This window comes from Phascolarctos cinereus, unplaced genomic scaffold (assembly GCF_003287225.1).
Source record: "Phascolarctos cinereus isolate Bilbo 61053 unplaced genomic scaffold, phaCin_HiC Scaffold_2;HRSCAF=192, whole genome shotgun sequence".
Lineage (NCBI taxonomy): Eukaryota > Metazoa > Chordata > Mammalia > Diprotodontia > Phascolarctidae > Phascolarctos > Phascolarctos cinereus.
In genome coordinates, this window is record NW_027555625.1 from 221,893,839 (window position 1) to 222,124,286 (window position 230,448).

General features: G+C 40.1%; 4 protein-coding genes across 5 annotated transcripts; 2 read left to right on the forward strand and 2 right to left on the reverse strand.

The window, feature by feature from the left end:
- The first annotated feature begins 26,956 nt into the window (after positions 1 to 26,956).
- ADGRF3 (adhesion G protein-coupled receptor F3) lies at positions 26,957 to 58,408 on the forward strand. The gene is made up of 15 exons (XM_078149815.1): positions 26,957 to 27,023; positions 27,174 to 27,240; positions 27,476 to 27,601; positions 28,435 to 28,605; positions 30,035 to 30,253; positions 32,162 to 32,374; positions 33,564 to 33,707; positions 34,031 to 34,227; positions 34,418 to 34,597; positions 35,602 to 36,981; positions 38,325 to 38,366; positions 38,441 to 38,503; positions 39,624 to 39,682; positions 57,256 to 57,295; positions 58,186 to 58,408. The coding sequence occupies exons 3-13, from the start codon at positions 27,505 to 27,507 to the stop codon at positions 39,663 to 39,665; spliced, it is 2,748 nt and encodes a 915-aa protein (XP_078005941.1). The 5' UTR covers positions 26,957 to 27,023; positions 27,174 to 27,240; positions 27,476 to 27,504; the 3' UTR covers positions 39,666 to 39,682; positions 57,256 to 57,295; positions 58,186 to 58,408.
- Positions 41,979 to 102,658, reverse strand: HADHB (hydroxyacyl-CoA dehydrogenase trifunctional multienzyme complex subunit beta). Of its 2 annotated transcripts, none has more exons than XM_020983923.2 (16): positions 102,580 to 102,658; positions 82,940 to 83,014; positions 82,782 to 82,823; positions 77,688 to 77,787; positions 74,985 to 75,029; positions 72,244 to 72,343; positions 67,007 to 67,094; positions 63,887 to 64,074; positions 63,291 to 63,471; positions 61,866 to 61,987; positions 57,594 to 57,673; positions 57,470 to 57,517; positions 51,834 to 51,921; positions 51,063 to 51,137; positions 50,269 to 50,433; positions 41,979 to 46,346 (listed from the first exon to the last, which is right to left on the reverse strand). In XM_020983923.2, the coding sequence occupies exons 2-16, from the start codon at positions 83,004 to 83,006 to the stop codon at positions 46,311 to 46,313; spliced, it is 1,425 nt and encodes a 474-aa protein (XP_020839582.1). In that variant the 5' UTR covers positions 83,007 to 83,014; positions 102,580 to 102,658; the 3' UTR covers positions 41,979 to 46,310. The 2 variants fall into 2 exon arrangements, with proteins under 2 accessions (XP_020839582.1, XP_020839581.1); XM_020983922.2 differs by lacking the exon at positions 102,580 to 102,658 and adding an exon at positions 102,402 to 102,510.
- Positions 102,659 to 102,705: 47 nt separating this feature from the next.
- On the forward strand, positions 102,706 to 170,738 carry HADHA (hydroxyacyl-CoA dehydrogenase trifunctional multienzyme complex subunit alpha). Its single transcript, XM_020983920.2, has 20 exons — positions 102,706 to 102,932; positions 122,943 to 122,984; positions 123,075 to 123,145; positions 124,457 to 124,590; positions 125,908 to 126,046; positions 126,967 to 127,086; positions 129,101 to 129,203; positions 130,992 to 131,114; positions 131,491 to 131,609; positions 137,349 to 137,405; positions 138,468 to 138,577; positions 145,843 to 145,977; positions 148,996 to 149,167; positions 154,682 to 154,768; positions 166,628 to 166,768; positions 167,496 to 167,564; positions 168,161 to 168,356; positions 169,288 to 169,402; positions 169,998 to 170,143; positions 170,232 to 170,738. The coding sequence occupies exons 1-20, from the start codon at positions 102,866 to 102,868 to the stop codon at positions 170,375 to 170,377; spliced, it is 2,292 nt and encodes a 763-aa protein (XP_020839579.1). The 5' UTR covers positions 102,706 to 102,865; the 3' UTR covers positions 170,378 to 170,738.
- Positions 170,739 to 172,488: 1,750 nt separating this feature from the next.
- GAREM2 (GRB2 associated regulator of MAPK1 subtype 2) lies at positions 172,489 to 190,384 on the reverse strand. Its single transcript, XM_020983919.2, has 6 exons — positions 190,063 to 190,384; positions 186,798 to 186,938; positions 180,220 to 180,350; positions 178,116 to 179,186; positions 175,978 to 176,135; positions 172,489 to 175,126 (listed from the first exon to the last, which is right to left on the reverse strand). Exons 1-6 carry the CDS (start codon positions 190,172 to 190,174, stop codon positions 174,100 to 174,102), a joined length of 2,640 nt encoding a protein of 879 aa, XP_020839578.1. The 5' UTR covers positions 190,175 to 190,384; the 3' UTR covers positions 172,489 to 174,099.
- Between the last annotated feature and the right edge of the window lie 40,064 nt (positions 190,385 to 230,448).

Consider the following 230,448-nt stretch of genomic DNA (forward strand, 5'->3'; position numbering starts at 1 on the left):
TTCATCTGCTTCTGTTTTCTTCTGTTTTTTTAACATTTAGTTGATGCTCTTTTTTTGCATCATTCTCATTATCCTTCCATATCTCTCCCCAATAATATTCTCCCACACGCAAATAGAAATCCTTCCTTCTCATAATAAGTATAGCTAAGAGAAATACATTCACACATTGGCAGTATCTGGAAATACGTCTCATTTCTGCATTTCTAGTCCATCATCTCTCTTTCAAGTGGTAGGAAACGTGCTTTATCAGTCTTCTGAAGTCATGATTGGTCATTGCACTGATCTTAAATATTTCAAAATTTCTTTCAAGTTCTTAAATCTTTCAATCAAAATTGTTTTCCTTTACATTGGTGCAATTATTGTATAAATTGTTCTTTTGGTTCTGTTTGCTTCATTCTTCATCAGTTTATACTACCCTTGGTTTGTCATAGGTCCTAGGCACCATGCCAATTGTGACCATAAGATACTATAACCCTGTAGTAGTGAAAGCACCTGAGAAGGAGTCAGGAGACGATGTTTGAACCTTACTAATGGTCTTGCATAAGCTACTTGCACAAGGTCAGTGGAGCTGTTGTAAATAATCTAGTGTCTTACCCACAGAGAGTTACCATCCCCATCTTGTGGTCTTTTATAACATTACCATTAAGGATGTTTACAGTTAAGCTTCCTTTTTCTCATTATAGACTTAAATAGGTTTTAATTGTATAGGAAGGGCTGCCCAGTAAACACAAAATAAGAAAATTTGCTGTAGGACTAATGAAACTAAGTTTAGGACTATTAGACCAGAAATTTTCCAACCTTGGATTAACTAAAGAAAAATTTGGAGAAAAAGACAGCCCATTTTGGCCCTGTAGCCTGTTCTTTCTTGTCATCTTAGTCCCACAGAAGTGAGCAAACTGAAGTTCCGAGGTAGAAAAAGAACAGTTAGAATTTTCCCAGGATTCTCCCTCTGTTTGAGTTTGGTGATATGGAAGCTAATATGAACCTTAAAAGCAGGATGTCCCCTTGCCTTATCCCTGCCCACAATTACTACAGGACTCCACTTGACAGCCGTAAGAATAGGCCAGATAAGGTGGCATACACCTGTAATCTCTTCCACTTGTGGAGGCTGGTGGATCACTTGAGCGCTGGAGTTCTGAGCTGCTGTAGTCTACAAGCCCGCTGTGTGTCCCTGGTAAGTCTGGTACCAAGTTCATGAGACCCTGGGAATAGGGGGTCACTAGGCTCACTACAAAGGGGTGAACCAGTCCAAGACATAAATAGAACATTTCAGAGAGTCTGGATCATCAGTAGTGGAATCAGGTCCATGAGTGGCTGCAGCACTTCTAGCCTAGGCAAGATAGGGGGACCAAATCAATAAAGACATAGATGATAGACAGACAGAATGACAGATAAATAGATAGCTATAAATAAATGAGGGGCAGCTAGATGGCACAGTGGAAAGAGCACTGGGCCTGGAATCAGAAAGACTCATCTTCTTGAGTTCAAATCTGGCAGGAGTGACCCTGGGCAAGTCATTTAACCCTGTTTGCCTCACTTTCCTCATTCATAAAATAATCTGTAAAAGGAAATGGCAAAGCACTCCAGTATCTTTGCCAAGAAAACCCCAAATGGAGCCATGAAGAATCAAGTGAGAGAAATGGTTCATTAAGGACCTCTATTCAAATTCTAATCAGTATCAGGCAGTCCATTATGATTTTATAAGTGGTAATGATTGTTAGTAATTATTTTAGTATATTTATCTAGTGCTACATATCTAGTCAATCACTTAATAATAGGTATAAGAATAAGAATGTATTAATCCCTACTTTGTATAAGTTACATAGGAATGTAGGCTCTAATAGAAGGGGCCTATAATAGGCCTCAAACTTTAACATAATGTTCATTACTTGTTTACCAGCTATGGAGCCTACTTACTCAACCATAAGAATGCTGACAAAGATATCTCCATCCTGTTTTGCTCAAATTTCATGACCAAGCATGGGTGGTGTCATGGTATAGAAATTCCCCTTGATATGTTCTTGGAATGTATGTATAGCTTTTACCATCTCCTCCTGCCTAACCTAAGGAGAAGCCCATCTGTCTTATGACTATCTAGTCAGTGGAAATATTCCTTGCTTCATCTAACTCATGACCCTGCTGACAGATCATTTTTGTTTATTTTAGCTTATGTGTTATATGTCAACCAATGGGATTCTGTGTTATGCCATGCCTCTTTTGTATATTTGAGTATCGAACTCTATAACTACAAGGTCCTTGAAGAAGGGGACATCTCAGACCATCAGGAAGATCTAAGGTCCACTTCCTTATTGGGGACCAGGGACCCTTTAATAAAGTGCCATTGGCTCAGAGCTCTGCCTCAGTCTCTCTTATTGTAGGTTGGACAATTTTAATCCCCACACAGACACAACTGAAATAACTGAACACACATATGTAAATGAATGAATGAATGAACAAACAAATGAAGATTTAAGCTAGAGAGTATTGGCATTCCTTCTGGAATTATTCAATGCTATTTCCTACAGAAGGGTAGACCCAAGATGGTAGAATAAGGCAGAAACTCACCTGAGCTCTCCAAATATTCCTCCAAACAACTTTAAAATAATGCCTCAAAACAAATTCTGGAATGGCAGAACCAACAAAAGGATGGGGTGAAATAACTTTCCAGCCCAAGACAATTTAGAAAGTAGACAGGAAAGGTCTGTCTCACTGAAATAAGAGTGGAGTACAGTCCAGCACAGGCAGCCTGGGCCAAGCCAGTAGTAGGCTGTGTCTCAGCAAGCCAGCAGCTAGGCCTTGCCCCCAACACAAGCCAGCAGTGAAGCAAGACCCCCACCCTGGTGGAAGCCAGAAGCAAGGCCCTGCCCCCCTCAAACCCCTCCCCAGTGCAAGCCAGCAGCAGGCTTTACCCCAGCAAGCCAGTGCAAGCTTTGGGGACAACTTAATCAATAGCAGTGACTCCCAGAGCTCTCAGCCCATAGACTATAAGAGGACCAGACAACTAGTCAGAAGACTACGGGGGACACTTTACTGGCACTGGGTGCAGGATTCTGTTGCATTGCCCAAACAAGGATCCAGGTCACAGACCTGGGTCACTGTCCCAGAGTGAGTAGGAGCACACCAGAGCTTGCAGCCAGAGGAGGATGAGATCCTGGTCACAGGCCCAGGGCAGAAAATAGTACCTGGGTCACTCATAGACCATAGTGCAAGCCAGGAGAGCAGTGACCATACCTCTCCTTAGATCATACCACCTTGAAAGAACTGAAAATTTACAGACTCCCAGAACTAGCTCTAAAAACAGCACAAAAAACCCTGAAGCTGGGGACAGTGCTCCCTCCACCCCAGGAGCAGAGACCAATTTTAACATAAAATTAAAAGTTGAGAAATAAGCTGGAAAAAAAATGAGCAAACAAACAAAAAACCCTGACCATAGAAAGTTACTATGGTGACAGGAAAGATTAAAACACAAATTCAGAAGACAATAATGTCAAAACGGCTACATGTGAAGCCTCAAAGAAAAATGTGAATTGATATCAGGCCTAAAAAGAACTCTTGCTAGAGCTCAAAAAGGATTTTTAAAATCAGGGAGTTAGAAGGAAAATTGGGAAAAGAAATAAGAGTGGTGCAAGAGGATCATGAAAAAAGAGTCAACAGCTTGGTAAAGGTAGCATAAAAAATGGGAAAAGATGTACAAATATTCACTGAAAAAACCCAACTCCCTAAAAAGTAGAATTGGCCAAATTGAAAAGGAGGTTCAAAAGCTCACTGAAGGAAATAATTCCTTAAAAATTAGAGTTGGGCAAGTGAAAGCTAATGACTCTATGAGACATTAAGAAACAATGAGATAATCAAAAGAATTTTTAAAAAATAGAAGACAATGTGAAATATCTCATTGGAAAAACAACTGACCTGGAAAATAGATCAAATAGAAATAATTCAAGAATCATTGAACTACCTGAAAGCCATGATAAAAAAAAAATTCTAGACATCATCTTTTAAGAAATTATCAGGGAAAACTGCACTGATATTCTAGAACCAGAGGGTAAAAATCGAAAGAATGCACCACTCACCTCCTAAAAGAGATCTCAAAATGAAAATTCCCTGGAATATTATATCCAAATTCTAGAGATCCCAAATCAAAGAGAAAATATTTGCAAGCAGCTAGAAGAAAACCATTCAAATATCATGGATCCACAGTCAGGATTACACAAGATTTAGCAACTTCTACCTTAAAGGATCAAAGGGCTTGGAATATGGTGTTCTGGAGGGCAAAAGAGCTAGATTTACAACCAAAATCATCTACCCAGCAAAATTGAGTATAATCCTTCAAGAGAAAAAATAGACATTTAATGAAATATAGGACTTTCAAGCATTCCTGATAAAAAGACCAGAACTGAACAGAAATTTTGATTTCCAAATACAAGACTAAGAGAAACATAAAAAGGGAAACAGGAAAGGGAAAACAAGGTATTCAGTGAAGTTAACTATTTACATTTTTACATGGGAAAATGATATTTGTAGGGGGGCAGCTCGGTGATGTAGTGGATAGAGCACAGGCCCTGAAGTCAGGAGAACCTGAGTTCAAATCCAGCCCCAGACACAGAATACTCACTAGCTGTGTGACTCTGGGCAAGTCACTTAACCCCAACTGCCTCACCAAAAAAAAATATTTATAACTCTTAAGAACTTTATCATTATTAGGGAAGTTAGAAGGAACATAAATAGACAAAAGTCATAAGTGTGAGTTGACTATGAAGGGATGGTATCCAAAACAAAAATTAAGGGATGAGAAAGAGGAAGGCATTAGGAAAAGGGGGAAGGGAGAAGTATAACATAAAAGAGGCAAGAAAGAGCTTTTACAGTGGAGGGGAAGAGAGGCAGGTAAGCAAAGCTTGAACTTTACTCTCATCAGAATTGGCTCAAAGAGGGAATAACATTTATGCTAAATTGGGTATAGAAATCTATCTTAACCTACAGGAAAGTAGGAAGGTAAGGGGATAAGAGAAGAAGTGGGACTGATAAAAGGGATAGCAGATTCGGGGAGGCAGTAGTCAGAAACAAAACACTTGTGAAAAGGGACAGGGTGAAAGAAGAGAGAGAACGATAAACAGGGTAAAATAGGATAGAGGGAAATACACAGCTAGTAATCATAACTGTGAATGTGAATGGGATGAACTCACCCATAAAATGGAAGTGAATAGTAGAGTGGATTAAAAACCAGAATCCTACAAAATGTTATTTGCAAGAAACACATGTGAAACACAGACACACACAGAGTAAAGGTAAAAGGCTGGAGCAGAATATATTATGCTTCAGCTGAAGTTAAAAAAAAAAAGGAAGAGTAGCAATCATGATCTCATATAAAGCAAAAGCAAAAATAGATCTAATTAAAAGTGATAAGGAAGGAAACTACATCTTGCTAAAAGATACAATAGACCAACAGACAGTGAAGTGATATCAATACTAAACATTTGCACCAAACAGTATAGCATCTAAATTTTTAAAGAAGTTAAATGAGTTACAGGAAGAAATAGTAAAACTCTACTAGTGAGGGACTTCAATTTTGCCCTCTCAGAACTAGATAAATGTAATCGAAAAATAAACAAAAAAGAAGGTAAAGAGGTAAATGGAATTTTGGAAAAATTAGATATGATAAGACCTCTGGACAAAATTCAATGGGAATAGAAAGAAATATACCTTTTTCTCAGTGGAACATAGAATCTAAACAAAAACTGACCATGTATTAGGGCATAAAAACTTCACAACCAAATGCAGAAAAACAGAAATGTTAAATACATTCTTTTCAGATCATAATGCAATAAAAATTAGATTCAATAAAGGGCCATGGAAAGATAGTTTTAAAATCATTTGGAAACTAAACAAGATAATCCTAAAGAATGAGTGGGTCAAAGAATAAATCATGGATACAATCAATAATTTCATTAAAGAAAATGACAACAATGAGACAACATACCAAAATTTATGGGATGCAGCCAAAACAGTACTTAAGGGGGAAACTTGTATCTCTAAATGCTTACATCAATAAAATAGAGAAAGAACAGATCAATGAATTGGGCATGCAACTAAAAAAAAAACTAGAAAAAGAACAAATTTAAAATGCACAATTAAACACCAAATTAGAAATCCTGAAAAATCAAGGACAGATTAATAAAATTGAAACCAAAAAAAAATCATTGAATTGATAAACAAAACTAGAAGCTAGTTCTATGGGAAAAAATCAATAAAATGGATGAACCATTTGATTTCAAAAAGGAAAGAAAAAAACCAAATTACCGGTATCAAAAATGAAAAGAGTGAACTCACCATAAATCATGATGAAACTAAAGCAATTATTAGGAGCTATTTTGCCCAACGATATGCCAATAAATCTGGCTAAGTGAAACGAATAACTATTTACGAACATATAAATTGCTCAGACTAACAGAAGAGGAAATAGAATATTTAAATAACCCCATCTTAGAAAAAGAAATTAAACAAGCCATCAATGTACTCCCTAAGAAAAAATCCCCAGGGCCAGATGGATTCACAAGTGAATTCTCCCAAACATTTAAAGAATAATTAATCCCAATACTATATAAACTATTTGGAAAAATAGGCAAAGAAGGAGTCCCACTAAATTCCTTTTATAACATAAATATGGTGCTGATACTTAAACCAAGAAGAGTCAAAACAGAAAGAAAACTGTAGCCCAATTTCCCTAATGAATATCTAAGCACAATTTTTAAATAAAATACTAGCAAGAACATTACAGCAATATATTACAAGGATCATACACTATGACTAAGTGGAATTTGTACCAGGAACGCAGAACTAGTTCAATATTAGGAAAACTATCAGCATAATTGACCATATAGATTAAAAAAAAAAGACAACAGCAAAAAATTATATGATTATCTCAATAAATGCAGAAAAAGTTTTGACAAAATATAACACCCATTCCTATTAAAACACTAGAGAGTGAGAAAAGAAAAACATTAGGGAACATAGGAATAAATGGAGCTTTCCTTAAATAAAACCATTATTTATAATGCAATAAGCTAGAAGCCTTCCCAATAAGATCAGAGGTGAAGTAAGGATGCCCATTCTCACTACTATTATTCAATATTGTCCCAGAAATGTTAGCTATAACAATAAGAGAAGAAAAAAGAAATTGAAGGAATTAGAACAGGCAATGAGGAAACAAAACTATCATTCTTTGCATATGATATGATAATATACTTAGAGAATCAAATTAATTGAAATAATTAACAACTTTAGCAAAGTTGCAGGATATAAAATAGTCACATAAATCATCAGCATTTGTATACAGTACCAGCTAAGTATAGCAGCAAGAGATACAAAGAGAAATTTAGATCAACTCTGAGTGACTTAGCTATTCTCAGCAATACAATGATCCAAGACAATTCCAAAGGACTCATGATGAAAAATGCTATCCACCTCCAGAGAAAGAAATGATGAATTCTGAATACAGATCAAAGCATACTATTTTTCATTTTATTTTTTTCATATTTTTGGTCTGTTTTCTTTCATAACATGACTAATATGGGAATATGTTTTGCATGATTGCACATGGATAACCTGTATCAAATTACCTACTGTCTCTAAGAGGAGGGAAGGAAAGGAAGGAGGTAGAGAAGCTGGAACTCAAAATTTTGAAAAATGAATGCTAAAAATTGTTTTTGCATGCAATTGGAAAAAAATATTATTTTAAAAACAATGCTATTTCTTTCATAATTAGATCAAAGATTTCCTTATGTGAATCCATTTGGCATCTCAATGTAGATAAAAACTTATATAATCCTATTTAAATAACTGTTCTTTTTCTGCCACCTCACATGTTCTTGGTCATAGAAATTTTAGGTCAAATGTTTTCTATATCAGAGCTCCATGCCACAAAAATATCCCCTGTGCACACACCTCCTATCACTTAGGTACACAAGATTAACTAGGACAAAAGAGTAATAGTGTAAAGGTTTCTGTCACAGAGAACAACAGCCTTTTCTCTCCTTTTCTCATACATGGCATTCCTACTCACCAAAGTCTTAATAGCAACTGAGAGAAATAGTAATTGCCTTAGATACCCTAAAGGTCATCTGGTCCAATCCAGAAACAAAGCATAAGTTCCTTCTATAATATTGTATACATGCAGTGATCCATCTATTGATCCATCTATGATCTACATGATCAGTAAGGTCATCCACTATCTCAGGAAGCAGTCTTTGGACAGTTTTAATTGTTAGGAAGTCCTTCCATATAATGGATAAAAATTTACCTCCCTTGTAACCCTTCTACCTACTTGTCCTACTTCTTCTTCTGGGACCATATGGAATAAGACTAATCCCCATTCCATATGATAATCCCTCAAGTATTTGTGAGGTGGCTATTGTAGTAGGTATCACCCCCATTTTACAGATTAGAAAACTGAAACTCGGTTACTAACTTAACATTCAACATCTAAAAAAGTGGCAGAATTCTCAATTCTCTGATTCTAGTCCAATATACTTTATGCTATATTAACTCAATTTAATTCAACAAACATTTATTAAGCTTCTACTATGTACTAGGCTTCTACTATGTGCCAGACAGGCCCTAGGGATACAAAAGCAACAATAAAACAGTACTTGTATTCAAAGAGTTTAAACTTTACTATATTAATACTCTTCAAGATACAGATCACAACTACTTTAGACAGTACCATATTTTCTCTAAATTATAGAACATTAACATAATGTAATAAAATTATCATAATTATGATCTTTGTGTGTAATCCTTATTAGTACTAAGGTCCCAGGTTCCCAATGCTGGCTCAAAATTGGTCAGCAAATATTCTATAACCCAAAAGTACAGTGCCCATAGTGGATTTCAAGGAAAGAGTACTTCCTTTGCAAGAACATGAATCAATCAATCACAAGGATTAATTAAGTACCCCAGCACTGTGCTAGCTGCTGGGGATACAAAGTTGAAAGTGAATCCCTACACTTAAGGAATTATATCAGAGGAGGCAAACATACACACATGCAGGGGTAATATAGGTTATATAGAACTTGGGAAGATATTCTTTGGCAAGGTAAAATGTGAAATGTCTAGTTAACAGTATTTCAAAACTCTATGATGCCCTGATGAGGCTTAAAATATTAACCTCATAACTAATCACAGCTATAGTTATAAGTTAAGTTACTGACTGCTGTTCTAATCATTCTATTAATGCACGCTATGATTCTTCTAGGTTTAACATTGCTTTCTATGTAGGAATAAATTACCTATCTGTGTATCTCTTTTACTTTCTCTCTTGGGGATATCCAGTCACAACCCATGACTATTTCCATAATTCGCAACTTCCTCCAAAATAATTGTATAGGAGTTAATTAGCAAAACAAAAAATGTGAGAATGAGATACCTGTCATAATTAGAGGTTGGGCTTGAGATGAAACCCAGGCAAAACCATAATGGCTGGGTAAAGGACGGGGAGAGGTGAGTGTCACCAGCCCTGGTCAAATCAACCAAGCAGAACCTCTGCTTAATATGGAGCCCTCATCTGATTTTTGAGGGGTTGACTAAAACCGTGAGTAGTTAATCCCTTTTGGGAGTCCCATTCTTATTTAGAGATCATCTGACTTTATTTTCTTTCTTTTTGAACTAATTCTGCTTGTCCTATTATTCATTGAGGTGAATTCTATTTATATTGCCCTTTGAATTGGCAGGGATCCCTAGAGAAATTTTGGCATGTCCTATGTAAGGACTCCTGGAGATGTTTTGTCCAGACCTCCATTTAGATTATTCTATGTACTAAAGGGAATCATGGGACAATTTTCATCCAGAACAGGTTAGTTTCTCACCTCCTAGAATTAGATAGGTATTTATAGAAGCAATACAAAATAGATAATAAGGTAATTTGGAAAAGGAGAAATAAGGCACTAGTTGCTAGAGTAGAAGTTCTTAATCTATAGTCTGTGAATTTGTTTTTTAAAATATTTTTATAACTGAATTTCACTATAGGTTTTGCTAATTGGTTTCCCTTGTAATATTGTATAATTTATTTTATGCTTTTAAAAACATTATTCTGAGAAAGGGTATGTACATGGACTTTATGAGATAGCCACAGGGATTCATGATACAAACAGGTTTAAGAACTAAGGTTTAAGCTAGAGGAATTAGAAAAGGCTTCATGTAGAAGGTAATAGTTGAGTTGAGCTTTAAAGAAAACTAGGGATTCCAGAAGGCAGGGATTAAGAGGGAGTTATTCATCCCAGGTAGGGGGGGACAGCCAGCCAGTGCAAAGTCAGAAGGACAAGAGATATGGTATTGTGTTTGAGGTACAGTAAAAAGGCTAATTTGGTTTGACTACAGACTTAGTGAAGGGGAGTAATGCATAATAAAGCTGGAAAGGTAAGTTGGAGTCAAGTTGTGAAGAGTTTATGAATTCCAAGCAAAGGAGTTTACATTTGATTCTAGAAGTAATAGGGAACCACTAAAGAGAACAGGAGAGGGAGAAGATGAAACCTGAGCTCTAACAAAATTACTTTGGCAGTTTGGGGAAGCTTAATTAAAGAGGGAAGAGACTTGAGGTAGGGCGATGAATTAGGAAACTACTGGAATAGTCCAGATTAAAAGTGATGAGAGCTACTCTTCCCCTTGACCCGTCCTAGGTAATCATTTAAAATGGTGAGGTACTCTCTTGATCCAGAGAACCCCACAAAATCATGCAAGTCAAGGGGATCAAATCTCCGGGTCCACTTCAAGAACACCTGTGAAACAGCCCAAGCTATCAAGGGAATGCATATCTGAAAAGCTACCAAGTATTTGAAAGATGTCACATTGAAGAAACAAATGTGTTCCCTTCAGGCGATATAATGGTGGAGTTGGCAGGTATGCCCAGGCTAAGCAGTGGGGTTGGACACAGGGTCATTAGCCCAAAAAGAGTGTTGAATTCTTGCTGCATATGCTTAAAAATGCAGAGAGTAACGCAGAACTGAAGGGTTTGGCTGTGGATTCTTTTGTCATTGAGCACATCCAGGTTAACAAGCCTCCCAAAATTTGATGGCATACTTACAAGGTTCATGGTCGAATCAACCTGATTTGGTTTAGGGGTTCAGGGGTCCTGGGACCCCAAAATCACAACATGCAAGTCCTGTTGGTAAGAATTCAACCCAAGGTTTCTCTCAGCTAAAGAAAAGGTTTATTACAACATCCATCATATTGGGCAGACTCTAAAGGAGTCAGAACATAGGTGAGCAGTGGCTAGATTTTAAGAATCAGAGCCATGGCTAGATTATAAGAATCTAAGCAGTGGCTAGATTTTAGGATTCTGAGCATCTTAATGGAGAAAAGGTGGACTTTATATACAGAAAGCCTGTGGGAGGGATCTAGGAGTGGCCAAGTACTTTGAGGTGATGGGAGGAGGGGCCTAAGAAGATCTGGATGGGAGTGGCTAGTAAACTGTGGTGAACAGAACTCCTGGGACCTGGACAATGGATCCTAGCTAGGATTAAGGGTGGGAAATGGCCAGGAGCCATAGGGAGGTAAAACAATGGAGGGGAGATTGGGTGTAGCCACAGTGAAAGGCCAGTTGATGGGATTATAGCCTCAGGTGAACACCAGGTGAATGCCCATCAAACCCATACATGAGTTCTCCTTGCCATGTTGAGATGATACTTACTGAAAAGGAACAAATCCTTCCTAAACCAGAAAAAGAGGTTGCTCAAAAGAAAAAGATATCTGGGAAGAAACTAAAGAAACAAAAGCTTATGGCATGGGAGTAAATATGACATTAGAAAGCAAATAAAAGTGAAATGAAAACATTTGTTACAGTAAATATTTTTGAAGTAAAAAAAAAAAAGCGATGAGAGCCTGAACCAGGGTGGTGGCTGGGTGAGTGGAGAAAAGAATATAAGTGAGAGATATTGTGAAGGTGGAAAGGACACTTGGCACCTGATTGAATAAGTGGGATGAGGAACGAAAACTCTGAGGTCAAAAATCTGAGTGTGAGAGATGATCTCTCAGAAGTGAAGCCTCCTCAGGGGATCAATGGTTCTTGTTAATATTTCTTGATTGAAACCCTCCTCTGCTCAAACCCTGTTTTTTTAAATGCTCAGCAGAAAGAAAAGCTCTGCCCCAAACCTGAACTGGTTGCCCTTTGAAAAGCTTCCCACGTTTTCTTGTCTCTGGGATAAGGGGGAAGGGAGTTAGGGAGGGGAAATTACAGTAAATTTTGGTTTCCTAGGAATTACCTGACTCATGAGAATTCGGCCCTAAACCTCCTTCTGATCACCACACCACTGCTGTGTCAGCATTAGGTATACTAAATAAGGACATGTATGTTTGGATTGGCTATACCCTGTTTCCTTGTTGTCTTTGAATTTTTGTAAGCCCGCCTCCCCACTAATGGGATAGGAAGACTTTTCGAACTAAGAATGTAAACCCACCTCTCAACCAATGGGAGTAAGGGATAGTGGTAAGTGGAGGTTTGTTTGCATTAGGGTATATAATCTCATTTCACTTTCTGTGCCTTGCCTCTCTCCTCCTGGAAGTGTACCAGAGGAGCAGACGCCACTTCTCTCGAGATTGTAATAAAAAGTAACTTTTGCTTCCGCCTTGAGAAGTCTCTGAGTTTAATTTGGGTTAGGGTCACTGTCCCACACATCTATAAAATACGAAATGGTTCAACTGGATGACTTCTAAGGTGACTTCCAGCTTTAAATTTATGATCCTGTAATGGGGGACTGGCCAATAAGCTGGGCCTTATAGAGTATTCAGCTGGTTTCTTCAGTATTTTACGATTTTCAGGAATGAAATGTCACTAAGAAATGTATTTGAAAGGTATGGCATTCCTATTTGAGGTGGGACTAGTGGCCAGATTGCCATTCACTAACATATATGATCATTCACACTATCTCTTTCTCTCCCTCCTTGGCAGCCATGTATGAACAGTCACCAATCCTTTTGGGTTTGGGGAGTATACTCCTCATATCTCTCATACGAAATCCTTACACAAACTAAGTTTGGACCCATCTGGTTTAAGTCCCGGCCATCTTCTCTCAATGTTTATTCTCCCAAATATTGGGAAGGAGTGAAAAATAAAAATATTAGATAAAGATACAAACAAAGCTTGAGACAGAAGTGCAAATTATTAGGCAAACCAAATGCAACTACCAGAGACCAAACACCCGGTGTATATTTCCAAAGCAAACTTCCCTATTCAGATCATAAGTTCCCCAAAGATTATTTTCCTAAACCAATAAACCTTAGACCCAGATACCTGGCTGGCTGAACAGATGCTGAGTTGAATTGAAGCCTTTTGTTTAAGAAATGAAGTACTGAGGGGCAGCTAGGTGGAACTGGCCCTGAAGTCAGGAGAACCTGAGTTCAAATCTGGCCTCAGACCAAACACTTGACACTTACTAGCTGTGTGACCCTGGGCAAGTCACTTAACCCCAATTGCCTTAAAAAAATAATAAAAACAAGAATTGAAGTACTGAGCCTCATTGATCAGGGATAATATAAGTGAGGAAAAGTATGAGTTTCAGTTTTGAGCCTGGAAAAGCGGTCAGTGTAGACTGTGACAGAAAAGCTCCGTGTATCTTATGACCTATTCCTTAAGTTTTAGCAAGAGTGGGGTTGGGATGAAAGGGTATTTTATCACTAGCAGTAATGGCTGAAAAGTTAGTGTCCTAAGAGATAGGCAGTCAATTTTGCCATCACATGATAGTTGTAATGTATTAAACTAAACATCTTATATATTTGAGCCTCAAGACAACTATGGAAAAGATGGAGAGAGATGGATTGGGTGATAAAATAATCAAATTTGTTTAGACCTGTACAGATGAGCTGACTCAAAGAGATGTTAATAGTTAAATGACAATTTTGCAAGTGGTCTGCCACAGAATAATCAAGATGCATTTGGCCCTGTGCCATTTAACAATTTTATCAATGACCTGATTAAAGATATAGATTATATGTACATCATATCTGAAGATGACAAAAGTAGGAGAGATAGCTAATGTATTAGATGACAGAGTCAGGATCCAAAACCTTCTTGACAGGCTAGAACATTGAGGCAAATCTGGTAAGGTGAAATTCAATATGGATAAGTGTAAGGTCTTGCATTTGGATACAGAAAATAAACCTTGCAAATATAGAAGAGGTGTGATTAGACAACAGTTGTTCTGAAAAAGATCTGGGGGTTTTAGTGGTCTGCAAGCCCAATATGGATCAGCATTGTGATTTCAAAGCCAAAAAAACACAACTAATGTGACATTGGGGAGAGAGGCAAAGCTAGTTTTGCTTGACTATATGCATTCTTATAAGGTGTTTTTTTTTCTCCAGCTAGGGGAGGCGGAAGAAAGAAAATAGATTTTTGTTCATTGAGAAAATAAAATTAAGATTTTTAAAATAAGGTGTGTAGCTTCCAGGAACACAGAAATAATAGTCCTTCTGTACTTTGCCCTTGTCAGACCACTTCTTGAATATTATGTTCAGTTCTAGATACAAAGAGGGACATTAATAAGATGGAGAGTATCCAGAAGAGAGAAACCATGATGGACTCAAGGGCCCTGAGTCCATGTCAAATGAGGATTGTTTGAAGGAATCATGTTTAGCCCTAGAAAAGATAAGATTTGAGGGGAACATTATTTCTATCTTCAAGGCTGACAGATGGAAGATTAGACTTGTTCTGTTTGTTACCAGAGGGCAGAACCAGAAGCCAGTGGATGTTGCAAAGAGGACAATTGAGGCTTGATTTTAGGAAAAACTTCCTAATAAATAAAGGCATCTAAATTGGCTTCCTTGAGAAGGAAGGTCCTCCTTTCTCTAGAGAGAGTCAAGAAAAGAGAGCCATTTATCAAGGATGTGGTGAGTGGGCATTTCTTATGGGCATAGAATACACATGGCTGATGAGGTATCCATAATAACTATCAGTTCTCCAACTTTGTAATTGCATAACTCCCTTTCTTTTCATATACTGTGCAAAATTAGCCATTGAGACAGTCTGAGTGACCCCCATGTTTTAACCTTGCTCAACCCTTGGGTACTCATCCAACCTGCAGTAGAGGTCAAGGTCCATTTAGGATGAATCCCCTCTCCTGAGGACTACTCCTAAGTGAAGGCTAATGTAATGGGGAGGAGCTAAGGTGACACTAATCCCACCTCTTCATTGAAAGATCTACCAATAAAGAGTGTCTTACCCTTAATATAAAAAATTATTTTACTCCTGTCTTTAAAAGTAGATTGCAGCAGTTGGAATTTGGCCTGTCCCATTTCAACTGCTTGATACCTTGGTGTGCTAGTCGGCTCCTAGTGTCTTATTTCTTGAGTTTGCCTTCAATTGACCAGGGCAAGACTTGAACCAGAATTTTCTTTACACAATTTTGGTGACCATCAAGGGATCCTTCACTCCCATGGCTATCACTGGGTGAGCCCACCAGCCAACAGTGCAGCGAACACTCAAATTTTTGTCTGATTGTGGGTTGGAGTGGACTTTCTCAGTGGTTAGTCAGCTATCAAGTGGTTAGAGAATTAAATTTCCTAAATTCAAGAAGGATAAGGAGAACGAGGTCCCAAACAAAAATTTTGAGTCTTTCTCATTTGTGCCCAAAGAAGAGGAGCACAGAAGAGGCGGGGTGAGGAATGGTCTTATCGAGCAGGAGAGTATTGCCAAAAGGCAAGAGGGTACTAGTATTCATATAGGACTGGGAAGGAGCAGGTCTCCTGTTGACTCCCACTTAGACAAGCTGTTAAAAGCCTGGGACTATTTTCCTGGGACAAGAAAAGCCTGCCAGTTTATATCTGCACCTCAAAGGGCAGAGCTCAGTTTGGATAATTGTGGAAACAAATTTGGCCAGATAAATATGGGATCTTTGATTATTACCAGCTGTACATGTTAAAAACTAGACTTGAAAAACTAGAGCCAAGGAGGAAAAAAAAAAAGATACCATGGCCTGCTTAAGAAACCACTTTTACAGGGAATAATCAGAGAAGAAGGAAGTAAAGATTTGGCCTGCCCCAGGAAAGAGGTGGATGAAGGCTGAGAGGTAGGCTGTATAGGGCTTCTGCTTCAGAAGTTCTTTAGTGTGTACAAGGTCTTTTTACCTTAGAGAACTTTGGAGGGGAACACCTCATCACCCACAAGAAAAAAAAAACTGCTGTGAGACACCCTCCTCCCCAGAAAGGGAGCTTACAAGGGTGGAGTCTAAAAATAGCTCCCCCAGCTGTGGGCAATATTAAGCAGGGAATCTCACTGACTTTTGATTAGGCTTTCAGTGGGAGATAAGGAGAAAACATTTTGAGATTTCTTCCTTTCTGTCTTCACAACCCTGGCCAGATAGGAGATTACAGAGATAAAGATAGACAAGAAAAGGAAGGAAATCTTTTCCCCAGTTTGTTGAAATTTATGACATTACAAAATTAATTGGAGACTAAAAATTGTAACTGAAATGTACTATCTTCACTACAAATTTCCAAATTATGATAATTGCTAAAACACTTAAGTGGATGTTGGAGGTTTGCAGCTAGGAATAAGATTAGTTGCAAACAGCATGCAACTTTCTCTCCTGCCTGGAAGGTGATAGATGTATTTGTTCAAGTAGAAGTTGATTTTACCTACTTAGAAAATAAGCAGAACTGAGGCTAGTGTGAAATGATTCAATGAAATTCAATTGTTTAGTAGCAAAGTCATCTAAATTGAAATAGGGTAAGCAGTGAAATGTTAGACTAGAATGTGATTAAGAAATAAGATGAGATGGATTTAAGAAAATAGTGTAGGTAAACAGAAATGAGACATCAATGTAAAAGGAAGGGTTAATTTCAAAGTTGGTAGGCTTTAATCAAAGTGCATTGGAGAGATATAAAAGGAAAAAGAAGAGAAAAAGTTTAAAAAGAGGTTTGAGAAGGCTTTACAAGCATAAAGAAAGTCAGCATTCCTTAAAAGAGTTTACTTTCTAATGAGGGAGACAATGAACGTAAATGAGTATATAGAGGATATAGACAGTTTAGATGCAATGCAGCCTTAGAGTCAGGTAGCTAGGTGGCTCAGTGGATAGAGTGCTGGGCCTGAAGTTGAAAAGACTTATCTTCCTGAGTTCAAATCTGACAGCAGGTACCTACTAGCTGTGTGGCCCTGGGTGAGTCACTTAACTCTGCCTCAGTCTGCTCATCTGTAAAATAAACTGGAAAAGGAAATGGCAAACTACTCCAGTATCTTTGCCAAGAAGACCCCAAATGGGGTCAGGAAGAGCCAGATAGGACTGAACTACAAGCCTTAGAGTCAACAAGCATTTATTGAGTCAACAAGCATTTGTTAAACACTTAGAACATGCCAGGCGCTGTGCTAATCATAGGGGATATATATACAAGCAAAGAAAAAGCCAGTCTGCCTTCAAAGGGCTTGCATTCTAATGAAGGAAGACAACACATAAGAGGAAGCTGAAAATAAGGTTGAGGGAGGTACCAAGGTAGTGAAGTCCAGAGAGTCAAAAGCAGAGTTGGCAAGGGAATGAAAGATGGCCAGCTGGGGCCTCCCCCAAAATGGAGGCCCAGAAGGAACTCACCCCTAGAGGAAAGGGACCATAGAAGCAGAAGGAGAAGGCAGTTGAAGTATGGGGGCAAAGTCTGGAGATTGAAGCCTGCTTGATTCTTGACAAAGATACTGGAGTGGTTTGCCATTTCCTTCTCTAACTCATTTTACATGCGAGGAATTTGACACAAACAGGGTTAAGTGACTTGCCCAGAGTCACACAACTAGTAAGTGAAGATGAACTCAGGAAGATGAGCCTTCCTGACTCCAGGCCTGGTACTCTATCCACTGTACCACCTAGCTGCCCTTTTCCTATGTAGCTCTATGAAAATGGATTTCTACTTAGTTTGGGATTTTTTACTATGAGACAATTCCCTGCCTAAGCCTCTAGATTGAATTCTTGGGGGTACTCCTCTCCCATTCAAGCTTATTTAAGACAATGCCTTCCCTCTCCATCCCACTCCTGGTGTCTTCTTTCCCTCCTGGCCTATGGATTACCACTAATCTCAGCCACAAGTCTTCTCTCACTTCTTAGTCTGCATTGCAAAAGGTGGAGAGGACCTCACAACCCACAACCCTACTGTATCTGAGGCTTATTTTTTATTCTTATTTCTAATGGGTCATACCCCATATACCCCCCAACAGAAGTCCTTGTCATGATCACCACAAAGAAAGAGACCAATTTAGCCAGTTAATGCTTTTTGTATGAACACTCAGTTCCACCTCAGAAGCCAGTCAAAAGCTTCTTCTTCACCACACAGTAAGAGACATAAACTAAGCACAGAACACCTGTATGTGTTCTGAAAGGGAGAGCCAGGTCCCTCTATTCTATGTCATCACAAACTTCCAGAAGCAAGAACCAAATCTGTATAGTTGATGGCATCAAGCAAAGAATGTTGCCTATGCTTCTGAGAACTGGGACCCCATTAGACTTCTCTATGTGTCCTATTCCAAGAATCCTCATTGACCAAGATTGCTTTGGATGTAATGTGCCCATATTCTTCCCATTCTACACCAGTACCTATTGCTCTTACCTCTCTCTACCCTGTCCAATATCTGGCATCTCAGGGATTACTTCACAAATCCCAGGGATTTCTATAGGGACAGAAATGTCTACATTACTCCTCCAGAGAACTTAGTTGTGCTTTTTTTTAATTTAAAAAAATCATAATAGACAAGAATAGATAGATTCAAACATATTTGAATAAAGAGATTTTACAGGTAGGTCACTCAGTAGATTGAATGTCAGACCTGAGCTCAAATCTGGCCTCAGATACTTACTAACTATGTGACCCTGAGGAAATCATTTAACCTCTGTCTGCTTTGATTTCCTCATCTGTAAAATGGGGATGATAATAATAGAACCTACCTCCCACGGTTTGTTGTGAGGATGAAATGAGATAATATTTGTAAATCACTTTGCAAAACTTAAAACTCTATAATTGCTACCGATAGTTATTATTATTTACAGAAAAAAGCACTGCTTCTAGAATAAAAAAGAGAAGCCATAGGGAAAGGGGGTCTGAATGTTTGCCAGAAATATTTCTGACAAGAATCTGACCTTCAGAATTTACAAGAAATGTATACAAATTTATTAGCATAACTTTTGTCCTAAGTAATAACCCCCAAAATATTCAAATTATCTAATGAGCAAAAATGCAAATTAAAACACCTGAGATTCCATCTTGTTTCTGTTTCACTGACAGTGATAGTTCCTTTTTCTCCTTCCAAGCCATACTTGCTTCCTAAAGCATGCTAATGTACAATGTCCCTCAGAATGGAACAGAGCAAGTTTCATCTAGAGTTCCTGGATCAGAAGAGGGCGGTATCAACCTTTATGTTTAGAAGTAAACCAGGTACAACTCCCCAGACAAACTTTGCTCTTCCTATGCCTTCTTACTCCCACTTCCTGTCTTCCTAAAGTCTTGCCTTCACCCACCTTTTCATCTCACTACTGGACTTTACTCAAAACTTGCTGCTATTGTATGCTTAGTCAGTGCCCTGACTTCCAGATGCCTTCCAATCCATACACTCCTTAGTACCTTCCCAGGCCATTGTCCTTTCTGGCTTCACTTTCTTTCCTTCTGCTTCTTGATCCTATAATTAACCAGTTTAACTCTACTTTATCCTCTACTATCTTATCTCTTGTCTCCTTGTCCAGCTGCTTCTTGTATTTTGCCAAACTACAATCCTGAATTATTTCCCACTATCTGCCTCCTCAGTTCCTACTCACTTGCTACTAAGTGGAGTTGTAGAAAGATTCATTGTGCTGAGTGGGTTGACTCTACTGTGTAAGGGTAGTGGTTAAAGTTAGTCACTGAGTCTGATACTTCAGTAAGGTTTTATATCTCTTGTTCTAAGTTATTAATTCTCCTACCAAGTCTTTCATCCAGAACTCTCATTTCTTTTCCAATACTTTCCTCTAGTGCAGTAATATCAAACTTAAATAGGAATTGATCCCTGAAGCCACATACTGACTCAGAAAATTACAAATTGACATTATATTGTACTGTACTTTTGTTTATTTTATTAAACATTACCCAATTACAAAACTTATTCAGTTTTACAGGCAGAACATTTGACACCTCTACCTAGAAGTGTCATTTCATTTATAATTTCGTTTTTAAACTCTTTTAAAAGTTCTTCTTTCATTTTTTCAAGGAATTCTAGTTGAACTTGTGGCCAAGTTACATTTTCTCTTTGAGGCTAAGCTTATAGATGTTTGGGAGTTATTCTTTTCTTCTGAATTTGTCTTTTGGGTATCCCTGGCTTCATGATAACTCTTTATTGTCAGTGTCTTATTTTATTTCCTCGTTCTTCTAGCCTTACTTCCTGATATGGGACCTTGTGTTAGGGCAAGGCTCTGCATACTTCTGGAGAGAGTACTGGGGCTTGATCTGTATTGTGTGGGGTCCTGTACTTCAAGGATCTCAGGGATGGCTCAGTCTGGGAAGCTGCAAACTTTCAGCAAGCTCTGGTTGCTGATGTTCTGGTCTGAGCTTTCAGATTCCCAACCCTGGCTTGGCAACACAACTGTAGACTTCCACCTTGTTGGAGCTCCCATAGACAATTGCTGGCTCCAAACTTGGCAGGTTCAGTGTGACAAATGTGTAGCCTTATCTATGGTCAACTCAAGTCCAGTCAACAAGCATTTATTAAGTGCCTACTATATGCCTGGAACTATTCTGCATACTGAGAATACAAAGAAAGACAAAAGACAGTCCCTGCTCTCTATGAGCTCACAGTCTAATGGGGACGATAACATGCAAACAGTTCTGTTCAAAAAGATAGATAAATACCCAATTTGTCATAAACGTATTTACATATATGATATTTTAAACTGTTAAAGATTGTTGTTTCATTTCTTCTATGTATCTATTTATCAGTCTCTCCCACTCTCTTCAAACGTGATAAATTGGAAATAATCAACAAAGGGAAATTACTAGCATTAAAAGTACACAGTCCAGGCTACTAGTTCACAGGTGCTCAGATTCCTTAAAAGTCTGGCCAAAAAGGCAGAACTTTAATAAGCCTTGTCTTTGGCTAAAAGAAGGCTTGGGTCAAATTCTTTCAGGCAGGACCCAAATGTCGTGATCTTAGGGTTCCAGCACCCCTAACCTCTAGACCTCATCATTTCCATTAAGATTCTGAGATTCCTAAAATCTAGCCACTGCTCTGATTCTTATAATCTAGCCACTGCTCAGATTTTCACAATCTAGCCAATAGCTCACAGGTACTAAGATTCCTTAAGAGTCTAGCTAATATGGTGAATCTTCAATAAACCTTGTTTTTGGCTGAAAAAAAATAAAAGAGTACACAGTCCAGAGTGTCTACCCTTGTTACTTTTACAGGATGAATCAAACAAGCTGATCCCTGGTCCATAGTTGCCTACTTGGTTACTTACCTATGAGGTAAATTTGAAGTCTTGGGCTGGAAAAACAGCTCACTGTGTTCTCTCCTTGGATTTTACAATCCCTACTTGGTCTGAAGTTCTGGGAGAGAGTTGAACTGTTTGAATCTTTGTTGTTTTGATTCAATTAAGTCAATCAATTTATCATCTCACTCCTCCCACCATGAAGAAACTAACAAGATGCTGTGCCCTGATACCTTTGTCAAATAAGAAAACACCTATTGAATCAATCAATGTAATATAAAAGTTAATTTGACTATAAAATAGCTAAATAGAACTGGGGCATAGAGGACCACAAAGATTGAGAGAACACAATTGCCTGGGACTTGAGCTAATGACAGATTACACAATACCTCCTTCCCCCAAAGGTACTGGAGAACCCTGGGAAAGTGGTAGAATGTATGCTCCCTGGCCTTCAGGTATTGGAGGCCAGGATAGTAATTGCTACAGATAACTTTGGAAAAAGCAGTTTCAGTTGAATGATGAGGTTGAAAGCAAGGTTGGAAACCAGTTGTAAAGGAATGATAAATTGTGAGAGGAGAGTAAATGGAAGCAACAAGTATAGATAGGTTGTTCTAAGAGTTTGGCTATGAAAGGGAGGAGACATCTAGGATGATAGCTATGCTTAGTATGCTAAGATCTTATGAGAATTTCTAAAGGATTGGGGAGATGTGAACACATTTGTAGGTGTCAGGGAAGAAACCATAGGAAGACACCTAATATTAAATATTAGATAAATAGGCAGGTAGATAGGTAAATGAACAATATTACCTGGACTTCTGATGATGTGCAAAATAATCAGGGGCTTTCTGCTGGTGAAGATGGGAGATGATGGGACTAAGCTATACTTATACAGCAGCAATCATCGTTTGAGTGATCATTTGATCAACCATTTGATTCTAGGAAAGTATGTTGAGGAGGTCTAGGAGAGTTGAGAATATAGCCTGATGAAGAATGAAGACATAACTGGCATTGGTGCCACACTTATAAGAGAGATTCTGAGAGGAACCAGCAAATCAAAGGGAGAGTCTGTGGGACAGAGGGTGCTACTAATGTGTTAGTGTGTGAAATCCAGGGATGGAGGAAGCTTTCAGGATGAAGAGGTTTTGGGAGCATTATAAAGAAAGCCTGGAACAGTAAAGAGTACAATCTGGAGAGGAGAAAAATACTTTAAATGCTTTTTTAGGTAACTTAGAATAGAATACAAGATAGAAAAGAAAAAAATGAGGCTTAATGAGCAGATATTCTCACCTCCCATCTCTCACCCTATAGCTACCCAAACTTGCAGAAAACATTTGTAGGGTGTCCTTTCAGTGCTGCTCTCTACACTCACTTATCACCATAAGTTAGTTGAACAGGAAAAACAAGCACTTTAAAGAGTACTCTCCCAGCATTCTTCTTCAGCACTGGATGCCAGCACAAACACCTGCAGCAATGGAGGGGAGGAGACAGCTCATCCAGGTTTGATCCCAGTAGCCTCAGAGCCTGAAAGATGTCTAATCTCACCATATTTTCTGTGAAACTTTAAAATCTTGCAACTGTGTCTTCTCAGGATAGAAACTCCAGCTGAGAATCAGATTAAATGAAGCTTCCTTTGTACCTTTTTCTGTTACCCCACAGGTATATTTTAGGGGGCTTGGGACAGCTAGGTGGCACAGCAGATAGAGCCCTAGGCCTAGAGTCAGGAAGACTCATCTTCCTGAGTTTAAATCTGGCCTCAGACACTTCCTAGCTGTGTGACCCTGGGCAAGTCACTTAATCCTGGTTGTCTCAGTTTCTTCATCTGTAAAATGAGCTGGAGAAGGAAATGGCAAACCATTCTAGTATCTCTGACAAGACAACCTCAAATGAGATGATGAAGAGTTAATTGGACATGACTGAAAACGACTGAACAACAACAAATTCTGTTTGACCAAGTAGAATGTTAACTCCAAACTGTGTTTGATCACGAAAAAAAAAATTTCCCTTGTTTTTCTGTAAATGTTAATTCAAAATGTCTTGTGTTAAAAACATATGGGTGGGGGGAACAGCTAGGTGGCACAGCCTTAAAGTCAGGAGGACCTTAATCCCAATTGCCTAAAAAGCAAAAACACAAAAACAAAAACATATCTAGGGAGCTGAAGGGACTCTATTGGTCAGGACATCTCTCTCTCAAGAAGGACAATGCTTGAATTTAGATTAATGTTAAATTAATTTTAAAAATTGTAATAGATTTGTGCCTAAAAGACAGAGTACAGTATTAATCTTTCTTAGCCAACATTCATATGCTGGCTCTGTGATTCTGGGAAATTCATTTAACCTCTCAGCGCCCCAAGCAACTTTCTAAGATTTTAAATAATGACCTTCAAAATGTTCAAGGAAGGTTCTCCCTCGGAAGGCCCTACTCAGGGGCCTACTGGAGTCAGTTTACTGCAGAGCCGGTTGTTACATTTTCAAGGTAAACATTTACACCTGTGGAAATTAGAAAATTTACAAATCAGGGCTTGATTAGTCATTTTATTGACTATTTAGACCAAAGGTGGGGAACTTGTGGCCTTGAGGCCTGGTCTAGACTCAAGACAGTGATTGAGAAAGTGTTAATAATGCAGATTAAATTTAAATGTGTGGTTTTTGTTTAGTTGGTTTTGTTTTATTTTTTTTGCAGAGGTGAAATACTGATGAAATCCCAGGTCTAGTCCAAAGTATTTTTGTATCTACTTGTTGCTTACCCCAAGTAGAATATAAGTTCCTGGATAGCAGGGACTGTTTTCATTTTTGTCATAAACTTATATAAATTTCCAAAATGGACTGGCAAGTAAATGGTTAGCAGGAAGGAAAGGTTCAGTAAGTAGAGTTTACCAGAGGAAGTGACACTCACAACAAATGTCTCTAGCCAAATGGATGGGTGTCTGGTATGTAATGAGTAAATAAATTTTGAATTGAGTTGAATTGAACTGAATGTTAACTGTTCCGAGTCCTAAAAGTGTTGAGGTTTAGAAGTTTAGGGGTACTGGGACTCCAAAATAGCAACACACAGGTCCTATCCAAATGAATTCAACCCAAGCCTTCTTTCAGCCAAAGACAAAGTTTATTAAAGATCTACCATATTGGCTAGACTCTTAAGGAATCTGAACATTTGTGACGCTCATATTGACAAGTGGGCTAGAGTGAATCTTAGCACCTTAAAGGTGGCCAAGATGGACCTTATGTACAGAAAGACTGTGGGAGGGATCTAGGAGTGGCCAAGTAGTCTGAGTATACTGAGATTACTGTGATCCTCTAGGAAGGATCTGGAAGGAAGTGGCCAGTAAGCTGGGGTGACCATGAGGTAACAGAGAAGGACAGGAGAAATGCCAGGGACCTAGACCACAAGTCCAAGGGAGAAAGGTGGCAAGGTAACAGACAATGAAGGGCTGGGTGGGTCAGAGGTAACAGAATTGGGATATCGAGCCTAGTCACAATGAAAGGCAAGTTGAGTGGATTATAGCCTCAGGCAAATGCTAGAGACATCCTTGATCAAGTGGGAAAATTCAAGGAGTTCAAGGTGGGGGTTTCCAGAGCCTGTACCCCCCTCAAACAATTCTTCTGGGATAAGGGGCAAAGGTCTTGGCTTGGGCCCATACCCAATCAGAAGTAAGCTGGACCAGAGCTCTCAACTTGTACCCACAGGCTTCAGGTGGGAAAAGTAGAGAGATCACTCCCTTCCCCCATCCATTTGACTGGATACATTTGTGGTGTGTGGCACTTCCCTTTCTAAGTCTCATCCCTGTTCCTTCCATTCTTTCATCATCCCCTCCCATCCTATTGATGCACTGACTGCTGGCAGCCCTTTTTGGAAATTTCCATAAGACAACCAACAGGAGAAATCCTCTTAGCCATTCCATTGCCAATCTTTCCCATTGCTACCCTGATGGCTAGCCTGCTGCTTCTGGCCATCAACTTCCACCTGATGGGTCCCCAGGCTATCAGAGCATCTCAAACTGTGAGTATCACTGAAAGCTTGGGGTAGCTTCTTTCTTCCAGGGTTGCCCTTGGCCTGAGGAGAAAAGGAGGATCTGGAAAGGATGGCATACTCTGTGGAAGCAGATTGTGAGGAAAGAGTATTTTATGTGCTTTGTCAAGAGGGAAATAGGGTTTGGGTAGGTAGAGGATGAAAAAAAAGGTTACTTGAGAAGAAGTAGCGTCTAAGCAGAGACCAGGTTTGGTGTAGGATTCCCAGACATCCTATTTGTCTGTCTGTCTACCTATCCATCTGTCTGTTGTCTGTCTATATATCTATATCTACTTGTAGATAAAGAGGTTTGACCTACATTTTAGATACTGTCTCCTTTTCTATTGTATTGAGAGAGAAATAAAATATCACATGAAGCTTTCACAGATTTAGAACTGGTAGGGACCTAAGAGATAAATCATCTAATCCTACCCACTCATTTTACATATGAGGAAATTGGCCAAGAGAAATTAAATGGCTTATCCAAGGTTACTCACCTTAGAGGTGTCAGAGCTGAGATTTAAAATCTGACAGGTACTATAAATCACTTCTATGTTGTTAATAAAATATTTCTTTCATATTTCTACCCTGTACCCTAACTGTCATCAGAAAAGACTTTATATTTTCTAGAATAAATGTGACAGAAGGGAGGAAGCCCACTGGAAATGTAGTTGAGTCTGAAGCAAAACAGCAAGGTCTTCTCCTAGAAAGATAATAGGGCCTGACTGGGAGTGATGAATAGGAGATATAAAGGTATATGTAAGAAGGAAGGCCAGCTGGGAAGGTGAAGGAAAGGAGAAAAACTGAGTTTTTAAGCTTTAAGTTTTGCAAAGCATATATTTCATTTGCTCCTCAAAATAACCCTGTGAGGTAGGTGTTATTGTTATGCCCCATTTTACAGATGCAGACACTGAATTGTCTGGGGTCCTACAGCTAGGGAGTATGTTATGCAAGATTGGAACCTTATTCCAGTGTTCTACTGCTCCCTAAGGGTTACAGAAATAAACAGAATGATTTTGTTATTATTACCTTGTAAAAATTAATACACTTTAAAAAAAACAGATTGTAAATAATAGAAGGTTACAATAACACATTCTTTGAACTCATACTTGTTTGTGTATCTGAATATTTGTTTTGCGGATGGGTGTGAAGTACATAAGTATTTTTTTCTTAAACAGAAAGAAATAACACAAGAGGGAAGGTAGGCTAGAAGTTTGACTATTTAAGTTCTCCCGTCCTTGCTGACTGTTGTCAATCAACAAACATTTACTAAATGCCTACTCTGTGCTAGGCACTATGCTTAGTGCTGGATTAGAAAGGTAAAATTCAATAGTCCCTGCCCTCCAGGAGTTTCTGTTCTATCTATTTGGCAGACAGATTTTAGCAGGTACCAGGCTGGTCAGTCCCCCAGGCTCTATCCAATTTCTACTGGGAGGCCAAAACTCCTGGAATCTAGCCACCACCTGGAAGCTCAGAAATACGTAAATGTAGGAAGGGACTAAACAAAGTGTGTTGACTTTCCCAAATTTGCATAATCCCTCCTTCCAGAGGAAGGTTGACCTCACCACAAGTAATCTTGTCTTCTACTCACAATCATTTTCAGGCCCGGAGAGGAGGTTAGAAAAGTTCCAGGATGAAGAAAACTGGAGGGGAATCAGCCGGGGTGGAGGTCTTAGAAGGGTGAAGTCCCTGGGACACAGCCAGAGATTGTTTAGGTCCCGGGGAAACCTTGCCTTCTTAGAGTTCTCCTTTGTGCTCTATTGCAGGAAACTTGTAGTTTGGCAACAGAGGGACAAGCCAGGTGGCCCACAAACCAACCAGGGCAAGCAGCTGGTGAGCTAATCCCAAGGGGACCTCAGTTTGAGCAAAGGGAGGGAGGAGGAGCTAAGACCACGGATAGACACAGGAAGAAATGTCTATCTGGTTGACTTCTAGGGCAGAGGAATGAAGCCCCTGTTGCCATTGGTGCCAAATCCTTGTAGATGAGTGTAGGAATTAAGAGGGCAGCCAGGTCAGAGGCAACCCTCATTCTGCACCCTGGATTCTATAGCCACCTCTATTCTTCTAGAAACAACTCCTTTTACTGCCTATGTGCAAATGGAAGTCCTAGAAAAGACCTGGGACCTATCCTCCTTTAGGAACCCAGCTCTTCCCCTATCCCTGAGAGATCTGATTGCCATCAGTCTTACCACAGGTAAGAAGGAGGTAGGACAATGCTCTCAACCTTTCAATTCTCAGTGCCTTTTGTGGGAAGGGGGTTAAGAGGTGGAGTGGGCAGCTAGCAGCCACATTCCTCAGTCCTCATGAAGCCAGCTAAAGTGCTGGTGACAATCCCTAGGAGAATGAGGCTAGGACTACTTGTCAAGACATAGACTAGGTAAGTGCTTTTATTTTTTTCAAAGTATGCATGGGCTTCCCTACTTCCCCACCCCCTTCACCCAGGCCTACTATAGACTCTTGGGAAACAGAGAAAGAAATTAAGACAGTCCCTGCCATTAAAGAGCTTGTATTTTGCTGGAGGGTGGTAGGAGGAAGGCAGATAAAGTGCACACAAGGAGTAAATTTAAAACATATACAAAATGGGACTTGGGAGAAGTGATTACAATGGTCTGGGGAGGGGGAAGTGGGGATAGATCAGAAAAGAACTTGTGTCTTTCCTGGTGGTAACTTGAACTGAGCCTTAAATGGGGTCAGGGGTTTTGCAGGTCAGAGATGAGGAGAGAGAGCATTGCAGGTAGTGTCCTTTCTAGATGCTGATTCAAACCCAGATCACATACTTTACCTACCCTTTCCTGCTATGTATGATTCAGGGATCACGCCCACTCATTGATCTTGGCTTCCTCCTCTGTAATGATACATAAAGTCATATCTTCAGCTATTCTCTTAATTGTTTGGTTGTGAATGACCCTGTTATTCTGTGACTTAGGTGCTCTTTCTGGGTGGCTCTCAGTAGCTGGCTCCAGGGCATAAGGTGGTGACTGGGCCTTGGTTTTCTTGGTCAATTTGCCTATTTCATGCTTTCTACAGTATGTGTTGCAAAACATGGTGGGGTCTTCAACTGTTTCTGTCTCCCTGGGCATGGATGGAACGCCAGCATGTACCACCATCACGATCCCTGCTATCACTTGTATCCCGACTCCTGTAACTGCATCATCTTCCATCGTCCTAACACTGCATACTGCCAGTTGCAGCCACCTGGTGAGGAGGGTCTGGTATTGATTATGGTTAAGTGACTGACCAAGAGGAGGATCTGTGGCCATGTCAATGGTATGCATTGGGCAGGCCAGCCAAGCCCCCTTCCATTGGAGGGACGGCCCCAAGTCCTGATCAGAGAATGTAAGCTTCTTGAGGAAAGAAACTGACTTTCTTTTCTATGTGTATCCCTAGTGCTTAACATACAGTAATTGCTTAATAAATGCCTATTGACTGATTGAGTAAGATAGAGCTGGTCAGAACATTTATGCCAAAGGGGCAAGATGGGAGATGGCAAAGAGACTGTAGAGGAGCCAGTGCAGAACTAATCAAGGCAAACAGCGAAAGGGAACAGCAGGTATGAGACCAGATGACTTCTGTGCCCCCTGTGTCTCCCTCCTCATTCCTCTGAATCAGTGTAGCAAGGCAATTCTGCCCTCTAATCTGATCTGAATCTTTCATCCTTATAAGCCCTTTGAAAATCCCAGACTCCTGGCAATAAAGGAAGATTCTAGCCCTTTTAATTAGAGGGTGTCAGAATGGTAGTACTTTATAAATGTCCTTGTAAACACAGGTCTTGGGCTTATGGCTCAAAGTCATGAGACCTCTGGGCAGAAATGGACAGGATGGGAGTCTTTGCCGGCCTGCTAGCCCAAATCTGTTCCAGAGGAGGAAACTTCAGGGCAATATTCCTTATTCCTTATCACTAAAGCCACAGGTAGCTTTGATGGGGCTCTGTAAACTCAGTCACACCCAGTCAAACACAGGAAATTTGTAAGGGCAAAGAGATCTATCCAGATTTGTGCAGGCATCCTTTTTCTGAACTCCTAGGGACTACTGAAACAACAGCAAAATAGGAACCTTAACTTTGGACAAGCCAGTCAAATTCCCTTCCTTTGGAGGGAGGGAGCAGGCCCACAGAGTTGGAGTCAAGATCAGAGAGAGTAAGCCAGAGTTGACCAGAACACCCATTTCCAAGGGACAAGAGGAGAGGTGGAAAATAGAAACTGTAGTGGTTCCAAATGCTGAGCATCCAGCATGGGACCCATCAAGTTGGTTCAGGGCAAAGCAAAAGCCCTGGAGAGTAAGGGAGAGTGAGGTGGTTTTGAGAGTACAGTGTAGACTCCTTCCCTCCCTCCTCCTGTCCCCATACCCTTCAGAAGAAAAAATAAAACATCCTGATAATTTATTTGGTAGAACCTTGGTTAGAAGGCTCTGGAAAACAAGCTGTTGTATCCTAAAAGGCAAGAGCTATTTCATTTTTTTTTCCCTTTGTATCTCCAGCGCCTGATACAGAAGAGGCACTTGAATAAATGCTTTCTTGATTGTTTGACTGATTGATTGATGGTGGAGAAGTAGCAGCAGAAGCACCAAGTTTATTCTGAAAATTTCTTCTTTTCCTCCTGACTTTCTTCTGTTTTGGCTTATTCACTAGCACCTGGGAACCTGAGCCTGAATTCAGCACTGCCCAGTCCTGGCAGCACCCTGACCTTGACCGTGCTCCTTAGCCATACAGCCACTCAGCTGAGCTGGTACCTGCAGTCAGTGAGGGAACAGACCCTAGTGGCACTGCAGTCTGGAACTCAGGTGGCCTTTAGCACCACGAGGGACCGGGCTGTTCTCACCATCACCAATGTCTCCCAAGATTGGGCAGGTAGCTTCCGCCTTCTCTTCTTCCTACTTCTTTTCTTCCTTGGCCTGATTATTGAGCCAGGAGGCTTGAAAACAAAGAGGGAAGGTAATAAATATGTGCAAGTACATGGGGTATAATTACATGGAGATTGTGGGAAAGATGATCTCTGTTTCAAGTAAGGACAAACAAAGCAAGAAAAAGGGAGCTGAAACTGGAACAAGCGTTTCCTATTATTTGATAGTTAGAAAGGCATTTGGGGAAGTTGAAGGTAGGGTAGTAAAGGGGCAGGGAGAAAAGATAGAAAGGAACCATGGACCTAGAACCCAAAGGCTTGGGTTCTAGTCATTCTGGTATAGTGGAAATCCCAGCCCTGTTATTTGCTTGGACAAGTCACTTCACCTCCTCATGTATAAGATGAGGATTTGGGATTAGATGATTTCTGAGGTTCCTTCCAGCTGTAAATCCTAGGGCAAGAGGCTGCATGGTTCAGTGGAAAGTCTGCTCGAGTTGGAGTCAGAGAGCCTTGGTATGAATCATGTCTCTGCACTCATAACCTGTATACTTGGGCAAGTTGCTTTATATATTCTGGCGCTATTTCCTCATCTGTAAAATTCAGTGGCGAGGGCCGGGGCGGGGGGGGGGGGGGGGGGTTGGTGGTTGACTAGATGACCTTGAGGATCCCTTCCAGCTCTGAATCAATGACCTTTTGATCCTAATCCTAGATCTACCACTATATTACTTTGGGCAAATCACTTAATCTCTGAGCCGTAGTTTCTTCTTCTGTGGAATGGTTATAATAATTTTTGCATTGTCCTTCATAGGATTTCACAGATGAAATGAGTACCCTATATAAAATACTTTGTAAGTTTAAAGTGCTATGTAAATGTAAACTATTTTTATTATTATTCTGAAGATATTAGAAGGACAGCTAGGTGATGGCAATGGATAGAGCACTGGGTTTGGAGTCAGGAGGACTCATTTTCCTGAGTTCAAGTCCAGCCTCAGACACATACTGTCTGTGTTACTCTGGGCAAGTCACTTAACTCTATTTGCCCCAGTTTCCTCATCTGTAAAATGAGCTGGAGAAGGAAATGGCAAACCACTCCAGTAACTTTCTCAAGAAAACCTCAAAATGAGATCTCAAAGAGTCAGACATGACTGAGACAACCAAACAATAACAGCAACAAAAGATATTAGATCTCTACATCAGATTCGTGTTTATGGAAAAGGGAATGCCCTCTAAAGGGCTATTCAGTCTTCAATTTTATAATTCTATGATTCTTCTTGCTAAAGTTTCTTCTTAAAATGAATCAACAATCATATATACCTACTATATACTACATATTGTGTTAGAGTCTATAGTAAGTCTTATCATACTTGAATGAGTGATTCACACTTATGCCCTTCTCTCCCCCATATTTATATCTGACCCTATTCCTTGTAACAAAGAAATACAGTTAAGCCAAATCAACTGGGGCAGTTAGGTGGTGCAATGGATAGAGTGCTGCATCTGGAGTCAGAAACTCATCTTCCTGAGTTCAAATCTGGCCTCAGACATTTACTAGCTGTGTGACCTTGGGCAAGTCACTGAATCCTGTTTGCCTCAGTTTCCTCCTCTGTAAAATGAGCTGGAGAAGGAAATGACAAATCACTCCAGTATCCTTGCCAAGAAAACCCCAAATGGGGTCAGGAAGAGTGAGACACAACTGAAAACAACGACTGAACAACGCCAACAGGTGCATTTCATCATCCTTTCCCCAGGCCAAGTTTCCATCTTCTGGGCCAGCACTAGGATACCACAGTAGGAGAACGGGGTAAAAGGTTGGGGGAGAGGGAGGGAGGAGTTCTGAGCTACCAGGGTGTGTGCTACCGACTGGCAAGGCCAGAAGTAATGGAGGGAAGCAGGGGAGAGTCGGTATATGCCCGCAGGCCAGTATGTATGCCGCTTCGTGTCCCGGGGTTTCCTGTGGGAGCTGCATCAGCTGGTGGAAGTACCCCTGCAGGCCGATGATGTGCTTCGACCCCCAAGGCAGCTCTCTGTTTCCTGCAATGCTTCCTCTGGCTTCCAGTTAAGATGCTGCTTCCCCAGAACAACTCTGAACTACACTGCCTCCTGGAGCTCTCAATCCCTGCCTGGTACAGGTGTGAGGGGTTGGGGGGATGTAGTCTCTTCTGTGACTCTTGCTTTATTTCTCTATGTGATGCTCCATAAAGATAGGCTGTTAGTCGTGCTCTGTTGGAGCAAGCTGGCAGGAGATGGGGAGAAGAAGCTTGAAGTCTGACTGACCCCTTTCATCTTTTGTGACCCTGATGACAAGTGTTAACTGGCTTTTCCTTGCTAAGATGTAAGGACTCTATGAGGATTCCTTGAAAATTCAATTTAATATCTTCCCTTATAACAAAGAAAGCTAACCAAGCAAGATAGACCAATCTAGCTGTGTCTCTCCATATCGCACACTTTTGGTATCCATGATCACCTGCCCTCTGGATTCAATATCACTCATTGCATTTATCCCAAGTTTAAGTGTCTTTTTATATGCTTTTCATTTTCACTATTGTGACCATTGTGTCTGTGTATATACATACCCATACATATACATATATCTATACACCCACACCCATTGTTCTGGCTCTGTTTACCAGGCTCTGCCCAAGTTCATACAAAACTTCTCTTGTTTCCCTATCAATTGAAACTCCTTATCTTCATCGCTTCTTATTACACAATACTATTCCATCATATTTTTATGTCATGGTTTGCTCAATCATCCCCCAAATGATAGAAATTCCCTTTGTTTCCATTTTTTGTTTGCTACTAGAAAAAGTCTTGCTATGAATACTTTCACTAATATGGGACTTAAAAAAAATCATTGATTTTCATGGGTGACATGCCCTGCGGTAGGATTGTTGGATCAAAGGGTATGAAGTTTGAAGATTTTTCTCACATAATTCCAAATTGTTTTCCAGAATGATTACATCAATTCACAACTTTATCAGTGGTGCATCAACTTTCCCCCTTCTGTCAGCATACCCTTAGCCTGCTTTACACATACATAGAGAGATGCCATGGCATAATGGGAGAAGAGATTGCTGGACTTGGATCTAGGAAGACCTGGGTTCAGTCCTACTTGTGCTTATTAGCTCTGTGACATTGGACAAGTCATTCCTATCAGATAAATTTTCCTCATCAGTAAAATGAGGAGATTGGATGAGATGGCCTCTACTTCCTCTTCTAGCTCTAAGCTTGTGATTCTACTCAGGTCCTGGGCAGTTGGCATTCATGCCAATTGCCCAAATTCTAGTGACAGAGTTCTTTTCTCTTGTTATTCTCTAGCATTCTTGTCCAGGACCTCTGAGACAGAGTGTCTCACTCTAGTTGTACCAAGCTGCCCTGAGAATGATACCAAGTACACCTGTAAGCTGGAGAGCCCTGGACTGGACCTTGTGAGCATCCCTATCTCCGTCTCCATTATCCAGGGTAGGAAGATTTTCCCCAGACTCTCGTCTTATCTTCATCACCATGATTCAGGGTAGGCAGTCTTGTCTAGGATCTGTCCAGCTTACCTAATGCCTAATGAATGGTGACCTTTGCTTGGAAGGGTTCTAGGTCTTCCTTATCCCCAGATAGATCTAGGTCTGTTTGCTCTATCCCAGAGCAGAGACAGACTTAGAATTGCTCAAAGATACTCCTTGCTCAAGTGCATGGGATTTAGACTTAGACCCAATTGTAGGAAATTTCACCACCAAGAAGAAGAAAGAGCTCTTGTAAAACCACTGAATGTGTTGTGTTTATCCCTTCAGATGGAGATACTACTTGTCCCCAGGACTCTTTGGGCGGTGACTGGAAGGTCACTAAAGCTGGATATGTGGCCCAGATCCCATGTCCTTTGAACAGGATGGGAATGGTGGAGAGGCACTGTGGGGCCAAAGGCAACTGGGGACCCATCAGCAGCAGCTGCACTGATGTGAGGCTAGTGGCCTTGTTTCACAGAGCCCAGGTGAATCTTTTGAAGCACTTTTAATGTCCTAGGCTAAGCTAAATCCGCCTCCTGAGTCAAGAGGTGTACGACTGTGCAGAGAGAGAGGCATAGGACCTAGGGAGCTTGTTTTCAGAGTCTTTATGCCAAGACCCTTCCCCAGTGCTTTCTCTCCCTTCCCCTGAGGTCCCTTTCCTTTTTTCTGATGCAGCTGCTGTTGGCAGGCCAAGGTGAGCCAAGGAGGAAGGTGCCGCTGCTCATAGCACATTTGCGGAAGGAGGTAGCAGCTGTGAGTTCCCCTTCTGACTTGTTAGCACTGTTGGGTACTGTGAAGATCTTGGCCCAGGTGGTGACCAGGGACCACATAGAACTTAACCGCAAGGCCTTGGAGGTGAGCACAATCTCAGGAGTCCCAGCACCCAAGGGGTCAGCAGGTGGGAGAAATGCTGTAGGACTAGTTGTTTGTTTTGTCTGGTTTTTTTTGCCTCCTCTTGGCAATCTCTGTCCTTTTGGGCAAGCCCTCGGGCTTGTAGGTACTAGTTCTTCCTAGTAACCCATGTGTGTCTTCTGGCCTGCCCATTTTCTTGCAACACACCTGCAACAGTGCTTCTGAGCTGGGGATGGGGGACATGATGTTCTGGAGAGGTAGAACTGGATGAAAGCTAGGAGGGCTGAGGTCTCTGCCGCATGTGCATGGACACAAAGATATGTAGGTGTTCATTTCCATATGTAGACACATGAACATGGACCCTCACAAACACATAAAAGAAGATATACAAATTTACTCACACGTGCCAGTATACATGCATGTACAATTGTAATCATACAGGATCAAATGGATATGCATAGGGCAGAGATATATATGTACATGTCAGGAATTATCCAGCTGATCATGCACACTCATGGCACATGCATACATGGCACAAAAGTAAACAGAATCTATGAAACTTATAACACATAAGAACACACACAAATACATATATATCACATGTACGTACATAGACACTCTTCCCCCAATTCATGCATATTCATGCAGATGTTGACTCATACCATTGACCCCTATGCATAATTATTGATTCCACAGACCCTAGGATATGTCAGGAGGGAGGGAGCAGAAGAGAGACCCTTTGAAAATGACACAAGAGATGTCAAGCAATGGGATGTCTAGCCTGTAGATGGGACTTGGAAGTAGACTCTATAACCAGTGTATGACAGTAAATGCCTTGTGTAACTTGCTGGATAGCTGACTTAGCTGACTTCCTCTTGCACACATCTGTCCTTTCTCTACTTTTGATTTTCTTTGGGGAGAGGGACCCAAGAAAAGTTGCACACTCCGGGCGGAGTCCATGGGCTCTCTCTCCAACTGGGGCTGATCTCTGTGTTGGATGGCTGCAGGATTTTCTGATGGCCACAAATGACCTCTTGGAGTTGGATCCCAATACTATCTGGGTCCCAGCCCAGGCCCAGGTGCCCTCAGTGAGTTCAGCAATCCTGCAGAGTGTGGAGAGCCTGGGTCAAAGCCTGTGTTCCAGTGACCACCCCTTCTATCTCACCTTGCCCAATGTGCAACTACAGACTCAGCTTCTTGGACCTATGACCCCAGAGGACTACAGTGTCTCATTCACTCATACCCCCATCAGGGCAAAAATCCCCCACCATGCACTGGCGCAACTGGCTTGGGAGACTGGCCGTGTCAGTATCACCAGTACGGTACTGAATAAATTGGGCCATATCCTACCCATGAACTATGGGCAGGGGTTAAGTGACTTACTCTATACCACTCCTGACTTGGTTCTCTCCAACTCCATCAAAGACGGTAATCAGACTGTAACCAAAGTGGAGATCATTATGGATTTTGTGGGTACAGAGGGTACTCCCACTTGTGTCTTCTGGGACCACAACCTCTTCCAGGGTGCAGGCGCTTGGTCAAAGGAGGGCTGTGAGGCCAGAGTGGGTGACACCAGCAGCACCACTCAGTGTATCTGCTTGCACTTAACCTCCTTTTCTGTCCTTATGTCCCGCCATTCTGTCCCAGACAACCCAACTTTGACATTGCTCAGCCAAGTGGGCTTGGGGGCCTCAATATTGTCACTGCTGTTATGCCTGGGAGTATACAGAGTTGTATGGAGGGCTGTAGTCCAGAATAAGATATCTTACTTTCGACACGTGGCCTTACTCAATGTGGTACTCTGCTTGCTTGCTGCTGACACCTTCTTTCTTGGGACATCACTGTTACCCGTAGGCCCCCACAGCCCGCTTTGCCTAGCTGCTGCCTTCTTTCCCCATTTTTTCTACTTAGCTGCTTTCTTCTGGATGCTGGCCCAAGCCCTGGTGCTAGCTCATCAGCTTCTCTTCGTCTTTCACCAGCTGTCTAAACACTATGTACTACCCATCATGTTTCTCTTGGGCTACCTGTGCCCGTTGGTGTTCGCAGGTACAACGTTGGGCCTGTACCTCCCTGAGGGACAATATTTGAGGGAGGATGCATGCTGGTTGGATGGGAAGGGTGGAGCAATCTATACTTTTGTGGGGCCAGTGATAGTCATCGTAGGGGTAAACTGGCTGGTGCTGGCGATGGCTGTGGTGAAACTGCTGAGGCCCTCATTGTCTGAGGGGCCCCAGATTGAGAAGCGGCAGGCCCTTGTGGGTGTGATCAAGGCACTGTTCATCCTTATGCCCATCTTCGGTCTGACTTGGGTGCTGGGCTTGGCCACTTTGATGGACGGAGGCAACGAGATCCCTCACTACCTGTTCACAGTTCTTAATACCTCCCAGGTAGGTGACAAAGTCCTGGTTATTCTTATTGCCCATGACCACCCGGCAAAGTGATGCTTAACTAGTTGATAGCAATCATTTTTCCATGGCCCATTTGCTTGGCACTAATCAGCTTCCTAGCTTCAGTTTTAATCCCTCTTTCCTTCTTCCCTCCTTTCCCCTACCTGGTAAGATTCCCAAGGAACTGTAAGTTCAGAGATTCCAATTTTATTTTATTTTATTTTTTATTTTTTGGCTAGGCAATGGGATTAAGTGACTTGCCCACGGTCACACAGCTGAGGAGATTCTAACTTTAGATAGTGCTCTCTAGGGAGCTTGCCATAAGGGCAGAGTCCTAGGAACCATTACAGCTGGGCTCTATCCCCAGATTTATTGTAGTCAAGGTTGGTTCCTTCCCTCCTTTGAATCACTTTCCCCATCTACAAAAGAGCAAGAATAATAATCCCTTCCTTGGGGATATTGAAGGAGGTGTGAATGAGATGATGATTAGCATTTGCATTAACATTTACTTAAGCACTTACTCAGTTCCAGATACCAAAGAAGATAATTTCTAACCCCCCTAAAATTGTCAGTACTTCAGATTCTTTTGCTATGCCCTACATAAATATACCTTCACTAAAGACCTACTCCAGTGACTCATGATACGGTGAATCATAGGATAATTTGTTATAGGATCATAGAGTTAAAGGGACCTCGGGCTAGTATCCAGCTCAACCCTCTCATTTTACAGATGAGGACACAGATTAATAAGGTGATTTGCCCAAGATGACATAGACAGTAAGCATCTGAGGCAGAATGTGAGGGTGCTTCTGGGCTCAATGGCAGAGTTCAAGCTGGAAAGGCTTCCAATATATTTCAGGAGATGAACTGTCATCTGAAGATGAGCTTAGCTAAATCACCGCGAAGTTGGATACCAGGTTTTGAATTATTTTGGTCACAGTAACTCATGAATAACACCCACTAAGGTGTGGAGGGGTTGTCATCTGCATTACTGGAGATTCGTGCCCGTGGATCTCTCATGAAGTACTGAAAGAAGAATACGGATACAACAATATTCAAAATAAAGACTATGAAGTTGCCAGTAATTTTCTCTATATGACACAGGACTAAGCTAGACAAATATTCCAGTGGAGGCGTCTTCGGGCTTGATTTAGGCAGGTGGGACAGAGGTTAGGTGTATGGGAGGACAACCAGGGAAAGACGAAATGACAGGATTTCCAATCAGTGGCAAAAAAATAAAAAGGTGTAGTAGGCAATTCTGCTCACTGGGCAAATTTTGTATTCATACCCTCTTCCTAAGAGGAGGGTCCTCACCAGTGCATTTCCCCTGTCTCTACTCTCAGGGGATCTTCATCCTACTCTTCGGCTGTCTTATGGATAAGAAGGTGAGTGCTTGCCCACCCTCTGGGCCATAAGGACATGCCAGTCCTACCAACACGCGCTTCTCTTTCCTTTGCAGGTACAGGAAGCATTACTCAAACACTTCTGCTGTATTGTGCCTGCTGTCTCCACTGTCTCCCTGGTGAGTTGGCAGCATCCCCCTCCCCAGCAGAGACAGTCCCTAGACAAGCCAGGAGGTAGAGTTAGGGCCCAAGTTCAAATTCTGTGGGCTAGGTTTAGGATACTTCCTTCAAAATGATGCTTTTATTTAACACACATATAAAGAAGCAGTGTGCACTGGCCCTGAAGTCAGAAGGACCCGATTTCAAATCCAGCTCAGGCACTTATTAGCTGTGTGATCTTGGGCAAGTCACCTAACCCTGACTGTGTCCAAAAAAAAAGCGGGGGGGGGGGAGAGGAGAACAAGCAGTGTAGCTTAGTGGAGAGTCAGCTTGCCTCAGAGCCAGGAACTTGGGTTCAAGTCTGGCTTCTGAAGCATAGTGGCTGGATGAGTCTGGGCAAACCACTCAACCTCCCAGTGCTCTGGGAAACTCAGGAAGAGGCAGAGAAGGTGTCAACCCATGTGGATTGTAATGGAGTTTCCTCATCTGAGAGTTCCCTATACCAGTGAAATCAGTAGCCCAGGCCTATTTAAGTACCACTTTGATGTTTCCTGGAGGCAAAGACCCTGGGTCGACTCTGGTAGGTCCTACTAAATGTGGAAAGGCTTCAGGTAAGAAGCAGACTAAGGGTGAGGACGATCATCCACAGAAGGCTGGCCACCAGGTGGTTGGTGCTTTTGGTCACAACTTCTGAAAATAGCACTATGGCATGGAAGGATTGTGATTTGCATGGGAAAGCCTTTCGACACCTACCTCAAAAAATCACAAATCTTGTCTTCTTCTTGATAAGTGCATAAGATTCCATTTATTATCCAAAGAATAAGGTGAAAATTAGAGAGTCAGAATATCTGGATTCCTGATTATGACTCAGGTTCACATCACTCTTCTGGGCCTCTTTCCCCCCAAGCTACCCTTTGGGGTAAGTAGGTGGTATAGGCACACAAAGATGTATAGGTGTAGACAGGGCTTTGCAAACTATAGAACTAGAAAAGATGTAAATTATTCTGGATGTGCTTGAGAACAATGCTTTAGAGACCTCTGCAGCAAAAGAAAAAGAGGGTAGGTACATAGACTCCTCTGTGTATGGGGACAGCTAACCAGGCAAACCTCTCTCAGTAATTGTGTTCCTTTGCTCCACAGCAGGCCACAAATGGTATGAATGACTTGGAATCCAGCAAATGAAGACCAGAGAATGCTAGGTACGAATTAAACTCTTTCTTGGGGACTACATGAGACAAGGGCTTCAGAAAGGTGGTTTGGGGACAGAGAGGAACTTTTCAGCTTGAACAAATGTGGCCCTCTGACCGAGGTCAGCACTCACACCAGAGGGGCAAAAAACCCTTTACATAAGAGAACACAGGCTTTTCCTGGGTGACCTCTTCTACAAAGGAGTGGCTGGGCCTATCACAGCATTTAGGCTGCTGGCAACTAGAGCACCTCCAGCTCTTGTCTTGGGAGAAGACAGTGGGATCATGTGGCTAGGACATGAATTCCCTCTAAAAATCCTTCCTTATGTTACAAAAGCCTCATGGCTTCCATAAATTATCCTGGGAGGCCCTAAGCAAAATTACCTTTTTTGTTGTTCACTTGTGTCTGACTCTCTGTGACCCCATTTGGGATTTTCTTGGCAAAGATACTGTAGTGGTTTACCATTTCTTTCTCCAGCTCAGTTTACAAATGAGGAAACTGAGGCAAAGTTAAGTGACTTGCCCAGGATTACACACACACCTAGTAAGTGTCCGAGGACAAGTTTGAATTCAGGAAAATTAGTCTTCCTGATTCCAAGCCCAGCTGTCTATCCCCTGTGCTGGACCTTTTTCAATCTTTGTTAAAAGAGATAGCTCACTGATTAGGGGCAAGTAGGAGGAATATATTCAGAAATAAAAAATAACATAAAAATAGAAAATTAATCTCAGGATTAGACCTGTCTTTTCATTGATATAAGGAACTTTGGATGAACAAACTGCTACCAAATAGTTGCAGAACTACACCTGCTAAGAGAGTGGTCTAGTCACACAGCCAATCTATATCAGAGGTAAACTTGAACCCAGAGGACCTGGAGTTAGGAAGACTCATCTTCCTGAATTCAAATCTGGCCTCAGACACTAGCTGTGTGACCCAAGACAAGTAACATAACCCCATTTGCCTTAGTTTTCTCATCTGTAAAATGAGCTGGAGAAGGAAATGGCAAACCACTCCAGTATCTTTGCCGGGAAAATCCTGAATAGGGTCACAAAGAGTCGGACACAACTGAAAACAACTCAACAAAATAGAGAGAAAAAAAAAACAGTTCAGCAACAGTGTCTAACAGTATCTATAGTATTCCACAACCTTAGTCTTCCACTTCTGCAAAGAGAGGAGGGAGGTTCATTTTCTGCAGCAACAGGCATTTATTAAATTCCTACAGTGTCAGGCTTTGTGCTAGACAAAAACTAAATATTTGGCCCCTGTTCTCAAGGTGATTACATTCTACTGGTAGGAAAAAAGGTACACACAGAAAATTAAATACATAGCAATGTACTTTAAAAAATGGGTAGGAGCACCAATTCCTGGGGAATCAGTCTAGAGTACCTGTAGGACATGGCACTTGAACTGAGTTTTGCAGGAATCAGATTCTGATTTTGGTCTTAAGTCTTATCCTCAACTTCTGTGAGTGGGAAGAGTCTGGAAATGAAGCCTTCAAGAAAGTTTCCATTACAATTAGCCACTCTCAGAAGCTTTCCAGGTTGTATCAGAATTTCATGGGTTGATATAGCTAAAGCCTTAGTAAACAGGTCTTCCCTGCCATAAAATTCACAGCAACAGACCACAAAGTCCAAAAACAGTTAGTCAAGCTGCTGCTGCCTATTTTAACTGATGCAACTATCTAGATATATGTGTAAATTATTAGCAAAATTATGGCTTCAATCTTTCCTCCAAATAGCTAGTGAGCTGATTTCTTTTTCTATTCCAGTTTTGAAGAGATTTGGCCTGACCGAGATTCTGTTCTCACACACACTGCTGGTACATGTGGCTGATTTACTGTTTCTTTTTGCCATTCCAAAAAAATGAAATCAGCAACTTCAAACTTGCCTTTAGACCTCTTTTTAAAAATGGAAGCTTTACAGATGTTTCATGTATTAAATATATACAAGTTGCAGAACAGAAACCAAATTTTATGAGCACAGCTTATAAATATAAAAAATAAAATTTTAAATACCTGTAGGAGGTATGAAGAGTGACTATATTAAGAGTATTAAGAGTGAAATTATAAAAAACTTAAAAAGAGGACAACAGAAAGTTGGATCCTGATGTGGGACTGGCATAACTTCTTTAAAAAAAATAGTTTTATTTGTGGATTTTGTTTTTACATCATTTAACCTCCTTCTTTACTGCCCCATCCCTCCACAGTTTGAAACCAACAGGTGGATCAGTAGATTTATATTGTGTGACTGGGCACATACACTCCAATTCTTCTCCCCCTCCCCCACAAAAAATATGTAACCAGTGCAAACCTTTCCAGCAAAATCACAATTTTTATTTTATTCACTTTATTTGTCCTCCATTATGCATCCCAATGGATAAAAGGCACCAGGCACTACAGGGACTCTTATCTTGTAACAAAGGAAAAGACTTAAGGGAAAACATGGGATATAGTGATCTCCTCTGACACTATATGCAACATTCTTCCCTACAGACTGACGTGATTTTTGTAAAAGTCCTCGTGGATTCTCAGATGCGAGGGAGCTATAATCCATGAGGTGCAGAATGGTGTTCTGGAAGAAGCATTTTTTAGAGTGAGCTACGTGGAAAGGGACAAGGCTGGGGATAATCCAGAATAATCTTACCCTTTTACATAAAGAGGGATCTTATTGTTAGGGGAAACACTTTTTTCCCCAGGGAAATTTATTTACAGCTTTTAATGATTTGCTGAAAAGCCCTAGAAATGGGGCCCCAGAAATATCTGCACATGGATTAGAACATCTTGCAAATGGAGGGTACTGTCTTATATAGACCCTCTGTTCCTTTCTGTCCTGTTGACAATCTAGTCATCCATCCAGTCCTAACAGTCAGCCCCACCACTTTCAACCCTCAGTTTGCAAACAACAAATAACAGATTTACATTGTGTATATCTGAGTATACATACTCCCATTCTTTTTCCCCAAAAACTACATGTAACCAGTACAAACCTTTCCAGCAAAACCCACTATTTTTTACTTGACCCATTTTATATATCTTCTGTCATGTAACCCAATAGACAAAAGACATGGGGCCCCTACAATGGTGCTTTTGCTCACTTTTGGTTCCACAACTTAGATGACTAACATCGTTCAAAGGGTATTGAAAATTATTTTACAGGTCTTAAAAAAAAACCTAGGAGAAATTTTGAGAAATCAGAAACTAGAATTATTATTTTCATTTATTAATTACCATATAGGTTTCTGATATTGTAAATAATAAGACTAGCTCTATGAATCCCAAAAACATTTATCAGGAAGCTTGAAAGGCTAGAGCAAAACAAAGATACTAACCACCTGAAACTGAAAAACCATTTACTGCTGCTATACCGCAACTTTAGCAGAGATGTCAAACATGTAGTCAGCAGCCTGAACAAGGTTAAAATGTAACTGGGAAATATTTAACAAATTAAAAACACAATAGAACGTGGATAATGTCACTATGTGGTTTTCTAGGTCAGTATGCAGTCAACAGGGATGTTTATGTACAGTTCAGTGGTCCACATTTCTGTTTTAGCTGGACAGTCACTGACCTATAGCAATGAGATAACCTAACACTATTTGCATGGTTCTGTAGGGTGGGTGCTGTCTTATCTATAGTTAATTATCTCTTAGGCAGTCCTCAGCTAAGATTTCAGCCCTGTTGCCTTACAACTCAAGTCTGGTTTCTGGAGATGCAGTCTATTTAAATGGTATCTTAAGACCAACTGTCACATAAACCAAAGATTTCTGAGCCAAGAGGGTGCTGGTAGATGTTTAACAACCAGCTCTCCAGAAAAACAATGTGCCCCAAACACCCTTTTAGTGTAACCCGCATTACCGATATTTTCTCCATCACTTAATTCTAGACAATCAGCAGAACAACAGATCAAGTCCTGATTGTATAGCATTTTCTGAGTTCCAAAGTGTAAATGCTCACCTTGAAAATACAACTATCAGTGGCGAGCTAGCTGGAGGTGGCTCAGCACCCCACTGCCTCTGGCTGAGGGTTCTCACAAGGTCATTCAGAGTTAAGTGTTTTAACATATAGTCTTTCTACAGTCTTTGGCAGTACTGGATTGGTCATAGTCCAAACCATGCTCACAGAAGTGGGGGCAGAGGGTGGGCAGAAAGCCTAAGTGAACTCCTAGCTTTAGACTTCACAGACAATCAAGAAGGACAATGCCTGGTTGGGATTCCCTCATCGGCTAAACTGAATATTTGAATGTTTTAAGTACAGCAGCAGAATGAATGAATATGCGTTGAGCACCACAGGTTGGCTTAATGCATCTATTTAACAGTCATACATAAGAGTTAGACATACTGATAGAAGTTACTATCTGAGGTTTTAGAACATGAGGTTTTGGAATTTCTGCCTAGGGAGAATTACTATTGTACTAAGGATACTCCCTTACAAGTTTCTGGAAGAAGTTGATCCTTGGCTACAAAAGTTGGCACTTTGCTATAAACATTGGAGTGATGATTGATTTAAATTCTCTTTTTCCCTAAAAATGGCTCACTTCTTTTCAGAATTTTTTTTAATTTCCATCTCCAGAAGTTTTCTTCTTCCATTTCCTCTCAAGTCTTCTTCCCTTCCTACCAAGAACATTTTGATTTCTGTCTAGATGTTAGATTTCATTGGTATGGGGAAACAACTCCCTCTGCTGACACAGACTGACACCATGGCTGCTGCTTAGCCTTACAGTTGCCTGTGCCACTAGGAGATGACGTGACTCAGGAGTGTAGACTTAGAGGTGGAAGGGGCCTCAGCAGTCATCTACTTCAGCCCTCTCATTTCACATACAAGGAGACTGAAGCTCTGAAAAGTTACTGACTTGGCCACAGTCACGTGGATAGTTAAGCAGAAGAGGTGGGACGTATTAAAGCTTAATAGTCCAGGCTCAGACCCCTAAATGAACAATGGATACAGACTGAAAGGCTTGGGGATAACTCTTACTGCCCAAGGAAAAGTTAGATGTCACTGTAAAGTGCCACGCCTCTGGTGAAATATGATGGGACCTGGAGAAACATCTGGAGAGAAGCAAATAAAATTGACAAGCTGATCGGGAGACTGACGTATGAGGACTGATCAAAAAGACTAGGGTTCTTTAGTTTGGAAAAATGACTAATTAAGAGGGAGACAGAACCAAAGCTCATAAAATCATACATAACATGAACATAAACCTGTCAACTGATTAAGTGATAATGAGAATGAGGGGCCACCCTTTGAACCCTGAGTGAAGCAAGTTTAGAAATAAAAGTACTATTCCAAATACCTAGTTGTGCAAGACAGGTATAATTAAAGCTGGTAAGTAGTAGAACTTAACTTTGTGGGGAAAAAAAAATCCCATAACTAACCTGAGTGAGTTCCCTGCAAAGGTCACAACAGAGATGGAAGTCAAACACCTGGCAGGAATACATCTGTTACATTCCTACATAAACACAGAGGGCCGGTAGAGTCGGATTTAAAGTTCTTTTTCAACTTTGGAACTCTATGAAAGTTAACTTTTGAAGAAGACATATGCCCCAATAAAAATGGTAATTTGTGCTCCTTTTATATTTTTATTCTATTTATAGAATGCTTTTCAACCTAAAAATCTCATATGTAGAAAGAAGCATGCGAACAAGGCCCCAGGTAAAGGATGTGGTCGGAATGACCCACTCTGCCCAGCCTACCTGGTGGATAATCTTGACTGCCAACCACTAGGATCTTACCAAGACAAACTAAAAGGCAGCAGAGCAGTTTCCTTTCTCAAAGCACTTTTTCTTTAGTGTATTAAAAAGGAAAAATAGGCCAGAGGATCTCAGGAATATCGGTCCAAGTTCAGAGTTTTCCAACATTTCATTAAACATTTGGCCAAGATACCTCTGTCTTAAAGGGTGAAATTATTTTACTTTAGGCTAAAAATCCATAAGCAAACTGCTTAGAAGAAACCACTGGTGCTTACTCCTCTGATTCTTATGGTTGATTTAAATGAACAGGAGATGCCTATTAGTTAACTAGAGACATGATTATACTTAACAAGAACCACACACCTACACCCCAACACATACCCTATAAAAAAGCATCCAATCTCTAATACTTCCTTAGTTTATTAAGTTGGGCAAACAGGGATGATGTTTCCATATTTAAACATTCACTGATGTTTCTCAGTGCAGTTTAGACTTTACATCATCCTTTCATTATTAAATTAGAGTAGGTACTTGGTTTGTAAAATTTTATTTAGAATGGAACCATATTTACCTGTATGTTATTAGCAAAATAAAATTCTGAAAGAGATTTTGAGAATGTAACACAGATGATTTCAAATCTTAGTTATCTATTCCCTAAAATTACAACCACTCGTTTAGTTTCTAATGAAACTGACAAAAAGAATTTTAAAAAGGAAAAAAGATCTCTTTGGAAGCATTATATTGTCAGGTTAAGAAATCCTTGAAAGAGTTACAAGCCATGATAACTGAACAGCTCAGAACACTCATGAGGCTTAATTAGGAGATATTTAACAAAAGGCTATAAATCTTGCTTTCCTAAGAGAGGCACACAAGTATAGATGACTTTGTATTAGTGCGCTGAAATGGCATTGCCTAGCACAGGACTCTCACAGATCCTTCAGGGACTCTCTAGTCCTCTTACTTGGGGTAAGCTTCCACAACCATAGCATGGCCCTGAAAAGAAGAAAGGAGTGTTGTCAAGTAACAGTTATATAATTGTTATTATTACTATTATTATCACTTATATTATCAATAATCACATATTAATAAATAGCTAGCATTTTTATATAGCACCTACTATGTGCTAGGCACTGTGCTACACACTTTACAAACATTATTTCATTTGCAACACACAACAACCTTGGAAGTTAGGTGTTATCATTATCCTCATTTTACAGTTGAGGAAACTGAGGTAGGCAGAGGTTAAGTGACTTGCCCAGCATCAGAGGCTGCATTTGAACTCAGGTCTTCCTGATTCTGGGTCCAGCACTCTATCCACTGAGCTATCTCACTGCCAATGAAGGCAGTGAAGGGAAAGGAATCTAGCCAGTACACCAAAGAGCTTCTCTGTTTGTTTTCTTTTTCTTTTTTTTTTTTGGTGAGGCACTTGAGGTTAAGTGACTTGCCTAGGGTCACACAGTTAGTGTCAAGTGTCTGAGGATGGATTAGAACTCAGGTAATCCTACTCCAGGGCTGGTGTTCTATCGACTGCATCACCTAGCTGCCCCAAGCTTCTCTGTTTGAATAGCCTCAAGTCTATCTAAGGCACGTGAAGGCAATTGGTTGTTCAGGATTAGGTTGCAAGAAATCTTACAGTCCGTCCATCTTTGAGACAATCATACATCAGTTAGTCCATCTGTAGCGGCAGGGTCACCAACGGCTTTCTAGTGACCAGAGGACCTTTTGAAGTCCCTTCCAGTTCTAGAGCTGTGACCCTAGAGCCCCAGAGGATGGATACTGACTGAGGATTAGTCACCTAGATTCCTCTGTGGCTTTAAGAAAGCTTCTCCTTAACATTCTGAAGAAATTTTGTGGATCTTGTAGTAAAACCTGAAAGCCAGGGGTGGGGGATCTGTAGCCTTGGGTCTTTGGGTGCAGCCTTTTGACTGAGTCCAAGTTTTACAGAACACGTCCTTTTATTAAGGAGTTTTGTTTTGTGAAGTTTGGATTCAGTCAAAGGGCTGCACCTGAGGACCTAGAGTCTATCTTCAGACATGAATAGGTCACCATCTCCCATACCCTGGCCCAAGAAAAAAAACTGCCACTGAAAGTCCTTTGCTTAACCCTACTGCCACACAGCCTACTTGTCTTCTTTTCCATTCACTGCCAAACTTCTTGGACTGAAAGCCTATACCTGTTATCTCCACAGCCTCACCACCCATCCATTCCTTAACAATAAAATCTGGTTTTTGATACCATCACTCCTGAAATAATTATCTTTAAGATCAATACAAGATTCAGTGGCTTTTTCTCAGGCTTTGTCTTCAGTAATCCGTAACTGATTATCATCCTTACTCTGGAAAATCTCTCCTTTACACTCCATTATCATCTACTCACCTGGTTCTGTCTTCCTACCTTTCTTCCTTCCTATCATTCTTTCTTAGCCTAGCACCTCTCTTTCTACACCCTAAAATGCAGATATTCTCCAAATCATAATTATTAGCCTTCTTTGGTCTTTATATTCTCAGTGACACTTTGTTTCAAATATTTCCTCCATGCACACCCCCAAATGTGTATCTCACCACGCCTTACACAGTACCTTCCTCACAGTAGGCACTCTATAAGTAGTGAATGAATCTCTCTACCCTTGGACCTGTTTCCTAAGCTCCAGTTGCACATTTCCAAATGCCTACTAAACATTTCCATACGGATGTGCCATCATCTGAAACTCACAAGTGCAAAAAACCAATCTCTATCGTCTAGTAGGTTCTCCACACCCTATTTTTAATTTTAACGTCATTCAAGGCCTCTATGTTCCAAATCTCAGAATCTTAATTCCTTTTTCTCCCTTGACATTCATGGGTAATCATCACCAAATATTATCCAAATTTCTTTCTCAGCCTTTCTCACTTATCCCTTCTTTTAAATCCCCGCTGACAATACCCCATGTCAAGGCTCATGACTATATTATTGCAACAGAGTACCTAGTTTCTCTGCTCTCAGGTTCTCCCCTTTCCAATACATTCTGCATACCACTGTTAGAGTAATACAACTAGAACACTCTTTTCTTCAAGTAGCTCTTCTGTTCAAAAGTCTTTATTGGTTCCCTAATCCCTATTAAAAAAGTCCACACTTCTGAGTCTGAGATTTTAAGGCTCTCCACCACCTGGCCTTGCTCTACCTATCTTTTCACCATATCTTATCACAAACCCTCTTCTCCAGCCAGAGCTTTCCTAGTGTAACCTTCAAATACGTCACATACTGTCCTCATCAGGGCCTTTTCTCCTGTTATTCCCTTTCTTTCCCCCCCTTGCCCAGACGAAACCTGCCCACCCTTTAAAGCCCATATCATGTCCCACCTTCTCTAAGTAGCCCTCCTTGAACACTCCAGCACATACTGGTCTTTACTCACCTTTGATTCCCCTACAGAATACATCTGTACTACTCTTTCTGCCCTCATTCTCATGATCTGTAATGTTACATAAATTTTCATGTGCATTATATTGTAAGATTCTTGTGGGAAAGAATCATGCATTATATTTCTTAAACCTTCTGACAGGTCTAAACATATATTAGGTGGTCAAAACCACACACCAGTTACCAAAGGTGTTAATCTATCTGGAGTACTCTTTACAAAGAATTGTCGTTCTATCCTCACAATTTCCTTTGGTTAGCATTGATGCTGAAAAATGCAGGGTGACTATAACAGTCACTGTTTTGAAAAGGAGTCTATGATACAGGAGAAAAACACAAGATTCAGAGTTAAATGACCTGGGTCTGAATTCCCATTTGCCACTTACTATCTTTGAGATCATGGGCAAGATACTTAGCCATTCTGGGACTCAGTTTCTTCATCTGCACAAGGGGGGATGATATTTCCACTACTCACCTCAAATGGCCTGTTGTGAGCAAAGTATTTTGCAAACCCTTAAGTCTTATGTATAAGTATTAGTTGATTTTTCAGGTGAAATTATACAGGTTTAAAGACCTTTTCAATCATGTTGTTTCCAACTCAGTGGTATATCTGCAATTTCTCCTCTTTCAGAGTCATTAGGAATGTACATTAAATGCTTTCACAAATTTTACTTCCTTAGTTTAATGCACCATTCACAAAGAACAGCCATTTGCTGCCTATCAATTACCAGAAATCTGTTATCAACCTCACATAGAAATTTTTTTTCAAGGCGGGGGTAGGGTATCCAACAATTTAAAATCTTTAAAAATGTAGTCTGCTGTCCAGGGAAGGTTACTGTAAGTGAGAAGAACGTAACAAGATCTTTTCAGGCCAGTAAGAAAACAAGGAATCCAGTTAGCTTTTCTTTTTACCACAAGAAGGTCTTCGCCAGGCCATCTCTGCAGTGAGTCAGTAAAGCAGGGTAGGAAACCCATCAGAACAAAACAATTTTCTCTGCATTTATGTCCTCAATAACAAATTAGCCAGAGGCAAATTAATTCTCTAGTTAGGCAATTAAGATGAAGTTCAATTTTCTAGAAAAATGCTACATCTTCTGAAGCAGTTTTATGGACAAGGCACCTTTCTTAGAAATAGCTAACAAGGGGGCAGCTAGGTGGCAAAGTGGACAGAGCACCAGCCCTGGAGTCAGGAGGACCTGAGTTCAAATTCGTCTCAGACTAGACACTTGACACTTACCAGCTGCCTGACCCTGGGCAAGTCACTTAACCCCAATTGCCTCAACAACAACAAAGCTAACAAGATCAGGATGAATTTTATGAGAAAAGAGAGCACAAAAAGGGTTTCTTCTACCTCCCAGTTGCCTAAATACTATTTAGCGAGGACAAAGCCTTCTGAAATGGTCACAACTGAAAAGAAGAGGTGTCCCATGACGCCAACCATTCCAGAAGGTGCTGTTTTCAGTTCCTTTCCAATAGAAGGAAATGAATGCTAAGAGGAGCCTGCGCTGTTGGTCTAACTTACCTGTCCTCCTGCTGCACAGGCAGCCACTAATCCATACTGACCACCGCTTTTCCGTAACCTGTTGGCAGCTGCCATAACCAGACGACAACCAGTGGCACCAAAGGGATGTCCAAGAGACAGGGATCCACCCCAGGTATTAAACTTCTCCAAAGGAGGTGCACCAACCTAATGCCCACAGAAACAAAAGAACAAACATAACATGAGGCAGATGTAGGGAAAGGGGCTTGGCCAGGCTTGTAGCAATAGGAAAGCCTGGAATTTACGGACTACAAGGGGCTCTGGAAGCATCACAATCAACTGGTAGTCATGTTAGTGTGGTAGAAAGAGTGCTGATTGTGGTGTCACATACCTAGAGTCTGAATTTTGTCTATCACTTAGTATCTACCTGTGGGACCTTGGGTAAGTCTCTTAGTTCTGTTTCCTCATTTGTAAATAAAGAGTTTGGATTAGATGACCTCTAAGGTACCGTTCTAACTCCAGGTTTATGTACGACTCTATGACTTTATTGTAAAGCAAATACCTCCTAGGGTAACCATCAAGCTAATGAAAAGCAGTGGTCAAATACCTTTCATCAGTTAAAAAGAGAAAGAATAACCAAAATATAACAAATGTGACTTTGTGCTTTTGCTGAAGAATTTGAAAGTTAATATAACTATCATAAGGCCTCAGAAAAATATATTTAAGTTAGTAGAAAATTTCTCTTTGAATAGGTGTTTGCATGTAATTCTACTCCAATGTTCACATACATTAGAAACTCAAACACACTCAAACACACATTTAATTTCAAAACTTACCTTGGATTTCCTACCCATGTAGTTTTGTGCAAACCAATCTGAATCCAGCGCTTTGAAGTTAGCCAAAATCTGACTCTAGGAAGAAAAATAATTTAGCAAGGAATAAGTTTGTTAATGCCAAGTATCTTACTAAAACCAAAATGTGGCCCAAACATTGTTTTTGGTATGGTTTTAAATGACTTTAAAGGTAAGGATGCTGACTTTTTTCTGGGGAAAACACTTTAGCTTCTGTGAAAGGTTCTGAGAAGCATTCTAACCCAAAGTGCTTTTCACCACTCTTCAGGCCATTTGTCTGAATTTCTTCCAATACAGTGGGTTAGTGGCCTCAGAGAGCAAACAAGTGTATTACTTTTGCTTTTAGTCACTTTGCAAATCACTGCTAAGTGTCTCCAAGACATATACAAAGAAATGTTCGTACGGCATAAAGCCAATGTTTAAAGCCTTTTTCATTCTACACCAAAGGTAAACCAGGATCCATAGGCTCATCTAATTCCTTCTCCTCTTCCCTGTTTAAAAGCAAAAATATGGAAGTGAGAAGGAAAATTAGTACTTCCAGCATTTTTATATAATCACATTTCTTTAAAAAGACTTACTGAGGGGTAGGTAGGTGGCCTACCTCCAGCCTTAGAGTCAGGAGGACTTGAGTTCAAATCCAGCCTCAGAGACTTGACATTTACTAGTTGTGTGACCTTGGGCAAGTCATTTAATCCCAATTGCCAAAGCAAAAAAATAAAAAGAAAAATAAATAAAAAGAAAAAGAAAAAGACTTACTGAGAAAGCTTCATGAAATTCAAAAACGTCAATATCATTCAATGTTAAGCCTGCTTTTTCTAGCACTTTAGGGGTTGCATACGCTGGCCTGAAAAGAAAAAGATAGTGTCAACATTTCAACTTGAAAGGCAGCTTAGTATAGCGGGAAAGCACTGGACTAAGTCAGTTCAAATTCTGCCCAAGATACTTATCAGCTTTGTAACTATGGGCATATCCCTTCACCTTTCTGTGCCTCAGTCTCCTCATCTGTAAAATGAGGAGGCTGGACTTACATGGCCTCTAAAGTCCCTTCCAGGTCTCTATCTACGATCCTGTTTTCCAAGGCTGATTATACAGCAGTCCTCCTCACATAAGCTATGTTCTGGCCAAACTGAGTTTCTTGTCGTTCCTTGTGTAGAACAGTCTTCTCCTGCCTCCATGCCTTTGCCCAGGCTGTTCCTTGCACTTGAGTTGCTCTTATTTGCTCTTACCTCTCAGGACTCCTAGGTCTCTTCAAAGCTTAGGTCAAATGCCACATCCTATAAGAAGTCTATTCTGCTCCTCTAATTGTTAATGTTCTACTCCCTCACTGTTTTTTTATATATCTTTATTATATGCATATATACACATATCTCCTAAATCTATTTATTTTATATATATTCTAAATCTACTTATCTGTGAACATGCTGTTTGCTCTCTTCCCTCATCCTATCCCGAGTAGAATACAAACCCTCTGAAGGAGGGACTTCCTCACTTTTATATTTGTATCCTCAGAGCTTAGTACAGTTGCTCATGGTTATCACTTGCTATTACCTGAGTGATCAGAACTCCATGATGTCCAGAATCTACTTCACATGACATCCTCTCAAATGTTACAGCGAGATTTCCATTAGGCATTACATTCCCCTCCTTTTTTCTGTTCCCCACCATAATACCTGAGCCTGCCAATTAGAATCCTGGAGGTGCAAGGGGGAAATCTGTGAACACTTCCATTACTGTGCTGCTTGCTGCTTTGGGAAGACAACTGATCATATGTTATCCCCAAACTGTACATTTTATAGTCAGGGTGGTCCAAACACTCAGTTTAAGAAGATCCCCTACCTACCAATGGTTGTGGAGGCCACATACCAGCTCCCTTTCTCCTCTAGGTCACCCCTACCCTGAACCACCCAAACAACCGGACTGTCATTAGCCATTTGGTGTTTGATGTGGGCAAAATCATCCTTGCTGTTTCCTTCCACCGCTTCCTGCTCTCCCTTTTCTTTCTTTAAAAACTGGAACTGATGTAGGGAGCTCCCAGTGAAGTACTTCCTCTCCCAATGAGCATGTGCCCCTTTTCTGCAGCATCTAGTCTAAGGGCATTGCCCCCAAGGTCCCTGGGAGAATGTGACAGAGGCAAGACACAAAGCAGGGCCTTCCTGCCTCGGAGGCTGGCCCTCTCTCTGTCACACCCTGATGCTCTCCTCCTCCTTTCCTGGGTCAGTTAATTTCAACCCAGGACAAGGTTCTCCTGTGTCTACCCACATTTCTTTAGCCCTGTTCCTCCTCTTTCACTTTCTACTCTTGCATGGGCTCCCAGGAAGGATATTTCCTTCACCTCTGCCTGCTTTTGCTTTAGAGCCCCAAATCATGCAAGTCATGGCTCTTCAGCCTCAGAAAAGGGTTAGTAAAGACAAATTGTAAATTTAAAAATTAAATGAGATACATAAAGAAGTAATACTTGAAAAATGCTCCAACATCTCCTTCAAAAATGTATTAGTCTCCAGCTGAATCTCCTTTTTGTACAATTAGGCTTATTTTTCTTCAAGCACCACATATATACACATATGTATGGCTTTATTTAATGACTTGTATTGAATTTGTTTTGGTTAATTATTTACTTTTGTTTTGTTTAATGAATTGTATTGATAGTTCATTGGAAATGTCCAACATTTTATTAAAGATCCTACCTACTTCACAAGGATCAAAGATGATAATATAAGTGAAAAAACAGTATAAATTATCAAGTGCTATGCACATATATAGAGGGCAGTGAACACATCCTAATAGTGTGACCCCTGGGCCAGGGATGGGGAACCTGCAGCCTGGAGGCCACATGTGGCCCTGTAGGTCCTCAAGTGCTGTCCTTTGACTGAACCCAAACCTCACAGAACAAATCCCCTTGATAAAAAGATTTGTTCTATAAAACCTGGACTCAGTCAAAAGGCTGAGAACCCAAGGACCTAGAAGGCCACATGTGGCCTCAAGGTCACAGGTTCCCCACCCCTGTCCTGGACGAATAACTTAACCGCTCAATGCCCCAGGTTTGTCTGTAAGGCTAGAAATTATAGACAAGTCACCAATCTCCACTAATGGGGGAGTTCCCCACAATGACAGAGAATTCCTACATGTTGGTAAAATCACAAAACCAAACCACCCTGCTCCTCCCCCAGTTATATGGTGGAAGCATGGGTGTAAGAACATGACTTGTAGCACCATGGTTAATGTAAACAGCAAAAAGCAGCTCTATCCCATGAAGGTGACCATAGGCCACCCCTGGCACTACAGCTTCTTAGTTCTGTTTCTATATACTATATAGCCTGGCCTAAGGGTGGTATGGGGGCCTATCATTCCGTTCTCCCGCCACCAAGGACCGGTCTTGTGAGTAAGCTTCTCCCCATGAAATCTATTTACTTCCATGCTGGTGTGGACTGTCCCTCTTTCTTCAGTAGCAGTATTCTCTGAGAGATAGGATCACCCCTCAGGGTAGTCTGATACCCTACAATTGGCAGTATCAGGGCAGAACAGATCTGCCACCTCACACACCCAAAACGTATATATGGAATTATTATTCAATCAATAAATCAACAAACAGGCACCTATTATATATGTCCTACATATCAAGCACCATGTTAGGTGCTAGAGTTACAAAGACAAAAATGAAAAAGATACTTCCCTCAAAGAGCTCATATTCCACCAGGAGGAAGACTTCTCTCCCTCTCCCTTTCTCTCTCTCTCACACTTGAGATAAATAGATAAATACAAGGCAATTTGGGAGAGAGGCAAACACAGCCTCCAGGAGGGAGGGATAACAGAAAAGGCCTCATACACATGGTGAACTGTATATTAAACTTTAAAGAAAATAGGGATTGTAAAAGGCAAAGGTGAGGAGGGAATTCATTCCAGATATGGGGGAACAACATGTACAAAAGCAGAGAGACTGGAGAGGAAATGTCACATGTGAGGAGCAGCAAAAAATCAGTTTGGCCTATAGTCTATGGAGTATACGAATGGAGATGATGTGTATAGTTTTCAGCCAGGTTGTAAAGGCTTTTAGATACTATATGGATAACCCAAACGGCAAAAAAGGTCCAAAAAGCCAATAAGGAGAAGAATGCCCTAAAAAGCAAAATTGGACAAATGGAAAAGGAAGTCAAAAAGCTCACTGAAGAAAATACTTCCTTAAAAATCAGAATAGAGCAATTGGAAGATAGTGACTTTATGAGAAATCAAGACACTGTAAAACAAATCCAAAAAAATGAAAAAATAGAAGACAATGTGAAATATCTCACTGGAAAAACAACTGACCTGGAAAATAGATCCAGGAGAGAGCATTTAAAAATTACTGGACTATCTGAAAGCCATGATCAAAAAAAGAGCCTAGACGTCATCTTTCAAGAAATTATCAAGGAAAACTGTCTGATATAGTAGAACCAGAGGGCAAAACAGAAATTGAAAGAATCCACAGATCTCCTCCTGAAAGAGATCCCCAAAGGAAAACTCCTAGGAATATTGTAGCCAAATTCCAGAGTTCCCAGGTCAAGGAGAAAATATTGCAAGCAGCCAGAAAGAAACAATTCAAGTATGGTGGAAATGCAATCAGGATAATACAAGATTTAGCAGCTTCTACATTAAGGGACTGCAGGGCATAGAATATAATATTCTGGGGGCAAAGGAGAGGATACAACCAAGAATCACCTACCCAGCAAAACTGAGTATAATCCTTCAGGGGAAAAAATGGTCATTCAGTGAAATAGAGGACTTTCAAGCATTCTTGATGAAAAGACCAGAGCTGAATAGAAAATTTGACTTTCAAATACAAGACTCAAGTGGAACATGAAGAGGTAAACAGGAAAGAGAAATCATAAGAGACTTATTAAGGTTGAACTGTTTACATTCCTGCATGGAAAGATGATATTTATAACTCATGAGACCTTTGTCAGTATTACGGTAGTTGGAGGGAAAAATTATATATATATGTATATATAGATAGATAGATAGATAGAGGGCACAGGGTGAGTTGAAGATGAAGGGGACATATCTGAAGAATAAAATTAAGGGTGAAGAGGATTATACTGGGAAAAGAGAAAGGGAGAGGTAGAATGGGGTAAATTATCTCACAAAAAAAGAAAAGAAAAGTCTTATAGTGGAGGGGAAAGGGGAAGGGAGAGGGAATGAGTGAATCTTATTCTCATAGGATTTGGCTTAAGGAGGGAATAACATACACATCAATTGGGTATGGAAATCTGTCTTACTACAGGAAAATAGGGAGAAGGGGACAAGAGAGCAGGGGATGATAGAGAGGAGGGCAGATTGGGAAAGGGGTAATCAGAAGCAAACTTCTGAGGAGGGACAGGGTCAAAAGAAAGAATAGAATAAATGGGGGCAGGATAGGATTAAGGGAAATAGAGTTAGTTTTTCACAACATGTCTACTATGGAAGTGTTTTGCATAACTGCACATGTATACCTATATTGAGTTGCTTGCCTTTTCAATGAGGGTGGGTAGGGAGGGAGAAAGGGAGAAAATTTGAAACTCAAAAGTTTTAAAAACACATGTTTAAAAAAAATGTTTTCACATGCAACTGGAAAATAAGAAATATAAGAAATGGGGTATAGAAATCTATCCTGCCCTACAGGAAAGTAGAAGGGAAAAGGGGGAAGAGAAGGGAGGGCAGACTAGCGGAAGAGATATTCAGAATGCATGCCATCTTGGGCGGGGGGAGTGGCACGATGGAGTGAAAATTTGGAACTCAAAATCTTATAGAAGTAAATGTTGGAAACTAAAAATAAATAAATTTTTAAAAAATAAAAAAACAAAAAAATTAGAAAAAAATGTTAAAAATAAAAAAAATTTAAAAAAATAAATGCTATACAGAGGAGTTTGTATTTAATTATAGAGGTAATGGGGAGCCACTGAAGGTTCTTTAAATAGGGGTAGGGGTTGACATGGCAGACCTATATAGTCTGGAAGTATTTATTTGGCAGCAATATGGAGGATGGATTAGAGAAGGGGAAGACTGGAGAGAGGAGACCAATAGGGAAAGCCAGTCAAGGTGATAAGGATGTGAACTAGGGTGGTGACTGAGAGGAGAGAGAATCAAGGAACACTGGAATTGTGAGATCATGATTACTATTATTATACAATTAGTACCTAAATAGGTCATTTCTTTTTTTTCTTTCTAGGCAATTGGAGTTAAGTGACTTGGCCAGGGTCACACAGCTAGTAAGTGTCAAGTGTTTGGTCTGAGGCCAGATTTGAACTCAGGTCCTCCTGATTTCAAGGCTGGTGCTCTATCCACTGTGCCACCTGCTGCCCCTAAATAGGTCATTTCTTGAACTTAGAATCTGGCCATGTCACACATTCCTAACTAAATCCAAAGGTGATATTGCCACTTACCCCAGTAAAAGTTGATCTTTTGGATCTTGAGACACATACACAAAATCCCTAGGCAGAAAAACACTGTTAGTTCCAGCAATTAAAATGCAAATAGTAGATGACACAGTTCAACATTTCACTTTACCTTAAGTATGCTTTTGGTTTATAGCCCAAGGCCAAAGCTTTTTCTTCTGACATAATCAACATTGCTGAAGCTCCATCAGTCTGAAATAGTAAGCAGAAAGACAGTCCAATTCTTGGTCTCAATACTGAATGATTAGGTCACTTAAATGGGCTCCCTCAGCTCAATTGTTTATCTTGTTTCCGAATCAGGCAAATGATTCATATTGTGCCTACAGAACACTGAGAACTAGTTTATTCTCTGAATAGTGCTGTGCTAATTCCACTTGATAACTCACTTATCTAGTTTCATCCACCACTAAATTACAACCTAAGAACATTTTATAACCTTTTATCTGGGAGCTGGGTTAACAAAGAACAAAAGATGTCCAAAAAGATTTTGTTTCATCCATTAAAGACTTTTTAAAAAGCATGCCTTCTTTCACACATCAGATCAAAGCTCTGTGCTTTTGGTACAGAACACCGGGAATCTCATAACTCAACCCACAGCAGTGGTCCCTCCAGCAGCCCGAACCTTTTCCACATAGCTTAGGGTCTTTCTTTGAAACTGTCCTCTGCCCCTGTGTCTTCTAAGCAGTTTTTTTTCTCACTTCTAGGCTCTGCAGTGGTAGGAAGCAGTGATGATGGGAGTAGCAAGAACAGCTGAAGTAAGTCAGAAGCAGGAAGCAGAGGCTATTGCATGCATGGGTGCTCTTGAAGATGGCCCTGAGCTTTTAATCTGACATGCAATAACATCAGGATGCCAAAATGCCTACCTACATGGAGTCCTTACAGCACTTCAAATAAAACAGCTGCAGATGACAAGAGTTCAAATGGAAATGTCTCTCCATTATAAATTGTTCAAAAGTCAAAATATGCATCCTAGAGGATATCCCGGGTCACATTTTTATAGCTCACTGTTGAATACTATCTAGTCACATTACCATAAATTCAAAAGAACAGGCCACATTCTTTTGCCATACTACATTTCTGTTTATCAAATATTCCTTCAAATAAGCAGGCTGTTGGCTAGGGAATAGTAATTTTTTGGTGCTAGATATTCATTGTACATTGGAATTTGAAATGGAATTTGTCCCTTAAGCTTCCAAACTAAGTCCCTTGCTCGTCTGCAGTTTTACATAACACCAGAACTATCATACTCCTCCAAGGGCCCAGAAAACGCAGCTTTGGATTTGAAATCCCACACACATACAATCCGAACCTTTTCTCTTCCCTGTATCAAACCACACCATTTTGCAACCAGTGTGTACCTCCATGGGTCTGTGTGCTTATTATAAGAAATCTAAGGGGTTTTTTGAGGAGAGAGAATCTTTCATCTAACTCTGTTGTCCTCAACACCCAGCAGGCACTCAAAGTGAGAAGGCTGGCACAGAGTACATTAATTGAGATCAATGTGGCTCTCCAGCAGGCGACTTTGAGTTGGGAAATCTCGAAAGCAGATCACTGGCTAAGAGCTGTGAGAGACCTTTTCAAAGGCTATCTAGTCCAAGTCTCTCCTTTCACAGAAACTGAGAGAGCTAAAGTCATAAGGTCATACAAAATCAGAATTTGAACCCAGGTCTTCAGAAAAACCAAGCACTGCATACTATACTATCTCTCCACTAGGCAAACAGTTCCCTTGCTTATTAGATTAGAGGTATGGTGAGAATTTGATGCCCATTAGGCAGAAAGGGGAAAAAAAAAAAGAACAGTTTCAGGAGAGGGTAAAATTGTCAGGTTGATTCGTGGAGGCAAGTCCAATGACTTAAAATAAAGGGGCTACTTTAGGTAGGCCACCGCAGGTGGTGCTGAGAGCAGTGATTGCTCTGAGGTCCTTTGGAAGGATGGAAATCGTTTGGAAGCAGAGAAAACTAGACGTTGCATGAGTTAGGCTGCTCTGTGGCTGCAAATTATAATAAGGAAAGAGCAGCTAGCTCTGGATAAATTTCTGGCCCTTGGACCCATCCACCTTCCCACCCAATTTCTTACAGAAAATCTATAGCAGAGGAGTTTTTGATGGGATTTGGAACCCAAGAATCTGCTTCTGACAAATGGTAGACTGCGGGCAAGGAGGGGCAGAACACGTTTCCACATTTTCAGTTGGAGTAATTCTGAGGACAAGAGAAACTAAGTATTCTTTGACTCAGCAAAATTCCATTTGGGATCCTTCTCCTGAACTAAGGAATGTCTCTGTGGACTCCCCTCTACTTTCCTACCACTTCTGGGGCTGCTGAGGCAGCACTTGTTTCTTCTCAGAACTGCCTCCATTTCTATTTGGGTGATCACCTGAGAGACGAAAACTTTTGTTGTGTAGCAAATTAGTATAAAACTGCAATAAGTCTGAATCCACAGTTACATTTCTAATGAAGTTAGCTGAAGTGAAAATAACGATAACCAAAATTGAAGACTGAACTAAAAATTTAAAGGCAGTTTAGGGACGCTAAAAACACCTCACTTAAAAGGCAATAGTACTCCTACTCAATTTCTTCCAATAAAATGGAGAAATGTGGGCTAAACGAGCACAGTGAGGCAGAATCAGTGTGTCGAATAATGAGTATTGATTAATGGATCACTGTCAGCCTAGATCAAGAGTTCTTGACCTTGTCTCCATGAACTTGTTTTGTTTTTTAAAATATTCTGATAACCTCATCTCAATATAACTTGCTTCCTCAGTAACCTACGTATTTTATTTCATGCATTTTAAAAACAATATTCTGAGGAGTCAATAGGCTTCATCAGACTACCACAAGGGTACATGACACAAAAGGTTAAATGCCCCTGGACTAAGTAAGGTGCTGACAGCAAACTGCAGGGCTTGGTGACTGATTCCACCTTATGGAAAATTTTCAGCTGTAATTTGAACAAAGACAAGTTTAATAAATAGGCAAATGCAATAAAGTTAAGAGGACAGCTAATACGTTGAGTTACAATTAGGATTCAAAGTGATCTCATTAGGTTGTTGTAATGGCTTACAAATAAGAATACAACATTTTAACAGGGATGTATGTATTCAATAGAGCAAGGATTCTTAATTTTTGTTGTGTCATACACCACTTTGGAAGGCTGTTGAAGCTTATGGATCCCTTCTCAGAATAATGTTTTTATTGTTTTTAAACTTTTTTTTGGAATAATTTTAAAAGTATAAAGGACACAGGATTACGAAGAAAATCAATAATATTAAAACACAGTTATCAAATTTTTTTTGCCTTTTTGGTGAGGCAATTGAGGTTAAGTGACTTGCCCAGGGCCACACATCTAGCAAGTGTCATGTGTCTGAGGTCAGATTTGAACTCAAGTCCTCCTGACTGCAAGGCTGGAGCTTCGATCCACTGCGCCACCTAGCTGCCTCCCCTTTTTTTTCCAAAATATTTTTTAAAACCAATTTCACCAACCTCAGGTTAAGATTCCCTGATCTAGAATTACTACAATATAGTGGACGGAGAGCTAGGCTTGATGCCACAGATTTGGGTTCACATTTTACTTCTGACACTTACTAGCTCTGGGACCCTAGCTTTTTTGTGCCTCAGGTAATTCCTTAAATCAGAGATGATTGTTAAGCCATCCACTTTGATGGAAGGAGTTCCCAAAGCAGAATCTCCCACAATGAGACCCATCAAGTAAATGTATTCATACAACACCTATGCTGAACACTGGTTCAAAAAATCAGCGACCTAAGTATTGCACGGGGGAAGGCTTGGCCTGAAGGCAGTTAATGCATACAACACCTGGGAGTTTTTGTTATGTGACAAGAGTGTATCAGATGTTAAATTTGCTAACGCATTCAACCTGTATTAACAGTGTCCAGATGAGAGGAGGAAATTGTTGTACTAACTCTAGAACACTTGTATCTAGTTCTAGGCATTATATATTAAGAAGGTGATTGACAAACTGGAGTAAATATGAAAATCATATTATGTGAAGATGGCCTTTATTAAAGAAGCTGGGGCATTTAACTTGAAAGAGAAAAGGCTTAGGAAGGTGACTGACACCTTCAAAAATATGAATGGGGGTCCCAGTGAAGTTAGAGCAAACTTGTTTTGTGTTGTTCTAGGGGACAAAATTAGGACTGGGAGGTGAAAGCTGCAAGGAGGCAAATTCTGACTTCCTGCTCAGAGTTTCTATGATTCGGTAATAAAATGATCTTGATAATGACCTCAAATGTGTCTATATTTTGTACAGTACTGCTTTCCTAAGCCTTCACTGTACCATGAGCACGTGTGCACGTTTCAGTTCCATTTGAGATCCCTACCAGTCAAAAAGTACAAGAAATATCAACAAACACACATCGCGTGGTTACCAGAAAAGACGAGTTAGCAGCCGTGACTGTGCCATATGGTTTAATGAATGCAGGTTTCAGTTTTGCCATTTGTTCCATGGAGGAAGGACGAATGCCATTATCTTTGGAAACTGTATCTTTTCCTGTTTTTTTAAAAAAAAAGTATTTTTAACTTAAAGGAACACTAAGCATCAGATGCCATTTTGTAGACGAGAGCTTCAAAAATCACAAAAATATGAAATTTAGGCCAGGCTTAGCCAATTAACACGAGGATTTTTGTTAGACCTTAAGAATGAACCTATTTCAAAAAGAAAATAAAACACCAGGATGTTTGTGGAGAAACCTAAATTACTAAAGAAAAAAAAGTTCTGTTTCTTTTAAAGTTTGGATTATTAGGAATATAATTACTAATTCCACCACCTAAATCAGCAATCAACAAAGAGAGGACGTGCATCTGATATGTAAATAAATAGATAACAATTTATATAGCACTATGTGCTGGGCACTGTTCAGCATTTTGTAAGTATTATCTAACCTGATCCTCAACCCTGGGAGGTAGCTGATATTATTAACCCCCTTTCATAGATAAAGAAACTAAGGCAAACAGAGGTTAAGTGACTTGCCCAGGTTCACACAGCCAGTAACTGTCCAAAGCTGGATTTGAAGTCACATCTTCCTGACTCCAGGTCTGTGCCATATAGTCTGTTAGCCTAACAACACCATCAATAATACCACCTTATATTTATATAACGTAGATGCTTTCAAACAGTTGCTTGATCTCAAGAACCCTGTGAGATAAGTATGATAAGAATTATTCTGATTTACAGATGAGAGGTTAAGTACTTCAACAACATAAAGAGAATTTTGACAGAGCCAAAATTCAAACTCTGGTTTTCCAAATCTAGGACCATGCTCATTTCATTACACTACCTCCAGGAACACAGAAGGAAACAAGCATTGTAAATGTGGAAGGGATAAATTAATAATGGGTTCTTATAATCCCAAAATCACGGAGAAAGACTGAAACGAAATAGAGCTCTTCAGGTTTAAGATGCCGAGACTAGGAATTTCTGGTGGGATCAATATTTGATGTACTTCAAAAGGAAGAGTCTGTAACTAAAAATAAATTAACAAAAAAGAAAAGAAAAGAAAAGAAAACTTAGACATGACAGATCTCTAGTGATTACTGAATGAGAATGGAAAGCAATTTAGATACTCCTTATTTATACACCTACAAAAAACTGACCGTGTTCTAGGACAAAAAACTCACAAAAATGCATAAAAGCAGAAATACTAAACACATGACCTACTGATAACAATGAAATAGAGATTATATTAAATTAAAAAAAGGAGAGGGGGTGGTCTAGGTTGAGGAAAGGACTTGGGATTCTGCAGCTAGTTCTCATTCTGCATTCTCCTGTAAGAGAAAAGTCAAGTTGTGTTCACCTGGAACTGTGAAGGAGATAACGTCAGTGAGGAGTCCTTGGTCCTGGGCTTGCTTGGCCAGAGTGTGGGAACGGAGGGCATACTCATCCTGCTCCGTGCGGGAAACAGCGAATGCGGCAGCCAGTCTGTCAGCAGAATGGCCCATCGTCTCACTGGTTGAGAACTCAGCCACTGCAGGAAGCTGGGAAGAGAAGAATGGTGAGAGCGAGGAACTCTGATGACCATCTGACAGCAGCCACATAGCAACTGGTGGGGAAGAGTCCCACAACATGACTTTTGTTTATCTCTTTGAAGGACTATAATCTAAAGGTTTTGTTGGTTGTGTTTTATAACTGAAGAAACAGGAAGCTCTCTGAAAATCACAGAGTACATATGCTAAGAGTTTCTATGACAACCCAAACCAGCACCTGAACAATGAAGATCCTCAGCGTCTACTAATTTTTTTTTGCATGTTAAACTAAATAATTAAGCTTTTACTGTGGCCAACAAGATCTTCCTTCATGAGTGTTTAGCACACTCAAAGTCCAACCTTTATATTACTTCAAAGAAACTTACTTGACAATCAGAGGTCTCTCCAGAGAAGTTAAAAATCTCACCTCTGGTGCTAAGAAATTCAGTCTGAATTTAGAAGCTAGAGACAGTCGCTGACCCAGGGTCTTGGCCTTGTTAAGCTCAAACATCAGTTTCCTCATCTTCCTAGAATGTCGAATAGGGACATCTGACATTAACTCCACACCACCTGCCACAACCACATCATACTGGCCAGAAGCAATCAAACCAAAACCTACAGGAAAGGGTTAATAATGAGGGCATAAGATTCTTGTTCATAATGTATCATGATGCATTTAAATTTTTTTTAATCTGAACCTAAACAACAAATAATATGAGCATTTCCTTATATAAAGAAAACAGAAAAAGAGGATTATACATAAAAACTGTTAACCACTATGTACAGCTTGAGTTTCCTTTTAAATATATAATAAATGCAACATGGACCTTTCAAAGCTGTACTGCCTGTCTATGTTTCTTTCTATTTTCTTCTGTGCATCTGAAAAAAATGGTGTAATGAAATTCTTTTGTTTATGGAGACCCTGTTACCCTTCTTCCTCTTACCGATGCCCAAAATTGAAAAAAAAAAAAAAGAAAAATAAAATCCCTGTAACAAATATGCACAGTCAAGCAAAACAAATTTGCACAATGGCCATGCCAAAAAGTAGTTGCCTCGTTCTAGTCCATCACCTCTCTAGAAGGTAGTATATTTCAACATCAGCTGTCTGGATTGTCCATGGTCACTGAAACTGCTTACCAGGATATCAGAGGATCAGCACAGTAGAAAATGTATAATTAAATGTATTCTCTTTTTACAGAGCCAGCCAAGGTAATATTAAAAATACAAAATAAATTCAACACACTAGCAAAAAATGTGCTTCATGTGCACATGAGAAAAGCCTCCACAATCATCCAATTATTGATCAATCTCCCTGCCTCTAGACAATATTGAACTTAATGTATGCCAAATCAGACAAATGGATGCCTATCCTACACAAAAATCTCCATGGAAGATGATCTACAACTTTAGGACAAACAGGTGGCCGACATTTACTATGTGAGCAGATTTTTGTAGTTGGTGGACCTCGGTTCAAATTCTGCCACTGCTACTTACTAGCAAGCCATAAGATTTAGTACTGAATGGAAACCTAGATAATAATAGATGACATTTATACAACACTTTAAGGTTTACAAAGTGCTTTACATACATTATTTAGTGAAAACACTGAGGCCCAGAGAGGTGGCCCTTACAACCTTGACCAAAATTACACAAGTAGTAAGCTGTAGAAACAGGAGTCAAAGCTAGGTTTCCCAACTCTACATCATTTTGCCTTTGTAGGCCTGAGTTCCTTTCATCTAGAAAAGGAAGGGATTCAATAAGATATTCTTTAGTCCTTTCCAGCTCTAAATTCTATGATCCTTATCCGGAACCAAGCAGCCAATGGTGTACTCTCTTTTACAGGGTCAGCTTAAGTGTGGTCACTAAGACCCAGTGAAAAGAAACTAAGCCATATTACTGCTAACTCTTCTCAATAGTGAACTAGCTTTTTTCCAGTTTCTCCATGGCTTTAGCTCTGGCTTTTGGGGTTTAGGGCCTTCCCATTTGTGCACCCTGCCACCTGGCCTTCTCCTTTTAGTATTCTGACCCAGGCCTAGTCCATTCATATTTTGGTCCTGACTTGTCTGCTCCCTTAGCTGACTGATTTGGCTTCTTCCCTACCTTCCTACTTATAAAGGCCTGAATAAATTAGCAGCCTTAACTGCCCTGATTTCTTTTTAGTTTTAGCTCTTCCCCGTTATCTACCTGCCTCATCTTTCCACGAGTACTAAAGAATATTCATTAGGTAACCTTGTGTGAATGGTAGCACTGTGCTTAGTGCTTAGAGACCAAAAATGCTAAGTGAATATTTCCTTATTTCTCAATCTCCTTATCTACCTCTCTAAAAGACTGTGGGAATCTTAAAAAGGTCAATGTCTGCCACTGTAATGCCAGAAATGTATTTTTGCTGCTTCTCCTTCACTGAGAATAACCCCAGCAGTAGTAATATCCATAGACCCTAAGCCTCTTTACTATGTAAACACATTTGACATTAATAAAATCTTTGCTCTTAACAAGATATGTTCAGCTTTATCATTAAATATTTATTTGACTTGCACTACGTTCAAGAAAGATGCTAAGCTGGGATACAACCAAACCACTATTTACTTGGGAAGTCACGTAGATCACTTATCTCATCATTTGCTCTGAAGCTCTATCCCTCAGGAAACTCTGAGAGCTTTTGAAAAGCATTAATAACTGCCAAAGACACAATTGTTCAGATAGCACTATATCCAGGACAAGCCATTTTTCATTTGTGACAAAAATGCTCTTGGAATGATCTGGTCAAGTTTTCTGTAAACACATCTCTTTCTCATTATTGTATGAGATGTCTTTGCTTATACTGCTCATCTTAAACCATCCTCTACCATACGATTTTACCAACGTATTTATATTCTAAATTGCTGTTATCCTTAGCTCAGATTTCTCTCTACTTAGCAAAGAAATCAAGCATTTTCTAGCTACAGAGGTTTTTAGGTTCTTTCAGTCTTCTTGTGCTTAATTTACTTCTGTTACACTTTCTTAGGAAATTTTAGTAGTTTGTTGATGTATGTACTTTTCCTATTTTCCTTTTAATCAGGTTTCCCTCTTACTAACTCCATTAGTGTGGATAACTCCTGGTTAACTACCCAAAACTATTTCTACAAACATAGATTGCAACTATTCTGTGATTTATAATCTTCATGACTCGCCTTGGGCCACAGATCCAATTATGGGTAAGATGGCAGTCCTTGAACCCAGTTCTTTCTAACTCCCAAGGTAGCTCTCCCATCCATATATGGAAATAGACAGACAGACATAGAAATCTCTATATTTAAATTTAGGGATTAAAAAAAGGAATAGAAAGAAAAGGAATAAAAACTAAAGTAGAATCATCTAAAGGATAAATTTAATTTGAAAATATTAGTGTTATAGATTTTGTTTCTTAACCTATCAGATTCTGAAATCTTAGGCAAATCATTTAATTTCTCTTTAAAAAAGCTACCTACCCCCTGATCAAGGAACTAAGACAAGGCTTTTAATTTTGAAATTATCAGCTAAAAATTATGGAACTTGAAAGTGAGCATACCTGTTGTCATGGCTTGGTTGGAAGAGATGCAAGCCATAGTGACAGTATGAGAAGGAATCTTGTCTGAGAAGCCAGCTCCCAGTGCAGCCTTTGAAAAACATAAGAATAATTACTTATAAAGAAAGAACCTGACACTGTTCTTTTTTTTTTACTTTTCTTTTTTTTTGTGATTAATTTATTTTTAGTTTTCAATATTCACTTCTATAAGATTTTGAGTTTTAAATTTTCTCCCCCTCCCTCTCTTCTCCTCTTCCCAAGATGGTATGCAATCTGATATAGGCTCTCCTTAAACATTCATATTAAACATTTTCACATTAGTCATGATGTAAATAAAAATTAGAACTAATAAGAGGAACCATGAGAAAGAAGAAACAAAACAAAACAACAAAAGGAAAAGAGAGCAAATAGTATGCTTCCATCTGCATTCAGACTCTCCATAGTTCTTTCTCTGGATTTGGATAGCATTTTCCATCCTGAGTCTTTTGCAGTTGTTAGTCATTGCACAATGTGGCTGTTAACTGTGTACAATGTTCTCCTGAGAACCTGACACCATTAACCACTCTCTTCTCCTCTTGGATACTCACTCTTCTTTAGGTTCTCAGGACACTACTCTCTCTGTTCTTCTCCTATCTAACTCTCCTTTTCTGGGTCATACATAATCCATGTCACGTTCCATTAACTACTGGGGAACCCCCAAAGTTCAGGCCTGGGCCCTCTTCTTTTTTCTCTCTACATTCTCTCTACTGGTGAACTCATCACATCCCAGGAGTTTCATTACCATTTCAGGAAAATTATTCCCAGATCCACACATCCAGCCAAATTCTTTCCCATTACCTCTGTTTCAAGATAGATGTCCTATAAACATCTCAAACTTAACATGTTCAAAACAGAATTTATTATCTTTTCCACAAAACCCAGGCCTTTTCTGAATTTCCCTATTTCTGTGGAGGACACTACCACCCTTCCAATCACCCAGGTTTGCAACCTAAGAGTCATCCTCAACTTCTCTCTCTTCCCACACAGGCAAACAGTGGTCAATTCTTATTGTTTCTACATTTACAATATCACTTATATGTATTCCTTTCTGTCCTTTCATGCCCTTATTCAGGCCCTCATCACCTCTTGTTTGGACTATTGATATAGTCTCCTCCTGCATCAAGTCTCTCCAATCTCAAATCCAACCCTTTAAGCATCTGCTATATGCCAGGAACTGTGCTAAGTCTCAGAGAAACAAAGAGAAAATGAAACAATCCCCGCCTTCAAGGAGATTCCCCATTCTAGGAGCAAAGACAATACATACATGTGTGCACACACACGTATGTATGTATGTATGTATGTATATACGGATCTAAAAATATATTAAAATAAAGGGAGCATGGGAGAGGAATAAGGTTTCATGCAGAAGATGACCATCGAATTGGATTTCAAAACAAAAGTTTCCCACACCAGCTAAAGGAATCTTCCTCAAGTAGAGACCTATCACATCACCCCCTACTCAATACTTCCTTTGTTGTTGGATTGTTTCAGTCATGTCCAACTCTTCATGACTCCATTTGGAGTTTTCACGGCAAAGATACTAGAGCAGTTTACCATTTCCTTCTCCAGCTCATTTTATAGATGAAGAAAATGAAGCAAACAGGGTTAAAGTGACCTGCCCAGGGTCACATAGCTAGTTAAGTGTCTGAGGCAGTATTTGAACTCAGGTCTTCCTGACTCCAGGCCCAGCACTCTATCCAGTGCACTACCTGCTGCCCCCTAGTGGTTCTTTATTGTCTTTAGAATAAGATAAGTGTAAGTCTGATAATAATATATAATATATTAATGATATAATAATAAGACAGAATAAGTCTAGAACAAGTCTGGTCCTGAACTACTTTTCTAGGCTTATAAATAATTCCTCTTCCCATCCTCTCTGAGGTCCAATCAAACAGCCTTGCTGTGACTTACACACGACACTACCTCTCCTAACTCTCTCCCTTTGCACTGATTGGCCATCACATTTAAAATGGAGTCCCTCCTCACCTCTGATTTCCTTCAAAACAAACAAACAAACAAATAAATAAATAAAATTCTTGATTTCCTTTAAAAATTCGCTCAAGTAGGGGCAGCTAGGTGGCGCTGTGGATAGAGCACTGACCCTGGATTCAGGAGGACCTGAGTTCAAATCTGGCCTCAGACACATAACACTTACTAGCTGTGTGACCCTGGGCAAGTCACTTAACCCCAATGCCTAAAAAAATAAATAAATAAATTAGCTCAAGTACCACCTTCCTCATGAAGTCTTTCCTGAGTCCCTCTCACCCATCTCCTAGTGCCCTCCCCACAAACATTATCTTGTATTTACTCTTTCTATTTTCTCTATATTTATATACCTCCATGGTGTCTCCCCCAACATAAAAGAAGCTCCTTAGGGGCAGGAACCGTTTCATTTTTGTCTTTGTCTTCTCCAGTGCCTGGCTCAGTGTTTGGCACACAGTGTCGAAACCTGTTTGCTTCTTATGCAATAGTATTTAATAAATACTCATTGAATACCTGTCATTTGTCTATGAGTCATTTGAATATTTAATAAGCATTGTAGCTGAAAAGATGAATCAATACTCTAATCTATGGCATATAGCCCACTTGGCTGAAAGGAGTTTGTGAGCCAGCTTTGGAAAAGACTGAAATGATATAATAATAATAATAATGAGCTGGAGAAGGAAATTTGAAATATAAAACCTGAACAACATAGTCTCCATTATAGCAAGTGAAATGCTGATTGCAGGAGATAAGTAAGCAGCAACAGAAATTCAAAGTTCTGTTCTCTTGAGTTTCCAATAACAAAACATAGTGGCACCATGCCAACTAGTATAAAGTTGAAACATGTTAGGAAGTTAAAATTAGACTCCTGAGAATTTCCCTCATGTAAGTGTCATCTGCTTGTGGAACCATGTGAATAGGCTAAAATAACCCATCACCTAATACTGCCAAGGGATGATAGGCAAAAAAGCAAGTTGGGATGTGATTCTTTTTGCCACTTGTTGAAATGCCTCCTGAAACTGCAAACTTGGGTTAATTATAGGAATTGTTACATAGGGCATTACCAAGGGTATCTACAATCTATTACCTAAAGTCACCCCTTTTTATGACCTCTATCCTTCCATCATAAAAGGCAGACAAAATATTTTCCACATCAGCTGAGATGTTAGGTAATGTTGCTTGTTCCTTTTAAAGTCAACATTCAACCCTGTAATGTACACTAAAAGGACAGAAAACTAAAAGTATGATTTGGGTTGGTCAGATCAAAGTAAGCAATTAACTAACCTTTAAAAGTTTGTGCAAAAGCCTACGAGCTTCATATAATCAAAGTTATTTATTTTATCTTGTGTAATGGTCTCTGTCTCTTGTTTGATTAAAAATATATCTCCTACTCCACAGCTGTGAAAAGTATATGATCTGCTTCTGTTCTAATTTTTTTAATGGTATGATTTTTAATAATAAATCATGTATTCATTTCGACTGTATTGTGGAATATGATGTTAAGGTGTTGGTCTAAGCCTAATTTCTGCTAGATTACTTTCCAGTTTTCCGAACAGTTTTAACTTTCCTAAGTCATTTAGGTATTCCACTTTATCACATTCTGAGTTATTGAGATCTATTGTTTCTGATTCTCCCTTGTTCAGTCTGTTCCATTGATCTACCTCTCTATTTTTCAACCAATCACAGATAGTTTTGATGACTGCTGCTTTATAATATAGTTTGAAATTTGAAAGGCTACTTTATCCTCCCTTCCTAGATCTTTTACTTTTCCAAATAAACTTTGTTATTATATTATTTTGTCAAGTTCTATAGAACATCCCTTTGACAATGTGACTGGTATAGCATTAAAACTATAAATTAACTTTGGAAATAGTCATTTTTATTACATTGGCACATCTTAATCATGAGCCCTGGATATCCTCTAGCTATTTAGATAGTTCTATATTTCTTTAGGGAACACTTGGCAACTAAATCCATATCAGTACTGTGTGCTTTGGCAGATTGCTCCTCAGATATTTTATACATTTTGTAGTTATTTGGAATTAGCTCTCCCTTTTTTATTATTGCTTCTTAGATGTGTTATATAAAAACACTGATTTTTGAGAGTTTATTTTGTAGCACGCAACTTTGCTGAAGCTATTAGTCATTTTAATGAGTTTCTTTGCTAATTCCCTAGCATTTCCTAAGAAAATTAACATGTCATCAACAAATAGGGATAGTTTTATCTCCTCTTTACCTATTTTTGTCCTGTTACCATTGCTAGCATTTCTAGAATTTTATCAAATAACAGTGGGAAAAATGGGCATTCTTGCTTTTACTCCTATATTTGCCGGGAAAATTTCTAGGGAATCTCCACTGGATATGATACTTGCTTTTTTAGATAAATATTTTTCATGATATTTTTTAAAAAGGTCCCTCTATGCCTATACTTTATAGGTTTTTTGGCATAAATGGGTACTATACTTTTGTCAAAGGCTTTTTCTGCAAATATTGAGATAAACATGTAGTTTTAGAATTTTTTGTTTTAACATGATTAATTATATTAATCATTTTCCTTATGTTGAATCCTCCTTGCATCCTTGGTATAAACCCAACTTGGTCATGATGAATGATTTCTTGGATGAATCACTATAATCTGTCCGAAAGGATTTTATTTACAATTTTGAATCAGTATTCATTAACAGTATGAGTCTACAGTTCTCTTTCTGTGCTTTATCCTTCCTACTTTAGGTAGGAAGACTATATTTGTCTCACAAAAGTACAGGATATGGTGCTTTCTTTCTCAATTTTTGATAACAATGAGCAATGAAACTAATTGGTCTTTAAAATTTTGATAGAATTCTCCAGTGAATCTATCTGGACAAAGATATATTTTCTTTGGTAGTTCCTTTACAAGTAGTTCTATTTCTTTTTCTCAGATTGGATTATATAAGATCTCTATTTGGTGTTCTATTAGTTTGGGTGTTTTATATTTTTGAATATCCATTACAAGTTGCATGTCACCTCTATCTCCTTCCTTGCTCAGGTTTCGTTAGAATAGTACTGTGGTTCAGAGTATCAATATATATTAGGGATTTTAAGAATCAAAATTATTATTTAATATTTGACATTATTTTATTTTCAAGTTAAATGAACTATGTAAACCTTTTAAAAATATGAAAACCAGTCAACTGAAAATCCTATGAAACTTACTAGCTATACAGCTTTGTTTTACTTACCTCTCGAGCAACATTACTTGTTTTCACTTCCTGGATAACTGTACCATAGACAATATAATCAACACTATCCTTTGGGATACTGGTTCGATGTAACAAGCCCCTGAAAAGAAAAAAAAAATCAAAAATGTGTATTCTATTCTTAAAGTAATCCTTAGTTCAACCATATGAATAGGGGATACAGGATAGGAAGGACCAAGTGGCACTTTTCCCAAATGGTAAAAATTTCTTCCTGAGATAATGTCTCTGACTATGGGAAATAAGGGAGAATATTCTTGTGCTGGCTAACATTTCGAACAAAATGTTCAACAGAATATAAATTCTGGGAACTGAATATTTAAATGAAAATGATAATAAATTCTATTAAGCAGTTGGGTAGCATATATCTGTAAAATTACAAATGGAAGTTTATGCCTAAATTTAAATAATGGCCACAAAGATAAATATGTGTACGTATGTTTGTGTGTGTGTGTATATGTGTGTATACGCACAAACATAAATTCTGCTAGATTTCTCTGTCATACTAACTCAATATTAAAGGAAAGCATGTTGTTATATACTGTTCCATAATCCAAAAGTACAGATATTCTTTACTTAACAAAACAGATGGAATGCCAAAAAGTATTTGTAAATAGAATTTCTAGTAACTCCTATTTTCCTAATGAATGTTCACAAAAACTGGAGATCTATTTACTGGCCTCAAATGTTATACTATAACTTTTTTTTTTTGCAGCAATTGGGGTTAAGTGAATTGCCCAGAATCACACAGCTAGTAAGTATGAGGCTGGATTTGAACTCAGATCCTTGTTATTACAGGGTCCGTGCTCTATCTACTGTACCACCTACCTGCCCTATCCTATAAACTTTTAAATTCACCCAAATGAAAAAAGTTAACCTCCTGACAGTATTACTGAGAATTATTTGTGTATGTGAACGATTTCTACCTGCCCATTGTATGATTATTTATAGCTCTTGGTCATAAGGAATATTTTGTTGAAACTAAATAAAGATCAAAATGACAATGCTTTGTATACTTATTAGATCCCCAGGCTTACAATAGCTCTTTGATCTCTCTGGGATTCTTGACCCATAGGATAGAAATGTATACGATGAATATAATGTATACAATATTTGCTGGGATATATTTATATACATCTAGCTAAATTATACATATTAAAGCTAATAAATGCTATTATAATTCAGAGAAGGAAGAGGTCACATTGGGTTGAAATGTTCACAAAAAGACCCGTGAAGCAGATGGCATTTACACTGGCTTTTGAAAAGTTACTATCTGTATAGTTTGTTAAAGTTTCTGTAACTACAATAATTCTTCCTACTGTTTACAAGATATACCAAAGTGGTGATTATCTAGAAACATCATCAGATTAGCAAATTTGTGTTTTGTTTGAACATCCTCATTTAAAGAGAATACTGATCCAAACACTTCATGATACCTCATGCTTGGTATCTTTCTTAGTTAAAACAGTTCAAGAATACTGAGAATCTACTTTGTGAACACACTGAAGGGGAGTCTGCCAAGCCTCACAAAGGGCAGTTATGTATCAGATCTTCTGTTGGTTGAGTTAGCTATAGTATAGGAGAGCTATGCACTCCAGTGAGTTCCTGAAGCACAACAGTACTTATGACACAGCTGACATATGGAGATGCACAGTATGGGATAACTCCTCTATCTCACAAACATTTCTGTGAGTTCTGGGCAAGGGTTTATTTATATTAAATTTGCAACTTAATTTACTAAATGAAAAAATAACAGAATATCCTAAAAGCTAAAAGTTTTCAATTCAATTGAGAAATTTATTAACTACGCGCAACTACCATACAATGGGAATGTAAGGATTAAAAACAAAATGTTCCCTGCCCTCAAGGAGCTTATTATCTTATTGGGGTATGGGCAATGAACAGAGAATAGGACATCTGCACAGACAGGGAGAGGACAGAGAATGCCTAAGGAGAAGTCAATACAAGGTGACTTAAAGGAGAGAGCATTAATCATGGGGATTAGGAAAGGCTTTTCACAGAAGACGGTATTTTGGCCAAGTTTTGAAGGGAACCAAGGATACCAAAAGGTGGAGAGGAGGAGGCAAGAAAGACATATAGGCATGGGGAACAAATAATGCACAGGCATGGAATCTGAGATAGAATGTCAAATGCAAGGGACAGCAAGGCTAGTCTGGCTGAAATATAGAGTGGATAAAAAGGAGGAATGTGAAGTAAGTCTGGAAAGATAAGCCATATGTAGATTATAAGAGGCTTTCAATGCCAAAGTGAATAAGGTGAACTTTACACTACAGGGAATAGGCCTTTGAACATTTGTGATCAGGGTAGTCACATAGCTGGACCTGTGCTTTAGGAAGATTATTTTGGTAGATGTATGGAGAAAGGACTGGAAAGGGGAAAGACTAGAAACAAGAAGGCCAATTAGGAGGCTATTGCTAGAGTCCAGTCAAAAGGCAACAAGGATTGGAAATAGGGTAGCAGCTGTGAGTAGTAAAGGAGAAGGAGCAGGATGTTGTGAAGGAAAAATCAATAGACCTTTGAAATGGATTGCATAGAAACTGAAGAACTGACTTTTTAGATACAGTCATTTTAAAACTATACTATATATGTGGCATTCTTGTTAAAGGGACAAAGCAAAATGGCAAGTTTGAAAAAGAGAAATAAGGAAGGAAGGGTTGGAGGGAGGATGGAAAGATCAAATGAATGAACAAAGAGGTTCTACTTACTTAAGTGCTGCTCTGGCCAAATCATGTGGCATCAGATCTTTGTATCTGGGGATAATAAAATACACTAATTTAACACCAAGATCTTTCACTTCAAGAAGATCAAGAGGAGAGCTCACATTTATACAGCCCTCTCCAGCTTACGAAGCCTTCCCACCCAATGCCATCAGGGAGGCACCATATATATTATTTATCTTCATTTTACTGCTGAGGAAACTAGGGTGAAGTGATGTGATAAGCTAAGCTCCAGAAAACTTCAACTGGTACTGAACACTTACATAAAGAATTAACAAAAACATGGCTGTATGCAGTACCTTCTCCCCCCCACCCCCACCCCCCACCACTACCCCAGGTTGCCTCTGCCCTAGGTCCTGCTCCCCTGATTGGTTGGTCCCTGGACAGTGCACCATTTCATGAGGGGTTCCAGTCATGTTAATTTCACTCTATCTCTTGACCAACAGCTCTGCCCCCTAGGAACAGGGCCTGGCACAGAATAAGCACAAAATAAATGTACTTTGTATCAATATTATTAAGCACGAAACACTAAAAATTCTCTAAGGGTAGTCTCAACCTTTGCAGACAAGGCTCTGTGTTAATTTAAGTTTGTAATGGGAGACTCAATGGCTATGAATTTCTTGAAATCATCCTTTGGATCAGAGAGCAACCAATAACTGTAACTTTCAAAGCTAACCTCATCCTTTCATTCTTAATCGTAGAAGAATTTGACAAACTCTTAAGCGTACCAATATTAAAGTGCCAAAACTATTTGTCTGTTTAGAATTGTGTAACCTTTATTACTCTATTCCACTCACTGACACAAACACACAATACACACCAGGTTAATCGGATTCATCTTCTCTTTAGTCTTCTTAAGTCTATTCCTAAATGCTTTTGCTGGACAATTCTCTACCTCTATTTTGGATCTAACATTCTCAACAACCAGCCACTTGCAATGAATGGCAATTTATTTCCAGGCAAGCAGGAAAAGAAGCCAATATAATTTATTCTGATCTTTATATTTCCTCCAGGGGGTGGGGTGCGTGGGTAAGAGCTGCATAAATATTTTTACACAGGTAAAGTCTGTGCACTTCTCAAATCCCTATCTTTGATATGTGCTTTTGGAAAACTCATTCATTATTTCAACCAAAACAAAGTAAAGCAGGCAGTTCTTCCCCTAATCCTAGCCTCCAGCCTGCAGCTAATCTCTCACAGGAGGTGTTAAATTGAGTTCTAGTCTCTGATCCCTTTATCAGAAGTGAACACCTAAGGAAGGAATGAAAAAAGAAACAATTTCATTGGTGAAAGAAAATTAGTTACTCCCAGAGGACTTTAAATAGCTAAACTTTGAGGAAGTGGTCAAAGCTTAGAGCAGTGCTAGAGTGAGGCCCCTCGGCAGAGGTAGTGGAGGAGAGAACTTTTTTCTCCTCTCCCCCACCATCTCCCATTAGTGAAGGCATCTTAGCAGTGGAGAATTAGATGCCTAATTCATCCTTCAATTCCTCCTCAATCAAGGACTTGAACTAAATTGTGAAATAAAAGTCTACCAATCTGCTGAAACCAAAGCAAATCCAAAGCAAATGTTAACTTTTGGTGAACCCTGAATTGAACCAAAGTTTAAAAAAGCAATCCCCTGGCCTGACCCCTACCTGAAGTTAAAGAACCATCTGAACAAGACCTATCCGGGCATAAAGTCCTTAGGGAGGGGCAACTGAGAATGTGTGGTATCTATCTCTCCCCACTGTCCAAAGGCCCAGGACTGAAAGAAGGAAGCCATCTCTTGCCAGAGCCGCATCAGGGTTTGTGGCAGTACAAGGTAGAAATTGTTGCTAGAAATTATTCTTGCTAGAACTTAGTGTGATGTTATATATAGTGCTTACATGGTTACGCTAAGTGCTATTGTTCAGATACAATTTTGGTGAAACAGACTTCCATGGGCTACCCTAGAAACTTTACTATTCACAACATTGTTTCTAAAGGAAAATGAAATCAACTTCACGTTTGACTTCTCAAAGCTTATAACACAAGACACTTATAAAACAGGGACTTCCTACCCCCAAACCAGAACAAAACCTGATAAATTACTCTTTTAACTGAATCTGAACAGACTTGTATTAGTTTAGATCTCTTCTACTCTGCACAGATTTTTATCTGCTCTCTTCTGACCTAACTAGGCCTTTTACTGAAAAGGAGCAGAAACAGCAAGGTGAATAATCATTTGACTCAATACAATCCAGCCAAATCCCATGTGTTTAGACCAAGAGGGAGCCAGATACTGAAAGGTTCAGACCATTTCTGAATCTCCTCTACTGATCAAAAACTTCAGGCAGCCTAGGACAGTCTTCAGCCCACAATGCCCCTGGAGCCACCTTGAGTCCAAGATCAGTGGCCCAAACTAATCTGGTCTCTTCAGAGCTAGTTAGACAGCTAAGGCTGAGGTTCCACAATCTAAAGGCTCAGTTGAAGCCAGTATAATTTTAGATAGGAAGTGAGTCAAAGTGCTCTTCAATTTGTTACATTTCACTCTGGCTTCCAACATTCTGGAAGATTTCTGTCTCAGGTGACCTACAGAATGTCAGAATCCTATTCTTTCTAAGCTATTTGAGAATTACTCTGTTCCAATTAAAATGAAGACATCAGTCCACCACCACCAACAACCATTTGTGGCTGTCTTAGAAAAAGGAAGTAACATGATAATTTCATACTTACGAAGTGCCAGACAGCAGAAAGGGAATTCGCACCCCGTCCACCACCACAACATTCTTTACATTGGGCTTGGTTAAGGTCTTCTTACTTTGGGTCTGTACAGCTTTAAGATAAAATTCAACAAACAATCAACTAAAAAACAAATTAACAGTCTTTCCCAAGAGTTTTGAAGGGTAATCCAGGAATGAATCATTCAACAAGCATTTATTAAGCACCTATTATGTGCCAACACATTCTGACAGGTGCAAGAGATACAAAGATGAAAGTGAAACATACCCAACCCTCAAAGAATGTACATTCCATCTAGGGCAGGGGTGGGGAACCTGTGGCCTCAAGGCTACATGTGGCCCTCTAGATCCTCAAGTGCAGCCCTTTGACTGAATTCAAATTGTTCTGTGAAGACCCACCCCAGTCTAGGGAGACAACATATAAGTATACACAAAACAGATGCAAGGAAATTATTTTTTGGCAGGGGTAGGGGTGGGGAAGGCAACAGCATATTGAGGATATTAAGTGGCACCTGAGCCGAGTTGTGGAAACAACTCGAAATGATTCTAAGAGTTGAAGATAAAGAGGGAGGGCATCTCAGGAGATGACAGACAAAACCAAGGAGATGAGAGAGTACACAAGGAACATCAAAAAAGATTAGTTTGGCTGAACTGCAGAATGGGCAACTCAATCAGTCAGTCTGACAAACATTTATTAAGACCTACTATGTGCCAAGTACTGTGGTAGGGATAGAAGTACAGTGAATGAAAAAAGAAGCATAAGGAGTATAATGCTGAAAAGGTAGATTAGGGCCAGGTCGCAAAGGGCTTTAATTGTCAAACACAAGTTTATATTTGATCCTATAAGCAACTGCAATTCACTGGAGTTTAAGTAGAGGCAGGGCCTTCTTGCCTTTTTATATGAGTATCCTCAGCACTTAGCATAGTGCCTGTTACGTAACAGATGCATTAATAAATGTTTATTGACTGTTAATTAACTAAAATAGCAGGCTAGGAAATTGGCTTAAATACCTATTGCTGTATTGATAATAATTCTAAATAAAATTCAATGCTGAAGAATGAGAATGCACCTGGAAACACAGCTAATAGCAGTAGGCAGGTATTCTTGCTGGGAGATGGAGATGTTTATTTTTATTCAGTGCTCTAGTTTCTACCTCTTATAAAGCAATCTATGCTCACTCTTTCTATTGGAATGCTATTATTGATAGCTTCCATTTATATCCCCCTTCATTTCCAAATGTATCTTTCTCTACTCCCTAGTGTATCATCTTCAGAGACAAAGGATATAGAAAAGAGAGAAAAAAGCAGGTCAATTCCATGTTTCACACACAGGACTGCCCCTTCGCAAAGAAGAAATGAAGGTAGAAAAGACATTGCCATTCTGTCTATTACTCTCCTTGTGTGCTAACGTGGCAGAGAAGTCTGACAAAAGTCCAGAAGGCTATACTGGGGTGTACATGCACAAACTGTACTTTGATTTTTGGCTGGAGTCATTATTTGCAAAAGCCTGGAATTCTTTCTGGATTGTCTCAGACAGTTATTATCATTGTAAAGTTGTTGCAATGAAAGAGAAATAAGAAGCTCAGGGTCAATACAAAAAGAAATCACAGAATCCAATGTCAGCCTGCTTTCTTTACGGCTCTAGGAAAAGTTCAGCCTCCTCCGTTTGACATTGAAAACCCTTCACATTTTCGCTCTAGTCTTTCCAGGCTAACTGCCCACTGCTTTCCCTCTTATACTCTTATTCACCCTCTAGTCAAATTGCCTTTCCTGCAGGCCTGCAATGCTCTCTGTCTTTACCTCACTACATCTTAGAACTTTGTTGTTGTTTAGTAATTTTCCAGAACATCCAACTCTTCATGACTCCTTTTGGGGTTCTGGGTTTTTGTTGTTGTTGTTGTTTGTTGGTTTGTTTTAAGGCAATTGGGTTAAGTGACTTGCCCAGGGTCACACAGCTAGTGTCAAGTGTTTGTTCTGAGGCCAGATTTGAACTCAGGTCCTCCTGACTTCAAGACCAGTGCTCTATCCACTGCACCACCTAGCTGCCCCTGGGGTTTTCTTGGCAAAGGTACTGGAATGGTTTGACATTTGCTTCTCCATTTCATTTTAAGATAAGGAAACTGAGGCAACTGGGATTAAGTGATTTCCTCAGGGTCACACAGCCAGTAAGTGTCTGAGGCTCCATCTAAGCTTAAATCTTCCTGACTTCTAGCCTGGCACTCCATCCACTGGGCCACCTGGCTGCCCCCTTGGAACTACTGTTTCCCTTCAAATAAGGCTCAGATGCAGAGCCACTACCTACTGGAGACCCTTAAATTGGACTCTGGTCCAATTTGTTACCACTCTGTACCCAAGAAAATGGAAAGTTCCTGAGGATATGGATTGTTTCCTCTTTAAGTATCCCCAGAGCTATCAAACACAAAGGGTGCTTAATAAACATTTGTTAAATGGAAACTGAATTGAATAACAACTGGCTAGATGTGTGATCCAGAGAAGTCACTTAACCTCTCCCAGACTATAAATTATAAATAGGCTGCTCCTATAGAGAGGTTCCCACATTGACAAAATCACAGGACTTTGACATGTTGGCATAATTTAAATGAAACCTAAGAAATCTAGTCCAACTGAAGAGGTCTAGGACTTTTGGGGTGCTGGGACCTCAAGATCACAGTACCAGGCCCTGCTGAATGAATTCAACTCAAATCTTCAGCCAGAGGAAAAGTTTATTAGCGATAAATCACATTGACCAGGTGACACCCATAAAGACAAGCGGGCATGACTGGTTCTCAGCCTTGTGGGCCTGAGATTCTCAGCCTCTGAATGGGGGCTAGGGTGGATCTTAAATACTAAAGTGACTTTGGATGGTCAGAGAAGGGGGTTGGGAAAAGGGTATAGGTAAAAACTCTTAATTGAGGAGGTCGGAGAGATTGAATGGACAATGGGAATAGACAATGGAGGGAACAGGAAGGCAGAAGTCTGAAAGGCATCTGCACAAAACCAAGGTGGGGCCAGGACTTTCAAAAGGAGATAAGAGGAGTCGGTAAGGAAGGCCTTTCTGGGGCCTATAGACAAAAGGGAGCCAGATCTGAATAAGACTGAAAGGTAAGGCTAAGGCTTTCAAAGGGAGATGAGGGGAATCAGGAAATTTGAAGGTTTAAGGGTTTTCTGGGTCTGGTAGACCAACAGGAGCCAGATTCTATTCGGGCAAGGGTTGAAGGTGCATCTGAATAAGATCTAAAGGTAAGCTAGGGCTTTCAAGGGGAGATAAGAGCTGGGGTCTGTAGACAAGTGGGAGCCAGATTCCCTTTGGGTCAAAGGCAAAAATCTTGTCTTGGGCCCTGCCCCCATCACAACCTCCTTGTTTTTACAGATGAGGAAACAGAAGCCAAGAGAGCTGAGTGACTTGACTAATGTCACATAGCTAGAAATCTGAAGGTGAAAATTTTCTGTGTTTTCAGAAATGTTTTATTAAAAAAAGACATTTATCTGGGAGAGCCATTAGCAATATTAATAATAACTGGCATTTATATAGAATTGTAGGGTTTGTAAAATGCCTCATATACATTATTAATAGGAAGGCAAATTCATGATAGCAGATAGTGAAGAGCAATGGGGAAGTGAAGGAATGTAGAAAAAACACTGGCTCTGGAGTTAAAGGCCGTAAGGCTGTAAGTAAATCACTGTCCTCTCTGAAGCTGTTTCCTCATCTGTAAAAATGAAGGGGAAGGACCACAAGATCTTTTAGGGCCCTTCCAGCTCTAAATCTATGATTATATGATTTATGAAATCAACTAATATTGATGAGGGCGGGGCCCAAGCCAAGATCTTCACCCTTTGCCTCAAAGGGAATCTGACTCACAGGCCCCAGACCCTCATCTCCCTTTGAAAGCCTTAGCTTTACCTTTTAATCTTATTAGATTAAAGGCCCTAAAAGCCTTAGGCTCCCTCTTGTCTACAGGCCCCAGAAAGGCCTTCCTTTGTCTCCTTTTGAAAGTCCTAGCCCCACCTTGATTTTGTGCTGATGCCTTTCAAACTTCTGCTTTCCTGTTCCTCCATTATCTATTTCCATTGTCTATTCAATCTCGCTGACCTCCCCAATTAGAATTGTTACCTACACCCTTTACCCAACCCCCTTCTCTGGCCACCCAAAGTTACTTTAGTATTTAAGATCCACCTCGGACCTCATTTAGATGCTGAGAATCTCAGGCCCACAAGGCTGAGAACCTCTCATGCCCGCTCATCCTTATGGGCATCACCCGGCCTATATGATTTACCACTAATAAACTTTTCCTCTGGCTGAAGAAGATTTGAGTTGAATTCTTTCAGACAGGGCCCAGTACCGTGATCTTGGGGTCCCAGCACCCCAAAACCCCTAGACCTCTTCAATATCACTATAATTCTACCTTCACTAAGAAACCTTCAGATGATTAAATCTGGCTTTTTAGGTATCTCGTTATTTGTAAGGGAGTATCCTGAATGTGGGACATATGTATTCCAGTAACTAGGCAATCAGGAAACGGTTTCCTGATTAAAACAAATAAATCAGTTTTTAGGTATAAATCAGGCTCATACAAGATTTGGATGGTATAAGCCAATTATATCAGGACTTGGCCACATGTGGACAGATCAGCTGGTCTAGAATCATCAAGGTTCTAGACACTGGACCATGAGGATGTCCCCAAGATGCTTTAGTATGGGGTACTGAAAAAAGCATTGGACTTGGGAGTCTTTAGACCTGGGTTCATGACCTGGTTCTGCCAATGGGCAAGTCACCTCAGCTCTAAGCCTTAGCTTCTATAAAATGGGGACAACACTTCACTGCCTCTCAAAACGTTTTCAAGTAAGGAGGGAGCTTTATAAAGTGTTAAGTGCCTTAGTACTGTAAGCTACTGTCATAACACAAATCAGATTCCCCCTTCTCATCATAATACAACTGAACCCAGTTAGATACTATATATGCACAACTAAATAATAACAATTTGATGATTTTCTTCACAGAGGTATGATGATAAATAAGCTGCCCCTCCCCAACCCATTTTACAATTCAATATTTAGAATCCCCCAAAATGCATGCAAATGACTACTATACCTGTTGACAGCGGTTGGGAGGAATAGCTCAGTGGTCTTAGGGCTGAAACAAAAAAATAATTATGAATTTATTTTTTAAATGGAAAAATAGTTTCTAATTTTTAGATCTTAAGGTTTTTGTTTTGTTTTGTTTTTTAGAGAAGTAAAAATTTAACTTACAGAATTTGTTGGCCCAGGTTGATGTCACAGGTAGATTTCTGAAAGTGCAAGTCAATATGGAAGTCATTTTGAAGTCTAAAAAAAAAGAAACAAAAAGATCACCTAAATTACTTGCATGTTTTATAGCTAGCTCTATAAAATACAATGAATGTATAATATTTTAAATCTAATTTATCACTTAATAAATGGCAAAATATTCTCTCTTCTAAGGCCAAGATGAACTTCTGGTACTGGTCAGGGTTAGAGACTATTCCTTCCACCTCTGGCTGAATATGAAGGCATTCTTAATTTTAAGCTCCTGTTGTACACTTTTCAAACCTAGAAGAATTTATAAGATAGGGCGGTACTGGCAAGTACTAAGCAGAACTTAATGTACTCATTAGACATTTTAAAGTACACAAACAAAAGAAGAGGTTCTAAATCTGTTCAGAAGCTTTTAGCAGGGTATCAAGAGATTCTTCAGGCAGGCACAGAAGAAATACAATGGAAGGTGGAGATGAAAGGTGAATTTTTTAATAAGACCTGTGATTTCACTAGTATAGGGAACTCCTGATGAGGAAACACTCTCTGCCAATGCAGATCAGTAACTGCTTCTTAAGGTATGTCAGGAAGCCCCACTGGAAGCCAGGCCTTCTGATTTTGAGGCTTGCTCTTTATGTACAACAGTCATGTTGCCATGCTGATAGAGAAAGGGCGAGGAAAAAAGACAGGTAGAGTAGGTGTGGGGTAAAAATCCTGGCATAAGTATAAATCTAAAATTTATGCAACATTCTTAATTCTCCTTATATCTAGCTCTATAATCCCTGATGCCACAAATTAGCTACCTCTTAATCATGCCCTGGGCTTTCATTTCCATTAATTCCAATCTCTGCTATAGGAACATTTCATAATAGAAGTCAATGAAACTTATTTGTTCCTGTAAGAGGCACAAAGCAAACACTGCACACATATTTATTGATCTATTCCATAACTTTCAAAAGATTACCTAAATAACTTGAAAAAAACCCAAGGACAGTTTAGTTCCTTGCACCTGAGAGAAAAGATAGTCATCTCTTGGGGCATTTTTGTTTTTTGTTTTTTTTTAGATAAAAGCTATGCCACTTACCACTTATCATTAGCCCTCGAAATAACTATTTTAAGAACCTTCCCCATGCCTCTCCCCTACCACAGCAAATGGTGGTTTTGCACACAAACCTTATTTAGGTTGTGGTCAAGAGGGTCTTTCTTTAAAACCAAGAAATTGAAATATTCCTTAATGTTGCAAAGTATCCTAATAAAATAAGGTCATTTACCTATCTGAGAAAGCTTCTGCTAATAACACCTTAAGGTTATGATTTCAAATATAACAGATTTGAAAAAATGTTTCCTAACCAACTGGCTTTGCATTAGTACAAAATATCTATCAGTCTTTCCCTTTCTAAGTTCTGTCCTTTTCCCTCTATTTCCTGAATAATTAGGCAGAGAAATATAATTCTCATTTTATATCCAACTTCCACAAATGTCCATGAATTCACCCTTCTTACCCACTTCCCCTTATAAATCCTCCATAAGGCTCCACTTGCTAGAGGGTTTTTTTAAATCTCTGGATATCATGTACATTTGAATAGAATGCATGAGCTGCCCATTAGACTCTTTACCATAAAGACAAGCCCATTTCCTTATCTCAAACATCTCTTCACCTCTCCAATGCTATCTTTTCTAACACAAGATCCTGTTACACAGTTCTTCTATATGGTAAAAAAATGTAGCATATTTATGTCCACCATGTATCTGTCCATTTCTCTTTGGGCAAAAGCTGTGATATATTCCTTGACTCACAGCCAGACACCACAGCCAGAATACTGGCTATGTTAAAAAGACAGATCTCTGTTTCAAATTAATGCTTGGAGGTCACTAAAAGCACTGCCCAAAATGTAATCTAATCTAGCCCATGGCCTTTCTTTGATTGATTTCAGCCCAATTCCATTTTCATATTCAAAGCCTAAGATACAGATACTGATAAGTTAACTCTATCTGTATCCCCACTAAATGCTTCTTGTAATCTGAATAACAGGCACTCTTTTCTACTTGGTATTTCCTACATGAATAATTATGTGAAGCTCTTTTTGAGTGATTAAAGATTTTATTTAGAAGGGGCCAAACACAATCCAGAGCCAGAAGACCTCACCACCTACTGTTTGTGTCACAGAGCTCTTGGGCAATCTTCTCAGAATATTTTTAAATGCATAAAATTAAGTATAAAGATTACAAAGGAAACAATTATATTGAAATACAGTTGTCAAGATACATTTTTAAATTAAACATGATGATATCTCCCCCTCCCATGGTCTTTCTGTATATAAGGGCCTTCTTGTCTCCATTAAGGTGCTCAGATTTCTTATAATTTAGCCAATAGCTCAGTAATGTTCAGATTCCTTAAGAGTCTGGCCAATACAGTGGATGTTCTGATAAACCTTGTTTTTGGCTGAAAGAAGTCTTTGGTTGAATTCTTTCAAGCAAGACCCACATATTGTGATTTTGGGGTCCAAGCAATCCTAAACCTCAACACCAATAAGTATCAATCTGATGGCTCTACTGTCACAGAAAAGGTAGTTTTGTTAAAGAGATTGTGACAATTTTATCCACCTCATTTTTCATTTTTTGGTATTTACTTTCCTAGTTTTGATGGGATACAGGCCCAAGCTGAGACCTTTGTCCCTTACCCCAAAAAGAATTTGGGTCCCATTTGTCTAAGGGATTCTCTTTGAATTCTCTCACTTGATCAAGGAGATCTCTGGCATTCCCCTGAGGCTATAGTCCTATCAAATGGCCTTTCATTTTCCCCTATGCCCAATCTCTCTATTCTCTGTAGCCCTTAACTTAGCCCAGCCCTCCACTGTCTATTACCTCCCAATGGCCCCTGACTACTTCCCACCCTTCTAGACCCTATTCTTGACCTCCCAGTCACTCCTATCAAGATCCTTCCTAGATGCCGCTCACTGCCTTTCTGTATATAAAATCCACCTTTGTCCCCATTAAGGTGCTCAGATTCTGTAAGAACTTAGCCAATAGTTCACAAACGTTCAGATTCCTTAAGAGTTGGCCAATGTGGCAGATCTTTAATAAACCTTCTCTCTGGATGAAAGAAGGCTTGGGTCGAATTCTTTAAGACAGGACCCATGTCTTTTGCCCTGGATATTTTGGGGTCCCAGCACCCCTAAACCTCTAGACCTCAACAGTTTCATCCTCAAAAGTTCTCAGGATGATCTAGGTTAACCGGGTTTCTTGTCAAGCTTTTTATAAATTTATGTGACCCTCCACTACTTGTCCCAAAATATTCAATAGTACTCCCCCATAAATTTTTACAAATGAATTTATATTCTAAACTGGAAAGCCCTAGGCTGCCTTATCTTTTCAAGCCACAAGGAGATTTAAGTATCTTTAGGCTGAGTACTTATCTACTAAACTACCTTGAGGCAATATGGTACAGATGCTAGAATGCTGGGCTTAAAGTGGAGAAGACCTGGGCTCAAATCCCACCTCAGACACTTACTAGGGATGTGAGACCCTAAAAAAATCAGACCTCTTCATGCCTCAAGAAACCCCGTAAGACTGAATGGGATGTCCCAGTGAAGACTTCTCAGTGTAATTAAGGTAATGAGTTCAGAAGGTAGTGTGAGAAATGAACTCTCAGAAGTGAAGGTCCCTCAAAGGGTCAAATAATTCTTGATTACTACTTTCAAAATCCTCCCCCACTCAGACCCTGTTTTTAAGCACTTAACAGAAAGAATAAGCCCTGCCCCACCCCCAACCTGAGCCCTTTGTCCTTGGCTTTGAATTTCGCCTGGAATGGGATAAGAAGAAACTTTCAAGCTTAGAATGTAAGCCCACCCCCAGTCAAGGGGGTAAGGGATAGCGGTGGGTGGAGATTTGCTTTTATAAGGTGCCCCCCCCTTAGGCGGGGTCTCTCTCTCTCTCTCTCTCTCTCTCTCTCTCTCTCTCTCTCTCTCTCTCTCTCTCTCTCTCTCTCTCTCTCCCCCCCCATGTATATCAGAGGAGCAGACAGCCATCTCAAGAAATTGTAATAAAGGTAACCTTTGCTTTCCACTTTAAGAAGTCTCTGAGTTTAATTTGGGTTGGGGTCGCTGTCCCACACAAGACTTATCTACCAAAATCATAAAGAAGTGGCCAAATTGGTGAAAGTAGTTACTCATAAAAAGGAAAGTCACTGAGATCAAACTTTCTTATGAATGGGATGTCCCAGTAAAGACTTCTCAGTGTAACTAAAGTTTGGGATAAGACTATTCTAAATCTGGTAATAAGTTCAGGAGGTAGGATAGGGTTAAGTACAGATTTCTCTAAGTCCCCTTTTCTCCCAGTGCCACATTAGTAGTTAAAGTTTGCTAAGTCTGAAACCTCCACCCTGCACTTAGCTATAAGCTATATATTTCTGTCAGAGTGACCTGGCTAATGTCTAGCTTGACTGCACATTTTTAATTGCTTCTTTGACATTATCTCAGCAAACTAAGAAATATAGAGATGTATACTATTTCCTTTGATGTATGCTAGAGTTTTGAGTAATGAACAGTTGGTGGGAGGGGACTTTACCCACTGGGGCTATTTAACTTGGTTCTTAGCTCCTGTACTCTGTCTCCCCTCATCAGATCATACTGGTGGAGGGACACCCAAATCTCGAGACTTGAAATAATAATAATAAAAAACTAACTTTCTGTTTCTCCTAGAATACCTCTGTGTTTTATTTTTTTAAATTTAAGTGGCATCCCACACGGTTAGGATATGGTGATGTTGATAGTTTCTTAATTTTTCAACATCAATAGGTCATTTAAAGAGGTAATGATAATCCCTCTATGTGCCAGGTACAGTTAAGTGCTTTGCAAATATTATCTCATTTGATCCTCAAAGCAACCCTGCAAGATAGTTGCTCCATTTTACCTCAAAGGAAAATGAGGCAAACAGAAGTGTCTTGCCCAAGGTCATACCTTTCTGAGTCCAGATGTGAACTCAGATTTTCCTGACTTCAGGCCCATCACTCTATACATTGTACAACTTTGCTACATATGACTGGAGTTGTTTTAATTGTTTGTAGTAGCTTATTTTTATTCTTCATTCTAAATTGCTATCTATTTTTATGTTTGCTCTAATAGTTCTATAGTTATTGATTCAGAAATGATTCTCATAGGTAAGCAGTTTCCTCTCTGTTAATGTAATAGTTAATTTCATCTTTTGTAATATTATTCGGTGGTTCACAAATCTATTGTTTAAGAAAATACTTAAGAAAGATAGGCATGGGGCATCTGTGTAGTCTACAAGTCACTGAACTCTTGATTCTTAAACCTAAGCCACATTTTTCAGCATTTCTGTCATTATCCACTATGCCCAGTTTTACACTGAGATCACTAAATATGAAAGTATATATTGATTTAATTTGGAGGTCTTATCAAGTTTTTAACAGAATATCTTATCATCAGATATCAATGCATAATCTGCAATATTCATGGTGATCTTTTCACAAATGCTTATCCTGACTCCCATATAAGTAAGTAGTTCAGGAAATGTTCCTCATTGCCAAACCAACTCTGCCAGTTCCTTTATTTCTTGCCCAAGAAGAACCTGTAAGCCATTCTTTCACTTAGCTGCCATTCTTTCACTTAGCTGCAATCTCCCAGATTTCAGGCTTCATTTATAACTCATCTATCAAGATTAAGTTGATTCAGTTCTTGCCAGCAGCATCTGTACCCATTAGGCACTAGACAAGGATCTCACATTTAGAGTTCCAACAACTAAGTTAATGTTTGTAAACTGTCTAAAAATTGTTCGTTATTAGCACCCTTTGCAATTATCACTATAGAAATCAAGTCAAATCAAGATAATAAGAATTTATTAATATGCCATGCACTGTGCTAAACCTTGGGAGTACAAATATAAGCCAAAAGAAAGACCAGTCCTTGCCCTCAAGGAGCTTACATTCTAATGGGGGAACACAATATATAAGCGGAGCTGAAAAAGGAGTGTGGAGGAAGATACCCTTGGCAGAGAAGTCCAGAAAGTCAAGAGCAGAGTCAGGAGATGAGTGAACATGACTGGCCTGGGCTCTTACTCAAAACAGAGATTCTATGAGACCTCACTAATCAGAGGAAGGGGCCAGAAGAGCAGAGGTTCTTCCAGGGTGAGAAGGCTGATAGGACTTGGTGAAGTCCACAGTCAGGAATGGAATGGAAGAATGAAGGTTATTTTGTATTTTTTTTGTTTCATGAGTTGTCACGGCCAAATTATTTATTATTTAGTGGCCAACCTACTACTGATAAGATTCCCTCTCTACATTTGGCTGGGCTGGTGCTCAGGAAACAGGTAATCTGTCACTAGGGCCCTACTCAAAGCCCCTTCTGTCATGGTGGAATCTACTAGACAGGATTCAGCTAACAATACCCTCAAGAACCTGGGGTTACACTCATGGCCAAGATGAGGCATCAGATTTATGACAGATATTTCTATATCAAAACATCCATAAATTTCTATGAAATCTGAACTATAAATAATGGAAAGAAGATTTTATTAAGTGTAAAGTCCACCAATTTGGAATTATGCTTAAAAAATTAATGTCCACACCCTTTGATCTTGAGACCCCACTGTTAGACATATACCCCATGGAGATCAAAGAAAAAAATTAAGGTCCTATATCAAAATACTTATAGTAGCACTTTTTTGTAGTGGTAAAGATCTGGAAACAATGTAGATGCCCACTGACTGGGAAATGGACAAATATGGTGCATGAATGCAATGAAATATTATTGCACTATAAGAAATGATGACTATGAATTCAGAGAAACAGGAGGAAATTTATGCAAACTGATAGTGAAGTAAGCATTACAAAGAAAATAAAAGATATGATGACTAAAACAATAAACTGTTAAGAACATCAACAAAAAAAGAACAGAAGAGAATGCAATTATAATGGCCAAGCTTGGCCCTACAGAAGAAGTGAGAAAAGTATTTCTTTGTCTTTAATGAACTTACTGGAGGGAAGGAGGAAAGGGAATGATCATGAATAGGGAATGTTGAAAATTCTTTCAGACTTGGCTGATGTGCTGAGTAATCTTGCTTAATTGGGCTTTTTTTCCTCTCTATTTTAATTTTTATTATCAGGAATGACTCAATGGGTAGGGCAGGGATATGTGATAGAAGGAGAAAAGGTACAGATATAAATAAGACAAAAAAATTAAGGCTCACCATTGGATTTCTTTACACGACCCTATACATCCTAGCTAATCTAGTCTCCCAAGGACCTAGATATTTAGGGTCCATAAGGGTGGGGGGGAGGGGGAGTAGGGAAGAAGAATTGAGAAGGGAACAACTATTTATTAATTGCCAATATGTCCCAGACACTGAGCTAGGCACTTTACAAATATTATATCAATTGATCCTAACAACAACCCTGGGAGGTGGGTGCTACAGTTAAGGTAACTGAGGCAAAGAGAGACTAAGTGACTTGCCCAAGGTCACACAGCTAATAAATTTCTGAAGCTGGATTTGAACTCAAATCTTCCTGAATCCAGGCCACTAGGTCACCTAGCTTCCTCTAAGTGGTGAGAGGGGCAGGGAAAAGGGCATTTTGTAGGTACATGTGGAATTTCAAAAAGATGCAAAAAGATGATATGGTACTTAGATTATCAGGAAAAGGAAAAAAGTGAGAGACGGGAAGGGCTAAACAAAAGTCCAACACATTTTGAAATTTTGCCTAGGGGAACCTGATGGTTGATGTGGAGGAGACAATCTTCACAACCTGTGTGTTCTGGGGGAAATCTCGAAAAAAGTTACCTCAAAGGTAAAAAAAAAAAGGAACAACAAGGTTGTACAAATAGAGCCAGACCTTTAGTTTTGTATTTTATTCAACAAAAGGATATCTATTGATTCTGTCCTGAATAAGACCTCTACTAGAGACCTCCTTCCCCCATCAAGATAGTCTGATAAGATTAATTAACTGGAAAATATACCAAATGGAACAAATCTAATCTTTTCAACTTTTGAGACCCAAGGTGAAAAGTTCTTCCCCAAATCACCTGACATCCTGTCTCTACGACTCAATCTTCCAAATAAGGGCAGTGGCTGAGCACCTCATAAGTTCATTTTGATGCTGGTGATGTCACACAGAAGAGATGTAAAACCCTAAAAATGTACTTCTCCTTTGTTCCTAAGCATGGCTATCTACCTGGCAACTGCCCATCAGCTGATGCTAATAAAATTTTTTATCTTCTATCCTTGCCTCTTGATTTATTGAGCTCATAGGCACCAAGGTGGGAAAAATTACTCTCAAAGAGGATCTCAGGACCTCTGGGTTGAGGAATTCCTCAACACTGGTATAGGTAGCCAATGCCTAAATTTGGAAATCAAGATTTACTTGGATCAATGGAAAGTACAGTCTAGTTTCTTCTAGTCTATAGTCACAAGTCTAGCTTCTTCTAATGCAGGTTCAATATCACAAACTACTACCATCTGCACTCATTTCCCCAGGAAGAAAAAGAAAAGAGAAGAAGAAAGGGGAGAGAGACATTAATTTGCCTGGGAAGAATAATAATTGATAGCTAACAATATTGATAGCTAACATCTACACTGCATTTTAAGGTTTACCTTCCATATCTATTATGACTGAGTACTAATTCTTTTGCTAAAAAGAGACCTGCCCTTCTCCCCTTCACCCTTTATACTACCATAAGAAACAAAAATAACATTTGGCTCTATTCCAGCCTAATCCTTCTAGAAAGCCCTCACTTTCACAACTCCACATGTACCTACAAAATGCCCTTTTCCCTGCCCCTCTCACCACTTAGAGGCACCCAGGTGGCTAGGATAGAACACTGGGGTTTGGGTTAAATAAAGCATTCCAATTCTGCCATGGTTTTCACACTTGAGGGTAGAGGCCTAGGGGAGTAGATCTTCAACATTATCGGTGAGTAAAACTCAAGTGTGGGAAACCTGTTTCTGCTGAGGGAATCATTCCAGTCACTCAGATTCATAACCTTAGAGTCAACCCCTCACTTTTCAACTCTCCTTTATCTTTCATATCCAATTAGTTTCTAGCTCTTGTCAATTCTACTTCCATAGCATCTATTTCCTGTATTCACACGGCCACTGCCCATTCTAGGCCCTCATAACCTCTTCCCTGGAAGACTACAAATTTGATTTCCCTGCCTCAAACCTGTCTTCAGCACTGCTGCCAAAGAGCTATCCTTAAAGCCCAAGTCTGATCACATCACTCTCCTGCTGAAGAGCTCCAGTTGTTCCCTCTTGCCTCTAAGGTAAAACTCAAATGTTTTTGTTTGGCTTTTAAAGCCCTTCACAACCTATCTCCAATTTACCTTCCAGCTTTATTACACAATTACTTTCCTTCTACATTCTCTGGCCCAACCAATCTGGCCTGGCTATTGTTCATATACTACACTCCATCTCCAGTTTTGTTGTTGTTCAGTCATATCTGACTCTTCATGATCCCAAGGGCTACAGCACACCAATACTGTTCATGAGGTTTCCTTGGCAAAGGTACTGGAATGGTTTGCCATTTCCTTCTCTAGTGGGTTGACATTAAGTGACTTGCCCAAGGTCACACAGCTAGTAAAGGTCAAACACTATGTACAGGCATACCTCATTTTACTGTGCTTCACTTTGTTGTACTTTGCAAATACTTTGTTTTTTTCTTTTTTTACAAATTGAAGGTTTGTGACAACCCTGCATCAAGCAATACTGTCAGTGCCACTTTTCCAACACATCGTGTCTCTGTGTCACATTTTGGTAATTCTTGCAATATTACAAATTTTTCATTATTACTATATCTGTTATGATCTGTGATCAGCAATCTTTGAAGTTATTATTGTAATTGTTTTAGGGTACTCATAAATTGCACCTGATAATCATTTAAGAGCAATTGAGCTCCAATAAGGGCCAAAAACCTGAATTAACCTTTTTCTCTCTGAGTGAACTAAAAACACCCCTTCCTGTGTCAGCAAATTCCAGGATCAGATGGAACTGACCAGCATTCTTGCTGTTCGTTATCACTGGGCCCAGGATGTCTGGGACCAGATACTCTCTTGAATAATGGGACTTTTCTTATCTTGAGTTTCTATTGACACTTTGGCATTCTTATGTTAAACAAACATATGGAGGCTGTATTTTTCTGTAACACAGACATCCTGAGTCTGATCACTCTAAATGTATAAAAGTTCTCTCATTTGCTCAATCTCGGAGCCAGAATCACTGGCTCCCATGTTAACATGATTCGCTAGCTAAAAGGGAATAAACTATATAATCATGTATCACCTAACTTGTTTGCCTTCTTTAACCAAACTTTCAGGTTAACAGTAATGGTGCCGTGACTCGGATTGGAACTGAAGGAATGGGAGAAAACTCCAGCCCACCCCGGCAACGCTTTAGTGGCTCAGGTGCCTCAGGATCCATTTTTTCCTGGAGTCCTAACCTTGACGGGGTCAGGTAAGTTTCTCCTACTCCCCTGCCTCAGAGATAAGCATCTCAATAAGGGGACTGAAAAAGAGAAGAGAATGCTGGAGAATTGTAGGGAAAATTTAAATCAGCCTTCCCTATCTGGCAAAAGGAGGAGAGGGGCAGTTAACTCAGACTAGCAGTGATGGTCTGCTATCAGCCCTATGCCCCTGGGTATCTTGCAGCCCACCCTTCTAGGCAAGACCTGGGACTAACATCCAGGTTCAGTACATTCTACCCAGCCTGCCCCAGCAGCTGCAAACCGCGCACCAGCCTCAGTAAATTATGCAGCTGTGGGGAGGAGAGAAGTAGACAGGTCAGAACTATGATAAGATTCCATATGCCCTGCCACCAAGAATTATCACCACTGGCAAAGCCCTGGCATCAGCCAGCCAACCCCTGGAAGGCCTGGCAATAGCATTATGAGGTGAGAAGCCAACTTGTACTCTTGGTAAGCCCCATACTTCTCTGTTCCAGTTTCGGAATTTATGGCAAGTTATTTTATCTCTGTTTGCCCTGATTCCTGATTTGTAAAAGGAAAAATAATAATGGTTGTTGTTATGGGATCAAAACGATATAATGATTGCAAAGTGCTTAACACAATGACATATGTTAGACAACATTATTATTATCTCTCTAACTTAACGTAATTGTTCCATACCTGATAACTTTGAAGTGGTTTTTAAATACCATGAGTAATAAGATCAATAATTTCTACGCGTGATAATCTGGAAATGCAACTGAAGTCATCTGAAGTTTATTGTTTGTGTTGTCAGTATGTTTCTAAATTGTATTGTATTTCTAAAACTTTCTTAGATTGTAAAATTTGAGAGATCATTGTGAGATAGAAATGGTACATATGGTTTAGTCTTTTAAAAGGATGTGATAAAATTGGATAATTTGAAAACTGTTAACATTTAATGAGGTATATTTGGTTGTAAGCAGGTAATTAATTGGTTCCATTTCAAGTTTTAAATACCTGATAATTGTTTATGGTATAGTTATATTTCTGAGATTTTTTTAATATGGTGTAATCTGGTAAACAAATTGTATCAGCTATACCGTTGGGAAAAAAAAAGCAATTTCTCTTATAATCCAGAGATGTTTGATCAAGAATTGTCACCCCTCCCAAAATAATATAGGGGAGAATGAATGGGTTAGAATAAACTTCCAAGTTTTATTTGCTTTTAAGAGGAAGTTTCACCTAAAATTCTTATCAAATCTGTGTAAAAGTTTCCTGTGTTGTGAAATTCCTGAGTGAGAATCCTTGAGATATGTTAATTTGGAGATTTATGGATTACCACATTCACGATCTTTGTGAGATTCCAGAATGTAATAGTTTTTCCTAACTTCCAGTGATATATTTAAAGACAAAGGAAAGAAAAAATACTGAGTAAATTTTTAAAGGCTTGATAATATTTTTTATTGTGATAAGGCTAATTTAAATGGGTATGTTCTTTATGCATTATAAAAACTGAATTTTTTTCTCCATTACAAATATCTTTTTGACTAAGGAACTTTGTGATATCTAGGAATTCTGTAACAACTAGGAATTTAGTTTGTTATAGTACTTTGGGAAGTTATTTATGTTACTTAAGGATATTTTACACCAACTTAGTTTTAATGAATTCCAATTTTAAAGGTTTATTTTTACTTTAAGGTGGAAAGGAAAGATATCTATCACTTTAAAAATTTCTAACAAATGTTCTTCATAAAAGTTTAGTGATTATTCTTCTTAACATCAGGACAAATTTTAAATTGTTTTTAAAGAAGGAAAATACTTTCAGAAGATATCTTGTTGATTTTTTTTTGAGGCCTACAAAATTTTCATTTGCAAGATAACTTACTGCTAAATTATTGTAATGAGCTGTAAAGCAGAAGAGATCTTGCTGTTTTGATCCGAATCTGTAGTCACTTCATGGCCTAAGCAAGAGTTAAATTAGTGTTTGAACTTATATGTATAAGGTTCAAATACTGAAATATCTCATTCTTTCAGAGTGAGTATAATTAGAGAATAAACAAGCTTGTGAACAAGGACATAAATCCATCAACTTCTGAGGTTAAAGTTAGTAACCTCTTTGTTTTGTTTAAGGATTAGGACTCCAGTGCAGTTATGTTAGTGAAAAGTAGTAATTTATGAGCTCTTTTGTGTTAACTTAATGGGAAATCTAATATTATTATCAATCTGGAATTCGAACATGTGCAGAAATTTATACAAACTTCTGAAGACTCACCTAAAGTTGTTCCCATTGTTTAAAGGAATTATGAGAGCAGTAGTATTTTTCTGTGATCAGTCTCTTACTGTTACAAATGTGAGATTAAATTCTTATTATCTAGGATATGTGACTTTATGGGACAGAAATTTACTATTGTTTTGAGCTTTGATTACCAGGATAATTGTCTGAGTTGTCATGAAGCCAATAGTAGGATGGCACGTGCTGCAGGCTGAGAACTGATAAAGGTGGATGTCTGTTTCTGGGAAGAGTTTTGAGGATGACCTTGGACACAGCCTAGGTAGGATCTTCCTGACTCTATTTCCCAATTGTACTATTTCCTTTCTGAAAAGGAAAATTCCCCACCTAATTAATCCTAAACCCTGCTTTTAACATCCAGTGACTACATGATTGGCTATCAGATATGACTCATGCCTGGAATCAAATAGAGCTGAGGAAGTTCTTTCCTTCTGATATGATATGTGACCTTGTCTTTCTGGAACATCTCTGAGTTATCATAATATGATGCAAGTATGAATAGCTTACAATTTTAACTTACATCCATGGCCAAGTAATAATAACATAGGAATATCATCCTCCTAAGGAGGAAATGTTTAGACAAAATAATAAGACAAAGATGTAATGTGATAGATGTGTAATTAAATAGGATAGCAAATTTTGAGAAAAACAACAGGATTAGGGTGATTCCTAAAGGGCAAGGAGAGCTTATTTTATGGTTGGATCTTCACATTTTAAACAATTCTTATACCAGGTACAGGATGTAGTTAAGAACAGAAGCAGCAGATGATATCAAAATTGAAGAACCAAATTTAAGTGACTACACTAATTCAAACTAAGTCAAAATTATCTGGGAACTTCTAAATATAAACCAGAGAAACAGAACTCCTTTTTTGAACTGCCTATGAATTAACCTATTGTATGAGCAAGGAATTTAATGTTAATTAACATTGGTAATAATGATTGTATTGCTTTGTATGATTCATGTTTAAGTTTTCTTGGTTATCTTGGTTACATGTAAATCTCTCTTCTCAAAACTAGTCTATTGTGAACCCTCTAAGTAATTTAATCTGTGCCTGACTTAATGTAATTATGTGATTTTGTGAATTATGAGAAAACTTTGTTGCATTGTTGAACCTAGCCCTATGTGGCTGGGAAACTGAACCATCTCTATAGGTGCCTTTAACTAAAGACTTATGTTATTTTCTCTCAATTATCAACTCGTACATCTTCTATGAGCCTCTATCAGGTCTATGTGACTACTCCCATAGTTGCCAACTTCTGGATATGGACTCTGGGATCATCTGAAGATGCCTGCTCCAAGTGGACATCTCTTTCCATCCCCTGAGGAAGAGGAAAGCTTTTCCCACATCTTTCTTGGTCTACAGGTGAAGCCTTTGGCTTACCTTTGACCAAAAGGAGGAAATGATAATCATTTAACATCAATTGAGCTCCAATAAGGGCCAAAAACCTAAATTAACCTTTTTCTCTCTGAGTGAACTAAAAACACCCCTTCCTGTGTCAGCAAATTCCAGGATCAGATGGAACTGACCAGCATTCCTGCTGTTTGTTATCACTGGGCCCAGGATGTCTGGGACCAGATACTCTCTTGAATAATGGGACTTTTCTTATCTTGAGTTTCTATTGACACTTTGGCATTCTTATGTTAAACAAACATATGGAGGCTGTATTTTTCTGTAACACAGACATCCTGAGTCTGATCACTCTAAACTGTATAAAAGTTCTCTCATTTTGCTCAATCTCGGAGTCAGAATCACATCTGGCTCCCATGTTAACATGATTCGCTAGCTAAAAGGGAATAAACTATATAATCATGTATCACCTAACTTGTTTGCCTTCTCTAACCAAACTTTCAGGTTAACACACCCATGTAAGATGGCAAACTTAATGGTTGTATGTGTTCTAGCTGCTCCACCGACATCCCTCTCCCTTTCCTCAGGCCTTCCTATTCCCTGAGATACAATATTGAAATTAGGCTAGTTAATAATGCTACAATGGCCTCAAAGTGTTCAAGTGAAAGGAAGAATCATTTGATGTGGCAAATTTCATTGTTGTCTTATTTCCTTAAAATAAGCCACCCCAACATTCAGCAACCACCACCCTGATAGGTCAGCAGCCACTGATAGATATGGAGGCAAGACCCTCACCAGCAGAAAGATTACCAGTCACTGAAGATTCAGATGGTTAGCATTTTTTAGCAATAAAACATTTCTTAATTAAGGCATGTACATTTTTTTAGACACAATACTATTGCACATTTAATAAACTACAGTATAGTGTAAACATAACTTTTATACGTTACTAGGAAACCAAAAAAAATTGCTGTGACTCTTGTTATTGCAATATTCACTTTATTGTGGTGATCTGGAACTGCATTTGTATCCTGTATCACAAAGAAGCCTTTCTTGATCTTCCTCAACTCCTAGTCTTTTCTCACCTAGAAACCATTTTGTACTTTGCATTTACTTATATGTATACTTGTTGTTCTCCTCAACAGACCATAAGCTAAGTGAGGGCAGGGACAGTTTCATTCGAGTATTTATATTCCTAGGGCCTAGCAAAGTATCTGCCACTTAGTGCTTAATAAATGCTGATTGACTGATATTCCCAAAACACAGGTCTGACCAACTTCACTCTCCTATCCCAGAAGCTTAGTGGCTTCCTATTGCCTCTAGGATAAACCATAATTCCTCTGAATAGCTTTTAAACCCTTCACAATCTTGCTTCAGCCTTTTCCAAGTTGACTACAAATCACTTCCTTTCACAGAAGCTACATTCTAGCCAAACTGGACTACTGGCTGGTACTTACAGAGGACATTTCATTCTTTTGTGCCTTTGTATATTCATGCCTGGAATGGATTCCTTCCTGACCTTGCCTCTTAAGAGTCCCTAGCTTCCTTCAAAGCTCAAATATAATTTCTTACACAAAAATCTTTCCTGATTTCCTCTGTTGAAAGCGACTCCCCCCCCCCGCCAATTTATATTTATATACACACACATACATACATATACATATATGTAAATACAAAATATGTATAAAACAATTTATAGATACAATTTATATATATAATAATGAAGTGATTATATCTGTATATTAATTTATATATGTATATATACATACCCACACATATACATACATATGTATACATAAAATATTTTTCCCCAGCTAGAGGACAGAGGGCCTGAATCTGGAAGACTCATATTTCTGAGTTCAAATCTGGCCTCCGCCATATACTGGCTTGGTGATCTTGGGCAAGTCACTTAACCCTGTTTGCTTCAGTTTACTCATCTGTAAAATGAGCTCTAGAAGGAATCGGCAAACCACTCTAGTATCTTTGCCAAGAAAACCCCAAATAGGGTCACAATGAGTCAAAGGACTGAATTGACTGAACAACAAAAGAAGGTAAATTCCAGAAGGACCTGCAAGACACTTTGTTTTGTTTTGGTTTTTTGTTATTTAAACTTTTCTTACCTCGGCATTCTTAGCACCTAGAACAATAGCCTGGCACACAGTTGGCGATTAATGCTAATTAAAGGAATCAATTAAACTCTCACCACTTCAATTTATAATCTTAGAAGCAGCCAAAGAGCACAAAGGAGCTGTCACTTGCCCCAAAAGGCCTATCAGATCTCAGCGTTTCTTAACTCCAAGGTTCGCTGCCTACCTAAGTTTGCCATGTTGCCTCTTGTCTACAATCTAGCCAAGCAAAATGAGGTTAAGGCCAAGTAAGATCCTTTAAGTAACACTGCTTCTATTCCTCTCATTCCTTTCCACAAAGGGGGGTTGGAAGCAGTCTATGCCAATTGGACTCAGAAATTCTCCTTCAGAATGTCTTTTCCAAGTCTGATGAACAATGTATTCCCAACAGAGGTGGTCTGGAAATCAAGAAAAATGGCTCCGCTTGCCTGTTCATCATCAACCAAATTTAAAGATAAAATAAACAACGTCCTGACCTTAATAATAATGGTTAAAATTTATATGGCAGTTTAATGCACTTTACACATATTATCTCACTTAATTCTCATAACAACCCTGTGAGTTTGATACCATTATTTTCTCATTTTATAGATGAAGAAATTGAGGCTGAATGAAGTTAATGACTTTCCAAGGGTCACAAAGCTACTAAGATCTGAGGAAGAACTCCCACTCAAGTCTTACTGACTCTAAACCATGCTCTCTATCCAGCATGCTAACTGCCTCAAGAAGCTGACAATACAACTGAGGAGATGGGACACATATAAGTAACAGGAAGGCAGCATGGACTACTAAAGGAGACTCAGGGAGAGAGAGAGATGACTATGAGGTTTAGCACAGTCCAGGAAAGTTTTCTGAAGTTTTGGCTTCAGACTTGGCCTTAAAGATAATAAATAGACCAGTCTGCAGGCTTCATGAGCTCGGGCGCTCAGACTAATGTAAATTTTGTATCTCTCCAAAGTAAGCAGCCTAGTGCTCTATAGACAGTAAACGTTTAACACATGTTTGCTGAATTTCTTCCAAATCCCACCTATGACTTCTTTCTCACCTTTGCTCTCGAACTCATAGCTCCCTTCAGGGCACTGTTCAAATGCCACTTCCTACAGGAAGCCTTTCCTTATCCCACAGTTATTATACACTCCTGCCCCACCCCACTCTGTATTTAAATGGTATACATTCTGTATTTACCTACCTGTGCAGCTGTTGCTTTTCCCCCATAGACTTTAAGCTTCTTGAGAGCAGAAACTTTTCATTTTTATCTCTGTATCCCCAGTTCTGGGCACACAGCAAAGCACTTAACAAAAGCTTATTGGATTAAGTTTTGTGATCTCAGGCTCAGGTAACAGTCTCTGAGAACCTCACCTTCACAGATTCACAGAATCTCAGAATTTACCTGAAAGGTTTAGTCCAACCTGTACCCAAGCAAGTCAATGTCAATGACAAAGTGTCACCAATCTACCTGAATATGTCTGGTAATGGGAAACTCATTACTCTGGAGGTATCTCATTTCGATTTGGGCATATATCCTTTGAAATTTTTTTACATATGTTATTTTTATTTTTTCCCCTCAATTCCATGTTACTTTAACTTTCGTTTCTTAAAATTTTGAGTTCCAAATTCTTACTCTCCCTCCCTTTTCCCCTCCTTGAGAAGGCATGCAATTTGATATACGTTATACATGTTCAGTCATGCAAAATATTTCCACATTAGCCAAAAAAGCTCTGTATTGAGCTTAAACTTATCTTAGCAACTTTTACCCATTACTTCCAGGTTTCAACCTCCAGGACCTAACCCCTCTCTTCAATAGGACAACCCTTCAAATTACTTGACACTCAAGTAGTTAAAAAAAAGTCTCTTCTCCAGACTAGATATTCCAAATTCCTTCAACTCATCCCTATGTGGTATTTTCCAATAACATCATCAACTGGGTCAAGTTATGGACAAAGCTTTGCCTCCTCAATTTCCTTCCTAAAATTCAGCGAACATATGCTGTTTGCATTTTGGGTTATAAAACTGAAGTACTTGCACCTGATGTACAATCCATCAAATTGAGGTACCAGCTCTGCCTACTTGGGGAGGGTCCTCTAAAGATAACAAGAAATAGTAACTAGATAGAACTTCAGAGATTATCTATCTAGTCTCTGGAGGCAAAATGACTTGCCCAGAACTCTCTATCCGACCTCAGCTACCTCTACTAATGTACCAAAAAGCATTTTTAGGACCATATAAGGAGTAACTGCTTCCTCTCATTTCCTCTTCGATTTCCAGAAACCACCAACCACTTTTTTCCTGATCCCACTTTACATTTTTCCTCCCTCAAAATCTCAGAACTAGCTATTCACAGGACCAAGCCCCATTCTACTGGACTGATAATGTGACAAATGTCACAAGGCCTCACTCACTGCGGGGTAGTCTGGGTCTAAGGCACACAATACTTATCCCTCTGAAAGTCGATCATCCTGCTCTAAGTACCTTCTGCCGAAGCAAGCAAATAACGCTTGGGCTCAACTGGTGACTCCGATCTACCCGATTACTAAATGCTTATAGAAAGAAAAAAAGCTAGCAGCAGCTGATTCAAAACAGGCTTGACAAATTCCTGGGTTTTTCATCTGCGTTCTAAAAGGCGCTGGACCTGGAAGTCCAAAGCCCTGGGTTCGAGACTCCGTTCTGACACTGACAGCTACTGGCTTTGGGCCCTACTTTCAACACATGTGTCGTAGAACACCGAGTAAATTTACACAGAGAAAGAAATAAATAGTAATAGTCGTAAAGTCTACCCCCATGGTGTTGCCTCAAGTGCTTTGTAAAATGCCAAGTGTGTGGTAAGGGTTTCTAGGATTCGGAGACGCCAGGCTAGAGCAAAGATTGGAACCGGAAGGGCCGCCGTGAAGGGTCATCCAGTTCAATCCCTTCATTTTACAGACAGGCAAACTAAGGCCTCGAGAGGACTAAGGTCCAATCCCCTCGTTCTACAGATTCGTAAACCGAGGCTCATCGCGATTAAGTCCAACCTCTTCGTTTTGCAAATAGGAAAACTGAGGCTCAGAGAGAGAAAACGACTCTCCCGCGATCACGAGTCACCCCATTTTTGCGCCCCAGTCCCAGACACCTGTCCACACCCCGTCCCCAAGTATCTCGAATCAGGGCAGGGCTGGCCGGGGGCCAAGCCAGGGCCAGGGAGGCAGCGGTGAAGGCAGAGGCCCGGGTCGGATGGGTTCGGGGGTAAGCGCCCTCCCTCCTAGCTCACCTCAGTTCTAGACTGCGCGACCTTCAGCCCGATAGCGATCCCGGGAACTAGAGCCCAATTTGAGTGACAAGACACCGAAGGCTATAAATGACCCCGCCCCGCCCGCCCCTTCTTCCCTCCATCGGTTCCGGTACTTCGCCCCTACCTTCCCTCCCGCTCCCTCTCCACCCCAGCCTACCCGTCCTCGGGCTGTCCCTGCCTTCGCCTGACAGAAACTCGCCGCAGCCCCGCCCCTATGTAAAGGGGCGTCGTCTGCTCTTGAGACTAGAAAGGGAGGCTCTTCCGCCCGCGTCCGCCTGAGCAGAGGACCGGCGGGGCCTGCGGAAGCTTCTTCCCGCGCCTCAGTTCCCTTCCGGCAGTGTGCTGGGCAGGCCTGAGAGGGCAGCATCCCTGGCAGCAAGGACCCCTGCTTCGCCACTGCCCGACTCCCGGCGCAAGCTCGCATTCGCCCTCTCCGGTCCAAGATGGTGGCCTCCGGGGCAATTGGAGGCCTCCGCCGCCTGACGGCTTCCCGAGCCAGCCGCTTCACTGGTGAGAGTGCGGGGAGAGGGAGGGAGCTGGCCGCCCGAAGCTGGGGGCGACCAAAGGCCCCCTGGGGGTGGGTGGCGGGTGCTGACCGCTCCTCCGGACCCCGCCCCCCGGGCGGGCTCCCGAGCCCGGCGGGCCGACAGCCCTCGAGGCGTCCGGGCCCGGCGCGCCCTCGTGTCTCCTTTGGCGCCCGGCCGGCAGCGGCTCGCGTTCCACTCTTCCTTGATTCTGCATCCAGAGAGCTGGAAGGGACCTCCGGGTTCACCTCACACCCTGCAGCCCCCACGAAAGCCGAGGCTGCTGGAGAGGAATCGACTTGGCCAAGGTCACGGGCAGAGTCAGAGTTAGAAGCCGAGTACCCCGAGCCCAGCCTCGGCGAGCGCTCTCTTCACTGCTGCCACCCGGACCCGCTCCTCCCCCATCCTTCCCTCATCCCTGCGCTTCAGGTGTCAGAAGGCCCCTTTCGTTTCTTATTTCCACCTTTGTTACCTTCAGAGCTAGTCTAGCTCTGAACTTGGGTTCAGATCCCACCTCTGACGCTTTCTAGCCGGTATGGCAATGGGAAAGTTCTTTGAGCCTGCTGTGACTCATCAATAAAATGGGGGAAAAGAATAGCTACTATCTCGTCGAATTAAATGAGATAATAAACTTTGCAAACTTTAGAAAGCTACATACAAATTAACTGTTGTTTAAAGTACTCTTTAACGAAGAGTATAGTACAGAACTTGTACTATCAATTAGTTTAAAAATACCTCATGTGAGAAATAATTTTTGTCGGTAGACAGTGTTGGTTGATTATAATTTTCAACTTGTTTTCAGGATTTAAACTATTTTTGCAGCAGGTAAGATTTATCCTGGTATAGTGAATAGGGAGCTGGACTTGAAAACTCTTTTCAAATCCTGCTTCTGACACATAGTAGCTGTGTGACCCTGGGTAAATCCTAAACTTCTAGTACACCGGGCTGCTAGGATTGTAAATTGCAGGAAAGGTTGTCAGGCATTGGTAGAAAGGGTTTCCTATATTAATAAAATCACAGGTCCAGAGTCTCTACTGTTCTTGCAGCAGTAATGGATAATGGGCCAATTTTGGATTACTTTGATTTAAGTTCAATTCAGCACGAATTTTTATTTAGCTATTATATGCCAGGAAGACCAGGGTTCCAGTGTTGCTTCTGACTGCTCTAAGGCACCTCAATTAAGACTGTAAATTACAAGCTGGTAGCCAATTTGAATTGCATTGTGTTGGGAATTTCTGAGGGAGTAGAGGAAATTGCAGTTCTGACCCAAAAAAAAAATCGATTTCTGGAGTAACTTTGCTGTAACAGTATTAATGTGGGTGAGCTGACTTCTAAGTTTGGACTAGGGGACTTTTCTTACCTGTTTAATTTCATGTGACTGGGACTGTATAAGTAAATATTCAGTTGGAACTCAAGTCTTCTGACTAGTGTTAGAGCATAGGAATCAGATGATCTAAAGTCCAGTCTGCTTTGCCGCAAACTAGGTGATCTTGAGCCAATCTTTCTTTCCAAGTTTTTGGATTTTGTTTCACCATGTGTTCCAGTCCTCCATTTTAGTGTTGATCTCTGAGACCCTTTACAGCTTTAACGTTCTATGATTCCATATTCTTTATCATTTAAAAATTGTTTCCATTTGTGCTGATGTTGAGAGGCCTAGCATAGAGGCATTTAAGTAATGTAAGTAGATAAGATGTTTGTCTTAGAGTCAAGAGGATCCCAGTTTGAAACCTGTCCCAGATCTGGGCAAGTTGCTTAACTAACCTCTGTCAGCCTCAGTTTCTTCATCTGTAAAATGGTGATAATATGGGGACATACATCACAGCTTTTTTATGAGGGTCAAATGAGATAATATATGTAAAGTGCTTTGCAGATTTTAAAGTTGTGTATACATGTTAACTCTTATTAAAAGTGGAGAGAGGGCTAGTGGTGGAGATTGGAAGACCTGGGTTCAAGTTCTAGTTCTGACATACTGGCTATGTGACCCTAAGCAAGTCACTTAACCTTTCACTGCTCCCAGGCAGATCTCTGAATTATAAATTACAGATGAATTGGTAAAAGTTTCCACCTCTAGAGTTCACCACATGAATGAAGTCAAACGTCTCGGCCAAAAAAACTGGGATTGTAATTACAGAAAAACATGTACCTGAATTGCACAGAATGGGAAGGCAAGTATTAATTGATCTCTTTTTGGGGAGTATCTACGCTAATGAGGTCGTTAATCCAGTGTGATCTTAGGATATTTTAAGGTTTTTAATATAGCCACAGATTTTGACTAATTGAAGGTTATGGTTGGAGATTTTTTTTTCTGCCTTTGTGTATGGAATGTAATTTCTGCCTTAAATTGCCTGAACCCAAGCCTAATAACTTATCAACCTATTTAAAGATAAGAGATTGACCTCTCACTTTTAGGGGCTAATGACTTTTATTACCTTTGTGTAAATTTGAGGCTGAATGGCTGACTAGTGAATCTGATCTAGCCAAAATTCACTTTTTAACATTGAATTCTTAACCCTTTATTTTCTGTAGCAATGGGGGAAAACGTTATTACCTCTAATATAGCTTTCTAATTATGTAGGTGTTAAATGAATTAAAATTGTTTTTGTAGATTGAAGGCGTTTTCCGGGTAGAATAGATATTTTTACTAGCCCTCTTCCCTTTTAACTTAGAAAGTTAATCCCATTCCTCTCTTCCCCCCCCCCCCCGTTAGAAAATGATTAAAGCTTTCATTTTCAAAATACTGGTTTCAACATAATCTGTTCTTCTTTTGGAACCCTAGTTAGTGGAAGACATATGTATATTTTCATAAGGCTTGGAGCTATTTGATTAAGTTTGCTGGCGAGTTTAGAATGTAGGGCAAAGGTTAAGCTCTCAAGTAGCAGCCAAACTGGAATGTAGGCCAAGGTTTACTGAAGCTGCTAGCTGTGAAATTACTTAAGTTAATTGGAAAATGGTACTGATTCTTGTTGAAAACAACCTGGCAGTTACTCTGTGGTTTTAGTAGTTGACATTGGTTAAACATATTGTGTAACTAGTCTGGGAATTTTCTCTAAATACTATCCCACCTGCTATTCCCATTTCAGATTTTTTCCCATTTGCTCTAAAACATTCTATAAATTAAAGCAGTTAAATTACTAGTGAGGAAATAGGTTTTAATTAAAAATAAAAATAGATATTTCTATGCAGAAACAGATATTTCCTGGTCAACTTTGATAAATGTAAAAGTTCTATTTTGCTTGTCCTTAGGCCTTGTGTGGTTTGGTAGGACTTTGAAAGTTCATTTGAAAAGGCATCGAGGTGGCCCAGTGGATAGAGCACCGGCCCTGGAGTCAGGAGGACCAGACTTCAAATCTGGCCTCAGACACTTGACACTTACTAGCTGTGTGACCCTGGGCAAGTCACTTAACCCCAATTGCCTCACCAAAAAGCCCAAAAAAAAAAGTTCAAGTTGTGAGTGGCTTTTAATATCCAACAAAGGGAGTTTGTATTTTATCCTAAAGAAAATAGGGAGCAATTGAAGTTTGTTGAACAGGGGAGTGATGTGGCCAGGCCTATACTTTTAGGAATATCACTTAGGCAGTTATATGGAGGATGGATTAGAGAATTAGAAGGCGATTGTTATAGTCTGTGTGGTGAGGGCTTACACTAAGGTTATGGCCTTGTAAGTAGAGAAAAAGGGATCTGTGCAAAAGATGTTATAGAAGTAGAATTAACACGACTTGCAAGTGATAGGCTGTGTGGAACAAGGGAAGGAGGATTCAGTAATAACACCAAAGTTTCCCACTTGGGTGACTAGATAAATGGTAGTGCCCATGATAGAAACATGGCAGGTTTGGTGGAAAATATGAGGTCTGTTTTTGACATGCTGAGTTTGAGATGCCTATAGGACATCTAGTTTGAAATATCCAATAAGCTTTTGGTAATTCATTCAGAATTGGAACTCCTCTCGTCGGGTATTAAAAGTCACACTTTCTTTACATTTTACAGCTCCTTAAAGTCATCATCGCTTCTCTTTACTTCAGTCTCTGATGAATAAGTAGCTCTTCTCACCCAGGATAAATGAGTCTACATTTACCCATAATCCCATTCCCTCCAGTCTTCTCTAGCAGATTGCCACCATAATCGTTCCCTCTCTGATCTTTAGTCTGCTGGTTTCTTTATTGCTGCTTTTCAAAAAATTCTTACTATCCTATCTCCTTAAGCTGTTATCACATATCTTTAGCTATATTCCAGCCACTTTTTCTCCTTTCATTTCTCAACACTTTATAAATCTGGCTTCCCACCTCACCCACCATTTAAATAAATAGTTATTTCCAAAGTTAACAATGATCCCTTAATGACCAAATCCAAGAGCCTTTTCCCAATCCTTATCTTTCTTGACCTCTTTGCAATGCCTTCTGGCTTTTTGTGCTACTCTGTCCTGATTCTCATCCTCCACTTTCTTCTCTATCTCCTTTGTCAAATCATAACCATTGTCAAGACCCTTAACTATGGGTAAACCCTAAGGCTGTCTCAGGCCTTTTCCTCTTCTCTCTTTGTACTCTTACTTGGTGAACTTACTAACTCCCATAGGCTTAATTATCTCTGTGAAGATGACTCTTGGGCTATATAGCCAATCCTACTCTTTTCTAAGTTCCAGTCCAACATCACCAGCTGCCTTTTGGATATATCCAATTGTATATCTGAACTTCAGTATGTCTAGAACTTTCAGTTCTTCAAACCATTCTTTCAAACTTCTCTATTACTGTCCTTCCAGTCTTTTGACTCTTTGCACTCCATCATTCAATATATTCTATCAGTAGCTAAATCTCGTGTCCACTTCCACATCTACTCTTTAATCTGCCCGTTTCTAACCACTTCTAACTACTTAATAATACCCTTAGTTTAGACCTTTATTACCTATTGTCTGGACTATTACAATAATTGGTCTCTCTGCCTCAAACTTCCCTTACACTAATTCATCCTTTGGACAGTTGTTGAAGTGATTTTTCCCAAGGGGAAAATCCCTGTCACTCTCCCAATCAAGAAATTACAGTAGTTTTCTATTTTCCTGGGTTCAATTATAGGTTCTTTGAAATTTAAGCCCATCTCATCCTGCCCTCAATTTACCTTTCCAGTCTTATTCTACATTATACCTTTTTATGTTCTGTGGACCAGCTAACCACTTTTCTGTTGTTCATGCATGACATTATATCTCTCGCCTTCATACTTCAGCACAAATTGTCTTATTCCCCCTCCCCCCACCCCAACCAAGGCCTGGAATGCCCTTTTTCATCTCCAAGAAGATAGACCCCCAGTCTCCTACATTGAGCCTTTACACACACACACACACACACATCCAAAAATTACCTTGTGTCCACTTTGCATAAAGAAATATACATTTTGGGAAAAAAACCACAATAAAATAAACTGTTGACTAACATGTTTTTTTTTAAAGAAAGAAAGAAATCCAAATGACCAGTTAAAATTAAAAGGGTGAATTCACAACCAATAAAAAGGAAATAAGAACAGTTGTTAAGAGCTCTTTTGCCCAACTATATGCCAATAAAACTGATGATCTAAGTGAAATTGATGAGTATTTACAAAAATATAAATTGTCCAAATTAACAGAACAGGAAATAGGATATTTAAACAACTGTCATAGGAAAAAAATTGAACCAGCCATAAATAAGCTTTTTTCCTTAGGAAAAAAAAAAGATCAAGACTACATGGATTTAGGATCAAATTCTGCCATGCATTTAAAGAACAGTTAATCCCAATGCTATATAAGCTATTTGAAAAAATAGGTAAAAAGGAGTCTCATCAGATTCCTTCTTTGACACAGATATAACATGGATGCCTAAACTAGGGAGAGCCAAAACAAAGAAAGAAAATTATTGGCCCAATTTTCCTAATGAATATTAATATAAAAATTTTAACTAAAATAAGTAGCAAAAAAATTACAACAATATATTACAAAGTCATACATTATGATTACACTGGATATATACCAGGAATGAAGAACTGATTCAGTATTGGGAAAACCATAAGCATAATTGACCATATCAGTAACAAAAACAAAAAAATCATGTGGTTATTTCAATATGTTAAGAATAATTTTTGGCAAAATGCATCACTCATTCCTGTTAAAAACACTAGAAAGCAGGAAGAAAAATGTCCTTAAAATAAGTGGTATTTATCTGAAACCAAGAGCAAGCATTATCTGTACCTGGGATAAGCCAGAAGCCTTTCCAATAAGATCAAGGGTGAAGCAAGTATGTCCATCATCACAATTATTATTCAGTATTATACTAGAAATGCTAGCTATAGCAAGACAAGAAAAAGAAATTGAAAGAATAAGCATAGGCAGTAAGGAAACAAGCCTAATACTTTTTGTAAATGTTAGTGAGGGTTTACTTACAGAACCCTAGAGAGTCAGCTGGAAATCTAATCCAAACAACTAACTTAATCAAGGTTGAGGATATAATTTTTGTATATTGCCCAGAAAAAAAACCAGCAAGAAGAGATAGAGAATGCATTTAAAATAATTACACAGTATAAAATACGTGAGAGTCCATCTACCAAAACACACCTAGGAATTATACCAACATAATCACAAAACACTTCACACAGATATAGATCTAAATACCCAGAGGAATATTTGTTCATGGATAGGCTGAGTTAATACAATAAAAATGACAGTACTACCTAAATCAATTTATTATTCAGTGCCATACTAATCAAACTACCAAGGAATTAATTTATAAAGCTAGAAAAAATAATAACAATTCATCTGGAGGAACAAATTGTCAGGAAAAATAATGGAATCAATTTTTTAAAATACTAAGAAAGGGAGTCTAGGAATACCAGGTCTCCATACTATTCTGCAAAACTGTAATCATCAGAACAGTCTAATACTGGATAAGAAATAAAGTGGTTGATCAATGGAACAGATTAGGTATATAATATACAGGAGCAATTGAGGACAGTAATCTAGTGTTTGATAAACCCCAAAATCCCAGAGACTGGGGTAAGAACTTATTAATTGGCAACAGTTGTTGGGAAAACTGGAAAGTAATCTGGCAAAAACTAGTTAATAGGCCATACCAGTATATTAACAGTATACTAACATGAGCTCAAAATGGGTATATGATTTAAACACAAGGGGTAATATAATCAGATTAGTGGAGCTTGGAAGAGATTACCTATCACATCTGTGGATAGGGAAAGAGTTCATAACTAAATAAGAGATAGAGAGGTTCACAAGAAGTTAAATGGATAATTTTGATTACATAAAATTTAAAAGATTTTACGCAAAAGTAATTCAGCTAAAATTAAAAGCAGAAAACAGGAAAAATCCTTTTTTTTTTTTTGGACTAGGCATTGGGGTTAAGTGCCTTGCCCAGGGTCACACAGCTAGTAAGCCTTAGGTTTCTAAGGCCGGATTTGGACTCAGGTCCTCCTGACTCTAGGGCCAGTGCTCTATCCACTGTGCCACCTCACTGTCCTCAGGAAAAATCTTTGTAGCAATTTTTTCTAATAAAGATCTCATTTCTAAAGTATTTAAGGACCTGAGCAGCCAACTCTATAAAAATAAAAGGGATTCCCCAATTGATAAGTGATCAAAGGATTTGAACGGACAATTTTCAGAGAAACAAATCAAAACTGTCAATAATCATGCAAAAATAATGCTCTAAGTCACTAACAATTAGAGGAATACAGATTAAAACAACTCCAAAGTATTACCTCACACTCATTAGATTGGCTAAGATAACAGAAAAGGAGAATGATAAATGCTGGGAGGTATATGGGGTTAATACACACTAAGGCACTTGTGGTTGGAGCCATAAAGTAATCCAAGCATTTTGGAAAACAATTTGGAATCCAAAAAGCTACTAAGCTGTGCATTCCCTTTAACACAGCAATGTCACTACTAGGTTTATTCCCTAAAGTGATCAAAGAAAAATGAAAAGGACTCACATGTACAAAAATATTTATAGTAGCTCTTTTTGTGGTGGCAAAGAATTGAAAACTGAAGAGATGCCCATCAATTGGGAAGTGACTGAACAAATTATGATAAATAAATGTGGTGGAATACTATTGCACTGTAAGAAATGATGAAGGGGTGGGGGTGGCTAGGTGCTGCAGTGGCTAGAGCACTGACCCTGGATTGAGGAGGACCTGAGTTCAAATCCAGCCTCAGACACATAACACTTACCAGCTATGTGACCCTGGTTGCTTAACCCCCATTGCCCAAACCAAAAAAAAAAAAGAAAAGGATATGATGAAAGGGATCATTTCAGAAAAACTTGGACTTATATGAATTGATGGAAATTAAAGAGAAGAACCAAGAGAACAGTTTACACAGTAACAGTAATATTGTTTTTTGTTTGTTTTTAAGGCAATTGGGGTTAAGTGACTTGCCCAGGGTCACACAGCTCCTAAGTGTCAAGTGTTTGGTCTGAGGCCGGATTTTAACTCAGGTACTCCTGACTTCAGGGCTGGTATTATATCCACTGTGCCACCTAGCTGCCCCCTGTAACCACTAATATTCTAAAAGTAATGAACTCTGGAAGACTTAGTTTTGCATGACTTTGTATTTATAATGGATTTTGTATTTCTTTTTTTTCCTTTATCTTTTATTTGTTTCAATTACATGTAAAGACAATTTTTAACATTCATTTTTTTTAATTGAGTTCCAAATTTTTCTTCCCTCTCCTCCCTCCCTAAAATAGTGAGCAACTTGATATGGGTTATATATGTGCAATCATATAAAACATTTCCATATTAGTCATGTTCTGAAAGAAGAAACAGATGAAAAGGACTGTCTGTTTCCTCTTGTAACTCATTTAACTTTTCCTTTAGAAATCTGGATGCTATTCCATGTGGTACATATATGTTTAGTATTGATATTATTTCATTTATCTATGGTACCTTTTAGCAAGTTGTAATTTCCTTTCGTGTCTCTTTTAATTAGGTCTATTTTTGCTTTTGCATTTAGATCATGATTGCTACCCCTGCTTTTTTTACTTTAGCTGACGCATAATATTCTGCTCCAGCCTTTTACCTTCACTCTGTGTGTGTCACTCTGCTTCAAATGTGTTTCTTATAAACAGTGTATTCTAGGATTCTGGTTTTTAATCCACTCTGCTATCCACTTCTGTTTTGTGGGAAATACACTGTGTATTTCCCTCCATCCTGTTTTTCCCATTTATATTTCTCTCTTTCTCCCCCTCTCCCTCCTTCTCTCCCTCACCTTTAACCCTGTCCCTACTCACCAGTGTTTTGCTTCTGACCACCACTTCCCTCAATCTTCCCTCCCTTCTATCAACGCCATCTTTTTTTGTCCCCCTCCCCTCCTACTTTTCTGTAGAGTAAAATAGATTTCCATATGCAACTAAGTGTGTGTTATTCCCTCTTTGAGCCAAATCTGATGAGAGTAAGGTTCAAGCAATGCTCACCACCACCCCCTTTTTTTTCCCTCCACTGTAATGGGTCTTTTGAGTCTCTTCGTGTAATATAATTTATCTCATTCTGCCTCTCCCTTCCCTCTTCTCCCAGTGTAATCCTCTTTCTCACCCCTTAATTTTTAATATCATCCCATCAAAGTCAACTTATACCCAGACCTTTTGTCTATGTATACTCCTAACTGCGCTAATAGAGATACAGTTCTTAAGAGTTACAAGTATCATCTTCCCATGTAAGGATGTAAATAGTTTAACCTTACTGAATAACTTGTGTTTTTCCTTTCTTATTTACCTTTTTATGCTTCTCTTGAGTCTTGTATTTGAAAATCGAATTTTCTGTTTAGCTCTGGTCTTTTTATCAGGAATATTTGAAAGTCATCTATTTCATTGAATGTCCATTCCCTCCTCTTCCCCCTTCCCCCCGAAAGATTATGCTTAGTTTTGCTGTGTAGTTAGTTCTTGGTTGTAATCCTAGCTCCTTTGCCCTCTGGAATATCATTCCAAGCCCTCTGATCGTTTAAGGTAGAAGCTACTAAGTCCTGACTGTGACTCCTTGATGTATGAATTTTTTTTTTCTGGCTGTAGTATTTTCTCTTTGAACTGAGAGTTCTGGAATTAGGTTATAATATTCCTGGGAGTTTTAATTTGGGGTTTTTCTTTCAGGAGGTGATTGGTGGAATCTTTCAATTACTGTTTTACCCTCTGATTCTAGGATATCAGGGCAGTTTTCCTTGAGAATTTTTTGAAAGATGATGTTTAGGCTCTTTTTCTAATCATGGATTTCAGGTAGTCCAGTCATTCTTAAATGATCTCTCCTGGATCTGTTTTCTAGGTCAGTTGTTTTTCCAATGAGGTATTTTACATTTTCTTCTATTTTTTTCATTCTTTTTATTTTGTTTGATTAATACTTGATGTCTCATAGAGTCATTAGCTTCCACTTGCCCAATTCTAATTTTTAAATAATTTTCTTCAGTTAGCTTTTGTACCTCTCTTTTCATTTGACCAATTCTACTTTTTAAGGAGTTGTTTTCTTTTTCTTTTTTTTTTTGGTTCTTTTTCCAAGCTGTTGACTCTTTTTTCATGATTCTCTTTTATAACTCTCATTTCTTTTCCTAATCTTTCTTCAAACACCTCTCTTATTCGATTTTCAAAATCTTTCTTGAGTTCTTCTGGAACGACTTTTTGAGTCTGAGACCAATTCATATTTCTCTTTGAGGCTTCACATGTAAGTGTTTTGACATCATTGTCCTTTTCTGAGTTGGTGTTTTGATCATCCCTGTGGCCATAGTAGCCTTTTATGATCAGGGCTTTTTTGTTTGTTTTTTGCTAGTTTTCCAACCTGTTTTGTGACTTTAAAGTTGAGCTGTGCTCCTGGGGCACAGGGAGAGGAGGGGGCACTGTCGCACCTCAGCCTGCCAGGCCAGGCCACTTGCCTGTTTCTCAGGAGGCCTCACAGTGGCCCACTGTGCCACTGGCCTATTAAGCCTGGACATCGGACCTCGGTTGTTGATCTGTGCTGGGGCTAGGAGCCTTCCATGGGCTTGCCCAGACGCTGCCTGCGCTCCCTTTTGCCCAAGTGAGACAAACCTCTCTGTAGTCCTAGAAAATTGTTTCACCCTGTCATTCTGTGGGTTCTGTTGCTCCAGAATTCATTTTGAGATGTGATTTAAAATTGTTTCAAGTGAAATTAGAGGGAGTTCAAGCAACTTCTGCTTTTTTCTGTCATCTTGGCTCTGCCTCTCTGGGTTTTGTATTTCTTGCGTTCTCAGTGGAAGGGGGAGGAGGTCATAGGGGCAGGGAGAGAATTTGGAACTTAAAATTGAATATTTTTAAAAAATAATAAATATACATGTTTCTTCTGGCAAGCTTCTTGAGCGCAAGGACTGTTTCTCTTTTGTCTTTGCCTCGTCAGAGCCTATCATAATACCTAGCTATGAGAGTAGCTTAATAAAATGCTTGTTGGTTTTTTGATTGAAGCAGCTAAAGAGGTGAGGATACTCATTAGTAGACTTACAGTTGTTCTGCCAACTGCTTATGGAAGCTTATGCTAGGGTATTGGAAGTAGGGCTAAAGAGGAGAGAAGGGTGTTAAATGCTGGGATGAAATCAACAAGACTGGGTAACTTTTTTTTTTTTGCGAGGCAGTTGGGGTTAAGTGACTTGCCCAGGGTCACAAGACTGTGTAACTTATTCCATGCTAAAAGTTAGAGAGAGAGAAGAGTCAAAGATAAACCCAGGGTTTCAGACATTCAGTCCTATTATGTCTGGTTATTATCACAGAGAAATCATAAAGTCAGAAGTAGTAGTATTTGGTCAACAGATAAGCTTGATTTTGGACATGTTCAGTTTGAAGTGTCAATATTGACAAGGGAGGAAAACATGCTGATCGTGTAAAAGAACAAGATCAATACAAATTTATTTAAAAAAAAAAAGAATGCGTAACAAAATGAGAGGCTAGAACAGAATTTAATTTATATCAGGTAAATAAAAACAGGCCTTACAGGCTATCAAATATCTACTCAGGATTTCTCATGCTGATTCTGTACTCTTTGCCAGCATACTCCCCCTGCCTATGCCTCATCCCACCATTCTTTGGCAACTAACACCAGAACTCGGCTCTTTTCCCATGCTGCTCCTTGTGCAGAGAATGCTGAGGTATAGGAAAAGGAGAGGCTTGTGAGCTGTGCTGCCTATGTCAGCCAGAGAACTAAAGAAGAGAAGAAATTGGGACAGGAGACCGATGTGTATGAGATACTCCATCACACCTAAAGGAAAATGACTGGCATGTAGCTGGAACCAGTTCTTTCCCTCCACAAGAAATCTCTTGGGTAAGGGACTGAATTTGGTGAAAAGTGAATTTGACATAATGGAATGAAGCTGAGACAACTGGACCTCAGGTCCAGCCCTCCAGGGATCCACCATCAAAAGGGAAAGAGATAGAAAGTGAGCCATAGGGGGAAAATTATTAAAGATCTCAGAGAAAGAAAACTCTGTTTAAAACCTTGAGCACAAGTAGGTAAATCGCAGGGAAAATACTGACAACAGAAAGGAAGCTAACCTCTTAGACATGTAAATGAGTACAAATGTCCCTGAATAAATATTATAAAACAAAGGAAAATAAGCACTTGAAGAAGGTGGAGAACACTAGGGATGCCCAAGAAAGCACAGAGCCACAATAAGTACCTTAGAAACTTTAATTCAGTTAACAGTACACAAACTAAAGAAGGAATAAATAAGTATGAGCACCATGAATCAAAGAATAAATGGTTCAAGAGAGAAATAAGAATTTTGAGAGTAGAATTTGTGGTCTACATAGCAGAATAGAAAATTTTAAATTGACAGGAGTCTCTTCAAGAAACAAAAGAGGGAATAACTGATTAGTAGTACAAATACTCATAAATAAAGGACAGTCTGAAGAAGAAGAAAAGTAAAAAGCAATTACTTTTTAAATTTTTAAAAATTTTTTTTAGGCAGTTGGGGTTAAGTGAGTTGCCCAGGGTCACACAGCTAGTAAGTGTCAAGTGTTTGGTCTGAGGCCGGATTTGAACTCAGGTCCTCCTGACTTCAGGACTGGTGCTCTATCCACTGCGCCACCTAGCTGCCCAGCAATTACTCTTTTAAAATATTAAATTAAATTTTAAAAATTAAAAGAACACATGATTTCAAAGCAAGTAAAACATACTGTTCTGAAGCAGATTCATAGAGGCAACTTAAAGCATAAATAAATAGTAATTTATTAAATAATAATTAAATTATTTAAGTTAAATAGCAAAAATGTTTAGAAAACTAGAAAAAGAAAGACATGAATAATAGGGTTAAAAACAAAATAATAACAGAAGTACCATTTGATAGATTTCTTTCTAAGAACACACAAGAAGAAAAGGGTGAAAGTGGAACTTACACAGAAGTAATAGTGAAAGAATGTGCTTCCAACCTGATTAAAAAGAAAAGGGCAGAAAATGAAATTAAAAAAATATAAACAATAAGATGAAATCACAACAAAACCAGAAAAAAATAATTATTAGAACCTTTTTTGCACAGCTTTAGGCTAATAACGTTGAGAATAGAAAAGAGAGAAATATCTTCAAAAGTATAAAATACCTCAAAATAACAGAAGAACAAAAGATTTTAAGTAGCTCAGTTTCAAGTGTAATGAATTCCCAAGAGAATTCTATCCTACTTTTAATGAAAGTTACTACCAGTATTACACAAAATGTTCTCAGAAATTGAGAAAGTACACTTTACCAGATTCTTTTGAGACTAATAAAGTCCTAATACCTAACCAGGAAGGATAAAGCAAAGAACTAGAACTATAAACCTTTATTATTAATGAATATCAATTAAAAAATATTGGACCACAATTCATACAAGAAATTACTCATTATAATCAAGTTGGATTTATACCAAGGTTGTAAGGATGTTTCAACATTAGGAAAATAGTATAATCATTAGAAACAAAAGCATCCCAAACCACATTATTATTTCATTAGATGTGGGAAAAGCCTTTGACAAAGTGCAACATTCATTTATACTTTAAAAAAAAAACCAAAGCAACCTACAAAATACAGGCATGGAGGAGCCCTTTTTAATATCATAAAAAGTTTTTATCAGACACCAAAAGGAAATATCATATGCATTGGAGATAGACTAGAAACTTTCCCAGTAAATACAGGAGTAAAGGAAGAATGTCCATTTGTCCTACTGCTACTTGACATATTTGTGGACATTCTAGCGATAGCAGTAAGACAAGAAAAAAATCAAAGGAGTAAAGCTAAGCAAAGAGGAGCTAAAACTATCCCTTTTTGCTGATGAAATGATAGTTGAGAAAATCCTAGAGTAGGGGTGGAAAACCATAGTCTCAAGTCCACAAGTTCCCCACTCCTGTTGTACGGAATCAGCAAAGATAATAATTGAGGCAATTAGTGGTCTCCACAGAATTGAAGGCTACAAAATAAATCCATAAAAATCAACAGCATTTCTATATAACAATCCAAGAGGCAATGATAGAAAGGGGACTCTTATTTCAAATAACTACAAAACACATAAAATATTCAGGGATGAAGCTACCAGAGCACACTAAATTTTTTTATACATTAAATTATAAAATGTCCCTTAAAAAAATAAAAAACTTATTAACTACAAGAATATTAGCGCTCTTTCTTGTGTCATGCACATATACTAAAAATGTCAACACTACAAAAGTTAATTTTTAGGTTTAGCTGTGAAAGACATTTTACAGAACAATTAAAATTTAAACAGAATTAATTTGAGAAAATAACTCCCTTTTTGATAGTTGATGTGAAAACTGGAAAGCAGTTTGGCGGTTGGCTTAGGACCAACATCTTACACCATATTCTATGATAAATTCTAAATGGATACATGACTTTAATAATAAAGATCAAACCATTAGGAAAAATTAGATGAGAAACATATAATATACTTTTCACAAACTATGAGGAGATATATTCTTAACCAAATGAAGTAGAGGCAATTACAAAAGGTAAAGTAGATAACTTTGATTACATGGAATTGAAAAGCTACACAACAAAATTAAGTGGCTAGCATGAGACAGGAATCAGTCCAATAGGAAAAAAATTTTACATCGTAATTATCAGATGAGAGTGTAGCATCAAGGATACTAGCAGATACATGTAAAACCGAAAGGCCTTCCCTGATAGAGAAGTGGTCCAAGGATGTGAACAAACAGTTCCCAAAAGAACTATAAACTGTTAAGAGTTGTGTGAAAAATGTTCAAAATCACTGATAAGAGAAATTTAAATCTAAACAACACAGAAATTGTACTTGGCACCCTGAAAATTGACAAAGATAATAAAAGTTTAAAATAGTCAATGTTAAAAGGGTTGTGGGCACACTGGTACATTGTTAGTGAAGCAGTGAATCAATATAACCATTTTGAAAGACAATTTGGAATTATATAAAATTACTAAAATGTCCATATCCTTTGACTCAGAGATTAAGCTATTAGGCTTTCTACCCTAATGAGGTCTCCAATAAGAAGACTCCATAAACACCAAAATAGAGCAGCACTTTTTTATGGTAGCAAAGAATTGGAAACAGTAAGTTCCCATCAGTTAGAGAGGGCTGAACAAATTGTGGTATGTGTACATAGTAGAATATTACCATTCTATAAGAAACGAAGAATATGATGAATGTAGAGAAGCATGGAAAAATTTTCATAATCTGATGCAGTGTGATGTAAGTAGAGCCAAGAAGACAATATCAGAATGATTACAGTGAAATAAGTGGAAAAGACAATCACAAATCTATCAAAAGTGAATTTTGCAAAATTGTAAAGAGCAAGTGTGACTCCAGAGAAGAGATATGAGAAGATACCTCATTCCATTTCTTTGCAAAGGGATAAGGTACCCAGATGTGGTGAATTACATATGTTTTCATACTTTTTCATTGTATTAATTGGTTTGGATTTTTTTATCTTTTCCCCCTTTTCTTATTTCTTCTTTAAAAATGTTGCTTATTATATGAGCTGGTTTCCTGGTAGGGAAAGGGGGAAGAGATGCTGAAAGAAATTCTGGTGATGTAAAAAGTGAAAAATGAGCCAAATTTTATTTTAAAAAATTAAATGTCTTGGCTTCAGGGAAACAGGCATGCTCTTACATTGTTGGTAGAATTATAGATTGGTATGTGCTTTTGGAGAACAGACTAGCATTTATTGAAAGTCACAGAAATGATTATTCTCCTTAATCCAACAACCCTAGGTCTGAGAATATTCCCTAAAGATAATATTTAAAGACAGGAAGGGTAGACAACATAAAATACTTAGAAGTCTACCTGCCAAGATAAACTGAGGAACTATATGAACACAATTACAACACATTTCACACAAATAGTCGGATGTAAACAATTGGAAAAATATTTATTGCTCATGGGTAGATTGAGCCAATAATAATAAAAATGCCAATTCTACCTAAATTATTATACTTATTCAATGTCATCCCAGTCAAACTACCAAAAAAGTTTTTTATAGCACTAGAAAAAATAACAATTCATCTGTAAGAACAAAAGATGAAGAATATCAAGGAAATCATTGGGGGGAAAATGTGAAGGAAGGTGGCCTAACTGTACCAGATCTCAAACTGTATTATAAAGTGGTAATGAAAAACAATCACACTAAGAAATAGAGTGGTGGATCAGTGGAACAGATTATGTTATTACATAATCTGTATACATGCATAGTAGTAAATGACCATAGTAATTTAGTGTTTGATAAACCCAAAGATCCAACCTTTTGGGAAAAGAACTCACCATTTGGATAATGTTAGAAAAGATGTGGGAAAATTGGAAAACTAACGTATTGCTGGTGGAGTTGTGAATTGATCCAACCATTCTGGAGAGCAATTTGGAATTATGCCCATGGGGCTATAAAACTGCAGAACATTTGATCCAGCAATAGTGCTTCTAGTGCTATATCCCAAAAAGATCATAAGAAGAGGGAAAAGGACCCACATGTACAAAAATATTTATAGCAGCTCTTTTTGTGATACCGTAAGCAAATTAGGGGGCATGGAATAGTTTACCTGTCAGATCTATAGATAAGGGAAGAAATGAGGACCAAACGAGATAGAGAGCATTACAAAATGCAAAATGGATAATTTTGATTGTATTAAAAAGGTTCTGCACAAACAAAACTAATGCAACCAAAATCAGAAGGAAAACAGAAAGCTGGGGGAAAATTTTATACCGAGTATCTCTCATAAAGAGAACTGAGTCAGATTATAAAAATACAAATCATTCTCCAATGAACAGGCAGTTTTCAGATGAAGAAATCAAAGCTATCCATAGTCATGTGAAAAAAAATGCTCTACGTCACTGATTAGAGAAATACAAATTAAAATAACTCTAAGGCACTACCCTCATACCTAGCAGATTGGCTAATATGACAGAAAAGGAAGATGACAAATGTTGGAGGGAATGTGGGAAGATTGGGACGGACATCAGTGCACTGTTGGAGTTACGAACTGATCCAACCATTCAGGAGAGCAATTTCCAGCTATGCCCAAAGGGCTGTAAAACTGCATACACTTTGATCCAGCAATCCCGCTACTAGGTCTGTATCACAAAGAGATCCAAAAAAGGGAGGGGGAGAAGGACCTATTTGCACATAAGTATTTGTAGCAGTTCTTTTTGTGGTAGCAAAGAATTAGAAATTGAAGGGAGGCCCAACAGTTGGGAAATGGCTGAACAAGTTGTGGTGTATGATTGTAATGGAATACTACTGTGCTATAAGAAATTATGAGTAGGATGCTTTCAGAAAAACCTGGAAGGACTTACATGAACTGATGCAGAGTGAAGTGAGCAGAACCAAGAGAACATTATACACAGGCACAACAACATTGTATGATGAAGGATTGTGAATGACTTCACTGTTCTCAGCAATGCAGTGATCCAAGAAAATTCCAAAGGATTCATGATGAAAAATGCTTTCTACTGCCAGAGAAAGAACTGATGGAGTCTGAATGCAGACCAAAGCATACTGTTTTTCACTTTTTTTTTTGTTCAAGTTTTCTTCCACACACTTACTAATATGGAAATGCTTTACATTATTGCACATGTACAACCAATATCAGATTGCTTGCCAGAGGAGGAGAGGGAGGTGGAGAATTTGGAGCTCAAATTTAAAAAAAATTTTTCAATATTTATTTTGTTTTCAACATTCACTCCATAAACTTTTGAGTTTTAAATTTTTCTCCCCCTCTCTCCCTTCTTTTCTCCCCAAGACGGCATGCAGTCTGATATAGGCTCTACATATATATCCTGTGAAATATATTTTCACATTAGTCATGTTGTAAAGAAGAATTAGAACCAATAGGAGGAACCACAAGAAAGAAGAAACAAAACAGAAGGGAAAAAAAGAGCAACTAGTGTGCTTCAGTCTGCATTCAAACGCCATAGTTTTCTCTAAATGTGGATAGCATTTTCCATCATGAGCCTTTTGGAGATGTCTTAGATTGCATTGCTGAGAAGAGCTAAGTCTATCAAAGTTAGTCATTGCACAATGTTGCTGTTACTGTGTACAATATTCTCCTCGTTCTGTTCACTTCACTCGGCATCAGTCCATACAAGTCTTTCCAGGTTTTTCTGAAGTCTGCCTGCTCATCATTTCTTATAGCACAATAGTATTCCATTATATTCATATACCACAACCTGTTCAGCCATTCCCCAATTGATGGACATCCCCTCAATTTCCAATTCTTTGCCACCACAAAAAGAGCTGCCATGAATATTTTTTGTACATGTGGGTCCTTTTCCCATTCTTGTGATCTCTTTGGGATACAGCCTTAGAAGTGTTATTGCTGGGTCAAAGGGTATGCACATTTTTATAGCCCTATGGGCATAGTTCCAAATTGTTGTCCAAAATAGTTGCATCAATTCACAACTCCACCAACAATATATTAATGTTCCAGTTTTCCTGCATCTTCTCCAACATTTATCATTTTCCTGTTTGGTCATGTTAGCCAACCTGATAGGTGTGATGTGGTATCTCAGAGTTGTTTTGATTAGCATTTCTCTAATCAGTAGTGATTTAGAGCATTTTTTCATATGACTGTATTTCTTCATCTGAAAACTGCCTGCTCATATCCTTTGACCATTTATCAATTGGGGAATGACTTGTATTCTTATAAATTTGACTTAGTTCTCTATAGAACTCAAAATTTTTTTAAAAGAATGTTGAAAATTGTTTTTACGTGTAATTGGGGGAAAAATATTTTTAAAAAGATAGAAAGGACCCATGTTTACAAAAATATTCATAGCTGCTATATTCATAATAGCAAAAAAACTAGAAACTATGTATTCCATTAATTGGAAAAATAGTTCAGTGATGATGATATGTTAACATCATGGAATGTTATACTATTATTAAAACAGCAGGCGAGAAGAATAGAAGGATATATGGGGAGTGATGTAAAACAAAGTCAAAAGAAGTCACATTGACCACAACCATATTTATACAAAATTATATAAGTACAGAGAACAGAATGAAGTACTGAAAAAATTGTTGTTAGTGTTTTGTAAAAATTGATGTTATTTTCACATCATTTCAATTTTAATATCTTATTTGAGGATTTATGCTACTTTGAATATTTGGGTATTTGAAAATAATAAACTATTTACAGTAAAACAAATTTTGAGGAATAAAATGTTTTGTTTAATTGTAGCCATATTGCTGTTTGAGATAATCTTTCACATCTCATCAATAGATGAACACATGACTTGGGCATAGTTGTGAGAGATTTTTTTGCTGTTGTGAGATTATAGGTTCGGGACCAAACTGATCGATAACAAAAGATTAACATATTCATTTCAGCTGCCAAGTCATCAGATTTGCCAGTGGATACAGCTCTGAGAAAACTTAATATAAAATTAGATTTGATGTACCTTCTGTCTACATTGTACTTTCTATCTGTGTACCTTTGATCTACCGTCTAGCTATCTGTAAACCCAGAAATTTTTCTCTTGAGTTTTTCAAAGGGTTTCATTTTGATTTTTTGTTTTTGTTGTTGTTGTTCTCAATAGGTTATACCTGCCGCAATTTTGCCCAGTCCTCTGCTTTGTTATGTAAGTTTATAGCCTTGATTGAAATACTTCACATTTTTAATTAGTTTAGTAACAATATTGTTTGCAAATAAATCTTCCATTTGCTTTTAGCCAGAACCCATGTCAACTATGCAGTCAAAGGAGATGTGGCAGTTGTGCGAATTAACTCACCTAATTCAAAGGTATTTATTTAATTTGTTGTTTTAAGAATTCTGTGCTTTTCATCATTTATGGCATTTTTAAAAATTGCTCTGGGCTTATATACTGTAAAGAAGTGTCTCAGAAAATAATCCATGCTCTGATAGTAATTAGATATCATAACAAATAGACTCTTAATCTTGAAGGTTAACCTGGCTTTTGACAGGTTGCCCAAGGAGAGCAAAGAGTCAGAAGCAGAAATCCTGTCTTTGCATTCCTTCCACCTGACTTTAAGTGTCAGTTTAATTTCAAGGATACCGAAGACCAGCCTTCTGGTACAAAGGAGAAGAGTAAAATGAATTGTTTTTAGTTTGAATTCGCTGAAAATATTTACCATCCCTTCCCAGGAAGGATGATTGAAAGAAATTGAAAGCAGATTATTTTCCTAAAGATGTCTTATAGTTAGAAATATTATAGTTTTGACATAAATTATCATTTGTACTAATCAGGTTGGGTTAAATGTGCTTAGCCCTTGTATATTTCAAAAGACCACAGCTACACATTGTAGCTTCTCTGTTAGGTGTTGTTTTCTGCTAACTAGAACTCTCCCTTCCCCCCCCCCAAACTCCAGCAAAGCATGTTGCATTAATTTAGCCTTCTACAAAGGATAGCTGATTCAAATGCTTAATATTTCTGAAATTTAGTAGCTTCCTAGGCAATGCAAGATACTGAACAAGGCAGTTGATATATGCAATAGAGTAAAGCAATAGTTACCCTCTAATTTTCAATTTCCCACAATTTGCCTTGTTCTTTTTGGCCTTAGAATATATATTGATTCCTCCTCCCTCATGGACCAAGCTCTTTGAATATAATCCTCAATTCCTTCTTTGGGTATTCTAATTTTTAAAGAGAGAGAGAAAGAGCTAATAATTTGCTTTTTAGGAAAAATGCATAAACTAAAGCAGAAAGCTTTTTGATTTTATATATAAGCAGTGTGTTTAGAGAGAAAGTGTGCTCTTTCCTTTTTCCAAGGCGTGGTGGTTTTTTCCTTTGTCTCTCCTGTCATCGAAATGTTATCTCATTTTGAATTAAAACTTGATCTCGTTAGATCTGAGGCATCTGTAATGTAATGGAAATTATATTGGAATTGGAATCAAAAGACAGTCTGTTACTGTAGTGGAATTTGTCATCATAGACAGATCACTTACCCTTTCTGGGCTTATTTCCTCATCTGTTTAAAGAAATGGAGATAATAAACCTACATTATCTACCTCATGGTTGTAATAATCAGAAAATATTATATAAATGCTGGCTATTTATTATTGTTATTCTTACTTGTTATTATTACTTGACAGGTAAACACTTTGAATAAAGAGTTGCACTCAGATTTTGAACAAGTGATGAATGAAATATGGGCTAGTGATACAATCAAAAGTGCAGTCATTATCTCTACAAAGCCAGGTTGCTTTATTGCTGGTGCTGATGTCAAGTAAGTGTGTCATTTTAGCTAGTGAAGTGTGGAGGGGGGTGTGGGTGTGTATGAGAGAGTATATAGGTGTTGTTGTCCAAAACAAAATAGAGGGAAAACCTGATTCTCTTTTAAAATAAATTTTTATTTATATCTTGATTTCACATCATTCATGTTTCCCTTAATACAAGAAGTTCCCTCCCATTCCCAGAGAACAATTCCTCATAACATGGAATAAAGACTACTCAACTCAAATGGATCTATGATTTAATTAATTGGGGAGTTCCCTCCGATGATACAGATTGCTGCAATCCATCCATGCCTAACCATCCTGCACAATTCTTGCCAATATTCTCCTATAAGTTGGCATTCAAGGGTCTGCCCAGCTATGAATCTTCCTCATTTAGAGGCCTTCCTTTTTTTCTCCTGACATTGTGAGAATACCAGTATAATACTGTGACTGTCTACCTGTCACCTCTTCCTCTTTCCCTGTAACCCACCTATCTTCTCTTCCTAACATACAGTTCCTTGACGACAACTTTTATTCTTGTTCTTCAGAGTTCCTCATTTTTCATCTGTTGTAGTCTGCTTACAACCATGAAACAGAAAAGTAACAAAGAATTTAAAAGAGGGAGAAAAACAGTTCAGCAAAGCAAACCAACACATGAAAAGTTTGCCATGCAAAATGTTCTATTCTCATAGTCCCTCACCTCTACAAAGGCGAGGAGGTGCATTAAATGTGCACATTAAATGTGTCTCTTCTTTGGACCCAAATTTGGTCATTATAATTTCAGAGTGTTTAGTTTCAGTTATTTTGTTCTTGTTCTTTCCATTTATATTGTTGTCATTATTGTTGTTTTCCTCATTCCACTTATTTCACTTTACATCGGTTCATATAAGTTTTCCCATGCTTCTCTATGTTATTCATATTCATTGTTTTTAATAGCACAGTAATATTCCATTAAATTTATGTATCACAATTTATTTAGCCATCACCCTGTTGGCACCAGCTTTGTACCAATTCTTTGTTACTACAAAAAGTGCTACTATAAATATTTTGGTAACTATGGATATTTCTGTCTTTGACATCTTCAGGATAGTTGTTGGATATCTGGGTCGAAAGGCATCAACATTTTGTTTTCTTAGTATTCAAAATTGTTTTCCAGAATGCAGTGTATTAGCGGGCCCATCCTTCTAAAGCCTTCCAGTGTTCATTCCCATTTTTTGTCATCTTGAGCAAATAAGTTGTGGTATGATGTAGGGGTGGTATACATTAATGAAAATAAAACCAATAGAGGAGGCAGTAGTTTTATTTTTATACTTTCTTGTACGCTACAGCATGATAGCTGCTTGCAAGACTGCTGAGGAGGTAACTCAGTTATCACAAGAGGGACAACAAATGTTTCAGAAACTTGAGAAGTCTCCAAAGCCTGTTGTGGCTGCCATCAGTGGGTCCTGCCTGGGAGGAGGACTTGAGGTACAATTTTATACCAAAGTTACTAAAACTTTATAAAACAGTGGAGGGAGGATGAGACCTATTGGCAGCATATACTTAGAGTAGCTAATGGATTCGAAGAAGTTGCAACCATTTAAAAATATCTACTTAGTCTTTAAATGTACAGATAATGGGACAGCTAAATGGGGAGAGAGAATCTCTTGCTTGTTCAGTTTTTACAGAGGTTCTGGCCTCAGCTTTGCCACTAGTTCACTGTGTAACTTTGGACAAATCATTTAAACTCTTTGGGCTTTGGTTTTTTCATTAGTAAAATAAGAGGATTGGGCTAGATTATCTCTTAAGATCCCTTGCAGCCCTAAAATTCTATAATGAATTCTATGACCACTTACTCTGTGTTTAGTATTATCCTTAGTTAGGGATATAGAGATATGACGTTTTACCTTAAAGAGCTTACTATTTAGTTGAAACAAGCTACATAAAGAACAATATAAGGAATTGTATGATTAAGTGACATGTGACTAGTACATATAGTAAATACTCATGAATTAAGGGGAGAGTCCACTACGGGCTGGAGTAGAAAGGAATAATTAATGATTGAATAAATAAGGCTTACATTTGTCCTTGAAGATGGGATCTGGCTACCCACAAAAGAATAAATAGGGTATTCCAGGCAGGCGGCATAGCATGGGCAAAAGCAGGAATGAGCAAGATTTAAGCAATGGGTAACCCTGCATATATAATAATTTCTAGTAGAGGTATCATATAGTGAATAATGTAGGAGATATAGTGGATTTGAAAACTATTTTAGAAAGCCTTGAATACCAGGCTAAAGAACTTAGACTTGGTTATGTTGGCATGTTCCTGCCTCAAGGAGTTTTGAGAGCCCCACCTATTTTGACTGTTGACATATTTTCTAACTCCTTTCTTCTCTGTATTTGAAGCTTGCCATTGCGTGTCAATTCAGAATAGCAACAAAAGACAAAAAGACAGTATTGGCGTCCCCTGAAGTGTTACTGGGATTATTGCCAGGAGCAGGGGGCACTCAAAGGCTCCCAAAGATGGTAAGCTAAGATTCTTACAAACCATACTCATATGCAAGAGAAGCTATGTGCCTATCTGGCATTTTATGCTTTAGCTTCCCCCTGTGTAGAAGTCATGTTCTGAGAGAAAACTTTGAAGTTTAAAGCTTCCCTGGGTATATATGGATGAATTATTCCTAGTCAGGTCTAATCTATTGTTCTCTTAACTGCATTTTATACTATTGTTACTTAACTCAATCTTAAGATATGATTTTATTATAAAAATTCTGTCTCTAAGTTTAGTCTAACTGCCATGTTCTATAGATTGTTTAAAACCTGGGTCATTGGTGGGGAGCTGCAGAGTGGGCCTGGTGGTAAATGTTCCCATCTGGGAATCATCCCCTAAGGAGTACAAATACCGCAGCAGGTAGCAACTGGAAAAGAGGCCTAGTGTCAGGAAGCCCAAGCTATTGTGGGAGTCTTATAGATAAGAGAGTGACTGAGACCACGTTCCAAAATATTAGAGTTGGGTATTTAAATGGGGCTGATCTATGAGCATTCTGATATAATGCTATCATGGTGTCCACTAACATGGAGAGTGATAAATTAGCAATCAGAAATTGTATTACTTCCATACCAAAGGGATACATTTCAGTCAAGTGGGCTATAAACTGGAGTTTGATGACTTCGATTGACACCTTTTGTTTTTACCCTACAGTCCTAATAAATGTCCTCCTGAAACTCTGCCTTATGACAACCAAAACAAAAAAGCAGAATAAAGTGACTGCATGTGATAGCACATACAGCATTCCATACCATACTTGTAGTGCTTCCCCTCTCTACCAAGAGCACTGAAATGTATTTCATCATCTTTTCTCTGAGAGGTTTGACATTACAATCAATCAGATCTCAATAACTTTTTAGTGTCATTTTTTGTGTACATTATTGTAGTGGCAGGTTAAATTTTTGTATATTAAATAATACTTTCCAACAGGGAGCATTCCTGTGGTATCCCCTATACAGATCTCTGGTCTAGAACACGCTAGTGATTTTTATCTTATTTCAGTTTTCCAGGCCACTATCTGATCTTCCAGAATGTTCCCCATTGGGAATCATCATAGCACGGCCATATATTTAGAACTAGAAGGGACTCGGCTTGGAAATTTCAGGCTCACAAGTTGATAAAACAGAGAACTGAATTCCCATTGCTAATGTTCTAGGCAATATTTTAGATTAGTTCCCAATCTGTTGATGTCATAATTCTGAAATTCCATTTGTTGACTTACTGTGTTTTAAATTAAGAGTTGAAAAAAGTAGTTTGCTCCAATTAGTGCCCCCAGAAGAACTTAAAAATTTAACCACTTGTCAATATAACATAGGTTGAATACAATGGAAAAGGTTTTTTCCACATTGTTGAAGCATATATTCTTTCTGATAATAGGCATTTAACTACAAAAATAGTCTTCATTATTTAGTTGTGTTTATCTTTTTTATAGTAGGGCAGCTAGGTGGTGCAGTGGATAAAGTGCTAGGCCTGAAGTCAGGGATTCATCTTCTGAGTTCATATTGGGCCTCAGACACTTACTAGGTGTGTGTGACCCTGGACAAGTCACTTAACCCTGTTTCTTCATCTGTAAAATGAGCTGGAGAAGGAAATGTTAAACCTCTCCAGTATCTTTGCCGAGAAAATGACTGGGTAACAAGTCATGGCCGACTCATGACCCCACTAAACTCGGCCTCCTTTCCAGTTGCTACCTGCTGCGGGATTTTTACTCCTTAGGGGATGATTCTCAGATGGGAACATTTACCACCAGGCCTACTCTGTAGCTCCCCAGACACAACTGAAATGGATGAACAACAACCTTTTAATAGTATGGTGCCATGTAGACTATTGGGAAGCAACTGATGTGTCAAAATAATGTATTAAAAAATTGAGACAATATAGTATTTTCTACTCTGTAAGCAATATAAAATCCAGCTTGATTAAATGACAGGCAGCAGTTTCTTTTTCAGGATATAATATAGACATTGCTTGCCTATGCTCCCTGACTCTTAGGTTGGGATTCCTGCTGCCTTTGACATGATGCTGACTGGTAGAAATATTCATGCAGACAGAGCGAAGAAAATGGGTCTGGTTGACCAGTTGGTGGAGCCTCTAGGTAAGAATTCAGAATATCCCAAAGATGTACTTTATGTGCTTAATTGTCAGGCAAGCCTAGGAGTAAGACCTCTGTTAGTTTTCTCTGACCCAGGGAATCCTGCCTTTTGTTAATAGTATGTGACCTGTAGAAGCAAGGGACTATTATGGGAAAGCCCCATCTGGACCCCTCAGGGAATAAGCCATTTTGGACAGCAAGGTTATTTCATGTATGAGATTTACTCCTTTAAGCTCAGAATTTTATTATTTTAATCATTTTGAGTGAAAATCTTTCTAAAAATACATTGCACACTTCTCTGCCTCCTTAAATGGAAAATCAGAACTTTTCTTGTTATTAGAATATCATTTATCGTGCTGTGCTGTAATACAGTTACATTCTCAAACCGTTGATGCTTCTGAGGCTGTTTGACTCTCCACTAAGTGAACCTAAACTGTTGTGCTTTAGGGTTCTTCTAGCTGCTTTTCATAGTTCTTCTGTCTTGCTTGTGTCAGTGTGTTTGGTTCCAGGAGCCCAGTCTCATCTTTCATACCTACAACTTTTTCACAAATTCAGTATAATAGAAATAGAATGGAAATACAACCAGCATTTGCCCCAAGTCTTTCATAGAAGGTCAAATGCCTATGTTTGGTGACTTACATTATTTCAACATTCATTCAATGAGGATTTTGTTTTAATTTTTAGTTTATCATTGCCTTTTGCTTTTAATACCAAAGTTATTTCCCTTTGAGTCATTCCTCACATCAAATACCTCCTTAAAGAAAAACACTAAACAAAACTGACACAGTGACTTAAGTCTAATAGTATATACCATATTCTGCATTCCATAGTCTCCTACCTCTCTACTGAGAGAAGAGTGTTTCATTATCAGTTTTCAGTGAACTTTATCAACTACCTACAGCTTTCAGTGCACTATTCTAGGGAATGCAAAAAGTTGAGATAAGACAGAATTCCTGCCATCATCAAGTTTCTAGGTAAATAGGAGGATGAGACAAATGCAGGTATAATACAATATTACATTACAATGCTTTAGAGAGTTGCAATAAAAAAAAAGTCTTGGAGAAAGTCATAGTTGACTAAGAAATTACAAAGGGCTACAAATATGAGATGATGTTTGCTTTAAAAGGGTGGATGGGGGCATCTAGGTGGTACAGTGGATAGAGCTCTGGCCTTGGAGTCAGAACGATCTGAGTTCATGTCCAGCCTCAGACATTTACTAGCTGTGTGACCCTGGGCAAGTCACTTAACCCCAATTGCCTCACCAAAAAAAGAGAAGTAAAAAGGATGGATAGGAATTTAACTGCAGAAGTAAAAGAGGGGAGAGTATTCTAGGAATAAGGAACAGTGTTAACAAAGAATGGTGGGAGATTGTAGGTATACAGGTAACAGAGAGGATAGAGTGTATAGAAGGAAATAGATAAATCTGGAAAGGTGCAGTAAATAAAGCCAAGTTGTATAGGGCTTTAATTATCAGTCAAGTTGAGTGCTTTGAACTTTACCTGGTTGGTGTGAATGGATTTGCACTCCTTGCATTTCCCTTTTCTTGTAACATTTCAGAAGTCCATGTAACTTTTTTGGATCCTCTTCCTGTTAGAGGTGAAAATGAAAGATTTGACTTTAAGCAAAGTACACTATTGACAGATCTGATAAATGTATTAAAACAGTCTGAGGCTTTGTCATCTTATCTTGATAAGTTCTTAGTAAGATTGCTAAAATTGGTTCTCCTTCAGAGACTTGATCTATCATTTTGCGTGTACTAGTTATGTTTAACTGTTATGTTAATGTTTTCAGGACCAGGTGTGAAACTACCAGAAGAACGAACAGTTGAATACCTAGAAGAAGTAGCAGTCACTTTTGCAAAAGGACTGGCTGATAAGAAGATCTCTGGGAAGAAGGAAAAGGGGCTGGTTGATAGTGAGTATGTCTATTAGAGAAGTCAAAATCAGAGCTGCTACTCTGGGCCCTGAGCGTGAACAGCTGCCATTTTGGCATGGAAGAATTTATGCAGTAGTAATTAGTGAAGTCTTTGAGGAGTAGTTTTTACTTCTACTAACAAAAAAGGAGATTTAAGAGGGGTGAAAACTTAATTTTGAAGTTACATTATGTGCCTCACTCCATTTACTTTAAGTTTAATGTTAAATATAAACTGAAGTGTTGCTTGAATGTTAAAAAAAAAAAGACAGCTGTTCTGAACTACTGAGACTCTTATCATTTATAGAGGTTACAGAAAAAAACTGCTAAGAAAGTTTGGTTCTTCCCAGTTAAAGTCTGAAAACATTTTGCCTTGCAGAGTTAACAGGATATGCCATGACTTTTCCATTTGTGAGGCAACTGATCTACAAAAAAGTTGAAGAGAAAGTACAGAAACAAACCAAAGGTCTTTATCCAGCTCCTCTGAAAATAATTGATGTGAGTTTCTTATCCTACAAACATTTACTAAATGCCTGCTATGTATAACAGAAGTGTTAAACTTGATCGGGGCAGTCCTACGAAACTCCCCAGTGTAGCCAGAACTTGATTAAAATGTAAATTGGGGGACAGCTAGATAGAGCACTGGCCCTGGAGTCAGGAGGACCTGAGTTCAAATCTGGTCTGAGACACATAACCCTTACTATCTGTGTGACCCTGGTCAAGTCACTTAACCCCATTGCCTAGCCAAAAAAACAACAACAAACAAAATATAAATTGGGAAATATTTACCAAAATAAATAAAACTTTAATACAACATAGTGTTAATTTTTGGTTTTCTAAGTCAATATGCAGCCATAGAGATCCCTTTCAATTTGAGTTTGACACCACTGATGTACAAAATAGTGGAGATACAAAGACAAAGCAGTCCTTGCCTTCAAGAAACCCATCTTCTGCTGGGGGTCTACAACGCATACATCATTGGCTTTCAGATTGTGTACTACAGCACAGTTTCTCTAGGTGTGCCACAAATTGTTTGGAACTTACACTTGCAAATTGCATGTACATGCATGAATTTCCAGACACTCATCTAGATTGCCAGCTTAACAGGATTCCTCACAGCCAAAAAGTTCATGCAGTGCCATAAACAAAAAAAGTTTGAGAACCACTGATGTGCCCAGATAAGTAAGTGCAAAGTATTTCAAAGTATAATACTATCTCTGTTGTATTATAGTTTTATTTATTTTGTTAAACATTTCCCAATTTACTAGTAATTGGGTGGGTGGAGAGGAAATTAGGAAAGTGGATAATTTTCATCTAAGCTGTGCTTAGAAGGAAGTTGGAGATCTGAAAGGGATAGGTAAAGAGGGCATACATTCCAGGAATGGGAGACCTCCTGACATAGAAGATAGAATGTGATGTATGCCGACAAGAGCTTGCTGTCTGCTTTGACTGGGACAGAAAGTGTGAGAAGGGGAGTAATATGATATAAAACTGAACAGTAGGTGGGCTCCATATTGTAGAGGATTCTAAATGCCAGGCTGAAAATGTTGCTCTTAGTCATAGAGATCATAAGAAACCACTGAAGTTCTTTGACTAGGAGTGTAACATTATTGGAACTGTGTTTTAGGAATATCAGTTTGGTGTCTATGTCGAAGATTAATTGGAGAAAGTAGAAACTAGAAGCAGGAAGACTAGTTAGGCTTTTTCAGTAGTCTTGGCTAGAGGTGATAAAGAAATCAGCAAGACTTGGCAACCAATTGGATATGAGGGTAACAGAGAGAGAAAGTCAAGGATGTCTCTCATGGTTATGAACATGGGTGACTGGCAGGATGAAGCATGAAAAGGGAATCAGTTTTGAGGAAAATATCCCCGTTTCCCTGCCTATTATCAAGCTATCTAGGAAGGAAAGGAGTAAATATTTGTGTAGAGCCTTCTTTACTATATATATTATACTGCCAGATCCTGTGCTAAGCCCTTTTTACAAATATCTCATTTGGTCCTTACAAGAACCTTCTGAGATAAGTGCTGTTATTGTCAATTGAGGAAGCTGAGGCAGACAGAGGTTAAGTGACTTGCCTCAGGTCATACAGCTAGTAAATGTCTGCAGCCACATTTGAACTCAGTCTTCCTGACTCCAGGCTCAGCACTCTGTCTACCTAGCTGCTTCTAAGGGGTTATAGATTTTTAAAAATGAAAGTCAAAGTGATGAAAAAGTTTGTTTTGTCAGATTTAAAAGAATACCTTTAAGGGTTAATAAGTCATACTTCTGAATTAATGGGACCAGAGTTACTGATTATCATCGTAGAATTGCACACTTGGAGAGGGTTTCAACAACCATTTGGTCCAAGTTATATCCAGAAAAAATATCCATTATCATAGCCCCTGCTTGAAGACCTTCAAGGAAGAGGGAACTCATCACCTCTCAAGGTATCCTATTCCACTTGTGAGCAACTCTGATTGTTGAAAGTTCCCTGGCACTAAGCTTAAAGTTCCCTCCAAAACTTCCATCCATTGGTATTGATTCTGCTTCTCTAGGACCAAGCAGAACAAATTGAATCTCTCTTCCATATTACAGCCATTCAAATACTTGAACACAGAAATCACGTCCTGTTACTCTCCCCCCTGTATAGCTCCTCCCTTCTTTAGGCCACACATCCCTGATTATTTCACCTCATCCTTTTATCATATGGAGTCATCTTCACTATCCTAGCAGCCTTTCTCTGGATACTTTGTGACTTATCAATATCCTCCTAAACTGTAGCTCTCAGAATTGAACTTTGTACTCCAGGTGTGGTCTGACCAGGGTGTAGGAGATTTCACCTCAATGCAACCCAATCTTACATTACCTTTTTTGCCTGCCACATTACACTACTGATTTATTAAGTTATTATATCTGCCAAAGCTCAGATCTTTTTCAGACAAACTGCTTTAAAATCATACCTCCCCAATCCTGTACTTGTGGGGGTTTTTTGTCCCCAAGTTTAAGACTTTAAAATGATAATTGTTGAATATCATCTTATTAGACCCAGCACAAAGTTCGGAACTGTCATGATCTTTCTGGATCTTAAATCTATTATTTAGTGTGTTAACTGGCTCTCCTAGTTTTTTGTCATCTGCTAATATGTTGGCCATATCATTGCTATCTTTATCCAAGTCATTGCTAAGAATGTTAGATAGCATGGAACCAAGCACAGATGTCTGGCACTCCATGAACTATCTCGTGACAAGTTGACACAGATTTACTTTGTTAAAATCAAGGTAAACTCTATTTACAGCATTTCCATGATCTACCAGTTTAGTAACATTGTCAAAAAACAAAGTGAAGTTAGCTGGGCATGATCATCTGTTTGTCATTAAATATGTATGTTTGTTTTTACATCAGTCATGTTTTTCAATATGTCCCCCCACTCCCAAAGGGCATCTCTTATGACAAAGAATTTTTTTAAATGGAGGGGGAAAAACCAGTTTATTCTGTCACATAATATTATGTTCCATACACAGTTTCCCAACTCTACAAAAAGCAGAAGGCTGCGTTCTCATTTTAGAGCCAAACTTGGTCTGTTTGTTTAATCATTTCATAGTTGGTAGGCGTCTATTTTGTTTTCAGTTCTTGCTGCTCCAAAACTTGCTGCTATAAATATTTTGGTATATATGGGATCTTTCTTTTTATCACTGACCCCTCAGGGAATATGTCTCTAGCAGTAGAGTCTCTTGGTATGGACATTTTAGTCACTTTTCTCAGCATGGTTCCAAATTGCTTTCCAGAACTGTTATACAAATTTATAGTTCCACAAGCTTCATATTAGCCTTCCTCTTTTTCCACAAGTACCATACCATTGACTATTCTCATCTTTTCTCATCTTGCCAGTTTGCTGGATATAAGGTGAAATTTTTAAAAAAATTTACATTTTTCTTATTAGTGAATTAGAATATTCTTTCATATGGCTGTTAATGGTTTGCAATTCTATTAAGAACTATTTGTTCATATCCTTTGGCTACTTATCCATTGGTATGATCTGTTCTGGATGAAGCAACACTGTTCCTTTTTTAATGACCACTTCCATATCTGTATGTTCACCAGCCAGATATTTAAGAATCCATTCTAGAATTTTCCCAGCAGTCAAAAACAGTAGTTTGTAGTTTGCTGACTCAGTGGTCTGTAGTTTGCAGACTTCCCTTTTCTGTCATTGGGACATTTGTCCTCGAGATTTTTGCAATGATTCTCTGGGATCCCTGATAGCAGCTCAGCTGCAGTGCTTTTAGTACCTGAGGACGTAATTCTCTGTGCGATTCTGTGATTCCTGTACAGTATCCTTGACAATTGACCTGAATCTAACCTCTAAAGATCTCTAGGGATGGGGATTATCTTCTGAGGCAGCCTAATTCACTTTTTTTCTGTTTTTTCTTTTTTTGTGAGACAATCGGTGTTCAGTGACTTGCTCAGGGTCACACAGCTGGTAAGTGTCAAGTGTCTGAGGCCAGATTTGAACTCAGGTCCCCCTGACTCCAAGGCTGAGCTTTATCCACTGCACTGCCTGGCTGCCCCAGCCTAATTCACTTTTTGAGCAGCTAGTTATTAGGAATTTTTTCCCCCTTTTTTTGAGCATCAAATCTTTTCTTATGCAATTTTTACAAACCATTGCTTCTAGTTCTGTTCTCTAGAGCCAGGCTTTCACATGACAGCACTTCGTATATATGAAGGTAACTATCATGAACACTTCCTCCCATTCTTTTCTTTACCTCAGTTTTTCTCCATCTATGTGAAAATCAGAATAATAATATTTGTTTACCACTGCTCGGTCTGTATCCCAAAGAGATAAAAGAAAAAGGGAAAGGACAGAAATGTTTATAACACCTTTTTGTGGTTGGCAAAGAATTGGCATTTGAGGGGATGGCTGGAACAAGTTGTGGCATATGATTGAGATGGAACACTATTGTGCTGTAAGAGAGGAGAAGGGAGATGGTTTCGGAAAAACCTGAGAAGACCTATATGAATTGATATAAAGTATAGTGAGGAGAACCAAAAAGAGCATTGTACACAGTTACAGCAATATTGTAACCTGTGAAAGACTTAACACTTTGATCAATACAGTAATCCAAGACAGTTTCAAAGAACTCATGATGAAAAATACTGTTCATCTCCTGATGAAGCCTGAGTGCAAATTGAAGTCTAATTTTTTTACTTGCTTTTTTTCTTGCTTTTTTTTTTTTGCAACATGGCTAGTAATAGAAATATGTTCTGCATGATTTTACATATAATTGATATATTTCTTGCCTTCTCAATAGAAAGTCTGGAGAAAGGAGAGAATTTGGAACTCAAAAAAATTTTATATGAATTTTAAAACAAATAATAAATTTTTAGAAAATAACAGTATTTCCATGTTTCTACTTCATTCTATTATTTTGGTGTACATGAGATGATATATGGTAAGTTATTTTGAGTTCATTAAGAAAATGCTACATAAATTTATGGCATCAAGTTAAACCCTTCAGTCAGTAAAGACAGTGGTAAAGAGAGAGAGAAAATTGATTCATCACTTTATGGACTTCAGCTAATCAGTTGAAAAAATTGTTAAACCTAAGGTTCTTTGTTAGGTATTATAGAAGATATAAGAAGTTTTAAGGTAGAAAAGACATGAACTTTTTTTAAAAGAGTATTTAATTTTTCCCAATTACATGTAAAATCAATTTTTAACATTCATTTTTTATAAAATTTTGAGTTCCAAATTTTCTTCCCCCTGTACCTTCCCCCCTCCCTAAGATGGGAAGCAATTTGATATAGGTCATATATTGCAATCATGTAAAACCTATTTCTGTATTAGGAAAAGACATAAACTTTTAAAAAGTTAATTAACAATAGAAGAAATAACACAGAATATTCTGATGTACTCAGATCACTGAAACAGAAGCACAATTACATGCTACTATTGAATAAGAACTGAAAACAGAAGTCTGAGCCTACTGTTCTTTTGGTTATTCTTAGGTGTAAGTAGAAACTTAAGAAGTGGAAAGAATCATTAAATACCATGCATTCTTTCCTTACTTAAGCCCTGGTTTAAGGCTTCCCAGTGTGGGCAGAGGCCATCTTACCACATGGGCTATGACATAATCAGGTGGTAGCTTCAGAGAGTTCACACTTTCATTCAGTTTTATTATACCTTAAATTTTTATTTTATTTCATTTTTGTAACACTTTAAAATTGTAACACTGAATAAGTGCTACTATTATATCTTTTAGGTGGTGAAGACTGGAATTGAACATGGGAGTGAAGCTGGCTACCTCTCTGAATCCCAGGTAAAAGCAAATATGTAGAACTATTCCTTCTTCCTGTCCATTTAGGAAACTCCACTTCTTAATAATTGTGGTTCAGTATAAAGCCAAGGAAACACACTATGCATGAGCTCAGTAGGTTGTTTGTTTCTTTCCAACTGTTAACATATTAATTCATGTCTTTGGGTACCCTTCTACTACGTAGTAGGTGGCTTAGGTGTTTAAAGATTTGGAATGTTGGAAGGTAGGAAGTCAACATTGCTTTCTAATCGCAATACAAAATTCATTTACAATATCAATAGCAAAAACCATAGCAGTTACAAGAAAAGCAGCAGGAAAATTACATATAAGAATTACTCATTGTAAAAAATAGTAGTTCCCAACTTATTTGATAAAAAACTTTTAGATCTACGGAATTATTACAGGTGTTCTGCGCATCTGTGTGCATCAAACATTGACATTTTGAGTCACCTGAACCTGTTATTTCCTTGGTATGGGAAATTCCCTCTACAAATACAGATAAGCAAATATTTTGCACATTGTGATTTTTTTTAGTGGCACTTGGAGGCACTGAAAAGTTGTTAGACTTACCCTGGTCTTTGTAACTGAGTCCAGTTCTCTAACCACTAATTCATCCTGCCTCTTGATTGAGAAGTTACTGTGAAATTAACACAAAGTTACTATGAATTCAATAATACTTTTTTATGAATTTTTATTTGATTAACCAATAGATACTAATAGTACAACTCTTATCATAGAGACTCATGACATTGTTGACATTTTTAAAATGTCTTCATATTTAAAAAGTTAAGAACTAATGGTATGGGGGCAGCTAGGTGGCACAATGGATAGATCACTGGCCCTGGGGAGTCAGGAGGACCTGAGTTTAAATCTGGCCTCAGACACTTGACACTAGCTGTGTGATCCTGGGCAAGTCACTTAACCCCAGTTGCCTCACCAAAAAACAAACAAAAAAAACACTAATGGTATGTAATTCAGTGTAGTCAAATCAAAGAACAAATCATTTCTGATCAACAGAATCCATATAACCTAAATATATTCCTTTTCGTTTCCTTCACTTTTTAGAAATTTGGTGAACTTGCGATGACTAGAGAATGTAAGGCTTTAATTGGTCTCTACAATGGTCAGGTTCTTTGCAAGAAGAATAAATTTGGAGCTCCACAGAAGCCTGTTACGTGAGTCAGACCCTAGACTGGCAAAGATACAAAATTGTGTAGGGAGCAACAACTCTGTAGTGAATTCTTGGTTTTTAATGCTTTCTTTGCCTTTTTCCTCTATTCCTACTAAAACTATTGGCTTTAAATTGCTGTTCTTTCTTGGTTTTTGTTGTTTTTTTTCATACCTTTCTTATTACTTCTGCAAAGGCCCTTCCTTGTCTACAGTTTCACTGGATATAGGAATCTTCAAAAAATATGGTCTGTAGCATGCCTTCCTCTTTTCTCCCTATGTCATACATACCTACATACATTCTTACATAGTCTGTATATCTATGTACTTATGTACACATTCACATGTGTTCCGCTTAATGAGCCTATCCTCTCTGTGTGCCATTTAAAACAAAACAAAAAATTATAAAAGCCTAGTTGCACTCAGATATTGAGTTCAAATTCTCTGAGTTCATAATCTAAAACCGATACATTTTTTTCTATACCTATACTCTCCTCAGCCATTCAGTTCTGTGTGCTTCCCAAATGTCTTACTTTCAGATCCTCTGCCTTGAGAGTATATCAGCTAAAGAGGAAGACAAACTAATGTTTGTGAAAAATATATATATATATAAGTTGTAAAAAATTTTCAAACTGGCTAAGACTTAAAAGATCCTAGCAAACAGGACCTGTTTCAAAATAGAATATACAGCTTTGATCCACACAAAAATTAAGTCTTCTCATTATACTCAGCAATTGATAATTTAGTAATTACAAGACCAGAAAAAATCTTGTCATATAAAGATTAGTATTCATATTCATACTACATAATCTGTTCTGTGACTATTTCCTTTTCAGTTTATCATTTATTCCAGTTTGGAAAGACAATGTAGTATAGTTCAGAGACTACTCGATTTAGAATTATAGGTCCTGGGTTTGAGTTATAACTTTGCTACTTACCTGTGTAGCCTTGGGCAAGAAACTTAACTTCTCTTTGGTTTTACTTTCCTCCTTTGTAAAATGAGGGGGTTAGATTAGATGAGGTATCTCTAAGGTCCTTTTAACCCTAAATAGTCCCCTGGGTCTGAGCTTCCAGAGAAAAAGCCCTTTTAGAAAGTCAGAAATATGGCTTATTGAAAAACTTTATGCCTTCTAAAATGTTGAGAATTTGTATGCTCCTTGAGAACCAAATGCAAACAAGCTTTCTCATTAGCAGAGAAATTTATCTTGGTAATTGCCACAGTTTTTAATGCCCCTTAACATTTAACTACATTTCAAGGATAAAAAAGGATGATAAGAAGATGCATTTTAGGGGGGTAATGCAGCTGGATAGATAGAGTAAAGCCTGTATTTTGCTTAAGTCAGACAGAGATTGAGGAACAGTTAAATAAATTCTGGTACCTAAACATAATGGAATATAACTCACATAAGAAATAATAAATATGAAGACTACAGAGAAGCATGAAAGATTTATATAAACTGATACAGAATTCATTAAGCAGAATCAGAAAAAAACAATATACACAATGATTATAGCAATTAGATGGAAGAAACAGAAAGAAACTGATAATGACCAAATTTGGCTCCAAAGAGATAAGAAAATGGATTCTTCCACCTGTCTTTGCAGAGGTGAAAAATGGCATATTCTGTTACACTAAGTTGATGTATTGGTTGATTTTAATGAAATGCAATTTTTTCCTTATTTCATATAAGTAATGATTCTATGAGTAGAGTAGGAGGACAGATATATTTGGAAATTATATCAATAAAAAAATTTTAGGTAGAGGAGGTTTTGCTTGACATGATAGGCAGTTGTGAACCCATTATATGTTCTTGATCAGGGGGAGGACATAATGAAGGCCATCGTATTAATAAGATTAATTTGACAATGACAGGGAGCTTTAATTGGAAAGGAAGACCAGTAAGGATTCTCTTGTAATAATTCAGGTTTGAAATGATGAGAGCCTGTACTGGGTTTCATTGGGAATGGAAAAGGGGAAATTTTCATAGAAATTTTTATTGACCACCAAATGTTACATTTAGAACATTTTTAAAAGTCCATGAAATAAGGAAAAATATACTGTCCGTAACACTGTTACTTGGAGATACATTACCAGGGGGAGGGAACCTTATCGGTACTGTTATTCTCAATCAGCAAAGATGTATTAGGCACCTACTATGTGCCGGGCATTAGAGATACAAGTGCAAAGAATGGAAGAATCCCTACTTTCAATGATCCTGTATTCTAATGGGGAAGACAAGAAGTATATATAAAAAGATATACCACATAAATATAAAATTAATAAATAGTTATGTGTGTGTGACATGTTATGTATATATGTACATTGCATATACATGTATATAAATATATGTTTATACACATACAAAGTAGTTTAATACAGGGTACATGAAGGGCAGTAACAGTTGGGAAAGTCAGGAAAGGCTTCATGCAGAATATGGGTGTCTTGAAGAAGAGGGACTCTGAGGCAGAGGCAAAGAGATTGTGCATTCTAGGCATTGAAGTGGCCAATATAAAGGCCTAAATACAAAAGCTAGAGTGTCATGAGTGAGCAGCATAAAGAAAACCAGTATTATGTGGGTTACAGAGTGAAAGGGCAGAAGGAATACTTTCCAATGAGACTGAAGAGGTAGGATGGTGCCAGGTTATGCCAGGCATTAGAAGTGAAACAGGTGTTTATATTTCATTAGAGAGAAAATAGGATGCCATCAGAGTTGATTAAGTAGGGTCAGATCTGTGATTAAGGAAAATTACTCTGTCAGCAGTATGTGGAATGGACTGAAGTGGTAAGAGACTGGAGGCAGGAAACCAGTTAGGAGTCTGTTGCAATAATCTAGACAAGAGGTCGTGAGGATCTGAACTAAGGTGTAGTTTTGTAAATAGAAAGGGTCAGATGCAAATAATATTGTGAAGGGAGAATGAAGGCTCCAGGATGATACTGAAATTATGAACCTGATACAGTTGAACGATGGTGGACTTTGACAGGAAAGGGAAACTTTGGCAGTTTAAAGAGAAAGATGAGTTCAGTTTTAGACATGTTCAGTTTAAGATGTCTCTGAGATAACCAGTTTGAAATATCCAATAGACAGTTGGTATTATTCATCTGTGAAATTCAGGGGAGACCCAGGGGCTGGAGGTATAAATCTGGGAGTCATCAGCATAGAGATGGCTGGTTAAACCTATGAGCTGATGAGGTTAGCAAGAAAGAATATAGAGGAAAGGTTGCTAATCTTTTCTATGTCATAGACTCCTTTTGCTGTCTGAAACCTGTGGAACCCTCCTCAGAATAATTTTTTAAAAGTTGATCATTGAAAGAAATGCTAAATGTCAGTTACAAGTTAGTAGAAATATATAATTTTTTTCCCACGTAAGTTCAGTGACACCCTGAAATCTATGCACAGATCCGTTGGTGGTTCCATGGACCCCAGAGTTAAGAACCACTGGTGTGGAAGAACTAGGTAGAATCTTGAGTAATTCACAAAATTAAGGCTTTAATGTTAATATTGAGCCATCAAAGGAGGCTGAGAAGGAGCCATCAGACCAGTAGGAGGCAAACCAGGAGAGAGCGGTCTCAAGAAAACCCAGAGAGGAGAGAATGCCCAGGAGGAGTGGTCAGCAGGGTCAAATGTAGCAGATATTTCAAGAATGATTAGAACTTGTGAAGAGACTATCAGATTTGGCAGTTAGGAGACTACTTGTAACTTTGGAGAGAATAGTTTTAATTGAGTGATGAGGTCAGAAGCCAGAGGACAAAGGGTGGAAGAGTGAGTGAGAGGGGAGAGAGTACAGGAAGCAAGTGTAGAAAACTTGTACAAACAGTTTGACTGAGAAAAGGAGGTTAGGTACAGGACAATAGCTTGTGGGTCTAGTGAAAGGTTTTTTTTTTTAAGGATAGGGGAAATTGGGGCCTTTTTGAAGACAGGAAAAGAACCAGTTGATAGAGAGAGGACGACGATTCGAGAAAGAGAAATGATTGAGGATGCAATCTGCTGGAGAAGACAGAAGGGAATCTAGTGTACATATGGAGGGGTTGGCCTTGGCAAGGACAAGGGACACTTTTTTGTCAGAGATTAGAGGAAAGCAGAAAAGTGATAAAGTCAGGGGCTTTTCAGATGAGAGAAGAGGGAGATCATATTGGATGGCCTTAATTTTTTCAATTAAATAGAGGCATTGTCCTCAGCTGAGAGAGAGGGGATGAGGGTTGTGCAGGACTTCAGAAAAGAAGAGAAAATTTGGAGTAGCTGCTGTGGGCGGTAAAATAGGAAATCAGTTAGGGAGGAAAAAAAGGACCGCCTTACTGCAGTGAGTGCTCAATTGAGGTGGGATAATATGAATTTGTAATGTCTCCAGTCAGCACAGTTGAGGGATTTTCTCCAACTTTTATTGGCTGCTTGTGAATAGAAATGGAGGAGGTAAATGATGGGAGTAATTCGGGGCTAAGCTCTAGAAAAGCAGCAGTAAGACAAAGGGGCAAGGGATTCAAGAGTAGAGGACAGTATAGAGTTGAAATAGCTAACTGTTGGGTTGCCACTGGCGAGGTTGTGATCAAATAGATTGGGGGTATGCCGATTTCTAATTCGAGAAGCGGAATGCTTCCTGTAATGTCAAGATCTAGTGTGTGACCGTCCCTGTGTGTTGCTGATGTGGAGTCTGGTACTTAAAGGACTCTAAGGAAATAGGAGGTTAGGGAGTTTAAGAGACCATTTACATAAATATTAATCTCCTAGCATGAGAGAAAAAGAGAGGAAGATGATGACCCAGACGTCGAACTCCATGAGGAAGGAGGAATGACTTGAGGGTTAACATAGTATAGCTACAATAATATTGATTGAGTAGAGGATATTAATTGTGTGCATTTCAAAAGAGGAAAGGTTATTGTGTGAAGCAGGCAAAGGGAGAGTCTGAAAGTAACAGCGAGTATTCCAATTCCCTCTCCAGAACCAGTGCAATAATAGATGGTCAGAGTGATTAGAGAAGGAACACCTAGTGTAGTAGAGGATAACCAGGAGATGAAGTGTTATCAGAGGTGAGCTAGATCTCTGTGAGGTCTAAGACATGGATAAAATGTGGAAGAAAGAGGTCTACAATGAAGGGCAATTTGTTCAGTATGGAACAGAAATTCTAGAGAGCACAGTATGAAGGGTGGGCAGGGTTAGACTGGGCCTCGGTTGAGGAGGATGGGGATGAGACAAATGAGGAGACAGGAGACAGTTTTCTGCTGAATGATTGATGATTAATTATTACAGGGATAGAGAGAGAAGTAGATGCCATAGGGATAATAGTGGGTGATAGATGAAACACTGTCTCCAAGGAGTACAGCAGAGAAAGTTGAGCAGGATTTAGTCTGTTCTTCACCTGGGAGGCTATAGTCAGGAGGGAAGGGTGAAACATCCAGAGGATGGTGGGAGGTAGTCCCCTGGCTAGGTACCTTGGGCAGGTGACTTAACCTCTCCTTGGCTTTAGTTTTCTCATACGTAAAATCAGGGGTTGGAGTAAATGACTTAGTCATGTGAACACTACCAGTCTCTGCTTGACAGTCAGGCCTAGGCCTGGTTTCAGCCTAGATCTGCCAGGTACGCGTATCTCTACTCTCCTCTGATGTAGGCTGCTGAAATCAGAAGGCATACAAAGAACTTATAGCTAAATGAAAAGATAGCTTGAGGAAGTAGATAAAGGAATTGGTGGTTAGTTTTATTATGGGTTCAAAGACAACAAGAAACATCATTTCGTGAAATTCTTATGTGTATTACCTTGTGGGGTGCGAAAGCATCATGAAGGTATTTGCAATTTATATGTTAACTTTTGTTAGAGAGGATGAAATAGAGAACTCAAGTACCTCCCCTCCAAAGGTCAGCATTGCATTGGTGCTCAGTGACTGAAGCACTGAAGACAGGCTTTAGGGGAAGACAGCAAAAACATAGTACAGAATTAGGAAATGAAAGAGACCGGTATTTTGTTGAATCCTCCCACTTATGCAGATACTTTTTTCTAGAAGTTTGGAAAGGCAAAAGATGTGGTAAACACCAAGCGGCATTACAAAATATAAAATTGACTATATTTTAACAGATGTGGAACTAATTTCGGAGTCAGCTGTTTTTATCAGTCCATCCTTTAAAGGAAAGGTCAAAATGACCAAGTACAAAAGACAAAAATGAAAAGACACCATTAGAGCTCCAACCTGACTTATTCAAGCAGACTTTGATGCCAAAAATGAGTAATAAAAAAAAACCATTGCCATTGATTTCCATTATTTCCTATTGAAGTTTGATATAAAGCATTTACCACAAGGAGGCCAACTAAGCCCAGAAACTGTCTCACTTAGTAAATATTTGATCTGCTAGTCAAGCAGAAAGAAGTGTCATCCAAGTACAATGCCAGTTTGAGCTATAGATTCATTTGAGAAAAGTTACAGAGCAGTGTTGGAAGATGAGGCACGCCCAATGAAACAGCCAAAAGCTGATTGAGTAGAAACAAGTCTGAAGAAGCTTGGCTGGAGGCCCAGTCATGCTATATTATCCCTAGAGGCCTAGACCATTTCTACATAAATCTGGGCAGAGATTATCAAATAGATGAAAAATGGAACAGATCTGCCAATAATTTCATTACCTTTGACATTGGAACCTATCAGGTTTGAATTCTTTTACCTTAATACCCAGTGTATAGTATAAAGACTTAGAAATGTCACTAAAGAAGACAAAGATTTGAAGAGCAGTCGGAGAAACCGGAGCATACACAGATCTCTGCTGGAAGTGATTCAGTTTTGAAAGTATTGGAGAATTGAAGCAGAGGGGGGAAACTGATGCAGGGTGAAGGAAGCTGAATCAGAAAATCAATATTTACAGTTACTAAAATAATATGAACAAATAGAACACTAAACTGAAACCAAGCACTGAATAAGTGTGATAACCAGTCTTAGCCACTTGTTTGTATTCAACAGTTTCTCAGTTGGTTACAATGAAAATCCATTTCTTCCTGATTATCACAATTGAACCCAAAATCATTTTTCTTGCATGGTATTGTTCTTATGTCTGTATTTCATGTTTATTTTTGAGAATTTATTAATTTAAGTAAAATTTTTAAATGTAAGAATTTACCAGTCATTAAAAATATATTTACAGGTATACTTAATTGTATGAACAAATAAGTCACTTAATTTTTGTTCTTGCTTTATTTAGCTCCCAGCTTGCCTATTAGCTAAGATACCTATCTTATGAATTATGTTTGAAGTAAACAAAAGTTGAGATTGGCAGTTCAAATCACTGTCCTCTTGTCTTAGGCAGCTATCTATTCTTGGAGCTGGGCTTATGGGAGCTGGCATTGCCCAAGTTTCTGTGGATAAAGGGCTAAAGACCATACTCAAAGATACTTCAGTCGCGGGGTTAGGACGAGGACAGCAGCAAATTTTCAAAGGGTAAGTCTAAACAATATAGGCTTGTGACTGTCTGCATTGTCTTGCCTGAAAAAAAATTAATTTCTGTATGGGGAAAAAAGAAACTCCTCATTTTCCAGTATCTTATTTACCTGAATTTAGTTCATAGAAAATATGATAACTACATAATTAACCCAAATTCTCTTTGACTTTTAGTAATATTACCTCTTTTCTTTTACCTCGTTATGTTAGGAATGGTGATATGATTTTGCTGTCTGCCAAAAGGAGAAATTGTTATGTCTATATTGTCTATCTTAGCTACTCATTTTCAAAAATACCACTTACCTTTCCCTTTAGCATCAGACTCTAAGATCATTAGTTCTAATTGGACTGCTATGAGAATGGTACAGTGTTAATAGGGTAAGGCTATGTATTCCTTCTAGCTTACATTATATATTTGTGGAGAAAAAAACCACTCAGAGATGAAATAATACAATAAGGATGGGGCTATGTTTGGATTTCGTGGACCCAAGATTTTCTAGGCTAGTATTTAAGCTCTATAGAGTGGTAGAACGACAGTTGTAGTATCTGAAATATCACTGAATAGACATTTATTCCAGGATTTAAGAGCTGCCATTATTGCATTATCTCAGAAATTAATGATTCCCTTCATGTAGAGTGCAAAATAATTGGGCACGGACATTTTGCAAATCTCAAAACACAGAGCTTGTTCTGTTCCTCCTGGACAAGCAGTCCACATTTATGTGATTAAGAACATAGTCCTTAACTAAGTGAATTGTTATTTTAATTAAAAATAACAAGTGAGTTTAATATTCATTTATAGCTAAGAAACTTATGTATTGCTGTTATTGCTCTTAACAAGCTTACACTTGGTGGCAGAGTATGTTTTCTACCAAATATTGGCAGATGAAGAGTTGAAGGAAAGAACCTTAGACCTAGATTTAGGACATATACATTCTAGGCCTAGTTTTCTCGGTATCTGGCTACGTTACCCCAGGAAGAACACCTCCCTCCTGTGGACCTCAGTTTCCCTACCTATAAAGTGATAGGGTTGATTGAGACAATTTCCAAGGTCCCTTTTGGTCTAAATCCCATGAACTTTTAAGTTCTCTGAAATGAGAACTTTGCCATGGGATCATCTTTCAGGTCCTACTTATTCTTGATCTAGTTTTTAATTCTTACATACAGCTATAAAATTGTTGTGTACGGTCACCCTTACATCCTACTTTCCTTGAGACAAAACTGCCTCTGTCACCTACAAGTTTTCCTTCTCTTCTCTGACCCATTAGCTTTCCTCTAGTGCAGTGTTGCTAGCTCTGTTTATTCAGGTATCCTTGTCCTCTCTTGGAAGCAGGTCTTTACTAATTGGGACAGTGTGAGGATTAAGATTATAGCAACTAGTGGTTTTTTTACACTTGGGCAGCCTTTCCCTCTTAGCAAGACGTTACACGAAAAAGCATTTTAGAACTGTTGAGATTTGAACCCTGCCTGAGACCTCAATTAACAGTTTAACGAGCTAGCTTTCAGAGCTTAAGTTTACACCTGGTCCAGTGAATTAGAAAAGGGGCTTCAGTTGGTCTCTTTATTAAAATGAAGAAGTAGGTTCGATGGAAAGAATGCTAAAATTGGAGTCATAGCACATGGATTCGTTTCACTTAACTTCTTTGGGTTTCAGTTTAAAATGAAGTTAGACTTGACAAGAGATCTTGAAGATCTCTACTAGCTCTAAATCTGATCCTATAAAAATCCTTTGCTAGGAAAGTTGGGTCAGCCAAGTAGGTTTACTGTCTTCTTTGGAAGAATAAAGCAGAGTCCATGGAAGTATTAGCATTAAAGCAGAAATATATATTCAGCTCCTTGAAACTGACCCTGAAATAGTCAGTAAATATGTATTAAGCATTCAGAGGTCTGCTAGGTATCATGGGAGAATTAAAAAATAAGTGTAAGGTATGTTTCCTTCCTGCTTACATGGAGCTTACAACTAATGGAAAAGAGACAAACTCTTGAAACTATTACAAAAGTATTTATGAGAACTGTGTTCTAAAGAAGTTTGGTGATTCAGGTATTATATGAATAGGTATGCCTTAAGAAAGAGTATTATTTTTCCACTTCTAAATTATCTCCAAATTTTAAAATAATTTTAATGTACTTGACTATGTGTTGATAGTATATTATTTTTATATGTTTATATATATCTGTGCATGTATTAATATGTGAAGTAATATGAATTTGTGTGTACATAGACATTTTTAGATATATATACATAAATACATATATACATATACATAAAATTATATTTATATATGTTACAAATTGATATATATATGTGTGTGTGTGTGTGTGTGTGTGTGTGTGTGTGTCTGTGTGTCTGTGTATTAGTTACAGTAATTATTTGAAGGCAGCACAGTAGCAGAAGTGATACAGCACTAGACTTGGAATCAGGAAGACCTGAGTTCAAATCCTGGCTCAGATACAAACTATGTGACCCTGTGCACAGTTACTTGGCCTCTGTCAGCCTCTGTTTATTCCTCTATAAAATGGGAGTCAATAGCACCTACCTCACAAGTTTGTTTTAAGTATTAGATGATATAGTGGATGTAAAGTGCTTTGCAAACCTTAAAGCACATATAACTGTTAGCTATTATTGTTATGAAAATAGGATGGCTTTTCTGTGGCACCAAAATTTTCCCATCACCTTTTATTCTGGGAGCATTCCATTACCTTAGCATACACTTCCAGGTTCCCTCAATATAATTCAAGCCCAAAACTGTTTTCAGGTTAAATTAGTTTTATGGAAATGTTTAATTAAAGAGTATATTAAGTATCAAATTCTGTTCATTCTTGTGTTTTTAATACCCATTGTAGGCCACCTTCCCCTTAATAAAATTGTACTTTTTTAGTGTACCACAGCTACAAAAAGCTTTTTCTCATATTGTTATTTTGGTACTATGCCAGTTTCCTTTCACAAAAAGTACTTAGGCTCTCTTGTAATTGATGCTGTTTCTCTGTAGTACTCTAACTGATGATATATTTTCTCAGGTTGGATGATAAAGTGAAGAAGAAAAGCCTGACATCATTTGAAAGAGATTCCATTTACAGCAGTCTCACTGGGCAACTTGATTATCAGGGATTTGAAAAGTCTGACATGGTTATTGAAGCCGTTTTTGAGGACCTTCGCATTAAGCATGCAGTTCTAAAGGAGGTTGAATCGGTAAGTTATCAGCTTTCTTTTCAGGGTACCTGGTATATAGTGTATTGTAGGAAGCAAACGTCCTAACTCTTATTTAGTAGAAAGGGATCTGGGAAAATTCCAGCGTTTTAACAGAATTATTTAGGAACAAGCATTCTAAGTATAGGTTTCAAGTAGAACAGCTTCTGTTATGTATATACAATGTGTAGTTCTAAGTCTTGAAGAAGAAATAAAAACGGTTGATCCATTATGCATATTTCATCATAAAATCCTACCCGTTGTCTCATTCATGGGAAAATTCAGCCACTTAAAGGGCAAACACAGCCACAGATTTTGAGATTCTCAAGTAATTGTAAAAATCAGCTGTGCTTCCTCAATGCTTTACAGCATAAAAAGTAGATGGGAGCAATTTAAGCAGATTTCTCAATCAACATCAATCTACTAATTCCATGGAAATGTTGGACCATTCTTGCTTCGTAATGTAATAGACAGTCACTATAAATCACTAAAGAAGATAGCAACATGGTGAAAGCAGTTCTTGGTTGAGAGTAGCTTTGTTATCATTGTTGAAGATAGATTAAGATAATCCTTTAGTCCAGGTAAGAACCTAGAAGTCTGTAGAATTGGGAGAGTGGATTCAGGAAATGGTGTGAACAAAGAAGTGACAAAGTTTGGCAATAAGCTATCTAGACATAGATAGGTATGTAGGTATATAGATATAGATATATATTGGACAGAAATTACTTTCCATTAGGGGCAGCTAGGTGGCGCAGTGCATAGAGTACCGGCGCTGGATTCGGGAGGACCTGAGTTCAAATACGACCTCAGACACATAACACTAACTAGCTGTGTGACCCTGGGCAAGTCACTTAACCCTACTGCCTAAACCAAAAATAAATAAATAAATAAAAATTTAAAAAAAAAAATTACTTTCCATTAATAATAGCAATTAATCAGAAGTTATTCTCACTATTTTGTTTTGGAAGACATGGCTTTGATGAAAAGGAGTTGTGGGTCTAAAGATGAACAACTGTTTTGGTTATGTTTAGTTTGTGTTGCTGTTAAGACATTCAGGTCTAGATAGTTTTTTTATTAGACTAAGAAATAAAGTTCAAGGAAAGTTAGGAAGGTTTTTGTATTGTCTGTAAATGACAGTTGAAACTAAGAAAGTGGATGTTACCAGAATCCTTAGAGAAGAGGACCAAGGATAGAGTATTGGGGATTCCTCTGATCTCTTCTGTACTGGCATTCTCATATATTCTCTGTTTGTCTGTCTGTCTGTCTCTCTTTGTGTATGTGTGTATATGTGTATATATATGTGTGTGTGTGTATGTATATGTATATATACACCCATATACATATACACACACCCCCATCTTTCTCTCCCTCTTCCCCTTCCCCCCATGTCTGTCTATCTCTCTCTTCCTCTTCTTCCTCCCTCCCATTCCCAACAACTTCCAAGTAACATCTAAAGAAGATAACCAGAAAGCACAGTGCTCTGGAAACGGAATCCGGGGAAAACGTGGTGTCAGAAACTTTGAGAAAGTGTGCAGGCCTGAAATGGAGAAATGCCTTTTTAATTCTGGTAGTGCTGAAGTCATTTGAGCCGATGTCTTCTGTGGACTGGAGTTTAACACAAGGCAGAATTTATGGAAGAATTGCTCATAATGAAATGTAGAATGAACTAGGACCAAGGGGCAGAGGTTGCAGAGAGGTAGATTTTGATTCCATAGAAGGAAACACTTCCTAACTGCTCTGACTGTACAAAAATGGCCTCTGTTGTTACGGGAAGCAGCTGGAATTCTTCAGGTAGATTGTGGACAACCGCTTGTTTGAGCTGTTGTAGAGGGGATTTATACATCTGATAGTGGTTGGACTAGATGATCCCTGGAGTCCGTATATGCAAGATGATGTGTTTTTGTAATTTGAATAGCTCTTCCCCTTTTCCTGCTGGAATTTAAAACACCCATCTACTAGTCTTTTTCTTACTTCCTACCACATACTCAGCAAGGTGGCAACACTGGCCACCTTGCTATTCCTCGTACAAGATATTTCATTTCCTGACACCAGGTCTTTTCACTGGCTGTTCCCATTCCTGGACTATTCTTCCACCTCATCTCTGCCTCCTACCTTCCCTGGCTTCCTTCCAGCCTCAACTAAAATTCTGTCTTCCTTTCTTGATCCTCTTAATGCTGGCTAGAGGTTTCCCCCCTGTTGTTTATCTCCAATTTATTCTGTATGTAGCTTCGTACATAGTTGTTTTCATGTCGTTTCCACCATTAGACTGTGAGCTTCTTTGCTTTTCTTTGTATCCCCATTGTTTAGCCTAGTGCCTGGACCATAATAGATTCTTTTTTTTTTTCTCTTTGTGAGGCAGTTGGGGTTAAGTGACTTGCCCAGGGTCACACAGCTAGTATCAAGTGATAAAGTGTCTGAGGCCTGATTTGAACTCAGGTCCTCCTGACTCCAGAGCCAGTGCTCTACCCACTGTCCCACCTAGCTGCCCCAATAATAGACTCTTAATAAGTGCTTGTTTACTGACTGTAATACTAAGTTGCAGTCTGGATATCTGGGGCCTGAAAAAAGGTTTAGTTGGTGGCACATGTTTCTATTTTTAAAAGAAACAATGATACGAGGCTTGGGGAGATAATAGAATCTGGTGGGGGCAGGGCAGTATAAAGAAATCTCTTCACATAAAAAAGAATGGGAATAAAGATGGGTAGAACTAAAAAACTAATAGCAAGCTTCTCACTTTCCTGTACACTAGGAATCTGAGGAAACAACAAAGCTGTGAAACTTTGTGCAAAGTGAGAGAGAGAGTGCCTACTTTGTACAGGAGAAGGACCAGAAGCTACTAAGTATTATATCCCAGCATATTTCTGGAATATAATACTATGTAGCTCCAAAAGAGCAACTTCTCATCCACATCGATACCTCTACATCTACGATTTATCTAGATGTTTTATGTTGCTGTAAAAGAACTGAGCCCTTCTTGAAATGCCCCTGCACGTCCAGAAGTACAGGTTACTGTTGAGGATAGTGATGGCACTTCTCCCTTCTGTCTGAGAAGCTGCCTTCATTTAATGACCATAACAGTTTCTTACTAGGCATCCCTCCCCCAACTCCTGTCTTCCTTCTCTGACCAGTACTGTATGCCTTTACTCCTGGTGGCAGCTGAGTATTCAGAATATAATTTGTTCCCTTCATAGTCCTATGTATTTTGTTTTTATGCATTTAAAATAAATAGGTTCATTTTATGCATTTATTCTGAGAAGGGGTTCCATAGGCTTCACCACACAGCAGTAAAGTGCCCTTGCTCTATAAAAAGAACCATAAGAGTTTTATACAGATCCAGCAGTTCAGTTCCTCTCTGCCTCTTTGGATTTTTCTTCATCTTTGTTTTTTCCTGAGACATTTCTGCCTCTCTCTCTCTTTTTTTTTTTTTCAAGGACAGGTCATTCTGCGTGGTGCAGTGAAAAGAACACTGAATTCATTGGGAAAAGACTCGAGTTTGAGTCCCACCTCTGCCGCTTACTATGTGACCTTAGGCAGGTTGCTTAATCTCTCTGGGCCTATCTATAAAATAAAGAGGTTGCACTAGATGATGTCCAAAGTCCCTTTCAGCTCTATCTGTCTGATTTTATGATCCTTGGAGACTTGGATGGACATTCTTCCAGCCCTTTCACCCCTTTTAGTGTAGAGACCAGTTGGTACTTTGTGCATATGTAATTGACCCCAGCAGAAACACAAACCTGGCATAGTCTCTGCAGATTACTGCAATAGATCCCTGTCCCTGTCCTCGCCAGAAAGCAGAAATTCTCAGGTCTGTTGCCCTTGCTGCTCGTGCTTTTGGCTAGCTATGCAGTAATGTACTTGAGTGCTGTTCTAGGCCTGCTCCTGAAAGCTCTGGAGCTCTTTAATGATAATTGCTCTCATTTTCTGATTCCTATCTTCTGCTGTTGTATACAAGGTCTTATTTAGAAATTCAGTTTCCAATCATTCTCTCTTTGTTCCTCATCTCAGTCACATGGGGCACCAGACATAATCTTTCGACTTGGCCTTGCAGAGATCTGCTTCCATCTGATTCAGCCAATTAGTCAGCTAGTTATAGATCAAACAGAATTAGATAAGTAATTTTCATCTTACTCAAATATTTGTCTCAGTGTTACTACCATGCCTAACTCTTGGCTATCCTACTCTTATGAAGTTGATTTTTCTTTTATCTTAAATATAGCAATTACATTTCTACCTGTTGAATTTCATTATCTCATTTTCAGCCTATTATTTTAGCCTCTAAAGCATTTTGGATCTTTGGATTTTTTCTTGAAGCTTGATCTGGTCACCTAGAGTACTATCCGTCCCTCCTAGAAATTTATTATTTTCAAAACTGATAAAATGGCTTATTACATTTTCATCCAAGTCATTGATAAAAGTGTTGAACATGAGAGGGTTGGGCAGTTGCAAAACACTGAAATTCTTCTAGAGAAGACTGTCTGGCTCGACAGAACTGTTGACATTGTTGATTCTGCTGTTTATGTGATTGGGTGATTCCTGTATACCCTTCTGCTTTGTGATATAAAGTCCCCTAGCTGAAGTTTACTGATTGCCACTATTCTCCAGTTTGGGGAGAATGGTTTCCCCCTCACCATCACACTCTTAATTATTGGCCTTTAGAGTGTGTACTATTCTTCTATCCAGTATTTAAGAGAACATACTCTTTCTTTCTTTAATTGTATGTACTTTCCCTTTCCCCCTAGACTGACTACAAATTTTCCCCTTGTCTGAGTCCAGGAGACCACCATATGCAGTTAGATTTGATTTTTAGAAGTAGTTACCAAGAAAATAAACTTAAACTGTTGAATCAGTAATTGTTGGTTGTACATCTAGCTGTGATTCCATCTTACAGTGTGGTCATCTGTCCCATATTGAGCCATCTGACCCCAGGGATATTCTGGGAATTTTTGTCAGATGCTGTGTTCAAAAAACAAGATATAACTTTCATTATAATCAACAGACAAATTGATTGAGCATAGTATCTGTCTAAGGCACTGTTGTCCTGATCTGCCATTCTGGTTGTTATCAAAAAAGGATGAGATTAGTTTGGTGTCATTGATTTTCAGTGAATCCGGGTTGATTCCAGTGATCACTACTGATTTTTTTTTCTGAATGCCCACAAACCATGTTTAATATTTAAAAGGATATTATAGAGCTAGTGAAATGATAATTATTATAATTTACAATATAAATGATAACTCATATCAGGACAATATGGAATGAACAACTGGATTGAACTTTATTGATTAGCTTTGCTTTGGACTCTTTTTTTTTTTTTTTAGGCAGTTGGGGTTAAGTGACTTGCCCAGGGTCACATAGCTAGTAAGTGTCAAGTGTTTGGTCTGAGACTGGATTTGAACTCAGGTCCTCCTGACTTCAGAGCCGGTGCTCTATCCACTGCACCACCTACCTGTCCCTGCTTTGGACTCTTTAGGGGCACATTGATGTGTATTCTTAATGCCTTTTGTTTTGTTTTGTCAGGTGGTTCCAGCTCATTGTATCTTTGCTAGTAACACATCAGCTCTCCCAATCAGTGAAATTGCTTCTGTTAGCAAAAGACCTGAAAAGGTAAGTTTTGCCCTTCTTAAGCTTCTAGTTAGATTTTGTAGAGTTTAATAATAAAAATTGTGAAAACATCTTACTACTTAGAACTTTCTGTAGAAGACAGAAAATGGGTGGTCTTTGAGTTACGAGTTTCCAAAAGGGTAGGAATTATTGGTTGGTAACAGTGAGGTGTGATGTAAATCTTTCCAAAAGGGCTGAAGCTCAGACCTCAAAAGGCACAGTATGTACTTTCTTTGTACATTGTTGGGTTTTGTATAGTCATTATTTGCATGTATATCTTATTTCCCCTACTAGTATTGTTATTATGCTCTGAGGGTAGTCGTCTTACTCCTTTTTGTATTTCTTGTGGAGCGTAGCACAGTGTTCTCCACATACTGGGCACTTAATAAATATATGACTCGAGCTTAAGATAAAATTTTACATATGTAACATTGTTTAGTTTGTTAAAACACTTTACCTAACAAAATTATAGTTGATGTATAATGCTTTATGAGTTACAAAGCAATTTATATGCATTCTTCTTTGGTCTTCAGGGCCCTCCTGAGACATGGATTTAATTATGTCTTTGTAGATGGCTCCTATAACTAAATACTCAACTTTTATAGTCCTGAACACCCAGTTCCATATGACAGACTGCTAGACATGCCACCAAAAATGTTACATCAGTATTTCATACTCAGCATGTCCAAAAGAAAATTTGTTTTTGTGTCCATCTAAACCTTTCCTCCTCCAGACGTATTTGTGTTGAGGCACCACTATCCTAAAGGTCACTCAGGTGTGTAATCTCCAAGTGATCCTTGATTCTTCCCTCCCCCTTTCCTTCACCATTTGCCTTGTTTTGTCATTTCTGCCTCCACAGGAGTTCTCGAATCTCTCTCTTTCTCTCCCCTCACACAACCACTACCTTAGTTCATGCTTTTGTTAGCCTTCTCATTGGTCGCCCTACTTCTAGTCTCTCATCTTTCCAATGCATCTTCTGCAGAGGTGCCAAAGTAGTCTTCCTAAAGTTTAATCTATCCATGTTACTTTTCTATTCAAGAAACTTCAGTGACTCCCCCTTGCCTCTAGGGTAAGAACTAGAGACTCAGCCTGGCATTCAAAGCCCTCTATAATTTGTTTCCAAACTTTCTAGACTTATTTCACATTTCACATTCTCCATCCTATACTCTGTGCTTCAGCCAGACTAGTCTGTTAGCTATTCTCAAAACTCAGCATCCAATCTGTGGTCTCTCTGTGCTTATATAAGCTGTCTTTTTCATGCTTGGAAGTCATTCTCTCCTCATTTCATTTAAAATCTTGAAGGCTCGGCTCAAATGCCGACTCTCATAAAAAATCTTTCCTGATCCTATCACTTGCCTCAGTTGTTTGTTTTCTTTGTTTTTATATTACCTTATTTTTATTTATATGCATACATGTCATATGCCTCCAATAGATTATAAGGTCCTTGATAACAGGTCCTTTGTACACCTTTGTATCCCTAGCCCAGTGCCTTTAAATCCACAGTGAATACTGAATAAATATTTGTTCCTTTGAAGTGTAATTGTTATCCCAGTTTTATGGGTGAAGAAACTAAGATTCAGAGAGGCTCAGTGACTTTAGTTTGGGGTTAAGCAGTAAGTGGCAGAACCAGTACATAATCCCAAATTTTCTGACTTCAGAAAATTCTGTCCCCTGTGTTCTTTCCCCTGCCTTCCAGTTACTTCTGGTTATAGAAATGAAAGGCCATTTATATCCTAACACGTGGAGAATCATTTCGTTTACAAAACTTCACTTAGTAGGGAAACACCAGTGATATGCTAAGAGTTTCCTGACTTACATGCCTGTTATTGAATTGGACAGGCCTCCAAACAAGGAGATGGGCTGAGTACTGTCCTCAGTAAAGCAACAATAATCCAGGACTGGTTTGGTGGAGGAAGAAAAATTACTTTATCGGGATGGCTAGAAAGGTCGATGTGAAGAGAGGGAGAGAATGGGATGGGTAGTGAAGCTTTCTTTGTACATTTAGAGTAGCATGCAAGAAAATAGTGTTAACCAAAGTGAGTGGCAACAACTAAGACATGACTATGCAGAAGAAACAAGGAGGTTGGGGAAGAAAAGCAAAGTTTCAGAAAATCCAATGAAGAAAAGAATTGAGGAAAATTGGTAAAAGATTGGGAAAATAGTTGGCTATTTTGAGACTGTAGCTATATAGACATAGAACTTCAGCCTTTGACAGAAATAAGGTCAGTTCACATTTGGAGAATTCCCAATCTTCATTTTTCTACTTTGGGGTATTTTGAGCTTTTGCAGTGTAAACTAATCAAGATAGAGCTACTTATTTAATAATCTCATCTGTCTATCTATCTATCTAAGGCTAGGTAGTGGGGCTAAGTGACTTGCCCAGGGTCACACAGCTAATAAGTGTTATGTATCTGAGGCAAGATTTGAACTCGGGTCCTCCTGAATCCAGGGCTGGTGCTGTATACCACCTAGCTGCCCCTATAATCTCACCTATTTAGAAGTCACTAACAACCAAGAAATAGGCCCCACCAAAAAGTAAGTTTTTAAGCAGCCATGTAAAAAAAAATCTATACTTTGCTCTTGAGAGGCTCTTACTTTGAGTCTATTTGATCGTTTTTTGGACAGGCTAGCAAATTTAAGTATCTGTTTTCCTAGCTTAAAGTTGATGAGAAGCACTGATTAGGAAGGGTTTTGGAATTGTTACAGGCAGCTAGGTGGCACAGTGAATAGAGCACCAGGAAGACCTGTGTTTAAATCCAACCTTAGACATTTAATACCTGTGTGACCTTGGGCAAGTCACTTAACCCTGTTTGCCTCAGTTTCATCATCTGTAAAATTAGCTGGACAGGAAATGGCAAACCACTCCAGTAGTTTTGCCAAGAAAACTCCAAATAGGGTCATAGAGAGTAGGACATAACTGAAATGACTAAACAACAAAAGGGCACTGCTACAGGTTAAACATACCGACAGCTTGGAGAAGTGAGAGCTGACTGTAAAATAAGAAACAAATTAAATGCAAGGTCTGCAGCCATTTTAAGGTAATGACAGATAGCTCTAACCTCTGAATGCCTCATTACTTTTATGTCACAGAACAAATAATCGATGTTAATCTTAATGATTCTTGAGTCATCAAGAAATAATTGAATTAACGTCCATTGCCCCTTGCTTATGAGGACAAAGGAAGATATGATGAATTTTACATAATCTCAAACAAAAATGATTAAAATGAAAACACTTTGGCACTTAAAGGAGGTAGCTTTAGTTAACTAGAAATACTACTTTTGTGGAACATCCTGTGATGCTGGACAAATACACTATTGTTGTGTGGTCTTTGTATTACAGCTTGAGTGGGGGGGGGGGAACCTATCAGAACTTGAGTTAGATTCTAAACTAAGTGATAGGCCATCTGAAAAGCCAGAGAGTAGAGCAGTGTAAATATGAATGCTGCTCTTGGATATCTGTGTCCCTTATTCGTCTGAAGGATTTCACTTAAGTGTAAGATAAGCTCCTTGAGGCCAGGTGCTATTTTTCTTCGTATCCTTAGCACTTTGAACAGTTCCTGGGACATAGTACTTAATAAATACTTTTTTAATTAATTATATGGGAGGATCTTTTTGTGTAGATAATCATGCTCATTTGCCTCCTGTTTCTTTGAAGAGTATTCCCATAGGTGGCCTAAGTATACTGCTTCTGTGGCATTCCACAGTCTACTAATCTGGTTACTGTTAAGAAAAGGAAATTAGCTTAGCGTGACCAATAGGTAAAGCTGTGGCAGCTTAATGCTCACTGCTTTCCTTTCAAATGCTCACAAACCATTTCTCAAATAATGTATTTGAGAATTTTGACAAGAATCAGTCAAGCTTACCAGACTACAGTCTGCAGACCACTTTCTTTACTTTCTTGAAAAATGGGGATTTTCAAAAATTAACATTTTAGTTTAATAAACAAAAATTGATTTTGTCTCCCTTCTGCTTCACCCCAACTATTGGAAAAGGTGGGTGTAGGGGATGGAGGAAGAGACAGAAAAGAAAAACAAAGCCCTGATAACAAATACAAATAGCCAGGCAAAACAAATTGGGGTATTTGTTCTTCTCTGATGCTTCAGCACCTCTCCCATTTCCCCATATTTTTCAGAGATCACCGATAGCAATGTAGTAATCTCATCTTCCTATTCTTTCATTATCCTTGGATATAGTTAATCAGGACCTGGTAATATAAACTCACTGAGGATAGCTAGCTATGCCTTTTCTTTGTTCCTAGAAGCAGTTCTTCAGTTCAACAAAATTAAATGCATACTATGTGCAAAGTACTTTGGCTACTACAGATCCTAGCTATATAGAGAAGGAACCTCAGAGACCCATTTAACCCAACCATCTCATTTTTCAGGTGAGAAAACTTATGCCAAAGGAGGTTCAGTTGCCCAAGGTCACATAGATAGTGTTAGATGGGATTTAAATCCAGGTTCCCTTAATTTAAGAGTCAGTGCTTTCTACTGTACCATGATATCTCTATCCTCCATGTTTCTTCTTGCTGCTGATCTCCAGATAGCTCCTGTAGTTCTCTTTCACTCCTAGAGACTAAATTTATGTAGCAGACAGGAAAAATAAGGCACAAGTACATAATATAAAAGACACAGTACACACATATAGAAACAGAATCCAGTCTACAAGTGAAAAATCCAGTTATCTAGTTAGTTTCTTTGTTGTTCTTCTTCAAATCTACCCTGTCATTTTCCCTCACCTTGCAAGTAGCCTCTCTGTTCTAGTTATACAGCTTAATTTATCTAGTAAATAGAAACACACACAGTGGAAATGATGATAGCTATGCCCCCTAGAACCTCTCCCCCTTTGTTTCAAATTGCTGCCAATCTACAGATAGCTCCCTCTGGCTTCCAGGTTCTATGATGTGACTCCGCTGCTCAGATCCCTACAGTGACTCTCTCCATCTTGCCTCCCAACTACAATTCATACTTCTTTATTTGACATTCACAGTTGTTTTACCCAGCTTTCCTAACCTCATCTCATCCTGTGTAATCATAACAATCTTATAATGAGTAATCTCTACCTATTCCATATTGTAACCTAACTTACCTCTCTTGCCATATACTTCCTGAATTTGTTTATACTGTTAGTCTATCTAATCTCTTTCTTTTTCTGTTTCTTCCATTTTAATCTCTGCCAGTCCTTGAAGCCCTGACTCAAATAGTGCTCCCTTCAGGAAGCCTTACCAGGTATCTTTATGCTGACCTCTCCCCTCTTCCAGTTTGATGACTTTTCCGTTCTAAATCCTTACATAGCACTTGATCCTTTTCTTAAGTGTTTATCATTTACTTTGTGTACTCACTTGCATCTTAATTTCCCAGCAAGGCTTTAAGCTCCTTGAGGGCAGAGCCTGAATCCTTTCTATCTTTTTTATCTTCCTCAGTGCCAGGCATCAAGTGTTATATGTCATAGGTACTCAGTGAATGTTTGTTGAACTGAGTTGGAATGAGAGCTTGTTTTTCAAATACTTTGAAGAAAAGTAAAAGCTAAGTTTTGGGGTTGAGGATACCTCACACAGTACTTATGAAGTAGTTTGTGTATTCAGTTCAACAAACGTTTATTTGCTGAGTGCTTATTAAGTACAAAGCACTCTGCTAGGTACTTAGGGGGATGTAGAAGAACAAATGCAGTTCCCTGCCTTCCAGGAATCTATAGATTAAGATATGAATACAAATATAATGAAATGACACAATATAGAACGTATCAATGCTTGGGGAGTTCAAAGGAAGGGAGAGATTACATCTGGCTATAAGAAAAAAAAGAAGGCGACATGGTTGGATCTTGAAATATGAGTAGGCAGGGATTTCAGTTTTCAGTATTTTAGTTGGCAAGGATGTGGACAGGAGGGAATTACAGGCATAAAGAATAGGGAAAGTGAGGCAGCTAGATGGTGCAGTGGATAGAGCTCCAGCCTTGGAGTCAGGAGGACCTGAGTTCAAAGTCACTTAATCCCGATTGCCTCACCAAAAAGCAAAAAAAAAAAATCAGGGAAAGCAAAGATACAGTGCTGAGAACATATGGTATGTTCAGGTAGCAGCAAGTAATACTGGTGTGGCCCTAGGCACATAAGGCATATTAAGGAGAATAGTTTGATATAAGGCTAGAAAGATAGGTGGAACTAGACCACGGAAGGCCAAGAATGCCAAGGTGATTTTGGAATTTTATTTGGTTGGCCTTTGTCCAGGATTTTGAGGGACATTTTCAGAAACTAGAGAAGTGATCTGTCTCTTCCCTTTGTTTCCCCAACATTTATTAGTTTTCAATATAGATGGTTATATAGTAAGCCTCTGGACCCACAAGGGAAGTAAAAGAATAGCCTAACTTCAGTTTTCCAGTGAGATTTATTGAATGTTATTGTCTGGGCCTGTTCTATGTCTTTTTTTTTCCTTAATTAATTTTTAGTTTTCAACATTTGCTTTTATAAGATTTTGACTTCTAAATTTCTTCCCCTCCTCTTAGCTCCTCCTTACACCAATAGCCCCTGTGCCCATGCAAGTTCCAGTGTGTAGATAGATGGCTCTTATTTCTCTGGCATTTGCTTAAGGTTTTTTAAAAAATTATTATTATTCAGATTATAGTTGTCAGAAGACAGGTTTAACAAGCAAAAGTTACAAATACCTTCACTAAGTGTAAGCGGGAAACTGAGCCAATAAAGGAACCTTAAACAAAGGTCCTGGGAACTGTTGGGTAAGAGGAACACAATATTCCTCTTCCAATTTGGAGCATTTCAGATAAGGGAACAATGGGGAAATCGGGGTTTGTTTCCCTGCAATAAACAAAGTCCTCTCTGAAAAGGGTTTATCCTTATCTTAGAATATATATATAACCGTCTAGTACTGCATAAATGGAAAGGAGCTTCCTGGAAGAAAGGACAAAGATTTCATATGCTCAAGAGGGTTTTATTAATATTAGCTTTTATTTTCATAAAGGAAAGATATCTCTTGCTGATATAAATACTAAATTATAGGCATGTGTTTGATTCGTCTCATCAAATGAGTTAAGGAAGGCACAATCTACCTGACCCAAGGCCTCCCAGAACAACAGTACAGAGTCACTGAAGGATTTTGAATGAGGAATTGATTTGGTCAGACTTATGTTTTAGAATGATAAATCTAACAACAGTATATAGTGTGTCTTGGATATTAGAAGTGGGAGAACAGTTAGTAGGCTATGAGAATAACAAAGATAAGAGGTAATGAAGGCTAGAACTAGAGTTACTACGAGAATGGAGAGGAAGGCAAAGAGTGTAAGAGATTAAAAAAAGTAGAATCAGTTGCACTTATTTGATATAGGGGTTAAGGAGTAAAAATGACTGAAATTTTGAGTATAGCTGATTGTGTTAAAGGTGATGCCTTTAACAGAAATCATGTTTCAGTTTTGGATGAATGAGGTTGAAATATACAGAGTAACCTGGATATTTGAGTTCTAGAGCTAAAAAGAGAAGTTCAGGTTAGAAGAATAGATATGGTAGTCCTCATAGAGGGACTGGGTAAAGTCATAGAGTAGGGTAAGATCACTAGAGTTTAGAGAAAATGTAGTCAAGAATAGAGACTTGGGGAAATGCCTGTCTTAAAAGAGGGCAAGGGGGGAAGACCCAGTAAAAGAGACATAGAAGTAATCAGAGAGAAAGGAAAACCAGGTAAGGATAGCTTCACAGAAGTCAGGATATACCTTATGGCTAAAAAAGATAAGGGCCCACAATAGAGAAGAAATCAAAGATTTTTTTGAATCAAAGATCTTTTAAAGTTCTATAACAAAGCATAATTTCAGTTTAATAGAACAGTTAAAGGCACTGTGCTAGGTGCTGGTGATACAAAGATTTTTTTAAATGACAGTTCCTTGCTCTCTGGAAGTTATGCTCTACTGAGTAAGAGGTATATATAAGAGGTGATCTATCAGGGGCAAAGGTGAGATCTAGACTTGAAGAAAATTTGAGGAAGTAGAAATGACCTGCAGCTGGGAAGATTAGGGAATATTTCATGGGTAAGGGGCATGGACCTGAGCTGCGCCTTGAAAGAAAATAAGAATTTTAAGAACCAGAGGTGAAAAGAGTACATCCTAGGCATAGGAAACTTCCTGTGTAAAGCAGGAAAAGCCTGGTTGACTTTGGAGAATAACTATCAGTCCAGTTTATCCTAAATATTGAGTGAAGGGAATGATTTTAAATAGGGCTGGACAAGTAGGTTGAAGTCAAATTATAGGAACTCTTCAGTTTTAGGTTAAGCAGTTTGTATATTATTTTAGAGACAGGAGGGAGTCACTGAAGGTTTTTTGAGGAGGGTGATGTATATGTGACATGGGCAGACCTGTGGCTTAGGAAGTTGGTAGCTCTGTGAAAGATGGGTTGGACAGAGGAGAACCTGAATTTAGAGAGAACAGTTAGGAAACAATTACAATAATCGAGGCCTAAACTAGGATAGTGACAGTGTGAATGAAGAAAAGAGAACAGATATGAAAAATTTCATGGAGGTAGAATTCATCTAACGATTTGGTAGTTAATGGGTCAGTGGGGGCAAAGGGTAAAAGAATAATAGCATATGTATGTGACATTTTAATATTTTCGAAGTGCTTCACATACATACCTAATGTAAGCCTCACAGTAACCCTGTGAGGAAGGTACTATAGATATTATATCCGCATTTTGCAGATGAAGAAACTGAGGCTTAGAAAAGTTGAATGATTTGCCTAAGATCACACAGCTGGCAAGTGGCGAAAGTCAAATTAGAAATCAGGTCTTCTTGTACTACAAGGTCAGAAGGCCCTATTTATTTTGAAGAGAATTCAGTTCATTTTGGACATGTTGAGTTTGAGCTGGTATTGGAACATACCATAAACAGGCAAGTTTGCTGTATGAGAATGGCCTTCCAGGTCAGATTGTTCAGATTTAAGAGTTATTTACATAGAAGTGATCATTGAACCCATGGGAGGGGTTGAGATCAACAAGGGAAGTTGAGAGAAAGACAGACCAGCTAAGGAGCAGTCAGGGTAAAATGAGAATCAGTGGATAGAGTGATGAAAGCTGAGGAAGAAGAGTCTACCTAGAAGGAAGGGTTGGTCAGTAGTGCTGAAAAGGTCAAAGAGGATCTTAAATAATCGCTTTAGAACTGGATGAGACGTGGAGGTCTTAAGGGTAAAGGAGGATCATAGATTTAGAAAGGGAAGGAACCCTAGAGCCATCTAGTCCAACTCCCTCTTTTTACAGATGAGGAAATTGAGTCCTAAAGACATTAAGTGGCTTGTCCAGTCACACAGCTACTAAGTAGAGAGAAGAAACCAGGTTCTCTCACTCTTGGTCTAGTGTTCCTTCGACTGTACCATGAGGAATGATGAAAGCAATTAAGAGGTTACCCTTGCAAAAGCAGTTTCAGTAGACTGGTGGTATTAGAATCTGGACTGCAAGGAATTGAGATGAAAGAGGTAACATAGAGTGGAAAAGACCATTGGATTTGGACTTAGGGTACTTGGGTTCAAATCTTACCTCTCTCATTTACTATCTGTTGTAACTTTGAACAGATTAAACTCTTTGGGCCCCAGTTTCTTCAGAATAGGGTCTAGAACTACTTAGTGCTCTAAAATCCTTTCTAACTAGCAAGACACAGAAGGGAAGACAGCAAGTGTAAATGCCTCTGTGTAGAAGTATGATAACAAAAGGACCCACATGTACAAAAATATTTATAGCAGCTCTTTTTGTGGTGGCAAAGAATTGGAAATTGAGGGAATGCCCATCAGTTGGGGAATGGCTGAACAAGTTGTGGTATATGAATGTAATGGAATACTACTGTGCTGTAAGAAATGATGAACAGGCTGACTTCAGAAAAACCTGGAAAGACTTGTATGGTCTAATGCTGAGTGAAGTGAGCAGAATCAGGAGAACATTGTACACAGTAACAGCCACATTATGGGATGACTGACTTTGATAGACTTGGCTCTTCACAGCAACTTAAGAATCTAAGATAACTACAAAAGATTCATGGTGGAAATTGCTGTCCACACCCAGAGAAAGAAATATGGGGTCTGAATGCAGATGGAAGCTTACTATTTGCTCTCCTTTTCCTTTGTTTTGTTTTATTGCTTCATTCTCATGGTTCCTCTCATTAGTTCTGATTGTTCTTTACATCATGACTAATGGGAAAATATGCTTAACATGAATGTATATATAGAGCCTATGTCAGATTGTACACTGTCTCAGGAAAGGGGGGAAGAAATGGGTGGGGGAGAAAATTTAAAACTTAAAATGTTATAAAAGTGAATGTTGAAAGCTAAAAATAAATAAATTTTAAAAAAATAACAAAAGGGATGAGTGGATGATGGGAAAAAGGGATAAAAGCCTAAAGGGATTTTTTTACAAATAGGAATTACAGTCAGGTCCTCCTGACTTCAGGGCCGGTGCTCTATCCATTGTGCCACCTAACTGCCCCTTTGAGGATTTTTTCTTAAGGTTTTTTGTTTGTTTGTTTTGGGTTTTGGTGGGTGGGGTGAGAGGCTATGGAGTGCCTAGTCAAGGGGCAGTAGTGGAGGGAGAAAGCACAGTACTGTACAATAAAGTTAACATAGATGTTTTTTGGAATGCAGATGCCTTTCAGAATTTTTACATAAAGTCAAATTTGTGTAATGTGAATTTACATAAAGTGAGAACAGTCTATATACCAGTATGTTTTGAGTAGCCAGGAAAGGGGCCCTTTTAGGAGAGATTAAAGAGGAGATATTCCATCTCCTGGCTCTTGACATTCATAGATGTTGTCCCCAATCCTGGCAGATGGCCTACCAGGAAAAACTTAATAGAGTAAGGGGGCCCCAGATTCTAATGAGAATGTGGGTTTAAAGAAGCCTCTGTTTTAGTATCTTCCTTGTTTGGCCTTCTTGGTTGATTTCATTGGGGCTGGGAGGGCCAAAGACTACAGTGGCCAAGAGGGTCCTGAGATGAAGATGCCCTCTGTGGGTGGTGTCTTCCAGGTAGAATCCCATCAGTCTGCTATAGTAGGTGAGGGTTGGCCCTAAGGTGACGGAGGCCTCTGTAGTTTCCATTTCTATTTCCCTGTCCTTCAGTTGACTCCAGTGGGAGAAGGAAGCAGCAATGCCTGTGGTAGCTTGAAGTTTAAAATTTAAATAAGCCTCTGTGGGGCATTTTGTGCCTTATTCATCATGTCGGATGTTTCTTCCTGTGATACAGATCACAATCCATCCGTCCCTACCAATCTCATGTAACTCTTGTCTTTGTCCTCCCATTAAGTTTGTCAGGAGATCATCCAACATGTGAAGGGCCTTCCTTACTTTTTCCATACATCTCTAGGATGCCTAAAGAGCACTAGTAGTGATCACTGGAATCAACCTGGATTCACTGAGAATGAGTGACCCCTCCTCCATTGCCTCACTTATCAACACTTAAACTGTTCTTTAAGCTTTGAGGCAAAGTTCTTGGTATAAAATGTAATTTTAGTTGTAAAATGAAAGGGACTGCTGTCCTGAATGAAACCTCCTTAACATAATGTAAGCTTTAGTGATAGATGTGTTAACAAAGCCCTAATTAATAATTTTCTAACTATTCTGGCTCTGATAGTAATTCTAGTGCTGGCCTTTGGAGGTGACTTCTGTATTAACTATTAATGGGAACAAAATGCCCCTTACTGAAGCAAGACCTGGGTGAGGAAGGACTATACCTTATTTCAACCGTATTTCTGCAAACATACTAAAATTTTCACTAAGGAGCACACATATCCATATGCAAGCTATTTGCCACGTTAATCATCTTCAGCTGTCTTGGGTGTTGCTTTTAATTTCCCTAAGTACCAATGCATTTATTGCTTTTTATGCCCCACTTTAGGTCATTGGAATGCACTACTTTTCTCCCGTGGACAAGATGCAGCTACTAGAGATCATCACAACAGAAAAAACTTCCAAGGACACAGTTGCCTCTGCAGTTTCAGTTGGTCTCAAGCAGGGGAAAGTGATCATTGTGGTTAAGGTAACAGGATTTCATATAACTGCATGTTCTGGAAAGGTATCATGTGACCCTTTCCTTCAACTCACAATAGATAATAAAAATAATGATAATTATTATTATCATCATTAATAATCATGTCTTACATGCATACATCACTTTATAGTTTGCCAACCACTTTCACATCCTTCTTCTCATATGGTCGTCATAACAACCCTTTGGGGTAGGCAGAGCGCTATTATCCCTATTGACAGATAAAGAAACTGGAGTTCAGAGGTTGAGAATTTCCCAAAGTCATACAACTAGTAAGTGATAGAATGTGATTAGATTCTAGGGCTTCTGACTTTTAGTCCTATGTTCTTTCCATTATGATATCCTGCCCTTCTTTGCAAATATGAATAACCAGAAGAGTAAGCCTTCTTTGGTATCATTTCTTCCCCCTTGGCTGTCATCATCACCTAGTCTTCTGTTCCCCTTCTAGGTATTTGTCAGATAGGTAATTAATAGTACCATGCCTGAGGAGCAAAACTAAAGTCAAGTTCTTCCCCAGAACAGGGCTTACTACTGCCCTGCTTTTCTTGGAGAATGTCTCTGTTTTTACAGTTTAGTTTTAAAGCCAATTTGACATTAAGAGCAAAGGACATCTTAAATTTTAAAATGATTCCTGAGTTAGGGGCAGTTAGTTATTTAATACTTCAGTAATATCAGCTGCCAGGGTACTATTGAATTTTTCTGTTCTTTCATTTGGCAGGATGGACCAGGCTTCTATACTACCAGGTGTCTTGCACCCATGATGTCTGAAGTCATCCGAATTCTACAGGTTGGTGTTACCTATTAAAACATTTCTAGGATAAACTTTTTATTCCCTTAACTAGTCCTGCAGAACTTCAAACCTAATCCTAATCCTTATTGTATTGATACAGACATAGTGGAACATAAGCTCCCTTTCCATGGCTCTTTTTGTACCATTGCATTTGCCTTGGGTAATGGGAGGTCCACATCCTAAACTAGGAGAAATTGGGCTTCAGAGATTACTCTGTGTCCACTGCAGAGAAATAGGCCTTTGGGTGTAGGGCACTTTTTGTCTGAGGTGATTCCTCACCTGACTAGTCCAGAGGCTTCTTCCCTGGTGGTTGTACGTGGTATGAATTGGTAGGTAGAGAGATGAGCCTACTAACATATTCTAGGCACTTAACTGGTCATTGAGTTTTGTGGCATTGTTTCTGTGCCCTCTTTTCTCCTCCAGTGGATTTCAGCCAGTGCTAAGACTCCAAAAAGAGGGCAGGAAGGACAACTTTTTTCCCTTTCCAAAGGCTGCGTGCCCATCAGGCCTGTGGCCTCAGTTGTGCTTTGTGCCCTCTGTTCTCTCCATGATGCACATTGATTGTCATGATAGCTCCTTTCTTTCTTTTACAGGAAGGTACTGAGCCCAAGACGCTGGACACCTTGACTACAAGCTTTGGCTTTCCTGTGGGTGCTGCCACACTTGTAGATGAAGTTGGTGTTGATGTAGCTCAGCATGTATCAGAAGAACTGGGCAAAGCCTTTGGGGAACGCTTTGGTGGTGGAAACCAAGAACTGCTGAAACAAATGGTTAACAGAGGTTTCTTGGGTGAGTTGCTCAGCTAACCGTAAGTTTCCCAAGCAGTCTTAAGATAAAGGAATTACAGGGGACCTAAATGGAATAGATGGGTTGTTAAAGATGGAATCAAAGATTGGGTAAAATTCGAAAAATGGTTCCATGAGAAGCTGTATTTGGTGGTAACTCAAAATCATCTTTTGTCTACCTAGCCAAGGGGCAGGCTGCTGTACTAAACCATAATGCCTTGAAGTAGTTGGATAAATGTTTGATTTGCCATCATCTGATGCATTTACATGCACATTTACATTGTGAATGCTTCTGTAATCCAGCATGAAAAAGAGGTCTCTTTAAGCTTTGTTTAAATTCTCTAGGCATACATGTAAGGACTTAAAGACTAGGACATGACTGAGGCACACTGGATCTGAGGGCCACTGGACAAGTGACTTGTACTGGTGAAGTTAACAAAACAGCTGCAGAACCAGGAAGAGGACCTTGCTATCTGAGGGGCCAACTCTTTGCTTTGAGATATTAAAGTATTAGAAAATCCTAAAGGCTTCACTAATCATCTAGTTATTTTGTTCTAAGTATCTACAAACATCTTAAAATCTTTCTTCTTTCACTAGCTGCTATTCCCTAAGAAGAGATTTCAGCTTTCCTTGGTTAGAAATAACAAATTCAAAAATGGAAAATTAGAATCTCTAACATAGGTACCCTCTAGAATGAAATTCAAATTTTATATTTCTTATGTACTTAACATGCTCGATTTTGTATTATCTGTATGTCTCCTCTCCCCTTCTAGATTATTTTTATATATTCCTCGGCACCTAGAACACTGCTTGGCAAATAGGCACATAAGAAATGGTGAACCTTCATCATCTAGTCTTCTCAGGAGGCTAGTAGGACAAGGATTCATGTAATAGCCTGATAATTTAGTGATTCTCTTTCTTTCTGTCTCCTCCAGGTCGCAAGTCTGGAAAGGGTTTTTACATCTACCAGCCAGGAGTGAAAAGCAAGAATTTGAATTCTGGCATGAATGAAATTCTGACAAGTCTGAAGATGTCTCCTCGGTCTGAAGTGTAAGTTAGTTGTGGTGCCAGGGTGAAAATGTATTTCTCTAGCAGGGAAAAGAATCACTTTTTTCTGTGATCTCCCAGTGCTTAACAGTACACTTTTCAAACACTGTCCTATGCGTTCTTATTTGGTCTCCGTGTCAGTCAGGAGGGTTTGATATCAATACATTCAACTATTGCAGAGCCAAGTTAAGATTTGTGCTCTAGCACACTACTCCAGTACAGGTAGAAGGATTGATTCCACTATCCCATTCCTAGGAATGATAAACCAACCTTTGCATTGATACTGTGAATAACTGGCCGTTGGTCAACAAAGAATTCTTTATAGTGTTTTAGGCATTTACGGACCCCTCTGCTGTGACCTGCTTTCCTATTCCCAGTAGAGGGCCTTATACAGAGCAAGTAGGATTCCTGAACAAGTCCTCTCAAGTTAGAAACCTGGAGTTATGTTCAGGCCCTGAAGAAACTAGTTGAGCACCAACCCTTTGATGAATGTTTGAATTTAATTTAAATTCAGTTATCATTCATTACTTGCATGTAGCCATCTTTTCATCCCTTTGGATGGGATATTCTTCAACCTAATTGTCTTTCTTGTTGGCAGCTCCACCCCAGAAGAGATCCAGTACCGATTAGTAACAAGATTTGTGAATGAGGCAGTCATGTGCCTACAAGAAGGGATCCTGGCTTCCCCTGAAGAGGGAGACATTGGGGCAGTCTTTGGTCTTGGCTTCCCACCTTGTCTTGGAGGTTTGTCCATCTTGAAGATTGATGTTGCTGTAATCTAAATGTTTATCTTGCTCTTTGCCTCAATATCTGATATCTGTTTTCTATTTAGGTCCCTTCCGTTTCTCAGATCTGTATGGTGCCCAGAAGTTGGTGGACCGGATGAAGAAATATGAGGAAATCTATGGAAAGCAGTTCACCCCTTGCCAACTATTAATTGACCATGCAAACAACCCTAGCAAAAAGTTTTATCATTGAACAGGCACGGTCTTACCTTGTGCAGGACATACACTTAACCCCCAGCTGGAGGTAGTGCTATCTCCAAATGCAGAGTGTCTAGATTTATCTGGGTAACCCGGTGGGAAAACACATTCAGCCTTTGCTGTCTAGCTCCTGGTTAAAGTGCCTTACAGTGTAACCAACACTTGGTGGCTCCCAGTTCCACCAGCTGTGAATTGGGTATATTGCACTTCACTTTGAAAGATGGAACTCACTGTGCTCTAGATTCTAAACCCAAGTTGGTCCACACAGCTGGAGCCACCTTTCCTGCCAGTAGCAGGACTGATTGACTTCTGCCAGAATGACTTACATCTAACAATAAAACCAAACTTCATAAGCCCCCCCACTTTTCTTTTCTCTTTGTTGAACCTCCCCTTTTGAACAGCTGCTTTCTGGAACCAGCAGACACAGAATATTTCACTTTAAAGAAGGGTAAGATCCAGAAAATCCCTCAAATCTTCCATCAGTACCTTGAGGAAAAGTCCACGCAGATAGAAAGTGGAACTTCATGGCCATTCCTTTTAATGAGTCCAAGGGTATGTAAATCTGAGTCTGTCAGTGAGTGTTGTCTGTACCTCAGGCTTTCCCAGCTTCGTCCCTGGCTCCTCACAGAACCGTGCTCCCCTGCTGCAGCTCTATTTATTGCTGCTCTAGAGAACTAAGGGACAAGGGGGGAGACAGAATGAGGAGGGGAAAGAATGGAGCTCTTCTCAGCCCCAACCACCGTCTCCTCCATTATCCTTCTCCACACTTGATCACACCATACCACTGAATTTCTCTACCCCTCTGCCTCCTTGAAACAAGGAATCCCGGTGAGCACTGGTGAGACGCAGGTTTTGAATGCAGGCCTGGAGATGGCCTCAATGTCATCCAAGAACCAGGCTGGCTGAGTTTGGAGAAGCTAGTCACCAGATTGCCCACATGGGGATGGACTCTTTGATCCCAACAACCCTTAGAGAGGGGATGCAGTCTGTACCAGTGGAAGAAGCCCCAGCCCCAGTTAAATCTGATCTTCTTTGTGCTGAAGGGAGGTACAAGTGCTTTTGGGCCTCACATATAGAGGGAATCCCAATTAACTGTTTCTTATCAAACTTGTATTTCATGCCAGTGGGTAACCTGTTCTAGGGCTATAGCTTTGGCCAGAGAAAGGCCCTTAGGATTCCAAGATTAGAGGATCCTAGATTTAGAGCCAGAAGGGATCTGAGAAATCTACTCTAACTCCTTCATTATATGTATGAAGAAACTGAAACCTAGAAAAGTTAACTTGCCCAAGCTTATAGGCTTTGAACCCAGGACCTCTTGACTCCATGGACGCAATGCTTTTTGACCCGTTTTAGTCTTTGCTGAAGGACCCTGTACTAGCTCATTAGGTTTTATGGGAGATACCCTTACTTTGTAGGGGAAACTGTTAGGAAGCCGTTTAAATTGCAGAATGGGTTTTAATACTGGCTGAATCTAGTCCCAGCTACTGGGACTTGAGGTCTCAAATCCTAGGAATCCTGAATTATAATTTTCAGACTTCCAGCAGGTGGCAGAAAAGAAGTGGCCGCCCATACCTCTTGGACGTGGGAATAAAGGCTCTATCATGGGGAGCCTGAAAGCTCCTGCCCCAACTCAGAAGTGAAAGCCTGGGACTGACAAGTGCCCTCTGTTTATTTAGAGCCAGTGAGCATGCTCACAGGCTTTAATATCCACAGCTAGGAAATGGAACTCTGGCACTTGCTAACATCAAGCCCTACCTATCCCTTTGTCCTTGTATTCAGAACAGTGGGGTAGATACAGAAATGGGCTGGGGAGGACCTTCCATAAGTAAATAACAGCTCTGGGTCAGTTAACAGGGAATCCTGGGTACCACAAGTCTGGGCCCTTGCCCCAGGCACCAACAGAGGGGTACATTACACACTATTTCTCTGTCCCTTAAAGGAGCAGAAAGAAAATATGCTTAACCTCCAGGCCTAGCACACATAACGCAGTTCAGCTTGCACCCTTCTGCAGTATCCGTGGTATTTATTTCATTGATCCATTAGAATTCCTTAACAGGAGCCAACTCTCTCAACTATAACATTCCTGCTATCCACTATTTGGGCTCCTTTCCCAAGAGGCAAGGCCCTTGGCATGGCTAGGAGCAGGAACAGGACCCAGACCCTTTAAAATACGAAGAAATAAATATCTAGGCAGCCTGATGAGGTAAGATTATAAGCTGGTCTCCATAGGTAGTTGGCTGGCATATGACCCAAAACATGAGAGAGAAGTGATTCCTTTGGGGGCTTGGTGGGGCTGGTTGAGAAAAGTGCATGCATGTATCCAGAGCTGCATTCTTATGTTTTGTATTATAGATGAGAACACTGAAATTCCTATGAATGAAGACCCTCCTCCATGTTAATGCACTGCAACACTCAGTAAGGCTTATAGATCTAGAGCTTAAAGGGCCTTTAAAAGTTGCCTAATCCAACGTCCTTGTTCTATAAATGAGGAATTTAAGGCCCAGAGAAGTTGTTACTTAATGTCAAACAGGTAGAAAGTAGAACCAGGATGATTCCAAGTTCAATATTCTGTCCCTTCTATACCAAGAGGTCTACGAACCCTGAAGTCAAGGTACTAACACTTTTTTCCTGAGCTTCTATGGCTTCATAAGTCTTCCCCCCTTCTACCCTTTTGTCCCGGGTTGGAGACATCAGACAAGGTATTTATGAGGTGGCTACAAGTGATAGAAATCTCACCAATATCTACAGTAAGGACTTCCTGGCTGAGAGAAGGAAACGCTGTAATAAATAGGATCTAGCTATGAAGAGAAGGCAGGAGTAGTATTAATTGGAAGAAACCTGGACTTGAATCTCAAGCATTGAAAGGGATGCTAGAGGTCACATCATCCAGCCTGACTAAATGACTAGTTCCTAGGGTAGCTTGGCTCTCGAACCATCCACAGAAGGGGGTTCATCCAGGAAGTGCCCTTAAATCTTGTCTTCCCAATTATATTACAAGCAACCAGAGTACAGGAACCTTGGCCAAGAGCCCTCCTCTACAAGCTGGAGTTTCGTCATTTGTAAAAGAGGGGGATGGACTAGATGACCTATAGGGTCCTTTCGAGCTCTTGTCAATCAACCTGTGTTCCTACAGTTGTGCTCAGTAATTATCGTTGACAAGACAGTGACTAGAGAAGGGGGCATGGGGTGCAAACAATGCACAGGGGACAGGCTCTCAGTTTGCTTGACCCTTAGTGTGTCCAGTTAATGAGTTAAGGGTGGAGGAGGAAGAGGAAGAAAGGCAGGAAAATGGGGGCTTTTGGGAATAGCTCGGTTCTCAGGCCGAGTACCAAGAAGTACCTTGGGAAGCCTGGAGTTTGGATAATGGAAGAGGTCCCCCCAGAGGTGGGAAAGGATCTGGGAAACCTATTACATCACTCTATTGAGCAGGAGAGGGCAGAGCCATGCTGGTCCTGCCCATTTGTGTTAATACCATTTGTAGCTTCTCCATGTGAAGTCTCTAAAGGAAAGAAATTGTGTTACAGTTCCAGTGGTAGAACCCACGACCAGCTCCGTGGAGCTTGGGTTGACTGTGGAGCACTAGATCTTTGTGGCACTGCCTCATTAGAATCTGGGTCCCCTGGGGGTCCAGTATCAGGAGCAGCTTTATGGAGAGCTCCTTTCATGCCCCTAAGAGGCCCAAAAACATTCTTACTGTCTGGCCTTAGGACAGGCTGCTCAGATCTTGGGCCTCCAACCCTTGATGAACTGCATGATCTTCTTGACCTGCAGCTTGGTGAGGTGGAAGTCATCAGCCAGGATGTCCTCACTGAGCTGCACAAAGATGCTGCCATCTATGCGCTCCCTAGAGAAGAAGCTCACCACATCCTCCGAGAGGCCAATGAAGCGCAGACTCCGAGAGACCTCCTCCAGCGAGAGCGCAGATAGATCAGCTGGGGGTTGCCAAGGGGTGTTGTCCCTGCCAACCCGGCCCACCACCCCTTCCCGTGGGTTAATAGGAGGCACATCCAGGCGCCCCTGGGTGAGGTAGAGCCGTGCTCCACCTCCCTCTGGTACCTGTAAGACAGTAGGGGACAATGGGGTGGGCATCCGCCGAAGCATCAGGCCATCTGGCTCAAAGGCCTTGGTGGGACAGAGGGGTGACAAGGGCCCAGGCCTGCCCACTCCTCTAGGCTCCTGATACTGTAGCAGCTCTGGTTCTGGGGAGCTGCCCTGCCTCACTTCAAAGGGGTCAAAAGGTTCCAGGGCTGTTTCCTGCCATTCAGAGGAAGAAGAGGAGGATGTGGGGCAGGAGGGGGAACCAGATGAGTAGGCCTGACTGGAGGAGACAGGGCCTGGAGAATAAGTAGGGCTTGAGGATGAAATGGGGCCAGGGGTAGAAGTGGGACCAGAGGAAGAAGAGGATGATGATGAGGCAGGACCTGAGGAATATGAGGGCCCAGCAAATGGATTGAGGGCCCCAAATGGAGCAAAGCGTTTCTGAGGGTGTGAAGGCTTAGGAGGAGGGGGACAACTGTGGTATGTCTTGTTGGGGGTCTCTCCCCCAAGTAGTGGTGTAGATCGACTGTTTCCAGGTTCAGGGTAGGCCCAGGAGGCCTGGCTGGGCTGTGTTGTAGAGGGGAGGGGGCCATGAAGTGGGCGACTGGAGCAGTCACCCACCTTGCAATCACCCCAGGTACAGGGGTAACAGTATAGAGAGTATGAATCTGGGGATGGGGAGCAGCTGCCACTCCGAGAGCCAGATCTGAGGGATTAGGGGGAGAGGAAAAAACAGACAGCAGAGGCAAGACAAGGTAGAGATACAGACAGAGAGAAGAGGAGAGTAAATGGTCAGTATATTCTTGCATGACTCAACTGCCCGTTAAATAAGGTCTCATTGATGTGATCCCAGACACATTAACTCCCCCACCCCCAGAGGAGAACTTAGAACCCCGGTGGATTTATTTGCCGTTCATTTCCAAGACCCGCCTTGGGTCAGAGCATTTATGTCCTGTCCAGCTCACAGGTATTCATGGAACCTTAGAGCTGGAAGGGACATTAGAGACCATAGGATCCTAAATTTAGAGCCAAAAGGGATCTTAGAGGTCATCTAGTCCAACCTCTTCATTTTATAGAGGAAGATCTAAGGGTCAGAGAGGATCGTTGCCGTGCACATGGTCATGCAGCTACTTCATGACTAGAACAGGACCAGAACCCAGGTCTCCTGATTCCCAGTTCAGTGCTCTATCCACTCTTCCATACCACCCTGGCTGTCCATGGATCTTTGCCCAAAGAACCAAATGACCCAAAGGAAATGCCTCCCCTTGAGTGAGGCTTCCCTAGGAGGGGTCCAGGAGCCCAAAGAAGGAAGGAGACCAGAGCCATAACCTGGACAGGGAGAATGGGCTTTTGCCCCCAGGGGTTAACATAGAGAGTACTTTCTCCCTGGAGGACCTGCTTCCTTGCTATAAAACTCAAGAGGCTCAAGGCAAGCTCCTCCCAAAATAACTTCACCCATGGTAGGCCTGTCCTCTACACAGCCACACATTCCCTTCCCTCTCCCTAAATTTGTCCCAAGCTCAGTTTCAACTAGTAATAGCTTTGAAGGGCGCTCACCCATCATGTAGGCCAGAAGAGTAATAGGAGAGGACAGGACTGGGGGAGTGAGCAGGCTGAAGCTTGGGAAAGCGTGGTGGGACAGGAGGACTGCCTGGGAGCCGGCCGCCCCTTGGTGGTACTGGTGGAGCATTAAGTAGGCGACACTCTTCCTTGACCTGGAAACAGAAAGTCCTAGAAATCAGGAAGGATGATACCAGGCAGGATGCTACCCAGGCCCAAGTGCTTGAACACATTGGACAGCTGCTGGCCTCGCCCTGAGGCCCAAACCACATAGTATCATTAGGGATCGTCCTAAGGGACATCTGGAACTGCTCTGTAGAGCGTACCAATGATGAACATGGATGTACAAAGTCACCCGTCACCAAAGCCTAACCTATCTCCTTCTAGTCCCCTCCCCAGTGCTCAATTCCCCCAGCCGCCATAGCCCAGAGTCCCCTAGTAGCTGCAAACCAAAATCTGCTTTAAAGCAACAGAGAATTATTCACAAAATAATTTTTCGTAAAAGCAACTAGGTGGCACTAGACCTGGAGTCTGCAAGATCAGAGTTCAAATTCTGTCTGAAACATTTACTAGCTGTGTGATCCTGGGCAAGTCACATAACCACAGTTTGCCTCAGTTTCATCTGTAAAACGAGGGTAATAATTGTACTTGCCTTCCAGGGTTGATGTGAAGATCAAATCAGTTGATATTCATCAGGTATTTTGCAAACCTTAAAGCACTATTTAAATGCCAGCTTTTATCATCATCATCATCATCATCATCATCATCAAAGAAGACCAGCAACACAGATAGATTAGGAGGAAAGAGAAGGAAAAGAATGGAGGGGCAGGAGGTGGGGGGAAGGGGCTAACCCAAATTCTCCTAGGCCCAGACCCTAATAAATGTGGCTTTCTGCAAACACAGTCCTCTGGCATCCCAATACCACCTTATTCACCTCCCCACAGTCCTTTCCTCTGCTTTCTCCCTATCTCTCTCACCCTCAGGTTGTTTTTCTTAAATACACATCCGGAAACATATCCTCTCTCATACCTACTTATTCACACACACACACACACACACACACACACACACACACACACACACACACACACACACACACACACACCCCCCTACTTTCTGTAGTAGTAATAACTCATTTATATAAGCCCTTTAAAAGAGTTACAAAGCACTTTCTCTATAATCACCCCATAAGAGAAGTAGTTGCAAAGATCCTCATATCCCATTTTACAGATGAGGCAACTAAGGCTGAGGTATAAAGTGACCTGCTCAAAGTTATACAGCTACTGAATGTCAAGGTCAACACACACACACACACACACACACACACACACCCCTACCTACTCACTTACTGATACCCTCCTATTTATACATATACTCTTCTGCCAAGCACACACATGCATGCACCCATCTACCATTCCCTTCTGTTCCCCTTGACCGCAGTCAAGATTCTTGATGACCTGGGCCCCATATGCCAAGGGCTCCCCTTACTGTTGACAAGCCCTTTTTGTTGGCTAAAGAAGAAACCTAGGCAGAGGCCAAGGACTCCAGGGTTCCAGGGGGTAACAAGAAGGGAGGGGAGGCTCTTCGAGAATGAGTAAGAAAAGTCTCGGAATTCTAGGGTTATCTCAAAGAACAGTTTCCCTATCACCATCCTTGTAGGGTGGTGGGTAAGTGGGTTAGATTTGAAGTCAGAGGACCTGAGTTCAAACTCTATCTCTGAAACTTACTAGTAGTGTGACCTTAGCAAAGTCACTTACTCTCTGGGCCTCAGTGTCCTCATCTCTGAAATGATGGGAGTTGAAATAAATCAACTCCAAGATCTCTTCCCCCTCTAATTGTATGATTCTATTATCCTAGGATTCTTTCTGCCCTATGACCTCAAGAGCCATCTATACTGGTTGAGATATTTCTGACTCTTCATGATCCCATTTGGGGCTTTCTTGGCAAAGATCCTGGAGTGGTTTGTCATTGCTTTCTCCAGCTCATTTTACAAATGAGGAGACTGAGGTAAACTGAGGTCACACAGCTAGTAAGTGTCTGAGGCCAGATTTGAAATCACAAAGATGAGTCCTCCTGACTCCAGGCCCAGCAAGCACTCCATCCATTGCACCACCTAGCTGTCCACCTATACTTACTGCCTCTGATTTGGGAGGGACAGGCGGTGGGGGAACCTCTGCCTCCAGATGAGCAGTCCCAGCAAAAGAGATGAGGTCTGGCTGTCTAAGTCCTGCAGGTGGTTGCCTGCTTCTGTCCCTGCCCCCACCCTCTGGGTGGCTGTCAGTTGCCTGGTGCGTCCACAGCTCCTCATAGGGGATCTCCACTGGAGGGGCAGGTTCTGACAGGCTGGCCCAATCTGGACTCATATATTCCTGCTCCCCCTCCCCAGCAGGGGGGTAAAGGCAGAGGGAGAGCCGGGGCAGTGCCTCGGGCCTGGGGCCCTGCAAACAGAGCCTTGCCCTCCGGGGGCTGGCACATTCCTCTGCCAGGTCTCCAGGGGCTTCCCGGACTGCTTTGGAGTACTCGTCTGGGTCGAAGCGCTCGTGGCAGTAGGAAGCACTGTCTCTCACCAGCTGTTCCACCTGGGGATCACCAACCAGCAGCCCCTGGGGCAGGGTGAATCGGGGCATGTCCGTGAGCAGCAGGAAATGCAAGGGTGTGGGGCCCTCCCTGCGTAAGGCCAGTCCCAGCACCACCGTCTTGGAGATGATGCTGACTAGCTTGTAGCAGTGGCCCTCGCGCACCGGGTGCAGGTCATATGGGTTGCAGGGGGGCCGGCTGGGCACAAGCACGTTGACGGGCAGCCGGACCCTCTCGATGATGGCCCGCACCGTGTGCTCGCCCTCCTGCATCTGCAGCTCCAGGGGGCTGCGGGTACTGAACCGGCCCCGGCACTGAAAGGGCAGGCTCAGGCTCTCATTGGTGCGGTGGTTCATACAGATGAGGCACGGCATCTTGCCTTTAATGGGCTTGATGGTGCCTGCTGCTCCACTAGTGCCCAGGCCACCGCCGATGCTCCCCATCCCTGCCAGGGACCCTGCCAAGGACCCAGCCCGGCCCAGTTTTCGGAGGATGGTGGTGAATCGGGAACGTTCCTTCGGGGTCTTCCCACAAAGGATTTCAGCCTGGCCCATGAGGGTGAGCTCATCACCCGCATGCAGGGTGAAGTTGTAGACCTCACTGTCCTCACTGAACTCCCCGGACACCACCTGGTGGGCAAAGACAAGACGATGAAAAGAAGGCAGAGTTTCCTGGGGTGCTTTGGGGAGAGCAGCCTGTCTGCCACCCAGGATACTCAGAGATCAGGGGAACTATGCAAACCCTGGGAGCACCTCCTTCCCCTACCCCTTCCTCTCAAAGGTCCCCTCCAGCAGGACTCTCTCCCCCTCCCCCCCCAGTCACCCATATACGCAAAGCTGCCAATTGGTCCTACTCCGGAAGGATAGAGAAAAATAGAATTGATTAAAATTATAAGCAGAATTTTAAAATCTGAAACTAGGGGGAAAAATTCAGCATTTTTGCATTAGGAAAAGCTTCAACAAGAATTACTCTGGGCCTTGGTTAAAGCAAGAGGTATAATTTTTTCTGGAGATCAAGGTAGGCATATTGACCCAGGGATGGTTTAGGTAAAGGCTACACTGGGATACATCTCAGCGACCTCCAGAAAAGCCATCTAGCCCAAGAGAAGGTTTAGAGGTGGGATGGGGGTTGTCATATCTGTCAAGTGGAACTGGAATTAGGCTTATTCTGCCTGGCCACAGAGGTAGAACTAGGTGTGATGGGCAATTGTTGTATTGGAGCAGATTTAGGCTCGATGTCAGGAAGAGTTGCCTAACAACGAGAGTTGTCCTGAGTGGAATGGGCCACCTCGGGAAGGGATGGGTTTGCCCTGCCTGGAGTCCTTAATTCCACTTGCAGGGGATGCCATGAGGGGATTCCTGCTCAGGTATGGATTCAGGTATGGACGCACAGGACTATGACTCCTAACGTCCATTCCAACCCAGGAATTCTCACAAGTTATTTCTATGGAAAAAGATCCCAAACTCTTCCTGTCTCACTTCTTTCTAAAGAAGTCCTCCCGAATCCATCCCACTGAAACATGAGGGCATGTCTTCGTCTTCAGTGGAAATGGAGAGCTAGGTGCTCTCTTCCTCTTGTCAAAGGAAGCTCGACTATGGCTGAGGCTTCTACCTGGCAGAACATAGGGGACACTTGGGGGACGTTGTCTGCTAGGGAGCTGACCTTGACGCTGAAGGTGATGGCCTCCATCACAAAGATGCGGTCGGGAAAGACGCTAGCTACCTCCTCAATGCTGCTGAAATACTGTACCGGCTCCCGAACATCTCGAGGCTGCTCCAGCAGCTTGAACTTCCCTGTGGGAGGGGCAGGAAGATGAGTCTGGTCCCATTTCCCCTGGGGTCCTATCTCCTGTGAAGAGTGTCCTCAGACCCCAACATCCTCAGGGTGCCAACTTCTGTGCACATCTTCCACTCCAGGTCACACTATCTGGGAGGCCTGGATGCTCCCAGGTAGACTCCAAACAGGGCTCCCCTGCACCCAGACACCTCATGGGCCATCATTGTGTGGTTGGCTTAGCAAAAAGCCCAGGCACAGGAGCTCTGAACAGCCAGCCGCTCCTGAGTTACACACGGATAGCTTGTGAGTGAGCAGCCGTGCCAAGCAGTCAGGAGCACCAGAAACGGCCTGAAAGTCTTGGAGACCTGGGTTCTAGTCCCAGCTCTGCACCTCCCAGACTTGGGGAAACCCTTTCAATTGTCTGAGTTGTGGCTTCCTCACCTGTAAAGGAGAGGATACTTTGGACTCTATCAATCAACAAACATTTATTAAGCAACTACTATGTGCCAGGCATTGTACAAGGTCCTAAGGATATAGAGACAAATGGTGAAACAGTCCCTGCCTTTAAGAAGAGACAGCATGTATATATGTATACGTGTATGTGTACACACACACATACATACTTATAGCTATATGTGTGTACACATGTGGGCATGCATATTCATATATACACATAAATGTACATGTTTGTATTTTATATATGCATTTTGATTTTATATATATAAATACATGTAGTGTGTTCTAAAAGTCTTAGTGCAGTTTTAAGCTTTAATAGCTTAAAAACTGCACTAAGACTTGTGGGACACTGTGTGTGTGTTTACATATATATATGTGTTTGTTTATTTAGGCATATTTACATATGTGCCTATCCATCTCTTTTTTGTTCAGTCAAGTCCAACTCTTCATGACCCCATTTGGGGTTTTCTTGGCAAAGATACTGGATTCATCATTTCCTTTCCAACTCATCTTATATATAAAGAAACTGAGGCAAACAGGGCTAAGTGACTTGCCCAGGGTCACACAGCTATAAAGTATCTAAGGCTAGATTTGAGCTTAGGTCTTCCTGACTCTAGGCCTAGTGCAACTGTGGTACCTAGCTGCCCCTGATAGGACCTAGTGAGGTTTATTTTTTTGACTTAAGTATGTGTCTAGGTAGCAGGGAAGGAACCAGCAGACAGGGAGAAAGTGAATATTTGGGAGGTGAGATGATTAAGAAGACAATCTTCTAGGGGAAAAAAAAAAGGGAAAAAAATGTATAAACATTTTAAAACCCATAGTGGCTGTATTTTAATGGAGAAAAACTGAGAACAGCCTGTATGCTCAATGATTCAGGAACACCTGAATTAGGTTCTTCTCAGTGCAGAGGACCAGAAAAAATAACAAACTGGGAAAAAAGGGAAAGAAAGAATGGAAATATCTACTGACTGTAAGAATGTAAAAAAAAACAGTGGCACTGGCAGAAAAGCAACTAGGGGAGAACATAGCAAATACCCAGTTAATGCTGTTATTATCACAATTTAGAAGCTGACCTTTACCTAGCACTTTGAGATTTGTAAAATGGCATATATGTGCGTGTGTGTGTATCATTTGATTGTCTCTAGCCTGTGAGGTAGGTGCTACATTATTCTCATTTACAGATGGGGAAACTGAGGCTTAGAGAGGTGAGTGATGTGCCCAGCTGGTGTCAATGGCTTTGACTTCAGGATTGGTGAGTTCAAATCCATAGGATTCAAGCTGAGGGCTTCCTAACTCCATATCCATCACTCAAACCCTACGCAACCTAGCTGTCTCAGAGTGCTCCACCAAGCCATGAGTCAAGGACCATATCTTTCTAACCTTGGCGTCTAACATCATCTTGTACATGGAGATGCTTAATTCACGTAACCCAAGCTCCCAGCACAAGACTTGGCACATGGCGCATGGTTGTGATTATGGTGCCTATGGACTATTTGTGCTCTACCCATGGCAGAGCCTTCTAAGCTTGTATTGGTCCGATCAGCCACAGTCGGACACACTGTACCTTGACCCCAACCCAGTGCTGTCATTTTGGTCCTCTTCAAGAGCAAAGGACAACCACCAAACATTTGGGGATGATGGTGATATTCACACCATAGACACAGACCCATGAGATTTCACTGACGCAGCATGGACAATTTCTACCAATGGCTTTGTGGAATCAGCTTCATCAGGACCACGGCCACCCTTTGCCTTCTTCTATGCTCTCCTAGACTCTGAGTTCCCTGGCCAGGAGCACATAACTGAGAACTGCCTTGGGGAGGAAGGGATAACAGAAAGCACATCCCAAACCCTGTACCAGCAGCCCGGTGGCACAGTAAATGGAGTGCCTGGTCCGGAATCAGGAAGTTGTCATTGTTCAGCCGTTTCACTCCTGTGACTCTTCATCAACCCTTTGCAGGGTTAAATTGGCAAAGATGCTGGACTGATTTGCCAATTCCTTTTCCAGTTCATTTTATAGATGAGGAAACTGAGGCAAATAGGGTTAAGTGATCTGTTCAGGGTCACACAGCTAGTGAGTGTCTAAGGCTTAGACTTAACCTCTGTTTGCCTCAGTTTCCTCATCAGTAAGATGGAAATAATAATAACACCTACCTTCCAAGGTTGTTGTAAGGAGCTTAGCATAATGCCTGGCATGTAGTCAAGTGCTGTGTAAATGTTTATTATTATTATTATTAGTCAAACTACGGCCCTCCTGGGAAGAAAGAGAAGCTTTGCACTAGCCCCAGAGGACAGACAGACATGGCTAAGGGTGAAGAGGATTCCAGTGCTTAACAGATGATGAGGAGCTGGGAGCAGATGGTCTGAGCTCACCTACTCAGACTAGTGGTCTCCTCACCCTGGGGTCAGAGCAACCCCCACACATACCCAAACCCAGAGGGAGAGAGGGTGAGAAGTCTACCCCCTGACCAGCAAGGGGCCAGGAAGAATTCATTCCATTATCGCCAGCCAAGCTGGGACGGGCCAAAGCCAGAGTACCAGACAGGGGAGGTTCAGGCCGACTCAGGGAAGCTAGGGGAGAGGATGTGGTCAGGAGAATCAATGTAACCACGGTGCCCGATCCACTCCTTCCTCTCCCTGGCCCAGAGTCCAGCTGCTCCATCAGCTGAGCTGGTGGAAGGAGGAGGAGGTGTTTCCTGTCCTTGGGGCACAAAGTAGAAGACCCTAACGTCTCCCCTTGCCCCCCGACCCCAGCCCAGCTGCTTGTCTGTGTGTCCCTCTCCTCTTCCCACCTCTGTCCAGCTGCAAACCACTCCCCCTCCCCCAAGCCCTCGCCAGAAGGAGCTATTCTGACCAGGGGTCTGCGCCTGGACGCAGAGATACCAATCCATATCCCTTGAGGGATGTCTGTGCCACTCACAAGCTACTTGTCAGAAACTGCCCAGTCACTCATTAATCAGCCCTCACATTTTTCTTGTGCTTTCATGCAGATATGTTTCTGCCTTATTTGATCGAGAGTTCCACGACGGTCTCATTCCTTCTCTGTATCCCTCGCTTCACCTAACCCAGAGCCAGCACATAGATGGAGCACTGGGCTTTTCGTCAGTAAGACCCGAGTTCAAATCTTAACTCAGACACTTCCTAGCTGTGTGACCCTGGGCAAATCACTTAACCTCTGCCTCAATTTCCTTATCTGTAAAGTAGGGATAATAATGTCTACCTCCCAAGGTTATTGTGAGGATATAATGAGATATTTTGCAAATCTTAAAGTGCCATTTAAATGTTAGGTATTGTTGTTGTTGTTGTTGTTATTACTACTACTAGATGCTGAGTAAAAGTTTTCTGAATGAATGGATGGATTCTGCTTGGTAGAAAAATCAGCCTCATGCCCCATGACTATAGAACGTTAGTGCTAGAAAGGACCTCAGAAATCTACTCTAATCCTCTCATATAAGGAAACTGAGGTCAGAGAAGATAAGTTACTTCCTCAAAGTCAAATAAAGGTACACAGCTGGTGATAGAGTGTTCTCGACTGCCAATCTCCCATTCCCAAGCTACAGCTTACCCCTACGGAGCCAACCACCAATCCCCATAGTCTAGTAAAAAAGAGATGCCTCCCACCCAACCTCAATCAAAAGGGTCCCTGGTCTCCTCTGTCCCCTGCCAAACCTCTCCTTTTCTCTTTCCTTTCCTCCTGTGTGGTGAGGAAAGCTGGGCAGCCCAGGTCCCTGCTCCCCTCTCCGAGCTCCATCTCTCATTATTAATTCATTGGAAGGAATCAGTGTCCGGCTGACCACACTTAGTGCTTCATTATCCCCTCCCTGACTGCTATAGGGATCCCCTCCCCCACCCTCTCATCTCAGACTTCCTCCCTGCCTTGCCTGCCGGCCTCCCTCCCCCACACCGTGTCAGGCATCAGCACCCAACTTTGGAGGCCTGGATCCTGGGCTCCCAGCTTGTCATAAGCTACTGCAAGCCTTCCCTACTCAGATCACCACCCCAAAGCATTGTGGTCATCTCAAGGGGAAGAGGGAGGGAGCAGGAGGAAGGGGGAGGAAAAGAGAGGGAGGAGGAGGGAGAAGCAGCTGGCCAACCAGGGATGGAGAGAAGGAACAGGAGGAAGTGTACCCTGGATGAGAGTGTTCTGTTCTCTGGTCCCTTGGGAGACTCAAGGCTTGGCAGACCTAACTGTAAGAGGGCGGAATCCCTGAACTTGGATAGCAGCTGAGAGGAACCATCCCAGCAGAGGCTGCAGACCTGAGATTCCCCACCTCAGGCCAATCTAGACACCAGCAGAGTGACCAGCAGAGGAATAGATAGAGCCTAGCTCTGGGAGCCCCTCACTCAGAGGCCTCAGGACGGGTCCTGGGGTCAGAAAGGGAGTACTGTTCCTGAAACTATGGAGCCTACACAATGTCAGAGCTAGGAGGAAACTTGGAGATCACCTAGTTCAATCCCATTTTACAGATGAGGAAACTGAGGCACAGAGAGGTGGAACTATTTGCTCAAGGTCATATACTCACTTGGTGGAGTCAGGACTAATAATAACTCGAACTTCTATGGTATGAATATAAAGAATCGTTCTGATTGGAGGACAGAGCAATGAGCTCCATTCAAGGCGGGTGCCCAGGCCCAGCCATCTCTGTATTACCCACACTCCTTTGAACTTCTCCATCATGCCCCAGGTACTTGCTTGTCCTTTCTCCCCTGTGTTCTTTGTGTGTGTTGTCTTCCCTGACGACACACTCTGAGAGCAGAGATTGTCTTTCTTTTTCATACTTAGTGCCCTAGTGTTTGGTACATTTCCTGGAACATAGTAGGCACCTAAACATGTTTATTAATTATTGAATATTGTCACCATTTTATAGAGGAAAAAAACTGAAGCTTTGAGAGGTTCAGTGATTTATTCAAAATCTCCCCTTGAGGGACATCCAAGGCAGGATTTGAACCCAAGTTCTCCTGACTCAAAATCAAATGTCCTTACCACTATACTAGTATCTCTCAAAGCTAGAGCTTCTCCAAGAATTTAACAAGTAACTAACTAGTCTGGAGTGATGCAGTAGATAGGGCGCTGGGCCTGGGGTCAGCAGGATCCAAGCTCAAATCTGGCCTCAGACCCTTACTAGCTGTGTGACCCTGGGCAAGTCACTTAACCCTATTTGCCTCAATTTCCTCATCTGGGAAACGAGCTGGAGAAAGAAATGGCAAACCAGTCTAGTATCTTTGCCAAAAAAACCCCAAATTGGGTCCCAATGATTTGAATATGACTGAACAATGAAATAACAAGCCTGACTCCCCACTGGGGCAGCTGCAATGGTATACTTGGTCAGGATGGGCTTTTAAGTGGCTGCTACTTGTACAAGTCAATCAGCTACACTAAAAAACAAGGTGCCAGGGTGTCCCCTTTGGTAACACCTATCCCTTGTCATCCTGAAACAAGAAGTGGGTTCCTGCATTCAGCAGTGCCTGGGGGATTGCCTTCACTCAGCCCCTTGGGAGGACCCCTGGAAACTTAGTCTGTCCAGGAGGCTATCTAGCAGGCCAGAGTCTGTGTCCAGCTGCAGTCCACAGAGCCCCCAGGAAAATGGCACAAGGAAAAAGAGAAAATGCCAAGGGGAATGGAAGTAGCCTATGGCAAGGTCCTCAGAACACAGATCCTCTAACTACTCATAGCCCTTTTCAAATAAGTGACTGAAGGAAGGGCCCTGCCTCCAGCCCAGAAGACCAGATTGGAGCGGGGCTCTGCCACTCACTAGCCTTGAACAAGTCACTCAGCTTTTCTGGGCTTCAGTTTCATTTGTAAAATACAGAGTTTGGACCAGATGGCCTCCAAGGTCTCTTCTAGCCCTAAGCCCACGATTCTGGGTTCTTAGCATTCTGTGGCCCCCTTCAGTGGCAAGATGGGAGCCTGAAGGTTCATCCCTTCCCAGCCTCAGCTTCCCATTCATCTTCCTCCCAGCCACCCCAGCTGGCATCCTCCTGCAACTCTGCAGGCCCCCAGGCCCTACCTGGATACTGCAGCGGGATATCGATCTTGGGCCCAATGACGTAGTGCCCTTCCTCCAGGCTGTGGGCTGTCACCGTTGTCCACTGGCGGCAGGAGTGGATGAGCAGGACATCCTGTTGGCTTACCCCCTCCACATACTCCCCTGGGCCAGCAAGGAGAGAGAGAGAAGGAACAGACACAGTAAACAGTGATATTAACTCCCACACTCCCATAGGAGGGTCTCAGCTTGAGCTTCCCCAGGGGCAGAACACTCAAAGGCCCTGCCCTCGGCTGGGCATTCAAGCATAACCTCTCAGCCGAGGGGTCGGCTTCCCACCCCACAACCCCCTTCCCCCCACCATCCACTGTCCAGTCAGTCATGTTCCGAAGTGCGCAGAGAGCAGAAAGGCCACCAACAGAAACAGGCTGGATTCATGTAGCAACTCAGAGCCATCGATAGCTGTGGCTTTCTGCATTTCAGAAGGGGCCCTTCCCAGTAAGGGAGCTATCCCTCCCTTCCTCTGGGCCCATCTACTAACCAGCATCCTCAGCCACTCACCAGTTTGAGATCTCTGGGAAGTGTTGAATGAGATGAGCTGTTGGGACATCCCTTCTCACCCCTTCTGAATTAACCTGACCTGTGATTTCATCAGTATTTCATCAGGACATCCCAAGGAGGAACTTCTTCTACAGCTACTTTCTTCTTGGTAACATGATCTTAGGAAGTTACTTGGGGCACTTTGGAGGTTGTGATTTGCTCAGGGTCACATGGCTTTTATGTAAGAAGAGGTAAGACTTGAACCCAGGCCTTCCTGGTTCCAATGCCAACTCCATCTATGGTGCCATGCTGCCTCAGAGGTATCAGCCTCAAATTGTATCCTATGGCTAGTGACAGGTGCTTTGAATTCCCATTCAATGCGTGCATTCCTTCAACAGCTCATCTCCCATTCACCCCTGAATCCTAAGAAAGGACACTCCCCAACTTCATCAGGAACATAAGATTTAGACTTGGAAGGAGCCTTCAAGAACACCTAATCCAACTCATTTATTTTACAGATGAGGAAGGCAAGTCCTGAATCCCAGGGAAGGAAATGAACTGATTTCCTTACAGGCAGTAAATAGCATTCAGTATTTCAACTCTGGTATTGGACTTTAAATCTAGAGCCCAGCAAGCCCTTGAGGAAGAAACTCCTTCTCCCAAGACCCCCGGCTCCCTCCTCATCTCTCCCATTTTTCCTGGCCAGGAAGACACCAATAATGGGGGAGGGGAGGAGGGAACAAAATAAGAGGAAAAGAGGGAGGGAGGAAGGGAGGAAAGGAGACATTGGCCAAAGGTTGTTAAGAAAAGAGGAGTATAGGGAGGGGTTTGGACTGGATGGGTTCTCTAACCCCAGCAACTGTTACCAGGGCAGCAGAAGGGGCCTAGAATTTTCAATCTGAAGGGCTTCTCGTGGCAGCCATGGGCATGGTGGGGGTGGGGAGGAGAAGGGGACAGCCTCCTGATTGCTTCCTTGCCAGGAACCAAAAGGCTCTATCGGTTCCCCTTTTACGCCCTCCCCAAAAGGATAACTACTACCCAGCTAAATCCTGCATCATTTGGGACTTAAGTAGTATGGCAGGACCACCCTACACGGTGAGAGCTTGCCTGGGATGGGACAACCTTAAAGGAATGGTCCAAGAATTTAATCATAGTTCCCTGCCCCCATCCAACTGCACAGCCAGGCTGGGTACCGTGAAAAGAACAAGGGACTGGTGGTCAGAAGTCCTGGTTTGAATCCCAGTTCTGTCATCTCTCACCTGTGTGACCTTGTTCAGATCAACTTCCTCATTATCAATAAACAGGTGGGACTCTTCCTAGTTCCGAGGCCCCTTCTAGCTCTTCATTCCATGATTCTAGCCCTCCCCGGGAGGTTCCAGCTTCGTCGTCTGCCTGGGGCAGAGCATCTTTCCCCAGAGCCACACGCAGACGTCTCATCGTCTCATCGGTAGGTAGACGCCTGCTCACTCTGACCCACAGGCCCACTGGTCCTATGACACTTTTACCTACACCTGACCTGCTGATGTGCGCTGCTGTGGGCATACACAGAGGTCAAGAGGGTCACAGAGCTGGTCATTTAGTCTAACCCCTTTGTTTTATAGATAAGGAAAATAAAGCCCAAGTGTTTTGCCCAAGGCCACACAGGAAGTAAGCTTCAGAAGTAGCATTTGAACCCAGGACCTCTGACTCTACAGCCAATGCTCTTTCCACTGTACCGACTGTCTTGTACCTGAAACTCCAGTTCCCACCTACTGACACCCTCCCGGGACACACATGGCACACACAACTTCCCATTCCCTCCCTCTTTCCCACCTTTCTCAGCCTCATCTCCAAGTCCTTGGGTAGGGCCGTCCTTAGCACTGAACAGTGTGGGTTGAGGGGAGGGGCTGGTGGGCCTCTCTGCCCCATTAGCATTCCGGGAAGCAAGTGTGCCAAGGCTGGCCAAACCCCTATTCTTCTCTAATACAAAACCCCCAGCCAGGCAGCCAGGCCCCATCCCCACTTCCCCTCCCCCTCCTCACCCCAGCCAGGCAGCCGGAACTCCCCTCTCAGGCAGGCATCCATCCCCTCCTATTCCTCCTTCTACTAAGCAGTTCCCCCCTCTCACCTCCCCAGGTTGGACTGGGGTGTGTTGGGCCACCAGGAGAAGGGGAGGGAAGGGCATGGGAGACATGGGAAGGGGGAGGGAACACTGGAGTAACATAGGATGAGAGAGGCACAGGTGACTTCAAACTGATTGTTGGGAGAAGAGGGTCAGGGATGGATCCAGCGAAGAAAGGGATGGGCCTGGGAAAGTGAGAAGGGTCTGAGGAGCGGGGGTGGAGAGGAGAGAGGGCAGGCAGAGAAAGGTGACAGGACAGAGATACGAACGGACAAAGGGAGGATGAGGGGGACAGGAGGGATCAGAGGAAGGATGAAGAGAAGAAGAGAGGGGCCCTGCTGGAAGCAGGGACGCAGAGCTCAGGACTGTGCTCAGAAAGAGTGCAAAACTTTCCCAGGACCCTACAAAGCCTAGCAGAACAGTGCAGCCCACCGCCCTCCTCCCCAGGCCCCACATGCTTCAGGTCACCCTCAGACACCTCTTCCTGCCTCCTTGCCTTTCGTCTCTCTCCCCCCTCCCTACTCTCCCTCGTTCCTCGACTCTGGCGCCCTTCGGTCACTCCCGGATTTGCTCCTGTTCCAGCATCCTGGTCCTGGCTCACCTGGTCCCCAGGACTCCCCCCCCCGCCCCTCCTCTCCTCTCCCCTACCTGGCCCCAGGCAGGCGAGAGTGGGCAGACGACAGCGGCTGATGATGAGGTCCAAGGGGAAAGCCCCCATACTCCAATGGAGACCAGCTAGCCCGGCTGACAGTTTCTCCATAGCATTGCTCCAAAGGCTCAAGTCCAGGGGAGCAAGGGAAACGGGGACCAGCTGGGGGCTCAGACAGCACAGTCGCAGGGGCTGCCCGACGTTCTTCTCTTCACCCACGACCCCAGCTCTGGGAGGCCAGGGCCAGCCAGCATCACCATGCTCCCCCTACTCTCACTGCCAGCTCGGAGCCTAGCCAGCACCTCCTCTAGCCCCCTTGCTACTCAGAAACCCCACCATCCCTTTGGGCCCCTCTTCTCCCCTCCCTTAATTACCCTCCTCCTGACCCAAGCCCCACCTCCCCTTCCCAAGGCCAGCCCTCTCCTCTACCCCACCCCCTCCTCCATCTCTCCCTCCCAGCTTCCCTTCAATCTTCCCCCTTAGTTTACTCTCTCCATTATTCCATCCCTCCATTCCCCCTCCCTCTTTCCTCATCCTTTCTCTTTAACCCTTCTCACTTCATCCTATCCCTCTGCTTCTTTCTCTCATTCTACTTTCCTTCTTCCTGCCTTCGTCCTCTAGTTCCTTTTTCTAAACCCTCCCCTACCAAGCCTGGGAATACCTCCCCAGTCTTTCCTTGCCCCTTTCTCCTTCCCCTTTTAGCCCCCTCCTCCCTTTCTCTTGACATTCGGGCTTCACTCTCCAGTTTCTTCTCTCATTTATTTTCTCTCCTTTTCTCTCTTTCTCCTCCCTCATCCACCTCTGCACTGTTTCTCAGGTGTCTCTCCTTGTCCTATTTCTCCCACCACCCCCAATTTAGATGCAGCAGAAATCAAGCTCCAAAGACATCAGGGAGAGCCTTGAAGGTACAAAGAATAGGACCGTAGGATTTAGACCTGGAAAGGACCGAACAAATCCAATTCAATTTGAGAAAATGTATTTAGTTAGTGCCTTCTCTGTTCAAGGGTCTGTTCTAGGTTCTGGGGGATACAAAAAGAGGTGAAAGCCTGCTTTCAACGAACTGGTGTTCTACTGGCAGGTAACAAATTCAACAAGCAAATAGGTAAGTAAATTCAAAGACATTTTTAATAGGGAAAGAGCATTAACAACTGGGGAGAGCTAGGAAGACTTTGGAGAAAGCAGCAAGTGCATAGAACTTGGGAAAAAAATCAGAGATTTAGAGGGGAAGGGACCTTAGAGGATGTCTAATCCAATCCCTTCGTTTTATAGATGAAGTTGTTGCTGTCCTTCGTGCTCAAATGGGACTCTGATATCAGAGGGGGCATGCCAGGAAATGCAAGTGAATTGGATTTAAGTGAGGGAGGGCTGTGCTAAGTCACCAGCCTCACTATCTCCTCTGGAGCCATCTGGGTCCAGTGGCAAGGTGCAGATCAGGATGACTGGAGATGAGGCTCAGGTCAGAGATTAGCAAGGGTTACGTAGCTAATATGTGTCAGAGGAGAGATTTGAATCCAGGTCTATGACTGATTTCTTCCATTGTTCTGCCTACTGCACCAAGGTAAGGATCTGGAACAGATGGGGGGGGCGGAATTTGTTCTAGGCCTGGGGAACCAACAGCTTTAGCAAATTGAATAGAATAAATGAAGTAATTACTAATGTGGAGGTGGGTAGAGGAGAGGGCTGGCCTTGGAAGGGAAGGTGGGGCTCGGGTCAGGAGGAGGATAATTAAGGTAGGGAAGGAGAGTGGCCCAAAGGGATAGTGGGGTCTCTGAGCAGGAAGGGGCTAGAGGTGCTAGCTGGGCTCACAGCTGGGAACTGAAGCCAGGGAGAGCTTGGAGCTAGATTCTGAGTGAGATTTGTGAGAGTTTCAAACACCAAGCTGAGGAGTTTTTATCCTAGAGGCAGTGGGGAGTCATTGAAGGATTTTGAGCAGGGAAGTGATATGATCAGACCTGTACTTTAAGATTGCTCTGGCAGCTAGGTGGAGAATTACAGAGTGGGGCAAAGGTAGGAGAGTAGTTAGGAGAAAGAGGGGTAGTCAACAAGCAAGAATGTTTGGGAGCTTTCCCACTGACATTTTAGAGCAGGGGTTCTGAACCAGGAACCATGAAGGTGAAATTTTTTTTTCAATAAATATCTTTTAATATAATTGGTTTCCCCTATGTATTTTATTTTATGCATTTAAAAACATTATTCTGAGAAGGGGTGCTTAGGCTTGACCAGATTGCCAAAGGGGTCCATGACACAGACAGGACCCTAGTTTTAGTGGGTCTTTTTGGTGAACAACTAGGTTCTCTAAAGTTGGTTGTGTGTGTCCTATGTAAGTGCTAAGTAAATGGTGCTGTTAAGTCTTATAGAATTAGAAAGTAGGACATCTAGGCTACCCCAGATAAGAATAGGGAGAAAGCCTCAGCTAGAATTGGAAACTCTGTCTTCAGAGAATTTCTGCTGTCTATTACCTGGTCTGATCAAATGAAGATGGTCTGGTGAGTAGAAGACTAAACTGGAAACTGGAAAACACAGGTTCTTGCCTTGACTTTTCCCTGTGTGATCATGGGTAAGTTTTAAGTCATGCCTCAGTTTCATTTTCTGTAACACTGATAAAATATTCTGACTCCTGGCAGTATGGATGAAACAACATTAATATATTCGTTAAGCATGTATTTTCAGATTTTAAATTGCAGAATCCAATAGGAATTCCAGTTAGAAAGTAGGATGTAATGGGTTGAATGACTGTTCTCTGATGCCTCTACATTTTCTCATGCCTTGCAGTACATAGAGAGAACTATGACTTCCTTATTATTTAAGGACTTGCATTTATAGGGTGCTTTGCAATTCCAAAGCATTCATTCAGTCATCTTGGATTCCCACAAGACTGTGAGATGAGCAGCACAAATATTATTGTCTCCATTTCCCAGATGAGCCTCAGGAAAGTGAGACTCAGAGTGAAGTAACCTATAGGAACTAAAGGGATGCTGAAAGGGACTTTACAGGTTTATGTATTCCAGTTCCTTCATTTATTTGGTAGATCAGACAGCTGAGACCCCAATCATAACTTGTTCCCTATCTACAAAGCCCTATTCTTTGTTATGCGCTTCCCTAAAAACTATAAAAAGGGTAGCTATTCCCCACCTTGGAGTCTTGGCTTTGCTGGGGAAGCTGAGATCCTATTTATTGGTAAATTCATGCTTTACTAATAAATTGACAGTGTTTGGAACTCTGGCTCAGTCTGCCATAATTAACTGTTTATAGCATCCTCTTAGCCACTAGTAGAGAGCACCCCAGATACACTGGTTCTTTTGACTTTATATCCAGCACTTTTCCCTCTGTACCATACCTGTTTACCAGATCTCAATTGCTGTTCCCAAACCAAAGTCTTTTCTATGCTTCTGCCACCAAGAAACCTCCATTTTGCCAAATCTGTCACCAGTCTTGTCTTAGATAATCAGGCCCAGAAAACTGAAATTTCTTTTCAGTTATGTCTAGAAGAACCATGTGAAGGGCCAGGAATGCTTGGGAAGTCAGAAGCTAGGAGGCAAAGGGAGAGAGAATAGGTAAATTGAACCAAAGGAAGAAAAGGGGTGAAGAGGCCATCTTTCCCATAGGCTCTCCATTCATTCTCTTGGGGTTCAGCTATGACTGCAGGGGATGCCTGAGGATCAAAGTAGCACTATTTCCCTTTTTTATTTGTATTTTATTTTTTCTCAATTACATGTAAACAAAAATGTTTAAATTCACTTTTTAAAATTTTGAGTTACAAATTCTCTCCTCTCCCCACCCTTGAGAAGTCAAGCAATTGATACAGATTATACATGTGCAGTCATGCAAAACATTTCATATTAGCTATGTTGCAAAAGAAAACACAGACCAAAAAACTAAGGAATAATAGTTTTAAAAGTATAAAGTAGCACTATTGAAGAAGCTTTTTTTTAAAGCTTGTTATTTTTTCTTCTCTGATGTGGCCTTTAGGGAAATGGGAAGAGATGTGAACCAGGATGAAGAAGGACAAAAAAAAGGATAACTGTGAGGAGAGAGAGAGGGGGAAAGAGAAAGAGAGAGACAGAGACAGAGAGACAGAGAGAGACAGAGAGAGACAGAGAGACAGAGAGAGGACCTAGAAAAGAGGGAACAAGAGAGGATGCTCCTGTCCCCACTCCTCAGTTTTCAGTTGGTGTTAAGTCAGAGAAGGCTCAGAATATACTCACAAGGTGATCATAAGGTGGTAAAACAATTGTTGACATGCCCAGGTGGAAGGAAGCCCTAAGGAGATGGGAGGCAGTCAAGGCTTGGAGTGGTCCTTGTGTAGAGGGAAGCCAGGGATTTCTCTGTCCTCCTCCAGCCCCCCAGGCAGAATGTCCAGCCATGGAGCACAATATCCCATCCCAGTCCAAGAATTCTGAGACATTGTGAGCTGAGAGCTGCCTGTGGAGGAGATTACCTGCAGGAGGGACAGAGTGTGGGGGGGAGAAGTTCTCTCTTCCCCTTCTCATCCTCCCCCCTCCCATATGGCTTTAAAGGGAGACTTCTGGGCCAGGAGGAGGAGGCACTGCATCCATCTGAGAGCACAGAGACACACATTCCAAATCGGATATAAATACAGACAGCAGAGGGATGAAGCCATTTCAAGGATTCATTTCTCTCTGTTTCCTACCCCACCATGCCACAAGCAGCCTCCTTATTCTGGAAGTTCACTCCACTCCTGCTACCCATGCTTTAATTTCTTTACTCCTGAATTGCCAGACTTTGCCCTCCTTCCCTCCCTCTTCTCTCTCCATCCCCTGCTTTTCAGCTTCCTATCTCCCCCATTAGATTGCAAGCTCCTTGAGGGCAGGGGCCATCTTTGGCTTTTTTTGTATTGTCATTGCTTAGCACAGCACTTGGCACACAGTTGACACTTAGCAAATGTTTATTGATTGATTGTAATGGCCTTAATAAATGTTTTGTTGTTGTTGTTGTTGATTTCAAAGAGTGTGACTTCTAGCCATGAGAGGCTGGCTGTGGAGAGGATACCCTGGGAGCCCCTCACAAGGGCATGATCCACCATGGATGCTGCAGCTAAGGAGAGCTAGCTGCACAAGGACTCTATGAAGAAAGGACTTCCTGGCCCTACAATACCACCAGAAGTTGTGAGTTGCCTTTGACACTCATGTATCCTATGATACAAATGAGGCACACTCATGTGCCTCACTACCATTGCACTCTTAAATTGGAGCCCACTCTTCCCATGGTCACTGTGTATATTTGTGGGAGAGAGTACATTCCAGGTTCATGAAGGAAGCTCTGTAGTAATTTTTCTTACTATACCATTTTAGTAAATGCTTTTGTAAAAGCTAATTGTGTCTTCCGGAATGCCACTTAATAGGATACACACCTGTGGGGCTCATGAGTTATAAGAGTAGGAGTGGCCACCCACAGAGTTACCCCTCAAATACAATACCCTCTGGAGATCCAACCTACAAGTTCAAGTGCAAGTTGGGGGAGTAGTCCAAAGAGGCTGCTCCATGAGAATCAAGGATCAAATAAGATAATATTTGTAATGCACTTATCATAGTGCCTGGCACATTGTAGGAGCCTAAATGCTTAGGCTTAATTAAACTCCAATGCTTCATTGGTCCTAGTTTTACCAATATGGATTCTTCCTTCCTAGATTTAGATCTAACACCCAATATTTTGTAGATAGTTACCCAGGTTCAAGATCGTCGAGTTATCCTTGACTCCCTCTCCCCTCTATATCTACTCAGTTCTCAAGTCTTATACCTCTTCTATCCAATTTCTTTTCTCTAATCACACAGCCACTAACTTAGTGTCACCACTGGTGCTTGGACTTAGCCTCCTCATTGTTTTTCTTGCCATAACTATCTCCCCTCTCCAATCCATCTGCCAGCAGCCAAAGAGACTTTCCTAAAGCGCATCATTCCCAAGCTCAATAACCGCCTGTGTCTCCCTATTTCCTCCAGACTCAAGTATAAACTTCCCTGGCATTTATAGATCTCTATAACCAGGCCCCAATTTACCTTCCCAGCCTTATTATATATCACTCCCCTGCATGCAATCTTCAGTCCAGCCAAATTGACTTTTTTGCTCTTCCTCACACATAACATTCCATCTCTCATCCCCATATCTTTGCACAAACTCTCCAATATCCAGAATGTTTTAATGATAATATTTGCCATCTATATAACATTTTAAGGTTTGTAAAATGCTTTACAAATATTCTCTCATTTGCTCTTTTTTGTTGTTTGTTTGTTTTATTTACTTTTTCATTTTGCTAGGCAATGGGCTTAAGTGACTTGCCCAGGGTCACACAGCTAGTCAGTGTTATGTGTCTGAGGCCGGATTTGAAGGCTCTTGCCTCCAGGGTCGGTGCTCTATCCACTGTGCCACCTAGCTGCCCCTCTCTCATTTGATCTCCACGACAACCCTGTGAGGTAGATGCTCTTATGATTCCCATTTTACAGCTGAGGAAACTGAGGCTGAGGAAGATTGAGCTACTTACCCAGAGACACACCACTAGTATGTGTCTATGTGGGATTTGAACTCAGATCTTCATCACTCCCAAGTCCAGTGCTGTTCCTTGCTCTTAGACACTCCCACCCACCTTCCTTTAAAACTCAACCCAGGTGCTATCGAGGCCTTTCCCAATTCACCCAGTGGTTTATGCTTCTCCCTGACAGTTACCAGGTATTTACTCCACGTCTATTTGATGTGTGCGCGTTGCTTCCTTCGAGGAATACCAGCTCCTCCAGGCCATCGTTTCCTTTTCATCTTTTTCTCATCGGGGCCCGGCCAGTCCCGGTACCTGGCAGGCACTTAGTAAATGCTTGCCGATTGAGTTCCTGAGCTGCTGCAGCCAAAATATTAATCATCTGGCAGCCAGCTTTCTGGGCATGGAGACCTACAACCGTTGCTAGATTAGTTCTCAGACAGGAGACAGTCCATCACTGGGCTCACATGCAAAGCCTTCGAGGCAGCTAAGTGGCCCAGTGGGTAGAGCGCTGGGCGTGGAGTTAGGAAGACCCGAGTTCAAATCTCACCTCAGACACTGACTAGCTGTGTGACCCTGAGCAAGTCACTGAACCCTGTTTGCCTCAATTTCCTCATCTTTAAAAAACGAGCTAGAGAAGGTAATTGCAAAACCATCCCAGTATCTCTGCCAAGAAAACCCCAAACGGGGTCAGGAAGAGCCAGACACAATGGAACAAGAAGTCTTAAACCAATAGGCATTTCTCTATTAAGTCAATATGTATTTATTAAATACTTAGAATATGCCAGGCACTGTGCTAATTACTGGGGATAGACACAGCTATAGATATAGATATCTGTACACGTATACATACACAGATACACACACGTACACAATCTCTCTCTCGTACGTATGTGTGTGTATTTCATTGTTGTTCAGTCATTTTGGTTGTGTCTGAGGAATTTGAACTTGGGTCTTCTTGACTCCAAGCCTGGAACTCTATCCACTGAACCACCTAGCTACTCACATATCACATTATTGTCATTAGTCTATTGATTTAATCTCCTCAGGGAGGAAGGTAGGGAGGAAGCAAGTTATTATTCATAGAAGTATTTCCTATAGTGGCTAGAACTGTGTCCTGCATAGTCATTGCTCAATTCAGTTCAACATTTGTTAAATGCTTACCGTTTTTTTTTTCCATTTAATTCTAAAATTTTTCGGTTGTTTTTCAGTCAAGTCCTACTTGTCATGAGCCCATTTAGAGTTTCCTTGGAAAAGATGCTAGAGAGTTTTGCCATTTACTTCTCCAGCTCATTTTATCGATGAGCAAACTGAGGCAAAGAGAGTTAAATGACTTGCTCAGAGTCACGCAGATAGTAAGTGCCTGAGGCTGGATTTGAACTCAGGTGTCCCGTCTCCTGACTTGGAGCTCTACGCACTTCACCACCTAGTTGCCTAATTCTGAATTTTAAAAGCGCCAAGTAAAATGAGTATTTCTGTGATTTTACAGGAAACTGCAAGTCTCCATTGTATATGGTTTGCCTTTCTTTTTAAGTATATAATAAATTCAACACATCATTTGTAAAGCTATAGTATTCCTATACATTTCACCTTCCCATCTCTCTACCTCTCAAAAGTGCAACAACATTTAAAAAGAAAAACTTGTAACAAACATGCATAGTTGAACAGAAACGAATTTGTGCATTCACCATGTCAAAAAATGTACATGTTGGGGCAGCTAGGTGGAGCAGTGGACGGAGCTCCAGCATTGGAGTCAGGAGACCTGAGTTCAAATCCCGGCCTCAGACACTTGACACTTACTAGCTCTGTGACCCTGGGCAAGTCACTTAACCCCAACTGCCTCACCAAAAAGAAAAAAAAATGTATGTTCATTCTGTACATTGAGTCCACGCCCAGTCCATAGGAGTATGTACAGTGTGCTCTGACTGACGCAATGTCCCATAGCGAAGTCTGATGAACTTGCCTCCAGGTATGCATAAAAGAGGTCCTGATCTCTACTTTTTCTGTTTTGTTTTATTTTGGGTTTTTGTTGTTGTTTGTTTTTTTGGTTTTTTTGGTGAGGCAATCGGAGTTAAGTGACTTGCCCAGGGTCACACAGCTAGTTAAGTGTCAAGTGTCTGAGGCCAGATTTGAGCTCAGGTCCTCCTGACTCCAAGGCCCAAGCTCAATCTACTGCACCATCTAGCTGCCTCCCTGATGTCTACTTTAAAGCACACGCAGGTATTCTATGACTGTGCCCTGTTTGCTTACTGTGTGGTGAAGAGGGGCCTTTTGTTTGGTGGCTGACCCGAAGTAGGTGTGCCTACAAAAGGACCTAACTGGGCATTTCTCCCTGGCTGTGTCTGACCTGCTGTAACCCTCTGGGTCAGAGAAGTTAGCTGTCTCGCCCAGAGCCTCCATGAGCGCATGAACACAGTCCCTCGGAGCCTATGGCCACAAGCCAGTGTCTAGGTAGAGTTGCCTTCTGTTTACACCTTCTTTCCTTTGGTGCAGGGTCTTGTGAGATTTCAGAAGGTAGAAGGAACAGAGTTTAAGTGGCAAGAGTCCACATCAGAGTTTGCTGACTGCTGAGGCCCGTGTGCCAGTACGGCCCTGAGCAGCAGTCTGCTTGACCCAGCCCAGCAATGAATGGCTGAGAACAGCACGTCCTCCTGCAAGGCAGAGACTTGTCTAGCACTGACAGCATTCAAAAATGGACTTGGTGAGGACAAATGACTTGTAAGGTGTAGCACAGGGAGTGTGTTCCTGACAATGAGAGAAATGCTTTGTAACTTCTGTTCTTCTGATATCTTCTCAGTAAATACCCCTTTGTAAAAGCTAATCATGTTAATTGGTTAAATTGATAATAGGGCATTAATCACTGGGTTAATCAGTGATATAAATGAAATATCAACTGGCACTAGTGATTGATATTGGGGGGGGGAAGACACTGGAATAGGAGCTTGAACCAACCCCCAACCCCACCAGGGTACCCCTAGAATCCTGAGGGGAAGATGTAGATAGCTGCCCTCTGGGATCCAAATTGCCAGTATGAATGAGAATCGGGATAAGGACGCCACACACACACCCTGAGTTTTTGAAGGCTGCCGGTCTATTACTTCTCTCTCAGGGATAGGGAGATGATTTTCAATTGGTCTTCTGCAGTCCTAGTTGGTCGTTTCATTGATCAGAATTCTTAAATCTTTCAAAGTTGTTTTTCTCTGCAATCTTGTTGTTATGGTATAAATTGTTCTCAGCCTTCCGTTCACTTCCTTCTATATCAGTTCATCCAACCGTCCCGAGATTTCACTGAAAGTCGTTTCCTATGGGGCGATAGTCCAATCCTATCCATACACTACACTCTGTTCAGTCACTCCCTGATTGATGAGCACCCTTTTAGTTTCTAGATCTTTGCCATTACAAGGGCTGCTGTAAATATTTTTTTGCACTTGGGTTCTTTTCCTCTTTCTTTATCTCATTGAGATATAGGCCTTGTAGTAAGTAGCATTTCTGGTCAAAAAAAAAAAAGCCCAGTTTAGTGACTTTGGGGCATAGTTCTGAGCTGCTTTCCAGAATGGCTGGACCATTTTCCTACTCCACCAAAAAGCACCTACTGTGTTCAAGAAAATGTTCTAGGCATTACAGTTACAAAGATGAAAACCAATATATCTCCTGCCTCCAAGGAGTTTGCATCCTAGTGGAGAGGAGAGGCGTGCACATGAATTAAAATACAAGTTAGAATATGATCAAGTGGATGGAATGAGGCAAAGAACATGCCAGAAGTTCAAGAAACGAGGGATCCTATCCAGCTGGAAAATTACAGAATTAAAGAATTTCTGAATTGGGAGAGAATTGAGGAATCACCTAGCCCAACCCATACATGAAAGGAATCCCCGCTAGAACATACCCAACAACCTTGGCTGGAAGATTTCATTTCTCAGGGCAGGCCACCAGGGCCCCTTTGGGATGGCTCCGATTATTAGAAAACTTCTCTTGACATCAAACCTAAATTAGCCTCTTTGCCATGTCCACCCATCACGCTTGGTTCTTCCCTCTGGGACCACGCAGAAGAAACTAATCCCCCCTCCATATTATATCCTTTCAAATACTGAAACACACTAATCACATCCCCTGAGGTTGGTTTGGTTGTTTTCTCCTCCAGGCTAACCATTCCTGATTCTTTGGACTAATCCCCCCATGGAGATGAAGGAAGACTTTGTAGAGGATATGACAACTGAACTGGACCTTGAAGGATTTCAACAGACTTGTAATTCTGGGCAAGGCTTAGGGGGTGGTGTCAGTATTTTAAGCATGAGACAGGAGAGGTCAGGATGAGATGGAAGAAATGACTGATAGTCTACTTTGATGGGAATGGGGAGTTTATAAAGAAGAGTAGTATAATATAAGATTAAAGAGGTACCTACCTGAAGTTAGATTATATGAGAGGGGCCTTGATGCCAGGCTAAAGAGCTTAAGTTTTATCCTAAAATTGAAGTCCTTTTAGAAGTGGAGTGACACATTCAGAGCCACCCTCTAGGACTGCTATTTAGATACGAATGGGAAAGATGGACTATAAAGGGGAGAAACTGGAAGTAGGCAGAGCTGTTGGGAAGTTAATTGTAAAACTCTACATGAGGGATGGTAAGAGGCTGAACTAAAGTGGAATAAAGAGAAGGGCACCAGTGGGAAGAGGTGTCCTGGAGGTGGTATTTCCAGAATTAGGCATCTGATTGAATGTGGGTGTACTTGGATCTTCCCCAAGAAGGCTGAGTGGCAGCCAGAGTACTTTCTTTGGGGACTGGAGGCTGCCTTTTCCTCTAGCTTTCCTCTAGAGCAGATGTTTCCAAACTTTTTTGACTTACTGTCCCCTTTTAGAAAAAAATTAGTGACTCACTGGAAATCTACTTTCTTTAATCCTTTAGTGTTTTTTTTTAAAAAATTACATCTTTTCAAAAAATATGATTTTTTTAAATGATGCATCTTAAATTTAATAATTTATTATAAATTTGTGGGTTTTTTCCTGCATTGAAGTTTTGATGATGCAATATTACATCATATAACTGTATAGTATTGTGTTATAAACAAGTCATTACACACACATATTCCTGCTGGACTTCCTGACAATGAGCAACATGCTTGCCAGTCAACACTTGTTTGTTAAGATCTGTTGACAGACTTGACCGTTGATTGGTTATAACTTTCGTTTTATGTGTTTATTTAGAAAATAATGTAATGACTGTGACTTTAACTCTGTCACACAACAGATGAAACATGTACTAACAGTTTTTCAAAATTTTCTTTTCTTCTCTTCTTTCCTTACATTTTTACCACCCCCTTATTTTTATTCAATGCCCCCCCAATTGCACCTGAGGCTACTACAGCCCCCCTGAATCATTCCAGCACTCCCAACGATCCCACTTTGGGATTCTATGCTCTAGAGGATCCATCATCCCCAGAACCTGTTCTGCCTAAGCACAGGTTGGTGCCTCCTTCCAGCTTTCCCCTTCCTTTCCTTACCTGTCTAATCAGAGGTTCTCCCCTTTATCCTTCTCCTTCCCCTTCACACTATCCTTTGTCCAAGATTCCCAGGGCCTGGGGGTCCAGAGTCATCACATTATAGATTATTAGAGCCTGGAAAGACCTTAGACATTATCTAGTTCATTGATTTAATTCAAACAAATATTAATTGATCATCTAATTTTGGAAAACACAAAGAATAATAATGTGACACATGTATGGACTATACACACAACCTTGTGGATTTCTCATATGATACAGCATCAGAGTAGTGTAAACAGCCTATATATTTGTATATATAGTGTAAACAGCCAACATATTTGCTGCCTTCCTTAAGCTTACAGAAAGGCAGGGTGCCACTCTATTAGTCAGCCAGTTAGGGACAGTGCCAAGTACATAGAAAGCACTATAAAAATATTAGCTATTATTATTAATTTGCCCACCCGGTGATGCCACCGGGCTAGTGGTCTCATTAAGATCTCTGTTGCTTGTACAAGATTTCCCACCACCTCCAAAACCAACTCATGCCATCTAGCTGCCCAGACCTTTACCTATCCCCCAAAGCCCTGGATTTTGAGTCAGAAAAAGGAAGGTCAATCTTTATGGTCTTCCTATTTCCCTGAGAACATTTCTTCTCCCTTCCCCTCCCCGGCTCTGGGATCCTATGCCCTGACCTCATTCTACCACTCTTTCCTCCTCCTACAGACCTGGCCCAAGGTCCCAGGGGGAGAGAGGTATCAAGTTGCTCTCTCCCTCCCCAGGCCAAGTGCCAGGTGTCAAGGACACAGACCTCACTTCCAAGCCCTGCCTGTGGTGGTAGGTCAGCCCCCTAGCTCCCCACCCCTCTGACCTCATACTTTCCAGCCTTCACTTCCAGTTGGAGGCTCCCCAGCCCTGTGATTTTCTTATGCTACGGATGACCTTTTCCAGATGTCCTACACCTGCCACACTCAGGCCTTCTGGCCAAGGCTGTTGTTAATGCACCCCACAATCAGCCCAATCTTGACCTCAAGGCTTAAGATAAAGTGTCTCAGCAGCCCACCCCAGGCCTAACCCCCACCTCATCCCAAATTCTGCCATCCGCAGTTTCCTGATGTCTCTGCTCTGGGCAGGTTGTTGTATCTATTATGCACATTACCTGATGAGCATAGGGGTTGGGAAGAGGAACTATTCTGGCAATGAAAGAAAGATGAGAAATAGAATCATGGATTGGTAACAAGGTACAGCAGAGAAAGGACTGGATTTGGACTCAGAGGACCTGGGTTCCAATTCGGTTTCTGCTGCCTATGAGCTTTGTGACCTTGGGCAAGTCATTTCCCTTCTCTTAGCCTCAGTTTCTTCATCTGTAAAATGAGAGGGTAAGAGTAGATGACCCAGTTTTCATTCCATCATCCTAAGTCTAAGGTTATGATCCAAATATGATTTTACAATAGAGACACTGTCGTAACATGGCCTAAGTAAAGGCCTGAGGACCAGTTTTTATAGAAATGATTGTTAACAAGATAGTAGCTGATTGGTACCTTCTCTGAAACTTATAATTGTAGACAATTGGCTAGAACACAGAGAGGTCACACAGGGTCGCATAGCCTGTATGTGCTAGAGGCCAAGGACTTGACCCCAGGTCTTCTCATTCTGAGGCCAGCTCTTAGAGGGGATACACTATGCCATCCTACTCTCACAGTAGGGGCTTAAGGCCAAACTTCTATACTGTTGCTGTTCTTCAGTTGTTTTCAGTACTATCTAACTCTTGGCGACCCCATTTGGGGTTTTCTTGGCAAAGATACTGGAGTGGCTCACTATCTCCTTCTCTAGCTCGATTTACAGATGAGGAAACTGAGGCAAAGGGTGTTAAGTGATTTGCCCAGGGTCATACAACTAGTAAGTGTTTGAAGCCAGAAAGATGAGTCATCCTGACTCCAGGCCTGGCACTCTACCCACTGTGCCACCTAGCTGCCCCTAATTATATATAATTGACCCCAAACAAGATAGGACAGTTGAGAGACTACAGGTACAGGTACATTATTAGGCAAGAGTCACTGTATTGGTTGCTTTTGCTGAACTGTTTTTCTTTTTTTTTTTCCCCTAAAGGAGGGCTTATTCTGGGAGGGGAATATTAAAATAACTGTGGTATAAAAATAAAAGGCATCAATACATTTTTAAAAAATTCATTCTTAATCAATTATAAATGAAATCATCCTGTCTATCACACAGAGTAAAGCTTTAGAATCGGTAGGAATTCCTCAAGCACAGCAATAAGTAATAGATGACATGCAATTGTACCATCAATGCTTTGCTGCCTGGTCACCTAGGCAACGCAATAGCTTACTCAAGCTCCCTAGACATCTAAGGACTTCCAAGATGGATGGAGGTTGTTCCACTAGAAGGGCCGACCCTCTTTCTCTGAGAGAGGAGCTGTGGGACCAGATCTTCCTGGGGACAATGTAGGCTCCTTTGTGACTGTCTTTAGTGAGTACTTTAAGTAATAATAATGAAGGCCAGGGAAGGGAACAAGTTATTTATTAAGTACCTACTATGTGTCGGCACTGTGCTAAGCGCTTTACAATTAATGTCTCATTTGATCCCTTTAGAAACCCTGGGAGGTAGTTGCTGTGATGATCCTCATTTTACCATTGGGGAAACTAAGGCAAGCAGAGGCTAAGTGACTTGTCCAGGATCACACAGCTAGTAAGTGTCTGAGGCCGGATTTGAATTTACGTCTATCCTGAGTCCGGGCCACAGAGCTTTCGCCGCTGTGCCACCTAGCTGATTGAAACTTCCTAATGACTAAAGCTGTCCAGAACTGAAATGGGCTGACTCAAGAGGTAGTGAGTTCCCTAACTGGATATCTCCAAGTAGGCATTATGTGACCACTAGTCATCCATGTTAGAGAAGGGATTTCTGTTTAACTATGAGTGAGACCAGACAGTCTCTGAGGTCCTTTCCAACTCTGAGAGTCTATGATCCAGCCAGAAAGGCCTTCTTGTTGTTCCTTACACTCTATATCCTCCATCTCCCTGCTCCTAGCCTTTGCCCAGGCTGTGCCTTCCATTCTTGGAATGCATGCCACCCTCACTTCCCCTTCTTAGAATCCCTTGTTTCCTTCAAACTCTACTCAAGTGACACCTTCTTCATGAAGCCCTTCGTAATCTCCCCAGCCTCTAATGTCCTTCCCACCCCCACCCCCCAACAAGTCAAGTCAACAAGCATTTATTATATCATTACTATGTTCCAGACACTGTGCTAAGCACTAGGGATACAAAGAATGTCAAAATGGTCCCCTGCCCTCAAAGAGCTTCCAGTCTAATCAGGAAAGCCAGTGTCTCAGACATACAAACAGCTGTATACATATAAGATTGTATACAGGGGAAACTGGAGGTCATTTCAAAGGGATTAAGGGGGATCAGGGAAGGCTTCTTACAGAAGGTGAAATTGTAACTGAAACTTGAAGGAAGCCAGGAAGAGCAGAAGATGGAGATGAAGAGGCATGGAGACAGCCAGTGAAAATGCCTAGAGTCAGGAGATGGAGTATCTTGTGTGAGGAATAGCAAAGATACCAGTGTCATTGGCTCTAAGAGTAATGGAGAGAATTGAGGTGTAAGAAGATTACAAAGGTAAGAAGGGGCCGGGTTATGAAGGGCTTTAAAATCCAAAGAGAGGATGCCATTTTTGATCCTAGGGGTAACAGGGAGCCCCTGGAGTTTATTGAGTGTGTGTGTGTGGGTCAGGATTGTGCTTTATAGTAAATTTAATTTGGCAATGTGGAGGATTGACTGGAGTGGGGAGACACTTGTGACAGGCAGCCCCCCAGAAGGCGATTGCAATTGTCCAGGTGTTAGGTGATGAGGGCCTGCACTAGAGTGGAGCAGCATCAGAGGAGAGAAGGGGGCACACATGAAAAATAATCAATAGAATTTGGCGACAGATTGGATACGGGGGGTGAAAAATTGTTGTTTTTTGTCCATCCTTTGTTCTAGAAGAAGACCAATAAGATCGTGGCGCTGTCTTGACTTGCGTGTGACTTAGATTGAAGTGAGGCAGAGCTGCCCAGAGTAGTCAGCCTCCCTCAGGAGGTGGTAGTTCAGAGTCAAGGATGACCCCTAGGTTGAGAGCCCGAGGAAATGGAAGGATAGTGTTGTCCGCTACAGCGATAGGGTAGACAAGAGGGCATGGAGGGTTTGGAGGGAAGGATGAATCCAGTTTTGAACATGTTGGTGTCTACAGGACATTCAGTTCAAGATGTCCAATAGGCAGTTGGAGATTGGAGACTGGAAGTCAAGAGATAGGTTGGGCTGGACAAATCAATCTGAGAATCATCTTCATGGAGATGATAACTAAGTCCAAGGGAATTGATGTGATTTCCAAGTAAAATATTATATAGAGAAAAAGAAGGAGGGAACCCCGTGGGATACCTACCATCAGTGGGCATGATCAGTTAGAAGATTTGTTTTGTATTTCATTTTTATTTATGTACTCATCTCCTTCAATAGAATGTAAGCAACTTGAAGACAAGGATTTTTTCATTTTTTCCCTTGTATTTCCAGTGCCTGGTACAGTGCCTGATCCACAGCAGGTGCTTAATAAATGCTTGTTGATTGATTGATTGAAATGCCATGGGTATAACCCTTAGACAATCACTGGAGCTGGGGACCATAGGCAGCTGCCTAAGGCACATTCATGGTGTTTGAGAGTGGGTCCCTTTTTAAAAAACGCGTATTTTTAATGTCAGAAAATACCAATCTCGCTAATGTACAGGTACTATAATGAAGGCTGAAAGCCTCCAGAAGTCAGTAACACCCAGGGCCTGAGATGAGACAAGTGGCTTGGGCCAGTCCTGATGCCCAGGTGTACTTACGCACTACAGTTCCTGCCCTGTGCTAGTCCTGTACTCAGGACTCTGGAGGGACAAAAAGGTATAAGATAAGGCTCTTCTTTAATATGGAATATGCTTTGCATGATTTCACATGTACAATTGATATCATATTGCTTGCCTTCTCAGTGGTTTGGGAAGGAGGGGGGATGGGAAGAGGGAGAGAATTTGGAGTTCAAAATTTAAAAAGAAAAGAACTTTAAACATAAATAGATATTTTTTAAAAACACAAGGAATAAAAGATAAGGCCCCTGTTCTCACTCGTTCTTAAGGAACTTATAATCTAGTAATAGGAAAAGGCATAAGTCACACCTCATAATCACTGACTTTGACGCCATATTTCTGAGACACATTCTTGAATGTTGGCAAGAAGTATTATAGTTCATCTCATGAAGTTATTGGTTGTTAAGTTGTTTCAGTTATGTCCCACTCTTGGTGACCCCATTTGGGGTTTTCTTGGCAAAGATACTGAAATGGTTCACCATTTCCTTCTCCAGCTCATTTTACAGATGAGGAAACTGAGGCAAATAGGGTTAAGTGACCTGTCCAAGGTCACACAGCTAGTAAGTATCTGAGGCTGGATTTTAACTCAGGTCTTCCTGAATCAAAGATGACAAAAGAGGGGAATAATAAATGTTGGAGGGGATGGTACAAAGACAGGTCCATGAATGATTGTTGGTGGAGATGGGAATTAATACAACTATTCTGGAAAGTATCTGGAATTATGCAAATAAAGTAACTAAAATGTCCCTCCCCTTTCACCCAGAGTTTCCACAGCTAGACACATTCCCCAAGAAAGCATTACTGACTAAAAAGTAAGGTTCCCTATGCACGAAAATATTTATAGCAGCACTTTTTGTGGTAGCAAAAAACTGGAAACAAAGCCGGTGCCCATCTGATTGGGAAATGGCTTAACGAGTTGTAGTCCATGGATGTCATAGGATGTTATTGTTCTATAAGAAACAAACGACATAATGGATATGAAGAAACATGTAAAGATAGACATCCATGACCTGATGCAGAGTGAAGTGAGCAGGGCCAAGACACACAATGACAACAGTAGAAACAGGAAGCATAGCTGTGAATAAATAAATAGAGAGATAGAAAAATAGATAAATGAATAAAAAGATAATATTACAAAAGTACCAACAAGCATGAATCTAAAGAAGTGAAAGAAGAATACACATCCACCCCACCCCTTTTTTCCGGAGCTGGGAGTTCCCAAGTATGCACACTGCACTAATTTTCAGACCTTTTTGATGCACTGATCAGTTGTGTTGATTTCTTTCCTTGTCCTCTTTTTCTTTAATATTATTTGTTATATGGCATAGGTTTCTGGGAGGGGGTGGTAAGCTGAGGGAAATTATGGTGATGTAAAACAACAAATAACATCAATAAAAACTCATTTTTTAAAAAACAAGGTTAACCCCCAAGAAGAGATATATGAAGATGCCCTTCTACCCCTTCCTTTTAGAAGTGGTGGTAGGAAGTGGGGGTTGGATCTATGGGCGTATGGCATTGCATATAATATTTTTTGAGTTTATTTTTTAATTTAATTTTTAAATTTTAATTTAATTTTAATATTTAAAAATTTAATTTCCTTAAATTTTGGAGTTTTATTTTTTAAATTTAAAAATAAAAATTTAATTTAATTGAAATTAATTCAATTTTTTTTTTTTTAGTTTTCACCATTCATTTCCATGAGATTTTGAGTTCCAAATTTTCTGTCCATTTCTCCCCTCCCGCTACCCTAAGAAGGCATGTAATTTGATATGGGCTGTACATATACATTCATATTAAACCTATTTTCACATTAGTCATATTATAAAGAAGAATTAGAACCAATGGGCGAAACAAGAAAGAAGAAACAAACAAAAAGAGAGAGAGAACAAATAATGCATATTATTTTTTTTGTATGTATTAATCAGTTTTGCTGAGGATTATTTTTTTCTATTTTAAAATTCTTGTTCTAAGGAATGGCTCTCTGAGAGAAGGGAAAGGATTCAGGGAAATATCTAGGCAACATATAAATAAAAAAAAATCAATAAAAATCTTTTTTTAAAAAGAAAGGAAAAAAGGAAAGGCCACTAGATTTGGTTCGGACAGCATGAAAATAGCAGTTTTAATAGAGCGGTGGGAGTGAGTGTCAAATTGCGGAGAGTAAAGATGTAGTTTGGAGAGGAGACAGTTTCTATTGACATGCGGACCCTGTTTTTCAAACCTGATATCAGGTCACACAGTCTGATAAGAGTTACTCCACAGGTCAAGCCTCACTAAAAGTATATTTTATTTTCTTAAAATCTGGGATCTCATCAATGACAGTGTTCTTTCCAACAACGCAGAGCCCAATCTATTCATGTCTGCTCAACCTGGGCTGTTCTTGCTCATGTCCGCCCTACAGATTTTTGGTGTTGGGTTGGGTTTTTTCCCCCCAAGACTGTAATAAATATGCTTCAAAGGAGGCCTCGAAAGTTTTATCATTACTATTATTATTATTGGGGGGGGGGCTAGGCAATGGGGTTAAGTGACTTGCCCAAGGTCATTAGTAAGTGTTATATGTCTGAGGCCGGATTTGAACTCAGGGCTGGTGCTCTATCCACTGTGCCGCCTAGCTGCCCCACAAAAGTTTTATTATTAAGGAAAGAGAGTGATTCTTGGAGTCACGAAGACCCAGGTTTAAGTCCTACCTGTAACACCTACTGGCATAATTGAGTATTTCTTAAGTGTCTACTATGTGCCAGGCACTGTACTAGGAGGTGGGGATGCAAAAATAAAAGTGAAACTGTCTTTGCCTTGAACTTACATTTTATCAGGGAAGGCAACATGTACATATACGAGTAGCACGGGGTCCAGGCTCTTTCTGTCAACTCCCACTTTCACTGACAGGTTTAGTTCCCAAAGGTTGGTTATTTTTCCCCTCAAAGTCCTATGGGTAACCCTGAAGGTTTGGGAATGTCTTACTAATGTTATCGTTCTCAAGTCTCAACCAGTATACTCTTCCCCACTGATTATCAGTTCATATCAACTAGCTAGATGGAGTTAATTAGCTTTATTTTTAATTTAATTTTTTTACTTAACAGAAATCTATTTTATCTTCCTTCCACTTCCTACCCCCCCCCACCATTGGGGGGAAATACTTAACAAATATACATTCAAGCAAAACAAATTCCCATATTTGCCATGTCCAAAAATATATTTCTCATTATGCTCTCAGAGGCCATCTGTTGTGAGAGGTAGATAGCATGTTTCCCCACTGGTCCTCTGGAGTCATGGTTGATTATCATGTTCTTAAGTCTTTCAAGGTGGTTGTTCTTTACACTGTGGCAGTTATTACATAAATTATTTCCCTAGTTCTCACTTCACTTTGCATCAGTTCATACAAGTCTTCTTGGGTTTCTCTGAAAATACTTTTCTTCATTCCGTATAGTATTCCATTACATCCCCAGTTGATGGGTAATCCTTTAGTTACCAATTCTTTGCCACCATTAAAAAAGCTGCTATACTGTTGTACATATGGGTTCTTTCCCTTTTTCTTTGATCTCATTGGGTTATCAGTCAGTTGCAGGGTATGCCCGGTGTAGTAACTTTGGAGGCATAGTTTCACAGCTCCACTAACAGTGCATTAAAGTGCCTGGTTTCCCATAGATCTTCCAACATTTGTTATTTTCCTTTTTTGCCTTCTTTTGCCAATAAGAGGAAGCTAGGTGGCACAGTAGAGTAGATACAGCAATGAGCCTGTAATCAGGAAGACCTGAGCTCAAAAACAGCTTCAGACACTAGCTGTCTGACATTAGGCAAGTCACTCAGCCTTTGTTTGCCTCGGTTTCCTCAAATGTAAAATGGTGTTAATTATAGCATCTACTTCCTGGGGTTGTTGTGAGGATCAAATGATATAATAATTGTAAAGTGCCTGGCACAAAGTAGGTGCTCTGTAAATGCTATCTATTGTTATTATTATTATTATTATTATTAGTAGTAGTAGTAGTAGTAGTAGTAGTAGTAGTAGTAGTAGTAGTAGTAGTAGTAATAGTAATGTGATGGGTGTGAGGTGGAAACTCAGAGTTGCTTTAATTTGCATTTCTCTAAGAACTAGTGATTTTGGAACATTTTCATATGGTGATTGACAGCTTCTTCCTCAGGAAATTTCCTGCTTATTATTTTGGAGTTAATAGTTTTTAGAAATGTATATTTTAGGGGCAGCTAGATGGCGCAGTGGATAGAACACCAGCCCTGGACTCAGGAAGACCTGAGATCAAATCTGGCCTCAGATTCTTGACACTTACTAGCTGTGTCACCCTGGGCAAGTCACTATACCCCATTGCCTCGAAGAAAGAAAGAAAGGAAGAAAGGAAGAAAGAAAGAAAGAAAGAAAGAAAGAAAGAAAGAAATCCTTTTACTTTGTTGGCATAGTAAGAAGAGTTATTACAAAACACCTCCCCCCCCAAAAAAAAACATCTAGATCATGCTCTCCCATCAATACACATAGAATCCAGAGGAAGGTGAGACAACTTAGAGAATACATAGGGCAGTGGGATAATCTCAGAGCTTCTAGATGCTGGAAGCCCTTTTCTCTCCTTCATGGAGTCCTCATGAGGAGGTTTCCTTTATGCAGGCTATAATTCTGGGATGTTAGTAGAGCCCCAAAGTTGCCTTTCTCCAGGTTGTCCCTGGAGATCCCAAGGCAGATGAAGCCATCAGCCTCTGATGCTCTGGAGACCCTGTTGGGAGATCCATCTTGCAGCCTTCCAAAGGTCATCAGGACATCCTCTGGTGGGGAGGATGGGAGGGGAAAGTGGAGAAAGGGAGAGGATGGAGACAGTGGTTCTCACTTTCCTGCCCCAGTGATTTCCTCTCTGGCTAGGACTGCCTCCACTACTAGTCTGGCTCAGCACTGGTGTGCTGGATTCTAAACTTCATCTGAGCACCACAGGCCAGGGCTTACCCTTCACCCAATAACTCCTATGTTGTGTTGACTCGTTTCATCCAAAGGCTGAGAGCGTTCAGTTCCACCAGAACGGACTAAGGGCTTGTCATGCCTAGTCTAATGCCTCTGGTTCATTGAGTAGATTGATGTGCTCTCTTCTGATAAAGGCTTCAGAGTGCAGAGCATCATGACAGTTATTTTACGTGGGGTGATTAAGTTCGCTCCTATCCTTATGTAGACAGAGTCAAAATGGACACAAAATCCTTCTGAGCTGTCAGTCACACTTTGTGGCTCAGTTCCTCCCAGCCAGTGACATTTATTTGGGAGTCTGCGACCGTGGAACAGATAATTGCTCTGGTGAAGCTAACTGACCCTTACTGGGCTTCAAGCGTGAAAGGCAAGTACTGAATTGAGAGGGACAGATAGGAAGAAAACAAGCATTTGTTAAGTACCTACTGTTACCAGGCTGGGCAGTTAGATGGTGAAGTGAACAGAGTTCTGAGCCTATATTATCTTCCTCAGTTCAAATATGGCCCCAGATACTTACTAGTTGTGTGACCCTGGGTACTTAACCCTGTTTGCCTCAGTTTCCTCATCTGTAAAATGAGCTGGAGAAGGAAATGGCAAACCACTGCAGCATCTTTGCCAAGAAAACCTTAAATTGGGTCACAAAGAGTTAGGCAAGATTGAAAAACAAAATGTACCAGACACTGCGTCAAACACTCTACAAATATTATCTCATTTGATCCCTGCAATAACGCTGGGAGGTAGGTACTATTATAATACCCAGTTGAGGAAACTAAGGTTATGTGGTTTGCCCAGAGTCAGCTAATAAGTACCTGAGGCTGCATTTGAACTCTGGTCTTCCTGTCTCCAGGTTTCATGCTTTGTCAATTGCACCATTTAAGCTACCTCAGTTTTCAGAATTTACCTGGGAAAGTGGCAGGCGGGAGATCTGGTTCTAGGTGTCCTTACTTCACATGCCCCATACTCAGGCCCTGGATGGGGGAGCAGCCAGAAAAGCAATCCCACCACCAGCAGCACAGAGCGAGAAAGGCTGCTGCCTCCCTCCCCTTGGGCTGTGGCAGGTGGGGAGATCATGAAAAATCAGCCTGCCACACCCCTGCTGAAAGCTGCATTGCCCACCTCTAGGTATGAGGCTACTATGCAATGGCTGGGCTTCCCAACTGTGTCTCCTTCCGTGTTCTCTGGGCCTGAGTAGGGGTGGAGTTTAGGGCTTTGGCCAACCGGGAAAACAGAATCTGCCCAAAGACGCCAGGTGTGTGATGGAGGTGCAGTTTCCAGATATGGTCACAAGGGAGCAGTGTGAATCTATATACAAATGAGCCCATTGTCATGAAGATTCTGGGATGAATTTTAAAAGGTGTATGGGTTGGGAGCTACTTTTCTGGTCACCCTCCTTTGGATGTTTTCCAACTTATCAATAGCCTTTTAAAAATGTGATGTCCAGAAGTGAGCAAGGTTCCATATGTGATCTGATCAAGAAAGAGGAAACAATCACTTCGCATGTCTTAGACACCGTGCTTCTCTCACTGGTTGAATGGGGCTGGCACCTCTGATGTGAGGGCCTGCCAAAGCCTTTTCAGGGCTGCTCATCCACCTTTGGTGTCTACCTGGCACTCCGCTCTCACCTGTGGCTCCAAAAAGCCACATGTAGCATGCACAGTGGCCACACCCTAGTAAAACCATCTCAGCACATGGGCTGAACCAGGCTGAGGGTAACCAACGGGCCTCCAACCCATCGGTGAGTTAGGAGGTGTCTAGCCCACGCATGGGAAGACTTACGCCAGCGGAATAGGCAGATGAGAACAATTTGTCCCGACAGCCATAAAGGTGGCTACCACTGGACTTCAATGACTCAGGAAGAGAGAAGGAGGCTGATGACTTTATGCAGCTCTGCCTCACTTAAATCCAATTTACACAGGAGTCAAGATATCACCCCATGATGTCACTGGTCTTCTTCGAAAATGAGGGACAGAGCACTGGCCCTGGATTCAGGAGGACCTGAGTTCAAATCTGGCCTCAGACACATAACACTTACTAGCTGTATGACCCTGGGCAAGTCACTTAACCCCATTGCCTAGCCAAAAAGAGAAAATGAAGGCCAAACAACAACAGTAACAACAGCTACTGACCATGTGTGGGATGGGAATCTGTGTCACACCTGGGACCATCCTGCCATAGTAAGTAGCCCTTTGACACATATACTACTTGGTGTAAATGTCTGTCACATATGGGATGGTGCACTCCTTGGTTTCCCATTTATGTTAAACAAGAATGACGAGAGATTTTTTCAAATTCTTTGATAAAATCTACATTTTCTCATTCTTCTATCTTTTGATGGCATTCAGACAGAAACCGTCTAAGTGCATCATTATCCTGATCTTATTCTTTTCTATTTAACCCACTTCAGACTACTGTGCAGGGGCATAAAAGATCTATCTATTGTAATTCAATAAGAGTATTTCTGTCAAGTCTTGGGACAACCTCAGTGACCTACAGGACAACAGGGCTGATATAGCTTATCCTGTTCTCACATAATACTAATTCCTTCTGCTTCCTATATTTTGAAAGCTTTTCATTTCATGTAGCTTAGACATTATGAATGTTTGATAAGGTAACATTTATTAAAAATGTTATCCATGGTCCAGGCAACACCTCTGATTGTAGTGATTCTCCTGTTCTGGTACAGTTTATTAGCTGAATTCTCAAGGATATTTTGGGTCTTATATTTATGGTATAAGGGACTTGTCTGTTCATTTTTCATTATCTTTCTAAGGTAATGAACCTGTGGGGTACAATTCTAGCCTTAATAATGTATAGGTATCAGCTAGGTTATCAGTTGGGCAGCTCTTTGGCACAGCGGATAGAGCACCGGGCCTGGAGTCAGGAAGACCTGAGTTCAAATCTGTCCTTAGACACTTACTAGCTACGTGACCCTGGGCAAGTCACTTTGCCTCAGTTTCCTTATCAGGAAAATGAACTGGAGAAGGAAATGACAAACCACTCCAGTATCTTTGCCAAGAAAATCCCAAAGTGGAGTCACAAAGAATTGTATATGACTGAAAAATGACTGTTCCCTGAGGTATCAGCAGATAATAGAGTTTTGCATTCTAAAGCTATCGGTAGTCTCCATCACTCATTTTCTACCATTTCATTGCTTAATGGATCAACAAGTCCAGCCCATTAAGGGGAAATTTTTCCATAATATCTAGTGACAAAGACTGATCTTGGATCACCAGCACAGACTCTTCCATTTCTATAAACAACTGTGCATGATTCAGCCACTGGTCTTACTCTTCTTTGTCAACATCTTGTTGCTTGAGTTCCTGTAGGTGTCTTACACGTAGTGCTTTCTGGTTCCAGGCCTGGATTTGTCCATGTTATTGGTTCCTTACAAAGATAAACCCTCTTTAGTTATATCAGACAAATCCGGTGGTGGTATATACCTGTTGTCCCCCTTTACCATCAGATTCTGTAGTGAGGTCTCCTTGTTCCAAAAGTATTCCTGACATTTAAAAAAATCTCTTGGTCAAATGCCCTGAGAGCATCTATTGATTTTCATCCTCCCTTGTGATGAAGGAAGTATTCATCTTTCTAAAGATTCCTGGGCTAATAATGACACCTGCAGGCTTACTGCTGTGTGGGTTTTTGATTGGATGCCTTCTAGAGACATTTTTGTCTATTTCACATGCCCAGACTTTATCATTATTCTGTCATTCTTCTTATCTTGTTTGATGGAGTTCAGATAAAAACAGTCCTAAAACAAGTTGCTATCTACTATCCTAGTGGTAGGTGTAGACAATATTGCACCGGTGGATGAAATAACTGCTATCTATTGTAGACAATATTGCACTGATGGATGAAATAACTGCTATCTATAGTTGGACAAAAGCATGAAGATAGAGGCTTTTCTTGTATAAGTTCACTGAAAGCCATCTCAGTCCAACTCCAGTGACAGGATGGCAGGGATGATGAGCAGTGTTATTGTTGTTGTTCAGCAGTCATTTTCAGTTGTGTCCAACTCTTTGTGACCCCATTTGGGGTTTTCTTGGCAGAAATACTGGAACAGTTTACTATTTCCTTTTCCAACTCATTTTCCAGATGAGGAAACTGAGGCAAACAAGGTCAAGTGACTTGCCCAGGGTCATACAGCTACTAAGTGTCTGAGGCCAGATTTGAACTCAGGAAGAGGAGTCTTCCTGTCTGCAGGCCCAGCCCTCTACCCACTGGGCCATGTAGCTGCCCAGCGAGCTGCCCCTCATCATTAGCTGGGTTGCACCAAGGCCGCTGTCTGACTTCTACTTCTGCTAGATCTCAGTGTTTAAAGGCCTTTCCTTTGACGAAGCTTGGAGATCGTGAGTTTTCACATGGTGTCATGTACTAAAAACATCATTCTTAAGTTTTTAAAGATCAGTGTTATATCCAGGTAATTGTGGGTGGAAAGTTCAGTTTGTGATAATGTTCCAGTTCTTGTTCAGTTTTTTTGGCTGAGTTCTCAAGGATATTTTGAGAATGTTGAAAGGGCTGTGAGAAAACAGCGCATTCATGCCATTGGTGGAGTTGTGAATTGATCCAGTCGTTCTGGAAAATAATTTGGGACTGTGTTCCAAAAGTTATTAAATTGTGCATTCACTTTGACCCAGCAATACTATTAACAGACCTACACTCTAGAGATATCAAAGAAGAGGAAAAAGATGCATGTGTACAGGGTATTTTGAGGTCTATATTTGCAGTGCAATAGAGAAGACCAGACTAGGCTCAGGATGGGTTGATACTGCAGGTTTGAGACTGAAACAGAGCTAGACATTTGTACTTCATTCAACAGTGAACCAAAGGAGGTTTACTTAGCCATAAAAAGGGAAGGCCATTTAGAGTAAGGGTGGCCTATCATAGAAGATAAACTGTTGATTCAGCTGAGCATAGATTTTCAGTGCTGGCATCATGCTTTATAGCACGGTAGTCACTAGATTGTCTTGGGAGGTATTCAGCAGGTAGTCCATTTTTGTAGAATGTAATGACGCAGTTTCTGTTTCATTGCATAATCTATATTTATCACAAAGTCCAAACTCCTTAATAATAAACCTTCTGTAATTTCTGGTGGTGAATACTTGCTCCTGAATTGCCATCATGAATCCCTTTATTTCTACAAACATACCTGTATGACTAGCCATTTGTTCAATGCTTCTTTGGTGAAGTGTATTGTTGGCTGAGTTCACGCAGATGTCATGAACTTAGGGCTTTTGACTCCGTTCTTGGATCTTAGCCATTTTCTAGTCTCTATCCAGAGGAATATGATGTTCAGTTATTATCACTCAGTGGAATGAGGTCTGCTTTTTCTAAAACAATTTCTTTAGGTTTTTTACCTCAATTATATATCGTGTGCTCTGAAGATGCCTATCAATCCTTTCCCTCCTGTTTTGTTGAGGAAGTGATAATTTTTCTATAGCATGAGGTGATAGGACTGTTTTATTAATATTGTATAGGTTTTCATTAGTTAGTTTTTCATTATCTTTCTTTTATGTTCCACTTCAAAGTCCTGAAATTGTATATTAGGAGCTGTATTGTTCCAGTTATTTGCTTCAAACATGTTTTTTGCATTGAGTTTTGATTTCAGTATTTAGTCAGTTTTTCTCCTTGGTAGGTTTCTGTCCAATGTGTTTTATCTGAAGGAGACTTAAGATATCTGTAGGTATCACCTTTGTCCATTGGTTCACTATCTTTCTTTGATGTACAATAAGAATTTGACATTCATTGAATCCAATGACATTTTAATACTGTTGTTGAAAGATTATATGTCATGAAGAAGCTATTTAATTATCTTTTGGTGAAACTATTTAGCTTGATGTCAGTCATTTGTAGCACAGTACTGAAGACCAATTCTTTCTGGACAGAAGGTTCTCAACACCTGGAGACAGAATTCTTGGGAGATGAAGCAACTGAGTGAGGTTTTTTTAATTAATTTATTTTGATTTATCAAAAATCACTTCCATAAGCTTTTGAGTTTTAAATTTTTCTCCCCCTCCCTCCCCACCTCCCTCCCCAAGACAGTGTGCAATCTGATATAGGCTATACATATACATTCCTATTAAACATATTTTCACATTAGTGATGTTGTAAGGAGGAATTAGAACCAGTAGGAGGAAGCACCAGAAAGAGGAAACAAAACACAACAGGAGAAAAAAAATAGCAAATAGTATGCTTCAGTCTGCATTCTAACTCCATAGTTCTTTCTCTGGATGTGGATTCTATTATGAGGCCTTTGGAGATGTCTTAGATCCTTGCATTGCAGAGAAGGGCTAAGTCTATCAGTTAGTCATCACACAATGTGGCTGTTACTGTGTACACTTCACTCAGCATTAGTTCATACAACTCTTTCTGGGTTTTTCTGAAATCTGCCTGTTCATCATTTCTTCTAGCACAATAGTATTCCATTATATTCATATACTACAACTTGTTCAGTCATTCCCCAATTGATGGGCATTCCTTCAGTTTCTAATTCTTTGCCACCACAAAAAGAGATGTTATAAATATTTTTGTACATGTGGGTCCTTTTCCAATTTGTATGATCTCTTTGGGATATAGCCCTAGAAGTGGTATTGCTGGGTCAAAGGGTATGCACAGTTTTATAGCCCTTTGGGCACAGCTCCAAATTGCTCTCCAAAATGGATCATTTCACAACTACACCAACAATGCATTAGTGCTCCAATATTCCCACATCTCCAACATTTATCACTTTCCTGTTTTGTCATGTTGGTCAATCTGATAGGTGTGACGTGGTACCTCAGAATTGTTTTGATTTGTATTTCTCTAATCAATAGTGATTTGGAGCATTTTTTCATATGACTATAGATGGCTTTAATTTCTTCATCTGAGAACTCTCTGTTCATATCCTTTGACCATTTATCAATTGGGGAATGACTTCTAGTGGGTTTTAAAGGAAAAATATTGATTCCCCCCTTCCTCCTCTCAGTGGAGGGGAAACATTATAAGAAGTAGAACCCATGTGCCAAATGAGATGACAGCATAGAATTTGGAAGAAAAGTTTGCAGTGAGAGATTGAAGCCAAAAAGACAGCAGGAACATTTATTGCCACTTTGCTGATGCAGCTATTCCAAGAAGCCTAAACCATGCTTATATTCCCAGGGCAGAGATAAGAGACTATGATTGCTTAGGTTTTCTAGGAAAGATGGTGACCTTTTCTCCCCTCCCCTCTCATATTTTCTCTGTTTCTGTTTCTCTCTCTCTCTGTCTCTCTCCACCCCTGTACCCCTCTCCAGCTCAGATTGAGTTCCTGTTCCAAAATTTTCCTGCTCTTTAAGGTCCATTTATACTTTCCATCCCAATTAATATCATTGCCAGCTTAGCTAATGATATGATCAACCATAACTGCTCTGGTTTGAGTGCTTCAATATTAGTGAGAGATGAGTTGCAAAAGAGAAGGGAACACTGGCTTATACATTATACAGAAGGAGATAAGTGAGCATAGAGTAGAAGCCCTCTCCTCCTAAATTTTTACTTGAACAATCTGGTTGGGGGGTCAGAAGATAAATGAGAGAAAATCTCATTGATATTGATTCCCTATTTTATAAACTTCCTAAAGCAAAGCAAACGTGGATCTAGGTTTTCTTTCCTAGGAGCTAAACATAGCAGGTGGCTATCTGGTTTGTAGGGGAGAGGGGAATGGGCATTGTTGAGTCAACAATAATTACAGTGGGATCTTGTCTGCTCAGCATCTTTTACTCAGTCGTGTGGTAGTAAAGATGTATTCTACTGTGCAGTATTGCTTATGAATCTTGAGTTGATTCAGCTGAGTGAAGTTTCTTCCTAAGTAGCCCATTATTTTCCACCAGCCTAATCAGAGAGCACCTGCAGCTCCTAATGGCTTTTTTGTATTCAGACAACTAGGACATCATATAAACAGCTTGAGCCTTCAGTCCTCTAAGCCAACCAAATCTCAAGGATAGCCTCAATACTTTTTACGGAAAAACTATCCTAACTTGCATGGGGGCAGGTGTTAGGAAATGGTATTCCTCAGGTACTCTCCATTTCAGCAAAACTGGCCAACTTGAAGTTATCCCTACTTGAAGATATCCCATTGTCTAGGGCCATGACTTTGCACAGGCTGATTCCATGCCTGGAAGTTCTATTCCCTTTTTATTTTTGCCCCTTGGAATCCTTAACTCCCTTCAAGGGCTAGTTCCAGTACCACTCCTTACAAGAGACCTTTACTTATTCCCCTACTTGTTACACTCCACTGTCTCCACACACCAAAATTACTTTGCACTTATTTTATATCTTTTTTTTTTTGCATTTTCTTAACTGTATACATTGTGTTTTCCCCCAATAGAATGTAAATTCTAAATAGTCTTTTGTGGTAGCAAAGAACTGAAAATAAATTAAATGTCTATTGATTGGGAAATGACTAAACAAATTTGGGTGCACGAATTAATTAATATTACAACATTGTAATAAGCAATGAATATGTAAAATTCACGGAAGCATAGGAAAACCAATCTGAACCGATATAGAATTAAGTACTCTGAGCCAGAAAAAATCATAAGCACAATTATTATAAAATTGTAAATAGAAAGAACAACACCAAAAAGGAACCATATTGTATAATTATAATGACCAAGAAGTTAGGCCCTGGAAAAGACTTGTGAAAATTTTGTTGCAGATGGAGGAGACTACGAGTGTAGAATTTTGTATATGTTGCCAGACTAAATATACATGTTGGTTGTTTTTGTTGAACTGATTTTTCCCCCCTCTTTTTTTATCCTTTGTTATGAATAGAAGCTTACTATGTAAGGAAGAACCAAAAAAAAATGGAAATGAAGATAATATAAAAGATCTATCTATATTTTTTCCTTTTTGAAAATTTATATTTAATGTTCATTTAAAAATATGAGTTCTAAATTCTCTTTTTCTTGCCCTTGCCCCACCCATTGAGAAGGCAAGCAATATCTCAATTATACATATGAATTCATGCAAAACATATTTCTATGTTAGCCATGTTGAAAAAAATAACAATAAAAATCAAGAAACATAAAGAAGACAACATAAGTATGCTTCAATCTGTACTCAGAGTCCATCAGTTCTTTTTCTGGAGGAGTATGATAGCATTTTTTCATCATAAATCCTTTGGAATTGTCTTAGATCATTGTATTGCTGAAAATAGTTGTCATTCACAGTTGATCACTGTACAATATTGCTGTTACTGTGTACAATGTTCTCCTGGTTCTCCTCACTACACTTTGCATTAGTTCATGTAAGTCTTCCCAGGTTTTTCTGAAACTATCTTGCTCATCATTTCTTATAGTATAATAATATTTCATCACAATTATATACCACAACTTGTTCAGTCATTCCCCAATTGATGGGCATCCCCTCAATTTCCAATTTTTTGCCACCACAAAAAAGAGCAGTTATAAATATTTTTGTACATTATAAAACTTTTTGCCTTTCTTTGATCTCTTTGGTATACAGACCTAGTAGTAATATTGCTGGGTCAAAAGAGTATGCAAAGTTTTACAGCCCTTTGGGCACAGTTCCAAATTGTTCTCCAGAATGTTTAGATGAGTTCACAATTCTACTGACAGTGCATTAGTGTCCCAATTTTTCCACATCCCCTCCAGCATATATCATTTTCTTTTTCTGTCATGTTAGTCAATCTGATAAGTATGAGGTGGTATCTCAGAATTGTTTTAATTTGCATTTCTCTAATCGATAGTGATTTAGATCCTTTTTTCATGTGACTACTAATAGCTTTGATTTCTTATGAAAACTGCCTGTTCATATACTTTGATCATTTATCAATTAAGGAATAGCTTTTATTTTTTATAATTTTGTCCAATTCCCTATATATTTGAGAAATGAGGCCCTTTCTAGAGAAAACTGCTGTAAAAATTCTTTCCCAGTTTCCTGCTTTTTTTCTCATTTTGACCGATTGGTTTTGTTTGTGCAAAACCTTATTAACTAGGGGCAGCTAGGTGGCGCAGTGGCTAGAGCTCCAGCCTTGGAGTCAGGAGGACCTGAGTTCAAATCTCAGACACTTACCACTTGCTAGCTGAGTGATCCTGGGCAAGTCACTTAGCCCCGATTGCCTAAGCAAAACAAACAAACCAACAAAAACCTTATTAATTTCATGTAATCAAAGTTACCCATTATACTTCCTGTGATCATCTTTATCTCTTGTTTGGTAACAAACTCTCTTTGGTAAGTAACAAACCTATTGATCTAACAGGTAAATTTTCCCATGCTCCCCAATTTACTTATAATATTACTGTTGATGTCAAATCATTTACCCATTTTCATCCTATTTTAGTGAGATGTTGTTCTATGCCTAATTTTTGCCAAATTGCTTTCCAGTTCTCCCAGCAATTTTTGGCATATGGTGAGTTCTTGCTCTAAAAGCTTGGATTTTGGGTTTGTCAAATACTAGATTACTATGACGATTTACTAGTGTGTATTGTATACCTAATCTATTCCACTGACTCACTACTCTATTTCGTTGCTAATACCAGATTTTTTTTTTGATGATCACCACTTTGTAATAGTTTGAAATTTAGTATGTCTAGACTGCCTTCCTTCACTTTTTTTTTATTGATTCCCTTAATATTCTTGACCTTTTGTTCTTCCAGATGAATTTTATTTTTTTCTAGATCTATAAAGTAATTCTTTGGTAGTTTGATTGGTAAAGTAATTTAGGTAGAACTGTCATTTTTATTACATTAGTTTGGCCCACCCATATGCAATTAATATTTTTTTCCAATTGTTTATATCTGTCTTTGTGTGGGAAATGTCTTGTAATTGTGTTCATATAGTCCTTGGGTTTGTCTTGGTAGCTAAGAATCTATCTATATTTTCAAGAGGATATAAGCTCATTGAGGGCAGGGACTGTTTTGTTTTTGTCTTTGTATATTCAGTACTTTGCACAATGCCCTGTACATAGTAGGAATTTAATAAATGCTTGTTGAATTGAATTTTGTTCTCATTATGTCGATTTATATCTGTTAAATTTCAGTATAACTTTGTAATTGGTATTATATCTTTTCCTCTATTGATTTTTTTTGTGTCAATAATTTGGTCAGGATGGAATGATTTTGATTAAACACTGTATCTTTTTCTCATTTTTAATCTTTCTTCTAGCTTTCTATTAATTTTAATCTTTGCTCTAACAAGTCGGTAGTCTGAGTGCACACAGATGATAAAGGAATGACTCCCACATGTAATGAGTCATTTCATTTTTGTTAAAATATAATCAACTTTATTTTTTATAATGTTATTTGGTGCTTACCTATCTGGAATCTTCTGATTTCTTTTCTCAAAGAAACTATTCTGGGTGAATAATTGTTTGACTTTTTGTGGTCTAAGAGTCCTTGGCTTCTCAAATTTCTTATTCCTAGGTTATATTTTCTTCTGTTTTTTTAGTATATGAATCTATTTTATTTAAAAATTTTTAATTAACAAAAATCTATTTTCTTTCTTTCATTCTCTCCCATGCAGAAAAAGAAAAGGGGGGAAAAACTCCTTATAACAAATATACAGTCAAGTGAAAAAAATTACCATATAACCACATCAAAAAAAAAAATCTGTCTCATTCTGCTGCCTGAATCAACCTCCTCAATGTCAGAAGGTGGGGTAACATGCTTTGTTATTAATCTTCTGGAGTCATGTTGAGCCATATTTTCCATGTATTTCATTTTTTGTTTCCTTGCCTATCCCCACACTTTTTGTTCATATAATCAAACATCAAAGTATATGTTGATTTAATTTGGAGGGTCTTATCAAGTCCCTTCCAGAATTCCTCTACCTCTTCATTCTCTGTGACATCATATCAATAATAATTTTCACAGTGGTCTATTTAAATATTTATCATGCAGTATGAGATTACCAAACATCCCATAACATGGTGTCTCTTACTGCCTTTGCATTCACAATAAAAGCATTATCTGCCAACTCCTTTATCTTTTCCACCAAGAACCTGAAAGCCATTCTTTTACTCTGCTCTGGCTTCCTTCTGTCTTCTGGTTTCTGTTAATAGTGAGAATATCAAGATGGATATGATTTAATTCCTCTAGTAGTATGTATAAATAGTATCCCACTTATTGGTCATTGGAAAAGATCTCAGAGTACTAACAGCTGAGCCACTGTTGTCGATGATCTACAAACAGCACCCCTTTCTATCATCTTGTTACTGTCACTGAAAAAGCTGAAGGTGACCACAGAGGACTGAGAATCATTTTGTCTTTTTTCATGGGTTGCCAGGGTCAAAAAATTCCTCACCAAGTATCAGCCTACTGGTAATGATCTTCATGCTTAGCTAGGCTGGTGCTTAGAAACCAGACAGCCTCTCACTAGAACCATACTTGAAGCCTTTCCAGCATAGTTGAACTTGCAGGGTCATCTCCATGCCATGAATATGTGGCATCAGGGTAGGGTGCTGAGGAGATTACTAGAGTAATGTGCATGGTCTGGAATGACTTGTTCTTGAAGTCATACTGGCTCTTTGTGATTCCTGCTTTCTTTTCTAGACACTTGCTAGCTATATATCTTCCTTCCTTCCTTCTTTTCTTTTTTGAAGGTAATAGGGGTGAAGTGATTTGCCCAGGGTCACACAGTTAGTAAGTGTCTTAGGCTGGATTTGAACTCAGGTCCTCCTGACTCCAGTGCCAGTGCTCGGTGTCACCTAGTGGCTACTTACATCTTTAATCATGTCCTAGAATTTTACCAGAAATCAAAGTGAGGCTCATTGCTGCAGATTTCAGGGACTTTGTTGAACTTTTTGATTTTTAAAAATCTGGACAGTTGCCCTTCTCCAGTCCTCTGGTATCTCTTTGACTCTTCACATCTTTCAGAAGTCATTGATCTTGCTTCAGCAATTACATTTACTAGTTCCCTCAGTACTTTGGGATGAATTTCATCTGACTTGACTCTTCTACTTTCTACTTGATTTGTTTTAAATTCCTATTAGCTTTTCTTGTCTTTCCCTGGCAAAGAAAAGAGAAAAATTGAATCTGGCTTTTTCTCCAGCAGTGAACATTTCATCACCCTGAGCAGTGGTCCTCTCTATTCTTTGACCCTCTTTCTCCCAATGTAACTTTAAAAAACAACCACTCTAAAAAAGGCCTTTTGTTGTCATCAATTTTCCTCATGAGCCTCAGCCCATTCTGAGCTTAAGCAACCCAGGCCCTATTCTTACAGATCCAAGCTATTCTCCTGTATTCATCTATTATTCTTTCATAATCTACTTGTGATTCCAGTTTCTGTACATGTCTTTAAAAAAAAAATCTTAAGTCATTTTCTTGTTTATCCACATTGATCTCTTTGGACAATTCTCCCTCTGCAATTGTTTCTCTTAGTGGTTTCATAATCTCCTTCTTGAGAGCTTCCCATCCCTCTTGCCTAGACTGACTTCCCTCATAATTTTAGTCTATAAAGATTACACATATCCCTTCTCTAAACTCTTTGAAATCTACTTTCCTACTATCTCTTCTACCACCAAATCTAAGATGAAATGGTCATTTCTTCTCAAAATTCCCATCTCTTCCACTCTAGCATTTCCCCCCTTCTCACTGGTCAGAATTGGGTCTAGAATTGCAGCTCCCACACTGGCTTCTCTTATTGAAGGATGAAATTGTCATTAAGGCAAGGTCAGGAATAGTTATGTATTATGTTTTTGGCAAACAGGTCTAATAGATTGTGAGATGGTGATAGAGAGGAAGGAATGCTGAATCTGGAGCCATAGGATATGGCTGTAAGTATTCCAGCTCTGCCTATGTGACATTGAGCCAGTCACATTACCATTCTGGGCCTCAGTTTCCTTAGCAGCAAAATGAAGCAGTTGGACGCAATGTACCACTGACCTCTCTTTTGGCCCTAAAAATTTTGAAGCTATGTTCAGAACATTTGAAACTCTTCTACTACTCTGAAATACCTCTGAACTAGGCTTGTGATCAACCTTTCTTAAACCTGAGAAGATGCATCAAGTCTCCTTTCTTTACAAAGTTGAAAACTCTGATATGTTGGCTTTGTTGAACTGTCCCCCTCCCCCCCACACTTTAAATAAATTCTTTTATTCTATATCATTTCTCTTTTCTGTCCAAATGTTTTGGAAGATTAATTTTGTAGGATAATTGTGTTTCTAGCTCTCTTGACTTCACCCAAATGTTCACCACGCTGTCTGTCCTCTGATTCCTAGAATCCTTCATTTGAGTATATTTTCTTTATATCCATTGCTTCTCTGTCCCCTTTCTTTTACCTATCCTGTTTCTTATGAATAAGACATGCTGTTCCAGAGCCATGGGTTCTCATCTCATCAGATCTTAATGAAGCAATACCCATGCCAAATCTCCCTTCTCCCTTTAGGATCATTAACATTCATTTTGCTGCCCATACACAGTTATAGGATGATGGATCTGGAGCTGGGAGTAATCTGAGACTACATATATATGTACCTCCTCATTTAACAGGTGAAGAGACTGAGGCTTAAATAGGTTAAGGAACTTGCCCAAGGTCACACAGGTTGTAAGCATCAGAGGCTGGATTACATTTGTATACAGACATCCAAGGACAAGGGTTTTAATTGCTGGCTCTTTTCTTGGATTTTATGTTATTTTTCTGGCCATCTCTACTGTTATTTTCATTCCAACATTGTAGCACTTCTTTTTGTTGCCTAGCTTGGCGGTTATATGAAGGCTTTGCTTCCCCCTGCCCCTTCCTTTTGTTTAATAACATCTTTAAGAAATTCTTATTATTAGATTTAGAGCTGAAAAGGACCTCAGAGTATCCAGTCCAATCTTTCCCTTTTGGAGATGAAGTGGTTTTTTGCCCAGTAGCAAAGCTGGTATCATAATCTCTTTACACTTTTTCATTCCGTGACTAGTTCCAATCTTTCCACAAATCCTGCATGATCTATCCAATGCATAGGCGTTCTTTTAATGTTTCCTGGGCAGCAGAACAACACTTGGAACTTATATCCCACCTTCTTTTCTGCTTATGTTTTGATAGTGTCTTTAAAGTCATTTCTTGCACTTGTACTTAAGCCTACCTAACAGTAGTAATAGCTAACATTTTAAGTGTTTGAAGGTTAGTCAAGCACTTTTTCCTCTCACTTTATTCTCACCACAGTCTTGTGACATGGATCCATGTTACAGGTGAATGACCTGAGGCTGAAAAATTGTGATTTGCCCAGGATCACACGGTTAGTTAAGTGCAGGATTCGGATCTAGGTCTGGCATTCTATCCATTACACCCACCTAGCTACCTGTTCTATTGCCATTTGGGTCTTCTGCAGTGCACTCTTCTGATACTGGGATATTCACATACATCACAGAGCATGACTAAATTGAAAAATGGGCTTCCAATGGGAAGCTGTTTGGGATCACTGAAAGTGTGTTGTTTCCCAAATGCAATTCATCCAGTTTCCTTCCTCCTCAATTTTGAGTCCCACTCATCCATCTGCAGTGCTTGTTCAAGATACATGTACAGATGGGTGAGACCAATTCAATAGGCTGCCTATCCTACACACACACAGTCAAATTATTTTACAAGGTGATTGAATGTCAGATGAGTTGTACAAACATTAAGTACACTCAGTGGATTAACACCTAGTACAGTGTCCTGTACATAATGAACACTTAATAAATGTTGGGTAAAATGGAGTTCAATGGTGGAGAAAAATCTCAGGTGGCCTCACGGAAGAGGTGAGACTTAAATTGGACCTCAAGAGAATTAGAATCTAGTCTAATTCAACAAGTCTACTTACTCTATGTCTGAGGCACTGGGGTAGGCAATTACAAAACAAAGATAAAACAAAAAAGTCTCCATCTTGAAGAAGCATACTTACACTATAGAATTTGCCTGAACTAGTTAACCATGGAGCTGGGAAGAAAAGAGGTGAGCCAGGAACACGTCATCCAACAATAGAGTCCCATTTCCATAACTCCTACATAAGAGAATCTACTCAATGCACAAAAAACGTTCTTTTGGTCCTTTCAATGTTTCAAGGACTTGGGTGACAATCCCACCTCCTTTTCTGGCCATACGTATTTTGATGTCTTTCATGTCATTTCTTTCTATTATATTTGGTGATGAAAGACAAGTCACTTAATTTCCTCATCGGTAAAATAAGAAGGTAACTGCTAAGGTTCCTCCTACATCTGAAGTTTTACGATTTTGTGGAGGACAATGAATAGATTAATTTGACCAAGGAAGAAAGTCATGTGGGAGAATATGTAGAAAGGTCTTTTTGGGACATAAGCCTTGAATGCCTAGTTGAAAAGCTTGGGGTTTTTCATGAAGGCCAGGGGCCACTCACCTTTTTCCATGAGGCTCTTGTTTTGATTTGCCTTTTGAGTAGCTGGGTTTATAGAAAAGTTACTAGTGGTATGTACTAGTTTCTGAATACCCAAGTGGTAACCATTGGGTTAATTCTCCTCTCACAATCCTAAGGGAATGGAGGGGGAATGCTGATACATTGCTCCAAAGATACTTATTTATTGGAGACTACCATTCAATAGGACAGTGGGGAGGTACTGAAGGTTTCTGGGCAGAGGATGAATTGTTTCGGAGACGACTGTCACTGGAGTGTACAGTAGAGCTGGAGTTTACAAATATCCAAGTGTGAGGTGTTGAGGGCTCAGACTAAAGTAGGGGCAGGAGGGAAATGAGGAAAGAGTAAAAGAACAGATTTTGAACTATGGTGACTAGCAGGAAAAATGCAATTTAGTGAAAGCTTTAATTGAAACAGGCTCTGGCTTAAAAGAATTAGGTTGAAAACTTCTCAACTAGATTGGAAGTCATGAGTAAGTGCTACCCCAGAAATCTAACCTGTAGCCAAGGAGTTAGGGTTTAAGGCACTATCTACCTCCATCCTGATCCTTCAGGGACTTCAACTTTATCCCTGTCATATTGACTGTAGAGAAAAAGAGCCAGGAGCCTAGATTGAGTTTATGAAGGGAGACAAATAATGTTAACTACATAGGAGTTAGCAACCTGGAAGTTCGAAAGATGGTGTACAGGGTGTCCTCCAGTGGAAATTTGGGGAGCATTTGCACCTAAGCTTAAGGCAGCAGCCTCTGCTACATTTGAAAGAATCTAAGCATATCAGAACTAGAATAAATGGACCTTAAAGATCATGTATTCAGTTTACAAATGAGGAAAATGGGGAACTAAAATTCTGACCCGACTTCCTAGTCCAATGTTCTCGATACTATACTCCATTGTCTCTTTTCTCTTCATCGGGCTCACCCAGTCCAAGCCAACTGCTGTAGAGAAATATCAACATCAGTAAATGCTAGTACCCTTCCAATGTAGAACATGAGCTCCTCTCCAGCCTGCCATACATGTATGTGCAGTTGGGGCTGCGTATAACTATGGGAGGGGGAAAAACACACAGAGGAAATAGTGGGAGAAACACAATAGAAATCTGGGTTAGGCATTACTTGCCTGGGGAATTTTTTTGGTGAGACACCAAAGTTACACAAGTCACATTAGTTCCATGCCCAAATTTTCCTTGTTCTCTAAAACGTGCTGTCCTCCTAGTACTAATGTGGCACTGTTTCATACACTCAAAACAAGTTGCTTTCAGATAGCTTAGCCAAATAAGCCATAAGGACACCAACACCTCACAGATTTATACCCTATCCTAGATTCCACTGCCAATAAAGGCCAGGTCCTACATCAACTGAAACCTAGATTACAGCAGCTTCCCAGCTCTATCCTATTCTAAATGTATTTCATAACAATAACTCATTCATGTAACTCTTTAACACTGGGCTTAAGTGTTTTGCCATTTGAGCTTCTCAATAGCCCTAAAGCGATAGGTACTCTTTTGTAGAGAAAATCAGGAGCCAGGTGAAGTGACTTGCCCAAAATCCACTCAGCTACTGTGAGGGATGAACAATTTGATCCCATGTATTACCAACTCAAAAGTCCCACACGATTTGCTGTTCCATCCCATATAAGTGACTGGCTATTATTTCTAGGAGGCTCCGATTCCTTTTTTTTGGACTCCACAGAGTCTAAAGTGGCTTTCAAGGTTCCCTATAAAAACAATTCACTCAGGTAGTTTTCTGGCTCTATGGAGTATCTCTCACACTATCTTTTTGGGCAAGATGCAGAGAAGTGGACTACATGAAAATGGGGAAATTTAACTGATTAGAATTGGGATTAATCAATAGATGATGTCATTCTACCTCTATGCCCCAAGAACTTGTGCCCTGTTGTGTTTAACATATAATTAATGACTTGAGAAAAGGCATAGATGACATGCTAATAATAAAAGCTGCAGTATGACCCAAAGTTGGAAGGGATAGCTAACATGGCCAAGTTCCACAATAACCTCTATGAGTCAGAATATGCTACCAAATCTAAATAGGAATGCCTTTGTTTTAAAAACAAAAATTTTCTTTAAAAAGTCACAAATACAGGAGAGACAATGTTTTTTAGGAATCTCCTGCTACACTGGTCAGACTACAACTGGAGTATAATGCTCACTTTGGGGAACATTTTAGTGGAATGAAAAAAGAATGGCCTGTGAGTTTAGCATCAGTTGGCCAATTTTTCCATGAATTTATAACCTGAGGTAG

Bases quoted from the DNA above. Each gene is read 5' to 3' on its own strand.
- ADGRF3 (XM_078149815.1), top strand. From the start codon at position 27,505: ATGGAAGTCCTAGAAAAGACCTGGGACCTATCCTCCTTTAGGAACCCA. The intron at 34,598-35,601 runs GTGAGCACAATC...GGATGGCTGCAG, and splicing joins TTAACCGCAAGGCCTTGGAG to GATTTTCTGATGGCCACAAA. The intron at 38,367-38,440 runs GTGAGTGCTTGC...TTTCCTTTGCAG, and splicing joins GCTGTCTTATGGATAAGAAG to GTACAGGAAGCATTACTCAA.
- HADHB (XM_020983923.2), bottom strand. From the start codon at position 83,006: ATGACTTCCATATTGACTTGCACTTTCAGAAATCTACCTGTGACATCA. The intron at 57,674-61,865 runs GTAACCACGCGA...TTACTATTTCAG, and splicing joins CTGCTAACTCGTCTTTTCTG to ACTGATGGAGCTTCAGCAAT. The intron at 50,434-51,062 runs GTAAGTTTTGAA...TGTGGGCATTAG, and splicing joins ACATGGGTAGGAAATCCAAG to GTTGGTGCACCTCCTTTGGA.
- HADHA (XM_020983920.2), top strand. From the start codon at position 102,866: ATGGTGGCCTCCGGGGCAATTGGAGGCCTCCGCCGCCTGACGGCTTCC. The intron at 127,087-129,100 runs GTAAGCTAAGAT...CCTGACTCTTAG, and splicing joins CTCAAAGGCTCCCAAAGATG to GTTGGGATTCCTGCTGCCTT. The intron at 131,115-131,490 runs GTGAGTATGTCT...TTTGCCTTGCAG, and splicing joins GGAAAAGGGGCTGGTTGATA to AGTTAACAGGATATGCCATG.
- GAREM2 (XM_020983919.2), bottom strand. From the start codon at position 190,174: ATGGAGAAACTGTCAGCCGGGCTAGCTGGTCTCCATTGGAGTATGGGG. The intron at 179,187-180,219 runs GTCAGCTCCCTA...TTTGCCCACCAG, and splicing joins CCATCACCTTCAGCGTCAAG to GTGGTGTCCGGGGAGTTCAG. The intron at 175,127-175,977 runs GTGAGCGCCCTT...CTAATCCCTCAG, and splicing joins TCTTCTGGCCTACATGATGG to ATCTGGCTCTCGGAGTGGCA.